Here is a 281775-nt window from a genome sequence, read left to right as displayed (position 1 = left end):
ATTCTTGATACTCATTTGCTATCACACGCTAGGAAAAACCTTCCTCGGTCTTGGATGTTTATGCAAGACAACGATTCTAAGCATACTTCCGGGACTGTCCAAACTTGGCTTGCTGACAACAATGTCAAAACAATGAAGTGGCCAGCCCTTAGCCCGGATCTCAATCCCATTGAGAACCTCTGGGCAATTTTCAAGAAGAGGCTGGGTAAAAACATACCGGAAGATCTGGATCATCTCTTCGATCACATGCAAGAGGTGTGGAGCAAAATTCCACCTGAAACGATCCAGAATCTGGTGATGTCGATGCGTCAACACATGATTAATGTCATCGTGGGCGACGGCAATAAGATCAAAAACTGAGCTTATTGCATTTTTGAATAGGGATCACTGCTCGCGAGGGCGGTGGTCCTGCAAATTACAACAAAAACCTAACCCAAAACACAAAAAAACTACTGACAAATCTATCCGAAACGACCTACTTGTGAAACAAACACACACATCAATACACATTCAAACATACATACACACACACACACACACACACACACATGCACACACACACACACATACACACACACACAAACACAAACACATACAAACCACACATAAACTTGACCCAACGGGTGCATGGTGCGTTAAAAAACCAATGCCCTATCTTTCTGTCCGATACTGTACCAGTACTCACATACGCCTCTGAGATATGGACACTGTCCAAATCTGACGAAACCGTCTTAGCCGCGTTCGAGAGGAAGATGCTCAGAAGGATACTTGGCCCCGTATGTGTGGAAGGACAATGGAGGAGCCGCTATAATGACGAGCTATAGATGTACGGCGACCTCACTGTCGTACAGCGTATAAAGCTCGCCAGGCTCCGGTGGGCTGGCCAAGTTATACGCATGGAAACGGACGACCCTTTTAGGCCGTCCATAAGGACAGAGGAGGCGTGGTAGGCCCAAATTGAGGTGGCAAGATGGCGTGGAGGCGTCCGCCATTAAGGCCGAGATAACGGACTGGCAGACGAAGGCGCGAGACCGCGAGCGGTTCCGGACACTCCTGAGGCAGGCCAAGAGCGCAAAGCGGTTGTAGCGCCGGATAAGTAAGTAAGTAAGCTTCATCAGCTTCAAAAGTTGTCTCCTTATTTGGAATGAAAATACGTTATACACAAGCGCTATCTCTATAATGATTCGCTTACTACTTTGACACTAGCGAAAAGCTTCTAGACCTCCTTTTTTGTTTTCCTCCTTAAATTCCAACGCGCAATGTTTCATCCCCTTCTCACCTCTTTTGATGTTATTTGAAAACCTATAAAATGGTTTTCCTGGGTGTTTCGGACAATTATTCGTACATAATCATGCCTCACATTTCCTACGCAATTTGCATTTGGAAAAGTTGTTTACATCTAAGCAGCCTCGAGCAGAGCTCATTTTGACAGAAGTGATCGCCTCAATAGCAAATTACAGTGCTTGCGTGTGGGACACTTTTCACATATTTCGCTTAGTGAAAAATTTACTTCGAATCGAGCACACTCATCCACATCCACTCACATGGGTAGACTACAGCCGTTATCCAATATTGTAGTTAACATTTTCATCACTCAATTTTATTAATTTTTTTACGATAAAATTATGAAAGAAATCAATATTACGGCAGTAGTTCTAGCTCTCTCTTTCTCTTCTTTTCATTGGCACAACAACCGTTGTCGGTCAAGGCCTGCCTGTACCCACTAGTGAAGTGAGCTCGGCTTTCAGTGACTTATTATTACCATAGCAGGATAGTTAGTCCTACGTATGGGGGCACGGTCTATTCGGGACTTGAACTCATGACGGGCATGTTTTGTTAAGTCGTCCAAGTTGACGACTGTACCACCAGACCGGCCCGGACCGGAGTAGTTCTAGCTTCTTCTTCTTCTTCTTTGGCTCAACAACCGATGTCGGTTAAGGCCTGCCTGTACCCACTTGTGGGCTTGGCTTTCAGTGACTAATTGATTCCCCCCCATAGCAGGATAGTCAGTCCTACGTATGGCGGCGCGGTCTATTTGGGGATTGAACCCATGACGGGCATGTTGTTAAGTCGTACGAGTTTACGACTGTACTACGAGACCGGCACAACCACCGGCAGTTCTAGCTATTCATATGCAAATAGCTTCAAAAGTAAGTTTAATTTATATTATAGTTTTTTATATTATTTTATATTAGTTTTATATTAGTTTTATATATTATATTTATATTATATTTTTCTTCAAATCGCAAAAAAACGAGTGTTCAAATAGTTTTGGTAACCGCTGCTCTTATTTTTGGAGGTCGCCTCTCTTCATCTCGTCTCCCTTGACTGTTTGCAAACGTGAGTCTCATGTGCTATTTGTTTTCATTGTATTTCGTTTTCACTTTCCTTATTTTGTTTGTTTATGTCCTTTTGTACGGTTTTGATCTGGGTTATATGCAGTCTGTTTATTAACTGGACGTTTAAATGTAGAGTATGGATAACTTTAAAGATAGTCTTTAAAAATATTTGCTTTACGTTAGCTATTGTTAAGCCATTTAAACAAACCATTGAATATCAATAAACATTCTACTTAAATACATTTACAATTACAAGAAGCCCGCAAACAAGAGCATACTAGCAAATATAGTAATTTATGTTGATTTTTAAGTGAGGGTAGCGTTTTTTTAAACTTAAACAGAAAAACACCAATGATAGGAAACAAATGTTATAAAATCGCTTTAAGTCACAAGATTCATTATCAAAACGTAATTAGTTTTTCGTTGTTGTATTTCTAACCTACACTTTCTTCTCTAAACAATATTTTCCAGCCAGTGAAACAAAGTTTATGTTAACGTCACTAAGTTTTAGCCAACAGTATGCACCCATAGATTCTGACAATTGCATTCATACAAATTATAGGAAAGTTTCACCACATACTGTTAAATCGCATATCCTTTCCTGGTATGCAGAGTCCAAGCCCAATAATCAAATGACTGTAAACTTTGCCAACAAATCCTAATTGCTTGAGAAAGGTTCCTAAAACAGGAAGAATGGGTAAGATCTCTTGCATTCTACACTTCAGGAGCATAAATAGAGCTTAAGCTTGTTTTGCGGTGTATGAATGATGCTTCAATCAGTTTTACTTTTCTCTGTTTTAATGACTATGAAGACAAAGCACTCTAATAAAGCCGTTTATCTACAAACATTCTGGTCATGATGTTGTTTATACTTTAAGCAAAAAACACAAATAATATTCTTAATACTAAACATCCGTTACGGTGTGCTTCTATTAATATAATGTTCAATAAAACATATTTTCTTACTCAAAATGTTTTTCGCACAATCAAATTGAGCGTCAACATGCTCTATAAGTTTTGGATTTCTGCATACAAAAAGTCTTGCTTGCTGAACTAGCTTTACCTCAATCCAAAATGTCTATCCCAGCGATTGAAACTTTCAACGTTTCTTTAGAATTCACCAAACTCGTAACCGCTATCAGAATGATGTTTGTGGCCTCCGTGCAACTGTTCTTAGAGGTATGAGCATAAACAAACTTCGAATTTGAACTATACACCAAATCTACCAGCATAACCAAACAATCTCAAGAAATTGGTTTACGATCAATTTACTCTTAACATTTATAAAAAGAAATTTAAATTTTTAAACAAAACGTGGATACAATATTATTACAGATGAATAGAATAAATAAACGAGGTCTATTTGCAAACACTACTTATATGTACGTACGTATGTTCATCAAAAATTATTTTTAAACCACATTTTAAATTGAATATTCATTGTTGAATTGATTGAATATTATATAAGAGAAAATAGTTGTTGCTCATAATCAAGAGGTAATTTTCTACCAACGGTTTTAATAGCATCAACTTACATAAACAGTACTTGTCACAAAAGTAACGAAATTGGTTGCGGTTGTAATAGGACACTTGCTCTCACTCACTCACGACACTTGCTTGCTTGCAACAATAAATCAATTCTATCGGTAGTTTGTTTAACTAAGGAGCACTTAGTTCAATTGTCAAAAGTAAACGATAAGCAACGAATAGGTACGCCCTTTTGTTGCTGTAGCAAACGTGCGATCTCAAATCCATGGTTGGCATATCTACAAGAGAATCCATTTCAGTATACCCTTCAGCAGTGCAGTATCAGATTGAAACAGTGCTGTAATTGGTGGACAAAATTATTTTTCTTTTAAATCAATTACACAAACCGTATGGGGCAACCAAATTTCCCTAAATAAAATTAAATACTGTTTAAGCAATAGATATGTTAACAGTAAAGCAATTGAAAAACATATCAATCAAATTGGCACTTAACTGTCCAGTCTATACACTATTTGCGACGATTGTCACGAGCAGCTTCTCTGAAAGACTACTGGCTAATGATTAGTTATTCCGTGTTAACTTCAAAGTGAATTTCGTCTAAATAAATTTTACTGCGTTAGTAGATCATATAAATCTTCATTAAACCCCGATAAGAGATAACCCAATTATTTTTCTAATTGTTTAATGGTTAATTTATTTAATTTCATTATATTATTATAACAATAAATTTAATACACTATAACATCAGTATAAACATATTTGGACATGGATTTTCATAAATCGCAAGCTGGATGCAAGTGAATAGTTGCAAAATAGGTTTACTATGTTTACTCACATAACGAGTTTAATCCGTTCCAATGACTCAGCTGTCATGCAAAAATGTCATTATGAGAAAAACTATTTGCCTTGTAATTTTTATGCGAAGCAACATAATTCAGAATGCTAAAACAACACATTCTGTAACCGCAATGAATGAATCGAGTCCAAACATTAAAACTTTGCCTTTTTGAACGAATAGCAAGTATCTTTCTTCTATCCCTTTCTCTTCTATCCCGTAAGTCTTTCTTCTATCCCTTTCTACGCCCCTAACCGTGTTCTTCGAAACCGCCCTCCCCTAGTGATCCCTTCCCGCCGAACTGCAGTGGGCCGTAATGACCCCCTTCTTCGTGCAATTCGTCGATTTAACTGTGTATATTCTATGTTTGATTTCAACCTTCCCTTATCCTCTTTCCGATCCCGCATTAGAACCCTCCATAATCCCGTGCTGCCTTAATTTTAAATTTTTAAATTTTAAATTCTAATTTTCTAAAAAAAAAAATTTTCTCAAATTTTAGATAATTTGTGTTTATTTTTGTTAGGTTAGGAAATCAGGTAATAAGTATTATTTAAGTATTTGTGTAACCAAAAGGTAGACAAATAAATTTGAATATGAATATACAAAAAAGTATATTAAAAAAATGCACTGCTAAAACAATGTGGAAAGTAATTTATGGATAGAGCATTATGTTTTCCGGTTAAGACATACAGTGAACCCTCTCTTGTTTGACACCTCTACAATTTGAAAACCCTCTCTTATTTGAACATTTTGCACAGTCCCTTGATTTCCAGTACATTTTTGTTCCTCTAATTTGGAAAACCTCTGAAATCTGTGTCCCTCTTATTTGTGTATGGTGTTGCCATAGTTATTGAATGATGTATGCTCAAATTGGCAATCCTGTTCGCAGTTTCCTATAACAACAGTTAAGGCTGCATACTAAATGTTCTGTCTCTTTCTTGTTTGCATGGACCTTTCATGCACTTTCCACCTCTGTAATTTGAAAACCCCTCTTATTCGACAGTCCCATCGCCTCTCAAATAAGAGAGGGTTCATTGTAATATGTTTTTATATAAGGTTATATAACAAGTTAAATATAGCAAATATCACTGAATGACTTGATACAATCAAATAATATTGTTATACTCTTCGGAAAAAAACAGCACAATAAATGGTTCTGTAAACAAATAATAATATGGACATGAATTAATGCACATATCTCATTTTATTATAAATTTGCTTACGATAGCTACAGCCTACGTGGAGATTGTATTGCTAAATTTAATATATAAAATAAATCGATCGGGGAAGACACCTTCTTCTCATTGTTTGATGCAATTGTTTGATAAATTATACGTATGAGCGGCTAGGTCCATACGGGGAATGAACTCTGTATCGCTATGTTGTTAGTGTCAGTCAGTGGTTTTCAACCTTTGCAAACCTAGGAAGAACGAAGGATGTGATTCCCTATCTCAAGTCTATGAGCTCGAGGCGGAATTGCATATTTTTCTTTTTCAATGGATTGTTAGATATGTATACCATACGGATATTTATGTATATGTTTACTTTATGAACTTATACATATGCGTTTGAAAGCTTTTGCTTTATGGATATATTTGTATCTATGTATATATATAGCGTAGCCGTTGTATTTATCAGCACAAATGTCAATTATGACTGCAAAAAATACGTCAACCGATTTCATGTCCAATTAAAATGTGTACTTTTCATTCCATTTTTCCTTACTTAAGACATTACGAATTATGCGATACAAAGATATATCATGACTTGATTTTTTACCCGTTAATGAATTTCTCCTTCTAGACAACTTCAGTCGTTTATCGTATAAAGAACGACATAATTTATCATAGTATTAACTGTTGTTGCTGCATTGTGTGAGCAATGCTCTTAATGAGAACAACAATTCACCTTACCGATAACCTCGAAGAAGCTTCTAGCAACTACTGTACAGTGATAACTGCATACCTTCTCAGATCCGCTGCAGTCATACAACACACCATTTCGACACTGTAGGGCTCCTGTCTCTGTGCCTCCAATTTGCTTATGCCTTTCTCTTTTCGTTATCTATTTTCATCCATGCTCAGTATGCATTTGTGCACTAATTGCCGGTACACGTAGAGCGATGTAATTAGAAAATTCCTTTCGAAATGATTGATGTTGCCATTAAGAAGGACATGAAAATTTCTTTATACAGTTTATTGATCATCCGTTCCGACGAAATAGTACTTGGAATACCACATCCTACTTTGTTGGCGCACTAGTAGTATAAAGTCATAGGATGTAGTTGAGCGAGACGAAGGGAGCTAAAATTTATGTACTCATTTGTCTTTGGTTTGATTAACGGCTGCCGGATGTGATACGTTGTCCTTGAATGACTGAAAAGTTCCGGAAATGCTCGCGATAGTGTGCGTTTTTTGTTTTACCCAGATGGTACATCAGAAGCTTACTCAGGTATCCATTCTGTGGATCTTCTAAAATCTGCCTTAACTGCTGAGAATCGTAAGCGACTGTTTTACCTTGCATCAAGGCTTCTGCAGCAAAATAATCCCGAAACAAACGGTGCTCGAACCTCAGCAAATTGTTCTCAAGCACTACCAATCCTATATCAAGAAGGAAACCAAATTTCGACATGTCGATCGTTTGCTCAGGGTGAAAGGTGAGTAATGCAGCAACTTCACAATGCCCATCGTGAGCTGCTTGTTTCAACGTTTCGGCAGCCATCCGTTGTTGCCCGATGCCCATTACCTGTATGGCACGTTGGTTTGATTCATAAAACTGTTTCTCCAAATAACGTTCTAGTAGAGCACCAAAATTGGCTATTATTGTTTTGTCTTCTTCGTATATTTCAGCTAAAAGCTTTATCTGAAATGGATTTCCCACGATCCAATCAGTGTATCTAGAACGCAAGTACTGAAGTAAGTTCACGGCCGCTGAATGACTATCAAAGTTCCACCATCTGGTTAAAAAAGCAACGCACTGCGGTTCATCGAAAGGTAGTAACGACACGATTCGTGCTTGAGGTAGCGCTGCTCGTAAATGATCTGTTTCGTGAGGTCGTGTTGCGATCAATAAATTTCGCATACGAAAAGGATGTTGGAGAAACAGCTGAGATGCCTTTTCGACAGAAATTCTGTAGCGATTAATGACACTGTCATATCCGTCGACCAATACGATCAATTTCCCAGTATTTAGGATGGCATTACGAAACAGTACTTGTCCAAAACGAGTACCCGCGGCGAAAAAACACTTAGTAACGTGTTTTACCGCATCTTCTACACTGAGTGTACTGGCGTTCAATTTTGTAATTTCTTCTAGAGTTTCGGTGTAAAACTTTAAATGCATAAGACATATGACATGATCTGGCAGGGTGGTAAATAACCGATCGATGAACTTTTGCAGGAACGTAGTTTTTCCCATGCCTGGAACATTCGATAATATCACTGCCCTATTGTTAGTTAAAAGCTGATCAAATTCTGTTTCATCTACTACACTGTTATTACTAGCCAGTTTTCGAGCAAAATATTGCCCCTTAAGTTGACATTGATACTTAAAACTGTACGCTATAGGATCTACCTGATTCATTAGCAACTGAGAAATGAACTCCATGTCCAAAAGACGTAGTGCAATCTCCTCGGACAACAAATCACTTAAACGAACTTCACGATGTTGTAGTACGATTTTCTTTTCAAGCAACTTTTGACGCGATTTTTGACTCATGTCGCGAAGCTCAAACCGATCGCAATGTACATACTTGATGTTCTCAGAAAAAAACTCCTTCTGTACATCACAAGCAATGTAGATAGCTTTCAAATTGGTCAGTACATCAAACTTGTGCCATACATTTCTAATAGCTGAACGACAACACTTGTCATTAGACACGATCACTATTACCTTACGAGACATGTTTTTCAAAAACAGTGTACAGCATTCAAGTTCTTCAAAATCGTGAAAATGTGCATCAAATACTACAAACTGTTCTTGCAACGTCATCAATGCTTGTAACACTCTGGAAGCGCTCACTTCAGCATTATATGCAGCTAATACTAGCATATTATGATTTTTCGATGTAGCCAAAAACTGTTCTATAGGAGCGAGGAGGGTATTTCGTTCAAACACGTACCCTGTTGCAGGATTCGATTTTTGATACTCTTCCGATTTGAGCAACCACTTTTTACCCACAATACGAGCACGTGAATTACTGCAAATTCGTTCCCAGTCGTCGCCATTAAGAAACTGTCCCTCCGTATCTCGTATCCACCGATCCACTTGATCGAACACTGCGCGCATATACTCATCCACTTGTTCTTTTAACCCAAACACTTCCACTTTTGTTATTGCTTCCAGCTCAATAAAGTTTGGCTGGTCTGTGGCTAGTAAGAGATGGTCGAAAAAATGTATCACTTCTTCTCGTTGCACTCTGTAGTCTCTCCAATCCTTTACTGCTATGTCTTGGTTAATGGGTTTGCATAAGAACCCTGGTTCAAAGAGTAGCTTCAGCTTTCCATTGACTATTGTTCTATTAAGATCACTAATGCAAAAATCATCGCATTTCAAAATAGATCGTAGCGTTCGCTCAAGCAAAAATCTAAACTTTTTCACATACGGACAAATGTTTTCATCATCCGCAAGAAACGTTTCTCGAAACAATTGCCGTTCTATGTCAAATACGTCGCGTACAAGTAATGTATGAAATTCGTGAAATATACCATTTGGATTTATCGATATTTTTTTACGCTGAATTAACTGTTCGGCTAATTTTCGCGCAACCTCACAGATTGGCGAAATGCGATCAATTAACTGCTCAATAAAGTCAGTGCACTCAGTATTGAAGCGATAGAGCGACGATTCTTTGCCTCTGCAGCGTACGTTTAGCGTGCGAAGAAACTCGTCCGTTGCTGGTTCAACGGGATTGATTACTTTCATGACGTTTTCGTCCACCTTGAGGTTGGTGTAGATAACAATGTACTTAAGGCGTTCACCCTGGAACATTTCTTCTTGCTTCAGCCCGAGAAACGAATCAAAATATTTCGGCAAGCTATATTCGGTAGTCGTTTTCAGTAGATCATCCATAATGATGCGCTTCGATTCGTCTTGCTTATGTTTAGCCTGCACCAAGCAATACTGATCCACGTCTAGCAGATGCATTACTATATCGTCGAATTTTCCAGCCAATGCTACTTCGACACCAATCTCAAATCGATTGCCACTTGCAGCTAGGCGAGAGAAATACAACGTCGAAAGTCGAAGCTGGTTTAAGTATCCTTCAGTACCAGATCCAGGATTTTTCTTGTAACGCCGCTACGAGAAAAAAAAATGTTATTAGTGTATTAACATCACACATTACATTTTTTACTAAACAAGAAGACATTTTACCCTTTGTGTATCCATCTCAAATTTTCGTATGTCGTATTTACATTTTAAACATATTAGTAAATAATCATCAATCCGTTTACAGAAACATTGTTTGAAGTATTCTCTCTAACACAAACCTACAATGATTGTTTTAAATATTAATACAGAAGGGTATTAATCATTGTTTCAATGATAAAAACTAAATTCTCCAGTAAAGCACTGTACAAATCTTGGTCTATTCTTCACTTACAATCAAGATCGCATTATCTTCTCAAAGCGAACAACTGATGGGTTAGGAGAAAACAATGTTTACAAGGTATACACACCAAGTGTGATCAATTGCAAATCGTCAAGTTAACTGCCCTGCGGTACTGGGATGAATGACATGAGCCAATTTGGTTACTCAAAAATCAATGCCCATCGTTATCGCCAATTCTAATCGTTTTTTCTTATCTGTTTCACGTCTACTGCCAAAGTCATTGTATACTGATAAGCTCACAGACACCAAGCTACCGATAAAAATGAATTGTGTTGACCGTTTACAGGAAGTAAATTTTATTGATGTATTTGTATGCGATGTTTTTGTTTGTCAGATATTGGTTTTATTCATAAATTTCACTAAGCAATACGGCCGAAGCCGTTCTTTCTGAATAAAAAAATGTACTAAAGCATAAATATTTGAAGAACGATAACACACCTTTCCGTCATATAATACACAACTTTATGTAAAAAAATAGCATAAGTATTTATTCCTTAACATAATCAAGTCGATGATTTTGAAAGAAATGACACTTGTTCTGAATGTGTTGTGACAACAACATGTGAATTGCAAAGCAATCTTTTCAAATTCTCATTTTTTTCAAATATTATGTGTATATTCTTTTTCATATCTCTTTTTGACCTAACGATCTACGGCTTTCGAAACTTATTCAGTACTACGCAGTTGGAAAGTCAGTCCTTGCTACGGGCCGACGGCTCATATGAGATTTGAACCCGCGAAGGGAAAGTTGTAAAGTCGTTTGAGTTAACGATTGTACTACGGACCGCTTCATCATTTTAAGTGAATTACAGTCGATTGATGCATGACACAAACAGTCCTTTTGGTTACGTTCACGTAAATGACATTTACGACATATTCGTAAACGAGATAAATTAAAAACAATAGTTGTAAAATACTTATTCGAACATGTTGATTAAAAGACATATTACAGCATTTCTGATCTAAAAGAACTTAACCCAATAAAACTAGTAATAAGGTGATATACAACGTCCTAATTGAGCTACTCTTCATTAAACTTATATTGATAATGCCATATCTCATTATCACTCCTAATCCATAAATCACCAAGTTATACTAATAGCATAACATTGATCACATAAAAAACAAGTAAAAATCTTCCTTTGCAGTTTCTATCAATAACATTTTAAAATTTATGACTTCTGCAGTTTAATTTTCTCGCAAAACTGCTAGATAAATTTATTACCTTGCTTCTCTCTAAGAAACCATGCGGTGAGCCACAATCGATGACGCTAACAGTTTTGACCAAAACGATATCCATATACTTTGATGTAGGCAATAAAGACACTGTTTCTATATGACTTTTTTTCGCACAACATTCCCAAAATGCAAGCTTAAATCCAAACCGTAAAACAAACGATAAAGAAAAAAAGGTGAGATATAATTTGTATAATGTTAATAATTGAAATAATAAACATATAAGTTCTTCAAATATTTTCACACTGATTATTTCACTCAGTGAAATTGCAACATGTTTTTTTAATGTCATTAAATTTGTATCTAACATGTCATCAATATGATGTAATATTTATTAACGCGGATTTGACTGTTTCAATGTATTTTCAATACAAATTATCAAGGAACAGTGCTTCATTTGAATATATTCAGTCAGTATTAATGAATTACTCTATGCAAATAAGAAACCATCTTAATAGGATTAATTTAGAATATCCTTTAGAATAAACTAAATCAATCCAAAAGTAGTTTATTTACACATGGTAAAGTAGTAAAGCTGCGAAAACCTATTAAGCAATCGGTGATCATAAAACATTTTGCAAGATGTTGGGCAGATGTAACGAACGGTTTAACAATAACCTAAGCAAAGACTTTTATGGGAATAATTAATATCTATTCCGAAGGGTTCAAAAAGGAGCAATGTAGAAGTGTTTGGTCAGCAGAAAGCATATGTTCTTAAGAAAGTGAAAATCCAAGAGGGCTTAACTAGGTTTGTGCTTGGTTAAATATTTACAAAGCATTTTCTTCATAATTAATGCAGAAACTGAAGGCATGAGCAAACGTACTGCTATGTTTGAAATAACCGCCTTGGAATCCTTTACTTCCGTCTGTACGACTGCAAAACAGCCGTGGGCATTTAATGATAGACAGCATACGCTGCCTGGTGGAAACAACCAAAGCGTTAATTCTAAATTTGATAATGCCACAAATCTTATTTGTTTCGGCTTTTATACACACTGCATCATGAAATAGTATACAACACTCCAGTCCATTTGCAATAAACAAACAAAAATAAGATATATTTTAATTTACTAAGCAAAAATGTATTTAATATTGGTATGCTTTCGAGTGTTACGCTATTCACTTTACAGTTAATTGTATGAAGCCAACTTAAGAGACTTCAAAAATGCATTTCCTTAAGGTGTATGTTTTATTACACATTTACTTGTGGTCATTGCATGCCAATTTAAATTAGGTATGAAGCGCTAATCATGATGCTACATAGACTGTTACAGAATAAAACATATTAAACTAAATTATTGTTTTTCACTCCTCACTCTCTTTCAGAAAATAAACATTGCTGTACACACACATGACAAAAAACCTTGCACATCCATGACATTAATAATATACCATTTCAAATTTGCACAAGGCGAAACTTCTTCTTCTTTTAGATTCATTTGTACAAAATAATGCTTACCAAAAATTTAAATTGGATAGCCAAATGAGTGCATGCTCAAGGGGCATACGTGTTGGAAAGTTTCTACTTCGAAAGCATTTGGTTTCAGTTTCAAGAGCTCGCCTTGTGTCTAAATGTTTTAAAAATCCTAAATCCAACACCGTACATTTTCCCTATAAAGCCGGACCCGAAGTACTGTTTACTCTTCCCAAAGGCACAATAATTTATATCTACTTATTCCAACCCGTTTTGGCCTAATTTGCCACCACACGAGCTTGGTACCAAAAGGCTTATAAGCGCCTCGTACGGTCTGCTATGTATATTCAAACTATAAAGTTTTTAAAACACTTTCAAACCAAGTTTCACGTAATTGAAGTTATGCACTTCGTTGAGTCACTGAACAAACAAGGTGAATATAGAAAAGTGAACAAAACACCGCAAATATTTTGTCATAAGCAAAATGTTCTTCCTAAAATAACGTTACACTAATAATTCCAATTTCAATAGCAGAAAATTAATTTCCTCTCAAATTAAATTTTAATGAATGAAATCTTCGATATTTCTAACCGATTATACATTCACTTCTTTTCCTGCTCAAAGTCACTTCCGATGGCTTATTGTTTTCTAATATCCGGTATAACATATAGCATCGAAGAAAAGGTTTCTTCCCACTGTTCCCTTGTTTCACCCCTTGTTTCTTAACTGACATGTTCCTTAATATGGAATATCATGCTCATACGAACGAGCAGAACCCATCAGAAGGTTTCTCATTAGAAATATCGAAATCTTGTAGTGTTAATACAATTTTCGCTATAAGCAATGCGGCCAAAGCCGTTCTTTCTGAACAAAACAAAAATAAAAAATTCACTTGAATTTTAAACAATGCACCAACTTATTAAACATTCGTAAAATTCCTTTTCGGACATTATTTACGGTTGCAAATAGCATCCATTGTATTTTGTTTATCGACATAGTAAATTTAATTTGTCAACAAATGTTGTCGTATCGTTCTTTAAACGAATTGCATTTCAATTAGCTGCAGGCACCGCAGCCAATTGGAAATACCCCAATGCCATGATGAGCGAAACATTAGAATCAATTGAACAAATTTACAATTATGCTCGATTTTTTTTTCCTTTTGCCATTATGTTCGACCATTCTTTTCGACTGTTCTTAGATGTTCGGTACATCTAGTACATTGTTAAAACAAACACAGCTGAGAAACCTTCTTATTACAGTAATTGCGATGAGAGCTCATATGTACTAGTGGTTGTACTAATCATTATGAAACCACTGTGCTCTATTTCGCTGCTCATATGTAGTTAGTCGTTAGTCGACACTGACTTGGAATTTCCTTTTCCAGTTGCTGTTTTCTTCTAGTGCGTGTGAGTGATAGGTATCTGTTATTGATATTGTTTAATTATATCAATGATAAAGCCCAGCACAGAAACAAAGGAGTTAATTAGATTAAATTATCCCGCAGGCAGTGCTTTGATTTATAAATACCGGTGACTGGGGGATTTTCTTGCTGTATGTATTGGTGTTCTTGCTCAGTCTCTACGCTGTATTTACGTCACTATCTGCCCAGTTTACTTCCGCCAGCTCATTCCACTAAATACCCTGACGAATGTTGCATTCAGGTAATGCCCGATGCCTCAATGCCTTCATTGAAGTGAACCGCAATGCGGTCTTCAATTATTAATATTATTGATAATTATGTGCACCGATAAGACGGCCGGAATCGGTCTAATGCTTCTAATACCCTCCAGGGGAAAGTTTGAGCGCAGTATGATAGAGAGAGCACAGCCCGTATGATCTGTTTTGTTGTGATGTCCATCGAACGTCTCTGTTACTCAACCGTTGTTAACCTAACCAGCAATTCACCAGCACAGTCGCATCGTGGAATAATGCAAGTAGAATACACCGGAAATGCAGCTTACGGTTTCTTGACAAGCAGGAGGTTCCTTTTGCATCGTAATTTTGCATCTGGAAAGACGTTATATTCGTACGGTGACATCGTTTTTGACAAGCTTACTAATTAGTTTGCATTCCGTATTTGCTATCTCTTTCGTTTCACCGCCATTCTTTTCTAATCAGCTTCCTTAGAAAAGCAAACCAATCACTAATTGTCATAAATGTCCTCACTACTTCTAATAAAAAATAAAACAAACATTGTGTTTGTTAGCTTTGTTTTCTATGCGGTAAACGGACATTTATGTTTTTTATTCTCTGGCAAGGTTTTATCAATTTTTCAAAAAGCGCATTGTTTTAAAATGGGCAAAAGCATTTCATATATAAAGTTAATTAATCAAAAATTGATACAATATAATCCGTATTTTCAAGGCAACATATAAAATATGCCATCGCGCAATACTCGCGCAACACACAAATTTACCACACCTGTACGTACAGCTGTATCTCTGTTTGCAACGTGATTCTAGAATGAACGAAACAGGTTCTACGTCAAGAGTGATTCACTTTAGCTTATAAATCATTATAACGATCTAATAAAACAATTGCTCATGACACGATTTGCTCTTATAGTGCGTATTTACAATATATTTCAAGGTAAACTCATAAAATGTTTATGGTTTAAGCATTCAAATCAAATGGTCATCATTGATGTAATAAATTTGAACTTTTTAAAAAATCTATACCAAAGTGTCTAACGAAAGTAAAATCAACCATTTTGTTATTGGTATAACAACCTTCGTGGTCATGCAGATGTTACAACATTTTGCGATTCATCACAATACCGCGGGACACTTTCCCGAGCATATAGACATATAGCGAAATTCGTGGCGGAATTTCACGCTGGTTTTCGATGAAATATGATGAGTTTTCGATGAATTGCAATGACGAATTTCACATCGCGTATATTGTAGTGGCTGAATTCTCCCGGCTGAATTCAGAGAGGCAGGTTCTCTTTTGTTTATACACATAAACAAAAAAAATAGTGTAAGTTTAACTTTTAGAGTTCGGCTTTATTAACATACTTACAAAGGACACTCTGGCTTTTTAACAAACTGGATAATTCGACTGTTCTTAATGAAGTAGAAATTTCGCGCAAGAAATTTACCTCTGTTTACAAAATAGAGCTACTTTTGATTATTTTACGGAGCGAAATATCGGTTTACGTCTATTTACATAGTAGGACTAGCCAATGGTTCCGTGATACAATCGTCACCTCGCACGACTTAACAACATGCGCTTCGTGGGGTCAAGTCTAGAATGTACCGTCCCCCAATGTAAGTGCGCCATGAGTCATGACAAGCCGAACGCGATGTGCGAGTGCTTAAGTAAAATCTGACTGACATGCTGGGCATAAAGGGTTTTCCATTCCAATTAACAACTGTCCACTGTCTACTAGCAATCTTTGATTTGAAAAACACGATTGTCTACCACTTACAAACAAGTCAAGCCGTTTTTGGTACACTGTCCATTTCAATTTAACAATTGTCGTCTTCGAAAACACACGTCAGATGTGGCACGGTTTGTTTTGGGTTTGGCTGGAACGTGTATCACTTGTAGTTGGGACAGCTGGGCAACATGGACATGTTAGGCATTTTATGTATACTTTAATCTTTCAACACAATGCAGAAATTTTGACATTTATCGGTGCTTTTACTTGTAGCCAGTGAAAAAAAAAAATTACAACATCCCAAAATAACCTAAAAACTGTAACGATCCAAGAATAACTAAAACCAAATGATAAAACTGCTTAACATGTCCAAATTGCTCAGCTTTCCCATATTCTGATATTCAATCAAGACCTGTTTACAACATGGTTCAATTCTTACAGACAAGTGATACACGTTCCAGCCAAACCCGTGCCGCATCTGACGTGTGTTTTTGAAGACGACAATTGTGAAATTGAAATGGACAGTGTACCAAAAACGGCTTGACTTGTTTGTAAGTGGTAGACAATCGTGTTTTTCAAATCGAGGATTGCTAGTTGACTGTGGACAGTTGTTAATTGAAATGGAAAACCCTGTAATGCCGGTGCAAGCATAATCATGATTTTTCTGGCTGTTCTGGGAACTTCTTCTTCTTCTTTGGCACAACAACCGCTGTCGGTTAAGGCCTGCCTGTACCCCCACTAGTGAAGTGAGCTTGGCTTTCAGTGACTTATTATTACCATAGCAGGATAGTCAGTCCTACGTATGGGGACGCGGTCTATTCGGGACTTGAACCCATGACGGGCATGTTGTTACGTCGTACGAGTTGACCACTGTACTACCAGGCTGGCCCATGGCTGTGAACAGTGCTGCTAAAATTCATATCCCGTTTTTATTAGAAAATACTAACCGATATTTTCTTGTAAGTGAAAACCAATGAAATTGTTGCTATGAAGTATACAAGAAACCATGTAAAAAACCGGGCATCATTGGACCAATATTTTTGTAAACTGTCATTCAAAAAATCATCTTAGAGCAGCGGTCGGCAAAGTCCGACCCGCGGGCCAAATGCGGCCCGCCCCAACATTCAATCCGGCCCGCGAAAGGATTTGACTGATTTTGAAAGATGGGAAGAAACGATTCGTACACAAATTACTGAAGATCTTTTAGTATACCATATTAAACCATATCACCGTAACTTTTGCATGAAAAAATATGCCTTTTTTGACTGGCTGTAGAAAAAATGCTAGGAAAGATAATTTCTTTACATTTACATCTGTTGAAAGGGAATTATTTCAGATTACTTGAACAAATAAGTTAAAGACTTTGCGAATTGCCTTTCGTCAGTTATTAGGAATTTGTGCCATGGTGGACGAAGACATGCATGATTTAAGTTCTATGTTCGATTTTCATCAATTCCTCCTAAGTTTTCGCAACAAAATTGTTAGAGTATAGTTTTTGCATCACGTTGGTGTAGAAAAAAATCGATGGAACACAGGTGACAGATGTTGGACCAGTTTGCGGACTAGGGTGTTGTATCGAAATTCTGTTGAAATTCACCTGAAATGATTGCATTGAGTTTTCGCGTAATTGTTTGCCACTGCGAAGCCAGTGGATGCGATTTCTAATTCCTGATCTGTTTTTTCATGTTTCTCAGGTATTATTTTACTGTTTGGTGGGTTGCATCAATATCCCGGTCCAGCTAACGCAGTAATGTAGCCACTTATCCCTCTGTCTTCATTTCAGAGGGAATTTTGAAACCTCAAAAATGAACCTGGACTTTCTTTCGATGCTTTGATTGTTGCCTAATAGTGCCAAGATGTTGCCGACACAAACTTCCGCACGGAGTCCATTTTGGACGCAACGGGGTGCCATTCTCTGATCGCGCACGCTTTTGATTCACTTTTTTGGCCATCATTGTTAGAATTCGACTGATAGAGGTGTCAAATTTTGTCTGCTAAATAATGGGATACTACTACTCAAAGTGCAATTAACGTTTTGTTAGTGCGGGTTAAGATAAACCCATGAAAAATCGACAATTTTTGTCCTTTTTTTTAATGCAACCGTTATGTAATATTAACATTATTTTAACACCACAATAAGACTATCGAAATGAAGGTCGCATACGAAATATTATGATTTATATGTTTGCATATTAAAAAAAATTAAGTAGGTATTATCAATTTTGAACCATACTTGGATGACACAATTATAGGAAAACAGCAATAATACCAATCGCATTACTTGATATCTTTAACCAATTATTTTGTTTCTAAAATTATATAATGTAATAATTAAATCACAATAATAAAAAAAAACCGCATTCTCCTGGCCCGTGCCTCAAAAGTTTGCCGACCGCTGTCTTAGAGAATTGAAACTGTCAAGGTTCAGTGCCTCAGGAAGGTATGCAACTCAGGAAGACATGCATATGCAACTCATGAAGTTAGGAAGACATTTATCTTGAAAATACATAACATGTATGGTATATGACGGAACCGTCCAAATGTTCATCTTAAAGAAACAATTCATCTGGAAGAAACTACATCTTAGAAAGATAAAAAAAAATTATCAAGGGCGTTAAAAGAAGTATTTGTGGAGCAGTGGATGTTTTTAGGCCGTCCACAAGGACAGAGGAGGCGTGCTAGGCCCAAACTGAGGTGGCAAGAAGGCGTAGAGGCGTCCACCATTTATGCCGGGATAACTGACTGGCAGACGGAGGCGCGAGACCGTGAGCGGTTTCGGACACCCCTAAGGCAGGCCAAGACCGCGAAGCGGTTGTCGCGCCGAATAAGTAAGTAAGCCAACAGATAAGTGGCATATAGTGACTTAGGATAATTGTTGACTATTTATTATAGCTGATTGATTTTTGAAAGATTGCTTCAAGTGAAAGATATTTTGACTGTTTTATTTAACCATAAAAAATGAAATTTCAAAAAACATCCCACTGGTCTCTGCTTGCTATTCTCCATTGTTCCATACATAAACAATATTGAAATATCTTCACAATAAATAAAGCAACAACACCCCACAGAAGGATCAGTAGGATTTTCGATGAACCTTTACAGTTAAGAATGAATGAAGACCAAACCAGTTGGAAAATGTTAAAAGGAATGCAACAATCGAATAAATTGACTAAAATTATCCGGTCAATTACACAAATCAAATCGACCTCTCCTTATTTTCTGCGATTTGTCTGTGTGCTTTGTACAACAGACTTCTAAAGGCCGGTAGTTCGTCTGAAGGAGTTTTTTTATCAACAATTTGAAGAGTCAACTAACGAGCTTGAGATGGATTCTGAAGTTTTTGAAAATAAAAAAATTTACCAATCTGCATGTTGGCAGTGCAAGCAAAGATTTTGTATTTTACCATAGCCAGGATAGATAAAAGGTTCGAGAAAAATCAATGCATTCTATGTAAGCATCAGCTCTAAACATTAGTATTTTTATTTAAACCAACTACAATACGTATTCTACAAACATTCCAAATCATAAAATGGTAGACTACACTGTTTTGATATGAATGATTATTTGTTTACGTGCGAGCGCTGTTAAATAATGGTGGAGCGTATAATTCAATTAGTAACAAACAATACTAATTTGTATAACAAATTTGGACGGAAACAGATGTAAAGCTGCAGTTTTATTATCAAATGTATGTATATTCTGATACCGATGTATTTTCAAAATAGTGAAGATAATTCAATAATTCAAAAATGCAGTTTTTCTTTTACACCAAACACATTTGTTAGTGACACCGCTCTGATTTTTATGAATTCACAGGACAATCAAAAATACGACGATAGACACAATAACAGCTATAGCCAGCTCAAGAAAAAAAATTTATCCCCAAAATTCTTTAGCATGTGGTTCTCTAGTCAAGCCAAAGTTTCTAGACAAATATTCTTGCTCTGAGCTTAAAAGAAAATTGTCTGCCAATGAAAAGATGTTCATGTTCTGCACAACGCTTTCACTACATGCTGGGAATCCGGTTGTACCGATATAATTATGATAAACTTGACAATCATTCAATGTACTTAATTTTCTAAACCGATTCCAAGACAGGCAAAATCCTTTGCAGAATCATACACTATCCACCTAACGGCCACAAGCTGAAGAAGCTTTTAGCTATAATTAAGATTAATTAAAACGACCATCCAAAGAAAGATGCAGATGTAGTGAAAGATGTTATCTTCAAAAGGAATACATTGCAGAAAGTTAAACTGAGGAAGATAGTTCGGGATATATAACCTAATATCTGAATGATATCTAAACGGTATTTCACTGCACTTTCAATGCATACTGAATCTTTTTTATTTCAATAAATGGCTAAACGGGATTATATACGGGTCACGGTAACAGAATGAATAAAATGCATTGTAAAGGCGATTATATTCGATATTAAATATATATTCACATAAAGGAATTTGTATTCGATAATAACGTATCCACTCACGTGGAAGGTAGTTATCGAAGCCTTCGTTATATACTGTTTCAAAGTTGTATAAATAGCTGTTAACTTTATTTTAATTCAGATATATCTAGTAGAACTACTTATCTTAAGACATACTTACTTGATCAATAAAATATAATCAGAAAACAAATACATATTAATAAATATATTAAAAACATAACTGATATAAATCGAATTTAACCCATATTGGGAAATATTTGTTAGATACATGCTCTTTTTTTAATGAATCGATATTTAGCACTTTCACCCCATTAATTTCACGCCGTAGTAGACATTTATTCAGACTTTTTTAGATTTTTTTTTAATCATAGCTTAAAAATATCTTCATAAATGCTTTTGAATACTTAGCGTAATATTCCGCTTCTTTCTTAAATGTTACTCTTCATCAAATTAGACAATTTCATCGATGTAGATGGGCAAACTTTCTAACAAAATTGCTTAAAGAATGAATTTAGACACTTGTTGGGATTTATCATCTTATAACAACTATTAGACAATTATGAGACAGGTTTATGACAGTAAGTCTAATAAGGCTTATTAGATACTTTTTAGACGACTATTAGACAAGAAGTCTAATAAATCTTATTAGACACCAAAAAGACAACAATTCGACGAGTCGTCTAGTTACACATGAGCTGTCAATTAAGAGACAGTTATTGGGATCCGTTGCCTTTTTATTTCGATTTTGGCTGGTAGGGGTGCGCAATCCATTCTCATCATTGAGGCCGTTTCTCCATTGCAACGTTAGTTTAGGATATTTAGTTAGTTTCAATTTTCTAAATATGTAAGTAAAAAACTCTTGTTCTTTCGTCTAGCGACTTATTAATATCACTATTAATATGTGATATTAATAAGTCGTTAGACTAGAGAACAAGATTTTTTTACTTACATTCTTAGAAAATTGAAACTAAGTAAATATACTAAACTGTATTTTCTATACAAAGTAAAAATGTAATTTTGGTATAGAACTGTCTGAGAGAGAAACCTTTTAACTTAAAAAATAGATAACCGCTATTATGAAATTTGAATAAACACAAATACAACAATTACAAACAAGTATAAAATATCCAGTGAAACAAATGACTTAACAAGTCCTAGGTAAAACATGCTGTAAATCAAGATATGAAATGACAAATGATTATGAGTCATCGTGCAAAATGACTTAGAATAAGAAGTACAAATTGATTTTACTGCTTACCAGCTAATATCGCAAGTATCATGCAGTTTGAACTAACGTCATTTATCAATGTGGTTCAAATAATATTTGAGATGCAATCTCTGTTTAGACAGACATGTTGCTGTTATAAAATGATAGCGCTTGCGTGCATCGGTGACAGTCGTCGATATGCGATTACGTAGGTCAGTTTTCCGACATCAGACACGCATTATTCAAGCGAGAAAGTCTGTCTTAGCGAGGGAAGAATATAGATTTCTGGAAATAATAAGAACATCGTAGGAACGACGAGACCTTATGTTGAGTAATGCAGTGCTCTCCAACCTTTTTAGGATCACGGACTGCATAGCATTGCATATACAATTTCCTCGGCCATATTGAAGACATATATTTCGTACACTTTTTTCAAAGCTGCTTGATTGGTTTTGGAAGCAGTCTCTGTCCATTAGCTAGTCATATAGCTCTGCAAAATAACAACTAGTATCCTTACCTTATGTCATAAACATATAATCCGTGGTTCTATAAATTTCTTGGGAGCTGTCTGACATATGTTGCATTTTTGGTTACTCTGTAAGGGCCACAAGTCTGCTAGCAGCGATGGGTATAGTATAAAGGATGAACTCTTCCACATGGAGTCGGAAATGCACATGTAGTCATACTTGTTCGAACCTCGCAGAGTTCGGACGCAAGGACACAATACACTCTCCTTCTACTCTTCGATATCGCCTTGAAAAGTGTTATATGAAACGTGAGGACATATAACGACACAAGTGGTAGGCTTCTCTACCAGTCTCTCAAATTTCTTGGCTACACGAGTAACATTGATGTCGTAAAAACGACAGCGAAAGTATAAGGTGTACACTTCAAGACGAAACAGCAATAATTGGACTGACGGTCAATGCAATCAAGAAGAAATACCTGCTTCCATGTGGTTCAGTCAGCAATAAGGCACAACTGGGATGCAGTATATTAGTTGACGGCAACAACCTCGAGGTAGCAGAGGAGTTCTGTTATATTGGAAAAGACGTTACACCCACGACTCCGATCCGACTCCAACTATTGTTAGTTCGATTCCGACTCCGGCAAAATGGAACCACTAGATCCGCCCGGAGTCGGAGGCCTCCGGAGTCGTTTGGAGTCGTCCGGAGTCGCCCGGAATCGGAATCGTCCGGAGTCGTTCGGAGTCGTCCAGAATCGCCCGGAGTCGAAGTCGTTCGGAGTCGTTCGGAGTGGCCCGGAGTCGAAGTCGTTCGAAGTCGTTCGGAATCAGAGTTGATCGGAGTCAACAGGAGCCGTGTGGTTTAATGTGCTTGTGATCAGACATTTCCTTTCGTTGTGTTTTTTTGTCTTTCACTTTGCGCGTGCACTTCATATACAAGCCGACCTCGGCCGACTCCAGATAATTGCAGATGACTCCGTCTGCAGCAGATTCTAGATGAATCCAGATGACTCCGGACGACTCCGACTCGGAACGACTCCGAACGACTCCGAACGACTCCGGACGACTCCAACTTCCAAATACTGTATAACTGCAGATGACTCCGTCTGCAGCAGATTCTAGATGAATCCAGATGACTCCGAACGACTCCGAACGACTACGGACGACTCCAACCTCGGACGACTTCGGAAGACTCCGGACGACTCCGAACGACTCCGGACGATTCCGGACGACTCCGGGCGACTCCAGGCGACTCCGGACGACTCCGAACGGCTCCGGTCGACGACCCATCTTGCTTCACCAGCACCCATCGTGAGCAGGCCAACTAGAGGGAGAGAGAGAGAAGAGAAAACTTACAGGGTTTCACACTTTACCTCAAGACCGTGGGACACTTTGCTAAATTGTCTTTAAACAATGCCAAGACTACGGAATAGGATGCCAAGAATTCATAGGATGCAATGCTGAATATGTGGCACATTTCTTACACCCAGTTACACACCGTTTGACCAGTACATTCTGGTAAATCTTCTTCCATTGAACAATGTAGCTCAAGGATTCATGGTACATCTTAGAGAGACTTCATCAATCTTGTATATCTGTTCAACAAGTGCATCTATGACTCACCATTTAGTTTCATTGGTGTAAAATGTCATTTAGAAAGATTATGCAATCAGCCTGATTCCTTGCCGATAAGAGTTCATATAAATCTCTGTTACAATGGCAATCCTTTCCAGATCTTGGGTAGACGATTGTACATCATTCATGTAACAAATGATTCAAAGGTGGTACAAAAATGAAGATCACCCTTTAAATTATTTAAGCTTGTCGATTTACCGGATCATTTCCTAAAAAGCAATACTCCAAACCGCCACCAGCTACGGTACGAATAACAAAAAGCTTAAAACACAAACATTCAGACAATCAGAAGCAATACCACCCATGCTGGTACAAGCTAAGACATTTCTTACCGCCAAATAGTATTGGACGGCAGTGGATGGTTATAAAAATTCACCGTTAAATAATGCATGACCAATTCCATTTGGTATTTTGCTTTCTGGATACTACGAGCTTTTACAAGCTGGTGTTCATACGTAGAAAACACCTTCGACCATCGGACACAACAGACTGTGCTCACTTGGGGCTCACCATTTCTTTTGTCTATTATGATTATACACGTTTACTCATCCAAACAATCGAAAAAATGCTTCAATGCTTCGGATCCTGTACAGTATAAGCTAATACCAGCAAAGTCTTACCACAAAAGCATCCTCACCAATGCTCGTGCATCATTCGCAAGCCTCATGATTTTATTTCATTTTAGATTTTTATTACCTATGTTACTGCTTGTTCTGCTAACATCACGCTATGTTTTTCTTTTTCCAAATATACCAAAGACGTGGTTAGGATAGTTGAGCGCAGACATCAAACTATCATCCTAACCACCGTACAGATGCAACCAAAACATAAAAAAACTATGGTGGTCAATTAGATTTATTGAAATCTTTTACATTATTTATAGAAGCAGCAGGTCTGTAAATCAGAACGCCTTTCTTTCGATTCGGCCACGTTCAAGATGTAGGTAATATATTCCGCTGACCCCTCGTTCCATCGTGAATTCGATTATGATTACAACATTGCTCGGTGACCGGCCGTGCTAGGAAGGTGGATCCTTCCAGGTTGTATTCTTATTTTACGACTGTAGTGTTTTGCTTTGGTGACCCAACCAGGTGCTATAACCTATAGAGATGCCATAAATAACGCGCTAGCACATTCACATTTCTCGTACATCTATCAGCAAACTTAGAATAACTTTCATTACAAGCTTATTATTAACGCTGTTTCTATCAATGCTGAACCTAAAAAATGATAAAAACATAAAATGTATAGTTTATAAACCTGTTTTCTATACTTTTCGTTCCAAAGTATGAACGCCATGCAACATGTAGCGTGTGTAAAAGCCATCACTCGACTAAGCGAATTATATATAAACTGATGTATCATATGGAATTCCATCATTGACACTTTTATTCCACACAGCTAACTGTATGATTCTGTCCCTCGATTTAATGTAAAAATGCCATAAATTGGCTTACGAAAATGATGTTATCCCTTCCTTTTTTACTGTTATATGCTGTATGTTTGTCTTATTGTTTTAGGGTAGTAATAGCCTTATGTATTTTTTAAAATAAGTGTTGATACAATCGATTTTTTTCAGAAAGCTATGGGTTCCTTTTTCTAACTCCGCTCAATAGTAAAACATACCATTGCTTCTGCAGTTTGTTTAAAAATTTCACTGATCAAAACGTACAGTATAACCTGTGATAGTCCGCGTGCTATCGAAAATTACCAATCGTCTTTTTACATTTATGGTCTTTAGGCGTCTATTTGCAGTAATTCTAAAAGACTAAGGTAATTTGAGAACATGTTTAGAAATAGTTTGATATAAACATACTTTTACTTAATAATGAAACATATGCTTTCTTTTTCCAGTTAATTGAAATAAATGTATGGTTATGGTATTTTTCTTTCTTTTTTTGCATACCAAAAAATATAGCAAGCACATTTTAACCAGTACACTCAAGCATTTTATATAACAAAAAATCAACCAATATTTTAGGTTAAGTGCAAAAAATAATCAAATGGATTCAAAACAATGAAAGCAAAATGTGGATCAGTGATTTGCAGCCTGTGGTATGTAGTGTCAGCAGATCTGCGGAAATTGATGTTTTAAAGAAGAATTGATGTTTTAAAGAAAAGGTTGCAGCAATACATATCATGTTTATTACCCCACAATCAAGATTTAATTTTCATCAGGCATGTCTAAAATACGATTTAATATAAATGTTTATGTTTACATTTACATTTGACATTTTATATGTAATATCAATCTATTTTCATTATCTTGCTTAACTTACAGGAAAACTTCTTCACATTTTGTGGTTGCCAACTGTTGCATTCAGAGAAGTGTCCAAAATTAATTCTATGTAATCAGCCATACATATTCAAATTTCATCCTTGCTTTCCAGTGAAATGTAACATCGTTAACATCGTACTACTTCATCATCGTAATTCAAATTTTAAACTTTTATCAATAACCCGGAAATACATTGTGTGATGTGCTCGTTTAGTGTTTTCCTGTGCTATGTGCAGATGTACAGTAGAAAAGCTACGCAAAGAAACCAGACGAGCCGAAGCACCTGTTACAGATGTTACATTATTGCGTAAAAATGCTGTTAGTAGCGCAACATTCTCATTCTTCAATCTGGATAAATTATTTAAACCAGCATTTTTCCAAAGGCATTCGAATATTTGTTTATGAACAAATATCAACAAGGTTGATATAAGTTGCAGCTTATTACTTTAAAAGTTTGCTAGTAAAAGTTTGCTTCAATTGATTGATTGTATCTTAAATCTATCAGCAAAAGTGTAGGCGTATTTGAAGAAACAAGTTAAATAATCATTATACAGCAATAACTACATAAGGAAGAATAAACTAATACAATTTATGGCTATTTTTCATTGCGCTATACTTTTACCATTATACAATAACTTTGTAAAATACAGAATGTTGCATGCATGTAAATGCTATACACCAAGAACAACATATGCATAGAATATAACATGATCGAGTAAAAATCGTGAAGTAACCGTGTCACATTTATTATGCATGAAAAGGAGCTATATGCATCAATGGACAAATGTATCATCCACAAGCCGTGAATCAAAAGAAATTATTCATAGCTTAGTCTTTTCAGATGTCAGACTCAGCAACTCGCCCAGCATCCTTCCAAACATACATTTGCTTTCGTTACCCGCATACTTCACGGCTATTCAGCGTTTTACTGATGTCCTACTGTTTTGCGTAATGATATATGGCAATGAAACTACAATAAAATAATGTTCCTGTCGTTAGTTAGTTGCTGCGCTAAGCACGCTTACTGTAATACACCAAAAGAACAATGCTTTTCTTGCAGCTTTTCTTTCCCCAAGCAGGCGAATCACAATGAACAACCATGATTACACACTCTGCCGGGGCTTTTCAGTGACAGATGTAATCGAAATAAGTACATGTTGATGATGTCTACAGATATGTGTACAGATGCAATATGTGCGAATCTCACTTGAGAGTCGGTAGAAACCAATTCATAGTTCCATGAATATGGAAAGACAAAATGAACTTGATAGCTAGTTTTTGAAATAATCAAATTCAGACTGTTGTTACTGTGTTAATTGATTATTGTTAATCTCTTAAAGGGCACGTTTGCTTGTTTTTGTAGGTCAACGTAAAGTCGTAACGATCTAATTACATACCCGTCACGGGCTCAAAGCCCTATGGACCAAGCAGAACTGACTACCCTGCATTGACTTATACAATCAAGTCAATGATAGCCTCCAAGCCCAATAGTGGCTAAATCGCTTGCAGACAGAGAATTTCTAAGAACTAAAAACATGTATTAATAAACGGGCCGGTCCGGTGGTACAGTCGTCAATTCGCACAACTTAACAACATGCTACACCCATCATGGGTTCAAGTCCAGGATGGACCTTACCCCCATACGTAGGACTGCTTATTCCGCTATGGGTTATCAAAGAGCGACTGAAAGCTAAGCCCACTAATTGTAAGGGCAGGTCTTGACAGACAATGATTTTTGTGCCTTAGAACAAGCCATAGAAAACAAAGTTGCTTTTCACCTAATTTATAACATAAATGTGTAAATCGATGCATTACAATGGCCAAATTAAGTTATTGGTGATTAGCTTATTTCTATTTCTACTAAGGTTCATCTAGTTAGGTTCCTCCTTGAAAATATTAACATTCAATAGAAATAAATTTCCACAATCGCTCGTTTCACTTCGTAAATTCAACAAATACATACCATTTGATTAGCTTGGATAGAACGTCAATGCAATTGCTGCTAACATAAAAACAAAATATAACACTAGTGCATACCATACCATACATATCCAACAAGCTGCTTCTTCAGTTATCGATGGCGGTAAAGAATCTGGTTTTCAAGTGTTCACTGGAACCTCCAAGTACTTGGCGGGTTGAGACCTTTTAAGAAAACGGCAAGGAGAGTGCTAATGTTTTATTCACCAATTTTAAGAACACAGCAAAACAGCTCATAAATATCGTATCAAACGTTTGCCCGGTCAAGCGAAAATCTACAAAGCGTGAATACTTAATAAGGCTTCTGCAGCATGCATATGTTTCCTCGCTCGAGCACGATGAAAACGCCGATAGCAAGGCACTGGCGACAATGCTTCGAAAAGCATCGAATGCGGAATTGAATTGCGATTGCGGTATGCAGCATCTCCCAGCACGAAATTTAGCAACTGGTGACCACTGCATTGCCGAATGACTTCCAACTTGAAACATTCTCTGCCAAAAGTCATTCGAAACCTGCATAAGAAATTACTCACTAATGTTAAACATCATAATGTATGAACAAGATAGATACACCCAAATACTCTGCAAATGATTCAAAGCTACTTCTCCAGCAAATCATAGTTTTATAGATTAACTATGTTTTATAGATAAACTTCAATGAAAATTGCTTAATAATATACAACAACTTAATAAACACCAAAATCTCTTACCTTCCAACTTGAAATATTCTTAGCACTTTATTGTTGTGATAGAATTATGGCCGTAATGGGTTCCAACCAACGCATTAAACGTGTTTCCAATACGTAGGATATTATGCTATGAGTAACTCAATAAATCCCTGATAGTTAAACCCACTAGTGGTGATGTTGCTAGGAAACCTGAATCCACTTGAACAGCATCACAACTCAGGAACACAAATTATGCGCGCGAGTCTCAACTCTGTGATATCGTGTATATTTACTATTATTTTTATTATGATATCATTTTTTTTTATTGGAGTCCCTTACTCTTGGCTTTTTTGAAACGTACAAAACTACTTATTAAATTTTTTAATCGAAGTTAATATAAAATCCATGAGTATGTTATTGATTATATCATTTAACACGTATGTTTAGACAGCAATCGATGCTACTAAACTTGAAACATAAAAATCGCATACCTATGAATTCTATTCTAGAATTGAAAATTGAAAATCATTAACAAATGACATTAAAGAATTTTGCATGGGGAAAATGGAAAAAAACTGATGCTTAAATGATCATACAACAGAACATGGAGTGTGAATGCAAAGAGGCAAAATCCGTATTTACATCAGTAAAAAGATTAAGGTCCCAACTACAGCATCTGAATAGAGTACAAATAAACTAGCTCTAAAGGCTTGGTGCATTGATCTTACTCGCTAGTGTAATATTAATTTTCACTAGCGCATCTGGTGGTGGTTTTCAAAGCATGTTGCCTTAAAATGCTGGACCGCTTCGGAAAATATGGTAATTTTCTGTGTTTTTTACTTAATACGGACTGGAAAAGTTTTGTAATAGTCAGATGTCCTGCAGAAATACTTGCAGATTCCGCGTCAAAAAACAATAATCTTATCGTATCGTATTAATTTTCTTCCTACTTTGCTTCTGAATGTTTAGCCTCCTTGTAATTGTTGTGCGTAAGTGTGAGACTATGTAAACAAAATATTGTGATATTTAAATCTGTGAAACCTGCATATACCGAGAGGGCTTATGAGGTCCGTCGATTTAATGATAACTATACAAATATTCAGAAAACAAAACTACTTATATTTAGGATACGGCACGACCATTCCCTTCACGACTCGGAATAGTTTGCTCTAACCGCCACCAGATGCGCTAGTGAAAATTTAAATTACAATATGCTTAGGATTTCAATTGATCCAATTGATTCACAAAAAATCTCCGAAACATCTATGTAACATTTATGGTGTTTTAATACACACCACACATTGTATTTGATATTTTTTTTATCATTAGAATCAAGGCCGAATTAACCACTACGCAAACTAAGCAGCCGCGTGGTACCCCGAGGTATCGAAGGGGCTCAGAGAAAAGGATTTACTGTATCATCAGCTAAAATATTTAAATTTCAATAACTCGACATATTTTTTCATGTCCTTGATTTACATAATAAATAGCATTAAACCAAGCACTCTCTCTTGAGGAACTTAATTATAATTAGAACTTAAAGATTGATACTGTTAACATATTTCCCTGCACAATTTTCCAACCCCCCTCACACGTTTAGATAACACGTTTAAAGAACATGAATTATGTGTGCATGGTTGTTAACTAATTCGTACCATTTGTTGTTGAGCTTTATTATTTAAAATACTTAAAAAGGTGATTGATACTGCCACAAAAGTTTATATATACAGTTTTGCAGTATTTTTTTTTTATTTTAAACAGTTCAAATGTCAAATCAGTACAATTTTCTTTCTCAATTGTCAAAAGAAAAATAATTTGCCTTTTGTTTTTCAAAAGTTTTAAAACAAAAAAAAAGTTTAAAAAAAGCATAAATAACCAATTTTTCTTCACCAATGACATATTATACGTAATAAATTGCATAAATAAACTAAATTTAATCAAAATTAGTTATTAATCAAGTATATTTTAGCTGTAAAACGTGATATTCGACTTACGCGAGAATACGAGTTACGCGAATGTCTAACGCATTATTCGCGTAACTCGAAGAAAGACTGTATGTATTTCATTAAAAAAAGCCTATTCACTGAAAACGTTTCATATTTTACTTCCGCCTCGCCACTTCGCGTAAATAACTCTCAAATGTTTATCGCTGACAGCTGGAACTCGATATAAACCTAATTAGTGGTCAAAAACAAAATCCACATACAAGCACACTTTCCACCTAAAATGAGCAACTCGTGAAAAAAAACAATACTCACACACGTAGCTTACTGAATCACCCTACGCTATAGTTCCTAATGCAACCGGAAGTACCCCCATAACACAGTCACGAACTCGACATCAACCCAATAAGCCATGTGTAGCGCACTCATTCACCAGCGCAACAAGCTTTCTTTTGTTCTGAACAGATCCCCAATTTGAGCTCTCTTTTGCATGCTTGAACTAAGGCCCCAGATGAGTGCGCGCACTACTCGTCATGAAAGTGAACGCTATTTATTTGTTCATGTCGACCCTCACCACATGAGTAAAAATGCCATGTAACTATATTTGTTGAGCTTGAAGGGTCAGTTTTATTCTGCAAGTCCATCAGTTCAGTTTACTGTCTGATGACGTCCGGAAAATATTTTTAAATATAATGGATACATTTTTACCATATTTTGATATAGCGCCGGTTCGTTCTTATCAAGTATTGCTTGCTACCAAAAGAATCAATTTAAAACTAATCTGTTTTTGTTATGTTCCCTAAATTTATATCAGTGCAAAATTGTATCCCGGTCGAACAAATCTAATAAGTGCTGCAAAGATATACGCGATAGTCATTAGAGCAGAACGATTTTCAATATTACATTGCAACCAGTGGGAACTGTTGACTATTGTAAATTATTGTGAATTTCTTCTACACAAAGTGTGTGCTAAACTTTATTTTAAAATAACAATGAAGAAGGCAAGTGATAAAAGTGTAATTAGTGTAATACTGATAATTGTATAATAATTATGTTATGTTGTTGTTATGTAGTTATGTTATGTTGTTTAATAATTATTATTTAAAGAATCATTTTAATTTTAATTTGAGGTATTTTGTTTGCAAGGTTTTTGAAAAATATAAATTTTATTATAATAGTCATACAACGCTACAGCTTCAACGTCATTGTCACCCCTTTGACAATAACAATGGTTAAAAAAAAAGTCAGAACCACTCAACCGAACGAACCATTGCGGCAGGGACATTCATTGTCACGCTGTAGCTATAAATTGGACCAAAACTGAAAACAGAGCTAAGCTTAGCATGGCTCAAAACATGTTTTCTGGTTTCTTCCTACCCAATCAAGGCATAGCCGATTATTTTCATGCTAATGATTAATCCGGAATTGCCTTGCTTCAATGTATTTGTGTGAACATGTAACACTTTTCACACATGTAGAGCTAATGCGTAGAAGTGTCATTATATTAAATACAGTCCTCTGATGTCACCATACGCTGACCAGTGGAACGTTAAACCGCTAGTTCGAACATATATGATTCATTTTCCTTTTTCTTTTTCTCTTGAAATCTTATTTTTTGTTTTCTTGTTTGCTTTTAAAATCATTGGATTTAGGCTTTGTTGTTTTGTGATCAAGTAGTAAGATAATAAAATGGCAACAATTAAAAAGCTTCTTAACAACGTACTATTGTTTTGGATTTTATCAATTGGACTATCTGGAAGCCAAATGCAAGATGCAACTATCGTACTAAGTCAAGGAACTCTTATTGGGGTGAGATTGTATATTTAAAATATGTCAAGCACATTCTCAATTTTTTTTATTTAACAACAGCTTAAAGTCTTTCCCGAGACATCACGCATACCCATATATGCGTACCTTGGGATTCCATATGCAAAGCCTCCCGTCAATGAGCTACGATTTGCTCCCCCTGTACCGAGTCCAGGATGGAATAGAACTTTGTATGCTCGTGACTTTAAACCGATTTGTCCACAAATCGAAAACAGCAGCTACGAAGATTTGGGAATTGAAAATCAGTTTCGATCGCGTGAAACTAGCGAAGATTGTCTGTACTTGAACATATGGATTCCCGAGACATCAATACGTTACGGAGGCTTCCCGGTATTGGTAATGATAACAGGTGAGGAAATGGCATTCGACTGGAACACTAATCGGGCAAGCGGTCTCGATCTTGCGGCAGATGGTATTATCGTAGTAACTGTACAGTACCGAAGCAATGTGTTCGGGTGGTTATCGCTCGGTCAAAAATATGCTCCAGGAAACCTTGGTCTACTCGATCAACAATTGGCACTTGTCTGGATAAAGGATAATATACAAAAATTTGGCGGTGATACCAATCGATTAACACTACTTGGACATGGTACAACCGGTGGACCAAATGTAATGATTCACATGGTTAGCCCGCAAGCAAGAGGCCTATTTGCGCGGGCTATCATAATGTCTGGCACAATCTATTCTCCGTATTCCGAAGTGAACGCCGACACAAAACTTTCTCAAGAAATCATTAAAATACTGGCCTGCAACTATGACGTTGGAAAAAATGTATTGAAATGCCTACAGCAGAAGAGCATTCACGATCTTCTACGTGCTTATGAGTACATCTATCGTAACGGAAACTACACTATCAATCTCGGACCAATTATAGATCACTACCTACCTGTTGAAAAACGGTACATTGTTGATGATCCTCAAAAATTGTTCACAGCGAAAGCTCTCATCATGGAAGACATGCCCATTCTTTTTGGTATAACTAGCAACGAAGGCGGATTTTTGTACAGCAAATGGATTGAGTTAGCACGTCAAAGTATTGATTCGCTAAAGAAGTACATTAATGAAACGCTTCTACCTAATATCATCGAACGGTACAAGTTTCAAGGAGCGGGCCAAGATCAAGTATGTTACAATCTTGGCAACATATCATATAACATACTCTTTTAACTGGTTATTATACTTTCTTTTAGATACGTGAAACCATACATTGGCGTTACTTTGAACAAATACCCCAAACAACAGCGCATCATATACACGCTATCATTAAAATTATGTCGGAAACACGATACGAAATACCTTTCTATAAAACTCTCAAAGCCCTCGGAACCAAAAAACAATCTAATAGACAACTGCCCGTCGGAACGGTAGAGGACGATATAGCAAATATACAACGCGAGAGCAAAGCTGCAACGCAACATAACGCCAGTTACGTTTATGCATATCTTTTCCATCACCCCAATTCGATGGACATGAGGGGAAGAATTAACTTTTTTGGAGGAGCATCTCATTCATCGGATTTACCTTTCCTCATGGGACCAAGCCTTTACAGAGAAATTGGGCGCAGGCGCTTATCGATGGTTGAAGACAAATTGTGCAAGAAAATGCGATCTTTATTTACGGAATTCATTAAAGGCGGGTAAGTTTATTGCTTTGATGAATGTTAACTGCAAATGGTGCATTTCAAAATATGTTGTTTTTAGCAATCCAACACCCGGTCGGCAATTTGATTCCTGGACACCATATAGCGTTGAACTCAAATACATCAAGTTGATCTCCGCAAAACCGGAGTCTTTTCATCGAAATGATCACTCATCATTAGAAAACACATTTGAAGATAATTTACAAGAAATTGAAGAAAACGTTATTGGTATAACAGGATTGGAAGAACCATCTTCTAGCATAAATAACTCCAAAAACCCCTACAATCTTAATCCTAACGTTCAGGCAGAACAAGAAAACGCGAGAACGTCTAAAAATGCTATCTATCTAGCTGGTGCAAGAGATTCTGAGTATTTTTACTACCTGCAGAGAATGGACAGTTTTTGGGACCAATTTCTTCCAAAACTCAGCCAAATTATGAATGAAACAAACCAAGAGAAACTGCGTAATCGCCGAATTGATCTAACACTTGAGGAAGAGCAAGATATATCCCGAGAAACAGCAGCGGCTTCCAAATATAAGCATGCCTTTTTTTCTATGCTTACATTAGTATGTATGCTATTGGCAGTTCTTTGTATTTGCGTCTACATTTTAAAGAAAAACACCAACACCAGTTTATCGAGTATATTATGACACCAACTTTTCTTCCGAACAAATCTCTTTGATCGGAAGAATCGACGTAAAAAACCTGACGTAAGCAGCATGGGTGATGAGGAAGAAATTAACGTAACAGCTATCAGCCATCATCGAATCAAAACAGCGGAGCGTGTAGTGAGGACTAACCCACTCTATGGAGACAATTTTCGCAAACTTAGCGAAACCCTTAGCTCAAGCACAGGAGATAGCACAGGTGTCAGTGCAAGCAATCGAAATGTATTAGGGAAACATCGATCTCCTTACACGATGACAACTGAGCGGCCTATTGCTATTTTGACCGATTTAGATGAAGATCTTGAAGTCAGCAATTGGCGTTATCAATTGTCTGCAAGTCATTTTACACCAAATATTAACACTCGGCGACAAAGGCAACAACAGCAACTTTGAGCAAATCAAGAGCGTACAGATGTAGAATAGTGAAAATGTTGTAAAAGTATTAAAATGTACTTAAATGGTCTAAAGGGAAGTCGATAGTTCCTATTACGATCACAGTTCGAATGATTAGATATTTAAATATATTTGATTAAGTTGGGACGGTTTTAAACACAGCACTTAACAAATGCAAAGCATGCATTAAATATAAGATGTAATAAAATTCAAGGTTTTCAATATTTGGGAAAAAACATACTGATCATATCTATCCTCTAATTAAGTGGATTTATTACGAATTTTGGTTTGCAATATTGTTTGTAAAAGCTAAAAGCATGGCAATTTTGATAGCAAAAAGTGTATTTTTTGAGTGTGTCATGACAATATGGAGGAATCGTATACCAGAAGCGTTTTGTAATCAAAGTTTATGGTTATCTGGGTCTAGCTGAAGCGACTATTCAAAAGTGGTTTGTAAGGTTTAAAATCGTTAATTTTTATTCATGGCGAAGATCATTCCCGAACGCCACGAAAATTTGAAGGATGCTCGATGAAGATCATGCATTAATACAGTACATGACAGTTGTATTTATTTATAAAATCGTATTTGCTCTTGTATGGATTTGTTATACGCAAAGTGAATAAAATAGTTGATGGTTTATTTGAATCACATAAAGCAGCAGAATATTGATCTAAAATTGACTTTCCCTAAACAGAACGTTCAATATACCTACATTAGCCCAAGGGAAGTAGCAATTCGATTTGAATATGCTATTCTTTTTGCAGCATTAACATAAATAGGAGCTCTCAGCTAAAGTGAATGATCTTCAGTTGAGACCCCTTATTCCAGTTCCAGTAAACACAATGAGAACCAATTTTTTCTTCGTATGGGAAAAGTTGTTCTGTATACGGAAAGTGTATCTGTTCCCAATATATTGCATTAGTTTATATGGTCAGTCATAGGTCTGACCGTGAATCACTTGTTAATTATTTTTAGTATTATCCTAAAAATTATTATTAAATTATAAAAGCCTAAAATTATTCATTTTATCAATCAAAATCCCATTTGAAGTAATACTAGACGTGTACTAATCAAATGTATACGAAACAAGTGATTTGAAACCCCCATTCGGAATGTGAACAGTAAAACGTAAACGTAAAGTAAAAGAATATGAGAAAACTGAACGGACAGTGATTTTAGCACATAATGATTTCTCTTACAAAAGGTTACAAAATAAATAATTTTTCATCTAATCTGTTGAATTTTACAGATCAAATGTGATGATACAGGGTTTCCCACGATTTTTTGTTTGGTTCCCCTAATTGTTTGGTTGTTTCCCATATTTTTTTGGTGTGTTCCCACGAATTTTTCCCAAAAATCTATGAGATACGATGAATAAATCTTGAAACGAGCCCAAAACATTATGAGAAACGACCAATAAATCGTGGGAAAATCTGTCATGAATAGATGTCTAAAATCGTGTGTGAAATGGTTTATTAGTAATATGGAGATTTTTCCGAATAATGTTTTCATTTCACCATTAATCAATAAGCACAATATGCTTTAATGCTTTCTGAGCTAAAGTGGAAAGTCTAATAATTTCAGTTCAGTTCAACATTCATATTTCTTTGGATTTTGGCAATGAATAAAGACCCCAAAAAGACCAAAATCTGATTAAGTAAGTCGTTATACACGGGTAGTCACTTATGAATTGTAATGCAATGCAATTTATATAGGAAAGAATGACAAGGATGATATAATTGATGATTCGTCCGAAACCAGCAAATTTTAATGAATAAAAATCGCAATGTTCGTGGGAAAATTTTCAAATTTAAAACTGCTCGATTTGCTCTTCGGGATGCTAGCCCTGCATTCATAAAATAGCGCCATCTATGTATGAGATGCTGCAGTATTATAAATTTGAAAACTTGACGAAAACTGCAGGTATTTTCTGATAAACGCTATTAATGCGGACCGGAAGCAAGCGTATCCCGGATATTAGCGTAAGTCGAAGGTTTTCAGAGGTTTCAAGTCAAATTAATGCTAAATTTCGTGTAATTTTTCTTGAAGTGGTAATTTTAATGGCTGTGGCTAAGTAGCCACTAAATTAGTTAATTGATCTGATTTTAACTGAATATTGCAGTTTTGTTAGTTTCAAAATGGTATTTATAATTCGACCAAAAGAGAATTTATTTAGTAGCAGTTGGCAATTGACATGCCAAATCAGTACAATTTGCTAAAATAACTGTCAAATTTAGAAAATCGTGTATAGCAAAATTGCGTAGATCACGTATAGCGTATATTGGGGAATACCTCTATAAGACATTTTAAAATAGGGCAAGTTTTTAAAAATAATCTGATACAGTAGAACGTCGATTATCCGGACTGCTTGGGACCGAACGGTTGCCGTTTAATCGATTTCCACGGATAATATTCCCAGAAATGTATAAAAATATTCCCAAATTTGTATAAAAATTATAAAATTCACCGGTTTTACAGACAATTCACTTTGAATCAAACGATTTATCATTAGTAGAATAGTATTTAAATCCATATCGTATTTCCATATCGTATCTCCAAGCCATATGCATACACCAAGGCATGCGATATTTTTCTTTCGTGTAGATCAGGGGTCTAAAATTTTTTTCAGTTAACGTTATTAATTAATTATTAATTATTTCATAATTAACGTCGTTGGGAGTCCTTGTTTATACGCTTCCTTTAGAATGAGTGAAATTTCACATCTCATTTTAATTAGAAAATACTAACTAAATATATCAAATTGCTACAAATTTATTCTATTGAATCTTCAACTTTCAATAGAAAAAAGATTTTGTTTAATTAGTCAGAAAAAATATGCTATTTATTTTAACCTTTACAAAGACATCGCGGGCCGCATTAAAGGCTTTTGAGGGGTGTATTCGGCCCGTGGGCCGTAGGTTGGAGACCCCTGGTATAAAGTATTATTCATACTTGTTCTCGTTCCTACCGTACAGTCACAGAGTTGCAAGCACGGTTATGCATCTATTTAAATTTTTTGTATCAATTGTTTGTACAGTTATTATTCACTTCATAGGACAACCTGTTATTCTGAACACAGTTTCTATCGAAAACACTATTCATACTCATTTCCCATTCCTTGTCCATTTTATTGACCAGGTTGTTATCTCTTCTGTGCTTCATAATTGCACTTACACATTTTGGTTTATTCCCAAAATTTGTTATTATGGCCCGATAGCAGAACTGTGCCAGGGAGTATCGTGGTGTAAGGGAGCATGGTTTTATTTACCACATTGACTATCATATTCCCTCAAAGGCAACGAGGCAAATGCTAGAACTCCTCATAAAAAATAAATAACTCTTTCTCTATCCCGTTTCAATAGCATCAAACGCGAGTATGACCCGACATGTTCTAAATATAGAAAATTATATCTAAATTTAAGATCATTTACTTATTACATAACAACCGGAAAAAATTGTTACCGAAGTAACACTACTAATAATGTAAAACTTTATCTCGTTGATTTCGATTTATTTTAAATTAATCAGCTCATATTTACATCACAGTTAAACTTTTTTTTTACTTTAATAGTTTAAAATGATTTCGGTCGGTCGGTCGCGCGGATGACTCAAAATGTTGCTTGCATATAAATAAGGTACATAACGTATCTCCAATGTAACGTAATGAGCTTATCCTTACTTTTGTCAAAAAAGAAGTATGGAAGGAGACATAAAACACCTTTTTTTCGGAACAGACAATAGGCCCGATCGTGCACAAAAGTTACTAATCGATAGGATAGCCTATTCGATGGGATAGTCAAATTCCAAAAAAATTCAATTGCGTTTTCTCAATAATAAACTTGAATAATAAAATGAATGTTCTATCACTTAATGAATGATAAGATATGAATTAATCAATTAATTTAACTAGAAACATTAATGTACATTTAACAAATGTATATTTTCCTTTTTAATAAACAAGTAAATAAAACCGAATTTAAGGTTTATATCTGAAGAGAGTAGCTGTGTATAGGATCATTCGATGTCGGGTGCAAGCTTATCGGAATCGAGGCCGACCCGTAGGTGTAACGAGTTTAGGAAAACCAATAGTGGGGCCCTTTCCGTTTTAAGTTCGCTGAAATTTCAGCCTGTCAGCTGTTTGCATTGTATAGAAGTTTTCGTTTCGAGCAGCTATCTAAGTGGATATAATATACAGGTGGGCTTATCCCAAGGTGTATGATTTTAGAAGGCTGATTTTTATCGCTTCTGTTTCTGAATGAAGATGTTAAGAGTGTTTTGTGTATTCGTCAAACTTGTTTGAGCAAAAGTTTTCACCCGTTCTGTCAAAAGATGATATTTAATTTTGGTTATAAAAAAACATGCTATGAGACCACTTGATCGACATACACTTTGATTGTGGATTCCATCACCAGATCTCTTTAATGCACCTTGGGATAAATGTAAACACCACCTTGTTTTACCATTTTTCGAGCAGGTACTCTAATCTAATTCTAGCTTTGAAGCTAGAATAATCTAGACTGAAAATTGCATACTAGTTTTCTGTGCGGTTCTGAATGGAGTGGTTAGATGATTTCTGCCTCCAACTGTCAAACTCCAGATAAAAAACTTTAATCGTGAAGGTCCCCAGTATCAGTTCGTTCAAGAAGGCATAAGAGATTCTGACCCGTTGGAGCGACATGTTTGGCATGAATATTTTATGCTTTCTTTCACCTACCCCGATCGTTGATCCTACTGAACCTTCTTGTACCTTACGGGCTGACCCAAAAGACTCTGGGTTGCTTACAGAAGACTCCGATCCGAGAATGTTCGGGTGGAATCGCACATCACTATCCCCAAGCTCAACGCATCATCAAAATCACACCTCGTGGATCACACAATAAATATTTTGTTCATAAAGAAAAACATGCCCGTCGTGGGTTTAAGTCTAGAATTTACTCTTACTACTATTTAAGTCTAGACTATCTTCCGGAAGCATGGACTGTTTCACCGGCAAAGTGCATGGTGCTCAATAAGTCCCGAAAGCCTGTATAGGCTAGCAAGTCCCTGTAGGACGTTGGGCCAAGTAGTAAATGTTTACGTCTTGAAAAGGATGTGGGAAATAAGGCTTTCACGAGTAAATGTCCAAGTTATTCAACTCACTGCTAACACGGATTTTAAAACTGATAATTTTCTATATTTAATATATATTTGATAGAATAACAAAAATGGCTGAATAAATGGATACAAGAGTTTCGCTAATTTACTTTCACAAAAAAAAAAATATTTTAGCTTTCAAAAACACAATGATTTTTCCTAAAGGTTGAACTACATTTCTAGATAATTGTTGTACAGACATATTTTAAACTATCTAAAAATATTTTAATCAGACACAATAAATTGAATGGATGATGCATATGCATATATGTATATAGATTTCCATTTATGTCTAAGTGTCGACTTTTGTATATAAAATACTATCATAACTCATACTATCATAAATCAGAAATGCATGGCTGGAAGCGGTAGAATACGATCGAGAAGCTATTGTTTTTGCTGCTAGCTATTTTTGCATAAACCTAACTTCAATAGGAATGGTTTGTTGTTTATTAACAGTTTTGTGGTATAATGTATAATTTTAAACAATAACAATGTATTATATATTATAAACAATGCATAATTTTTATAAAATTTTCAGCAGTTACACACGTTCCGGCAACGCGTTAAATCGTGTATTGTTGAGAAATAGGAGAGCTCTTTAGAGAGTTTGCTTTTAAACAACGATACTCAAGAGCTTGACACATGTGCATTCTCTTCTTTAGGGTGCAATTAATACGTTTGTTTCTCTGGCTTCTTTATTCCTTCCTATGGCTTCTACGCAAGCGCACATTTTCGGGCGACCATTTCTCTGCGAACAACTTGCGGTGCACATGTACGCTCTCTTGCTCCATTATCGGTCTCTGTTTAATTCATTCTTGCCACTGATCCGAGTCTCGGTAAACAAACGCACAGTAATCACCAAACAGCTGAGACAAAAGTATACCTAACCTATCGCGGCCAGTTCGTCATTTGCGATGCAAGTCGGCATGGAATTTCCTTTGTGACTTTGAGACATTGTCCAGTGTGGTGTGTGATCAATGAACGTGTGTTATACAAATAATTATGTAGTAAAGTTAGAGCAAACAAATGCTACAACTCATGTTGTTAAGTTTTGACATAAGTTCAAACGTGCAAGGGCCGGACATCGGGATTATTATTTCATCGCCGGCAATATAACCGTTTATACATTCAAAGGTAAACTAGGAATCGTGAACACATTTTTTCATCTAGATACTACATTCGTATGATTATATAACATACCAGACAAGGTACATCGTATCATATTATGAGTATTGCTCGTTTATTCCTTATCTATCACCTGTTGCCTTATACCATATCACAAAACTGTCATTTTTGTCAGTTCAGGTTGACACTTGTCTTCATTTAATTTGAACGTTGATGTTGATTGCTTCAATATCTTTTGCGTCATTTTTTATTCACTAGTTTCTAGAGATTAGATAACGACTCATTAGATAACGACACATAAAATAATCCACATTGCCACTCGTTCGAATTAATTCTGAAGCACATTAACACATCTTCTGAAGCAGATTTCGCTTATGTATGGCTCTCGGTTTAATTGGTATAGCATCATAGTCTACGATGACCAAACACATCATATTTTCTTGTAGCACTTACCAACATAACCCTTTCAATGTCATACCATAAAGAAATTTATCTTTCCTTACACATGTAATGTTTAAATTTCCTGTATGCATCTGTTGATACATATTGTGATAAACAGTTTCCTGTTTGCTAACCACTTTAAACACAAAACTGCACATATAACAATAAGTCATTCGTTTCTGTTAGGTATTTTTGGACTTTGATTTGAGTTTGATAATTTTTAGATTAAAACAGATCTGTTATACACACGAAATACTTTAGTTTGTAAACCTTACACTCTCACTTTTTTCCTTATTGAAAAGCGTATTAATTGTGGAGCTTCAAGGTTGTCTACATGGCATCATACAATTTAATTCAATTGACTATTGATTAGAACCAATTATAAGCAGTGTGTGTTTTTTTTTAACTTTCGTCGTATCTAAATACAAAAAGATATAGTAATAGAATCATGTTTGGCCTTCATTCATACGGTCTTCGGAGATTGACAATTGATTAAGGTCAATTAATCTGTGGCAGTTTCGTCTAGCTGTTTGTTAGGGTGCAGTAATTGTTTAGAGTTTTGAAAGAAAGTTACCAAAATGTCAAAAAATTTATCCAAACTAATTTACATTCACCAGTTATTTGTTTGTTAATTATTAGTTGGTATAAACTTTGGTGTTAATGGTTTTATTCGGCTTATTTAAGCATTAAGAGCAAATAAAATAGCGGATAAATTAACATTCATATCCTCATCGTATTATCTTTCACGCTTTTGTATTGCATCAGTATTAAAAACTGCCACTTATAAAATTCGCATTTTGCTGTTCGGAAATTATGAAGAAAGCATTAATTTTATCATTTTCCGTCATAAAGACAAATATTTCAACTACGTGATTCATGATAACGCATAACACAACAATATTTTGCACTTGCTGATGGATGAAATTGGCCAGTCTCGTGGTACAGTCGTCAATTCATACGATTTAACAACATGTCCGTCATGGGTTCAAGTCCCGATTGGACCGTACCTCCATACGTACGTTAAAAAAATAATACCTCGTTGATTTCGAAACATACAAATCATGCCATACAAATAACAAATAACAAATAACAAATAACAAATAACAAATAACAAATAACAAATAACAAATAACAAATAACAAATAACAAATAACAAATAACAAATAACAAATAACAAATAACAAATAACAAATAACAAATAACAAATAACAAATAACAAATAACAAATAACAAATAACAAATAACAAATAACAAATAACAAATAACAAATAACAAATAACAAATAACAAATAACAAATAACAAATAACAAATAACAAATAACAAATAACAAATAACAAATAACAAATAAAAAATAACAAATAACAAATAACAAATAACAAATAACAAATAACAAATAACAAATAACAAATAACAAATAACAAATAACAAATAACAAATAACAAATAACAAATAACAAATAACAAATAACAAATAACAAATAACAAATAACAAATAACAAATAACAAATAACAAATAACAAATAACAAATAACAAATAACAAATAACAAATAACAAATAACAAATAACAAATAACAAATAACAAATAACAAATAACAAATAACAAATAACAAAAATAACAAATTTCAGCTACTGCTTATTTTGTTATATAATTGTTCATTAATAATATCATTAATACGTTTAGCATTTTATTACAATTAAACTATTGACCATTATTTTTTGTCTAGTGAAACTATCATATTATCACATATCATATTAGAACTAATTGAAGAAAACTTTCGTTATTGTTTGTTCAAACGAATGGTTCTAGATTTTAATTAAATATTAAAATAATAATTTTATACATATTCGATACATATAGGTTTTTTCCAGCCTTATTATTAATCATGCTATCCAAAATACTTCAAAATACTATTTATTCAAATTTTCATTGTTAAAATTAGACTCAAAACACATGATAGTAAGCGGTACAACAGCATGTTACTAAATGCCATGCACCTTATCGTATTACCTCATAAAAGAATTTATTGTTTCAAATCGAAGATCTTATCACGAAGCATACGTAAATCATTGAATTTGCATGGTTATTTGCAAAGGACAAACCAGACTATTTACCGCTTAACTATCCACTCAGGTGTTTCCCATTAGCAAGCAACAAGAACAAAACTTCAGCATCAATGTCCGCAAACGATGAATGCCTTGAGCGTGAAGGAAGTTCGTTACACTGTTTCGTTGCCTATACGTACCGTGTATACGTCGATTTGAAGGATTATCAATAATTTCATCGACAGTCCAACTAAGTGACCATCAAAATAAAAAACGAATAATACGAGAAGTTATTTCTCTGTGACTTCTATAAGCAGGAACCTATTAAAGTAACACGACAAAGCGTTTCGTATCATCCGTTAAATTTCTTTGATTGTCGGTTCTATCGGAGCTCGAATGTACCGGAGCGTCTAATCATTGACCTGTGTGTGGTGAAGCGGTTCGCACTGAAAAGCGGCTACTGAGAGAAGAGTGGTGCGATCAGTTAATAGATTCAAGCACCAGCACGATCTCTTTCCGTCCTATCTCAGCGATGTCAAACCTTTAAATTTTAAACCATCCTTTTTTTAAACACTTAATGCTGCAAATGACAAATAAATGAGATGTTTAAAGCTTTTGAACACTTATCATCGATTATTTGATTACACAGAGAATATGAAACTGACGAAATATAAACCGTTTTAAAAAATTATGTAAACAAGTGAAGTGAAATCATATTTTTGCTATTATAATATCGCATTGCCTGGAAGATGTAACGAGTATACATGATATGGACTCTATTCGAAAGAGACCAGAAGGTGGACATGTTTTCAAGCCTAGTTGCACGACGTTCAAGAGATCATGGTAGAAGACAGAAGAAACATAAAACATTGCAGCATTGATGTTTTCTAACATAAAATAGCTTTAGCGTTTGAATGAGCATACATGTCTAGCGTCCACATGTGCAGATGGCACGCAATAGCAATAACTGAAACGCTTCCCAAAGAGCAAGGTTTCTTGTATGAAACAATGAGCCAATAAAAAAAAAAATTTGGTAGGCAATCAATGTTTAATTAGTGATATCAGAATTTGCTAATAAATATGGCCCGTCCAAGAAGATTTTTACAGACTTGGCCCGCAGTTTGGAAGCGTTGCTCGTCCTTGCTCTAAATGTAACATTAAATAGGTTCGCCACCACTGTATTCCGTTGTAGCATTATCTTTTAGCACGTTATCGCATACAGAGAGAGAGAGAGCTGGGGAGAGAGATTGGTGACCTCACTGTGCCTCTCGACATGGGCCTCTCAACAAATGATTGTATACAACGCGATTTCATTTCGTTTTTCAGAACGTTTCTAACAGTTGCTGTGTCAGTAGCCAGCTGATCGTCGTCAGAAATCAGAATTTTAACTGGAACATCGCTACCTCGCCGACTGAGCAAGAACTGCTCAGTTTGGCTCCAATTAACCGCCATCGCATTTTAATTGATAAAGTTCAATCACATCTCTTGCCGGACCGAAATGTGTGACACAAAGCGAATATAAACGAAGTCGAAATCAAAGTAGTACTGAAACCAAACTCGATCGAACCTTTATTATCAACATCTAATCGTGTGGATGATGATCGCATTGGCTTGACGAACTACAAGTGTTACTTCCCTTTGAAACGTTATGCAAGTGTGAAAAAGTGAAGCATTTTTCGTTGTTGATTTCGACTGGCTCGCGTGACGCTAGTGAAAAGAAAATCTTTGCCAATCGAGGTCGCGTCATCACTGACGGATATCGTGCAGCGGTGGTGCGGTGATTTCTGTCGTGAAAAAAAAATCGCCAACACCAAACAGCTACAGTACATCGCGACCAGTTGGCAACAGTATGATCAATCAAAAAGCCCCGCTGGAAGATGGCAGGTTTGTAGAACATTTTGTTAACTCTCAGGGACTGCCAGTGCTTATCGAAGTAAAAACTCTCGTACGAAAACAACATGTGTCCGGTGCGCGAATGTGATGTATTAATTGTTTACTTTCTTTTCGTTCTTCTGCATGTATCCGCCAAACAATCGTGGTTTCGAAAGAACATCCAAAGAAAAGCCGCAATACAGTGAGCTGTCGTATCTCGTCACTCGGCAATGTCTTCAGAGAGAAGACTTTAATCAGCTTTCACAGTACGAAAGACTAAAGCCTACTGGTAAGTGTACTTTTAACCGTGTGGCCTAAGATAAGAGCAAATAAACAGATTCTTAATGACATATTCCTGGTGCGCATAAAGATGTTTGGTCGTGGCAGCGAATACATAATTGCTAGCGTAAAAGAAATAGTGAAAACCTTAAGGACATACCAAAACAAGATTTGTTTACAATTATTTTCATACTGAAATGACTTAAATTTGGCCGGTTTAAATTGCACAACATGTTCAATACCATGAAAACGTAAATGAAACTGTGTTACGATCGTGCTGGATGACGATAGCAACACATGATAAAGTACATTTTGACTCGCTTTCTGTTAACACTCAAACTTTAGCGTTACATCTCACATCTCAACGGAGCCTAGTTAAAATTAAATTATATTATGTGGCGTATAACACATTCACAATCAATGCCAAACGCACAGCAGCGGTCGATGCTGCTACACGTTCACGATAGCTTGAAGTGAAGCAGCAGCACAATCTAAATGGATTACCAACAAATTATTGCATTCTCCAGTATTTCACATAGAGTTTTGTTAAGTTGTGTTAATTTATTGTATTGCATGATATTGTTCAACCATTAACAAAGGTGTGTGAGAATTCTCACTTCAATAGCATCGAAGAATGCTTATGATCGCCAGCCATTTTTGCTAGGTTATTTTTCTTCCATTTTCCTTTAAGCTTAATATTTTATTCCACATTTTCTTCATTTTTAGTTTGCTGCTATATCGGTCTTAGTAATTTTCTATCCATTATACGCGTATGTGTAACAGACCACCATGGAATTTTGTTTTTTGGAGAAAACATGGATTTTAAGCAGAAATTTAACATTTCTTATTTTTACAAACGATAATGTAGTTTAACTCGGTTCTAAAATCAATACAATACAATGTTGCAAGTGCATGGTACATAGATGAACTTTTATATTTTTAATTATTAATTTATGTTATTAATTAACTTATTAATTTATGTTGATTAAGGTTGGAAATAAGAAAAGTACTATCGAGGACAGCAAAAAGTATAGAAATATTAAATCATATTATCGAAATATGAGCAGAAAAACACAAACTGATTTGATGTAGCCTGTGGAATGCACCAGTAAAATGGTTGAATTAAGGATAATTTTCTCATAACGTAACGATTCGACCAATAAACGTTTTAAAGACATGTTTTATATTTTTCGAATTCCAAAATAGAATAAACGATCAATTTGTACGACCGTTACATCGGGCCTGAAATTGCCACTGTTTCACTTTTCATAGAAATTGTATGGTAAGAGTCACTAACATTTTCGAATTTTTCGAATAATTAGAATTTCGTACATGATTGAACGTGGTATAGTCTCTCCATCCGATTCCTACTCGGGACATTATATACATTTATATTGTAGAGTTTTATCGCTGATTCAGTCGCTCTTATAACGTTTAGTAAGAGCGACAGAGCGGTGTCATTAACATAATAATGATTTTAAAAAACAACTTTAGTTTGTAATCAGAAAAATCGCATGTTACGTGTTTCTTGAAATTATTATGGCCTTTCTGTAAAATGAAGGGCCAATTTTTTCAATAGCAAATCATGAAACCGCTCAAACGCCCCTTCATGTATCAAAACACATAAGCTATTATTTCAATTTCCAACTGATTAGAATTATAGGCCAAACACAAGTTTTTTTTTATTTATATTCAGTAGGGACGACTTTGCCCTATTGCTTAATCCAAGCAGCAGTAATGATCAATACACTAATGCACTAGCTTCATTTTATTCCACAGCTCTTGATTCAATAGGAGCCTCAGTACGAAACGTAAAATGCCTTGCGTCAGTCAAAGGATTTTTTCCAATCTTACAATGGCTTCCGAAGTATTCGATCAAGAACGATCTACTAAGCGATATGACGGCGGGACTTACGGTCGCTGTACTTCAAATACCTCAGGGAATGGCGTATGGAATCTTGGCGGGCGTTGCCGCTAATGTAGGACTCTACATGGCTTTCTTTCACAGTCTTGTTTATGCTGTGTTCGGCACGTCGCGTCATATATCGATGGGAACGTTCGCAGTCACCAGTTTAATGACTGCCAAAATTGTAGCGACCTACTCAACCGTTATACCAACGCTGGCTGTACGTATATCATTCAATGCGAGCAATGTTTTTGTGTACCAATTAATCAATCAATTTAACTATAATTCTAGTCCAATGGAACTGATGTACCAGTGCCAGATCTAATTCCGACGGAGCTTGGTGCTGTATATACACCGATACAAGTAGCAACAGCCACATCTTTCGTGGCAGGTATATTTTATGTAAGTATTTTTACTGTGAAATGTTTGAAATACCATAACTAACTCGTCATCATTATATCTTCTACTAGTTTATCATGAGTGCAGCTCGGTTAGGAATGCTGTCGTCGCTCTTGAGTGAACCATTGGTGAGTGGTTTTACAACGGCTGCTGCTGTCCATGTGATGGTTAGCCAATTGAAGGATCTGCTAGGTGTTTCTATACCACGATATAAAGGTACCTTCAAAGTTATACTTTCCGTACGCGACATCATCGATCAAACACCGAACGCAAACCTTACGGCCGTTTATACTTCGTTGGTTGTTATTCTGTTCATGATATTTATGAACGAATATTTCAAACCGTGGCTTTCTACCAAGTGTCGATTCCCGGTGCCAGCGGAATTGATGGCCGTTGTCGGAGGCACAGTGGCCTCATACTTTATTGGGCTTGGTCCGAACTTCGATGTTGGTTTAGTTGGTTCCATACCGACCGGGTAATTAAAATTCTCTTTGCATACAACTGCACCACTGCTAGCATTGCATATTTGCTAACTTTTGTTTCATTATTTGCAGCCTTCCAGCACCGGAATTTCCGCCACTCGCGCTTATAAAGGCCGTCGCAGTTGATAGTATAGCAGTAACTATCGTCGGTTACTCGATCGTCATGTCAATGGGGATGATCTTTGCACAGAAGGACAACTATGAGGTGCGCCCCAATCAGGAGCTAGTTGCACTCGGCTTTACCAACATTGTGGGATCCATATTCTCCTGCATACCTACCGCTTGCTCGCTGTCTCGATCGCTGATCCAGCACCAAACAGGAGGCAAGACGCAAATAGCGGCCGTCTTTTCTTCAATGATAATACTAGTAGTCTTACTTTGGGTTGGCCCGTATTTCGAAAGTTTGCCAAGATGTGTACTGGCAGGTATTATTGTTGTTGCCCTGAAAGGCATGCTGATACAGGTGTACCACATCAAGAAATTCCACCGTGAAGGTAGCCTTGAGCTATTCGTTTGGTGTGTGACCTTTCTTTCCGTGGTCATTATTGACATTGACATTGGTTTACTGATAGGGGTAGTGATTTCTCTGATTTCTTTATACGTCAAAGGCTGGAAAACGTACTACAGCCTCCTCGGTACTGTTCCAGACACTGCCATCTACGTTGACATTGGAAGCCACCAAAAAGCGGAAGAGCTTCCACATATCAAAATATTCAAGTACACTGGCTCGATTAACTTTGCGAACAAAACTAATTTCAAGAAAGCTCTATACAAGGAAACCAAAGTTCATCAACGTGCCAATGTTTCTCTGGTCCCTCGATATAATGGCGAAACCACAGGTCTACAGTCCACCAAAACAGTCATTATCGATCTGAGTAGCGTACCACATGTTGATACTGCTGCGTGTAAAATGTTAACAGAAGTTAAAACCAATTTGGAAAATCTGAGCATAATGCTGCTTTTGGCCACTCCAGCCGACTGCGTATATGATGCATTGCTGCATGCGGAATCGATAGGAGAAGGAGGCTTTAACATTTTCCCCACCATACATGACGCTGTTATCTTCGCTCGGGGAGATGATTCATCCGTGTAGCGTGTGTTTGTAAAAATGACTTAATATAATATAATGCAAAATTTCATGTGCCTTCTACGAACAAATCGAAGCACTAAGCGATTGGAATTAGTGACTTAGGTATCAAACAAATCATGTGATAAGTTTGCACCAACACCACCGTTACTCAGATTCCTCCAAACAGAGAATACTTATCTTTGCTCCTAGGTTTACGAAAAAGCAACAAGTACTTCATTCTGGTGTTTCGAAGATTGATTACATAGGCAATATTCTTGATGAATCAGGATAAGCAATCCCCTTACGAACAGGTTAAACCTCACGGGCTTTCTAGAGTCTCGACTATTTTAGCCGGGTATAAGCATCGTTTTTTGACGGTATAAATGAGTTATTAACGTGTATTGATTGTACAAAAGCTAGCCAGAAAGTAAGGACAAACATTACACAAAGACATGAAGCTCACAATAAACAGGTATCCTTTTTTAAATATTTTTAATGTAATCAATTTCATACCAATCCCTAGAACAATTTAACACGTAAGTATATATGTATCCTTGGTCCTTTCACGTTATTCTGTTTGATTTCGATTCGCGTTATTCTATTCCAGGGTCCTCCAAACTTTTCAGCTCGCGGGCCGCATTGTTTCAAAAATAACTATGTCGAGGGCCATTTGACGCTAGCTTTATCTGATGAGTGAACGTTTAAATCTCGTTTTTACTACAAAATACTAGGGTAAACGTACCTATAGTGGTGCTAGTACCAATAGTGGTGGTATTGCACTAAAATGCGTCTCATACGATAAATTAACAGTAGTTAAGTTATTTATGATAGTGTGAAATATTCTCTAGCCTTTTACAAACGATTTAAAAATGAAATGGGGCCATTCCGTTTCTTAGTGACCGAAAAATCCATTATTTTGTGAAAGGTATCAACATTTTTCCAAAATCCTTAGGATTTCATAACGATACTCATATTCTTGTTAACGTTCTAAATGACCACATAACAACGTAATCATTAGTTTTTTAGCATAATTGTTATCAAATGATATTGTTTTATTCAATTTCATTGGCTTTTGACCATATTTACGTATTTTTAAATGTTTTTTACGATAGTGCCATTATAGGTACACCAAACAGGCATGTTCCTATAGTGGTCCTAGTTCTAAAATCAATAAAAACAGCTAATTTTAGATTTTTTTCGACGACATTTTTGACATGTCGTACTGTTTTCATTAAAATAAGCAACAAAAATTAGTTTTCTGTAAGTAATTTGTGAAACAAAGCCCAAAATTCGCTTATCTGGCTGAGTGAAAAATCGACTTCAAATCGAGCAAACTCTTCTGAGTATGGGTTGACGACAGGTGTTATTCAGTACTTCAGTCAATATTTTCATCAAAAAAATTCATACATTTTTTACGATCAAATTACGAAAGATATCATTATTATGGCAGTAATCCATGCTAATCATACGAAAACAGCCTCAAAACTAAGTTATATTGATATTATACACTGTTTTGAGGCATCTTTGTTTACCACCACTATAGGAACACAATACGACGACTATAGGAACCATACCACCATTATAGGTACAACGAAGCAATCACAAAAATATGTATTTTTTCGTAGATTCGATGTGTTTTATGGTTAAAATTGTTTTGATTGCGAAGATAAAACATGTTCCAACTGTTATGTGTTGAAAAATTCAGAAATTGTCGTTTCTGACACTTTAAATCCATTAAAATACATCTGTACCACCACAAATTGCACCACTACTGGTACATTTACCCTAACGATACTTCTACAGTTTCGTGTTACTAAAGCTTGATTTTTGTCTAAGAAAAGTAAAAAATACATTTTTATTTGAAAAAGTCATAATAACGTAATATTTATATTAACTCTGGCAAAGTCATCGTGGGCCGCATTATAAGCTCTTGAGGGCCGCATGCGGCCCGCGGGCCGTAGTTTGGAGACCCCTGTTCTATTCAATTTGTTTATCAAATCAATATACAGGTGTTCCCCGATATACGCTATTAATGCGGACCAGAGGCAATAGCACTGACACACCGACGTGATACTTAGAACAAAATGAGCTTCAAAAGATGTATCCTTATTTCAAATGAAAATATGTTTCACACTTTCGCCATCTCTATAATGATTCGCTTACTACACTGACACAGACGAGAAACTGTTGAACTTCCTTTTTGTTTTTCTTCCCAAATTCCAATGCGCATTGTTTTTTTCACTTCTCACATCTGTTGTTTTGATTTGGAAACTTATAAAATGATTTTTCTAGGTGTTCCAATAATTCTCACACAATCTTGCCTCACACTTCCTTTGCAATTTATACAGTAGAACGTCGATTATCCGGGGACGGATTAACCGGCGGGCGGCTTAACCGTGCGCATATATCTGACAGCTGTTCATGCGTATGGCAAATGTTTGCAGCGATAGTCAAGTGGGTAACCAGTTTCTTGTGCAGCTCTGTAGTGTCTAGTGGTATTTTCGAAATTCATTTTTGTTCATGAACAGTTGGTAAACCTACAGTTATTGATTAAAATAATATTCTACTAACGATTAATCGATTGATTCTAGGTGAATTAATAATAAAACTAGTGAATTTCATATGTTTTATATGCGTTTGACATTTCTTGGACCATTATCCGTGCAAATCGATTAACCGGCAACCGTCCGGTCCCGAGCTGTCCGGATAATCGACGCTCTACTGTATTTCGAAAAGTTGTTTACAACTAAGCTTACTTTGACAGTCGCCTCACTAGCAAACGACAGTACTTTAGTGTGAGACACTTATGTAACGCTAGTGTCACGTCGGTTTGTCGGTGGCAATAGCGTATCTATATTGTTATTAATATTAGCGTAAGTCGAATTTTGAGGTTTTCAGCCATATTATAGCTAATTTTCGTATAATTATTTGAAGTGGTAGGTTTTGGACACTAAATTAGTTATTTGTTCTGATTTCAAATGAAGATTAGAATTGTATACCTTTTGAAATGGTTTTTAAAATTCGACCAAAACGGAATTTATTTTACATTTGACATTCGATGTGTCAAATCAGTACGAATTGCTCAAAACATTGTCAAATTTAGAAAATAGCGTATATTTTCGAAGATGCGTATATCACGTAAAGCGCGTATATCAGGGAATACCAGTATACAAATAAAATATCTGATTCACCACTCACAGCGAAAGAACTCCTATGAATCAAAGCTTCTGTAACATATATCAAAAACCACTCAACACTTAATCACAGGCCGTCAGAGTACAGTATCGAAATTACAACTTTTTGCATAAGTGACCCGAAACAAGTGAAATCTAAACAAATTCTAGGAAAGACGAAGAAAAATTCAAAAGAACATCGAGACGTTCTCTTATTCGCTACTGAATGAAATCCGAAAAATCGTTCGAAATAAAATATTTTATTTTATGCTTAGGCTTCAATTCTTGCATGCCAAGCATTTCTAGATCGTTCCTTAACATCCTTGACAATGTATGACCTTCATGTCTTCGGTAAATGCATTCTTCTATTTGGCGTAACGTCCTACGCGGACATGCCGGCCATACAGGCTTTCGAGACTGAATTCATTACCACGCAGCCGAATAGTCAATCCTTGCTATCGGGGGACGGTCCATTCTAGGCTTGAACCCATGACGGGCATGTTATTTACGACTGTACCACGGGACTACCCCCATCCAAGGACTGTGTAGGAAAGAGCATTCGCCAAAATCGGTGTGGCCATCTTGGATGTCATTTGACAGCAGAAAGCCCTGAAAAACTCATCCAACACTCAACCCATTATTATTAAAAGAGACATCAATACATTTGGTGAAACATTAAATGACTAATTTACAATATTCTTCTGATCAGACCGATTTATCATTTTTATCATAATAAAAATTTGAATCGTAAAGGGCTCTTAGATGTCAAACTGCCTGTAACGAACTTTTGGCTGCTTATCAAGTCGTTCTATATTACTTGACCTCGTTCCTACACAGTCCTTGGCCCACAGCATGTTAAATCAATAAATAATAATGGTAAAGTACAGGCGGTCTCCGAGATACATGGTTAATGCAGACCAAAAACTGCCAGACAATACAGGCGGTCCCTGAGATACACCCCAAGTGCCACAAATCCACTAAACGCCCACTAAACGGGTTCTAAACAACTCAAGCTCTCTATCTAAACGGAATATAGACAGACTTCGTTTAGCAGACGGCAAACGACTCATGCATTCTAAAAATAGCAAAAACCTGGTGGCACCACCTGTTTGTGGGATATCCAACCAGTGGAGCTTCCTCACTTTGAGAGCTTTCTCATTCCCTCTGTACTGTTGTATGGTCTCGCATTGAAGTTATCCATCGCTAGAGCTAAAACGGCGATACGATAGTTTAAATACAAAACTCCAAAGGAATCAAGGTGGATTTAAAAATATCAGGTGGTGGAATCTAGAGCATTTTGACAATTCGTCATTTGACGTAAGGTCCCCAGGATTCAAACGTTGTTTACATTTTTTTTTAAATGGTTCATTTAATTTATCTACTACATTTTTTCGATTAAATATTCTTTAAAAATATATTTTGAGCTTTTCGAGTTCGTATTTAACATTAAAACATAGATTTAAGGGAGTTCTTTCGTGTTATTCCGTAAATTTATTCTAAAATTCATTGTGTTTTCGACATTTTTGCGAATAAAAACTTAGAAATCATTAAAATTTGCAATTTTCACATAAAATCCTTATTATCTACGAGCCACATGGATAATTTACGTGCGATTCGAAATCTTACTCACATGATTTTACATTTCGTGCATAAACAAATCATCAAATCTTTTGTTCATATGTCTCATTTTTCGATAAAATCAATAGAAATAAAAAAATGCACGAAGTAGCAAAGAAATCTTTTCTATTTGCTATGCTTTGTATGCGGAAACCATTGGTTAACGGTTTTAAAATGACGTACAGTCCCTCAACTATGGCGACCCCCCAAAGGCCCATATCCACCACCTGATATTTTTAATCCACCTTGGTCAAGGTGTTATAAATGACAAGGTGAAGTTGTTCAGAGCAAAATGACATTTCTCGACTTGACATTTCTCTTCCGGGGGCTCCGGTATAAAAATCGGGGTGGGCTGGTGCGGGGTATTGAAATTTGTAAGCAGAGAGTGACAGATGTCCCCCACAATGTCGCCCAGCAAAAGCGATAAAAATCAACCTTCTAAATACATTATCCTTGCACCTTGGTAGGAATACAGATAAATCGGTATTTCTGGTCACTCTGCCACCTGTCTTTGAATATGCTAAATAACAGGTATCGCGTATCGCGGGAACTGCCTGTATTGTTATGATTTTCTGTGTGCAATGAAACAGTAAATCGATTGATTGTGAGAGCACAGCCTAAGTAATTTGAGGCAACGTCAAACAATGTTTTTTTTAATGTCATACACACTGTCAAAACGTTCTACGCGAAGTGATTTAGTTTTCTCAACGGGTTCGTCATCATTGCCTGAAAATTATCACGTTTATGGATTAATGCTTAAACTAGCCTTCAACAACATTGGAACATTTCGATTCATGTTAGAGAGTTGTAAAGAAAAAAGTGTACTCTATAGCTCTGTTGATCTTACATCAACATCGTATCACTGTCGCTGGTGCTGTGCTCGCACCGCCATTCGTGATGTGCTATTGAGCAAAAACCAAACAAATTGTGCGTTACTCCCGAAAACAATTATAGTTCACATCACACGGTGCCACGCATCTGGTCCAATGGCATTCGACAAAAACGGTACCGGCCAAGCTGCAGCAAGTGCAATTCTTCAGTGTAAACAACATGTTTTTGTTTAACGTGGAGCCTCCCCATGGTACATAGCGCTCCGTTGGCAATAGTAAGTGAGAAAATCAATACCTACGCCTTGCAAACACGAGTGAATACAAATGTGAAAAAAGGAATGCGAGTGAATGGTGGAAATCGTCCAAACATTTACAAAAGTGCATTCGGTTCCTAGGGCGGAAGTAGGTGTGGAAAAATCGATCTCCCAGAGAATGTTTGCGCTAGCAGTATGTCTTCGCGGTGGCAGTTGCTAAATAGGCGAAATCTCTATGAGCGGCTGTGCATTTAGTTTGTTTTATGCAATCTTCAAAATTCGTTTGCTGATTTCTTCAAGACGCGAGTTGCGAGGCCTTAGGTTACACACAGACGACAATTGGTAAAACAGCTAATTTAGGTGTATTGCTGACCAAATATTCCCCTGCAAATGTTGTTTTTGGTGGCTCATTAACACATTTCAGAAGTTAATGAATAGTTCATATTTGTTGTTCAAACTTTTGCTAAAGGTCATGTGTTTTCTTGGTCCGTCGGGCAGATTGGAAATAAATACTGAGATTTTGAGTGTTGTTTTAGCCATGAATCTAAAGCAAGCAGCACATTTTCCCAAATTATTATACTTTTCTTTTGGCAAATAATCTTAAGTATAATACTTCTTTCTTACTAAATTCCGTGATCTAAGAAATAGTACTATTGTTAGTTTGTTATTGCAAATATCGTCCCAAAGCAAAACAAGATGAAGGGAGGGAAAACAATGGTTTGTTTTTATAGAGACTTTGAGGTCTAGCTCATTCGTCTCTTAGGGAAAACAATGCCAATCTATGTTTCAACCTAATATATTTGCACTCATGTATGTATTTTCGATATTTCCAATCAATGTTTGACAGTTTACTGATTTAATTGATTAGCGCTTAAACTCTTGATGTTGCAGTGATTAATGCAACGATATGGAGAAGATATGCTAACAAATCTATGTAAAATGTCATCATATATATAAGAATTGAACATATGCGAACCGAGGCGCGAATCAAACATGGCAATTTGAAATAGCAGAACCAGCGAGTACACTTTTTAGTATCCAGAGAAAAATACAATGAAATCAAATTACGAACCGTTCTCATTTTAGAGATATTCTCAAAAATATGTCGCCTGCCTTCGATGGGTTTTTTGGGATTACTGAACTAATATGCTCTTTGTCATTTTATATCTTTTTTAGGCTGATCTTGTGCGCATCAAACGTCTTGGTAGAATCTCGTTAACAATCTACCAGCATCTGTAGTAGAAATTTTCTTCCATTCCAAACATGTTGTCAGTCGGATACGAACAGCGAAAGAAGAACGACCGTACGAATGATAGGATATCCGTTGATGTTAGTCGAAGTAGCAAACACCACAATCGTTAGCCGCATTGGGCATTCGGCCTGCCGAAATAGCCTTCGACTGTTGGCATCAAGCGTCATCAGTGGCTGCGAACGCGCAAAATGCAGGCAAAAAAACGCTACATTCTAGTGATAATCTGTTGCGCTTTCCTAGCGTACTGTTACCTGGGAGGCTATCGGTTGAAAGGATTGCAAGCGCTGTTTCGGATACGTGTGCGTAAAAATCCGGACAATCTACCATGCTATCACCAGCTGCACTACCAATACGCCGAAAGTACGGATTCATCAAATCAGGCGCAAGCATTACCGGACGATGATCTATTTACCGCTCCCACATACGAATCCCGATTCCGCGATGTAGCCCCTCAGCCGTCTTTCCAACGAGGTGGTCCTATACGGCGTGTGACTGATGAAGGAGGTGCGATGTTCAAATCCTGTCGCATGGAAACTTGCTTCGATTTTAGCAAATGTAGCGATAAGAACTTTTACGTTTACGTGTACCCACCGGAGCCATTGAATTCGCTTGGTGCACCACCGCCAATTAGTCAAAACTATCAAAAAATCATATCGGCCATTCAAGAAAGCCGCTACTATACGACTGATCCCGAGCAGGCCTGTCTGTTCGTGCTCGGCATTGATACACTTGATCGCGACTCGCTCAGTGAGGATTTTGTGCGTAACGTGCCGTCTCGCCTGCAACGGCTACCACACTGGAATAATGGGCGTAATCATATCATCTTTAACCTTTATTCGGGCACATGGCCAGACTACAACGAGAATGGGCTCGGATTCGATCCGGGACAGGCAATCCTAGCTAAAGCCAGCATGAGCATCCAATCACTGCGACCCGGCTTTGACGTTAGTATTCCTCTTTTTCACAAGCAGTTCCCGTTGCGTGGCGGCAATACAGGTTTCGTAATCAGTAACAACTTCCCAGCCAACAAGAAGTATCTACTTGCCTTCAAAGGTAAAAGGTAGGTATTCGGTAGTGATAGCTTACAATAATCATGCCACATACTCATCGTTAGTGTGTTTATCGTAACCTTGAAATTATAGCCGTATTTGCTTCCAAGTGATTTGAAAACAATTCGTGTCTAGCTGCCTGGAATACTAATCAGATAATAAATTTCCTAATTATGGCTGTTCACACTACTCCGGTATTATGTTGATGCATCGACTGCTGATCACAATTTTAGCAACGAGCCAATTAAGCATCAAGCTAGATCCCATCGATTTCGCATTTGAATCAGAACTAGCGTTATTTCGCTGCTTTTGCATCGAACAATAATTGAGACGAACTAAGAGAATTTTTACATCGATCAGTCATTAGTTTAAAATTTTTTTCAGTCAAATTGTTTATAGAGATGGTTTGGAGTTTAAACTTAATTTAGAATATCATTCCAACAGCAGTCGTACGGGTTCGACCACCAACATTTATAATGCTTTTTTTCAGATTACGGTTTATGAAGGCTTGACCTATTCAGAATCCTCAAACCTTATCTATTATATCGTTAATGATACAAAACGCGATCGTGGGGCCAGAGGATTGTTTATATCTTTCCTGCGACAGGCTATCTTTTAACTTAATTTTTTTCTTTCATCATTTTTTTATATCAGGCAAAACCATACCACAACACTTGTTTGAGTTTATATACATTGTAGAATGCATATGGAGTTTATTTTTAAACAGGGCGTTTATTTATTTATTTTTATTTAACTGTTACTTAAACCAATTTGTCTACGATCAATACTAAGCCATATACGCAATACAGACTTACCGCCACCACTTAATAATAATATTAAAACTACGATACTCTCCAAACTAAGCCAAACAGGATTTTTTCCCTTTTTTATATTAGATACAACTCGTTTGTTCTTGTTTGAACGATTTTCAGAATATCTCAAAACCTAATACTTTCTATATTGTATTGTTATAGGTACGTCCATGGTATTGGTTCTGAAACACGAAACTCGTTGTTTCACTTACATAACGCCCGAGATTTTGTATTAGTGACAACTTGCAAGCATGGGAAAAGTTGGCGAGATTTGCAGGATGCTCGATGTGACGAAGATAATCGAGAATACGATAGGTGTGTAATTTAAATTGTATAGTAGACAGTCTAGCAAACTGCACCAAAACAACGTATAATGTTCGATCCTTATCTCGACAATGCGTTTATGTATGTATACAACACTGCTAAATAATTTGTTCATCTGTTCACAGGTATGACTACGAAACATTGTTACAGAATTCAACGTTCTGCCTTGTGCCCAGAGGTCGTCGTTTAGGATCATTTAGGTAAATAAGCAAATGGCTCGAGTGTTTGGACAGTTTTTTTCACTAACCAATTGTACAACATTTACCTATTATAGGTTTCTGGAAGTGCTTCAAGCGGGTTGCATACCAGTGTTGCTTTCAAATTCATGGGTGTTACCGTTTCAGTCCAAAATTGACTGGAAGCAAGCTGCTATTTGGGCAGATGAAAGACTGTTGCTGCAAGTGAGTAATGGATGGTGGTTTGCTATTTTACATTTATAGTCTAAAATGTAAATCCTGGTTCTTTTTTCTTTGTATAAATCATTCGAAGGTTCCAGACATCGTACGTTCCATCTCTACAAGCCGTATTCTAGCTTTACGTCAGCAGACACAAGTGCTTTGGGAGCGTTATTTTAGTTCTATTGAAAAAATAATTTTTACAACATTTGAGGTTAGTATGAATTGAGATGGTTAATTTGACATTTTATCCATAGCAGGTATTCAAATTCTATTTCAATTATTTATCATTATTTGTGATTTTGGACTGTGAGCCGAATGAGAAGTCGATAATACTCGTTTGGACATTCAAAATCATTCTTCAAACAAAATTGATGAACATCTGATGATAAAAATTGTGTAATAACCGTTTTTAGATTATCCGTGAGAGACTGCCAGACTATCCTCATCGGAATGGACTGACTTGGAATACATCCCCAGGGGCACTATTGACTATTCCGACCTTTTCCGATACTCATCGCCGATTTCCGTTTCTGCTAGACAAACTTGGTCACACACCCGGACTGAACTATACCGCCGTAATATTTGTACAGATCGGTACGCAGCTTACACCAAACTCAGCTTTATACAAGCTAGTCAAAAGTATTACCAAAAGCCAATACATAGATAAGGTTAGTAGGGGAGAAAAGTTTATAGCTACGCGAGAATGAAATAATGTAAGTTCCTCATTTTCATTATAGATTTTAATTCTGTGGGCAACTGATAGATCTGTTCCGCCGAAGAAACGTTGGCCATCTACAGGTCACATTCCACTGCACATCATATCGGGCAGCACGAGCGAAGACCGGCCAAGCATATCCCAAAGATTCTACCCCCACGATCAAATCGAGACTGACGCCGTTTTGTCACTGGATGAAGATGCTATATTAAACACCGACGAGCTGGATTTTGCCTATCAGGTGTGGCGCGATTTTCCAGATCGCATCGTCGGCTATCCGGCGCGGGCACATTTTTGGGATGATTCCAAGGCAAGATGAAATTTATTTATGCAGCTTAGATGAAACCTACTCTATCTAATGATTCATTTTACACCTTAAACAGAACGCATGGGGTTATACATCCAAATGGACAAACTATTATTCGATCGTTTTAACTGGCGCCGCATTTTATCATCGTTACTATAATTATCTTTACACTAACTGGTTGTCGTACCTGTTGTTAAAGACGGTACAACAATCGTCCAACTGTGAAGACATTCTCATGAATCTTCTTGTATCGCATGTCACTCGTAAACCTCCCATTAAGGTGACGCAGCGAAAAGGCTACAAAGATCGAGAAAGTGGAAGGTGAGTGAGGCCAATAACCTATCAACTTAAGTAATTAGTAACATATAATAATGCAACAATGTTATTCCATAATTTGAATTATGTAGATTATAAATCCAGTGCATTTAACTTTATTGTTTGTTGATTTCGTTATCTTAATTATTATTTGTTGTTGTATTTTTGTGTTTGTATGATGAATCAATAGGCTGATTGTTTGATCAATCTGCCATATTGATGATTGATTTGTTGAAGGTGAACATTTGACTAACAAATTGGACATTATTGTTCCAAATAGAAAAAAAAACTAATAAGTCTTAATGTAGCTTCGGTCCTTGTAGCTTAATGGTTTCCTGAATTTAATTTCAAACGACTTTTTTGTGCTTTGAGAGAATTATGTTTTTGTTTTATATAAGGCAAGCAAATGCTATATAGTTGAAAAGATATGTCAAACTGCATGTCCTGGCGTGCAAGTGTGTGTTCGGGAAAAGGAATCATGGATCTTGCCTTGCAGCCTATAAATGAATAGGGGTATCGTCAACGTTTTCAACCATCATGCTGCAGTCTTGGCATTGCTTATTATTGAAACAGGAAGGATTCCTACGATTTTGGGATAAAGTGCGAATCCGTGTAACTCGCAAAAACTCGCAAAAAGCATGTCTTCTCATTTCGCTCCGCCGATCCACCGAGGTGGAAATTTCCATTGCATTTCCAGCTCTAATTCTCTAATGCAAACACTACTAAAGTTACTAAAATACTTATATCAACCATGTACTTCATTGTAGATCTCCTTGGAATGATCCTGATCATTTTATACAGCGTCAGAGTTGTTTAAATACTTTTGCCGCAGTTTTTGGGTAAGTATATTGTTTGCTGCTAGTAAGTGTTTATCCATCAGCTAACGTCACAAATGTTATTCTCTGTTCAGTTATATGCCTTTACTTAGGTCGAACCTGCGACTGGATCCTGTTTTGTATCGAGATTCGGTATCAAATTTGAGGAAAAAATACCGACAGATCGAGCTAGTCGGTAGCTAGCGATTTTTGTATATTTATTAAATTAGGTTACATGTCATATTCAAATAACATCGAACATCATTTATATACAACCTTCATTAAATTAAATCCTCGTACAACAAGGATTTAACTGTCGTGTTGTTCAAATAGTTTGTTTTTAACTAACCCTCTGAAAGGGTTTAATGGTTTAGTTTTCAGTGCTTCGCATCAAAAGTAAAGCAAACTGGCTAAGTAATATTATTTCAATTACAGTAGGAACAATGTGAGCATAAGTGATCATCAATCAAAAAAATAAAAATTAAAACACAGGATAACAATAATTACTTGCGATATTACATCGCAACGTTTGATTTTAATTTGTTGAACTAGTCGAAAGTAGATACTAAAATGCACAACATGTTCTTCATGTCTTACAGATATTTTTAAAGAAAAAATAAAAATATAGAAAAAAATAAAGCGATGTGTCGATTAACGCAGCATGTAAAAACTATGAAAATACACAGCAGCAATTGTTGGCATTACATAGTAGCAAATAATTACTAAGCAAATAAGTTAACTCGTCAAGGATGGTGAGCGTCTGAATATATAAGCGAATAAGTAGAAAAGTGTATAGAAATTTGTTGAATGTAATAATCGAAAATACGCGCATGTTTAGAAAAATGAGCTTTAGGCATGTTTGAGCCAGTTGCTGCTAATGCGCGGAATAGTTTCGGAAAAGCAGAATGTTGCGACATTCACGAATAGATATTCTGTTTTTTTACCATAAGAATAGGCCAATGATAGTCTAAACAAACGATGCAGCCGCACGGCTTTTAAGTTAGACGTATTTTAACTACACACCAACGATGCCATTTGTGTATATACCCCGAAATATAGTAGTTAGTGAAGCTGACAGTTCTTCTTAAAACTTTGATTTTGTATGTACATTTTTTGTTTGCATGTTATTTAATATGCATGTTCATGAACACTCAAAACATAAAAAGGATGCTAATTAAATGTATTTCGCACATGGACAGTGGCCATAATGATGGGAAACAAGGTGTTTTGCGCTTCATCTGAAATAGTTGTACTATATTGTTTTGCTGGTTACAGTTGTATGAACTAACCATGTGTAAAAACCGATTACGTAAACTGTGGCAGCGTAAAAAAGTAATTTCGCTCGTTTTGCTGATATGATTTTTTTTTAATTTGAATTAAAAGCGGCACAATAATTTTTTTTTACATATTTTCAAATGAAATCTTGCATCGAAACAAGCAAAACTCAAAAATTCAAAATGTGTAATCGCTTCTATAAGTGCGGTAGCACATTATCGATTAGCATGTTACATCAATTGTATGATTAAATCATCACACTGACATAGAATGCGTGTACTCAGTAAAATAGGCGAATAATTTGTTATATCATATCCAGCAAATGGTCCAAAACAGACAAGCAAAGGGAAACAAATCAATTAAATCTACGATCATAACACTAAACTTCTAGAAAGTTCAATGAATAATGGGAAACCACGAAGCCATATCTAGGAATGCCATTTACGATGCCAGTAAAGAAAATTCAGCAATACTAGGATTTTAAAGATAAAACAAATACAACAGGAAAGTGTGATGCTGAACAATTATTTGTTCGAACACATTTTTGCTTTCATTATTTGATCGAACACATTTTTTTGGCATTGTATTGCCCCATTGAAATGTATACTATTATTATTTGTTAGTTTGTTAAACAGTGAACGCTACAAATATCAATTATCTCAATTATCTGGCTATAACCTGTCTAACCGTCGTGGAAAAAGTAAAACAAAACAACAACAAAATAAATCGTTTCTTTCACTAAGTTCTCTTTGAATTCAAACTAATGTTGCTAAAATAAACGTTTTAATATAATTTATTTTTCACCATGATGGAATTTAGTATATCCTATGAAAAGGGATATGGCAATTACTCTATTAAAGAAGTTCGACAATTGTTTCCATGTTCTGGTTAATATTTTGATCTTTTTTAAAACATCCAATATCAATTAAACTTAACTAACTTACCGATCTACCTCATGGCTCATCATTATGCTCCCATATAGTGCTGATGCACGTGACCAACGATCGTTTCACTATCATTTTCCTATGTCTAGTTTACTTATCCTTAAATATTGTCTTTCATAAATACATACACTTACACCGATTCACTTTTTTCATTTTGCAACATGGCAGGTTTAATGGAGAAGACTTAACCGATTATACATAAAACAACAAACTATTACAGCTAATGAATTCATTTGCTCTATGTGTATAATTGCCCAAATTTACTTAATCAAAGGTCGATCGGATGTATTCTAACAACAGGAAATCATGCTGAGCAAGTTAATTAACCAGAACTGATAAAACCAACAGGTTTTTTCCGTTCATAATGTTTCACTCCTTATCAGTTCATTGGAGGATCCTATTTTTTCTTGTGTTGTCCATTGCGCGGTTCTTTCATTAAAAGTTCTATTTTAAGGGTGTCGTCATCCTAATCATCGAGCTAATGTAGTAACAAAACAAGACAAAATTGTACAATGCGTCGAACAGTAAAAGCAACAATTGTCAATGAACACGACTGGCCCATTGTAAAACAAACGAACACAAATTCTTTTAAATAATATCGATTTCGCTGTGTGTCTCATATGTTAGATATTTTAACAAAAATAGTATTGTTGCAGATCCATTAGTTAGTCACCAAACAGTTGGTATTGTTTGATAACGCATACGGGCTCTATCTATATTTGACAGGAAACGGTTAAACATCTACACAACTAATTTGTACTGAACACGCCGAACCACAAATAGGGTACAGCGTCAATAATCAATATTAATCAACGACATAATCTACAAGAGTTTTCTTCATCTTCCGACTACAGACGGGACGCCGATAAAAAAATGTCACTGGTTTGTGCTATCAGCGGTCGTTTTTTCCTTTACAAATACAAATGTGGAACGTTTTAAATGGAAGCTCTCTTGCCATCGTCATAATGAGCATCATACCATCACAACCAAAACCCAAAAGTCAATGTGGTGATAGCAATTTTTTATAGCTAGATCGATGATGATCTTGCCAGCCATCAGTAGTCAACAGTATATAAAGATTTGAATGAGTGAAATCTTCTATTTCCTTGTAGCGACAATGACGACGCGTGTGCCTTTTTGTTTGTAAATTCTGGTTCTAGCCACCGAAAGTAGTACGAAGACACAAAAAGAAAGTGGTAGGTTGCATTTTTTTATGTTCAACGATGCTGAACCTCGTCGTATGGGAGGGTTCTTATAGTGACACGCGTCAGTCTAGCTAGCCGAGCGCTTCAACTTAGTTTGTCGGCGTTCTAATCAGTTGGTTTAAGACACCAACAAGAAAAAAGTATCATATCATGCGAGACAAGCAACAGTACGTAGCAAAAAATAAAATAAATGGCATCGTAAGGTACATAATACTCTCTGCTATTGAACCACACAACGCTTTTAAGCAACAGAAAATCAAAAACAATCGTCACTCGTGTAAATTTACATCCCATGCAAGCAAAGTCTCCATCCCAACAAATTCAAATGTAAACACACAAGAAGCGGTGGGTGACAAGTGTTTCGTTTGATTGCGACATAGTTTGAACAAGCGCGAACAAGAAAAGTGATAGGATATGCAAAATAGATAAAAGGAATTGAAGATAAAATAACAATTCCAATTATTTGTACATTGTTGACGTACGAAAAAAAAAAACAAAATGAAAACAAAAATAAATACATTATTGATTTCTAACTATGTTTTAGCTTCATCCTCACCTCAAATGTAAAAAATCCGAAAAAATAGGCCATTAAGCAATCCATCTACAAAAAAATCCCTATTTCATATTTCACATTTCTACCTTTACACTTGATACACTTGAACGTTTGTTTTTTTTTCCAAAGAAATCTTGTGCAAGCTTTAGTATGGATAGATTGCGAAGCTGCACCGAAAACTTTACTCAATCAATTGACTACAGCACTAGCCACAAGATCTATGTTCATTTGTGATCTGGCAGTTCACTCTTTGAGGTGGCCTTAACTGGGCCTATAGAGTTTTTTTTTGCTTGCTTAATTTTGTGTTAGTGAGTGATCACAATGACAACTATCGTTACTATGCTTGGTGTAGCGTGAAATCTAATCAAACCAAATCAACCACCAAAGTTTGGTAAAACCGACAGCCGGCAGGCGTAAGCACGGTTTGATGATGAAAGTAGCTTTGCATTGTTTTTTTTTATTAGATTACTGAAATCAACATCTATAACATCACGCCAATGGCTATTATATGGATTCAAAAATGTCCGAAAAACCGAGAACATCAGAAAATGGTACTAATCTTTCCTACTATTGTATTTTACGGCTTAAAACATTTATTTATTTTTCCCAAAGTTTGATAGAACTCAACTAATAGAAATATAACTAAACCGAAAATGCTTTTTTTAATTTACTATAGATCTACATACACTGTGTTCCAAAATTAAAGCCTTTTGGTAAAATATTCAAAGTAGGGAAGGGTGACGGTAGTCACCAAATTAGAATGTAAAATTAAGTTTTAAAAAGTAACAGGGAAATAGTTAATACTATAACTTCATTACTAATTATGTTCAACTAATTCTCATATATTCTCAGTTATCCTTATGTGTGATTTTCGCAAATTTAAATCAATAGTTCAATGTTTGGAAATCAGCACATCGGCATTTTTTGTACTTTGTTTAAAGCATGTTCATCGAATTTTTCGTAATGTATACTTTATTTTTTAAACATAGTTTGTATAGCAAAATAATATGCTTTTCTTTTAAAAAAAGATTCAATTATTTCGTGGACTACAGTTTAATTAAAGTTGAGCTGTTACCTACGTGTTGATTAATATATTTAATTCGTTATTAATTTGTACTACATGCATTTAAATCAACTTATAACATAAAACATCATCCATTAAAGCTTTGTTAAAACATACTGCTCCCATGGCAAGCTTTACTGTAAAATTGGGAAACACATACAAAATGTGAAGTTTTCACCGTGAACAAAGCGGGAAATGCAAGGAAATGCATTTAATGTATTATTTCAATATGTTGAAAGTCCATTTTTTTGTTGTTGTATAGTCCCAATAGTTGTGGAATGGAATATTCTTTCTTTTGGTGTACGATAAGCCATATTCTGGTAAATATTTAATGAAATATAGCAAAACAAAACCCAAATTTCACGTTCAATTTCACTGGAGCTGTAACGTAGGCTTTAGAGTGGACTAATCGGGCAGTTGAAGCCCTGAGCTCAACGGATAGATTAGCTGAGTTTAGTTTAAGAGTAGTTTTTGAGAAAAGGATACATCATAAAACTAATTAATTGAAGTCAACAGTGCAATTTGCACAAAGTATTATGATTGAATGCTAATAAATTCAGTTAGCATACAAAAGATTGTTTATTAACCGCAGAATTAGGGTATAGAACAAAATAATTTACTTTGGTTTTATGATTCTAAAGAAAATGTTTTATTTATGCAGTTTACTATAGGCAAGAATCCCTCCCAACCACATTATTTGAAATGAAATAGTACATACAATAAATAGTATCATCAATGAATCTTAGTTAGCTAGTTAGTTAGTTCTTTTATTTCCATTTTTAAATTTCATTAGTATGTACAATAGTTTGAAATCTTACGCGTTACTGGGTACGAAACTATGTTCTCTCCTCATTGAATTCTATGCTTAACGGCAATCTTGGCCGGAAGAACTTAGTAGATTTTTCATAATTGCAAAATTAAGGAACAATTTAATTAAGGGGAAAAATGAATGAATCTTAAAATCTTGTAGGTAACTCTAAAATTATGTTAAAATATGAAATAACATGTAATAACATTATTAAAATCTGCAATTCAAATACTTTTTAAGTGTTCCGTCAAATATCATCGCTTGGGGCCTCCTTTGCCTACTATCCGCCATTAATAATACTAGATATGACTTCTGAAGTAGCTCAATTGTTTTGCAAATTCAACCGAAAACGTGTAAATTTGTTTAAATTTTTAAGCAGTTCATGGTTGCCATAATTCGATTATATAGTGTACTACGTGTCTTCTATTTTATTTTTTAAATAATGGTAAATAAATATGTTTAACATCTATTGATAGAGTTTTCAATTGGCAGCCTAACATATTTTTTTAAGTTATTTGGGCGTTTGCATCAAAGTTAAAATAAACGTTTAAGAAAACAATGATTTTTTTTATCTTTATTTGCTATTACAGATATTACGGTACAAACCGAATTTTTAAAAATTTAACTATTGATCAAGCTACGCATACGATGGACGTGCTAGGCCGAACACTTTATGTGTGATTTATAAATCATTCGCAACAGGATATTTTACAACGCTTTTGCTATTTTTATCTATATTTACAAAGTAGCAATAACAAAATATAAGAATCGATAGGTATCAACTACGTTAGTAGTTTATCACGTTTGTACGATGTCAAAGCTTCGTATTTCTACTGTCCCACTACATTTCTTTCTTTAAAACTCGCCAACATCAAGACAGTACATGCAGCAAATCGAAGTTCGTATCAAATGAAGCGAATAATCAAGTGTAAAACGCGCTTGGAGTAGGAGTATAGGGCGAAACTATGTTACCTTTCGCTTGGCGTTCGATATAAATATGCGTACATTTGTGCAAAGTGTCATACAAACCGTAGCTTTGAACCGGTGCTGTATGTACGCTTTTATAGCGTATGCCAAACGCATAGTAAAACGGTGTTAGTGCTCACGCATATATCCTGTGCGTGTGTGTGTTGGAAATTGTAATAGGGCGCTAGCCATAACAGCCATTGATCGTGTGGCTCGTAAAGCCACATCCACGAGATCGCGTACGTGCAGACGTTCCTTGTTCTATGTGCCAGTGGAAATAATTGTAGAAAATGAGGAAAGTGTTCTTATTAAGCCTGCTTGCTCTGGCACTGCTTGTAACGGTGGTTAACGGCGATGGAAAGAAGAAGGAAAGCTCTTTTGAGGAAAGCGGTGGCAGCGAGCACGGTGCCGATCATCACTCGAAAAAAGGCGACAAAGGTGATAAGGGGTACGAAAAGAAGCACGGATTAGAAAAGTCGGAAAAGGGCAGCAAGGGCAAGGAAGATCACGAATCGCACTACGGCGAAGAAGGTGGCCATAAGAAGGAGAGCCACGACGAGGGTGATCACTACAAGAAGCACCATGAGGAAAAGAAGGGCTCTAAGCACGGTAAAAAGGGGCACAAGAAGGGCCATAAGAAGGGCTCCAAGACGACTGGATATCATCACAAATCACACAAAGATGACTATCATAAGGAGCACAAGTTCTACGATGATCATCACAAGGAGGGCCATCATAAGAAGTTTGGCGATTTCAACGAGTTCCACAAGAAGAACGGAGGCGAACACAAAAAGGGGGGCCATCACGAGTCGGCCCACAAGGAGGACAAATATGCCAAAAAGGGCCACACGGATAAGGGACACTTCGATGATGAGCACAAAGGCTGGAAACACAAGCACGGGCACGAGTCGCACTTTTCGCACAAGGATGATTTTGGCAAAAAGGGCGGAAAATCTGGCGGCAGCGAGCATGGGTACAAGAAGGGCGATAAAGGCCACTAGGGCTTTCACGTTTTCGGTCAGTCGATAGCGTAATTAAATCAGATGTGATTAATGCATGGTATTATGAAGCTTTAGACAAAAATGTGAATAAATTTCTACTGAATAAGGTTTTCAAATCTGTTTTTTTTTATATATATTCTCTATTGTGTTATCGTGTTTCTCGTAATTATGTTATTCAATGCTTTCTATTGTTTTTTCTTGACGTTGCTCGAATCCATTGTCCTTTATCTGATAAAGCTTTGATACATCCGACACGTATCGCTTGCAAGATCATTCGGGAATCTCTGATAGTGTTGTCAAGATGCAGGTGGAAATTGTACTGTCAATAAATCCCCCCCCGAGAAGCGCCAAACCTAAAAATTATTTGAACGAAAATTTCGCAATACAATCAACGAGTTCATCAAACTCACAGCAACAGTCGCGCACACCGATTTACGCACGGAGATTGAGCCAAACTAAGCGTTCATATCACTGCTACTCGACTGCTTCACTACCAGTATCATAAGTGCGGAGCGATCTTTACTCGATAGTGATACACTTCATCGCAAACAGCACGTTTTTGCTATTTTTGATAATCAATAATATGCCACTGCGTTCAACACGACACGATATCGTTGATGTGTGTCGTCGAGTGCCTCAGCCGTGGGAACGTGAAAATACGATGAGACAGAAACAAGCAACAACAAAAATATCACCAAAATAGGGGGGAAAAATGACATCCTGCTAATCTCCTGTCGCGATCGGCCGGTCGCATCAACCTAAGAACGCAATAAATAGGATAGCAGGGGTTTGACTCGGCCACTTGTTATTTAAAACCACTGCAACTGATAATCAAGTCACAGTATTTGCTAGATGCTTACCCTGTTACGGTAGCGGTACCTGTTTGCCGAAGTGTTGTCAGCTTGGTGTTCTAGAGTGAGGGTATAACTAACGCTGCCCTAAAGTTGGAAAAAGGGGAATAACGTAAACGACACACCTCAGTGACATTGTGCGAATTGTCCCGTATTGTATTAACTTACTGAAAGTGGTTAGTGTTATTGCTGTTTTAATAACAGCAAATTTTCAATAATTTTAGATAGTAAAAGGTTAATATTTATTTTCTTTCTTGTTACGTGGTTGGTGTTTGAAATGCAAGGAAAGGTTTCCATAGGTCATATTCATGCGTTCCTAAACAGTGCTAGACAAAAGAGCTTAGCTCCAACGTAAAGCGTAGACAGCACGCTGCAAAAAAATCTACAATCGCATACCAATACACAAACATGTTGGGGTTTAGAAAATGAAACATTAAAAAACCAGGAAAGCAGATACTACTTTCATTAAGACAGCTTTTTTTGTCTGAACCGTATGCTGATAATAGATGACAATTTCATTTTTGACCTGCACCCGCGTGGCTGTCCGCTACAGGCTCTAGCTAGGTGGGCAACGACATAAGCTGGTGATATATGTATAAAAAAAGGATTCTTTCCCATCATGATTATTAGGCTCATCCCAGGGACGGGAGACCGCTCGGTACGATCGATCCATCATTTTCATTCCAATCGTCGAACGAGTCAGTTCAGTTCAGTGTCTTTCGCTAGATTTTATTCCGCTAGCAATTCCAAAATCCAGAATAACTGAGGAGAAGCAGTGTTTAGTCGCAAACGGCAAATTAATTAGTGGTAATTATTAGTTTACGTATTTACCCATAAATATGTGGAAGCTGATATCATCCTGTTAAATGCATTATGGTGAAAAACAGTGAATTGTTACATTGTTAATTTATGCCGTGCTGGTAGTGTGTTGTGATAGGGCAAGCAACATATTCGAAATATTAATTTTGAATGTTATTTGATTTGTTTGAGTAGAAAATATTTTTGAATAAGTTTCAGAGACACGTAAACGTCGCTACAAATACACAAACCAAAGGCTCAAACATTGTGCACAATCGCTCAGGATAATCTGGGGAGTTTTTTTTTTTTTTGCTGTTGTGTGGTGCATGTGCGACAGTAGGGCCTTACTTTAGGCAAACAGATCTAGTGTTTGCAAAACCCCAGCATTTATTGCAAATATCAGCATGTGCATGTGTGAAGTGTGCCATACGGCAGACAAATATGTGAAGTATTATTATAGCCACTGGAAGGCAAAATTTCCACTCAAAAAACCCCCAACGTACTAGTAGCACTTCTATGGTAATCCGCTTCAAGTAGTGTCACTCGAATGTGTGTTTTGTCTGTAGTTTAAAATTTCCTCCGTGTCCGGATGAACCGTGATTGGATTGCTAGCACACAAATAATTAACAGAGAACCGAGCAAAGCAACATACAATTTGCACTCTGATTTTGCCAGATAATTTGCCTTTTACATTACGTTTTACATTAATGATACAGGTTGTAGTGATTTCGCTGGTGCGATTATAAAAGTGGCCAGTCGGTAAGGTAAAAGTGCGAATTCAGCCCAAGCTGCATACACTTTTCGTTTTGGTAATACATGATTTAGGTAGAGTTTGTTTAAGGATAATTTGTAAAATATGAAGAAAGAAGAAGCAGTGTCTACGTATTATGGAAATTATGCATCAATCGTGCTTACAGTTCCGGTTTTCAGTTCAGTGTTGTATAAAATACGTCATACTCCATTTTTTATTGTTCATGAAATTGATGTTGTTCACATAATAAGCAATACGCTTATTATGGCTCTGGACTGACATACCGAAAAATTCAAAGGAAACATCCGCATTAATTAAACCGAGTTTTGGTACGCAGTGCAGAGATTATTTTAATTAACGAGAAAATATCATGGCTCATCAATTTGAAAGGATTTTAATTGGCGATAGTATTGCTTCGCATATTGTCTTGCTGGGTAAATGGCATGGGCAAACGTAAACATTACCGTTCGGTGTGTATTCGGATCCTTCCGTGACAATGAATTCATCATTATACTTGGACTTGGATCACTGATAGTAAAAGTAATCATAGAATTTTGAACAACCTTTTTTTTAATTAGAAATAGGCTCGATGCAATCTGAAAAAGAGATTGCCCCTAGTGTTTTATGTATTTCAATGAAATTAGGTACAGCATCGGCATCTTTATCAAAAGCTGTCGGTTTCAATAACATTTCTTTTTCTACGTTATCACTTACATAATTCTGCAGCTGATACAATGAAGTTCACGCCGCCCCCTGCATCGCTACGCAATCCTTTAATCATTCCGGAAAAGATAATGATGGGCCCTGGACCGTCCAACTGCTCAAAGCGGGTGCTGACTGCCATGACTAACACCGTGCTGAGCAACTTCCACGCTGAATTGTTCCGAACGATGGACGAGGTCAAGGATGGCTTGCGGTACATTTTTCAGACAGAAAACCGGGCCACTATGTGCGTAAGCGGTTCCGCACACGCGGGAATGGAAGCTATGCTGAGCAATCTGCTTGAAGAGGGCGATCGAGTGCTGATCGCGGTTAACGGAATTTGGGCAGAGCGTGCCGTCGAAATGTCTGAGCGATACGGTGCCGATGTTCGAACGATTGAGGGCCCTCCGGACCGCCCGTTCAGTTTGGAAACATTGGCCAGAGCCATCGAACTACATCAACCCAAGTGTCTGTTCCTGACGCACGGTGACTCATCAAGTGGTCTGCTGCAGCCGCTGGAAGGTGTAGGCCAGATTTGTCACCAGCACGACTGTTTGCTCATCGTTGATGCCGTGGCTTCGCTGTGCGGTGTGCCATTTTATATGGATAAATGGGAGATCGATGCCGTCTATACTGGAGCGCAAAAGGTGCTAGGTGCGCCTCCTGGTATCACTCCCATTTCTATAAGCCCGAAAGCACTGTTAGTATTACAACGTATGTTAGGTACGATCAAGTTCGTCTACATTCAACACAATTGTTTTTACCCTTAGGGATGTTATTCGAAATCGTCGTACAAAATCGAAAGTATTTTACTGGGATTTACTGCTGCTTGGCAATTATTGGGGCTGTTATGATGAACCAAAACGGTGAGAATTAACAATTCCGCTTGAAGCTTCAAAGTTTCCTCATAACGTTTCCCAAATCATGCCACCCTACAGTTATCACCATACTGTCGCATCGAACTTAATATTTGCTCTGCGGGAAGCATTGGCTCAAATTGCGGAAGAAGGACTGGAAAATCAGATCAAACGCCGCATCGAATGTGCCCAAATCTTGTACGAAGGGCTTGGTAAGATGGGACTCGATATTTTCGTGAAAGACCCCAGACATCGCCTGCCCACCGTAACTGGTATTATGATTCCGAAAGGTGTTGACTGGTGGAAAGTTTCACAATACGCCATGAACAAGTAAGTAAAAATGCAATGAGACATTTCAATCAGCGATCATCTTTTTCTTTTTTTTACCGTTTCTTTGTAGTTTTTCGTTAGAAGTACAAGGAGGACTTGGACCTACGTTTGGAAAAGCATGGCGTGTGGGTATTATGGGCGAATGCTCAACGGTACAAAAAATACAATTCTATCTATATGGCTTTAAGGAATCACTCAAAGCCACGCATCCCGACTATATTTTCGAGGAAAGTAATGGATTTCACTAGATGAAACTTAAACAATGCATCAATGTATTATTGCCGCTTTGAGTCCTGCCAGACTTAGCATATGCATGCTAAAAGTAGGGCTTTTAAGAACATACATAGATTCTACTAATTGCGCTAGAATTGCAAAACGGATCATCTCAATTTGCTTGTCGAAGCTATCATGAACGGTAACATGCCCACTAACCAGACAGTTTTGTAAGTAAGATTACTTTTTGAAGAATAAATTATTTTGTTACAGAAATGAATGAATATCATGATATTGTTTTATTTTTTTTATCTCCAAACTGAGGTAGTTAATAACATTTTATGGCACGCCATAGTCGTCTTAGTATCTATTAAGCTTTACTACTAGGGTAAGGTAGGTAAAGACGAACAATGCGGGTAAGATGGACACTTCTCATAAATGCATGAAACAGGTAATTTTCGAAAAAAAAATCAACAATGCAGCATTCTAACTTAAAGTTAAACAACACATTTGAGAACATTTTTGGCATAACATATGCAAAATTGGTTAAATATACGAACAAAATAAATTATCAATCGTGTGCACCCTTTTGGATACTTTGACTACTACGGATCTTAAGCAATACAACTTGTATTGAATATATTTCCGGAAGTTTTATTTCATGAATGAGATGTCGTGATCATTAATGAAAAAACTGGCGAAAGAACTAGAATGAAAGCAATACAAAATATTGTTTTCTAGTATTTTAAACATCCTGACACCAAAGCGGGAAAGACGGACACTTTGTTGTAGGGAAAGATGGACACCGGATTTATTGATTTTTTTTTCTTCTTTTATCAATTGGTGATGAATAGATTTCTTCAAATACCTTAAATAAGGGTATTTCGAAGCTATAAACCAAACAGGAACTAGAGAAAGTATTGAAATAAGCGAGAAATGAAACACCGGTCAAAATAGTAGCCTTTCGTTATGCTTATTCGTTATTACTCGCTCGACGCTGATGAGGCGTTTCACGAAATACAATATCTTGTTACGACTTGGACAACTTTAAGCAATAAAAAGATGAGGCATTGATACGACATTGTTCAGGAATAGATGAGAAATTCTATGGGATTACAAATATCAAATGTTGAATTTTAACATGGTGGAAAATGGATTAAACTATTAACAAGTCCCTCAAACAAGCTGGGGTCGTGGTCTTTTCGCGGAGTAATTTCCATAAAGGAAGTTCTAGACTGTTGTTCTGTAAGCTGGAGCAACGTCAGCTGCTAGTGCGCGATATTTGAATGATGCTTTAGATGCTGCATTCTACGATATATTACAAGCGCCGCTTACATTTTTTAAATTAATGGCTGAATGAACCATCGTTGCAATTGGCCTAGAATTGGTTTATGTACGTAGCATGATGTGGAAAGCAATAGGATATGTTAATATACTATAAACTTCTTCAATTTCTAACGTTTTTTTTTTATAGGTGTCTATCTTACCCTTCATGGTGTCCATCTTTCCCATATCAGGTGTCCATCTTACCCGAACATTTCAAAACTGCACGAAAAAATCATGTTTTTCATTCACGAAAAAATGCAAAAATCGATGGAAACTTAAAAGTTTCAACACATTTTCTGATAAAACATGAGTGTAAGATAATGTATGCATATTTTCATGGTCGTTGCACTTATATATCACTAGATTTTTACCATTTCCCTTAACGTGTCCGTCTTTACCTACCTTCCCCTATACCATAAGATCGGATCTAGTGATGTGCTGTATGGAGCGCACCCACGGCTCCGATCCGACTCCGACTATTGTTAGTTCGATTCCGACTCCGGCAAAATGGAACCACTAGATCCACCCGGAGTCGGAGTCATTCGGAGTCGTCCGGAGTCGACCGGAATCGTCCGGAGTCGACGACTCCGAACGACTCCGAACGACTCCGGACGACTCCGACTCCGGGCGACTCCGGACGACTCCGAACGACTCCGAACGACTCTGGACGACTCCGACTCCGGGCGACTCCGGGCGACTCCGGACGACTCCGAACGACTCCGAACGACTCCGACTCCGAACGACTCCGAACGACTCCGACTCCGGGCGACTCCGGGCGACTCCGGACGACTCCGGACGACTCCGGATATTGCAGCGCGGACCTACCTTCCGGAGTCGATTCCGAATTTATCGGAGTCGGATCGGAGTCGACTCCGGATTTTTGCTAACTTTACCCATCACTAATCGGATCATTCATCAGTTAGTTATGCTTTAATGTTTTTCTAATTTAAAGTGAAACCTACACTACAGCCCAGATCTATAAACATGTTGTAGCAAAATCTGTACAATCGCAAAGCACAAAAAAACTAGAAATTACACCAAGACTTTTTTATATACCTTTTGAATTTGTAAATGCATCCGAAAATATTACTGCAACAAACACCACAGAAAAACTGAAAGCTACAAAGCTTTACTGGTTCGCTCACAAGTTGCAGCCAAGTTTTACTCATATTTATATTGCTACCCTTATCATGCATTATATTTCCGGAGTCTCCTACCTGTCATAGCTTAAGTTTAACTATATAAACCTTCTAACTTTACAAGCAAAATTAATTAAAATGGTTGTATGGTCAATGGCGAATTAAGCGGTAACATAAATATAACCCTTGCTGTTGTATACTAGCGGATCAGATGTTTATATGATCGATTCGAAACAAGAGAAGGATCTCGAGTAGCGCATTCAAATATGTCAGTGGGATGTGCGCTCATTTTCTAGGAGTCCCATTCAGACCGTTTGGTTTGTGTACAATGTTTAGTGCTTAAAATCACCTCTGCGTGTGTTCATATACACGGTTAGGCATGGGCAAAACGATTCTTTTCACCGAACGCGAACGAACTAGTTCGCTCACCAAAAAGAACCGAACGCGAACGACGATTCTTTCGTTCTTTGTTTCATGAGGTTTTTATTCACAAAGAACACTCGTTATCTTTTTCATTTACCCACCATAGACGCATACTGTAGCCAAAGAAGTACTCCCCAAGTGCCACAAATCCACTAAACGACCACTAAACGGCTTCTAAACGACTCAAGTTACCTAAACGGAATATAGAAAGACTTCGTTTAGCAGACGGCAAACGACTCATGCATTCTAAAAATAGCAAAAAAGCTGGTGGCGCCATCTGTTTGTGGGATACCCAACTAGTGGAGCGTTCGTTGGTGTTGATACCCACGTATCTGACCACACGACCATTCATGTAGATTTTTGCTCGGAAAGTTATAAGGCTATTTAGGTGATGATAAGATGAAACTTGTCGAAACACATTGCAAGAAAAGGATAGCAATATAATGATGAGTTGTAATACGCCATCTATTGATCAAACCAATGAAGCTGTGGAGCTTTCATTTTTTTCTATGGATATTCAATGTTCCAGTCGTTTAAGCTTAATCTGTACCGCTTGGGAACACACACGTGTGAATGCTATCTTTGCATAATTAAATCACATATTAACACTGGTGAAACATATTGAGAAAATAAATAGCCCGTGCAAAAAAACAGACTACCACAACATTGAAGTGGCCGCTTATGTGGCCGTATGGCTTAACCCACCAAACTGATTGTGTTTTGGCTTTGTTTGATGTAACTTAATTTTTAGTACAAGAAATTGGTGGCGTTTTCGGTATCTTGGTTATTTGGGCTGTTTGTTTACCCTTTTTCACGAACGTCAAGTTTTGCAACTTGATTTCCTGGCTACTCCAGGTTACGAAATTTTAAGAAAAGCTCAAAAAAGTGACAAAAGCACACGTTTTGAGAAAAAATCAGCATTTTATCACGCCCGTGGCCTCGAGCCTAATGAAGCAGAATTTGCTCATCGGGAATCAGGGCTGCCTTGATATCTCTGGTTTCTGGTATTTGTATGTATTAATCTTGGTCGATACGTGGAATCGTTTCATGACAGTTAAATGACATCTTTTCACCACGTAGAAGTTGTTGATCTTCTATTTCATTCGCACGTGGCTTCTCATATACTGCTATCTCGTTTCGCTTATTTGCTGTAGGGAAACACTTTCCGAATACGTCGGCATCGAAATAACAACACATAACTTTACAAGCCGCTGCATTCGGATGCTGCGTGAGTTGAGTCTTTACCAACGCACAAACTAACCGCTCAATCGATACGTGATAGTAATTTATAGTTAGCATTTCCTTTCACTACACGGTGCGGTGTTTCGCCCGATAGTACAACTCCTAAATATCAATCTGCCTTCTCGCTGGAAAGCTAAAAGTGTCGATTCAAACTCCGGACTCTTGCATATTTCCCAATGGCTATCAAAGCTGGAATGGGAAGAAAATCTTCCAATAAAAATCCTCCGTTTTTCAGCCATGAGTTTGTTATTCAAAACCATGCAGATATTGTGTCGTGCATTGCGATGATTTTCGTCGTAGGAATAATGCTTCAGGTAAGTGGTATTCAAATTTCGGCACTATTATTGAAAACAGCCAGCCCCTAGATGCATGGTGTAATCCGTGATACAAACAACGTACAAGTTTATACAACGAACGCACAATTCGCGATCCCTATGGTTTGAAAACGCCGGCGATATCAGTGAGCCACGGTTTAATCTGCCACGTAGGAGCCACAGTGGCAAGCTTGAAGTGTAGCATGGCATTGGGGATAAGGGTTGGCAATTACAAAACCGTACCGCTAAGCTTACAATATTTTCCAATCATGCTATTTCCAGCCGACACAATCACTAGCTAGCACCTTCGTTGCCTTACGACACAATGTATCCGGAGCCGATCCAAACCAGGAAAACCCTATGGGTGTGCAATATCTGTACACGGCCGGCTGGAAAGATGCGTGTGCGGTGTTTTTCTACACCCTTATCTGCATCATCATGCACGCTATTTTACAGGAATATGTTCTGGATGTAAGTAGAGCTTGCTAGACTAGAGCTTTACATTTATGAAGCTAATAACACATTGTTTAAACTTTCAGAAAATATCCAAAAAGCTGCACTTATCCAAGTTCAAACTGTCGCGCTTCAATGAGTCCGGTCAGCTGGTAGTCTTCTACGCAATGTCCTTTCTGTGGGGATTGGATCTCATCGTGCGCGAACAGTACATTGGAAACCTACAAAGAATGTGGGAAGGATATCCTGATCACCCGATGATTTTCCTACATAAGATGTTTTTCATTATTCAACTGGCCTACTATGCGCATATGTTGCCCGAACTGTACTTCCAAAAGGTGAAGAAAGACGAACAAAAACCCAAGATTCAACATGCAGTGGGCGGCCTGTTCATGATCGGCGTAGCCTACTTCCTTGGGTATGTAAGACGATGCCTATAAACAGCACCAAGAGCAGCACTTAACTGGACTAACCACTTTCAGATTCCAACGTATCGCTCTCGTTCTCCTGACCTTGCACTATTTCTGTGAATTTGTCGCCCATGCCTTCCAGTTGGTCGATATAGTCGATAAGGAGGGCAAGTTCGCTAAATGTAAGTAAGCAAAGCGTAAATTAACGTTTTTCGGATAATCAATGCTCCTTTCCTTCTACAGTGCGCCTCGTACACAGTGGACTGTTTATTCTTACCCGTTTCGCGACAATGGTCCTGTCGGTGCTCACGCTATTTTACAGTATAGACAACATTTCCCAATCTACGCGTGTTTTGATGCTGTCGATGGTGTTCGGTTTACAAGGATATTTGTTTTTCGATTTCATTTCCAATTTTCTTCGCTCTAAGCGGGAAAGCTCCTCAGAAGAGCGCGCTAAAATAGTGGTCAGCGCGGATAAGTCTGAAAAATCGAAGAAACAAAAGAAAAAGGAAAGCGATCTTCCGGAAGCCGATCAAAACTCAGCCCAATCCTCTCCCAAAGCTGCTGGCAATAACGTACGCAAGGCGAAAGTAAAGTAAAACTCTACCGAGCCGTAAAATTAGCCAGTTTTTTTCCATCCATTTTTACTGGTCGCATTGTTTCCTTCAAAGAAAGATACAGTATAGCAACAATTAATAGTGAAACGAGCTCATTTGAAAGCAGCACAGAAAATATGGCATGTTATAGCTTGGCTGTTGTACGAATGTTGTACGAGCTACCCGTGAATGCAGTCGCGAACAAATTTACGTTGTGTCGGATCGACATGTCGACATGTTTTACGTTTGTGCGTCAAAGGTAAAATATTTATGTGAAGACTCTTTTGAACATTGTTTTGTTTTGTTCTGCTTTTTGGCTCGCAACCGGAAATGCATTTATCTAAAAGATAAAGTTTAGTACAGAGAGGTTCGCGCTTGCAGGTTAAAGTCTTGGAGGTATTATTCTGATTCTGCCGCTCCCACTTAAGTGCTACCCAGGTATTTTTCTGAAAATAATTTTTGTCCATTCTTATACAAATAATAACAATTGCTAACAAACTTTCTACGAATGTTTATTTTCTTCATCATTGGACTATTCACCGCCTACAATGTCATCCGAAAAATCACGAGAGTATAGCGTAATGGTTCGTTGTTAGGACTATCTGGTGTATTACAAAAAAAATGAAATATTATCTCAAAAATCAATCCTAGGAACGAAGAAATTCGAAAACAATATTTAAACTAACAGGTATTGAAAAAACATATTCGGGTAAACGTATTTCTCCCTAGGTTATCTCCTTTCACGTCTAGTGCTTGGGCTTATCACCATGTTGCTCTACGCACTTTGCTTTTCCTTTCTCATCATATACACAGCTTCTTGTAGTCCATCCTTGGTTGCCCTTGAATTGTGAAGGATCTGAGGCCACCAAATGGTGTATTAGTTGACGTAAGTGTATTGTGAACATATTCTGAATTCCCATTACCTGGCATAAAATCGGAAAAGTCACTACGAGAGAATAATCCTCCCCCGTGCGCTTGTTGTCCAAAATGAGCAAACTGACCCTGTTTGGTAAAGTCGGGAAACGTGGGAAAGCCATAGTTTACTCCCCCGCTTTGCCTTCGAGAACGCACCAATCTATCGAGCAACGGTCCATTCCGAAATTCATCTGTGTGAAAGCCGATTTATGAGATTCATTTTACACATTGCACTCTTTCGTCGTTCCGTTCGTTACCTTGTCTTGCATCCCCGAAAGCTCCTAGACAACCGACCCCCAACAATAATACCACGAGTGAACACTTCATGACACGAATGCAAAAACACCTATGCTACCCAATTCCTAAAAATGGACTAATGTACCCGTACTATGACGGTCGATGCGTTGTTACAGTCCTCCTTGACCGAATGCTTGTTGATACCGAAATCCCCACATGATGTTGACAGTAAATGACCGAACCAAATTCAATCCGTGCTCTTCATTATCAGTTATTTCATGTCAAAGGTTTCCCCCAGTTTATACCGATCGCTGTGTTTTGGTTTTGCCATGTTTATTTAGCATTAAAACAAATATTTCTGTAGCAAAGTGAAGGAGATAGATGAATCTATCTGTCTCTCAGCGGAAGGCGTTAGTCAGTGTTTATGCTGATAAATTACAAAACAACCTTTTAGAATGTACTGCAATCCGACTTGTGTTATCGCTGCAACGATCAGTTTTCAATCAATTTCAGGTGTTTTTATGTGTAATCTACTCCCATTTATTTATTTCTATTATTTAACGTAATGACCTGATGCCAACTCATACACGTTTTTCGAGACTTCTTAGTACCACACCATAGCCGAATAGAATAGTCAAGTCCATGCGCCATGGGGGGATGGTCCATGTTAGGGTTGAACCAACGACGGGCATGTTTAAGCCCTGCAAGCTGAGACTATACGGCGGGAACGGTAGTTTCACGGAAGTTTTTTATTTGGCATCAAGAAATAAGTTTGTTGGATAAGTTTGCCAGTGCCAACAAACTCTGAAGTGATTGAAATTCAATCAAAAACCTTCTTCAAAGTGTCCATAACAAATCAGCGCCTTAGGGTACAGTGAGTCAAGCTTCCGTTTACGAAACTAGTTTAAGGTCACATATGTTTGTTATGTTGAAAAAGAGTAAAAAAATGTAGTTTTTTTATTTAATTTAGAGAATTACAATTAATTCGATAAACGAAATGTAATCCATTCCTTAAGCATTATTTATCTACTTTGCGATAGCACATCATATGAAATTGTTTTGCTGCAGATTCCAGTGGATTGACGCAAAAAACCTACGAGAACGAACATCGGTCAAAACAGTTATGCTAATGAACGTGAACTGTACCTGCAATGAACGGAATTCCCTCATACCGTAAAGTAAACATAGGAATTGAGAATACTATCACGCATCTGCAAGAATGAGAAGGGATTGTGCCCCTGATGGTTGCCTTAACCCTTAACGTCTGGGATATCGAAGAAGAGACCCAGAATGTTGAAAGACCCACACACAACAACCCGCTGCGAGTTAACAGAGCTAAGCGACTGTTGCAAAAAAAACCTGCAAAGAAGATCTCTCGCACATGAGAAAGAGTGGATACGAAAACGAATTGCAAACAGTCGCAACGCAAACACATCGTCCAACGATCGCTGCTGCCCCACCGTCCACTGTGGAATGAAGGAAACCCATTAAAAGCCTCCACCACATGACACGTCGGTGGTGGAAATGAGTCAAAGAGCAACACATCTTAACGATGGCGATGCGGCCCGAAAGAACCACATGTAACGTTGACCAGACGCTCATGCTCCCGAAGACGGCCCCCGAAGCGATGGCTTTGAACATTGGCTCAGTATCACTGGCAAACACCGCTATCCGGCAGCGTCTTGGCAATGTATCGTTGTGTTAAAATGTATAAAATTTCTTGCAGATTCCCCGAGCACAACATTTATACCAAGCTCGCGGCCGGAAGAAGATCGCACGTTCGACAGACCCGTTGTTGTATGTTATAGCCAGTGTGTCCAAAAGGGAGGGATCTTACCGTGAACCTGACCAATCGTATACGCTGTTTGCCTTCAGTCTTCTTTTGCCCATACGTGTGAGCGCTCTTCGCGACAAGTGAATAAGATTAGTTAACTTTACAAATTTGAAATAACAATTAAAGGTGCTTAAAGATGAATGTGTACTGTTTAACGTTTGCGCTATGTCTGCTGTTTGCTGTGGTTTCTTCAGAGGCAGGTAAGTGATCCTCGCTGTGAAGAGCATTTCCATGATTTATAGCAAAAAGCTCTAATCTTAAAAAAAAAGGAAATAACCGTTAATTTGGTGCTATGTTAGCGTTTTTTCCACCCTTTGCACAAGGTTGGGGAAAAATGGGGATAAAAGTCTTTTCTGTTTTAACGTAAGTGAAACCTTAATAAGTTTCTCAACTCCAAAACGATCAACTCACGCTGTGATATTCGTAGGTCGGTTAGTTTCGTCCGGAAGTGGAATAATAATCATCTTGAGTCAAAAAGCAGAAAAACCGGTTTTGGCGATTCATAATGTATACACAAATATTTACCTCAGGGTTTGACTTTGTGAGCTCTTTTTTGTTGCGTCTATGTCGGTAAGGCGCAATGGACATCATCGGTGGCTACCCGACCGAACTTTACGATATTTTCTAATTAAAATGAGTCTTTATGCTTACGTTAGTAACGTTGGCGGTTAAGAGCTTAGTCTGTTTTATATTATTTAAAAAAGAAAACTAATTTTGTGATGTCGATTCATGTTCGCAACCTAATCGCAAAATCGTGCTATAGGAAATGCCCAAGAATCCGGTTTCCGGTTTAAACGTTAAGCTAATTTTATTTGATGACGCATAGTCGCTCAAGAGGAACAAAACAACTCATATCGCTAGATGAGCTTTAGGTGATGGTTAGTTTTCGATCGAGAGATTTTCGATCTTTATTTTAACGAAACATTTGTACGATTTTGCTTATTTATTATTTCAACATGTGGCATCACAAACATATTGCAATTAGCTGGTTGCTAAAATTATTCAATCATTTGAATGATTTTTCCAGTTGCGTCATGCTTTTTTGAGCACTAGTTGCATAACAAAATGCCGAATTATTCCAATGCCGTGGTGCTTGTCTTTCATATTTACATTAAGTCACATGACTGTTTTTTAGTCCATATCATCATAAGAAAAATCAGACAAAAGAAAGAAATCGACACATCTTTCAATATCCAGTTTATAAACCGGTCATCTTGTCGCTTACCTTGGCTGAAAATGGCTTATATTGAAACTTAAGAACAGCGGACCCCTATCACAGCAAGTGCCTGGCAAGCATCTGCAGCATTGTTTTGTTTCCTTTTTCTCTTCTTGAAAATAACAATCGATAAGGGTTGTTTTCAATATACGTCTAATTTATTTAATTTTATTTGTATGATAAGTTATTTTAAACCTTTTATTTCCAACACAAGTGCAAAAACGACATGCTCAGACAACCTCGGAATGGTCTTTGTTTACGATAAATGCTCTGTTTGTTTACAGAAACTGGTTTTTACGTGCCCAAAGCATACTACACAATTGACGAACATGGCTATAAATCCCCGCTCATCTACATTGACAATATTCCGGTGAGTATTGTGGGACAGTGCGATCGGTCGGGGACAGACAGTAGGAGCTTATCGAATTATATTTGTAAACCGTTTCATTCCTATCGTTTTCAGCAAATTTTCCAACGCACTAGACGATCTGCCCAACTTCCTCCAGGTGAGTGTTAAGACGATCTGCTGCCAGCGAGCGCACACAATTATCTTACTAATATTCTTCTTCAACAGTTCCCAACTTTGGTTTCCCAGTAAATTTTCCGGCATTCCAGTTTCCTAACCCCGCACAGGGTGGCAACTTCCAGTCAGTATCCATCACCAGCGGAGGGTAAGCATATGTTTTTTGTTTAAATATAAACTTTTATAAGCATATGGTGCGTTATATTCTTTAAGATCCCGATCATTACAATCCTTCCATTTGTTTTCGCCTTCCTTCTCTTGCACATAATTTCCTACACATCCTATCATTACATTAGTTATCAGGGATGTCTTACATCCTACCCACCACTTGCAAGTATTACCTATTGTGATGCAGGCTATTTTTAAACACTGATCTGTAACCCAGCTATGCACCTCCCTTCTTGAAGATGAGCGTTTTGAGTGTGAGGTAATGCAAGAATCCGGTTTAAAGTGATTATCTTCGTACTTTATCTCAGTGGATGGGAGAGGGGAGCATGGCATATCGTTCAGCATTGTTGTTCCTAGCTCTCCGAAGCTTACCCCCATCATTTATTGCCTTGGAAGTGTATTTTTTATTCTTGAATTCTTCGTGGTACGTTTATCCAGGTTGACGTTCGTACCTTTACTAGCCGCCAGTTAATTACACGATAAGCTCTACGGAGCTATTTCTATGTGCTCACTTGATGATCCGATGAAGATTTACCTGAATCACCTAGGCGGTTGATGAACGTTGGGAAAGTGCACTCCCAACGTAGTGAACCGTACAATAAAATTGCTTCAATGATGCAAACATGTTCCTCGTGATAATTATTTTTAGTTAGTCTACTTTAGCCAACCATTTATATGCATATTTTGGTAATATATTTTGTTATGTTATTATTTATAGACCAAGTGGCTTGAACAACCGCTTCGATGAACACGGACAATCTGCTCCAGCAACAACGATTAACACATTCTCCTCTCAAAATGGCCACGTTACTCAGATGACCCATCATATCGACAAGGACGGCAAAGTGACAACTCATACCAGCAACAAAAAGAACTAAAAACAGGTTAATTATCGCAAATGTGTTCTACAGCCAACCTTCAGCAAATGTACAGAATTCAACATTCTGTCGATAAAAAAAAACAGTTCGTACCCATGGAAGCAATTCAATTTCGCCACTCACCATCTTTCTATTTGAAAACGGTACAAGTTTGGCTAGCGTATATAATTGTGTTTGTGTGTGTCTTTTGTACTAGTGCCTATTGCCGTAATATTCGGCTGGAGTATGATGTATAGTATTTAAAACTGAAATAAAAATAATAAAAACGAAGTCATTTAATGATTTAGCAATGATAATTATCTTTACCTTTAATAATGTGAAACTTCTTCTTCGTGTACATCAGTATAACGAGCTGGACATGCGGTGATTGTATTTCATTTCATTTCATTTTTCATTTGGTCCCACGCAATGGGACAGTTTTTACCTTGCTATGGTGCTAACGAATCTGTCTGGCCTTACATGAAGATAGCTAGCGCTCTTATTCTGGAACTATGACTGAATCTGTCTCAATCTAGAAACTAATATTTAGTCGATACTACGGCTAAAACGCATCTTTTTCAGACATCTGCTGCAGTGATGCAATAATGCGTTTAACATTATGTAGCTAAATCATAGTTCTTTGGAACTTTAAGCGTAATTATAGGAAGCAAGAAATATATATACTTAGCGTAGGAGCGTAGCATGTAGGAAACTACAATTACAATATTTCATATAATTGAATATACTACTAGGGTAAATGTACCAGTATTGGGCAGGTTAGTGCAGCAGTTTCACAAAAACTGCTTGTACACTTACAATTTTTATTACTTTTCATGAAAGTGACGTTATTTTAAATGATAAACTATCGAATTATTTTGTGCTATTTTTTATTTGTCGTTTCAAATGCATTTTCTAGCGATATTCATGAAAATGCAAACACTGTTTTTGTTCCTATTTTCGGCAGTTTGGTCCTATTTTCGGCAGGCTGTGCTCCTATTTTCGGCAACGCGAATACGGGTCAGAAAATGTTTTAATTTATTTATTTATTTATTTATTTATTTTACATTTTACAATTTTACACCCTCACTTTCCTAAGAATGGTGTTAAAAGTACTTAAATTATTAATTTCATGTTCCCCATTTTAGGCATTTTGCTTTCAATTTTTACAGTCGCTTTGATGTGAGTTGCAAACTAAGTAGGCGTTGAAAAATAGAGACAGTCTGGCGGCTGCAGAGTACGGCTCCGACTGCCTCACAAATTATTATTTTTTTCTCAAGTTATTGGATAATTTATAGTAAAATTGGCGATATTTGATACGAAAAATGTGGTTTTATGTGTCGACATACGCATTACAGTCTTCTGATCAAGTTTTAAATGAATATTCAACGAAATCAAAAGTGTGTTTTTGTTTAAAGTTTCGGCAGTAGCCCAAAACATTGATCCGTTAAAAATCAACATTTACCGTGTACCAATTTTCGGCAGCATTTAAAGTGAATAATTACTTGTTTTTAGTGATTTTAAAATTCCAAGCGGGCTAGTATAAAATCTGCAACCATAGAATCTTTCATAAAAACCATACTTTTATTGTTTTGGTGCTCTGAATCTGTTAATAATGAAACCTGCCGAACTATTGGCTAACAGCAAATCTGCCGAAATATGTTGAACTCTGCACATTTTGCTTGGTATTTTGAAAAATTTGCATGGAAATGATGTGAATCTTCGTGTATGAATAACAAATGAGCATATCTCTATGTAAAAAATAAATGTTGATACAATTTTCAACGCGTTTTTGCGTAATTACACGTTTTTAGTTACCCTTATCTATTATAAGTTATCTATTTTTTACGATGGAAATTTGACAGTTACGGATTGTTAATGTAAAAATTATACATTATTGTATTAAGTGCATTTGTGTTTATCTACCTTTTACCTACCACACTGTTATTCACAGCCGTAACGTGGTATCCTGGGCTAACTGGGACTCAGGTGAAGTCTACTAACCTCTCAGCCTGACTGTACATATCTTTAAAAAACGGGATTTTAGTTTTCCTTATTTATTGTTTCCCTCATAGTTTTATTGGTACATCCAAATGTATTTCAGTTATCACTACAACTTTCAATATATGCTTAATTCTAATGCACTAGCATGTTAGTTTATTTTACACCGTAAATATTTAACGCATCCGTTCCATGCAACAGATGCTAAAGTTTCCGAATAGATTATCTAACTAAAAATCTTCTTACAGGGTTTCACATGTTTTATCATTGCATCATTTGTATCATAAGCTATAAATTAATGCAAATTTTGAACGCTCCAAGCTCGTGGGACGAATTAAAAACAAATCTGCGAATCTGCCATAAGCGACGATGCGGCAAAATCAAAATCTTTTGCGATTTTATTTCAGATGTCAAATGTTTAAAATCATATCAAACAATGATTATATTTATGGAGGAGAAACAACAATATATCATGATATTACTCAAAAAAAGATAGAAACATTGAGAATATTCCTTTCTTGCCGCATATGGCTAAGTCGTATGCAGCGATTTTCTGGCTATTACCTAAGTCTTTTTCGACACGTAGGGATTACCGAGACAATTTCCAATGTCCACAACATTGCTTGCGAGATGTTTTTCAACAGATGGCAAATATTGTATGTACACACCAAAAAATATTTCACAAGCTCAGCTAAAATTTAACGATTGCTGACAATGAGTTTTACTAATAACCGAAACTACAGTTGACTTTAGTTTTAAGCTAAATCTCGGCGAAATGGTTTGCTAAGTTGGTACACTGGTGGACATAAAAATAGGAACTTTTTTCTGTGACCGAAAAACATAGTTCTTGTCGGAAATATTTGGTAGCCCTGAAAAGGACTGTTTAAGTGGTTGTTGGGAGGTGGTGTTGCGGTGTTCCACAGAGCGGAAACATATTCTAACGGCCAATGTGTTAACCGTTATTCGCTATCACTTCCTCACAGCGTAGGGCCATATCGCCGATGAGGTTACGGCATTCGCTTCTGTCTATGCGTTTCCACATAGCCTTGCAGCGTCTCCATAGCGAATCGGCAGAACGTGCATGTTTGTTCTTAAGCTGACGCTTGAGGGTTGACCACAGATTCTCAATCGGGTTGAGGTCTGGACTCAACGTAGGCCACGGTAGAACTTGCACATCCTCGTTTGCCAAAAAACATTTAACTAATCGCGATGTATGCTTGGAGTCGTTATCGTGCTGAAAGATGTAATGCTCTTCGTCTCCGAATTTTTGTCGGGCGTGTGGCAACATCTTACGACGTAGTATGTTTCTATACCCTTCCGAGTTCAGTGTCCCTTTGATACGGAACAAAGGACCCGGGCCGTGCCAGGAGAAGCAACCCCACACCATTACGTGGCCGCCTCCGTGCTTTAGGGTTTTTATAGTATTTTTTGGATGATACGCCTGTTTAGGAAGGCGCCAGACGTATTTAGTGCCGTCCGAACCATCCAGATTGATTCTGGACTCATCCGAAAAAAATATTTCGCTCCACCAAAAGATGGATGCAGCTAAATGCTCTTCGGCAAACCGAATGCGCGCTTCTACGTGGTGCGGCATTAGCTTACGAACCTTTCGTGGTTTCCGGGCACAGAACCCACCGGCGTGTAAACGGCGCGACACCGTTTTCGCCGAAACTTGCAATCTAAGCTCCTGCTTAATACGATTGCAAGTTTTGAAAGGGTCCGCCCTGATTATCTCAACCATCTGCGCGACAACGTCATCCGTTGTTTTTCGCGGACGACCTGTGGATTTACCCATAGCCTCGCTACGAATGGCGTTGTCCACAAACGTCCGCGAACGGCCGAACGCCTTGCAGATGGTTTTGATAGGCACGTTCTCACGATACAAACCCTGAATATGTTTCCGCTCCTCTGGAGTGTAGTGCTTTCCGCGACCCATGATGAACTTGTGGAATTTTCAAATCGCAAACTTTCACCTTTACCACTGAATGAAGAATGAAGCGCAACACGGTTTGGATCTCTTTTTATACTACCGAAAAACGCTGCCGTTACTCAAAACTCAGATAAGTAGCGCACCACAAATGCGAGTATAAAAGGCAAACAAACAGCGATTGCAAATTCAGTACGCCTCGAACGTTAGGCGAAAGAACTCCGCAGGAGCCAAAGCCTCTCTAAACCATACTAACAACAATATACGCCTCGATCTGTTGGCGATAAGAGGCCAACGAACTCCGCAGGAGCCAAAGCCTCTCTAAACCATACTAACAACAACAACAACTGTTGGCGATGACACACCTATTGCACGCAAAAAAACACACAACAAATTTTTTTCCTATCTTTTTGTCCACCGGTGTATGTAACAATGATGTCTTACTTACTGGGCGGTCCCGTGGTACAGTAGTCAACTCGAAAGACTCAAGAACATGCTCGTCGTGGGTTCAAGCCAAGAATGGAACGTCACCTCGGAGCAAGAATTGACTTGACTATCCGGCTGCGTGATAATGTATTAAGTCTCGAAAGTCTGTATAGGCCTGACTAGAATCGTGAAGGGCCCCATTGTTAGAAAAATACCGTTGGTAGAAGGCCAAATACCGAAGGTATAAAAATGAGCAACATTTTAAAGCCAACTGACGGATGCGCAAAAGATTCGGATTCCTTGAGTAGTTGTAAGAGAAAAGGCAAAAATTGTACAATTACGTTTCTTTTGTGATGCCTCTGAACATGGATGTGGAGCATGTTGTTATATGAGGACAGTTAGTAAAAAATGCAATATTCCTTCAAGATTAAAGATATCAAAATTAAAGGTTGCTCCCATTTCTACAAAGCATTCTATAGCACGATTGCAATTATGGGGAGCTGTTTTAACCAGTCAATTGTATTCCAACGTCGTAAAGTCTATTAACATCAAGGCTGAAACAACTTTTTGGACGGATTCAATTATTGCTTTCCATTGGCTCCAATCATCACCACAACGGTGGAAAACATTCGTGGCAAATCGCGTTTCATCAGTTCAGCAATCAACATTAGGATGCCATTGGAGACACGTACCAGGAGTACAAAATCATGCGGACTCGATATCTCGTGAGTGTTCAGTAGAAGAACTCATCGGCAATTCTCTATCGTGGCAGGGTCCTGAAAGGACAATACAGCAAGAAGTAGATTGGCCACAACTGAAATCGAATAATATCGATCAAATTGCAATTTCTGATGAGCCGACATATGAAGAAGCCCTTACACCGGGACATTTTTAACTGAATCACATTTACAAGGAATTCCTAGCTTGGATTGGCGTAATGTACCAGAAAATCGAAAGAATGACTGGCGTGCAGGGCAAGAACGTGTACAACATTTTTGGGATCTTTGGCATACTGAATATTTATAACAATTACAAGGCAGAACGAAATGGATGAAGAACAATCACGAATTTTTGTAATCAAAGAAAAAAAATATACCTCCGATGAAATGACCATTGGGACAAATTATCAACGTTCATCCAGAAAGCGATGGAAGAAAACGAGTAGCAACTATGTATTAAAATAGCGAAGGGAAAAGAAATAATCCGGCCTATAGTGAAAATGTGCTTGCTACCAGAACATCAATGACGTGTGAAAAGTAAATGTAAAAGTCTAGGAATTTTAGGTGGCAGAATGTTAAAGCATCAAAGCACCATTGAAAGGTGGCAGAATGCTAAAGCATCAAAGCAGCATTGGGGCACGTTCCTCTACCGGTCTCTCCAATTTGTTGGCTTCGCGGATAACATCGACATCATCGGTAAGACGACAGCGAAGGTGTGTGAGGCGTACACCCGACTTAAGATTAAGAATAAATGCGACGAAGAACCTGCTTGCCGGAGACATAGACCATCTAGAAAGGAGTGTATTATTTGACGGCAACAATCTCGAGGTAGTTAAGAAGTTCTGCTATCTTGGGACGGTCGTTACTACGGACAACGACATCAGCAGCGAAATCCGGAGACGCATTGTGCAGGGGAATGGTGAATACTATGGGCTTAACGACTGCTGAGATCGAGAAGACTTCGAGCTCGTACGAAATGTGAAATATATCGCAAATTGATTCGCCCGCTGGTTCTCTATGGACATGAGTCTTGGACCATTCGAGCGGAGGATGCAACCGCTCTGGGCGTGTTTGAGCGATACATCCTCCGGACCATCTTTGTCGGTGTGTTCGAACATGGAGCGTGGAGGAGAAGGGTGATCCACGAGCTTGCTGAGCTGTGCGGCGAACCGAGCATCCTGATGGTAGCGAAGGCTGGCAGGATACCATGGCTGGTGCATGTCATGAGGATGCCGGATTCTTGCCCCACTGAGAAGGTGTTCGACAGCGTTACCCAGTTCGGTATAAGGCGCAGGGAAGCACAGCGAACTCGATGGCTGGATCAGGTGAAGCGAGACCTGTCGGAGATTGGGTGGATCTACATGGATGGGAGGCTGCAGCCAGGGACCGAACATCCTGGAGAATAAAGATCTAAACATCAGATCTAAAACTCAGCAAATAGCTATTAAACATAATTAATGAGGAAAGCAAAATGTGAACTCTTTATAAATTAAGCTCATATTTTTTAAATTACATTGGAAATAATTGAACAAAGTTTACAAAAAAACATGTCCACAAGATGGCGAATTGTGAGTAAAACCGATGAAATTTATAATTTTTATATGAATTTCACATTTCATAGACATTATCCGTGAAAATCGATTGCCCGGCAACCAAGTGGCCCACGATCGTAAAAAGCTATGTACTCCTGCCCTAGGACATCTAGAACCTCGAAACATATACTACATGTCAAAAGTTAAGGTTTCCGTAATTTTTAAAATCTAGATCGTTCATTATTTCAAATTAAAGTTTTTAAGAAACAAACTTCTAAAAAATAACGTTTTAATTTGAAATAAATAAGTTTGAATAATACGAAATTTGAATAATAAACAAGAAATTTGAAATAAGCTGGGTGTCCATTAACAAGAAATAGCATCCGATTAACAGTCCCCCAAGCAATGTCCTTGGGATGGAATCGCATCCGATCCGATAAGTCGGTTAATTTATTTTGATACGTAAATGTTTATGTTAAAGTCTCAGAAGGTTATTAGAAATTTAATCAATCCTTACATTATGAAGCCTCGCAGCCTATAAATAAACACAAAAATCCATACCCACCAGATAAACGACCACAGTCTCTACTATATTTGAGATACGATTTGCTAATACTTTTATAAGTTTTTATCTAGTCATATTACCGATGGTTTATAAAACTAGTTTACCTGTACAATGGTCCAACAATTCAATTACTATGGTATTTAATTTTTTGACTATTACTTTTATTCATTTTATAATAATTTCGTGGAGTAATATGATGAAAATTTGCACCATTTAAATGCAGGGTTTAATAATGATATAATCATTCTTTACTCTTAGAGAATATAGTACGTACTATAGTAAAATGATACGACTTTTCTTGTAGAAAACGATCATTGAAGATCTGCTCATGTAATACTTTCAGCAATAAGCAATTATCAAATTTTACCAGCTTACCATTTTGGAAAACTACATTTTCGATCCTCTTGATAATAGATAACCACATTACCCCTTAGTATTATCAAACGGACGCAGTACGCCGGGTGGTCCACCAAAGCTACCGGTAAATGTCTCTGTGATTGGTTTCGATTGTTGGAACTGCTGATTTAAAGGTTGCTGTTGATGCTGATGTTTTTGGCCTGTTTGTGATTGGACGGGTGAAAATACGGTACCGTCCGGATTAACATTAGTTCCAGGACGTTGCTGATTACCCAAAATACCCGGTGCACCACCGAAGCTTCCCGTAAACTTATTTCCACCGTTAAAGCTGTTCGTTACGGGTACTGGTTTCACCGGATGCTGATTCGCGATAAATGTCGAGGGCACCACCGGTCTAACGCCTGAGCCTTGGCTGGCGGGATTTGCATTGAATGGCACATTGAATGTGCTAGGCGTTGGTGGCACAATCGGAGCTTGAGGTCGTCCCGGAACGCTGTTAACAGGGGTAGAAGCAACTGGAGCAGGATGAGTGGATCCAACGTGCTGCACAGGCGGAAACTGCTGAACGGGAGCAACGGTACTGGAAACGGGGAACGTTTGTGGATCTTTTGTGTAAGCTGTGCCTATGTTCGCTTGATTGCCCAAGAATCCAGGAGCTCCCCCAAAGCTGCCCATATATTTTTGAATTGTAGGTTTCGTATCTGGCCTAGCTGTTGTAGGGAAGCTGTTTTGGGTCGTAAATACGGGCTGTGGACGTGATGGCTGTGGTTGTGCAGCGGAGGGGACAGGTTGAGACAAAATCGGTCTCACAGTTGATGTATAAGCTGTACCAATATTCTGCTGGTTACCAAGAAATCCGGCTGGTCCACCGAATCCTCCGTTGTACTTTTGTACCACAGGTTTTCCAGTAGAGACAGTAGGAAAGATGGAAGAAGCAGTAGTGGTAGATCCCGAAAATCGTATTCCTGTCGGCAAGCCTGGTTGCGGAAAGTTTGTCTGCTGATTGACGTCGGTTTTGAATCCTACTGCATTATCGGATGCTATCGGTGTGTTTGGTTTTCGCGTAGGTTGCAGAGATGACGGTGTCAATGAACCATCGAATGGATCGCGTGCAAAAATTGGCGACCGTTCCGTGCCTACCTTCACATCATACACCGGCGGTAATTGATCCGGAAACAAAGGGGGCAATAGTCCATTGACTGGTTTCTGCGCGAAGAGAATCTTTCCTTCCTCGATATTTGGGATCTTTGCATTTGGTAAAAACTGTTGCTGCGTGTTAAGAGGCCCTGCGCCCTTCGTTCCACTCGGTGGCACTGCCTGTACCGTACTAGGAACCGGGTTTGGTGGCAGTAGCCCATAGTTTGGTTGCGCAACAGGCTCTATTATGCCAGACGCGTAACTAGGAACTTTGAAGTTATATTGCCCAACTTTGGCGACTTGACTTGATGATAGCTGAAGGTTTGAGTCTCGATTCACATTTGTTCGAAAACCAACTGAATCCAGTTCCGGCTTTGCTAGGTCAGTAAACGGTGTCACAGGATTTCCGTAGCTATCCCGCAGCACTGTGTTCGGTTGCGGCGTTGATCCTCGCGCATCTACATTTGTAAGCTCATTGTTAATGCCCGCGGGAATTGCGTTAAGAGAAGCATCGTTCGCAAAGCCTAGATTTCTTCCTTTAGCTGCGGAAAATCCTTGGCCACGTGCAAATGGTGTAATTGCGAGATTTATAATATTGCTGTCCGCCGAAGGTACGCCACCATCCACAGAGCGAGCTGAGTGTGCTGGACAGATAGAAATAAAAGACGTGATTAGTATGGGCAAGAGGTAGGAATAAGTATACTGCATTCATACCAGATTGTTTATTCGCTTCAGCAGGGGACAAAACAGCTGTAATGGAAGAAGGATATAATTGTTACACCATTCTTACTTTGTGAATAATAAACGCGCCAACCACAATTTTGTTAGAAAAGCTTTAGGTTTGATGGATTGTTAGGCCTTTTTTAGAAGTGAATCATTTTTTCATTATTGTGTAAAACTTATTTTTTTGTACAAGGAACTTTGTTTTAAAGAATATCAAGACAAGCGTAGAATAAAAAATTAATAATAATTATGATGATGTCAAAGAAAAACTCATTGCATGGACAAATTATTTATTAAGCAAAAATTTTCATAGAAAATTTATTATTTCACCCCAAATCATTAATCAAATCTCTCTCTCTCTCTCTCTCTCTCTCTCTCTCTCTCTCTTTCTCTCTCTCTTTCTATCTCTCTCTCTCTCTCTCTCTCTCTCTCTCTCTTTCTATCTCTCTCTTTCCATCTCTATGCGGCTGTTTCACACGGACCCCTCGATGTTGCTACGCCTTAGCTTGATTTTGACTCGCAACTGTTATGCCTTTCGTTTTGATAAGGTTTATGTCGCACACTATTGCATAGTTTCGGCATCATAGTGATGTATCATCTCTACTCATCTGATTTCTTAAACACAGGATTATCGAGCCCACTCTCTTCCTTCTGGTCGATGGGTAGCGTAGCATTTGGATCATCTTCTTCGTCATAGTTTTTCAGTGGAATTTGTTTATAACGCCATGCCAATATAGAAAACAGACCCATGTCGACAAACATCAACACAGCAAACAGTACAAACTCCCATTTCTGTTCATCGAAGATTTTTGCTTCTGCTACGATAACCACAATCAGATTACCCACAGCGACTGTTAATTGCCAACATCCTTGCAGGACGGATTTCATGCTCTCCGGAGCTTGTGTGAATGAGAATTCCAGTCCCGTTATAGAGTACATAACCTCTCCAAGCGTCATTACCACATACTGGGGGATGAGCCAAAGCATGTTGACCGAGTTCGGTTCGGTGACGATGATAGGGGTAGTGCTCTGAAATTATCATTTTACGTCAGTTTTTGTGTCATATTGAAGACCTACTAAAAAAAAAGGGATTCGTCCTCTAAGTTTACTTACCATGCCATCGATATCGCTTACGATGAATGCATACACACCGCCAAGTCGCATTGTGTAGGTCAATGTAAGCTCTCCATCTACATATATTTCGTAATCAGAAGGATAGGATTCCACCCGATCGTATACATACGACCCGTTCTTGTGTCTATCGAACGCATCGGATGAGTCAATGTCTCGGAACACCACCGTCCGGTTAGTGGCTGTATTCCCGAGCACGCGGAACACGGGGTAACCCTTGGAAGACTTTTCGGTATCATCTTCATATCTCAAAAGACTGATGCCCGAATCTTGTTTGCGTATAAAGTACGACAACTGTTTTTCTTCGTCCACCACAAAGGTGCGCTGTTCCTCTGCCACCGCGCAATTTGGTCCAGGGCCAGTGGATGAAAGTGTGTACGTGTATGTAGCGCTTCCTTTCACATTTAGGTACTTCTCTTCGAACATGCTCATACTCTTCAGCGTAAAGTCGGCGTGTTCGGGAATGTTGGACTGAATGCGATAGTCACAGGGCATGCCGTTGAATATTCGCAACTGAGCTTCGCCCGCTTTCGGCATCACGGCATACGTCGATTCCAGCTGAATCTCCACAATGGTCGATATAACAAAGGCTAAGCCAGCAAATATTCCACCGAGAGTTAGCTTCTGTAGCGGTCGCCGAATTCCGATTAGACTCAGCAGCGGGTAGAAAGCGACCTCATACAGTGGAATAAATACCAAAATCAACAGAGGATTTATCACTTGCATTTGATCCGGCTTGATCGTCCAAAAACCCAGATCGCCATCCATGCGGGTTGCTTGGAAAGTCCAACGTGATCCCTGTTGGTCGAAAAGCGCCCAAAACACTGGCAGCGGAATATACAACTTCAGTACGTTGAGCAAAATGCGTGTTTCATCGACCAGCTGGCGTCCCCAGCGCTTTTCAGAGTAATCCAACCAATGTTCACGAGGGTTGATGGATTTCTCACGTGATCTCGTCCGGATGGCCGTCTGTTGAGCGTGTTGAAAAAGAATTAACATAAAATGAGCAACACTCAACAGCAAGACACAACACAAAAATGGAAAGACAACAACAACCAACGGATGACAAACAAACAACGACAAAAAGGTCATAAAACTCGTTATACTAACCCAAATACATTTAGAAACCTTCACAAACATATTGCCCGCGGGTGCGGATATTTTGTAGAGTGGTTTGCCAATGATGAATATGATAATGGATATCACCATCAGTACTCCGGGCACTCCGAATGCTAACGGGAAACAATCATCGTCGTCGAAGCATTTCACATCTTCCCGTAGAATTGGCGTTACCATGGTCGACACGAACGAGCCAGAATTTACCGCAAAGTAAAACATTGAAAAAAATAGTGCCAGATATTTTGCCTGTTCTGGTAGCTTAAATTGCTCGCCCCCGAACGCGGCAACACATGGTTTAATGCCACCAGAGCCGAAAGCGATCAGCAGCAATCCAGCAATGGTCATCGCACGTGCATCCAGATCCCAGGTAGGGATAGCTCCCAGTGTGATGCATCCACTCCCGATCGTATACACAATGGATAGGTATAGTATTGTACGAAATTTGCCCAACCAACTGTCAGCAATGATCGCACCGATCACACACATAAAATACACCAATGTGGTGAAAGTGTGATACAGCACCGTCGCCGTGTCATCGTCGAAGTCCAACTTCCTGGTGAGATAGAGCACAAGCACAGCTGCCGAAGAAAATTCAACCATCTAGTTAGTGCAACCGTTTTCTAACGCCCTCGATCGTTACTTACTTCGCATGCCATAATAGTTAAACCGTTCGCAGAACTCATTGCTGATGATAAACGGAATGGCTCGGGGATACTTGAGCTTCTGAAATTTGTACACAACATTTTAAATAATGCACTACGAAAACAGATGCAAAAGCTTTGATGCCGGTTTTGTTTGCTTAATCACCTTAGGTTCTCCTTCGATATCCCCAACCTCTTGCGTAGCAGCTGGTGCTTCTTCTGTAAAGGAGATGATAAGTTCACTGCTAAATGGTTTATAAACAAAAAACTAACAATAAATGGCACAGACAAAGCGTCGAGCAGACTGTACAACATACACTGTTATTCAGGCATCCTATTGGTTGCAATTATCGCTTCAACCTAGCCTTTGACAGTGATCGATTGACGTGTTACCCGTGTATCGATTGATCATTAGCTTTACAATACGATCACAATTACCTAATTCACTGTCATCATAAACAATGAACCGACCTTTGAGTAGGGGTTGAACAAAAAATACTGTAAAAATTCCGATGGGTCTTATCGTTTAATAAGGTACTATTGATAAAGACAATGGGCCCTACAAGTGAGATCTGGTGATAACGTTCTTATCGGCGTTCATAGAGCGTCACAGGTGACTAGTTTAACTTACTATTGGTGTTATTATCTGTTGTCTTACTCAGATCCTATTTATACAACGAGACAATCTTCTTCTTCTTCTTCTGTTTGGCGTAACGTCCTGCGCTGCCATACCGGCCCACATAGGCTTTCGAGGCTTATTCAGTACCACGCACCCGGATAGTCAGTTCATGCAACGGAGGAACGGTGCATTCTCGGTTTGAACTCATGACGGTCATGTTATTGAGTCGTTCGAGTTTACGACTGTACCACGAGACCGTTGCGATAGAGGTATCGAAATAAGAAATGTCTCTATAAAACTTTTTCAAGTACTTCTTTTATATCCACACTACACGCTATACACTACACTCCTGGTAGAACACATGTTCGCTATGATTCCATACTACTCAACGATGTGTGGTCGTAGTTTAGCAATGTTAATGATTGTTAAAGCAGTATCATTGAAGTGCTGTATAAACTGTTTCCACCATGCTCTGCGTCAATGAGACAATCGAGTGTGGGCATCGGCAAGAACATCCTATTAATCTCGCTCAATCACGTGAATCGATCAGATACATCCTGTGCTCGCCAACTGTAGCGTAAAGTAAACATTACCATAATTATTGCTTTTTACTGAGATGAACCAGTTCTGCAAGATTTTTCCTGCCGTTGGTACAAGCTTCCCACTAATAAAAACATATCCAGCCTTTAGAAAGATATTCAGATTTCTGAGATCATTGCACAAGCAAGGTTCACTGGCCGGTCAATACTCTCATATGTCTGCAGCACTTATCGGAACATTGTTCATCGATCTCAAGTACAGCACATCTCAACTATTTTGCATTTGGGTGTGTCGCACTTTACAAATTTCAATCCTACCTAGTGTTACGTATCTCGCAATCTGTTCACATGTAGCTACTGTGTCTGTTGACAACGATTCCTTTATTCTACACTTTGCTTTCATTTGTGTCTCCAATACATTCAGCTCTATATTAAATAGGTAAACTCAAGATTCGTACTGCTCAAATGTTTCAACCGTTCCTGTACTCCAACTGCTCGACGAAAGTTATCTTTTGTTGGGCAATTAAATGGTCCATGTTCTCGTGTTTGTTAACAACTGAGATAGTAAATGATGGGTAAATGTTCGTGTCGTTTCATACGAGCAATGTAATAGATTTAAAGACTACTTGGCAGATTTGATTTTCTATAGAAGCTACATGTTTCTACTGTCCTGTTGTTGTGTACAAATTGCCGTCTAATCCCAATTGACTAAAGTGTAACTAACTTTTAAAGATTCACTCCAACACATTTCACACAAACCTTTAGATGTATCGACCATCTTCTTGAAATTTTTGTTTTAACAATCAAAACCAAACACCTATTAAATACTTTTAATAAATCATTCTAACACTTAGTCAGATGATCTATCGATGGCAAGCTCTTGCAAGAGTAATTGTAACACACTTTCCGTACAAGGTGTATTGGCAGACTGAGCAATACTGATGAGTATGCTATCAAGTTAAAAGCAGTAATCCCTCGAAAAGGGTACAGAGCCGTAATCGTCGGAGACTGATAACGGCTTTACGAGCTGATAAAAACATACTTATTAAACTTTCCTCCACTGCATCTGCTGTATCAAGAACCACCCACTTCGAGGATAGATACGTATGATGCCAAGGGCAGATTCCGCACATGCTGAATTTATGAACGACGTTTTAAGTAGAATGATAATCAGCTCTTGAAACAATTGAGCCTCTTGGAACTCCCGAAATGAGTAATGGATTCTACACTCTTGATTTATTAAGTAATACGTATAGTAAATTTAAAAAATGATCTTTTTATATAATTTAACTTAAAGTTTTAATATAAGTCGTTAATTTTATTAAACGACCTACGCGGTTATGTCCGAACTCTACAGATCCCATCACGTCTACCATTTAACGCTCGCACCATCTGAATGTGAAACAATTGCTTCTAAATAATAATATAAATTAAAATATTAGCATAATATTATAACCATCTTTGTAACTAAATATCAATCGCACCATCACTAAACCATCCTATAAATCAAACAAAAGTAATATGCATAGTAAGATTTGTTTTTCAAAGATTCGTACATCAACTATTTCATGTAAAACTACCACTTTTCACTTCACAATTATAACCACTTGACATTTACGACATATGGACTTTTTCACACCGTAACATCACTCATACGTCTAGCTACTTACCGCACATTCCTTTTCAATACAAAAACAAGCCCATCGCTCTTGAAGTTTATCTTATCAAAAGGTACTTGATTTTTGGTCAGCAGCCGTGCTATAGCGCGGAATAGTAACTCCCTTTGCTTTACATTATGTGCGATCTGCATAGTTTCCTATGTGGTGAGGTTTTTTTTTTTTGTTAGTCCATGGCAGTTTAACGGACTGTATTTTCATGTGAAAAGAAAAATAATTCAAGCAAAGAGGAAGATGGTATTGATGTATTGCTTGGAGTAATTATCTTATCACATATCTTCAGCACACAATCATCTATCCATTCATTCATCATCATGTTTATTAGTGTGCGGCGTCAATAGGTTTTCTAAAAACAAAGACATGTTGCAACGCTTTAAACAAAATTTATTACCTTCCGTGGATAGTAGCGTGTAGGCAAAAGGATACAGATAAGAATGTGGGCAATTATCGCGAACCTACAGTAGATATGAAAAAGCTATCATGAAAGAGAGTAAATACGACATGTCTGTCGATTTATAATCTCTTTTGCAACACAACGATACAGGATTTTACTGCCAAAACGGAGGACATTTTATGAGTAAGCCGTATGCAAAATGTACGGTTATTTAGATATCATCTTTGTTGTTAGTTGACCATATTCAGTGATGGCATGGTTAGATATACTACAAAAAATCATCAACCCTACATCAACTCAACATCATTTGAATGTCAAAGTCCACCACGAGTCGCAGGTGTCGTAACCTTCTTTTGCAAGATTCGTATAGTAAACGAGCATCACTTTCACGATAAAAGGCACTGATCGAGTCAACCAAAGTGGTACGTTCACAACACATCCCACTGTGACTGAATGAATCACAGGACTTTCCGCATACCCTTTTTATGTTTTTTTTCTGACCTGCGAAACAAGCTTAATGAGCACTGCCTTTCCAGTGAACTCGGGATATTCTGAGATATGGTATTGTGTCATGCTGGTACTGCCATCTGTAACCGGTTCACAGTTATACTTGTCGTCCTTGCATCGATCATGATAGTTTCAAAATTGTATGATACAATATAGCCATCTGTGTGACGCATCCGGCAAATCATATGCAGACAGAGAGCATCTCTGAACACGGTATGAATTTGTGAACATCGTTCCAAGACAGCTCGATACCTGCACCGGGTGAACACAGAAGCTAAATTACCGGCTAAGCGACGAACCCAACTGGATAGTTAAACTCTTCCAATCGCGACAAAGGGTATTATTTGGAAATATTGCGTAAAAGCAGCATCAAAGCTTTATTTTGAAGGAGGGGAGCCCAACGTGACCTTGATGAAACGCATCGGCGCTGTTCACGATCGAGGTGGTTACAGTGTAATTTTTTTACAACCATTTTTACTTTTTCAGCTTTTTTAACAGACACTTTAAAGACACACAACAAACATTTAAAGATATTTAATAAACTTTACACTTTGCCAAAAGTAAAAATGAATGAAGTAAAAATCTAATTGTTAATAAATCTTAATTTTTATGAGTAAGCGTTTACAAACGACTTAAACAACACTTTACATTTAACTCCAGTATACTGTTGAGCGGAGCATGTGTGTAACAGCAGCACCGCTATGCTCCAAATTTGGAATTTTCGAAAGCACGACCTTGGGTCACACATTTTGAGACTGGATAGATCGTTGCACTGTACCGACGTATAGCTTTTTGGTGGTTTTATTCACAGTTAAATACAACACACTAATTTGATTCGGCGCAATCAAGAACACCTTGTAATAAAACACGGTCGAACAGTTTCCGTTCTCGAGAACACTCGCTCTCGACGCGTCCTGGTGAAACGGGTCTCCAGCTTTAACTAACAAACACGGCCGAACAAGTAATACAATATAAACAAGATTCGCTGCTTCTCAATCTGAGCTTTACGCTCACTGCTGCTCGTGCCTACGCGATCGCAAAGTTGATCTTCGCGACTCGCAGATGGGTTACGCTCACGTTGTTTTTTTTTTTGGATTGGTGGGGGTAGTATGCTGACGTTTTCTTGTTCAAATTCTCCTTTGCTAAGAATTCAGCGCAGCTCAGCTCAGTCATATAGACGACGATGTTAGACGATCACTACCGGAAGAGCTTTTTTGTATTAAGCTGCCACATGATAATTAACAAGGGACGGTTTTCTATTCTAGCACAACAACACGAAGAAAATGAAAGAAAATTAAATAGATGTGCTTGTGAAATTATTTGAGTTCGTATTGAAAAAGGATAATCAAAAATAAATCTAAGTTATGAAATAAATATTTTAAGTCATGAATAAATTCGCTTTTTTAATAAACATGGTATGAAAATGTTTAAAATAGTATGATACTTTTTACCAGACGAACTTTGTTACATGACCCTATTAAGTCATATTTGTTATTTATAAATTTTATAAATGATATTTTGTGGTATACATTAAAGGTTCCTTCAATATAAACGTTGTTTCGCATGGAAAGTCTTGCTCGTCTCTATGGAAGGGAATCTGATCACCGTACATAGTTCATTCGTGTATGGCAGATTCTTATCACACAATATTAAATGCCATCGTGTGTAATTAATTTCAGCAGCTGCATTTAAATCATTTGACTGACGATACTGACTTACTGACGATAAAGATGGAGTGGAAACTGGAAGTGTTGATCCGCTTTCCCTGCAGTGACTGCGATGTATAGACAATTTACGAGCAATGCTCTATACAGGCCCGTCATCAGTAGAACAAGCAAAGAGTCAAACTAAGCATTAGCAGGTGATTCATTCGCGGATCTGTTTTCATGTCGCCTTAGTGCCACACAAAATCCTATAGCTTGTTTACCTCTTCCCCATACATTCATTGTACTTCCGGCATAATGACCTTCAACAGTGTGTGTGCTAGGATGGAAGTAAGGAGCCTTACCAAGCTTTTCATTATTGTAAGAGTTTGATGGATTGATTGATTGCTGAAGTTTTCAGTCAATAATTCAATCACCGTATTGCTTGCGATGCACTACTGAGATAAGCTTATTATTGAACTAACGCTCTATTTTCAGTTCATACAATTAATTTCAAACTAGAATAAATGGACTTGATGTGTTTAGACTTATTTCACTACACACACAATTTGATAATCAATCAATCCAACAAAAGTTCATTACCGAATGTGAAATGAATCACGCACAACTTTGTGTGTCATGAATGCTAGTAGTTTTGCTTTCGAAGTACATTTGTTGAAAATGTGATTATTTTTGTGTCAACAATAATGTTTAATCGGGTTTTTTTGGAAAATATAGTAAGGTAGTTTTTGTGTCTATAAAACTATATCTATATCTTATTTCTGCATTGACTTTTTTTTCTATTTCTGCATTGACTTTTTTGCGTTTAATCAGAATCCATTTTTCGAAATCGGTATTTTGCTATTGTTGATCGTCTTACTTATCACATGTATCATTTACAATATTGCTAAAAAAAATCCATCCAAATGGAAAAGTAGAAAGTAACCTAAAATATCTTGCAACATTTTTCTATGCTCAATGGTTGCAATGATTTATAGAAGAAATTAATATTGATTGGATCTACATCGCGAATTAAAAAAGGACGTGAATTTTGTATCAGGGTGTTCCCCCCTTGTGTAAATACACCGAAATGTTAGTTAGACAATCGGTTGTTAGCATTAGTGTATTATATTTTAAGCCGGATGGAGCATCGTAGACGCAGCTTAGAAGGCAGGGAGGTTGAACTCCCGAACATATTGTTTACGTAGCTAGCGGAACTACCTAAACCATCATCTCAATATCAGCGGTGATGTGCAATAACGCAAAATCTCGGAAACTCTAGGTCGAAGCTGATCTAAAATATAAATTAAAACTTGTTTTTTTTTTTATTCAGAAAACAAAAAAATCTATAGAAACGTAGCGTGTCTCAGCCCGGTCGAGGTGAACGAACTTACGCTCACCTACTCTGTATATCGTGTAGTATCGGTGTAAAGTATTGGAAATAATTACAGTGGACCCTAACATAACGAATTTATTTCGTTCCAGTAACACACTCGTTATACGAAAAACTTGTCATGCGTGAGGCTCTCTACCAAATACATCGGAGCGCCGTTTAAACCGGCCCCATCAGGAACTGAACTCGTTCGGTACCCGATTTCAATCAATTCCGCATCTGATTCCGATGTTGGAATCGATTCCGAATCCTGATTCGATTCCGGTGCCGATTCCGGAGCCAATTCTGGAGTTGATTTCGGAGCCAATTCCAGAGTTGACTCCAGAGCCGATTCTGATTCCGGAGCCGATTCCGATTCCAGAGCACCTTCCAGAGTCGATTCCGGTATCGATTTCGGAAACTGATTCCGGACCTACTATCGGGAATCGATTCCAGAAAACTTTCCAAAACGACTTTCCGAGAACGATTCCGACAAAAACTTCATTTTTCCTATCACTAGTCCGGAATCCCGAATACAGGTAGTCTCCGAGATACCAGATTGACAGTTCTTTGAGCGAATTGTACTGATTTGCCGTGTAAATTGATAAATGCAAAATAATTTTCCTTATGGTTAAATGTTATAATTGCTCCAAGAAGTTATAACATTGTTGTCTTGAGTCAAAATTATATGCAATAATTAATACACCGACTAAAATATATCACTTCACTTGGCTGGAAACCGTGAAATTAGACTTACGCGGACACTCAAGACACGCGGAATTATGCAGCCGTTTTTGGTCCCCATTAATTTTGTATTTTGGGTACCCTATGTATTGTCAGACCTATTGATAACTGGTTCCTTATGAACAAGATCTTTGACAATCGTTGTAAAAAGCAACAGTTTGTAAAATTAGTAGTCATCAACAACAATTTTAATTGTTTGTAAGTATTCATTTTTGTTCTCAAATACTCATCTCGTTGAGTATAAACAATGTTAGTTACTGGATAGGCCGACAAGACGTACTGCCTTTAAAGGGACAGTCCCATTTTTTACCGGAAATTTTATGTCCCGACGAATCCGTAAAAATATCGTTTTGTCCCGTTTTTTATGTTCTGGGCTAGTTCGATTAAAATTAAATTGTCATACACTTGTCGAACATGTCTACAAAAAGCCATTAAAGCACCGACAAACCAACGTGACACTTCGAACAAAATGAGCTTCAGAAGTTGCCTCCTTATTTCAAATGAAAATACGTTAAACACTAGCGCCATCTCTATAACGATTCGCTTACTACACTGACACAGAGACGAAACTGCTAAATCCCCTGTTTGTTTTTCTTCGCAAATTCCAATACTTATTGTTTTATGTACTTCTCACATCTTTTGCATTGATTTGTAAACTTATAAAATGATTTTCCTGGGTGTTGTATCCAATAATTCTCACAAAATCTTGCCTCACACTTCCTTTGCAATTTGTATTTGGAAAAGTTGTTTACATCGAAGCAGCAGTGAACAGAGTTTACTTTGACAGAAGTGATCGCCTCACTGGTAAATGACAGTACTTTCGTGTGGGACACTTTTGTAACGCCAGTGTCACGTCGGTTTGTCGGTGATTAGAGTAGGGGAAAGCGGGGCAAAATGGGCATGTTAAGCAGTTTACTGAATATTCCTTTGAATATGCCACAAAACACAATTTTTCTTTCATTATTGTATGCCTCCACCATTTATCTATGGATTAAAATTGCCACATAGAATGAAAACAACTTAAAAACAATAAAATAATGTAAAATAAAAGTTGATGTTTTACGAGAAGCTATTTTGACACACGGGGTAAAATGGGCATAGCCCTGGGGCAAAATGGGCATATGTAAACAAACTGTGAAACGTCAAAACACTGGGGCAATATGGGCCACAACAACTGCGCTTAGGTAATGGTCTATGCTTTTGCGCACGTTTCGTGAAATGTATTTTTCGTTCTTTCTTTTGATTTGCTGGTCAGAAAAGCCCTTAAAATTCTTCCAAAAATATGTTATCAAAATTATAACAGTTTTTACACGTTTAAATCTACAAAATCGAATGTTTTGAAGCTGTGCCTGTTATCATTATTGAGGCGACAAATACAACACCATAGCCTCACCAAGCGCCGTATGTCAAAAGCATCTGCCCATTTTGCCCCAAGAGTAACTGCCGATTTTGCCCCACGTGTAGCATTTTTGTATTTTTTGTTATATTAGTAAAAATACGAATTCAATCGCCTTGATTGCTTCAGACAAATTGTAAAGAAATATCATATCTTTAAAAATATATCATTAAAAACTTCAACGCATCCCTGTGACACACGTTTAAGCTTATTTTCGAAGTGGCAAAAATTACATCAATATGCTGCTAAACCTTATTTTGCATTTTTCTTAGTTATTTGTTATGTAAGGGTTATGAAACTTACATGGTGTTCATAGAACACTCTAATGAATACATTTTGAGCATTGGAAAGTATCTTTGTAGTCAAATAATGCTTAAATAGAGGGTGCCCATTTTGCCCCACATGCCCATTTTGCCCCGCTTTCCCCTACATTGAGAATCAGAAGAGCATTATCGACACAGGGTTTCACAGTCCAACACACATCTGTACACTAGTGATGGGTAAATTCAACAAAAATCCGGAATCGCTTCCGGATGACTCCGCCAAAATTGGAAGCGATTCCGGAAGGTAGGTGCGAAACTCCGACCTCGGAGCCGTCCGGAGCCGTTCGGAGCCGTCCGGAGCCGCTAGTCGGCAGCCGGAGCCGGTCGGAGCCGTCGGAGCCGTCGGAGCCGTCGGAGCCGTCCGGAGCCGTCGGAGCCGTCCGGAGCCGTCGGAGCCGTCCGGAGCCGTCCGGAGCCGTCCGGAGCCGTCCGGAGCCGCTAGTCGGCAGCCGGAGCCGTCCGGAGCCGTCGGAGCCGTCCGGAGCCGTCGGAGCCGTCCGGAGCCGTCCGGAGCCGTCCGGAGCCGTCCGGAGCCGTCCGGAGCCGTCCGGAGCCGTCCGGAGCCGTCCGGAGCCGTCCGGAGCCGCTAGTCGGCAGCCGGAGCCGTCCGGAGCCGTCGGAGCCGTCCGGAGCCGTCGGAGCCGTCGGAGCCGTCGGAGCCGTTGGAGCCGTTGGAGCCGTTGGAGCCGTCGGAGCCGTCCGGAGCCAGCCGGAGCCGTCCGGAACCGGCGGAGCCGTCGGAGCCGTTGGAGCCGTTGGAGCCGTCCGGAGCCGTCGGAGCCGTCGGAGTAGTTGTAATAGTCGGAAGCATTCTGAAGCGCATTAATTTCCCGATATTAGTGATAATTTTATTGTAAAAAACAGCTTACGAGTAAAAAAAGAGTCTTCTTCATTTATTGATATGAAGTTTTTTTGTGTGTTTTTTTTTTCAAAAATAAAGCCAAAAATAATTGTTTGCTCCGTATATATCTTCTTCTTCTTTGGCTCAACAGCTCATGTCGGTCAAGGCCTGCCTGTACCCACTTGTGGGCTTGGCGTTCAGTGACTAATTGATTCCCCCCCATAGCAGGATAGTCAGTCCCACGTATGGCGGCGCGGTCTATTTGGGGATTGAACCCATGACGGGCATGTTGTTAAGTCGTACGAGTTGACGACTGTACTACGAGACCGGCTACGTATATATACATAGGAAAAAAAATGAATCAAATTAGGAGGTCAAGGAGCAATAGAACTATGACGGGAGGTGGGTTTGATAAAATACGAACGAGGCAGACGAGTGTAATTATGGCAGTTTTGCACGGTTGTTTACATTGATTAACGTGTATGGTTTAGGCCGCACTTGTTTTTTACCGAATAACATGATGGCACATGGACAAGACAAAGAATATAACTATCAATCATCCGTCCATCTTTTATGAAAATAAAGATCAATAATAGTTTGATTCATAGTTTTTCCCTGTATATACGGAGCAAACAATTGTTTTTGACTTTATTGTTTAAAAAAAATACAAAAAAACTTCAGAGCAATAAATGAAGACGACTATTTTTTTACTCGTAAGCTGTTTTTTTAAAATGAAATCATCGCTGATATCGGGGAATTAATGCGCTTCAGAAGACTTTCGACTATTACAACGACTTCGACGGCTCCGGACGGCTCCGACGGCTCCGACGGCTCCGACGGCTCCGGCTGCCGACTAGCGGCTCCGGACGGCTCCGGACGGCTCCGGACGGCTCCGACGGCTCCGGACGGCTCCGGACGGCTCCGACGGCTCCGGACGGTTCCGACGGCTCCGACGGCTCCAGCTGCCGACTAGCGGCTCCGGACGGCTCCGGACGGCTCCGACGGCTCCGGACGGCTCCGACGGCTCCGGACGGCTCCGGACGGCTCCGACTGCTCCGGACGGCTCCGACGGCTCCGGACGGCTCCGACGGCTCCGACGACTCCGGACGGCTCCGACGACTCCGACGGCTCCGACGGCTCCGGCTGCCGACTAGCGGCTCCGGACGGCTCCGCACGGCTCCGACGGCTCCGGACGGCTCCGGACGGACTCCGGACGGCTCCGACGGCTCCGGACGGCTCCGACGGCTCCGGGCGGAATCGACGGTTTGAATTTTTCGGAATCGGAGCCGGAGTAGCATTGCTCGGAAGCGATTCCGAGCCGTGGGTGCGATTCCGGCTACCCATCACTACTGTACACATGCTTAATACAATGCGCCGATTTAGAAAACACTATTGTCTACGACTTGTTGATCCGTCATCCCGTTTTTTACACTCTCCACATGATTTAAATAATTGTCGACTTCAAAAAAACAAACGTCAAACGATTCGATTGAACAAACGTGTGTTTTCCAAATGTTCTCTATTAAGAGAGAAGAACATTTGTTTATTGGACTTTAAAGCCTTGTAAGTTACCTACAATAGTTAAATTTGAGGAATATCAGTTGTTTGATCAATCGACGTTGGTAAAACAAATTATTGTTAAGCGTATTAGAATTGGAACACACGCTTCGCCCGTCATCTCGACTACAGGACTAGGTGTTTGCTGCTTGGGATCCCGCCCCTCGCCGAACGTGTTGAGCACGCTGGCATTTCTCACATCCATCGACTGTCCCGAGCTGCTTTCGATGATTCACCTCTATGTTCCTGCCAGAATACTCCGTCGCCGGGCAATGCTGGCAGTCGCTGAAATCCGAACAACCATTGGCTCTCGCCCATAAACACCTTTCTTTGTATGTGCCGTCTACTAAATTCAGCTGTCGATCTCTATGAGCCTGGAATGACGATAGCAGAACTGACTTCACGTTTAAGTGTCCATCGCGTCCAACAATAACAATATATAAATGTTCTTTTCGTTATCTAATGTATATTGTAAACAAAACTTTACTCGAGAGGGTTTTATACTTTATCGATTAATAAACGCTAAACTAAACTAAACAAGGAATTAATTCCAGTAGTAAAACGTTGGGTGCACGTTTTTAAGGAAATCAAAATTATGTCACTAGAATGCCTTGCTACTAGAATGACATTATTCATTTACAGAGGTATCCTTCATAACGAGCACCCCTTGTAAACAGTTTTTTGCAAACCGAGTAAATCTAAATGCTCAACAATTACCTCCTTCAACGAATAAAATCTCGCATAACGAGCAATACCATTTGTGTTTCTGGTAAGTTCATCGGAGCCGATGTGAAATTAAGATCACGATCGGTTTCGATTGAGCATTTCTTTACTTTTGATTTTTAGTTTGGCAAAAGAGAGATTCGATATTAATCATTTCTTATAAAACTATGAAGAAAACGTGCCATTCTCAAAAGTGTGTCGAGTGCGATAGTGTGATGTTAACGAGTGTTTTTTGCACGCTTATTTTCTTAATATCCTTGTTCATGTAGGCGAGAGTTTCTCCTCCCAATTTCTTCCACTTGGAGGAGTTTCGTTAGATTTGATGCCAATAGATTTATAACAATCCTTAATGATCATAGTTGTGCTGCAAAATATTTACAAATAATTATTTTGTTTAAAGTTGTGAAATTGGCATATTTTAGGAAACAAATCTATTAGGTACAGACAAAAACTAATAAAAAATCATTTTGAAATGAGTTTTTCAAAGAAAAAAAAATACTAAACAAGCGATCAAAAATCAAGCAAATGAATCAATGATAATGCCAATGAAATACTGAACTAAAAATATATCTCAATAACTAGTATTATAAATACATTATTAATATTTGAAGATGCGTGTATGTCATTTATACCAGCGTATTTGTGGTGTTCGAACAATTTTTTACAATTTGTATAGAAAAAAGCCTCCCGCTTTACGAGTTTTTCGTATAACGAGAGAATCACTGGAATGGATTAACCTCATTATATTCCAATGTACATCATTGAATTTGTCTTCCTGGTAGCACTGCTCCAGTGGAAAGAATTTTCTCAACAATTAATAGTGTAGGTCAGCGATCGGCAAAGTACGGCTCGCGAGCCACATGCTGCTCATTGATTTCGAAATAGCGGTGCCTGAACGTTCATATATTTCATAGAAATATCACACAATTATGCTCTTGGTTTATAAATTTGACTCTTCACGTGAAACCCTTCCAATATTTTTGTAGAATTTGGCTCTTTCGGTCGCAAAGTTTGCCAACTGCTGATGTAGGCGAAAGAAAAGTCACGTCTTAAAGGCCGCTTTACAGACGAAGTGAACGTGAAATCGCCTAGTGAAACGTTGACAAGTTATTTTTACATTAAAATCTGGCGAATTTAGTCGCTCTTTCGGCGAGAAATTAAAGCTTAAATAAAAAAACAATACAGAAATTCAAACAAGACCCGTTAGGACCATATCATCCATATGGAGGACTCTGGAGGATCATTTAAATTAATTTCCATTTAATTAATGTTTCATCATTCAAAAATGTATTAATGAACTTATGCAATATAATAGCAGATAAATATTATTTAATTATTAATTTATTAATTAATTGAATGAAAAAAATGTTAAATAATAATGTAAAATTTTATAGTAGTATATCATTAAAAATATATTTAAATTGTATTATTCACATTATATTGATTTGTTTCAAAATAATGTAAGCAACTTATCGTTTAACTATATGGATTTAATCCGTTGACATTTTTCACGGTGAAATAATTTTCCGAAAAGACAGAACATTTTTAAATAAATAAATTTAAATTTCTAAAAAATAAATAAATTTTTCGCCCGATTGAAACGGTAAACTTGAACCGCTTCAATAATATGACATGCATTTCGCTCCACTCAGAATTTCACGCTTTGTTCGCGGTGAAAAATAATGGTGAGCGGGGAATGATAAAAACGCATTTAATTCAAAATAATAACTAATAAAGCTTGTTTTATAGTCTCAATAGCTGGGTAATTCAATTTCCTATGTGTTGGTGTACGATGAGTAATATTCCGATTAATATTCGACGGACAACAGTTGTTAAGTCAATAAAGAAGCAATAAATTAAAATCGCTGCATAAAATTTGACATAAAAAAACCTCTCCAGAGCAAATCGGAAACGAGCATGTCGAATACCGATTTTCAAACCAGTAAATCGTTATGTTAGGCCGAAAATACACGACGCGAGGTTTCCTCGGCCGCGGTAGCCTCGTATAACAGTAGAACAGTTCAGTTTTCATATCTGCCTGCAATCTCGCTCGCCATTCAGCAGAGATACCCACCACGAGCATTTCTGAGTTTCCTCGATAGCGAGATCGAATGACGTTTGATTGATATACTGGATTGACTACCGAGTTATACGAGTTTGATCGCGGTTTCGAGGAAACCTCGCGTCGTGTATTTTTGGCCATAACAATCTAGCCATAAAAATGAAATGTCATTCGAACGTGCTACTGCGGAAACGCAGAGATGCTCATGCTGGGAATCTTTGCGGAACTGTTATACGCGTTTGCACGCGCCTGCAGAAACGCGCTTCATGTATTTTTGGATTTATATTCCTTTTAGGTTAAGAGCTTGAACCGTTTAAAACCCGTTTAATCGTCAACTATTGAATTCTGCCTGTAGCCATAGAAAAAAAGAAAGCTCCATAGCTTGGCTGATTTGCTCAATAGATGGCGTTTTATAACTGTTGTCAGTTGCCCTTTTCTTGCAGTGTGTTTCGAAAAGCTTCATCTAAAGTTGATATATATCCCCTTCTAACTTTTCAAGCAAAAATCTATAAGAGTGATCCTGTGATCAGATGCGTGGGTATCAACATTATCGACCGATACTCAATTCTCACTTACTTGTGTACCGGTGGTTCCCATTGTGGTTTAGCATTTAAACATGCCAACGGTTCAATAGAGACGGCATTGTATGATAGCGTAAAAAAACGCTATCAAAATTCTCTCTGTGTAGAACAAAGTACAGTAGAACGTCGATTATCCGGGGACGGATTAACCGGCGGGCGGCTTAACCGTGCGCATGAATTTGACAGTTGGCCAATCGTGGCGAACATTTTCTGCGATGATCAGCTTTGTAAAAACATGTGTTGTGGAGCTATCTAGAGTCTAGTGATATTTTTTAATTTAATTTTTGATGAAAAACAATTGTTAAATCCCATTTGTCACTTGTCACTCAAAGCGGCTGGTTGTGCTCTCTCACTCTCCTATTTCCAAGTTGATTTTTTTACCGCGATTTTCTTGTTGATTAAGGCTTGAATTGTTTTAGTTCGGTTAATTTACACTCGCGCGTTCACGTAACACAAATTTGTGCGGCACCTGTGAATTGTACGGTTCAACATATAAACATTGCAATCCGCCTGCGGTTGTTGTGATCACTCACTGTTCAGTCGAACTTTGGTCTATTTTGCGATGGCGTCTGTGATCTGTAAGAAATGTGAAGGTGCTATTAGCAACGATCCAATTCCGTGCTTCGGTCTTTGTGAACACTATTACCACGATAAGTGCATTGGACTTTCAACCCCGCTCCTGCGTGATTTTAAGAAGTCACAAAATTTATTCTGGGCTTGCGCGGATTGTGCTCAGCGTTTGCGGGCCGTTGACCCTTTACGCTTCTCGCACGGCCTTTCTCGTGACGCTGCCTACCTGTTGGAATCGTTGCAGTCCGATTTCCGCGATTCCTCACGTTCTGTGCAGGCGGCATCAGCTGGCTTGCGACTTGAACTTTCCTCTTCACTGGATTGTTTTAGAAACGAAATAGCTTTGATGAAACAGGAATCAGCATCGTCAATTCGTTCCGTGAAAGATTTCATCGTCTCACTTACTGCTTCTCACTCAATGGAACGCAACTACTCACAGGCTCCACTACTCACAACGCTTGATGAAGTTAAGCATGGCATCAAGGAGCTTGATCTCATGCACCGTGAGTTTCTCACTTCCTTCAACTCACTAATGAACAAGCTCAACTCTCATCTTGCCACGCATACCACTACATCGAGTGCTCACCATTCTGCGATTCCTGCTACGCACTCAACGACCACGATTCCAGTTGCGGCCTCTAAGCTCACTCATCAAGCTGTTGGTGAGAATCCTTCTAACCGTCGATTGTTGGATCGCTCTCCCGACCCATCGCCTACCAATACCGTTACACGCGCTATGCTTTCATCGGGCACAGGGTTGTCCTGCAATAATATTACGACCGTTCCTGAACGCCCACCCCGTACTTGGGTCTTTATCTCCCGTATTGCTCCTGATACTCCGATTGAAGCGATCCGCGAAATGGCCTGTTCTAACATAGGGACAGACGACATCTTGGTATATAGCCTTGTACGACGCGACCGGGATCTTTCTACGCTCTCCTACGTATCTTTTAAAATTGGTGTACCGGATTCGCACCGGGCTGTTGCTTTGGCTGCTTCAACCTGGCCTCGCGGGATCTCTTTTAAGGAGTTCATCGACCTAAATCCCCGCTCCGTCAATGTTTGGCGACCCACTACTGCAGCATCCCTTGCACCTTCTGCGCCTATTAATCGTGAATCGGATCATCCTTCCTCGCCACCTTCTATCAACCACACGACACAACTGCGAAACGCTGATTTCACTATTTCGCCAGATCATGGCCCTATGAGCTTGCCTTATACGCAGTACATTCAGCAAGCGTAAACCGGCTGATCCGGCTGAAGATTCTCATGAACTACCGACTTTACCCGAATTGATGGAAGCTAACCCTGCATCTAATACACATAATCCGTCCGACTCTCTTTCGCCGTTAATAACTTGCAGCGAGAGCACTCCCGGCGCATCTCGCTCTCTCATCCCTTCGATCGATCAACTAAACATCTACTATCAAAAAGTATGAGGATTGCGCACAAAACTAGACGAGTTACGCCTCTCTGTCTATCTGAGCTTGATATGGATGTGTTTGCATCGTGCGTTAATCACTTCATTCCTACTGGTGTATCTCGTGAAAATGTTTCTCTGCTTGATGGAATGTCGGTAAACGGTTTGCCGCAATTATCTGGCATAAAAAATATACGCGGAAGTCAATTGGACCTTCTATTTGCCAATGCTGCCAATGCTATGCCTTCTTGGAGCGCTGCTCCCCCGTCATAGCTTCACCTGTTCCACTCGTCGCGCTAGACAATCATCATCCTGCTCTTGAGACAAGTGTGCTCCTTACGCACTCTCGCCCTGCATCCTCTCAACGAATACCTACGGCTCGTATGTTCAATTTTAGGAAACTGGACTACCAAAAGCTTCATCATATTTTAGCCGGTACCGATTGGAGCTTTACTGATGATGACATAAATCAAGCTGTAGCAGCGTTTACTAATGTAATCACTTCCGCCTTCCCTTCCTGCTGTCCTCTCCTATCCTGTCTACCGATCCCGGCTTCGCTCCTTTTCCGTACCATAAACTCCTTCCTACTCCTTCGTGAATAATTGTATACTATAGTCAGTAAGCACTATTGCTGTAACCCAACGTGGCCGAGCAATTAAATAAAAAAAAAATCTATTGTTATTGATTTAAAAACTATTCTATCAGTGATCAATTGATTGATTTAAGGTGAATTTTTAGTAAAACCAGTTAATTTTACAATTTTATATGAATTTGTCATTTCTTGAACCATTATCCGTAAAAATCCATTAACCGGCATCCGCTCGGTCCCGAGCTGCCCGGATAATCGACGTTCTGCTGTAGCTCAATTCGAGTCAGTCTACCTACATGCTTAAAAATGTTTAAAAACAAAAAAATAAGTTAAAATGTGTTCATATTTACTTATTTGAGTTTTGAATAAGTCTGGCTCATAAACAAACTGACGTTGTCGCTCTATGTCTATTTCAACGGTTAGACATTAAAATTTTCACCCATGTTGGCTATTTTTTACGCTTTAGGGCCGTGTCTGTGCTTCATCGCATGCGATTATATCGCACGTGCCGTCAAACACTTTTTCGTATAGTATTGCAATTATTTGGATGATTTTAATAATATAACGATTGTGAAAAATTTAGTTGAGATTGTTCCTACTCCACACATTTAGTTTGACATATAAAATCGGATGCGGCGTCCGACAAAATCAAAAAATTTTGATTCCGTCGTACGACGAAATCGCACGTCCGACGTTATCTGTCAAAAATTTATGTCATATAAAATTTTGACAGGCCTTCCGATAAAATCCAAGGTGGAATAAAAATATCAGGTGGTGGATAAGGGCCTTTGGGGGGTCGCCATAGTTGAGGGACTTTACGTCATTTTTGAACCGTTAACCATTGGTTTCCGCACACAAGGCTTAGCAAATAGAACAGATTTCTTTGTTATTATGTGCATTTTTGTGTGTCTATTGATTTGATCGAAAAATTGATATATATTAACAAAAGATTTGATGATTTGTTTATGCACGAAATTTAAAATCATGTGAGTAAGAGTTATAATCTCACGTTAATTGTCCATGCGGCTCGTAGATAATGAGGAATTAATGTGAAAATTAAAAAAAATGATTTCTTAGTTTTTATCATCAAAAATGTCAAAAACACAATGAATTATAGAATAAATTCACGGAATAACACAAAATAACACACTTTAATCTATGTTTTAATGTTAAATAAGAACTCGCAAAGTCCCAAATATAATTTTTAAAGAATACCCAAGCGCCACAGATTAAGCTTAAACGACTGAAAATTGAATATCCATAGAAAAAAAAGAAAGCTCCACAGCTTCATTGGTTTGATCAATAGATGGCTTATTAAAACTGATTATTATATTGCTATCCTTTTCTTGCAATGTGTTTCGACAAGTTTCATCTTATCATGACCTATATAGCCTTCTAACTTTTCGAGCAAAAATCTATATCATACGTCAGATACGTGAGTATCAACACCAACGACCATTACTCAAATCTCACTTGCTTCAGTGCTGGTGGTTTCCATTGGAGTTTAGTATTTAAACAATCGTATCGCCGTTCTAGTTCTAGCGATGCATAACTTCAATGCGAAACCATACAACAGTACAGAGGAAATGAGAAAGCTTTCCTCCAAGCGAGGAAGCTCAACTGGTTGGGTATCCCACAAACAGATGGCGCCACCAGCTTTTTTGCTATTTTTAGAATGCATGAGTCGTTTGCCGTCTGCTAAACGAAGTCTTTCTATATTCCGTTTAGGTAGAGTGCTTGAGTCGTTTAGAAGCCGTTTAGTGGTCGTTTAGTGGATTTGTGGCACTTGGGACGGGCCCAAGGATAATGTATTTAGAAGGTTGATTTTTACCGCTTTTGCTGGGCGACATTGTGGGGGACATCTGTCACTCTCTGCATACAAATTTCATTACCCCGCACCAGCCCTCCCCGATTTTTATACCGGAGCCCCAGGTAGAGATGTGTCAAGTCGAGAAATGTCATTTTGCTCTGAACAACTTCACCTTGTCATTTATAACACCTTGGACGGGACTTAGGCCCGTGTCTGTGCTCCATCGCATGCGATTTTATCGCACGTGCTGTCAAACGCTTTTTCGTATAATATTGCGATTATTTGGATGATTTTAATAATATAACGATTATGAAAAATTAAGTTGAGATTGTTCCTACAAAACACCACACATTTAGTTTGACCGATAAAATCGGATGCAGCGTCCGACGAAATCAAAATTTTTTGATTCCGTCGTACGACGAAATCGCACGTCCGACGTTATCTGTCAAATTCCATATAAAATTTTGACAGGCCTTCCGATAAAATCGCATCCGATGGAGCACAGACACGGGCCTTACCGCATGAAATTGTTTCAGTATGTCTGGTTGCACGGTTAGACAAAAAAATATTAAGTTCTGGTCACTCTGCCTGTAGAGACGGTAGCGCGTACCCTGTTTATCTTGGTCAAAAAGAGTTTTTTTTTGTTATTTGGAAAATACCAGCTTCAATGCCCTGTCATTCCATCTGTCTGTGTATTTTGTGGTATGTGGTGACGCCGGTGAATTTTGACTCACTTTGGGAATATTAATTTTTTATCCAAGCCCGCGTATAACTCGTTTTTTTGTTTTAAAAAATCGACCAACGGTGTGAAGAATTCCTTGTGTAAGTTTTTTCCTTGATTAACATGTTGAACCGTAGAGTCGGAAAAATGGAGAGTTGAAGCCCAACTTAGCGACGCTGTGTTTGACATACACTTTCTATTTGATTCTATATACTGAACAGAATTTATAAATGCTCAGTCTTTGTTGATAATGTTTACGTTTTTTTATCGTATCTGGCAAACACGATTTAGATGAAATTAAAATGCCAATTGTCTATCTTTGTGTGCGAACTATAAATACATGGTGTAATGCATTATTTTTGAGGTTATGTGTTGTGTTCTTGAACCTTCTATACTATCTTTACAGCATTTGCGCCCAATTTCGCTGCAGCGAAAGCCAACTCGGTGTAACAACTACATCATCTCAACAAAATGGGAGACTCAGATGATGAATACGACCGGAAACGTCGTGACAAGTTTCGCGGCGAACGCAGCGCTGGTGGTGGCGGAGATAGCTACGGACGCGGTGCCGACCGACCAGATCGTTCAAGGGGCAGAGACGATTGGCCTGATCGGTATAGTAAACTGTCGCATTGGTTACAGAATCAATTATTACCTAATTGCCTTTTTTTAGTGTTCGGCCCCGACAGGATTACCGGGACTACAGACCTCCACCTAGAGATAGGGGTTATTCGCCAGCTCGAGAAGGGCCCACGGTAAAACGTATGCGTGGCGATACATGGGGTGATGAAGGTCGACATAGATTTGGAGGTAAAATTAAAATTTCGCGAATCGTGAGGCATATTTGCTAATATATAGAAGAAAAAAATCAAAATATTAAAGCTGATAAAAAAATGATTATGCTCATGGCATATGAAGGAACGATTATCATCCACAATCGTTACGGCAGCACGGATCTAACCAACAGTCTAGGAAGATTCGTCTAATAACCTTCCCACTAGTTACTTTACCAAATATTCAAACCATGTATTGATAATCCTATCAATTTAATATCATTAGATCTGTGTAGTATTTTGTGCTATCAAACGATTTGTTTCGACGGACACAACTGACTTGAGCAATTGTTCTTGATGTTATTTTCTATTATCTTTTAGCACATGACGGCTATGGAATGTACGGTTACGCACATGATCACTTTGGAATGCATCCAACTGTCGGTCCTTATGGCCATCAACATGCTACACATCAAAGGTAATAGTGCAAATTCGACCAGTGTTGCAAAATGTGTACAGTAATGTGTATTAAATTGCAGGGAACCGGTAGTATCAGGAGATATGCTAACACAGCCGTGCATGATGACGTTGAAACAGTTCCTCGCCACACAGGATGATTCGATCTCCGACTCTGACGCAATAACAAAGTACAACGAGTATAAACTTGAGTTTAGGCGACAGCAGATGAACGAATTTTTCGTTGCACACAAGGACGAAGAATGGTATGCTATACTTTCAGGTGTCTCATATTTGATCAATTGGTAGTGTAACCTTCGATTGCTTCATACATTTTTACAATCGGCGTGTTATGCTCCATACGATTTACCATGATGAAAAATGTCAATTGCATTAATGTGTTAATTATGTGCTGCTAAATATTAAATGTTTGTAATATTTACTTGTATATATATACATGGATATATATATTTCTAATCATATTTTTTCCTTAACAGCGTTGATTATTGGTCATCGATAGTGAGTGCATCAGGCATGCAATGCATAGTTTTCTGTAAGGAATTGGCCATTACTTGAATGAAGCAATAATTTAACAATCTTCTTTGTGGATTGCATGCAGCAATCTATCCAAAGTAATGCTCAATCTCGGGAAACTATGCAGTGGCTTGTATTGCACATAACTTTCGACCAGCGTAATCGTTGTCTTCATCCTTCAACCTAAATCGCAAGTGCGAATGCTCTAGTTATCAGTTCAGCAAGTAGATTACGTTTGTTCCGCCGCCGCGAATGATTTAAACTCGTCAAAGTATGGCTTTCGATATGATATAGGGTTCCGAAATATGCGATCTAACACAGGCGAGCAATGCCGGTGTTCTTTTTTGACTACATTAGCTTCATACCTCCGCGAATTACAATGCAAATCTCGAAATCAATATATGTATAACGCCGAATAACTACGCGTTCAATAATTCTACTGCTACGTGGATAACTGCAAACAAATGATATAAGCAAAACAAATTCGAACGAAAAGAGGTATTTACTATTTTAACATTATGTGTATGAAACAAACAGCTACTTCATTAATAACTCACACCCAGCAATGAAATGCTGGAAACCCGTACTAAAAAGAAGAAAAATAAGGAAGAGTTGGCTTTATTATGCATCTTCTATTTCTACAAACGATAATTAAATAAACACAATCAGCATCTTGCTTGAATAAATTTCGCGAAAAAAAAAACAAAACATTGATATGTATCCACTGCGGTTCAGGGCGTGTTTTGATTGTTTCGTTCAAAATATCGCGAATCTCATTATGGTGATAGCACTTAAATTTCAATATATTTATTCTTTTTCACTTTTGAATATTGAAATGAGATACATGCGTGAGATACGTCAACTAGGATATTTTTGGTATGACGTTTTTCGCTGAGATTTAGGTATTTTTGTCGTTATACATAATAGCATTTGCATTTACAGTATATCTACAAATGCATTTCTATTCTGGAACTATATTTTATGTATATTGATGATCTTGGAATTGCGCTTATATTTATATGTTTATATCACGACTTTTTACAGGTTTAAGATCAAATATCATCCAGAAGAATCGCAAAAGCGAAAGGAAGAACAGCTGTCATTTTTGAAGGTAATTTTATTCTTGTACCGTATGATGGAATTCATAACACTAACGATTATGTTTACTCATCAGCGTCGGTGTGAAGTATTCTTAGAATTACTCAAGTCTAAAGAAATTGGAAAAGTCTCTGTCGATGCTTCCAATACCGACGCGTTGCTTCGTTTGCTTGATACGGTGGTTATTAAACTGGAGGGAGGCACTGAAGAAGATTTAAAAGTGCTGGATATAAAGCCTTCGGTAGTTGAAGCGGCTGCTCGAACGCCCGCTACACTAAACGAGGAAAAAGTTAAAACCGAATCGAAAGTGGATGCAACGGCTAAAGAATTAGCCGTCAAAATGGAGGAAGATTCTTCTAAACAAGAGACAGAAACAGATGTGCTCAGTGTGCCACAGTCTGAAGAAGATGCAAGAAATGGCAATTCTAAAATCAAAGAGGAACTATCCAAATCCATGGACGATGGAAATGAAAATGGGGACAAGAGCAAATCGAATGATGCACAAAAAAGCGAGAAAGAAATTGCCGAAGTGGAACATGAAGCACACAAACATGAATCTGAAGATCGTAAGAAACGAAGTCGGTCTGATTCTGGTTCAAGTTCATCATCATCGTCTTCATCGTCTTCGAGTGAATCGGAGGAAGAAAAAGATGAGCGTATGAACAAAGAGGATAATGAAGATGAAGAAAATATGCGAATCCCAGAAGAGGAAAAAAAATCAGATTCGGCAGATACGATGGATAACATTAATCGAGATAAGGAAGTAGATGAAGGCAAACCCGTATGCGACGCGGAAGATCTAAACACGGCTGATGATAGAGATGATAATGCCGACCAGAACAAGGAACAGAATGAGTTTGAGGAAACCACGAAAGACAAGAATAGTTCCGACCCCGTAAACGATGTAAACAAAGAGAATAGTGATAAAAAATCACAACAGGAAGGCGATTCTAAAGCAGAAACTATTGATTTGGCGAAAGATCCTGCAGATAGTGGATCGCGAGCACTGCATCGCACGAGTTCAATTTTCCTACGAAATTTGGCTCCGTCCATCACGAAGGCGGAAGTGGAGGCTATGTGTCGTCGCTACAACGGATTTCTTCGCGTAGCAATCGCAGATCCTCTGCTGGAACGTCGCTGGTTCCGACGAGGTTGGGTAACGTTCAAGCGCGAAGTGAACATCAAGGAAATTTGTTGGAACTTGAACAACATTCGTCTAAGAGATTGTGAACTGGGCGCAATAGTCAACAAAGATCTAAGTCGACGAGTGCGCCCGGTAAACGGTATCACCTGTCACAAAACTGTTGTGCGCAGTGATATTAAGCTCGGTGCAAAGATAGCTCACAACCTGGACGACAAATGGGGATTGTGGAAAGAAACTCCGACAGCTGCATCTGGCACGGGAGAAGCTGGAGATAAAAATGGCTCAGAAGTTCAACCTGAAGAATCATTTGGTTTGCAATCAAAAAATCCCGTACTGCAAAACATTACCGATTATTTGATCGAAGAAGCATCGGCAGAAGAAGAGGAGCTGCTAGGTTTGTCGGAAGACAGCAAAAAGGTTTCGGAGGGCGAGTTAATTGAGCGCGATCCTCAGTTGATAGAAGTGCTCGATCGATTGATCTTGTATTTGCGGATTGTGCATTCGGTCGATTTCTACAACCATTGTGAATATCCGTACGAAGACGAAATGCCTAATCGATGCGGAATTATTCACGCTCGTGGACCACCCTCACAGAGCAAAGTGATGAGCAACGAAATTCAGGAATATATTCGCACATTTGAAGGTAAAATGGCTTCCTTCCTTACCAGAATGGTCGATATAGACGAGACCGATATGAAAAAGCTCGGTGCAAAGGATGCCGAAGCGGAAGTGGAAAAGTTTATCACCGCAAACACTCAGGAGTTAGCGAAGGATAAGTGGTTATGTCCTTTGTCAGGGAAAAAATTCAAAGGTCCAGATTTTGTACGTAAACACATTTTCAACAAACACGCGGAAAAGGTAGAAGAAGTGCGCAAGGAAGTAGAATACTTCAACAACTATCTCAAAGATTCAAAGCGACCTCAGCTGCCAGAACATCCAGGTAATGCCAAGAAACCTGGATCTGAGGGTGCAACATCGGCTACTGCTAATGCAAGCGTCGGTGCAGGAGGGTAAGTAGTGTTTTGAAGTGTAAACATATGTTAATTGTTATTTGTCACTGGCTTTCTAAAATACGTCCTCCTTTTATAGATATCGCAACCAACCCTTTGGAATGTCCCATAGCTATGCACCCATGTATGCTTCATACGCTGCCGCATCAATGATGGCCCCAAATCCTCGTGGACGAGCAGGATTTGGCCGTGGAGGAAGGTTAGTTTAAATTGCTTTTTGCATTTGTTTTTTTCAATCTTAGGGAGTATCATCGGCACATCCTAATTTCATTTAAAAACATCTTAAAATTAAGCTTCTCCGCTATCATCACTGATTGTGCATATACGTTTTTTTTCTTTTTTTCTTTTCCTCTTTTTGGATTACGATACGTAAAATGACAATTGTTCCATTGGTCATAAAACCTTCTACCAACGGCCAACTTGCCACCTTTTTTGCGCTGCTCTTGTGGTTGACATTGATTTTGCGGCTTGCTCACAGAGACACGGGAGCGGACCCTCGACGACCGATCGTAGCATATAGTGACTTGGATATGCCGAATTTCAATGACAGCTTTTTCTAGACATGATTTATGTGTAGAATACATCCAACACACTAATTATACATTGCAGCTGAATAAGACTCTTTTTGATGATCCCATGTAATATGGTCCGAATTCGCTAGGTAAGCAAGCGATACTTTCCAACATACAATAAACTGTTGTTGTTTGTGTTTATTCTCATGGCTTCCTGTGAGAAGGTATTCATGCAATAAATATAAAAGCGATAAATTGAACAAAAATCAAACAGGAAGGGCAATTCGCACCACCTTTTCTGCTTTGTTGTACTGTATTGAGAGTACAACTGATTAACATAAAGTTACTCATACAACTAGAATACAGATAGATACAACTAGATTCTCATACAACTAAAGCAATACTTTTCCCCTAATTACCTTCAAGGCATTTCCTCCTCGCTCTCTCTCCCACACACACACAAACACAAATCTAACATATATTCCTCTATTTCTTTCTAATGAGCACAAACAACTATATTTTTTTTCTTTTTGTTTTAGGATGGGAGGTCCTGACTACCGACCAGTAATTCATTATCGGGATCTAGATGCTCCTCGCGAACCTGATGAGTTTTTATAAAAGAATTACTTACCGCCATCGACAATATTTAAAACAAAAGCATAAATGTATTCCGTACATTTTTCATTAATTTTTCACCTAACATGTTACGGATATTATTCCGCTACTGTATGTATGAGAGTGTAGACAGGAAATCAATCAATTCAAGTAATCTTTCTCATTTATAATAGCATAAATGCAAAATAGTGCATTGTTGTGGGCGAAACTGAATGAACCGATATTTGTAACGAAGGAAAATGAATAAAATGGACTAATAATTAAATTAGAACGAATCCAAAATAACGTGTAATAATAGAATTTTAACGCGTTTATTGAAATGGGTCGTATTTAAGATTTTATAAAAAGAAATGAATTTAAAGAAACGCTTATTTAGTGCCAGGTTGCGCCTTTACATTTTCTAAAGCGCTCTCTATTTGTTCCATTAATTTTTTACCTTGCAATGTTCCCATTTCGTTCCGCAAAATATTTTTAGCACGTACCAGACTCTGCAAAGCTTCACTGAGCGCATCCTTCACATTAGACGCAGTGAGAGAATTTTGGCGCTTGTGTAGCTCAATGAGGGCTGCATGTTGTTCTAGTAAAATCACACTGGCGTATAGACTTAATCGGAAAGATTCTGGATCGAGCACTTCGATTATTGTTAACATTTCATGACACATTTTTAATTTTGTGCGTAGTATCTCATCGGAAAGCTCGCTCAAACGATGCCCGGGAAAGCGTCCATACATTTGGATCAATGAATGTTTCAGTGTTTGTAGATGAAAGTGATTTGGATGCAGGAAGTTTTGCAATTTATGGATTAGATTCTCAAACTCTTTTACAGAAGACTTACGACTCATCACGTCATCTACCTCCTCGCCTATCTTGGACATCAGGAAGTTAACTTGATCGTGTGTAATCTGTACCGGACATCTGTTGCACTTCCAGTCGCTGTCCTCAGCAAGTGGATTAATTGGCAGTTGAAAGCCTCCGCATGGCTCATTCTCTATACCCATGCACCGCAAGGCACTCAAGAAAGTGCCAAATTCAGTCGGATCAGAGCACCGGCTGCATTTGCAAGCAAAGTATTTGTTCGTTTTCAGATGCTCTCTGCGAAGCTGCGTTCCCCATAGCGAATGGGTATAGGTAGTGGTTATATGTTCACCTGTAAACAACAACAACAGCCAATTATTGAACACGTAAAACATACGATAGTGTGTTATATTTTACCTTTTTGTATGTCCCTACCAGCTTTGAAGGTTAGTTTCATTCCTTTAGAGCAATCAAACGTGTAAAAGGAGTTTGGCATACAATTGTGCTCGAGCAGGCAACCCATCGGGTATAGGCCACAAATTTCTCTTCCATTTGACAGTGGAATAATCATGGCATTAACTTCTAGTATGCCTCCAATCATGTGGAGCGTTTTGCGATCGCACATTTTGAGAACAACTTTGCCCTCTTTACGCTCCAGCTTTTGCAGGGGATCGAGAAAATTTCGAAACAGATACGAAACGACACGCTCGTCAGTATCCGCGTAATAGCGGGAATTTTTACGCGCATTGTAATGACTCTCAAGGTTGATTAGCTGGTCGAATAAGTCTGCATTACGAATTTGTAGGGCCAAACATTTCAGCACCAATAATGCATCATACCTATAATAATCGAAGAACATTTCCGGATCATCCCCAGGTTTTGGAGGTCGACCAAAACGTAACACACCGCACTCGAGCCCATGCAAGTTGGAGTTTCCTAATCCGGGACAGTCTGGTTTGCAGGCTGGCCAGCGGCAAAATTCACAGTAGAACTGGCCCAGCGGACAGTCCGTAAAACATCCAACGCATGGTACTACCGTCGATCGTTGTTCGTAGTCAGCCAAATTCCATTTCGGGCCTATAACTAGCGGATTCTCGGAAAAGAGTATGGTATCCTTTTCAATTGTCTTGGTCGCCACAAAGTGTCGTCCGATTTCATCACTCTTAGTCAACTGTAAACTCAATGAAAGAGAAGAGCATACATGAAATAGAAACAGTTGATTAGATTCTCTTTTTATTCCGAAGGAACTGCTTCGATATTGAACATTTATTGGATATAGATTTATTACAGTAACCAATCTAGACAAATAATACCGAATAATGGTTTGGATTTTGTAGGCAGTAGCTATTAAAAATAGCATCATACGTAGCAAGAAATAATTTAAATTATTTGTAAATTTCACTTCTATTCATTTCTTGTCGCGTTTAATGCGAAGCCCAACTGCCGGATATCTATGATGCACATTATTAAAGGTTCTCATATACATGGCAATACATTCATACGAACTAGGTTAAAAGAACCGGTCATTCTATTTTTAAACTTAGTTAAGAAAATGCCACATGCTGCATAGATGGATGGAACGGATTTTTACGATTCCCATCAATACCGTTCGTATCTCAAAGTGGCTGGTCGCAATGTGTATATTAGTTATCGAGAAATGAGAAAATATTGTTGTTCTGATATGGACAGCAAACGTAAAATATAAATCACCTCATATGGTTTTACGCATTCATGCTTATGTTTAGCTTTCCAATGTTTCTTTTGATGATCAGGATTACAATAATACACTTGTTGGCAACCAGCACATTTTAACTTCGCTGGAACACCACAATATCCACAATTAGCTTCCATATCTTACGGATGGCCTGTATTACACTTTAATCAATTTACTAATTTCCTATCCACGTGTGGCCAAGTTGATCTTCACACCAGAGCAAACTTTTTGCTAATGATGCAACAATGTTGACATCTAATTGGTAATTGACTTGCGCATGCGTGCTGAGCTAAGTTTTTCGGAAATCGTATATTTTAGTCTATATTTATGTATTTTTTTAACTGGTCCAATTATTTGAGCACAAAGTTAGAAAGGATGGGGGTGATCCCGTGGTACATTCGTTATCTCGTGTGGCTTAACATCATGCCCGTCGTGGGTTAAAGTCTCGCATGGAGCTTCCCTCGCTGGACTGACTATCCGGATGCGTGGTACTTTTGAATTCCAAAAGCCTGTATGTATATAGGCCGGCATATCCGCGTAGGTCGTTACGCAAAAGAAAAGAAGATTTTGATGGAGATGTGAGGTAAGCAATAAACAAATGAGAAATCGAATGCACTTGAAATTGAACATTCATTCGAGAATTATACGGTGGTTTGGGGTATTTGTGTTTCAAGAATAGGTGGACACAAATGCAGCTTCTAATTAAAACTAAAAAAAATCAAATCTGTTCGACATATCATACCATAATTTTCTCAGAAACGGGGTTTGAATATTAGATCGACTTCCGTCTAAATAAGTCGATCTGCTCGAACAGTGAAGACTATGGGCTGTGGTCGCAAAATTGAATATTGAATTCAAGGTTTATACATGTTTAATTTTAAAATTCGAGCTTTCGAGCTGCTTTTCTGCCTGGTATTTCAAGTAGCGATTTTTTGTTTGTTCCGCCTGTCATAGCCAAAATATGTGCACTCGACGGGACTTAATTAATCACAATAGGACTATTGTAAAAAAACATACACACACAAACATCGAAAGTTGAGCGTCTTTAATATGTTAACATTAAAATGTGATTGTACAGATAACAAAAAGAAAATAAATGAGCGTTGCTTCATAAATTTAGCTCTACTGTAGAGCCACATCACAATGGCTGTTTACAAATGCAAAATGCAAACATTTACAAGTAATATCTGTTTATGGTAACGGTGAGGGGTTTGGAAATTTGAACATGTATTAAATTATCCCAACAATTGTATTAAAAACAAGCGAAACAAATAATGCTTTACGAGAAAATGGTGAGGCTATAGCCATATATGGACTACATCACATCTAACAATCTTGACAACGGCAGCTCGATGGCAGCAGCAGCGTCGTGCTCGAACCAGTGATCGAATTCGACGGAGCATTTTGACATCACGACACACAGCATCGGAAGAAAATTATACAGAGTGAATAAAAACGGAGAAAACAAATTTATTTTTAAAAATTATTTCGCCTATTGAATTATAAACACACTTTTGAGCCAGAGGAGTAAACTGTAACTTGGACTAAGCACGGCACATCATCGAACGTGTCAGAATAGTGCGTGAAATAAACCGATTCGTTCGTAAATAAATACGCGTCGTTTTGGGTGAGAAATCGCGAAGAAAAACCGACTAGGCGCAACAGCAGTGCTCTTAATCGAAACATTTCCTTCCGTGTGATGATTATGCACATTATTACAATAAGTTGACGTTGTTGATATTGTGCACATTTAAAAATGGTTGTGTATTAATAGGTTTGGCGTAAGTTTGGACATTGATACTACATAATCGAGTGTAGAGAAAAACATTGCACGGGTACGTGCTATTGATAAAGTTGACGGATACAGGTTTATATATGGTGGATACAGCTTACCGCGTGTATTGAAATCCGTGCTACATTTACAGTTTTTAAGCAATCTCTCATTTGATGGTAAGTACAAATTATCATTTTAATCACCATCGCAAAATCGCACAACGACGCACTCAAAAATGGTACCCGTAAACTTTCAATCATACATTTGGACAGCTCCCTGCTTCGACGACACAGGGCAAAGAAGCTGTTTTTGTTTTGAATTTGAATTCAAAGATTCAAAATGGATCTTGGTGTGGATGTTGGGCGAAATGTTCCTATTTACATCCGTCCGAGAAAAAAAAACAGAACATAAGTGTGGGGCACACTTCTGCAATTTGAAACGTGTGGTTGCCTGCCTTCATGGAAACTGTAACAAAGATTACACCATTATAAATTTGCACATGGACACCATAGCCGACTGACATTATGATGGTCTTTTTTTGTTATTGTTTTGATATAGTTTGTGGTCTAACCATTGCAGAATATGGAGGATTTAAGAGACATCGAGGACGAGTCCTATGCTGACTCGCAGGACATGGTGGAATATACATCAGAGGAACAGGAGGACGAGCAGGAAGAGGTGGAACATGGTACTATGGATGTTGATTTAGAAGATTTAGTAGAAGAAACTAATCACCCCGAAGTGTCCACTGATGAGGTTAGTAATTTCGGAAAAAAAGTTTTATTTTTCATTTTTATAGATCACTTCACCATCTGATACTAACTGATATTTTCATGTTTGTTTTTCTATTTGAAAGGAATACGAAAATTACGAAGATGATGAAAAACCAAGCCGGACTCTATTGCCCGATAACAGCAATACAGTGCAAACATTTCAACATGTGGTATCGCTTTCGGGGCTTCAAAAAGTCGGCAACAACTCTGGGATAGAACGATCTACCTCCAAAGTAATGATGGTACCACAATCATCTACTGCAACGACTGCGCCAATGAAATTACTGAACGCTGCACGGCCCTCCCTACCTTCAACGGCGGCAACTACATCCTATCGGTTGTTGAATTCGGACGGTACGATGATCGTGAACGTGTCTAACAAATCAGGACCGACGAAGAAAGTAATCTCTGTCTCTAGTCCTGTGGCAAATCCGCCAAATCAAACTAACAGAGTGGTGCTGAATACAAATGCACGAGTGATGCATATTCAGCCTCAAAACATGTCCGCATCGACAGGAGCGGGATTGAAAACGATGACTGTTGGAAAAACAATCACAATGAAAACGATTGCTGGTGGTGCCATAAAAATGGCATCGCAAACAACGCCATTAACATCAGGAACAGTGGTACGTGTGGCAAAACCGGCTGTAGCTCAACCAGGTGCACTGGCAGGAACGTCGAGTGTAACGAAGCAAAATGTTACCATTGGAGGAACCGACGTACAGAAAGTTATTCTTAAGCCAGGTGTTGGAAATACGGCGACGAAAAAAATAATCGCTCCGTCAAGTGGATTACACGCGGTCACCTTACCCGGTGGCAAAGGGGTACAATATGTACGATTGTTAAATCAGAGACCAACGACTAGCGGTGGCACAGTACAGAAAATTGTATTGAAATCACCAAGCAAAATACACAACAGCGCTTCCAGCTCTGTCGCTGCTACCACAGGCACTGCAGTTTCCTCAACAGGAATCAGTGGCACCATTCAAACCGGTTCACCTAAAATTATAATGCAAAATAATAGAACGTTCGTTGTGCGGAATGGTGCTGGAAATTTAGCGGCGATGCCAACGACGTCAAGTCTCGGTAAACCATCAGTGCTATCAACAAACAGGAAAATTATCCTAAACTCCGACAGCAATAGTGGAACAGCACGCATTGTGCTATCGAAGGAAGATAGTAAACACATGGACAGCAAGGATAATCTTCAACTTGTCTCTCAGAAGCCACTAGCAGTGTCAAACGGTGGTGCTGCGCCTGAAAAGGTCGTTGTAAAAGCGGATGTGCGCAAACAAGATCAATATGTTATCGAAACTGTCAAAGCAAATTCGAATAATTCTGGGAGCTCGAGCGGTAGTAACATAAAGGGAGCAGATACTTCCAAGGATTCACCGAGGGCACCAACGACTACTGTGTATGGATTTCCCGACGAAGCATATAAAAAGCGTCCATGCAACTGCACAAAGTCGCAGTGCTTAAAACTTTATTGCGATTGTTTTGCCAATGGCGAGTATTGCTACAACTGTAACTGCAAAGATTGCTTCAACACGTTTGATCATGACAACGAGCGACAGAAAGCAATTCGTTCAACTCTGGAGCGCAATCCAAATGCCTTTAAGTATGCACAAGTTCATTCTCTATCCCTTGATACGGTAAATATTTATTTTAAAAAATCCTCTCTTTTTATACTCAAGGCCAAAGATTGGTTCAATCGGCTCGACAGACGATGGTACAAGGCTACACACAAAGGGGTGCAATTGTAAGCGGTCTGGATGCTTAAAAAATTACTGCGAGTGTTACGAGGGTAAAATTGCTTGCTCTAGCAATTGTAAATGTGTTGGTACGCCGTCTTTTCATCTTTTACAAAGTCACCTATTTCATATTTCATGGAAACTCAATGCTGTCAATATTTCCAATTTTTCGTCCTTCTACAGGATGCCGCAACACCGACCAATTTACTTTGGATTATGACTACTACTCCTCAAATGATGCATCGAGAAAATCAATTGATGATGGACACAGACATGTTTCTTTGATCGTACCTGACAAAATTGATTCTGATACAGGAGTAGCACATTCTAGCATGAACTCCGTTGGACTGAAACGGTCATCATCCATTCTGGATGCAGATTTGTCCCAATTACCGCCGGCTAAGCAACCTCACAATTTTATGACGATGGACGTGATAGAAGCTACTGTCCAGTGCATGGTAGCCCAAGCAGACGAATGCTTGAAACGTGGCTGCAGTATGCGTACCTCAGAACTAATGATTTTGGAAGAATATGGTCGCTGTTTATTAGAGATTAAGGAATTTGCTTTCAACACGGAAAACTAATCGTATTCCATCGTAATACAAAAATACTGTTTGAGTTTCCTAGATTTTTTTATCTTATTTCAAATACACATTTTCTTATATTAAATTATGATGATAAAATAAACTCATTTAATACGTCCCATAAACAATATTAATAAAAATAACAAAACTAAAAGCCACCATCAACAGCGTATATGTGTTGCCCGTTCTATTTTTTCTATCTACGATTTTGAATCGTGCCGGAAAAGAAAACATGGAAACAACACGCTAGTGGCTCTCAGTGTAAAATAGTAGTTTACAAATTGAAGTAGTTTAGACAAAAAAAAATATCCTTCAACAGTGAATGTGCGATAGTGCCATTGTCGTGCGAGTTGTAGGAACGTTCATGCAGCGGTACCTAGGTTAAACTAATAAGCAAAGGGAGAAACATTTGATTAGTCTTTAATTGAAACAAAACCATATTAGAGTTTAGCTTAAAGTAAATTTGAGTTGTAAAGATCGCTTTGCATGCTTGCGTATGTGAAATTATAGTAAATAAAATTATGTGTAACACAAAATATATCTACTCATCTGTTTTTTTCTTCTTTTATTTGGCGTAACGTCCTACGCGGACATGCCCTGCTTATACAGGGTTTCGAGACTTAATTCCTTACCACGCAGCCAGATAATAGTCAATCCTTGCTACGGGGGGACGGTCGATTCTAGGCTTGAACCCATTAATGGGCATGTTATTAAGTCGTACGAGTTGACGACTGTACCACGGGACTGTCCCCTTGTTATTTGGCCGCAATGTTGGGCCTAATAAAACTCGGACGTTAATATAAATTACATTTCGTTTTGACTTAAAATTAGCGTGGCGAAACGTACAAATTTTGCATAAAAATGAGGGACGTGTGTACTTTTGTGTTCAAACTCCATATTGGTTGATTGATTTTGAAAGACTTCAGTTTGAATCTTGGAGAAGCATTGCTGTCACCTCAAGTCAAAAGCAACGCTCAAAAGTTTTCTATTATATCGCTGGAACGTAATAAGTACTTTTTTCGGATAAAACATCAAAATATAATAAGAAAAATGGAATTATGCTACACATTTTGATGTTAAGTTAATATCCATATCAACGACAGAAATCCGCAAGAAGACAAGCAGCGAAAAAGGCTAATGAATTAGTTTCTCTTTTGCATAATCTAATGGAATTTCAATAAAACTGTAGTACTTCAAAACTTATTGAAATAAAAATGTGCTAGCTAAAAAATTTCAAACTGAAAGCAAACTGAGAAAGCCAGTCGAATCGAATGTCATTTTCATTTCTGCAGCCTTCAGTGTATTTGGCAGATGGAACTGTCAAACTGTTGAGTTCTTTTTTTTTCTTACGCGATTGAACGGGGAAATAGACAAGAAACAAAATTTTGGATCGGGACAATTTTTCCATACGTGTGGCAACCAATTTGCAGTGGATCTAATCGCCGTGCGTGAAATCCGGAAAATTCATTGCTACAATTGCTGGGCATCCGTACATCGGTTTTCCAATCCAGCTACGGGTTTGCCAAATCATTACCAACTCCTTCCCGGACGGTGCCCCTTTGCAGCAGATATCGCCAAGGTTCGCTTTGCTGTAAGTTTTGCTATCGTTTATTTTCCGTGACGACCACAAAGAGCCATACAATAGTCAAGTTAAGCAATGGTTGTTTGTTTGGTAATAGTTTCACAGATAGAAAAGTTTTTTTGTCTAATGTTAACAGAACGATCTGCGAAATGCGGAAGTGAATTAATAATTGTAGTTATCCCCTTTACATGCATTCTTTACACGCTCATCGTACGTGTACCAAAAGTGTTACCCACACTCGCCAACGATAGGTATCTTGCCCAAGTCCATTCCAATTACTGCTGAATTAACAATGTGTTTTTTGTTGGATTCTTCAGTTGTTGTTTGAGCAACTTATTAAAGAAAATACAGTGCAAATTGAAAGTAAGTGCTACTATCTTCGGTGCATTTAGCAGCAACTGAACGCAACCAATATTAACGCGATGGAACGATAGAACTTTGTTCCGTTTTAAAGTGTTCTTCAAAGTGGTCTTACAATTCAAGAAAACTTTGTGAAATGAACGCTTGTAGCATTACTGGATCATCGTTTTAGGAATAAAAAAATATCCCAGCATTGTATCTCACTTCATTCAGCAAGGCATACTTTGCAAAGGAATGGATAAGATGTCCAGGAGAAATTACACATTAGAGGAGAGAGGGAAACTAGTTGCAGAGAACGATCAATTGCAACACACCAAGCCAGTTAGATTGTGCCTGTTTCTTACAAAACGTACAATTCTTACAATTAGTTATAGCTCGTGCTAGTCTAACTCATCTAAATTTCAACTACAGGAAGAACTGTGTGTGGTGTTTGTTGTCCGCAGGTTTTACTTCATTTTGTCTGTTTCTTTTGTTTACTGTTATTACTGCTATATTTTAAATTAAATATTTTTCACTTGCTCAGTTGAAAAAAGCGTAGCGAAACTGCTTCAGCTCTGTGATTGTTTTTCTTATTTCTCATAACAAACAAATTCAAACGAATTATAATGGCTCTTGATACACCATTACCGTTGTTATTTTCTTCAATCGCTGTAGTAATTGCTGTTCTTGGGGTGTATTTTCAGACACTTATTATGTTTTTTTTAATTTTTTTCATGAATAGTGAATCAATACGTAATAGCGTCTACAGACAATCTTGCTCATAGTGATAGCAGTGCACAACTTTAACGAGTAACATTTAAAAACATGTGCTATTGTTGCTGTATTTTAATAATTTATTTTGTATTTTAAAATACTCACTGACGCGTATTAAAACTAAATACTCTGTGATCCGATTCAATTGCGTATATCGGATAATTGCTGTACCATACATGTGTGTATACAGTGGCTCACGAAATTGATGGTACAGCAGGTTCCTTTGATTTTCGACCCTTTGATTTTCTCTGCTTAATACAGCCACTCATGTCACTCGATAGATAATTTTGCTAAGCATTGAAAGCATTCTTAAAATGGGAAATTACAGTCGGACCGCATTGTTTGGTTGGGTTACTTTCTAATTGACATCTCGCAATAGTTCGGTATGTCAGGCAGCAAGAAAACATGAACAGAAATAAATACATGAATTTAGAAACCCTTGAACGAATATTCTGATAACACGAGTAATAGGTGCTCGTGCTATGGTGTCGAGGGGGGGGGGGGGGAGGGGGCATACAAGGTTTAAACCCAGGACGAGCATGTTATAATAAAATTGTGTGATACTAGGTTTATTTGTTTATTTAAGTAATTATTAGTTTATATTGTTTTAAAAATTTGCATTGTGTTTATGAACAATCAAGCAGGATTTTATGAATTTCAAGTGTTTGAAAATAATTAAATTTAATTCAAATTTAATTCAATTAAGTGTCTTTTCTGGTAAATTGTTGAAATCTAGTGTCGAAAGCCCCATATCACGAGAAAATGCTTCCTTTATTTGTATAATGCAGCGGGTTTCAACCGGTAGGGAATTCCCTTCCCCCAGGAGAACTTTGACTTTTTAAGGGGAAAATTTTAATAAAATTTTCGCTAAATACCATGGGATGCCACGCTCTCCCCCGCTCTTGAACTTGTGAGTGAGGAATGAATTCCTACATACACATTACATGGACGTAAAAGCAGCAAAAGGTTTTAATCAAAACCACTGTTTTAATAGTTTAAGATTGGGTTCATAGCGGTCACACGAATGTAGGACTTTCTCAAGTGTCGATCTGAAAATTGCACTAGGGATTCTAAGCATAGTTCACTACTTTTGACCGAACACTGTTTACCTCATGAATTTGATTGTCAAAAGTGCGGATTATCTCGAGAACAGACTACAAATAGATCTCGGAAAATTATGCTTTAATGTAAAATAAAGCAGGTACTTCTAATATTTTATTTTCTTTAAAAATACCGACCAAGATCAACTAGTTGCCTAAATCATTATTTTCTTTTATTTTTTACATAATGAATTGTCTTATGTAGGGTACTATGAGCACTTAGAAAATAGATAATACCAATTTATTTTAAATTATCTGGTTTATATTTTTAAAATTTGGTGTTGGTTATTTTGAATGTTTTATTATTAAACCCAATACAATTATTCTCAAATATAAAACTATGTTGGTGACGATTGTAGTCATCGATTGAAATATGTGTCTGTGGCTATGTACAGCAAAGCGATACACGGTTTTCACTCGTTAGAAAGACTTTGGCACCCAATATAAAGACTTTCTCAAGAGTATGAAGCAATAACCCCCTTGCTTACTCTCGTTATTGGGCCAAATGTCTATATATTGTGTGCCAAAGTATTTCTAACATGTGAAAATCCCTGTAAAAACGCTGTACACTGGCGCCATCTGGATTTCCAACGCCTAAAATAATGTTTTACAAGTAAATTTACCATTTTAGACAAGAATCGATGTGATATATACAGTCATTATCCAATATACGCTATCGTACGGGACCGAGCGCAATAGCGTATCTCGAGTTTTCGCGTATAGCGGATTTGTATGGAAAAATAGTTAACACTACCAGTTCGAGGGTTGAAAAATATCGCCACAGAGTTTTGCATTAAAGTTTTTTGTTGTAAAACAGGTATCTTTTGCACAAATTCAATGCAAAATGCAAAAAGAACATTAAGGAAATTCAAAAAGAGCATAAAATATTTCAAAGTATTAAAATATTTGCAAAAAACACATGGAGCTGTCAATTTTAGAGCAATCGCGTACTGCGAATTCGCGTATATCGAGTATCGCGTACTGCGGATAATTGCTGTATTGTAAATAGTACAAAAATGACTTATGACCGCGGTTTGTTCGAGGCCACCCCATAGTGCAATGGGCTTACCTATCAGTGACTTATTGATTATTAATAGCAGTATAGTCAGTCCTACGTATAGAGGGTGGGGGGGCATGGTCCATTCGGGGCTTGAACCCATAACGGGCATGTTGTTAAGTTGTATACACATATCAATACAATTTTACTGCCATACAACATTTGAGGGAAAATAAGTGCGTAAAACAATTGAAAATGACACAATTATCCACTCACTCATTAAAAAACACATTCAAGTTTTTCAAGATAATTTTCTGAGGCATTCAAGTTTTGAAGTGGACGACATCTTCACGCTAAGTTATTACGAAATAAACATGCAAAACTTACCCAGGTCAATCTTGGTACACCATGTAGGTGTACACCATATCCACTGATGGGTGTATTTCTTCCAAATTTGTTAGTATATATTTGGTCAGACATCTGTTTGGTTTATTAAATCATTGCAATATTAGTTTGTTATGCTTCTTCTACTTTGGGGCAACAACCGTGTTTACGCATACAGTAAAACGTCGATTATCAGGGAAAGTTGGAACCGGACGGTTGCCAGTTAATCGACTTCCACAGATTTGGACCAAGAAATGACATTTTCATATAAAACTAAAAAAAATCACTAGTTTTACTAACAAATCACTAGTAGTAACTTATTTTAATTAATAGCTATAGGTTTAACAACTGTACATGGACAAAAATGAAGATCGAAAATATCGCTAAACACTAGATAGCTGTTTACAGTTCGATAAAAATAAGGCTCAGCCCTCTACGTTACATTGGAGAAGCGTTACATTTCTTAAAATATTCCCAAACAGCATATTAATTTAATATTTGTCATTTTTGCACTATGGTTTATGAAAAATTGTCTGAAAGTATGACGTTCTTAAACACCCTTAAAGCATTCAATTAGAGTAACATTTCCAATATGTGTAAACATAAAATATTGAAAAAAAATATAAATAAATGAAATATATGAAATATAATTATTACTTATTCAATATATGTTTTCGGCCATTATGAATAGAAATTAGTTTAGGTTCATGGTTCTGTTTTTAAGCGATTAATGAGGTTAATAAATACTTTTATACATTTCATAATCCTGTTTTACCAATAGCTGGGTAAAAAAATAATCTTTTTTTTATTATTAATCCTTTTTTATGTTTAAAATTGTTATAACAGTAATTCTTCAAGTAGTTACAACTCTGATTGCTGTTAAAAATAATAGCGTAATAATAATATTATAACTGTTTTATACTCATGAATTATCAATAAATTTTATGTTTATTTGCGATTGCTGTACTTTTTATATAATTATTCAAAAATTATGTCTTTTATAATTATCATGTAAAGATAATCAATATTAAGGCATGATTATCTATCAATTTGCTCACCCACGGCAGTAAAAACAGGCGTTCAAATAAGCTGCTTGGGTTTGCGATAAACAGACGTTACGCGTAACGCTAGCGTAACGTAGAGGGCTGAGCCTTACTTTTACCATCGGAACAAAAGAATACCAAACGAAACTGATCGGATCGGATCAAATCTGTTAAAGTAACGGGTCCGAAGAATTTAATCCGATCGGAGCGATGGTATAGAAACGGAGAAAATTTGAAAAAAAAAGAATCAAATTGGCTCTGTTATTGAAACTATTTTACCAGGTTCGAACCGGAACGGCAAACAGTAGTACAGTGTCATGTTTATTCAGTCTTTTTAGTCAGAATATATATTCTGTTTTATTTATAAATTTAATAGCAATCCATTTTAACTAATTTTCTTAACTAACATGTTCTTTAATTTCTTTTTAATGACAGACAACACTGTAAAATGGTGTCGACTCGTCAGATGACTGGTGCTACGTCCGAAGAAGCAAATCTAAACGTTTGCCGTGCCGTACCAACTTCGTCATCTACGTCTTCTTACACATCCTCGAACGTTGTATCCATTTCGTCATCTATCAGCACTAAAACAGCGACTGGATTACATTCTGCATCATCGCCCGGTGGATCGCTACCAGCGTTATCTGGAAATGTTTCAAGTAATTTTGTATTAAGAACGGATGACATCTCTTTGGGAATGGTGATGAGTGATCAGCAGGAACATCTGCATCAAGAAATAAACCTTATGGATCTGCCAACTGAGCTATTGGGGCACATATTTTCCTATGTAGGCTATAAAAAAATTGCCCATATGAGGGTGGTAAGTATCGCATCGCAAATGTTATATTGAAAGTATAAACATTAGTCTAGCGGTGTAGAAGCGTTATTGAATTATTATATTCTGATATATATTTTTAAATTTCAGATATCTCGTCAAATGAATAAAGTGTGCTCTTCTATACTAAACTCAACTTTTCAAAAACTACAAAATCAGATGCACTCAAGGTTTCAAACTGTAAAAGCTAAAATGCCCCGCAGGTGAGAAGACCAATCGTGCATTTGTAACGAAGTTTTATAATTATACTTTTGGAGAATTAACGCATGGATATGGAACATTGACCAACTCTGAAAAATGGAAAACGTTATCACTTAACTTACAATTCCCATGACAAAAACAGCCAGCTCATGCGTAACGGAACGTGTTGAAAATTATTCTCATAATCATCTTTTTCTCTGAATGCGCACCATAATATAGCCTCCTCCTCTCCGGATATTCATAACTTGGCATGTAACAGCCTTGGAAAGGCCAGATATATGGAAAGGTCAGAGTATCATATTTTGGTCTATCTGTGGCTAGCTGTCTTTGTTAACCAGTAGGAGCTATTGCCAGATATGCTGAAAAATTGGTTAAAGAGTAGGTTGCATTTTGTGGTACTGAACTTGAGAGCATCCACTGACAATATGAACAAACCGTAAAATACGGAGCAACATGCCTAAAGCCCGGGTCTATGAAAATGTTGCCGGAACATTTGTTGCCAAATCGTATGGACAAACTGTCAAACTCATGTTGCGGGAACATTTTTGTTGCAAGAGAAACAAATCGGTTTGTTGCATGTACATTGCATGAACATTTTTGGACTTGTTTGTACACCAAAACGGATAAAAAATAATTGAAACTTAATTTTAAAATGTTTTTTTGTGAGTGAATATGTGCACTGTTTTTTTAAATACAGTAGGTGACCGCTAACTGAGAGGTAAACAAGCTCCAGTTAACGAACAATGTTCTCTAACTGGAGTGACGTTTCTATGGATTGATTGTTTTGATTGGCGTTGACTGGAATAAACATACCAAATTTTTTTTCATTTATGTTGATATAAAGTATAGTAATTCGTGTAATAACATAAATTAATAGCAAACGTAGGCAGAAGACCCTAAATTTGTTTGAAAAATGCACATTTGCGACAAATTTCTCTTCATGAGATTCCGGATGTTTCATGTTTTTACGTTTAAGTGTTCGTTAACTGAAAATCAATCCAGTTAGCGAACCTCCAGTTAAAAAGCACTCCAGTTAAAACACATGCAGTTAGCGGTCACCTACTGTAAATAGGAAAATCCAGAAATATTCATATTCATATTCATATTCATAATCATATTTATTTGTCTACCTTTTGGTTACACAAATGCTTAAATAATACTTATTACCTATGTTCCTAACCTAACAAAAATTAACACAAATTATCAAAAATTTGAGAATAATTTTTTTTTTAGAAAATTAGAATTTAAAATTTAAAAATTAAAAATTAAGGCAGCACGGGATTATGGAGGGTTCTGATGCGGGATCGGAAAGAGGATAAGGGAAGGTTGAAATCAAACATAGAATATACACAGTTAAATCGACGAATTGCACGAAGAAGGGGGTCATTACGGCCCACTGCAGTTCGGCGGGAAATGTTGCCATTGAACGAATGTTGCCGCAACATGTACATAGACCCAGGCCTAACACTCACAAACGTCCTTCTTATGACTGCCACCGAGTCCCAATTCATCGGGTCGCCATAGTATTTTTGTGGGATGTGTATAATACGCAGGATTCATGGATGCTTATTGAATTATATCAGTGGTCTCAAATCCGTGGTGTGGACAGGCGTAGTTCTCGAAAGATTTTTTTTTTTAAAGTAAAGCTTATTACAACACGTATATTGAAATTTTTTTCACAATCCTGATTAAATTTACAAAAAATATCTAAAATAATATTAAAACATATTTTTGTCAAAAAGCTTTGAATTTAGTCTAAAAATATATATGCGCTGGGCCGTGGGAAATGTATTTTCAAACAAGAGTGGTCCGTGGTCCTGTTGGAGAGCACTGAATTAGATAATACTCCATGTATATTTTAACGATTTTCAAAAAAGAACAAAATGGTGTAAATGTTATTGATTCGTTTTCTTTCACTGCAATACAAATTTTAAATTCTTTTTTACAGAGAATCTGCCCGCCGGAATCATCCTTTAGCTTGTGAATGTGATATCCTAGAGACGTGTTACATGCGCCTATCATTATTACAGATGACATTTGGCAAACATATCGAAAGGAAACACTGCTGTTTTTTTCCAGGAGGGGTAAGTTAATCATGTCTTTCATTTATGTTGTTATGTATAATATCACACTGAACATAATCGTTTTTGCAATATTATAGATCCTGGATGAGGTATATTCAGTGTTAAACTATATCCGCACGTCACCGTCCTTGGATCGACCCTTCAAAGTGACCGACGAGTTATTTGATCTGTCTACAATGGCTATGGAATATTTCAAGGAACATATAGAACCTAATTTACCTGATATTGCGTATTTTAGTAAGTTTTTGTTAATTCAGTATAAATCGGAAATCTAAACATTATATTCGAAATTTCAGCTAACAGTACAAAGTCATTTGCGGCCCTGGAAACATCATCGTCTATCCTTTCCCGCGATACATCACATTCTTCTTCTTCGTCTCCCCCTCAAAGCAATATGGTGCTGCGTAAGGGCATACGTAAAATAAAGCAAGGCATGAAACGGTAAGACTGCAAACGTATTGAAACTAGAATTGTAGTTTAACTGATATTGTAAAATTATTTTGTCATTCTAGGTACAATAATCAACTAACTGTTTTACGTAGTGAATTGCGAACATTTAAACGGAAGGCGACCGAGCAGGCCAAAACAATAACGGAACAACAAAAGCTTTTGGCAGAGCAACAAAAACAGACACTTGAATTTGCTAATCGCCTTGATGAAACGGATAAAAAGAATGATGAACTATCTAGAAAATTTTCTACTGTTCTACAGGTAATGTATTATAGATGAATGTTGTATTTATAGAGTCTCTGTTTCAATTCAATATTGAAGACGTAATAAAGCAATTAATTACTGTTATCTTAACTATTCTTAACACACTGTAATCTACAACTATTATGTGTATAGCAATATTAAAACATAATTTATAGCTAAATCCAAACCCTTTGTTTTTACTTGCTTTGTGAGTCATTCAAAAAGTACTTCACTTCTCATTGAATTTGCATTGGGATTTAGAATGTTAGAGCGTAGAAATCGTTTAATACTTTCCTCTTTGAAATTAATTTGATCGTTTTTTAAACCCACAGGAATTGAATAAATGTAAAACAGAACTACAATATTGGCGTTCTAAAAGTCCAGCAACAACGATCTGCAGTCCATACGGTCAAATTGTGTCTTCGTATGATCTGGGACAGAATCTGGGAAATCAAAGTACGGTACCGTATGACATTGAATTGTTATCCATGGGAATTACTCGTAACGCAAATACAGAGGAAACTAGGAAAAAGGACGATTCCGGACACAGCAAGGAAAAAGTAGAACACAATTTGCAATTGGTTAAATTAGCCGGAGATTCTTCGGTGCTAATAGAATCTGCCGATTCTCCTCCTGCAATCTTGACAAAGCCAGTGCTGAAGAGAAAATTAGAATGCATAACTGTGGGGACAGATAGCAGCAATAGTGATGGTGCTTGCGGTAATGAACCAGTCCAACTAGACGGACTAGCTTGTCTTAATCCTCCGTTTGCATCCGCATCACTTACAGCGTCATATTCATCATCATCGTTGCCATCAGCAATGCATGCATTGGTAACGCCATCTCAATCAACTGATGGAAATTTGCTTATATCGACTACAAACCAACTTAAGGACAAAAGCGGAATTAGTACTACTGAAAAGTCCGGCAATGTTGGATTATTGTATAGTAGTGCAGAGGGAGTGGATCAGATGAGTGAAATGCAAAGTTGTTCTAGCACAAACCATGACGTTGGTTCTAATGGAACAAGCTTACCCATCGCCTCTGAAAATCCGTTTTTTAGTAACACAAAAGCCATTCACCAATCTAATAATAATGAAACTTTGATTCAGAATAGTGATAGCAAAAACAATAGCAGTAGCTTTAGTAGTAACGTTGATAGCAAAAATGATAGCTCTAGTAACGATAGTAACACAAATTATCATATGAAAAAAATACGAAGAGTACAAAACAAAGCTAGATCACAAAGTTATAATAAACATACCAATCATAGCGCTACAATAAACACGCATACGAAAACAACTAGAAGCAAACAGTTGGACAAACAAACCGGAAATTAGTGATGATGTGTGGTTTTGTAATGTGAGATAGGAGAACAATTTTTCAACTAGCCTCCTATCGTAATATATTGTAGAATTGTCACTACACTCAATTAGCCTATTGAAGTGAGTAACTTTTGATGTTTTCGAGAGTTATGTAAAGACAACACAATTATAAACAATAGGGTATGATAATAGATTCACCGCAACAAGTTTTTTTTTCTTTTCTCATCAATTCAATACGAGGCTTACTGAATCAGACGAGATAGTGGGGACCGTTATTATATATTGGAAGTATTTCTTCATTGGCTTCTTTTATGGCATGATAGTTCATACTTTTTTTATTTTAAATGAAAGTGGTATTTCTTCAAGGAGATGTTTTGTTTTGTTTTCTGTAACGCAATCGGTTTAACATCAAATCATACAATCAGCAGCGATAAGTTGTGGTTTTGTACTTTAAATTATAGTATCAACACATCTATTTTTTTTGTTGGCTGTGTAAGTCCCAACTTCAAGTTAGCATAATTTCAAATACGTAAGCATAATTTTGAAATCGCACTGTTCCATTGATTATTTGATTTTTTATTTGATTTGAAAATTGGTGTAATTGTAAATGTTACAATTTACATTTCGAAAGAATTATCAATTATTTTGAGCAACTATAGCATTGATTAACGTTTCTCTAAAATTGATTTAGATCGCAAAAAAATATTTTAACATGCAGAAGCACAAAATTATGTATTGTACAAACAATCCCCAACATTCGTGACTGCTTGACACACATTTTATAATGGTTCTACTATTTGAATTATTTACAGTATCAATAAACATATTCCAAACTGTTTGTTAGCACCAATAAATGTAACAAACAGCGTAACTCAAGTCTTATTATGTTTCATAATCTTAATTACTATTTTCAGATATTTTACATCTCATTTGTGCCTTTTCATTGTTTTTTTTTTAAATATTCATGCAAATCTTGGTTTTAATTCATTAAATTTTCGATTAATTTCATTGATCGCCTAGTAATTATTATTAATAATAATTATTCCTTTTTATGAAATTCTGAAAAAAAACATCGTGACTATCATCTAGATTTCAGTTCAGTTCCATCTTATCTTTGTCGCAAACTCCACTAAGACAATGAATGTTGAAATAGAATTTTCAAAAATTAACTCCCAGTGTGTCGATCGTGCGTTGAAATTAATATATTGATTTCTGCAAATATGAATATTCCCAGTTTATATTTTGGGAAATTGTGGGACATCGTGAGAAAAACCCACCGAAAATATTTAATATTTTGTATTTGTATCAGTTTCTACCGTAACGTTCGAATAAACTTTTTTTTATTACCAAGCACATTATTTTTGATAGTTTGTAACCGGCAAACATAGCGCGATATGATTATTTATGTGTGATAAACATGAACGTGGTCTTTACTCCGCTACAAGTGGCACAATTGGTCAATTTGAAAGTGAAAAACGATTGCGCAAACAAAATTAGTCAATAACGAAATAATATTTGTGAATTGATTTATTTCAACCCAAGAATGGTATAATCCGTTCATTCATAGTCGCATTGTATGCGTTTAGCAACCCACTGATTGTAAAACAGTATGTAAATGTGAGAAATAAAATAAAAATAAAAACATGTTTTCAACAATACGATCCATCCTTTCAAATGTAAACATTCATAAAAGCACTAAAACCTTATACCACACATTTTTGTTAAGAACATCTCATGACAAAATATGTACCAGAGTAAACATAACCGGTGATTAGTTAAAGTTGTTGTATCGGATGCTAGTTTTGTAAGAAAATGACATCATTTGAGGAAACAATGTTTAGCACGTCAAATATTATGTTTACTGAATAATTAAAGTAAAACTGGAAACATTAGCAACTGCAAACAATATGCATAATTGAAAAACCCGAGATAATTTATGTTTTTTTTTAAAGGAAAAATCCAATAGTATGGAAAAAGTCCTAATAAACACAGCTATTGTTATATTTCACTTAAAAGTACGTATGCCATATCTCCAAACAAAAAAACATTGCCGGTTGGTGTACTATTGTGACATGATCAGAAATTTGGAATTGGAAGACATATTATGAAAACTACGAAACGCGACGAATCCATTTGCCGTATGAATCATTATTATTCATTTATTGAACCGAAATTTAACAATCACGAAGATTTGAAGCTATTTGATTGAAATTAGACCACAACCATAGACGCATACCGAAGGTTGCCAAGAGTGTCCTGCCAAATGATGTCTCTTAAATTTTAAAACTAATACGTAGAGAAAACTAATGTGCATGTTTAATGTTAAAAAAATAGGAAAAACCAAACGCTAAATTCTATGACATTAGCGAGTGTAAACAGGGTTGTAATTTTAAAGTTTGTTCTTTTTTTCCTTGCATTGTAGTTACTTTCTTCTTGCTTTGTTATGCAAGTTCCGAAAGGAGAGCACTCTCAATATAACTGTAATCTATGTTTATTCATGTCTAAATAACATACAAAACATAAACCCTGGATTTAAACAATAGGTTTTGGGCATCTGCTCTGGCGGAAGTTAACAAACAAAAATACAGCAACAATAGAAAATAACCATGTAAGCGCATAATGAACATAAACAAACGAAACAAACAAAAAAGTATGAGACCCAAAATTCCACAATTACACAACATTTTATTAAATAATTACGTAAGCCGGATTACTTCAACCGATTAAGAAATTCGTGTTCCTTGAAGATAAACGTTTTAAAAACTAAATTTTACAACAAACGGTTAAACGATTTTAACATACTGCAAGTACCAAGCGCGACAGGATAAAACAAGGCGTATTCTGCTTTAATTTTATTGTTACAAAAAATCGATTGAAGCTTAACTTGCGCAACCATAAAAAGACAAATGAGAAATTCTGAGCAAATTAGCACGCAAACAGAGAGAATGAATAGAATAAAAAAAAATTAATATATTTGAAAACCTATGCTACTTTTGTTGATGATTTGAGTATCTGGGTAGATCTTTGCGGAACTGTCATTGTAATTTCCGTTTATTTCCGTTGATTTGTCTTTAATTTGCTATTGTTACCTGCCGGTAGCCGATTTTTGGCCTTCCACCACTGGTTATTAACACTTAAGTATAATTCTTGTGACTTTCTGGTACAATGGTCAGTTTTGCATTGTAGTTGTTTTCGGCATCTCAATGCATTTTATTGATTTACTTGTAAAATTATTCGATCAGTTTGTTTAATTTAAATACAGGTAATTTTAAGATCGTCACATTGAGACCGTTAAGACAAATGCGGTTGCTATCTTGTCATAGCATGTTTGTGCCTTCTGTCAGCTATAAATACCTGCTGGGTTGTAGAACATACAATATGCGCAGTCGCAGCACGTGTGAATCGCGATCACGGCCTACTGTTGCGTTTTCTTATTACGCCTGAAGCGTAGAGCAATAGTAACAGCAACGAAACATATGAACGAAACATTTTTTACCGCAGCGTGTAGCAAAAAAACCGCATTACATACCTTTGTTTTTTTTGGGTGAAAATACGTATTTCTTGTTTCACGGGCAAGCATGGCGAACAATTTTGAGGACATATGCGAAATACGAAAAAGTGATCAGTTAGGCAGGCAAGTAAATGCTTTTTTTCTCACACATGTAAATGTTTATGTTCTAGGGTAGATTTTCGTTCGTAGGTTTCTGGTCGCCAATCGGGATATCAAACCAGGTGAGCTTATATTGGCCGAAGATCCAATCGTTGTAGGACCCTACTGGGATGCTGATATTAGCTGCCTGGGATGCCTTGGGCCTGCGTCGAGAACATGCAGGTAAGCATACTACACAGTGTGTGTAGAGAGAAAAGCTAATATTAAATCCACACGTCTTATTGTTCTTGTATATGCTAGAGTGTGTTTAAAGGGGCCGCTATGCCGCGACTGTTCGCGACACGATCCAGTGGAGTGCAGTTTTTATGAACAAGCCTCAAAATTGAACAAAAATTTTCTCTTCGATCACTTCAATATCATTACTCCACTTCGCTGTCTCCTGCTGTATCGTAGTGATCGAGACAAGTATAACGAGATGATGGCCATGGAATCGCATTTCGAAAGTCGCAGGGATACAGAAATTTGGCACATCCACAATCAGTACGTGGTTGAGCCGATGTTGAATGAAAAGGATTTCCAACAGATCGACGATCTCACAGTTACGGGAGAGCTACTGCAGCGTATATGTGGCATTTTGGATGTAAATACGTTCGAGATACGCGGAAATATGGACAGCCAGGGAGTGCAGATGAATAATTTAGCTCGAGGGCTGTATCCGAAAACATCACTCATGACACACAATTGCCAAACGAACACATTGATTGCCGTTGACGGAATGTCTAAGCTGCGATTATATTCGTCCATCGGCATCAAAGCAGGAGAATTGTTATATTATAACTACACTCGGGTATTATTTGTAAGTTGGATCGGATAATGGGCATCGGCAACAGAAACTAAAGCATCCCTTTTTCTTTTGTTTTCCATGTTTTGTAGAGCACATTTGAAAGACAAACGCATCTTAGAAAAGGAAAATACTTTATATGTAATTGTGCACGCTGCAGCGATCCAACCGAATTGGGCACCCATTTAAGCTCACTAAAATGTACGGCCTGTGACGATGGGTTATGTGTTTTCCATACAGAAACGTAAGTTAATTGTGAATATCCTGCGTAGTTGCTTACTTTCAATGGTTTTCTATGCTTTTATTGCTATACCATCCTATCGTACGCTATCCAACCAGACCAAAATGGGAATGTCTTACGTGTGGCCATCAACTGCCTAGGGAGTATGTCAATCAGATCATGTGCGAGGCCAGAGACGATATTTCCAGCTGTGGTATGAGCTACAGAAGATATTGACCTATTTGCGAATTACAATATAATAATATATTTTCTATACTTTCAGCTCTTGATAGTCGTAACCTGGAGAAAGTAATAGGAAAACATTCAAAAACGCTCAATCCACACCATTCTCTTGTACTAGAAGCAAAGCAAAGCCTTGCTGGTGAGCTACGGAACATGTGCATGTCTTATGATATACACAACGTACCTCGTCAAGCCTTGAAACGCAAGCTAGAACTATGCGAAGAGATGCTGCAAATATTACGCGTACTGGATCCGGGTGTATCAAGATTAACGGGGATTGCTTTGTATGAATATCATGCAGCATTAGTTGATTTATCACGCCGCAACCACGACATAGGAGAGATCAAAACTCCTGAACTGCTGGTATGATCGGGTGTTCGGGTTTTTATTGTAATGTTTCAATATTCTCTTCTAAATATGTATACATTGCTTATTTTACTGCAGGAACGCCTGAAACTGTCAGAAGCTGCTTTAAAGGAAGCTATAGGTATGTTAGTATTTGAGCATCGTACGACGCCAGAAGGTCAACTAACAAAAAAGGCCATGTGTGAGCTAAAAGAACTTCGCGAATATATACAAAAAGTACAAGCTATGGAAGAAGACGAACGTACAGATCGGCAAGTTAGAGGAAAATGTAACATTAATGTAGGAAAGTGTAAAAAATAACAGCACAGTGTAGCGGCTACGATTGAATTATTGTTTGATCTATGATGTGAAGCATATCTTTCAAAATGTGCGATCTGTTTTGGCAATCCGGTGGTTGACAGTAAACACACTCTGACAGAAGATTTTGTAGCATCTTTGAAGCTTCACCAAGCACTGGGAATGCTTCAGCATCACGATCGTAATGAAGCAATCCTTTAGCATAGTGTCCATTTAAATTTTCTAGCAGTAACTGAAATAAAAAATGATGCATAAAAAATAGATTATTCGTACAACATTTAACAGTAACGTGACAATGCGGAGACACCTGCAGTTTTACCTTAGCAGTCAGTAAACTTAGAAACCTATACTGGGGTTTCCGAGTCATTTTCCAAAGTAAACAGCATTATTCATCGCTTGCGAGATGTTATATTGACTCAAAACGCTACGTTTAATGGTGTTTACATTGGAAAGTGACGAGACAAATCTTAGAAGTCCAGTGGTATACTCTAGTAGAGGTTTGACATACGATTCATTTCACTCGGAGACGGATGCAAGACAATATGAATCAGTGAGTGCAACGGGTGCGCTTAGTCGGACTCATTGTTGCTTACGCAGCATTGGGTATGCGCAATATGTTGGTGCGAGTCAGAGTCTTCCGTAAGCGTACCGGAGTCGTTCGGGTCGACCGGTAAAGTGCTAGTAGGTTCAGTAGGTGTTCAAGAATGCAAACGCGATTCCGACTCGTTGGTGCAGCCGAGCCTTTCGGGTCGAGTCAGTCCAAAGTAGATTCAAGGGCCAACCCCAATGCACTGCACCAACGGGTCAGAATCGCCTATGCTTTCTTGCTTTCATCTGCTGCTCTTTCGGATCGAACCGAAATCACTGCACCACCCACGGGTCGGAATCGAATTCCGGTTGTCTTGTACCGGACACAGGGTCGGATCGTGAAATGAATCGTATGTTTTACCACCAGTACACTCAGTGTCACTCAACCGATAGCCCAGTCTGACAAAACCTTTCAACGTGAGTGTTTTAATTACAGTAATAAAAAAGCTATTTTTCGAATCAAAGCTATTTTGCGAAAAAACAAACTTTCTAGGGATTAAAGCCTCTTTTACCTGCGGTAATCACTTGGGAAAGAATATTCATAAAACAAATATATAATGTAAGTACTGTGTTGGAAAAAAATAACATATTTTAATTATGATTTTTTAATCTTTTTATCGAGCGGAATCTTTTTTTTTCATTGCATAATAGATTCGTCTTCTTTGGTATGGTAAACCCACGGCGGAGAACATCAAAGAGAAAAATGAAGGATGATTAAACAAAATTGAAACAGATGAAAAATGTAATAGAAAATAGAATATAATTACATGAACATAAAAATTAGCAAACATGAGAAGTATCTAAGGCGTCATCCATCAATTATGTAACGCTAATAGGGGGGGGGGGAGAGATGTCGTCAAACGTTACGATTTGTTACACGGAGGAGAGGAGGAGTTTAACTTTTGTTACGCAAAGCAAAATAAAATTTATGATTTTTTTTTTTTCAAAAACAAATGAGTTAAAATGAGAATTCTTCTTGGTGACTTCATAGCGGAAAAACTTAACACAAGATCGTTGCACGATCACGAACGTTGCATTCCGTTACTGCGACGACCACACTTTGTTTTCGCCAATGATCGTCGTAATTTTATAAATACATCGAAAATGCAGCCGAAACTCTTGCTAACATTACCGATTTTGTTCGTAATTTGTAGAACATGCGTAACTTATTAAACATCACTTGTTATGTGAAATAGAATAATCAATTTGATGATGATACAATATTTAATGGTGATGCAAGTACATTGCAAACCGTGATGTTGAGCGTACGATTATCAGAATCTTTTTGAATTTGATTGCTGCATGGGACAACTTTCCGTTACATAAAATATAATGTTATTTTTTGTTTGGTTAATTTAAAAGATTGTGATTATCCCAGAATAAAGTAAAAAAACTCATTAAAAAACAGATTTTGTTGAATAAATTAAGCTATATCAGGGGGGTCTATCTACGCAATTTACGTAGATTACGTTACGTAATTTGGGGGAGAGGGGGCCAAATTACAGTTTGTTACACTAGAGGGAGAGGGGGTCCAAATTTTACAATTTTTGCGTTACGTAATTGATGGATAACGCCTAATTGAACCGGCTGCACGTGCGTTAATTCCAATTAAATAAAGAAGGGATTGTTTTATAAAAATATAAGATACATATTTATCACTCAATTTGTTCTGACTTTTTATTTATCTTTCACTAATATAATAAGCGAAAATGTAGCTGGCAGTAAAAGGGTCTTTTACACTTACCTGACATGTGGCAAACAAATTCAAATCACTATTTTGATAGCGGCAAACATCTTCCTGGACGTAAGCAAAGCATCCGTTGCATTCGATTTTACTGTGCACGTGATGCGTATTTTTTGTAAGAAATACTTCCGCCCAGCTATCCAGTAAAATGACATTATCTAAATCGACGATGGATACGTACACTTGCTTGTTATCGTTTTTAAGATTTACTACCACGTTATCTGGATTTATATCTGTTAAAAAAACACTGGTACCAAACATACATTAATTTCCTGCCGTACATTCCAATTCGTTTGAGTTTGGCTAATGATTGCACTTACCGAAATCCGTGTATTCCTTCCGTGAACTTAAATGCTGCCCTGATGAGCTCAGCAGCAATGCGCATACGAGTCACGAACGGGAAATCGTAATAATGTTCCAACGTTTTTCCTTCATAGGTTTCAATAATGGAGAAGCCAAATGTGTGCAAAAGTTTTGGAACATATAACGGCGGCTCATCGTGATAATTAACAGTTAACAGTTTGATGAGCAGCGGCTCTACATTTGTGCGTACAGCAAGCAAATTCCACAGCTCATTATCAGTCGAGTCGAATAAGCTTAGAAAACGTTGCAAACTTTGCCGATTGTTTGTGGCTGGACAAAAGATGCATCCTTCAACCCTTGCACTATCAAGGATTGATGTCGTAATAAATTCTTTTGCTCGATCTACACTTCCATCGTGCTGTGCCCAACGGCAGTTTTGTTTTGTCAGCGAATAAGCGTCACAGTATTCTTGTAACAATTTTTCGATAGTGTTATCACGGTTTAAATGTTTCATCACTGCTAATTTATTTTCCTGAACAATTGTACCAATTCTAGTAGTGTGTGAATTGAAAATGTTATTGATAATGTTGAATACATTATCATCCTGCAGTGTAAATAAATCATCAAATTTATTACACTCCAAGCCACTTGAGACGCATTCCGGACAAAGTATGTTACGGTCGTAGTCACATACATTTTCCAATGGTCTTTTTGAGGTACTTTTTTCATTTGGTAAATATTGCAAAACGACTGCTATGAAAAGAGTTACGAAATAAGGAAGGCGGGAAGATTGCATATTTTAGTGTGGAAAAACCTACAAAATGAAATAAAAAATGGAATATTAGTATTAAGTTGGTATCTTAAATGTCTTATCTCTAGAGGAAGGTAGGTAAAGACGGACACTGCGGGTAAGATGGACACTTCTTATAAATGCATGAAAAAGGTAATTTTCGAATAATTCAACAATTCAAACTGCAAGCAAAACAACACATTTGAGAACATTTTTTTTCATAATATATAGAAAATTGGTTATATAAATAAATTTTCAATCGTGCTCATCCTTGTGGATCTAATTTGAATACTGCCAATCTTAAGCTATGTAACTTGGATTGTTTATATTTTCGGAAATTTTATTACATGGATGAGATGTCGTGATTATTTAGCAAAAAACCGGCGAAATAAGAGAGAATGAAACAAAAAATAATCTCGCTTGCTGGTGGTTTAAACATCCTGACACTAAAGCGGGAAAGACGGACACTATGTCGTAGGGAATGAAGGACACCAATTTTTTTTATTTTGCAGAACTCATTAAACATCTTAAATACGGGTATTTCGAAGATATAAACCATCCAGCAACTAGAGAAAATATTGAAATAAGCGAGAAATGAAACACTGATCAAAATAGTAGCCATTCGTTATTATATTACTCGCTCGACGCTGGCGAGGATCTTCACGAAACCTGATATCTATAGTCACTAATTGGACAATTTTAATAAACAAAAGGTGAAAGCATTTATATCAAATCGTTCAGGAATAGATGAGAGATTCTATGGTATTACAAGTATCAAAAAGTTCAATCTTAAATGGAAAAAATGGCTTCACCTACTAACATGTCCCTCAAACATGCTTTTGTCATGGACTTTCCGCGGAATAATTTCCTAAAGGAAAGTTTTAGACTGTTGTTCTGTAAGCTGGTGCAACGTCAGCTGTTAGTGCCCGATATTTCAATAATGCTTTAGATTCTGCATTCTTCGAGGTGTTAGAAGCGGCGCTTACAATTCCTAATTTAACGACTGAATGAACCGTCGTTGCAACTGGCCCAGAATTGGTTTATGTACGTACCTGGACGTAGAAATCAATGAAATATATTAAAATACTATACACCTCTTCAATTTCTAACGTTTTCTAAAGGTGTCCATGTTACCCTTCATGGTATCTATCTTTCCCATATCAGGTGTCCGTCTTACCCGAACATTTTAAAATTGCACGAGAATAACCATGTATTTATTTCATGAAAAAACATAAAAATAGATAAAAACTTAAAAGATTTAGTACATTTTCTGATAAAACATAAGTTTAAGATAATGTATGCACATTTTCATGGTCGTTACATTAATATAGTCCTAGATTTAGGACCGGTCTGGTGGTACAGTCGCCAACTCGTACGACTTGACAAAAATGGGTTCAAGCCCCGAATAGACCGTGCTTCCATACGTAGGACTGACTAACCTAATATGGTAACAATAAGTCAACGAAAGCCAAGCTCACTTCACCAGGGGGACAGTCAGGCCTTGACCGACAACGGTAGTTGTGCCAAAGAAGAAGAAACCAACCAGCAGCGATAGGTCGATCCGCGATAGCTGAGAACTTAGCAAGCCCAAAATGCCTCTCCACGCTTCCGTATCCACCAGCTGACAAAAGAACAAGGCAACTGTTAGGCACCCTCAAGCACCTCCAAGATCGGTGCACCTTCTTCCAGTATTCCGGATGTCGACCGGAATTAGTAGCTGAGACAGTCACCTCTCATGAACAGCTTTCCTACTACGTCACAGTACTCCTTCGTCGTACTTAGGTTAACCAGAATATGACGGTAATGGCACGTCCACAAGCTCCTATAGTCCTCCTACAGTATAGTACGAAGTGCTGAATACAGCTAAGATGTAGCACCCAGCGATCTTTGAACATCTTGCCACATTACGCTACTGGGTAGAAGATAGGCGTAAACAAAGTAAAGACACAAGCCATGACATTCTGGCATCGACTGAGGAGTCACAAGCTCCTTTACCAACGACACTAAATGATGACTATGAATGATCACGCTGATGAGCCTATACGCTCTGTTGAAGCAAAATTCAGTACTAAGTAAGAGGAATAAAGTAGCAGCATTTAAGCAGATTATCATACCAGCGCATCCAGGAGATCACCGCAGTAGCGGGAAACAATTCAATCAATCTAGCGGTACTCATCGTTATGGCATACGATTCACAGAAGACGGCATGCAATTCAAAGCGAAGCACGATTAACAACCAGGTTTAATACTAGGATTAATTCTAATCCAATTCCTCTCAAACCCGATCCGTTTCAAAAAATCTGAGCCATTTTATCGACATTGCTGATGTTTGATCGTAGTTTGAGGGATATATAAGAAATGAAACCCAAATTCCTAGTAACAGTGCTAAATTTGTTCGCAATGTGATGTATACATAATAAATGCTTCCATAATTCCTTTCAATGCACAAACAGTAACATTTTTATTAGTCTTCAGTACAAGAAATCTTCCAAAGCCGCAATTTCTGGGTCTTAACGTCTTAACGTCTTAACTCTCTACAACTCTCTCTCTCTATCTCTCTCTATCTCTATCTCTCTCTCTCTCTCTCTTTCTCTCTCTCTCTCTCTCTCCCTCTCTCTCTCTCTCTCTCTCTCTCTCTCTCTCTCGCGAATTGTCAGTTCCACGACAGCATCGAGCATCGGTTACACTGCACTGTTTCTGTACACAACACTATCGATGGTGAAGTTGGTGGTGGGAGGAAAAATATAACAGGCTAGCATTATGTTCCTTAACTATGTATGTAACAACAGCAGTTATTTAGATTCTGCTAAAATATCGTTGTTGAGGTTTTTATGCCGCTTTTGTTTGATCGGATCAGTTTTGAGCCGTTGTTCACAAAATTGATAAGGTTCTCATGGCAATTTCAAAATAATTTTTTGAAAATCTTTATACATACTTCGGTTCGCATTTTCAAAACAATTATTACAGGCGAAAATGTATTTTTGTTAATTTTTTTTATATTGTTTTGTTTTGATAATTACTCTTATAAAACTTATAAAACCTTAAAATAAGCAATAAAAACACTTTTTGAAATCGTTCAAAACTGTATTTCTTTTAAACCTTTCTAGAACATGTTATTTATATTTTTGAAGGATTTTTAAATGCGTTAGTTAGCACATAAAACCTGTTTTTCAAAGTGTCTTTATAGTTATGGTACGACCATAACATTTTTCGTCATAAGTCGTGTAAAAATGTGTTTAAAATTTTTTAAAAATTATACGAAGATGTGAAATAGTATTCTGCACAACTCGTACAACTGTTTTTATCTGTCTCCTATGGATTTTCCGGAAATCGCGAAAAACGACTGTCCATATAGTTGTGATAGGCGCTGTATTGTATCATATTTTCAATTCTCAATGCAGTCAAAGTTATTGAAGTGCTCATATGAAACAATATAACTTACCGTACGAAATGTATGGGATACCCGGGTATGCCGGTCGTAGAGATAAAGATGTAAATTTGGTCATTCAGACAACGGTTATACCGCTGCCAGACACACCAAAAAACCATCGTAACGAAAAAATCAACAGATGAAATGTAAAAGGCCCTTTAGACGGTAGCAACGCAATCAGCAATGCAATCAGCAACGCCGAATTGCAGCCCCTGAATGTATGTAATTTTGATAACGCTTCTCCGATCTGTGTCCAATCGATAGCAATGTAACTGATCAGAACGCATTGATAATTTAACAATTAAAGTAGTTTTTTTTCGTTAATGTACAGGATCCACATTACTTGCCAAATTGACGCGTTTAAACACTCATACGCGTTGAAATGTACACCAATTTCATTGAAAATATTGTAATGTTGCATTGGTCTCCCGTTCTAGATGGGCAACCAATTTGAAGCAATGCAATCAATGTAGAACACAATGCGTTGTGGATTGCATACACACAGGCTAAAAACTGTTCTAAACGGTTACATTGCTGATTGCGTTGCTACTATGTTAGTATCCTTAACGCATTGTAACGCTACGATTTTGGTCCACGCGTCGGCGGGCAAAATCCTAACGAAATTGCTGCAATGCCAAACATCAATTTAACACAAATCAAGCTTAACTATTCATGCTATTCTCTACCAAATTGAGAACAACAAAACTCACTTTTTGTTTGTTTACAATAACAAGCATTACTTTTCGGTTGTCCAACTGTTTCGTTACGGTGGGTTTTCGGTGTGTCTGACAGCACCTTAAGGGAGACTAGGTTGAAAATTTGCAATTTTAGTGTTACGTAATCGATGGATGAAGCCTTAGTAATACAGGGTCTGACAACGGTTGATAAGCAAAAGAAGAACAAATTTATAATGTGTGAAAAATTTGTTAGCAAAATACTATTATCAATATATCTTCTAACCAACCTCTAAAAATCAAAACTGTTGCGGTCCATGTCTATTTGTACCACAGATTACAGGTTGGGCACCTCTGCCTTACAGGTTGGTTAAAAATCGCGTATTCCTTTTGATTGTTACTCTTAATTCCTATAACTCAAACCTGCTCAAAAAATCCTGACGGTATATTTTCCACCTAACCGAAACTCACATTCTCGATACACCGACCACTCCCCTACAATCGATACTCCCACCAGATCAATGGTTCTGGGAGATTAGGCTGGTGGAAGCGCTTATCCAATGCAATTTTATCGGACGCTGCTGTCAAACGTTATTTCAGTTCATATTGCGATTATTTGAATAATTTTAATGCCGCTGCCAGAGACACCGAAAAAACCACCGTAATGAAAAAGTTTGACAACCGAAAAGTAACCTTTATTTTTGTAGACAAACAAAAAGTGAGTTTTATTTTCCTAAATAATTCCTCAATAAGAGTTTTCTTTGATGCGTATAACATGAATACTTGAGTTTGATTTGTTTAATTTCATTTTTTAATTGGATTTTTGCTACTACAAAACCACAATTTCGTGAGGATTTCACTCGCAGATGGGTGGATCGAAATCGGTCGACGGAAAAAAGGAGCGTTACAATGTGTTATATTTCATCTGTCAATTTTTTCGTTACAAAGGTTTTGCGTTGTGTCTGGCAGCGGCCTAAGGGATTAATCACATAATTACATTGACAGATAAAATCGAATGCGACGATCCAACGGAATAAAAAAAGTGATTCCGTCGTACGACGAAATCGCACGCCTGACGTTATCTGTCAAATTTCATATAAATTTCATCTGATAAAATCGCATCGGATAAACGTTGCAACCACCCTTATGCTTTGATGTTTTCATATAAAGTAGAACGTCGATTATCCGGGCAGCTCGGGACCGGACAGTTGCATGGTTAAGCGATTTCCACAGATAATGATCGAAGATATGTCAAACTCATATAAACAATATAAATTGCACTGATTTTACTAACAATTCATTTTGAATTAATCAACAATTCATTAGTAGAATAGTATTCCAATCAATAACTATAGATTTAACAACTGTTCAAGAACAGAAAATGAAACTCTAAAATATCACTAGACACTAGAAAGCTGCACAAATTATATTATAAATAATATAATATTATGAATGTGTTTACTAACTTGACTATCGCTGCTAAAGTTCGCCTCGATTGAACAGCTGTCAGATTTATTCGAACAGTTAAGCCGCCCGCCGGTTAATTCGTCCCGGATAATCGACGTTCTACTGTTGTAAATTATAAGGCCAATAGAAAAACCGCTACAGATTCATAACTTGAATCACACGTGGTATCCCTCTTTATATTCGTTTTGGCTATTTGAATTACATATTCATTTTGTTGTAATAAATGTCCAGTTTCTTGTATTGTTGGCAGAAGCCAACTTTCAAGTCGATATATGCGTTCAATATTGTTTGACGATTATCTAAATAGCTAAAATAGCTATTTTCTATTTTATGAATGTTGCTGTTGAATAATATAAATATAAAAATAAATAACACAAATGTAAGTGTTATAAAGGCTTTGGATCTGGTGAGAACCTCTTTCGTCTCTTTACTGTAGGTAAATGAGTTCGTTTGTGAACCCAGCTCCAAAGTTCTCTTGAAAAAATATTAAATTCTTAATTTAACAAAACAATTATTTTAAACCAACACTTGTACCCAATATGTACTTATTTGTTGCATCCACATGTTGTCTTATTCATCAATTTCGTTAATCGTGCAATAGCTTTCGATAGACGTTGATGTCATGAAAAACGCACATTGTTACTGTTTAATTGTTTACTTTTTTTCTATGCAATGTAACATCCACAAATGCAAACATAGTCGCAGAAACAGCTGATAACAATAGTACTGATTTCACACATACTACGTTACACGTGACGTTTAAACGCGCGCAACCAAAATAAAGATAATTTAAATTGCACCATCAGAAACGATTCGAGCTTAATTTTACATTTGAGTGTTTGTGATGCCTTGATTGTATGGCTTTAGCTGATGCTATTAGTAGCACTGTTAATATTTATACACACATTTACATATTTTCGGTCTGAATCTCTTTGTAGGTCAGCAACGAAAACGTAAACATCAGCCAGATGTAGTAGTGTGGCAAATAGCAACATGATCAAAACAAGAGCTACAGTTCGTATTCAGATTTGATACCATCAACTAGCGAGACAAATAATATTCTCGTAGTTTATTGCTCACCAGCTGGTGATTACGCATTTTGCCACAACTTTGCCACTATTCCAATCCAATATTACAACACCTCTGTTACATATCTTTTACACTGTTATTCTCTTATACGTATGCGTGCGTTCGGTTTTATTAGTGTGCGTAGGCTCGATGCACGGGTATATCGCTTCGTTCTATCAAACCATCGGCAATCCTACCAACACACACAGCGGTTCTAACGCGCGTGCTGTAGAATTATTTCTGTTTAGAGTAGCCCCAACAACCGTGGCAGCAGAGTGCGCCGACGTCGTATTTGCGTCGTCAGCGCGGTACAAGCAGAAAGCAGAAACATAAAATCATTTTCACTGCATCCCCGGCGCTGCAAAGCGTCTGTGCTGGTTTGCTGCCGTGGGTAGGATACAGTTCCGTCGATTATTTGATGTGTGCAAAACAAAAATTGTGTTATTACGTGCTATCCGCTACAGTTTAATCTTTCAACATTGAGTTGAACGAATCCTATGTAACATCTTCGCGAGTCGCATTTTTCTATCGTACACAAAACAAGAATCGAAACGAATCAGACAACCACAATTACCCATCCCAGTTTATCAGCGGTCATTCATTCTTAAACAAAGCTGTGTTTGTGTTTTCCAAGCTATGGCTTGGCTATAATATATAAATCGTAACATAAGTGTGCTACGGTGTGTTAACGAGGCAAGGTTCTTATTGGCGGTGTAACAATCTTACATAATCCAAGTTTGTGAACAACAATTGATTTTTCTCGTTCTGTCTGCGTAGCTGCTGCTTGCATGGCGGTGGAGATTGAAGCGTCGGCCGTAACGAAAAGTTTGTGTTAAGTTGTAAGCAAAGGGTTCTACTGTCTCCATTCATTTAGCATCTTGAACATCGTGACAACATGTGTTCCCAGGTAAGCCTTGCCACACAACGACAACAACAAAACCTATAGAATAAGTTAAGAAAAAACGAAGAACAATCATTTCAAAGCCAAGTATAAACCTAGACGTTTTCCGTTCAGTAAAAAAATTAAAACAACCAGCACAGGCTCCTTGAAGCTGTAAAGCTCCCCCCGTCGAAAAGCGACGCCGGATCAATGAACAAACTAGCGATGATCGCAACGTGCAGAGCATCAGCGTTGGATGGAATGGAGTTCAAGTTCAAGTTGTACAGGTTTTGGTTCCTCTCGCTTCGTCCATGATTGCGTGAATACGTTACACAGCGTGTCTGTGTTTGCTTTTTGCTGTGTATCAAGGCAAGGTTATGGCTACCGCTCGTGGATACAGATATTGAATACATAACTTCCATAACGAGAACGGCTGCATATGGCTGGGTACATGTGCCTTCAACAACAAATGATGATGGGTTTGCGTACAGAAAAAAAAGAACTGTATCACCTTCTGGAAATGGTCGCGTGCACATGGGAGGCACGGCAGTTCGAATACCTGCACACCGACTAAACCTGATCTGCTCTGCAGCAAGAAAAAGAAGTAGATTACGCTTAGGTATCATTGGACATTGACCTGCCAAAGCTATTCTTCGTTGTTTCGCTTATACACGTTCATATGTTCTACGCTTATCCATTATTTGGACGTAGCCAATGGGCGAACCCGTTCCCAGTTTGACAATCATTTTTTTTTGTTTGTTAAAGTTTTTATTCACCTAACGGCAAGCAATAATAAATATATATAAATTATTTTTCCCTGTTAATTTGTATTTATAATGCAAAATACAAAAAATGTCCATAAATTAATAGATTATTCCAGCTAGCTAGTACGTTACTATTGCGAATAGTTATAACAATCTTAACCCATTCAGTAATTAGACCCAGGCCGACCCAACGGGCCTCAATTATCTTCCCTTGCTTACTTTTATGTCGATTAATTCATTAAGGGTATTTGACTCTTCTAAAAATCTTGGGACTGCAAAAGGTTTAATTTGGAATAGAGTTGAAGGCGAGCTCATAATAAAGCAAATATTTACTTGTGCTCAGAGGTTCTTCTACTTGCAACACTGCTCAAGGGTTGACAACAATCAGAAATGGTGTTTAATCTTCGCTGATCCTTTTGTCTACATGAACGCGGGGCACGGATTTTCAACCACTTCAGTTTTACGGTGGGAATGATTAGTTAAAGCCTTGCGATTACTTTATATCAATGCATACTGAATTTATCGTTTCAATTGATGGTTGCCCATGCGGGATGTTATGAGGAGTTGAACATGAACCACAAATGAGTGTTTGTTAGGTAATGATTTTGTTTTTGATATCTCGTTCCTACAGGCTGCATCCGTACAGGGAGTGTTGGAAAATCAACACACTGATTTTGGGCAACGGTTCAACGAGATGCGGAAAAAGAAACACCTAGTCGATTGTTCATTCAGCGTAGATGAAGATGTTTATCATTGCCACAAGCTTATCCTGTCAGCCGCGAGCCCAGTTTTCGAAGCCATGTTCTACGGGGCACTCGCCGAAATGCAGACGGTACAAATAGCGGATATCAATTCCAGAGTTTTTGAGCGCATGCTGGATTACATCTACGTTGGAGCAGTCGATTTTGATGGCATACAAAACATTGAGGAGCTGTTGGAACTGTATTATTGCGCAGAAAAGTACATGATTGATAGCTTGCACGAAAAATGCGTCAATTACTTCGGAAAAAACATCAAACCAAACAACGTGCTGAAAATATTAGACATAGCGTACAGGATGAACTTGGACGATATTATATACTCATGTATGTGTGTGTTGAAACACTTTTTTTCATCGGGAATGAGCTTGAGTAACATCATCCTGGAAAGAAGCCATCATCTATCGAAAAATTGTGTCGATCTGATACTGGAAGATAACTTTGAAGTTAAGGATAATATAATATGTATGATACGTGCCTGGTGTATTACGGAGTGCGAACAAAATCGGTTAGAAATCAACAGTGATAGTATGAAAACAGTTCTGCAAGATATTGAATTACCCGATACATTGAAAGACACGATTGTTGGATGCAGTTTTACCAACTTTACACCTATTGCAGGCGACAATACAGGTTGGATACCTGTACATCGCATCCATTATAAAGCAGTTAGTCCACTGATTATCGGGGATGAGATGGACTTCGAAGCCAATATTAGTACGAACCGATTTATCGTGATAAAATCGTTAAGCCTGAACAGTCGGCTTCTTCCGCAGCTAAAAGTATCGGAAGTGCGACAGGAGACGTACACAGAAAAACTAACTGTTGAAATTTCTTCTAAACATAGCAATGATCGGAAGAAGATCTATCATAAGGAACACCTTATCTGTGATGTTGCATTCAATGATAGCCTGCAACTGAGCTTGACCGAACAAATTGTCTTCTTTCCGGATGTGATATACATTATCCGTATTAAATGGGACCCAGATAGTCTAGGCTACGAATATCCTCGCTCTATCCTTTCTGCGTACGGCAAGTGCAAGCAGCTAATGGTGAATTTTAGTGAAAATATGTATCTGCAAAATTCCGGCAGCATACTCAATGGCATAGTTTGCAACCTTTACAAGTGAATTCTCCGCAAAGTAGCTAATCTCCACTAGATGGTCGCATTTGATACGCTAGTACTGATAATTCAAATCACAAAAATGATTCAAATAAAACTGTAAACCAACGCATTTGGTTTTTGAAGCATATTTACCGATTCCTTTACTTTTATCATTCCGTTGGACCGAAAAAAGCTTTATGTATGCTATGAGATTATATTATATTATGCTTACCATATAATTTGAAGTGAAAGAATTACAACGTTAAGATTGTGTTCAAAACATGCACCGCAGATTTTAGAATTTGTTTGCCTACGACGCTTCCGACCTACGGAACAAAATAAAATGTAAACAAATGAACGTCATTACGATTGGACCAAGGTTTGTATATTCCTGTACAGTGCGTGCAATGTAAATAAGTACAACAGTATGTAAACAAAATATGACAAAAATAGAAAATACCCAAATAAGGCGGCGCTCTGGGACCAATCGAACGAGACAAACAAACACGACTCTGTTCGATAGGTGCTCTGTCAGCTGTTCGATGTCTTATAGACCTGTCATAATGCACTGCAATACGCCTTTCTTTTCGTCTCGAAAATGAAGCATTTTCATAGTTTAAATGAATATCCACCTACAGGGGGAACATTCAACTCATAATTTACTAGTTATTCACATGTATAATAACATAGAAATCATTCAAATTTAATATTGAAAAATGTAAACAAACGTCCATGCCAAAACACATACAGTGCATACACATGGATTATGTACACACTACAGTTTAATACGTTTCAATCCTTTATATTTGATGTTATAATTGATTGTAAAGCTTTAACATAATTATTGATAGCTATTTTAAATATTTTGCACGCAATTTTAAGAAGAAAAAGAGACAAACTACGTAAACAAACTTAAAAATGTCCCGAATTGAATTCTATCTACTGTAGCTGTGAAGCGTTTGACAGCCAAGGTACTCACAGCACAGGTGGGTATCGAACATCACAGACAGAATCAACTGACATGTTCGACTCGACGTTTGTCTTGTTTGTTTGTTTGTGTCTGACAGTGCACCTCCATATGATTATTTGGGTTTGTTCGTGTCGGATGTCGTGTTCGATTGCTGCTAGAGCGCCGCCTAACCAAGATACCGAAAACGCCACCATTTTCCTGTACTAAAAATCCAGTTGCATCAGACAAAGCAAAAGCACTGTCAGTTTGGTGGGTTAAGGCCCGTGTCTGTGCTCCATCGGATGCGATTTTATCGGACGGCCTATCAAATTTTTGTATGGGATATGACCGATAACGCCGGACGACGAAATCGCACGTCCGACGTTATCTGTCATATCCCATCTAAATCTCGTTCTATAAAATCGCATCGGATGAGCGTTGCCACCGCCCTAAACCACACGGCCACAGAAGCGGCCACTTCAATGTTGTTAAAGTAAGTTTTTTGCTCAACATGTATCACCCCAAAATGTGATGAATTATGCAAAGGAAGCGATTAAACGTGCGGGCCTAATTTCGTTTGTTGTAAAACATATTTGTATGTGTTTGTTTACTTGCAAATGGACTCATCCATTTCGCGGGTCAGTGCACAGTTTATAGATCAATAATATTGCCGAAGTTATGCAGTGATGTAAGTGAATGAGTTAAAGTAATCGACGTGTTAAAATCCTGTTAATCATATTGACCCTAGCCTGCCCTTGATCCATCTTTTCCTCGTCAACATGTTTGGAAAAGGTGGGCCAAGTGCGGGCAAGGTCAATACATATGATCGGAACTGACAGCTCCGATTGTTCTAAAATTTGGTGGGTTAACGACTGAATCGACCTTCACTAACCCACTTGGGTTTGAAGTGGCGCCAAATAACCAAGATACCGAAAACGCCACCAATTTCCTGTACTAAAAATCCAGTTGCATCGAACAAAGCCAAAAAACTGTCGGTTTGGTGGGTTAAACCACACATCTACAGAAGTGGTCACTTCAAAGTTTGTTTACGTTAGTTTTTTATGCCGGATAATTCATTTACTCAACATGTATCACCCAAAAATGTGTTTAATTGTGCAAAGGAAGCAATAAAACTTGAATGTTTAAGTTCATTTGTTGTGAAACATATTTGTGTAAGATGTGGATGCGTGTGTTTGTTTACTTGCAAATGGACTCATCCATTTCGCTGGTCAGTGCACAGTTTATAGACTAATAATATTGCGGAAGTTTAAGTGCAGTGATGTAAGTGAATGAATATAATCAATCGAAGAGTTAAAATCCTGTTCTGCATATTTACCTTAGCCAACCCTTGACCAAACTTTTCCTCAAAGCATTTTTGGAAAAGGTGGGTTCAGGGTGGGCAAGATAAATACATCGGATCGGAACTGGCAGCTCCGATTGTTCTAAAATTTGGTGGGTTAACGACTGAATCGACCACCACAAACCCACGTGGGTTTGAAGTGGCTTTACAGTGGGTTAAGGCCGATTTGGTTATTTGGGGCTTTACAGTGGGTTAAGGCCGATTTGGTTATTTGGGTAGAATATAGAAAAAAAGCTCAACAGCTTCACTGGTTTGCTCAATAGATGACGTATTATCACTGACAAACCGACGTGACACTGGCGTTACAAAAGTGTCCCACACGAAAGTACTGTCATTTACCAGTGAGGCGAACACTCCTGTCAAAGTAAGCTCTGTTCACTGCTGCTTCGATGTAAACAACTTTTCTAAATACAAATGGCGAAGGAAGTGTGAGGCAAGATTTTGTGAGAATAATTGGACAAAACACACAGGAAAATCATTTTATAAGTTTTCAAATCAATGCAGAAGATGTGAGAAGTACAAAAAACAATACGCATTGGAATTTGCAAAGAAAAACAAAAAGGGGGTTTAGCAGTTTCTTCTCTGTGCCAGTGTAGTAAGCGAATCATTATAGAGATGGCGCTAGTGTTTAACGTATTTTCATTTGAAATAAGGAGACAACTTTTGAAGCTCATTTTGTTCGAAGTGTCACGTCGGTTTGTCGGTGGTATTATTGTAGAGAATAATAGTAATAATAATAATAATAATAACAATAATAATAAGAATAATAAGAACAATAGTAACAACAACAATAATAATAATAAGAATTTAGAACTTAAATTTAAAATAAAAGAATTATTAGCACTAAAGCGTAGCATAGAAATGGTCGCGAGAGGGAAAGATAAAGAGAGAAATAGCGATAGAACGAGAAGCCTATCGACAATTGAGAGACTCGCAGCTTGCCGAAAAGCGAACGTTAGAGATTGCACGGTGAGATACCACACGGTGAGAAGAGATCAACAGAGAAGCGCGATTTCAAGAGAGGAGCGACTCGGTGAGATCGCATGTGAGAGCGGCAGGATGGAAACGAAACGCGAAAAGACGATCAGTTTTTGGACAGACGTAGTGAAGGAAAGTCACAATAAATAATATTCCAGAAAATTGCAAATAAAGTATTGAAAATGTTTAGAAGCAACGATGACAAGGGCTGTGGTTACGACAATTATAACTCATGATTATATTGCTTTCCTTTTCTTGCAACGTGTTTCGACAAGCTTCATCTTATCATGACCTATAAAGCCTTCTAACTTTCTGAGCAAAAATCTATATGAATGGTCGTGTGATCAGATACGTGGGTACCGACACCAACGACCATTACTCAAATCTCACTTGCTTCAGTGCTGGTGGTTTCTATTGTAGTTTCGTATTTATAAACAATCGTATCACCGTTCTGAAGCGGGGAAAGCGCTCCACTGGTTGGGTACCCCACTAACAGATGGCGCTACCTTTTTTTTGCTATTTTTAGAAGTCGTTCACCGTCTGCTAAACGAAGTTTTTCTATAATCCGTTTAGGTAGAGAGCTTGGGTCGTTTAGAACACGTTTAGTGGTCGTTTAGTGGAATTGTGGCAGTTGGGAATACGCCATCTGTTGAGCAAACCAGTGAACCTATGGAGCTTTCATTTTCCAGTCGTTTAAGCTTAATCTGTGGCGTTTGCTCTCTTTGCTTTTGTTAACTGAACCGAACGCACGTGTATTTACTTTGCTCCGCATATCACATATTCCTTCGCTATGCTTTTACAATTAAATTGCCCGAGCATAATAACTGACTTCAACAACATTGTACTGGCTGCTTCTGTGGCCGTGTGGCTTAACCCACCAAACTGATAGTTTTTTAGCTTTGTTTGATGGAACTGGATTTTTAGTACAAGAAATTGGCGTTTCGGTATCTTGGTTATATGGGATAGCTTTCACGAATTTATGTATCGCTGGAACTGCGATACAATTATTTAAATACTAAAATTCAATGCAACTCTATCAGCAAAGAAGCATGTGAAAATCGAATGACGGTCGATGGTGCTAATCTAAACACTCAACCATAATTACTTACTTTTCCTCAAAAATTTAGACCCTAAATCCTCGAAGCAATCCTGGCATGGAAATAAAAAAAAGTCATTCAAACACGCTACCGCAGAAACGCGCGTCGTGGGTTTTCGGCCTTACAGAGCGTGTCCACGGGTGTGCTAAAAAATCGTTTTATGTGCCGTTGGACCATCACTACCACTAGGCTACCTTTCTTCTATATATGTTGTAAAAATCAATAACAAATGTCACAACTTTTCATTGCAGAACAACAAAGGAAAATCGAACTATTCTTTCGTACCATTCGCTGTATCTGTTGTGAAAACAAGTTGTTATATTCATATTTTATGTTTATATCGGCGTTAGTTCGGACAGAATACCTAAAGGAATATTTCTATACACACTTGTGGTACTCTAGTTAAAATCCCGTACACAGTAACGTGTGAATACCGATCTTAATATGAATATCAAAATGCCGGACTTTGATGTGAAGAAGTTTGTAAAAGGGGCTGGCTCTACACTATCGCGTGTGGTGCAGGTGAGAAAATCAATAATCACTGACCTTAACAAAAACGAATACAAATTCTGACCGTTCCTTTTCATCCGCTATAGCTTACAGAAGAGAAGCTAGGGACATCGGAAAAAACAGAGATGGATGCCCGTTTCGAGCATTTGAGTGAACGTTCCGACTCGGCTAAATTGTGGACGGAAAAAATCATGCGTGACACGGAGGCAGCACTTATACCGAATCCGGCAAATCGAGTGGAGGACTTTATATTTGAGAAAATCGAAAAACAGAAGCCTAAACGTTTGAGTAATCTGGAATACCTTGGATTGGACATGATAGAAGGGGGTGGAGAATTCGGACAGGACGGACCGTACGGCAGTGCTTTGATCAAAGTGGGGCAGGCTGAGCAAAAGCTCGGTTCTTGTGAACGTGATTTCATCGGTTCTGCTGGCATGTGTTTTATTCAGCCACTGAAAAAATTCTTGGAAGGAGAAATGAAAACTATCACTAAAGAGAAAGGTGTGCTCGAGAGTAAACGGTAAGAAAGATGTACGGTCATCACATACAAAGAATAGATTTTAAACACTGGATCGGTGTGGAATTTGTCTGTTTACAGTTTGGATTTGGATGCATGCAAGAATCGGGTCCGTAAAGCGCGCAGTATGATTGGCCAGCAAGCGGTAAGAAATTTGTTAAATCAATCAGTATTTTCAAATGATATGATATGCGGGAATCTGAAGGTATATTCCAATATGATGAAAAATTGCTTTATAATACCAATTTTCTGATATCGTACCATGCGATGGACAGTCAAAAGAAGAATAATTCGTACAGGCTAATTATTTTAAGTCGTTAACTACCTTCCCACTTTTTTTGATTGCTAACACATTCAGAAGGATGGAATATCGCCAGAGGTGACATTAGAACAGGTAACAGGACTTGTAGAGTGTCCAGTGTCAAGAATAAGTAGATAGAATGAAATGATGTAGCGCTTCCATTGATTATTTTCCCGTTCAACTATAATTTATTTAATGATTGAGTACATTATAAATATTGAATATGAATATGACATTTATTTTTTCTGTTTTTAGGCCGAAAGAGATTTACGAGTGGCACAATCTGAATTTGACCGACAGGCTGAAATAACGAAATTGCTGCTAGAAGGAATTAGCACGACGCAAGCCACCCATTTGCGCTACCTGCACTCCTTAGTGGAAGCTCAAGTCCGTTACTACGGCCAATGCAATAAAATTATGTCGGACTTACAACGAGAGCTAGTTAGGTAAGTGAATGGGGTACCGATAAAATATGCTTTAGCGACAACCATGATAACATGTATGATGTTGTTTTTTGTGTTTTTGCCTACATTGCGATCTTTCGTGCGGCAAGCTTTATAAACGCATTGATGTTTACCCAAAGAGCTTGCTTCAAATATCATATTTCCTGCGTTTATGACACTCCCCTCTTGATCGATAGATTGTGCAATATGGTTAGAAAAATGTTTGAAAAGTTATATTGAGTAACTATTCGTGTAAACACCAAGAATTGATTCGATTTATTTTTTATGTAAAAAGAGGCGTATGCATTCGAAAAAATTACACATATGCGTACATTATTGCCACCTACTACCATTTATTGTTTTTTTTTCCGATTATCCTTCTATTATCTATCTCTTTCTCTTCTTATCTTGTTCCCTCTGTCTACTTTGCACGATTATCGGATCACACGTAACACCTGAAATACTCAAAACTTTTACTACCTGTCCGACTGGCCTAGCATGCGTCCTCCAACGCCACGATTAAGAGTAAACAGTGAAGATGTAGATCTTACCTGTGGCCCGCCCTATTTAAGCAAATTTCAATCACAAGACAGCTCACAACACTACCAACAGACCATAACATTACATCCCGCAATCCCGATGACATCCGGGCAGCCTCCTCTTAGTATATCTCCTGCAGCATTTCCTATCGTGGAAGACAGTATTATAGCGGCTCTTGTAGCCAACAGTGATCCAAGTGACATTTCCGTGCTATAGATTTCCGAATGTTATTTAAATTAATTCGTAATACTCTCCAAGAATTATACAAATCAGTACTTTAGTAATTGCTCTAAACTACACGGCGATCTATGCTTTGCTCTCTCTGCCATTTTCTCTCTGGTAGGTTGTACAAAATTTATGTGGCAAAATTATGTTATCATTGGAATGATTCCGAATTACTATTTTTGGGTCAATTCCTGTATCATCATTTCTTTCTTCAGTTAAATCCTCTTTTATGATAAACTTTTCTTTTATAGTAAGTGATTAAATTAGAGGATTGTATAAAATCGATTATAATAATCCGTATGCATCGGCGATTCAAGTGTTAAACTTTCTCATTAGCTAGGCATGAAGTTATGTTTTAAATTTATGTATGTGAAATGAACGAATAAACAAATGAGGGATTTACATGGAAATAGCTAAAAACATCACTATGCCATACACGTAGAATATAAGATTTAACATCACGAAAAACAATTATATCCGTGCTATGTGTTTTTTCGGTTGCTCTCGTTTACTGTTTGGTATTATAATTCTTCTTTTCATATATGGTTTAGAAGTTCTTTTGTGAATAGGCCATTTAATATTTAAAAGGGGTTACGTTAGTTTTATACACGGTTTGGTGATCCTTGCAAAGTCTCCATAACAAAATTAATTTTAAAAAATCGATCACATTACATTATATTTGGATTATCTGTTTGTGGATGTTTGTGTAGCTGTCTTTTGTCCTTATCCTCTACCTCTCTGTTTTTCTCTTATGGTGAATACATGCTTTGGTGGGACGATTTTTGTTTACGGATTAACTGATGTACATAACCATATAAACGACTAATTCGCATAAAATTAGTCTCGGTGGCCCGCAACCGTATGTACCGGTGTCTGGATACGAAGATGAGGATGCTCTTTCGGAACGAGTTAATAACATCGAATTGGGCGCTAATTCGGGGTACCGGCGGGCTCGCGTTCTATGCTCATATGACGCCAAGGATGGTACCGAACTGAACCTATCTTCGAACGAGGCAAGGCAGTGCAGTAGCGTTGGTCAGAATAGCAGTACATTGTTAATATTTCTTAATTTTTCATTTTAGGTTATATTTATTTGCGAATGCAATCCACCACACAGCGATTACATGAATGGAAAGCAAGGGTTACTCAAAGGGCTTGTACCAAAGGCATTCCTCGAGATGCTGGATGACGATTGAGCAGGTTGCTGCCATGTTCCTTTGGGAAGCCGAAAGATTGTTGTTGAAATTGCCACTTTATTAAGCGTTTAGATTTATTTAGCAAGAACGAATAGAGAGAAAGTTAGAGAGAGAGAGAGAGAGAGAGAGAGAGAGAGAGAGAGAGAGAGAGAGAGAGAGAGAGAGAGAGATAGAAAGAGAAGAGAGATGGAGATAAAAGCTTCACAATGTAATTTGTGAAAATAGAGCTCATTTACGATTACTTTGCAACGAGAATCGACATGATAGGCTACGCCTCGGTGGAGATATATGAATAAGAGTGAATATGAATTCTATAATTGCAAGTTTCTAACAGGGTTTCCAAAACACTTTCCAATGTGGATAGCATATTTCATTAAATACGAGATGTTTGCAAACATCCGTCTCACATTGTAACTCCGTCAAAATATGTTATTGTTTCACATTCCCATTGTAGTGCACTGCTATGGATATGTGCTGGAAAGACAAAATCATGCATGTGGAATACAATTTTTTTGGCGGATTTGCAATGTGTGATAATTTGTTAAAAACTTCTTTTAAGCAATAATTTATGCTGCGCATAGATTGGACAAGAAACCCTGAATTGTAGCTTGGTTTAAGGTTGTTCCCCACTTGTTTGAGGTTTGTTCCGTTGAATAGGAAGTGTTCATGTTATGTGATTTGCTTTTAAATCTATTTCTGCATGTAGTAAAAAATACTTCTAATTTCTTCAAACACTATTGCACGTACTGATTCAAAAATTAAAAAGAAAACTGTACATTATGTGTGGTTTTCCAAATCGTGTTCAGCTTTTGAAGTTCAAACGTCTCGTGTCGTTTACGCCTTATTATCTTATCTTACATACATTTACTAATCAATTGATAGCGTGTGTTTGAACTCGTGCATATGGTCAATTATTAGACAGAGTTTTACTACACAAAAGAAGCAAAATATTACTATTAAAATACTAAAGTCCGACTAAGATTATCAGCCTGTAATGTAACCTATGTTTTAGTCGAGTATCTTGCAAGACGAGAGTTAGCCTAATCCAAACATTCCTTTAAATCCCTCCAATGCTTCCAGTGGATCTCAGCCATTTCAACAATTTTGACCGCGTGTTTAGGCCGATCTCGGTCCAATTAATCTCAATTGTGGCTGATAGTGGTTTAGGGGAGGTGTGTAATGCAAACAAATCTTAAACGAACCAAAAAGATGTGCAGTGCTTAAAACCTATAATACTCCATTAAACATCCTAACTGTTTCTTCCCTCTATAAACGTAATCCATCGTACGTGTGGACGCTTCATAAAACCAATTTACTATATAATCTAATGCAAATAAAAATGTTGCTACTTGAGATGGAATATAGTGCTAAGAGGTAAACAAAGAGCGTTAAATTTATCGCAACTATTCAAACGAAACTAAAGCTGTTGCTGAAATGAAACACGTTTTGCGAAGTTCAAAAAGCGCTTTACATAAATACAACGTGAATATATTAATGAAGTCAATTTCATCAGAATGAGATTGACGATATTATTGTTGAAGTATTAGGTAAATACTCGTTTTTGTGGCAAGACTGCCCATAAATTACACCAAGTTACTAAATGAACAATAAAACAGTCCACAACTACACACACAAACGAACTTTCGTTTAATATTCTATTTCGTTGATGATTGTATCCTTTCACTCGAGAGACTTTTCATCCCAAATCAGGCGATATGCGAATGTCGAGATGGCTAGAATCATTTGCTCGTCCCGATTGGAGCGCCAATTTTTCGGATATTTTGAAATCCTTTCGCATATACGCTTCTTGAACGAACAATGAGCACCACTAACAATAATGAAAACACTGCGACACGCTCCAGAATACCTTTTCGATAAGAACCATTTATTGGAAAGCAAAATGCATCTCACATCACTGTAATACGCGACGAATCGACACACCGACACTCAAATGATTCTTAATTCTTATCGCACACATCACAACGTCGCCTTCAACACATTCCGACACTCTCCACAGTTGTTTAATTTACCGGCCTTATACAACGAACACGGCGAATGAGCGGAAGATTACCGATCGTTCTCTTAGTTGCTGCTTACTTCTTCTTGGATACACCGACGGTACGACCGCGGCGACCGGTAGTTTTCGTGTGCTGACCACGGACACGCAGACCCCAGTAGTGGCGCATACCGCGATGAGCGTGAATTCGCTTCAGTCGCTCCAGATCTTCACGAAGCTTGGAGTCGATGTTCGACGAGGTCAGTTGCATGTACTTTCCATCGACGATGTCCTTCTGTCTGTTGAGGAACCAGTCCGGGATTTTGTAGTGACGCGGGTTCGAGATGATCGTGATAATCTTCTCTACCTCCTCATCCGAACACTCGCCGGCACGTTTGAAAGGGTCGACATCGGCCTTCTTCAGGACGACGTGGGCATAGCGGCGACCGACACCCTTGATCGCAGTCAGCGCAATCGGTACGGTACGCTTTCCGTCGATGTTGGTGCTCAGCACACGGAGAATGTGCTGGAACTTCTCTGGAATCACGAGCGACTGAAAAGATACAACAAAATTACCATGAGTTTCTACATAGACAGCAACAATTCACAAAAGATTATCTTTCCTCACACATCGTTGCATTCATGTCAACAAGCGTTGCCACATCGGTAACAACCGTTCGGAAAGACAAATTTAGTTGACGTAGAACTCAAACCAACAAAATATGTATGTTTTAAAATAGTTCACAATCTTTTGAAACACTTCAATTCATTTAAAATCGGAGACAATTACCATTTTCAATCGAATTTGTCCAGCGATGCAGAATGTGCCTGCTTACAAATGGCTGATACACCGGAAAAGAGAGGGAACGAGCGAACAAGAGTATGAAGGACCATCGCTACTTCCGGCGAAAAGACGTTACTTTGACAGGTCTGCGTTTGCTTAATTTGATGTGTGCGTTTTATTAATCATTTGCAATCAGACCGATGTTAATCGCATGGATGACAATTGTTTATTTATCGGTACAGGTGTTCCCCAAGATATGAGAAGAGTCGGAATCTGTGAAATCGTGTTTATTATTTAATTCTCTTCTATTCCATTTATTCATCAAGTTTTTTTTTATGATTTTATGAGTATTATATGATAAAACTAACGATATATTTGAAATTTTAAATCGTTTGAATTTGACTCAAAAATAGCACAATACAAAGAGAAGAAGAAGAGAAACGTCATTCTCCATACAAAATGTATGGAATACCCGGGTATGCTGGTTGCCAACTTACGTGGTCAAAAAGGTCAAAATAAAATACTTACAGCTGGTTGAAAATTAAAATTTATGCACAAAAAAATCGGAAATAAAAATTTGGGAAGTTACTGAAAATTTCAGGCCAATAAAAGCAATGATTCAAAAGTTATTGCAGTTGAAAGTTGAAAAAATACCCTGGTATCCGGTTGCCCTCTTAAATTGGTTAAATAATAAATGTGAAAGGTGACAGAACCTTCTTTGAGAAAATTATACTGATTTGACACACCCATTGTAAAATGCCATCTAATTTCCGTTTTGACATAATTTTTAACATTCGATATTACTGTTAAATTCAGTCAGAATTATATAAATTAACTAATTCAGTGGCTATTTTGACTGAAAATCATGAGATCCGACTTACGCAGAAATACGAGGTACGCGGTGGTTTGCAACGGTCTCCATTAGCCGTGTATCTCAGGGACCGCCTGTTCTAAGTTGAGCCTTAAAATCTAATGAATGGAAAAATGAATGTAGTTTTGATAATTATGAAATAAAATTCCTTGGTCCTTGGGATTTTTTTCCGTAATTTATCGCTACCGTGGCCTTGCACCTATACACATTGTCATGTGCGAGGTATTGAATGTGTTCAGCGGGCTGTCAAAAAGTGCTATATGATCCATTCCTTTCTATTCAACATCTTTCTTCCCTTTCTGCAGCGATCTTTCTGCTGTAAAAATAAATTCACGTTGTTGTTGTTAATCCTGATATTCGATGCGTACATTTGGAGACTAAAGAACAATGTATTAACTTAGACTTGCAATCGGTAGTGACAAACTCTTTATCGCTGTAGTGAAATCCTGTTTGTTTGCGAGTTGGCAGCATACCTAGTTACGAAGCGGCGTCATTGAAATGAGATTTTCTGAAGCTTTTACAAGCTATTCATAGTTGCAAGTTGCAAGAAAATAGAAATCCTTGCGTGTATGGCAGTAAATTCATCATTACCAAAAGATAGCAAATTATAGCGAATGGCTATAGGTTTGGTCAAATGAAAAGGAAGCAATGCGTTCCTGTTACATGGAAATCAGACAGCTGTGCTCACTGAGCCAGCAGTAAATTTTTGTCATCTTCGCCTTCGTTTTTGTGTTGTTGGAAAAGAACAGATGTTTTCTTTATACACAAAGAATATATGAACTAGAAGGAATAGGAGGAAAATAGCAACAAAAATGTCGTATTCCGTAGTAGAATACTATGGCGAAAATTCAAAGTATCAGTGTGGATATTGTAAGCAGTCGAGTTCGTGCTCATCTTACGGTAAAACAGTCATGTTCTCTTACATGGAACAGCACACGAAGTTCACTGGCATTTACTATGTATCTATTCCGTAGGGATGTGGGCTCATAAGCTTAGTTGTCAAGACTACCAGGAACTTATTGACCGGGGTTGGCGCCGGTCTGGATGTTACTGTTACAAACCCATGATGGACGTAACATGCTGTCCCTCGTACACAATAAAATGTGATGCGATTAATTTTCGGTTGAACAAGTCTCATAAAAAAATCATAAAACGAATGAACAAGTTTTTGCGAGACGGATTAAAGGAAACGTCCGAGCAGGATGCCCAATCGAACATCGACGAAATAGCTACCCATGATGGGAGTGCATGTGATCAAGAGCATACAGAAGTTCCTAGCATGCAACCGCGCGTACTGGATCCGGATCTGTTGAATACGCTTACACACGTTAACAGCGAAAAGCGATCTCCTTCTGCTGATGACAAAACGAGCGCATTACCTATCCCTCCCTTAAGTGGGGTGGTAAATACATCAACGCATACGAGCGATTCAAGCATAAGCAATCAGCCAAAGAAAGCAAAACTAAGGCGCATTGAACGCAAGCGTGAAAAATTGCAGAAAAAAGGACTATCTGGCCCAGACATTGAACAGCTGATGCAATCCAATAACCGAAAAAGTGCCGAAAAATCCTTAGAGGAGTTTCTTTCTGAATCCCCGCAGGATAATGACAGTCCAGCGCATCGTTTAAAGGTAGGCACAAATTAGTAGATAAAGTGCAACGTCATCGTTGAGCTACTCTTATTTCATTTGCTGATGATCTTAATAGTGCTCATTGATTTGTTGTATGAAATAGCTGTTGGTAGTTCTAACTTCTTAACTTTTATTTGTTTTTAATATTTTTTTTATTATTTCCAGGTAAAACAAGTAAATGCAAATGATGGTGCTACCGCCGCAACATTTAAACTTTATAGTTTATACCAACAAAGCATCCACAATGATCCAGCATCCAAATTGAGCATGGATCGCTTTAAGCGGTTTCTTGTAAAGTCTCCCCTGAAGGTAATTTGTGGTAGTATGATGTGTTTTAATTTAGAATATTTGTTTTGTTTTCTTCTTTTCTTTGAAAAACAATCGCCTAATGTTGCATAGATCGTGACGCTTCTTACTTCGGGAGCAAAATTCCAAGAGAGCTTGCATGTTTCTTTTAATCTGTATAAAAAGTATCAGACGGCCATTCACAATGACCCACCCGGTGCGATTGAAGACTATCTGGACTTTTTGGTGAAATCGCCATTAAAGGTACTATTTGGTTTATTTGCACTCTTTTGTTTGTAATTCAATGCTCTATGTTTGATGCTTTCCATCATTACATCATTGTTTCTAAATTTTCGAATGCGATTTTAAATTATTCTAGATTGTATGTGAATCTGGTTTTATAATGCTGTTTTATAATGTTGGTTTTCAATAATGAACACCATGTGGATCGTAATCGAACAATATATTGAGAGTTATTCTGCCAAATAGGATCACAACCACAAGTCAGATTTTAGGTGCCGCAAACAATCCATATGGCTTAAATATGACTAGACTAGGAGCATATTGCGTTCATTAGTGACAGTTTATGCCTTTGACCACTATTACGTCACTTTGAAATAACAAAAAAAAAAAGAAAATAACATGCTAAACTTTTAGTCGAGCAGTAATACTGCACATCCATGTCTGTTTCCGACGTGTGTCAGTTTGTAGAAAAATAGTTTTCCTAATATGCTCTATTTCTAACTTTTTCATGGTTGACATATATGGCTTTAAGGACTTTTTAACTTTTAACTTTAACTTTTTCTAACTTTTTAAGAACAAAGCTTTAAGGATCAAGCTTCAATAAAAGACAGCTGTAGAAATTAGACATATACAGTTAGTAATTTCTTATCGAAACGAGATTTTAACCATCGAATAACATTAGATACCATGTGGAATGGGGTTATCCCTGATCTCGTTGTCGTAATAATTCGTCATAGTTCATAGTTTCAAATATTCATAAAGTTTCAGTGCGTTGTTATATTTATAAAAGAACGTAAAGGATTTCCTTGATTTACGCGGATATTTGAGCTACACGAATACCTCGGAAACGTATAAATTGCGTAGCTAAGGGACAGACGGAAGTTTTCGGAACTGCTTTTAAATTCTATTTTTAATGGGGTATTCTTTTGCAAACATTCAATGGGTATATATTGTTTTTCTTTCTAATGTCTCTAATGTCTCTGTATATTCATCGAGTCTTGTAACTCTTCTCATTGATCGTTGTTGTAAAATGTAAATATGGGTTATACTTTGTGTCGAGATGCCCAAACGTAGTCAATCACGTTCATGCTAAATGCATTTGTTTTTTTTTGTTAATGGATTCCATGTTAAATATAAAACATTAACAATACCAGTTATTTAACATTCCTTCTGTCTATGTTGTCATAAATATTAAGTGAAAGTATTCTTTAACGGCTAATATTTGTTAGAGTCGTGCAATTTGATCTTCGATTTGTGATATTATTTTCTTTTTTGCGTATTCAATTAGTATGCATATTCAAATGCGTAGTCAATTAGTTTCACCTGGTAACAGTTTCGTGAATGGTTATACTTACTTAGCTATCAGATGCAAAAACCGCGTTATTGGTCTTTTGCAAGAGTGTCAAAAATCGCTTACGATTTTGCTCATTGGATAGTCTAGCCAAGCCTATATTTCGGTTATAGTCCTAATCTCACAGGAACAGGGTAACATTCCATTTCATTGACTATTTTACTACATGTACGTTGCATTATATATGATCATAGTATTATATATGAGACCAGTGGTCAGCAAACTTTGTTCGAAAAAGACCCAAAATCTGTAAATTAAACGCGTTGGGTGCCACGCAAGAGCCAAAAAGCCACGTGATAGTAAAAAGATTAACGACCCGTACTTTGCAGATCAATGTCATAGACCCTTCCTACTGACGTTTGGTTTAATCTAGAAAGGTGCCTTTGATAAGATTGTGTGAGTTAAATTCAAAACAAAATGGTTCCATTTGAACTGAACAGATGCTTTCAGGGTAAGACTACGTAAAAAAAACATCTCTTAAAAATAAAATTTTAAACACTGATTGTTAAAAAAAACCACTGTGGCAGCAATTTACTTTAATATAAGCTGTTTTAGTAGTATTTATCTTGTTAAATCAGCACCAGTAAAAGCAGTACCTTTGTATACTGAAAACAGCAACATTATTTAAAACACGATGTAAAATTATATACCTCTCCCCCCCTTCTCTAATTCGTAGCCTTTCCAAGGATTCGGGACTTTTCATCAACAGTATTGGCTGGACGATCGTTTGATAGCTGTTGGAGTAATTGATGTGCTACCCAATTGCGTAAGCTCGGTGTATTTCTTCTACGATCCTGAATATAAATTTCTATCGCTTGGTACTTATGGATCATTGCGGTAAGTTTTGGTAACATACTATCAAAGTGTCATATGCAAACTAACTTGTAACACTACCTTCCCCGGGTTTCCAGTGAACTAGCGTATACACGCTCGCTCTATAAAGAATATCCTAGCATTTCAAACTATTACATGGGGTTCTATATTCACTCTTGTCCTAAGATGCGTTACAAAAGCAATCTGCAGCCTTCGTATTTACTTTGTCCGGAAGCATACACATGGCATTTGCTTGATAGAACAGTTGTAGCGAAGCTAGATGCCAGCAAGTATAGCCGGCTTAACGATGATCCTACAGCGCAAGATACAAACAAAGCTACCGAGCAGGACGTAAACGATGTGCTCCTAATTTTTGGTAGATCCTGCATGACTTATACTCAGTATCTGGTAATTTACGTGCTTTAATTATGTGTTTCAGTTGAGTATTTCATTTAATGTTTATCATTACAGACGGTCGTGGGCAAGGAATTGCCTATATTGTTTGAATATGCTCGCCTGGTGGGAAAAAGTTGCGCAAAGAAAATGATGCTTTATAGGGTATAGAAATGTGCATGACACCGAAGAATGATGAAAACTGCATTGCTTGCATTAGCTGTTCCTTAAAGTGTGTTGAATTTCAAATAAAACCTAAATGGAATGTTTACTGAATTGAGCATTTTTTATTGCTAAATGTTGTTGCAATTGTGATGACATGAAACGAATTATGAACACAATTCTTATGATTTTTGGTAGGCAACGTAGTTGAATATCATATATTATTACATAATATTACACAAAAAAGGGGTAATTAACAAAGTTTTGTCTATAACTTTACACTTAGGACTTCAGGCTCTGCAGATACTGCAGCTGGTTGCTGTTTAATTTCGTTCCATTTCTGAACTTTTCCAGAGCCAAATGCAATAAAAAAGATACCGGAAACGATGTAAAACCCAGCGGTAAGCAGAAACACATACTTCCATTCATCCATTGTATTCTAAAAATACAGATATAGATTATAAATATGATCTACTAAACGAACAACAAGGTATGTAAATGCAGGTATTACCTTTTCCGATGTGAAGAAAGCTACTGTCATGGGTGCTAGGAAACCTGCCGTCGTTGCAAGAAAGTTCATCATGCCATACAAAGTGGCAGCAAAGTTCGGTGCCAAATCCTGTGCATTCACTAAATTAGTAATCGTTGAAGCACCGTTAAAACCGAGACAAGCTATAATGCATGACACGGTGACGATTGGATTCTGTGCGATAAAAGGAAGTGCGATCAGGAATGCTCCTGGCAGGAAATGTGCTGTAAAAGACAAGCCATGATTAAGTGTAATGATCAATGTCATGATCAATGTAAACAGTTTAAGATGACTTACAAAACACGATGAATGATTTTCGTAGAGCAGTGACAGTCATTGTTTCATTCCGTCGCAAACCATCGCCTATGATTCCGAAGAAAAATCCCGAAAACATGCGTGCCAAATAGGGTAAGCTTGAGAGGAATCCAGCGTTGGTTAGGTTAAAGCCAAGTACTTCGTTAATAAACTTGGGTGCCTGTGTAACGAAAAAGTTAAGCCCCCAAAAACTACTGTAATGCGATAGAACAAGTGCTGCGAATGGTATAGATTTGACAACTTTTCCCAGCGGTGGCTTTGCCTTAGCTTTCGATACTGTACTACCAAACGATGCTTCTATTAGATCTCGTTCCTCCTTTGTGATTGTTTTATGATCGCTTGGCGAGTCAGCAATCAGCCAAAACCAAATAACTCCAACCAAGGCAGACAACAGAGCAGGAACGTAAAATGCGTAAACCCAACCGAAGTGTTCTGTTAGCAGGCCAGCAAACGGCCATGTAATGACAGTACCAAAGGTGCTTCCTCCTGCAATACAAGCCACAGCTTTGCTTTTCTCATTCGGTGGAATCCAGCGCGAGATAACGTTGTGCAGCGTGGGATACACAAATCCGCTGAGGAAACCAATCATAAAACGTCCAGCTATGACACACCACACATCGATGGCGGCAAGTAGAGGAAACAATGCGGTAACAATCGCACAGAGAAGGAACGAATATCCAATCAAGCGCTGAGGACCATATCGCTCTGCAAGTGGTCCAGCAGGAAGAGAAGTCAACAGGTAGCCATAGAAGTAGGCTCCAAGGATGTGGCTTTGTATGTTTTGTTTCCAATCGTAACGAGGACCGTAGTCGGGCACGGCTAGAGTAGGTACGATATGATTATCATCTTTGGTGAATGTTTCATTGGAGTGTTCCTGATTTGAGGAGATCGCGACTGTACTGTTCGTTATTATGAAACTGTTGTTTGATACGGTTGGTTGTATCATTGCCAGAAGATTTATCGACATATGCACACGTAGCATGAACGATGCCGTACATGCAACAAATATCATTACTGTTACTATCATTCGTTTCGGGAACGATCCTTCATCAAACGGGATTAAAGAGTAAAAGAGAATTTATTAGTCAAATGTAATATAATGCTGTATTTATGGTACATACCCTTGAAAACATTGGTAGTAAGTATCATGTTCGCCTCGATTGAATGTGATTAAAGGTGTAAAATAAAAACTTTACAATACATTCCTGCAAAGGGGAAGTGCAATGTTAATATAGCATTCGTGATGATGTTTATACAGGTGATCAACAGATGTAAAGATGTGTTCCTCATTGTAATCAGTTTTCTTCTTCTGCTTCGTCTTCGTCTTAATCATTATTATTATAATTATTATTATTATCGGAATTTTGTCACTTCTCAGCTGGGGAATTCAACGTATATCGTGCTATTCAAATGCCAAACAGGGATTAGGCACTTTGGATCTCATTCACCAGTTTTCTTTATTCTTTATGAGTTTGCATAGTATGTTAGTTAAGGTGATTCGGAATCTACTTACAGTGTTATTATTATTATTATTATTATTATTATTATTATTATTATTATTATTATTATTATTATTATTATTATTATTATTATTATTATTATTATTATTATTATTATTATTATTATTATTATTATTATTTTTATAATTATTATTATTATTATTATTATTATTATTATTATTATTATTATTATTATTATTATTATTATTATTATTATTATTATTATTATACGAATAATAGTAATCATTATTATTATTACATTGAATGTTATTATTATTGATATTTATATTACTATTAATTTTATTATATTCATTATTTTTTATTTTTATTTATATCACTATTACTTTCATTATATTCATTATTTATTTTATGTTCATTTATTTATTATTATTATTATTATTATTACTATTATTATCTTGTTAGTAAATTTGCTTATTTTGGGACAAAAGAACTCTTGACAAGCCAATGTCCAATTCACATTTAAATTTATACAATTCGCTATAAACAAATGCTCGCGATGCATTCACGGTGATGTTATTTGAAATATATTATTATTGCATTATTGGGGCGGTCCCGTGGTACAGTCTTCAACTCGACCGACTAAATAAAATGATCCGCCATGAGTTCAAGCCCAGAATGGACCGTCCCCCCGTAGCAAGGATTGACTATCCGGCTACGTGGTAATGAATTAAGTCTCGAAAGCCTGTATAGGCCGGCATGTCCGCGTAGGACGTAACGCCAAATAAAAGAAGAAGTATTATTGCATGTGTTGTAAAAAGTTGGATAATTGAATATCCTTTCATTTGGCATCTTTTATTTGTTTAAATTAACATTTTTACGGGTTTGGCCGTATTTTTGGTCCCTGATACATAATATATTTAAAAAAAGAGATACATAATCACAACAGAAAACACAAAATTGCATAACTAAATGCAGTGATTACAGAGCGTTAAAATGCCGAGAGAAAAAAATACGTTTCAGTATCTTCTTATTTTATGCATCAAATGACAGGTACTTGATGCTTTTCAATGATTGTTTGTACAGTTCTTATCAGTATTTTATAAGCTCGTATAATGTATAATTGTAGTTAACAAAAAATTTAATAATCGTAAGAACGATTCTGAAACTTTTAAAAACTGTTAATTTAGCGTAGTGTGGAATGCAGCGCGTTTTAAAAAAAGGTTGATCAATTTTCCAATACATATTGAACATTGGCAGTATTAATATATCAATGTACTGCCATTTTTAATGTCATTGTCGTATTTAATAACTAAGTGCAAAATATTGAATAGATCAATCAAGTGATTGCTCAAATTTGATTGTTAGTTGCGGTGAAATTTGTCATAGCCACTAACGGATGAAGCATGACCAAACAACGTTCGACATAAACGATGGTATAGTGTAGAAACCTCTAGCGTACAGTATGCTCCCGAGATATACGGTGAACGTATACGATGTTTCATTGGATGTTCCCCGATGTTCCCGCTTATCATGAATATCTGCGTAAGTCAAATATCACGTTTTTAAGCTAAAATACATTTAAAGAATGGCTATCTTTGTTTATGCTACTATTTTTATACATTTTATAAATTATTTAACACGATTCGTGCAGGAAAAAAGGATATTTCTGGCTTTTACAATTTTACAATTGTTGGAGCAAATTTTTATTGATTTGACAATTGATCTGCGAAAGCGTGTATCATCGAATCCGCTTATGTCGTGAACCACGTAACTCGGGCCCGGACTGTAAAAATCTGTACAGGCTGTATTAAATCTCTCCTCTAAAAATGGATTTATATGATACCTAATGACATGATTTCGATGCATAGCACGATTTATTGCACGATTTGGTGCTTGCTGGTGTATTAATTGTTGTAGCATTTTATGCTGAGTTATAACATTCTAATGACGTGTACTATTACTGTTCAGCAATACAATATGGCCGAAACCATTCTAATATTATTTTTAAAAAAATATACAATAGGCTGCTGTTTTCTGGGATAATTTTATGAAAACGTAAGGGGATTGCTGTGAGTTCTTTTTTATGATTACCCATGGATGCAGCGCCTGGTTTGTATCAACAACGGTACAGTAACTTTTATTGTAGTATATATTCAAATGTCTCACTGTAGTCAAGGCGAAAGGATTGTAGGAGATAGAAATTTTTGTGATTCACAGTCTGCCGGTGCTGAAATTAATGTACCTGGTATGATAACAATGTACGATACATATATAATTAGTAATTAGCACCTTCCAAGATTCACGAACCAACAATTTGATGGCAAAATTTATGAACGTTTTGTTTAATCATTATACATCACACCTTAAACCAACAAGTAGTTTCATATGTTGAAATGCCCATCAGTAACTCATTCCAAATATGACAGAATTGGGAAATATGCGTACTTAAATATGGTACTTAAGTAAAAGGAGAAACGGTCATTGAAACAGGGCAGGGCGCTTTTATATCATGTTATCGGTAGGACTGTATCGTGCATTTGTTTTATTTTACAATGTTTTTCTCTCTGATATTCTTCTAAAATATCACATTTATTTATTATCTCTGATATTTTTTTTAGATTATCACATTTTATTCAATCATCTTTATCAGCACTATCCAATGCAACAATGTAGGTTCAATGGACGTATGTAACCGGTTAAACTAACATAACATGCATATATGGTCACTAAAAAAACTGGATCCTGCAAAGACTTACGCAACCTCATCCTTGAAGTTCGTTGGACGATGGAGGTCAATCTTGTTTAATGATTTGTTTTTACTTTTTCTAGAAGAACAAATGTAGTAGCAGATTTTATTTAAAAAATACACTGTACTAAAATGTTGTTTCCAGTCTGAGATTGTATTCAATGGCATGCTGTTAATGACCAGTGAATACGTCGACATTTAATTCCAGTTCCGGTGCAGAATTTTTAAAGGGTAAGGCCTTTCGCTTCACTAGCCCGTGGCAGTTAGCTTGACCTCCATTCATTTTGGTTACGTTGTCAACAACCGCTGATATCTCTAAGTGAATGTCTATAATATAACTTAACCGTTTGCAAATTTCAGTTGAAGGTTTCGTATATTGTTCATGTTTAGGCGAAGATAGCAGAGAAGAACACAAATAACTGTTGGGGAACATCTCACAAGACGAAACACAATACATTAAAAACGTTAAAAACAAACAATACAACATGGTTTTATGAGCTTACACGAAGTGATTCCTAATTCACTTATCCAACAGTCCGGGTGTATTCACACACTACATTAAGCGACACTACCATAGAAGCATTGTATTCACTATTTCCCACCGTTTTGCAGTGATCGAAGATCCACAATATGTACTTGAAATCAACTGTGAATGGCGTGTAAAAGCGATTCACCCTGGTTATTACTGAAACGTACGACGCACGGAACCGTTTGTTGGCGCGTTCGGTAGAGCAATTGATCAGGCACGCATCGCAATCCGCAACATGATCATTTTCCAATGATTTGCTACTCTCTCGTTCGACTGTTGATACGCGCTTCTCTCTTCTCTCTGGTGTGATGTACATGGTACACTGAGCAGCGTTATTAAAAGTTAACTTAAAAGTTAAAATTATTTGAAAATTTTAACTCGTTGCTACGGAATGCTAGAAGCGATTATATTATTGTGTATGTCAAATATTTTAGACAGATTAGTTTAGTTTTAGTTTTTACCTTCGCTCGGAAGCAAAATTTGGTTTTTACAATATCTCTCCGGTTGAAAATCTGTTTATCAAAGCTTTAGTCTGCAGTTGGGCCTATTCACTGAGTGTGACCGCTTAGGGATTTTACTATTATTAATATGCCACTTTTAGTTAATACCTTTTTTGCAATTATACATTTTTACATAAAACTATAGGCACAAATCGGATCCAGATAAATTTTGATGCTGTTTTTGTAAGTAAACTTTGTGATATTTTATAACGTAATGTTCAACGTAATGCTAAATATAAAAAATGGCATCTTTCTTGATTGAACATTTTCCCACTGTTCGCACTGAATATATACGGCAAAAAGAGAGAAGAGAGTATTACTAGTCGATTGAGAGAATATCAATTGGAATTGGATTGGAAAAAAGCTCATGTTGTGAATTCAGCGTTCTGCCGAATGCGCTAACAAACGGTTTCGTGCGTCGTAAGTTTCAATAATAACCAGGGTGAATCGCTTTTACAGGCTATTCAGTTGAAGTTCTAGTGAATATTGTAGATCTTCCATCACTGCATTATCGTGGGTATTAGTGAATACAAGATTTTACGCCAGTATCTCTAGATATAGTGTGCGAATGTATCCGAACTGTTGGTTTGCGAATCATTTTGTGTATTGCTCAAGTTGCCTTGGCTCAAGTATATAAATTATATTTTTATATACCGAAAATTGTTTTGTTTTTCAACATTACTCGATGTTTGGTTTTTCTCTTGTACATGTGATGTTGAAGCTACAATGTATGAAATTTATCAAAAATTTAACAGAACAAGAAGGCAAATACCCCACCATTATCTAATGTGGTTGAGATCTAGACTCAGTAGAGACCATTTCACCATTACGATCGGCAACTATAAAGTAAAAAAAAAAAATTCAAAGCTCGTGGCATTATGCTTTGGGATACATAAATATGCATAGGAATAGTTTTTTCCTTCTATTGAATTATGAATCCGAGAGTTTTTGAGAGTGGAGGGCAATGTAAAGTGTAACTTATAGTATTCTGAATTTAAAATATACAATAATCAAGCCATCAATTAAGTGGGTATTAATTGTCACTTTAACAATTAATTGGGTGTTTAACCGTAGGTGGACTGAGTCGATTTGGCCCCGTAGACGATAGCTTGCTTGGACCGGTCTGGTACGACTCGTACGACTTAACGACATTGCCGTCTTGGGTTCAAGCCCCGAATGGACCATGCACCCATATGTGTAGGAATTTTGAATTTTGAATTTTTTTTTTTTGACTGAAAGCCAAGTCTACTAGTGATGTTCAGAGACAGGTCTTGGCCGGATGTATTGGATCAATTAACTCAACGATAACATTTCTTTGATTCATAATATAAATAAATTAAAATTTTAATATTTCTTTGTATTGATCTATGAACTAATAGAGCTATTTTTCATTTCCTTTCGTAAAATATTTGAGCCTATAAACCTCATTATATTCATATTCATATTTATATTCATTTTTATTTGTCTACCTTCTAGTTACACAAATACTTAAATAATACTGATTAGTTATGTTTAGTTTTAAAATTATATTCGAGGACCTCAGGTTATCAGGAGGCAGATACGCACCGGTAGTTATTGCGGATGAAATATGTTTTGACTGATTACGAAGTGAAATGCTACGCTCCTGAAAGTTATGCAATTTCTGAAATTTCACTATTTAGAAGAGGTACTTGAATTTTGTCTTAAAAAATCTCACTTCTACGTTGTTCTTAGGAACTCCACTTGAAAAGTATCGTTTTTTAATTAATTTTTAATTTAGCTGATTTATCCATTATAATTTACATACCACGTATTGTTGCGAAAGCGGTAACGGTGTGTAAAATGGCCAATAGATGGCGCGGTTTCTTGAAGCTTCGACGCCGGCTTACGTTCGAAAAAGCTTGGTAAAGGTAATCTTTCTCCCGGTCTTGGCATTCTTATTTGTGTTACAAAATGTAAAAGGATGGGAAAAGGCGGGCCCTTCCGACTCTGGAACATTAACATACTATCTAGAATTGAAACAAACTAAAATTCTATTTATTATTACATAATTACATGCCGTGAGTGGTATTGCATTGAATGCTAAAAATCAGAACCTCATCAACGTTTACAATATTCATGAAAAAAAGTTGTCTTTGTAGCGGTCGAAGAGAACATCGATAGTAGAGTGGGTGGTGGGAGGAAAAAAATCAGGGTTTGATTACATTACTGGTGTGCAACAATAGGAAACATTTGATTTGAGTTAAAAAATCGTTGTTGAGGTTTTTGTGTTGCTTTTGTTTCATCGGATCAGTTTTTGACTGTTAGTCACTAAACTGAAAAGCCTCTCATGGCAATTTTTAATTATGTTTTGAAAATCGTTTTACATACTTTAGTTTGAATTTCAAAAACAATCATTAAATCATTAAACAGACTTATTTTTATTTTTTTTATTTAAAAAATATCATCAAAAATATCATATATTATCCTAATAAAACTCATAAAATCTAAAAAAAGTTATAAAAACACTTTTAAAAATCGTAAAAAAAAATATTTCTGTAAAACCTTCCCAAAATATATTTTTTTAAATATATTTTTAAATGGACAATTTTGCATTAGTGCATTAGTTAGTACAAAATACCTATTTTTCGACGTGTGTTTATTTTTTATGGTACCACCCTAAATTTTTTGTTTTAATAAGTCATGTAATAACAGTCCTAAAATTTTGAAAAAATTTACGAAAATGAAAAAAAACATTTCGCACAATTTATACATTTACTGTTCTTAACTATCTCTCCGCATGTTTGCCGCAAATCGCCTAAAACGAAATAATAGTGACATATTTTAAATATCCTTATACAGTGGAGCGCCGTTTATGCGGTTACCTTTCATCCGGATGTCCGTATATCCGTGCTGGTCAGATATGATAGTCAAAATTAAAGGACTTATTGTGTTGACAATAGGTGATAAGTAAGTAAGTTAGTATTGTGTTGACACTTGTACCTATTGTCCTTGTAATCTGAGTATCCCGGTGAGGTCAAGTCCCAATGAGCCCGGATAAATGGCGTTTTAAATTGTAATCTCCTCTGTTACGCTGGATAAGTTTAACTTGTGATGTTCGTGACAGACGTGTGGAAGATGAGGTGTGTACTTCGATGATAGATTGTAACAGGCACTTAATGATCTGAAGAACAGTTTGTAAACTAGGATATGGCACCAAAACTTTCTAAACATATTGTGGAAAAAGATTAGATCAGAACATTTTCAAATATCAAACGGAAACAGATCGTTAATTCTTGATGCCAATGAACATTTATAATAAAATATGAATTTGCTGCAATCAGAAGGTTGGGGAGTGCTTGATAATTGAATTATTAGACTAAATCTCAAAAACTATCTCCAAAGCACCGTCATTTTGAATGTGAAGCATGTATTAGATATGAACGTGCTGATTGGATTGTGCTATCCATTATTTTAGTTTGGTAACAACAGTTACACAGGATTGGTTTGATCGTCAAATCGCACGTCTTAACAACCAACATATGCGTCATAGATTTAAGCACCGTAGGGAGCGAGCTGCACTGACTATCCTTCTATGAGTATGGCCATCTAACCTCGTTGATGGCTTAGGCAGGCCAAGAACGGCTAAGATAGCTTAATTTGAAAAAAAGGAATCATTTTTTCATCATTTAAAGAAAAATGTTACAAACTGTTACAATAAACAACATAGAAACATAATAAATTAACATTTAATTGATTCATCGCTCCTGTTTATCGTCCCTTCAACGCAGCACGCTCTTCTTGCTGGTAAACGGCAAGATCAGCCATGGAGAGCTGCTGCATCGAATGAACCGCGTCCCATCTCCGTCATGTTCGTTTTGTCCTGCAATAGACAAACTGGAACATAAATTCGCTGGCAGCAGAAGATTTGCTGATGCTGGGCAGATTCTGCACCAGCGAATTAGCGTTGTAATTTCAGAGTGTCCGTCTTCGTCAACGTCATTGTTCGGTTTGTTGCGTTTGCCTGTACTAAATGGCATTAGATAAACGCAGCCATATCCTAAGTTTGTTTGCGAACTATGTCATCCACATCATTGGAAACAATGATGCTGTGATTGACATAGAAGTTCTGCGTTGTTCATTGTAAATATTAATGTTAAATAGAACCTAAGCACGTTTGCAATAAAACTTTAAAATAAAATTGCAACAGTTGTTAAACGAAAATTTGGCTTACCATGTACGTGGTGTATAACAAGGAATAACATGTTTCCCTGAATAGAAGTCTAATTAACAAATTAACAAGATGGGTTAAACTTGGGTAGCACTAATTGCAACCCAGAACAAATAGTGTACATACGCATTGAAGAAAAATGAAGAACCATATAAAGTTTAAAAAATATGTAAAAAAGTGCTTACTGCAGTAGAATAGAAAAAGTTATCAAATATACATTTGAACACAAAGCTGCTACAGTATATTGCGGAGTTGTTATAGCTTGCCCAAAATTATCTCCCAAAAACTCGACCAACGGAATTCCAACGAGTGTTATCGACATTAAACATACGCTCAAATATGCCACATTAAGACGTGCGTAAACTGCAGTTTTTTTTAGTTGGTAGAGCAACATGATAATTGTTAACCACGTTGGAAAGTGGTTGATCTGTTCAGCGGTACAAAACCTCTTATAACGATTATTGTTAACTAGATATGACGTTTCATTTGTTTTCGCTGTACACCATTTACCGGAGTGTTATCGGTGTATAGTTCATACAGAAGAAACAAATGTTTAGGTGCATCACATTCTATGCGTAATTGAAGTAGAGTAGCAAAAAAAGGTCGGTAGTTTTCGGAAGAGCTTTGCACCTTTCCTTCTAGTAAACGGGATCTCCTGGGGGTTTCAAGGAAACGGGTGCGAATCGTCCGAAAAATCCGAATTGCACGTTCCGCACGCAGTTCAAGGCACGTTGTTTGTTTTCTTTATACGGGTGAGAACAGTGTGTATCGTTTTGCACGTCGCATTGCATGCATACAACACACGACAGACAGTTTGAAAACAAAACAAAAAAGTCGAGAAAAGTGTCATACGGGCTTTCATCGCTGCAAAAGCTTGCAGTTAAAACACTCAGGTTTGACCCTTCGCACAGCGAGATAGCTTGTGGTTTATAAAAGCCCTTGCAATCCAGCGTGTACATTTTAGTTTGAAGTCGCATGGTTTGGCCTACACGGTGCAACTGGCCGGCACGGTGCGTAACTGCAGACAGTGCGATAGAAATTATTCGGTGTGCTGCAACAAGACAACGATGATGGGTGCGAAACAATATTCTACGTGCTCAGCTCTATTGGCAGGCGTAATAGCTGCCTGCTTGGTTCTTGGTGACATTGGGGTGAATAGTGCTCAAACGGCGCCGGTTTTGTTTCTTACTGTGAAAAGTTGCAACTTTGGTATGACGAAAGTCGATCATTTGAAGTGTGGTTATTTGATTGTGACAGACATTTTAATAAGCCCTGATGGAGTGCCGCTACCATTTTTCCACGATAACAGTGAGTTTTTTTTTTCATTTATTATAATAACAGTGTTCTGTAAAAGTACGACATTCAAAATCATTCTCTCTCCGTTTCAAAAGGAATCAATATCAAGAAGTCCGGTCTGAAGATAATTGCGTCCTTTGGGGGGTCAGTAGTGCCTTCTGAGCTGTTTGCTTTTCTAACGTGTGATGATCAACGGCGAGCTGCATTTGTGATTAATTTGGTCGAGTTTACACTAGCTCATGGATTCCATGGAATCGATTTGGGCTGGCTCTATCCAGCACCACAGGAAAGGGTATGGCAGTACACTACAAAATCGGTTCCGTCAGTATGCTTACGAACTTTTCTTTACAGGATCAGTACGTCCGATTGTTAAGGGATTTGAGACTTGCTTGCGATCTGAATGGATTGGTGTTAACGGTGACTGTTCCTAGCCGACCGTCCGTGATTGAGGTGAACTATCCGGTGGAAAAACTGGATAAGTATGCAGATTACGTTATCTTGAGTACGACGGAATTTAGAAAACTACGCAAAACATCATTCATAGCACCGTTGTACTCATGCAGTCCAGGGTCTTCCAATAGCATTGTGAGCATTAACTTATTATTGACCATTGAAATCAATTGCAACGTATAAGCACATTCTTATTATTACAGGATTACCACGTGGATCGATGGAAGATGGCTGGTCTGAGCTGCGGGAAAATTGTCATTGTAATTCAAACAATGACATTAACGTACAAGCTGTACATTCAGAATGAGTATCGGGTGGGTACACCAGCTCTGCAGCTAAAGATTCGTCCGTACTATAAAATCTGTCGGAAACTGTACAGTGGGTCGCTAGAGATTTGGGACAGCAATGTTCGAAGCCCTTATGCATTCCGTGATTTATCCTGGTACTCATACGAAAATGAAAAGTCCGTTAAAGAAAAGGTGTGTTTCGTAGTGCAGCAGGGTCTTGGCGGGTTGGCTGTGTTCTATTACGATGAAGATGATCCGATCAATATATGTGGAGATGGGCAGTATCCTCTTACAGCGATAGTGGTAGCGGCAATGAATTCACAGTACCATCCGCCTTCAGTGATTACTGATTCACAGATCTACCATTACGATTCACCATCGTTAACGCCACTATCACAGCTAGACTACCACCAATACAGTGAGGTTAACAGCAAAGACCCACTGGTTGTTTATGTAGAAGAAGAGAACCCATATGGAAAGACAGTATTGCCCTCCAAACCAAGCACTGGAACGTATTTTCCATCTAGCAATGTTCAACACAAATCGGGTCCGCTGAATTACAGCATGAATAAGACGTCGTTAACCAGAGAAATGAATGATCAATTTTCTACAGATGGGTTTGAAGCGTTTTATGGTGCCACAGACTCAGGATCTGATGAGTATCATGAAGATTTTATGGATACGATTTACGGTTTAATGGAAGTTGGTCAGAGTGTAGATATGGCTCCTCCCCAATTATCTACAAGCAATACGCCTTCTATGGTGTTTAGCGAACCAAACCCCGTATCGCCCACTGTACAACTGTTCTCGGAAAATGTTCCCGTAGACAACTCACGGGCATGCAAATTGTTTTCAGAACATACCAATAATCATCCTACGGGACACACTGCCTGCACTGGGTGCAAAGGGTTTGGTACTTCCAAGCCATGTACGCATTGCTCCTCTACGCCAGTCGAGCATCACCGAGCATGCTGTCCGTGCAAGTTGTCAGGAATTAAAATAGTCGCTACAGGAAATGCACCGACAACTACAACTACTACAACTACAACGACGACAACTACAATGGCGCCACCTGTCATTCACTTTTTCCCGATGATGCCACCAACAATGAAGCCACCTACATGTTGCCAGGGGTGTGAAAAGTGTGTCAAAATTATGGCGACCGGTAATGCCGAGGCTCCGAAAGAGGTAGTACATCCTGTACATTGCCCTTGTACAACGCCTGGGCAACATCTGAATGCTCAGTTATACTCAGAGCATTCATGCGTGCCGGGAGCCAAAACTGCTGGAGTAAAAATTCAAGCACAAGCTGTTGGAGCGCAACCAATTGTTCCATCTGCACCTTTCGGAGTGAAGATTTGTCCTCGCGATGGAATCCTTCACGATCCGCATGATCGACGCTCATATTATCTTTGCAAACGTGGCTTGTGAGTATACATGGTTAAGATATGCTATGATGTACAACCAACTTTACAAACAAACAAAATACAAATAATCTTTTCTGTTAACGTTTATATTGCAGGCCCATGTGTGATGAAAATAAGTTCAGCTGCGCACACGGTTACATATTTAACGAAATGAGTAAAAAATGTGTACCGGAAGGATTGTCGAAATAGCTGCATCGCTGATTTTCTTACGTTTATAATTGCTTACCAGAGTCTGTTTATGTCACCTTCCTACGTTTGCGGAAAAAAGCTTGCGTGCTGCTTAAACAATCCAGTGATTGTGTCGGTCTGTTTAGGTGAGCGTTTGCAAGTAATGTGTAAAGATAGCTGTAGATAATAAATAGTTTTCCAAATATTAAACATCCTGCATCGTCTTTGAAATAAGCTGCACTTCCTAACATGCATTGTTTCACAATCACTAAACAAACCATAAAGTGATATGATTTTCTTCCGTGTTATCAATGCTCTGGTCACGTAGCAATACTTTTTACCAAAAAAGTTTCAAACGTGCTTTTCGTGTGAAACATGTGGCTTTCACAGTATAACAAACAGTACTCCAACAATGGTGCCTGGAAATATAATAGACCGGATGTATTGCTTGATTAGAGCGAAAGTGATATGACTGGTAAACGTTAACGGCGTACTGTACATATATGTATAATTTACCTTCATTTGATAAGTTGACACGCTCACAGAGCAATACAACAAAACTCTAGGATTAGACTTGTGCCTGATGGGAATATCCACATCCATCGATACTATATTCGATGTACGGATACCAATGGATATGGATTGGAGAACCATAAATTTAATTGATTTTTTTTTATTTGTTGGGAATACTAGACGGCGAATTTGATTAAAATAGATTTTTTTCTTTTTTATTCATTACATTCGCCGTTTGTTAAACACGCAGCCTACTGAATTCGAATGCACTTATCGAACTAGTATGATAACACCAAACCTACTAAACCTACTGAAGTCTTATGAACCAACCGGCCTCGTATGAACCTATTGAACTCGTTGCATCCACTGACCGGGATATCATATGCTCATATGCAGTAGGAGCTGTTGAACCTACTGGAACCAAAGTTACTACCTGTAGCGTTCCGGGTTGCATTTGTATTGTCGGTAGGTTCGGGTCGACCCGCGCATCACAAGCGTACACACATGTACTAATAGCTAGTGTGTATCAAGCACTCAAGAGGAAACAATATTGTCCCATGACCCATGACCCATGAAAAATTAGTTTAAACAAAATTTAAAACCAAGTAAAACAACTTTGGTAATATTACGAATTTGATTAGACAAGACAGATACAAAGATAATGCTATGGAATGTAATGTCTCATGTGTAAGGCGCCCATTCATTCATTGCGTAACGCAAAATTTTCAAATTTTCGACCCCCTCTGCCGTTAGTGCAACAAACTGTAACGTGGAAGAAACCCCACTAGTGATGGGCAAAACGGCTCCGAAGGCAGATCCGGCTCAGACCGGCTTCAAACAATTTCGAAGCCGGATCCACTCCAACGACTCCGCTCCTCGAGCCGGCTACAGAGCAGTTGGTGCGCTCCGAAACGCCCATCACTAAACCCCACCTCAAAAATTACGCAATAGATTAAGACCTCTCTCTTTTTTCTTTTTTTGATATGAATGTTTCATAATTTTTGAAATAAAACAAGATAACATTATATTATATTTTACATAAAGAAAAGATATCCCATACATCAATCGAATCGGCTCCGTTCCGTTCCTTTTTCAAATTTAACTGCTTCGGTTCCATTCCTAAATTTTAAAAACTTTGCTAAAATTTGTTCTGACTGTTCTGTGTATTTCCAATAACTACAATTTGGCTTAACTTAGCATAATATTTGCAGTGGTTATATTTTAAAAAAGTCGAGGCTTAATTGAATGTTCACGCTGTGCTGTATATGGTCAGCTAGGGTTCGACTGCCATTCACACCGTTCCACCGAAGCAAGAATAAGAATAGCAGTGAAAACCCGTCTGCATGGTGCCACAAATAAGTGTAGAAACTCTTTTGACTATGTAGGTTTCTACGCTGAGTAGACAGATACTTTGAACAAATTGCCGATATTGTTGGAGGAGTCAGCGTATTTGGACATATTTAGACTTATTTTAAGGAGTTTTGGTACTTTTTGTAAAAGTTAGTTATCTTTTAAAAATTTTCTCAATTATATATTTGGTGGCCTAATTTATGATGCCCTTTTTATTTCTCGGAACCATTCTTACAGGTATTTCATTTTTATTTTGCCTACACATTTTCTATGGGATGTTCTACTGTTGTTATTTCCAAATCGTTTTTATTAATTTAGAGCAATTTTGCATTTTTAAAGATTTTTTTTTCTCAAATGAGCCACTTTGAATATTTTTTATTGTACTTTGTTTAAACACAAGTTACGCAATCAGCAGACGATCGTAAATTATTTTCATAAAATAAATAAATAATTATCCCAGTATTTTTTTGTAAAATACTTTATTGGACAATTTATTTGCATAAAAAAATATTGTTATCATGAGATACTTGTAAATTCTAAATTTTGTTTTGTACGAAAGTGAATTTCTCCATATATTAGATTGACCTAATTCTATTATTCCATGTTAAACCAGTTTAGTTCGGTTGGAACAAAGAAGATGGGATTCACCAAAAGTATCACGGGATTCTCAAACGACGGCAAAAATGCGAAGTTTTTGAACTATTTTTTGTATTGTTATGTTATTATGTCTCGACGCATAAGATAACTGACATACGTTTGATACAAATATACAAATAACCAAGACTCGGGGGACTGGTTTGAATGCATATATAAATGAATCTAATATAAGTCATATAGCTAAATTTAATTCATGAGCACCGCTTGCCTTTCGTAGCTAATAATACTTTTTTCGTTTGTTAGTATGGTTGGGAGTGTTACCGTATGACGGTAGGGTTCGATTTATCGACAGTAAATTGTCCTGAGATTCGATAGAAGAAGGAAAGGGAAGAGTGTGGCAAGTGAAAGAGTTGTGTGGGAATGTAGCTTCGGGAGGTTTTGTCGTAAACTTAGGTGTGTTGGAACTCTCCATTCGCTTGCGTTTGTTTCGGTTCGTTCCACTTCTGTACCTGTCCTGAACCAAAGACGATAAATATGAGCGCAGGAACGATGTAAGCTGCCGCACCAATCATGAAAACATATTGCCATTCTTCCATAGTACTCTGCTGAACGGTAAAGTGAGCTACGAGGATGGGCGAGATGAAGCCGCTAGACGTTCCGACAAAGTTAATGATACCGTACAGCGTTCCGGCAAAGTTGGGCGCCAGGTCCTGGGAGTTTTGGAGATTGGTCATCGTAGATGCACCGTTAAACCCGAGCGAGAGTGTAATGATGGCGACACAAACGTATGGATCGAAGCCAATGTAGATTAGCCCAACGAGAAACAGGCCGGGTATTATGTGAGCTGCAATTAAAATGGAATCAGTAGTTGCTCAGTCAGTCAGAAACGCACGATGGAGTGTACGAATGAGGTGTATGCGAAAGGCGCACTATGACCGATCGATCGCCTATATCGCTGCACTAAACATGGGGCTATTTATAGGTCGTCAAAGCAACTAAAAGCTGTACACTGGAATACACTGTTGGCAATTTCCTTGCGAAAATTGGCACCAATTATGAGTGCAAGGGGAAAGATGAGTGGTGAATGAATTTACTATTCCATAACGATATCCGCAGCTCACTGCATATGAATTTGTTTGAAAGTATTGCTTAAGATACCGATCGAAATGCATCGGCACGAACTATATGAGTATTAAAACGATGGGTTTTTTCCCGGAAAACAAGACATCAACTATGTCAAGAAACATTGTACATTTGTGCAAATGTTAGCTTATATTATGGCATGGAAATTCTACAGCCTCGTTCCGTTGTTATTGTATACAAAACAACCGAAATGTTTGTAAAATAACTTGAACTTGTTGTCGAGCGTCAGTTTGAGGGAGTTTTCTGGAAAAAGCACTTGAACCTGAACTGGTTCAAGGTGCTTCACCTCATACAACATTTTCATTGACAGGTCGAAACCACGATCGTAACACGGCATGGCAACAGTATGGTATTTTTTTGCCGTATGGTTCGTTTACAAGTTGGCTAGGATGGCGTGGATTTTAAAATGTAAATGAGCTATGAATGACCTAATGATGTTGATAAAGTATATCTTTCAGACAAAAGCGAGACAACAAGCTATGTGATGTATTTGGTGATATGAAATGATATGCGTAATCAACCAAATTTGCTAATTAATAATCATGGATATATGAAACATTAATTTGTTTTTTGTTGATATTTCAATTTATGTATATAGTGTTGTAGCGGCGTGAGACAGTCGTCAACTCGCACGATTTAACAACTGGTCCGAAAATAAAGTGTAACTGTTCTGTTATTATGAAATGATCAATAAACGTTAAAGTTATAAGATACTTACAGAATAAGCAGAAGGACTTGCGTATTGCAGTGACGCTCATAATCGATTTTTTACGAAGCAAATCACCCACTGTTCCGAATAAAAATGCGGCCAATGATCTTGCTAGATATGGTAGTGCCGCTAGGAATCCTGCTTTGGCAAGCTTAAATCCAAGTACCTGTTGAATGTAGAAATCATTAGGACAGTGAACAAATTACTAAACCCGTAGATGTTTAGAGGGCTTACCTCACTCATAAATTTAGGTGCTGCAGTTATCAAGAAGTACAAGCCCCACAGGTTGCCAAAATGCAACACTAGCAAGGCCAAAAATGGTGGCGATGTAGCAAGTGATGCAATTGGTGGTAAGAGCTTCGATTTCGAGATTGTGTCGCCGAGTGACTTTTCTATATAGTCTTTCTCTTCCGCTTTTATGCGAGGATGGGTTGATGGACTGTCGGCTACAATAATGTACCACAGGACTGCTACGATGGCAGAGATTACTGCTGGAATGTAGAAGGCAAAGGACCATCCGAGCGTCTCAATTAGAACGCCGACCAGGGGCCACGTGATAACCGTGCCAAATGTTCCACCCATGAGAGCCGATACGAACTTTCCCTTCTCGTCTGGGGGTGCCCATTTAGAGATGAGGTTGTGTAATGCCGGATACAAAAAGCCCTGATATAATATAATTTACAATGAAAACAAAACAAATTAAAATCAGATCATAAGTAAAAGTTATGTGAATGCAAAAATAGCAACAATGCAAGCACAGCTGTTCTACTCGTATTTGATATAGCTGCGATTAGAACTAAACACTGTAAACTCTTGAGGCCAAGAAAAAAATAGGAGCTAATTTCGCTTTGGGCCAATCTCACTTTCACAAACATTCACAATTCACTTTACTCTGGAATAGCTGTCTAATAACGCATACAAAGAAACATGCATGTGAATGCGAGCATATTGAACTGTTGCCATGCATGACCACGCTCTCCCCCGCTCATGAACTCGTAACGGGGGAATGCAATTCTACATGCACCCTACATGGGGGGTAAAGCTGCAAAAAGGTTGAAAACTACTGATATATGGAGATAAAATTAAACAATCAAATTTGAAACAAAAATGTAAAACATTGATGCTATAATATTGAGTTAGTTAGGTAATTTTTACTTTCACTTATATTGTCGCTGTGCATTGCTGATCAAACCCGCTGCGATTTGAATTGGTTAAATATATTTGCTATCGATGCCACCAAAGAGAGTTATGATCCATATTTGTTTGGAAATAATATCGAGCATTCAGATAGATGGAAACCATGTTTACTTACACCCAAAATTCCTAGCGCCACGCGATTGGCAATAGTGGCCCACATGCCATTGTCAGCGGCTAGGGGAGTTAATGCGGTTAGGAGTGCGCTAAATGCCAACGACAGTCCAACCATATTACGTCCGCCAAAGCGTTCCGCAAAAATACCGGCCGGCAACGACGATATCAGATAACCGTAGAAATAGGCGCCCAAGATGATGCTTTGATCGTGAGAGCTCCAATTATATCGTGGACCATACTAAAATAATAGAGAAAGAAAAAGTTATTGAATAAAATCACACACATACACACACAAACAACCACTCGCTTTGTAGAGAATAATGAAATTTCGTAGCAATCATATACAAGATGAAGAAATCACCTACATCTGGGACTTTTGAATTTTCGATCATTGTTTGATTAGTTGTTCCATCAGATATGTTGTTATGGTCCAAGGGTGCAGATTGTTTGATATTGCTTTGAATTGGCTGCACCATTGCCAATATATTGACAGACATGTTTACTCGTAACATATAGCTGATGAGACATGCCATAAACAACATAATAGACACGTTGAACCGGGTCGGTATGCGATCTGCGAATTTATAAAAGAAAATACACGGAATGGATTAATTTAAAAGATAAGCATGATTTTTTTTAACGATTTCTGCATGATGCAAAATCATGATCGGGGTAGAATATACGTAATTGTGTGCTTTAAAGCGAGCTTTTGGAGATTATGAATGTGGATGGTGGAGAAGGAGATTTGTGCATTTAATGGCTTTATTTCGTTGTATTGTATGGTTATGGCAACCTTAGCTACTGTTCTCCCTCATCTAAAGCGATATAAATTTGTGTCAATACACGTGCCAACTATAAAAAACCCTAGCAATCAGTAACAGTCACGATTTAAAACAGCAAACACGATATAGTAACAAATAACAAGTATTGACTGTATACAATACTTGTACAAATAGTGAAAATATGTCTGCATAGCTTTTTATAACGTAATTAAATGTACTATGAGTTTTATATTATACTTTTTTTATATTTTTGAGGACTTTTATAAAAATTAATTACTAGTTTTGATGTTTGGTAATACGGACACATTATTGGGGAATGGAAGTGTAAACTTAAAATGCCAAATGCGACTATTTCTGCATCATATAACGTAACACGTTCTTTGTATGAGCTGTGTTGTTGCCATAATTTGATTTCAAAGAACGATACAACTGCAACTTGAATTACCAATACGACCTGTATTTACTAAATAAACACAAATACATCCTGAATTTTGTTGCTGCACAAGTTTATCACGCACTTAAAAAAATGTCGATATTTTTCAAGCCGCGCAAAGCCTAAATAAAACCGGGCTCGTGCGCGTCTCACGGGATGTTGCAAGTATGTGTCTACATTCATACCGGTATACATAAGTGATTCTTCGTTGCGTAAGCTTGTTTAGCCGATCATTGCCTCCGGATGACAAGTTTACGGTCACTGGTGTGCTATCAATTTGATTGCTCAAATCGAAATAACACGAACTTTGAATAGCATGTGTATGTTTGAATAGCCAGTTAAAGTGAAGGCTAGTTTGAGCTTCGGCGAGCTAGTTTTGCTAAAGAAAACAGGAAGCTGAAGCCAAAGTTGGCGATGTCTGGAATGTCGTAAGAACGATATGTAATGTGACTTAAGTCAAGCAAGCACTGGTTGCAGAAATGTACTGCAGCACTCAATAAGATTTACAATAGTCAAAATGAGAGGAATGCGAGTATAAGATGATTACTAAATTAAACTTAGTAGAAAAATGTAACCGTAGTTTACACAGTCTTGTCGTTGTTGATGTAAGAGCTCTCCCATGATGAGAGTAATAATAAGCTTTATCGATTCAGCGCATTCTTTGTTTGTACTTCTATTTGTGTTGGCACGGTTGATTGACCCTATTCTAATCACTTACAACGATCATAAGCTGTTGCCTTTGGGATAATGTTCGGTTAATGCTTAAGCTATGTTTCGTTATTGGGACAAATGAATGCAATTGGCCATAATTTCTTCCAAACTAAGCATTAAGCAAAAGTATAAATGTTGAGTGTTGAGCAACTCATAGCATCAGTCAATAAGTTGAATCAGTACATCATGCACTTGATTTTAGGTACTCTTCTACCGTTTGCGGTGCTAGTCCACGCTGCACCCGGTCCGTGTGAATTGCCAAGCTTATCGGAAGTTGGCAGCCAGTATTTGGTATTTGGGCAGGATTGCAGACAGTACGCGTATGGCTACAATGCTGGATCATCGGCTAAGGTGGAATTGAAGAACGCAGATGGCACGGTATACGGTGCCTATCATTATATCGATGCCAACAACATAACCCAGAAAGTAAACTACACGGTAAATGACGTGGATGGGTTTGTGGTGGAAGCATCTAACCTGCCTGTGCCATTAAAAGATGTTGTTGTCGATGCTTTAACAACAACAGAAGTGCCAACCACACTGCCGTCTGTTGTTCCGGAGCAAGAAACAACTCCGTTCAAACTAGTGCGCGAGTCTAGTGTCAGCCAATCCAAGGATCGTGATATATATTTGAAACCAATCCTTTCCGTATGGTTTCCCGCCAGTTCGTACAACCCAGACCATGTCGTAGTGCAGCACGCTGAACTTTCAGCATCGAAGCAAGAACATGATAAAAGAGTTTGAAGAATTGTCCTGGATATAGTACACCACGGAGTTACAAACAAAACAATTATATAATTCAATAAATTGTATGGTCAATGTTCTGAATGTAGTACGAATATGGAAATTGTATCGTGAATAGTTTAATAACGCATTCGAAAATGCAAAATATGTTGTTTCAGTTTCAATATATGTTTAAAATATAAAATTTAAATAATAATAAATTAAAACATAAAAAAAATAATTTTAGCTTACCTATCGCTTTAATGAAATGGATTAGCGGCCCGTACATGCTTAAGGTGTTGTTGCTTTACAGATGATTGAAGTTTGAAAAAATAAGATTAACGCTAAATTTTTTACTAAAAAGAGTATTTACACCTTTTTTTGTATGTATGCGTTCACTTGTTTGACACAATTTTTTCACACTTTTAACGAACTACGATTGATCAGTCACGCACGGAACGTGTCACACTTGAACGCTGTTTATATACCTCTCTCAACCATGAACTGACGGAAGATTCACCATCACGTGCGTTATATTATTTTATTTTGCGAACCATTCAATTCAAACGCGTTTAGAATTGATATTAAACGAACGCGCGTTCGGTTCCGAACCAGCTGCCCATGGCTCCTCACGCTTTACCGGCAATTCGCACAGTTGAGGTCAGTTGCCTCGATCATAGCATGAACTAGTAGATGTTGGCAGATTGTCGCAAAGTACTTGGCTGGTGCACTCTACTGTGACAAGGCGTAGGTAGTGGAAGTTTCTGTAAAAAAAAGAAAACATAGGACAAGGAAATATTAGCAACACTTAGCACCTTGCGGTTTCATGTTGTCTGCGTTTGATGAATGTTGTTTTCCTTAGGCTATGCTAATAAACTGTTTCTCAATCAAACGATCATCATTGCATCTGAAGGAAGCTAAAAGCACGCTACCTACTAACAGGTCCAACCGTTGGCTTGGATTTCTGGCAAAGGTAACAAAAATTTGACGTTACTGTAGGGCACAAGCTTTGTTACTACATTTACGAGGCTGAATGCAATGGTATATAGCGATGCCATCGTAGCCAGGGTAGATAAGCGAACAGGTAATACAGGAAGCTAGCAAAGAAGCGTAAAAATGTCATTAGAAACGAAGGTTTTTGCTGTTACCCGTAGGCACAACGCATCTTTGCAATGTTAACCTTGCAGGTTAGGTAAAACCTTATTACAGCCTTGTTATTGTGTGTGGCATTGCAGAGCAGATTATTTAGATGCGTACGGTCCCGATGCGACAATCGTATGATAACGAGTGGTAATTCGAGCATGTGTGTAGCAATTACTTTGGAGCAATGGGCTTCATGGTTTCACGCACCAGATGAATGGTTCCGTAGACACTCAAAAGTATGAAGTGGTGAATGTATCGTTCATTAAGAACACTGGTATAATGTTATAACTAATTTTCAACATTTCACGCCAAGCGATTACCACAAACTTATTGTATCATGTACAACCATTTTACTTTTAATTAGGGTATTTAACGACGATAACACATATTTCGTCACCTACATTAATACGTGCAAGTATACAAAGATTACACTGTGCACTATGTGGCTTGCGTTACTAGACATTTCCATAAAGCTGAATAAACAAACAGCATTATGGTCATAAAAGATAGACACTAACGAGATTACCACAGAGTACCAAACCATCCGTGATCAACCAAAGATTCATGTTAAGGACAACGAGACAGTAAACGTTCAACAATACGAAGGCCAGTTTAATATAATAGTCAACTTATCAAGCAAATTTGTCATACACTGTAAACTATTACGAAAAATTTGTAACGGACAAGGCAAAAACATTGTAAATACGTGTGTTTGGTTTGTAATGAATGATTTAGTAAACTATGTAGGACTGGGAGTTTATTTATACTGAGTGATGAGGTTGCAAATAACAGCTTTTCTGTTTAATGAATGGGTCAAATGCGACTGAATGTTAGTAGTATGCCGGAAGACCACCCTAGTTGCTAATTAAATTATCGGTATCACAAGCTTGAATGACTCCCGAACAGGAAGATGAGTGAATCAGTAGCAGTAGATAATCGCAGCTATGGTCGATGATAATCTTTTGACCGTTGCAAACAACTTTTAGAGTGCTTTCCCAGCTTTGTGTTTTCCGCGATCGTGATCGTTCGGTAAATTTAACTACAATGGTGAACGTGATATACACTGAAATGTTTTGCTTCAAAAACTATTCACGCAGAAATCACAAACAAATTGTACGGTATGAAAATAATGTTTCCATTTTTTTTGTTTGCAGAAGGAAATATCTTATCGTTCAGTAATCATGTTTGGTAAACAAGCTCACTAATTTTGGTTTATAAATAACATAATGATTCACAAAGGTTTATTTAGATAACATTACCTCAAAGCTGCTGAATGATTAGTTATGGAAAAAACTTATTGCCCTACAAAATCTGAAACACTTCAAACGCACACTTAATGTTAACACAATTGTCACTCTAACAACCTCACTAACGGATCGCAACGATCGTACAATGTAGCGTGCTGATCACAAACAGACTGATAGCGAAAATTTGCCACCAGACAGTTATATTGGCGAAAAAGCTTTCACGTGTGCGATCTTCGCTGGTTGCTGTCGTTGTGGCACTGAATGTGCTAACCGATATCGCCGTGAGCGAATGTTTATTTTTTTCTTCGCAAAACTGGCTACGGACCTAGTCTGTGGAGTTGTCATACACACATAGGACGATCGAATGATCGCACAGCGTGGAGTGAGATTTTTAAAAAATAACACTAGCTTCCTACCCTTCCATGCTTTATTTTCGAAAGAAAGTTTTTACGAAAAAATCAGGGTTTAAAGTTTCATTTAAAAATAAGTTTATCAAATTCTATTTCATTACGTGCCATAATTGTAACTTGTATTGATTTACTAATTTGTTTGAATAAGAGAATATTGTATGATAGAATATCACATATTTAGCATTCGAGTAAAGATAGTTATTTTTAAGATATTATGCAATACAAGCAGATAATAATTAATTAACAAGCAATTAATTATTGAAGAAACTTAAATGTGATTTGGAAGATAAATAATGTTTTAATAAAAACAAAATTTGGATAGAACTAACTCGTCGGTGATAGCAGCTGTAGCAATTTATAATTACCCACTGACAAATCATGCGCGATTGGAAGCGAACCTAGTGTATTCGTTACGTTCCTTAAACAAATTTTTGAACGTTAAGCAGGTTCGGTAGGAACGGTAGGTCCAGTCAAAATGGTTGGAGCGATAAGATCGGTTGGAACCAGTATTGCACACGGAAACGTTAGTTTTGTGCCACTCTTTGCATTCGATACTCGTGATATAGACCGTGAACCTAACGTACGAAACCTACCCGTTCCGTTCCGTTTTTAAAAACAACTAGTTTCGTCCCTACTTTGTGGTTAAAAATGTCCCATCACTACCGCTGACACAGTGTTAACAAGCATCGATCTTTTCATTGCAAAGTTTGCCTGCGCATGGCTATCAGTGACATGATTGGTTTACCCATAGGTTTACCACAACAAGTAGTACGCGAACCAATTACAAGCGGATTTGGAGATGGAAGTGTTTCTAAATTTGACTGACTGCATGCTTTGACAGCGAATGACAGCATTTTCGGTGAGAGAAATCTCCTCGGCATGCAAAGAACGATGAAGCTGAGAAACATGTGCAGTTTATGGTGGACGATCAATTAAGGCCTTATTAGACGGAGAAATTTTTCCGGTCTGGTGGTACAGTCGTCAACTCGTACGACTTAACAACATGTCCGTCATGGGTTCAAGCCCCGAATAAACCGTGTCCCCATACGTAGGAGTGACTATCCTGCTATGGTACCAATAAGTCACTGAAAGCCGAGCCCACTAGTGTTATAGGCAGGCCTGGACTGACAGCGGTTGTTGTGCCAAAGAAGAAGAAGAAGATGAAGGAAAATATAGGCGGTCCTGATCACAGGACCGACCAATCTTATGGATTTTTGCTTGGAAAGTTAAAAGGCTATATAGGTCATGATTAGATGAAGCTTGTCGAAACACATTGCAAGAAAAGGACAGCAATGTAATGATGAGTTATAATACGCCTTCTATTGAGCAAACCTATGGAGCTTCCATTTTTTTCTATGGATATTTGATTTTCCAGTCTTTTAAGCCTAATCTGTGGCGATTGGGTAATGTAGACCATCGTTAATAAATTGAAATAGCTCAGAGTTAAAAGCAACACGTAAATCGTGCTATCGAATCTCACACTCATCTGTGGGAATCACTACAGCAGTGCATTGTTGAAGGCGCTTGTAAGTTTTTATTTTAGCAGTTGCAAATTCAAATTTCAAATTTAAAACGAAATTTTTCACGGAAATATTTAAAAGGTATTTAATTACTGCTAAATGCTCTGCTAATCGCCTTCAATTCGCCGGCGATTACAAGGCGATTAGATGGCATTTAACGGAAATTCACGGGAGAGGAACGAAATCCAGAAATACGAAAATTCGAGATACGCGGTATTTTGCGACCGTTTTCGGTTTCCATTAACATCTTGACGACCGCCTGTATTTTCTCGTGGTATGGAACTTTGGTTTGGTAGATTAGCACCCCTCCTCCCCCGGATCTGTAAACTTACCGAAATCATCTGAAACTCCTACCGAAAACTACCGATACAATTTTAGTGTTCCTACCGAAAACCGCCAAAATGATCTGGCCACATTGATCTAGCTCTTTATGAAGTTAGCAACGATTTGACAGCTGCTGGTTGGGGTGGAATCAAAACAAGAAATTTGTCTTTAGTTATTTACGCCTTTAGGTAATCTACAAAAACACAGGGCTACAGCGAATTGCTGTTCGTTTGTGTGAGGTGCTGGGTTTGTGATAATTTGTGTACTGCTTCGAATAAAGCTGTAGTTGGTTGAATATTCGCCTTGTCATATCTCCGCCCGTATGAGGCTAGGTCAATCTCAGGAAAACAGATAAGGGATCTTATTTTACTTCATTACTGTCCGGTTTAATCTTTCAGTTGTATGGTAAAGCTCTTTGCACGCAGACCATTTAAGAATTGAAAGATTGAATAATTCTACAAAAAATTGTGTAGAATATATTTGAAGTATTTTAAAGTTTGCTTTGAATTTTCCGAGGAAATGGAATTAGACGGAAACGCAGTGTTGGCTAAGTCACTACGGGAACAGGTAAGTTACGATATCCAGAGAATGAACGAATGATTTAAAATTGTAAGTCTATCGTACAATAATACCGCACGAAACGTAAACCCGTTATCGGACAGTAACGGCTCCCTTACGGTATGCATGCTAATCTTTCTGATAACGTAAAATGTGCTACGTTTGTGTGTAGACAACAAAATTGTTAAAGGCACTGTCATAAATTGTACTTTTTTGGTTTTGGTTTTGTTTTTATTTTTTCGTAAGAACGGATTTGTTGGCCGTATCACTAATTGTTAACTTTTATTTACTTTACTTGCATTAATTTGCATTAAATGTTCTGATTGATTTACAATTGTTTGACAATTTAGGGCATTGAATATGTGTTCGGGATTGTCGGAATTCCAGTTGTGGAGCTGTCAATGGCGATGCAGGCGGAAGGGTTGAAATATATCGGAATGCGGAACGAACAGGCAGCATGTTATGCGGCACAAGTATGTGATGGACCCGAATAAAAAAAAGGATTCAATAACTGTTAAATTTACTTTGCAGGCTATTGGTTATTTGACCGGTAAACCGGGAGTGTGCCTTGTTGTATCCGGACCTGGTTTGTTGCATGTAACTGGTGGGATGGCGAACGCGCAGGTAAACTGTTGGCCTCTATTGGTAATCGGGGGATCGACCTCGCAAGACCACGAAGGTATAGGTGGATTCCAAGAGTGTCCTCAAGTGGAATTGAGTCGACCATACTGTAAATATGCGGCAAGACCACCAAGTGTGGCCTTAATACCGATGCACGTCGAAAAGGCCGTACGATTGGCCTGTTATGGAAGACCCGGCGCCTCTTACCTAGATTTTCCCGGCAATCTGTTAACGGCAAAGATAATGGATGAAGTGTTACCGGTGCAGTACACCCACCCACCTCCACCAGTACCATTTCCAGACCCAAAGCTTGTTGCAGAAGCAGCACATCTTCTATGTACCGCAAAGCGTCCATTAGTGATCGTAGGGAAAGGGGCTGCATATGCGCGCTCAGAGCTACAAGTTCGTCAATTAATACACCAAACTAATCTTCCCTTCCTTCCCACACCCATGGGAAAAGGAGTCGTGCCAGATCTTGATCCACAGTGCATTGCACCTGCTCGTACCTTAGCATTGCAGAAAGCCGACGTCGTGCTATTGCTAGGCGCGCGTTTGAACTGGATATTGCATTTCGGTAGACCACCGCGTTATAGTTCGGATGTAAAAATTATTCAAGTAGATGTAAATGCAGAAGAAATGCATAATAGCGTACCGAGCAAAGTAGCGATTCAATCACACATCACACCTTTTACTGAGCAATTAATTGACGCACTTGCCAAAAATCATTTCCGTTTTGGTTACGAAAATGCATGGTGGAAGGATCTGAAGGCAAAGTGTGAGACTAACCGGAAAGTAGTCGATGCAATGGCACTAAATGTGGAAACTCCTCTGAATTACTACGCAGTATTTCATCATTTGCAGCAGTACATTCCCAAGGATGCCATCATAGTTAGCGAGGGTGCCAACACGATGGATATTGGCCGAACCCTTTTGCACAACAAGTTCGCCCGGCATCGTCTGGACGCTGGTACCTTTGGCACAATGGGCGTAGGACCTGGTTTTGCAATTGCTGCAGCTCTTTACTGCAGGGATCATTGCCCAGAGAAGAAAGTGATTTGTGTGGAAGGAGATTCTGCTTTCGGATTTTCAGGAATGGAAATTGAAACGATGGTACGCTATCAGCTTCCAATAGTGATAGTAATAGTGAACAACGGAGGAATATACACGGGATTTGATAAGCAAACATATGATGATATGCGTTCCGGAGGAGATTTGACGCAAGTGTGAGTATCTACAGTAAACAGTATATATCTTATATTAGATGTAGGAAGTAAAGAGATATTAAACCAATTCTTTTTCAAATTTAGAACTCCAGCATCAGCATTGACGCATGAAACACGTTACGAAAACATGATGAGTATGTTTGGCATGAAAGGTAATTTCGTACGCACCATTGTAGAGCTGCAGGCTGTTGTCAAGGATGCACTAACGGCAACAGACCGTCCACATATTATCAATATTGCAATCAGTCCGCAAGCGGACCGCAAACCGCAAGATTTTAAGTGGCTTACAGAATCGAAGCTTTAATCAGGGAAAGAGTGAACATGTGGCATATGTTAATCGTTGGTGTTGGGGACTATTATTAACTGGTGGGTACTGATGGGAAAAATTGTGAATGATGAAAGTGGTTAGATAGCGAGTGGGAGAGGGTTACTAGGTGGTTGATTTTTTTATTGGGACTGAACCAATCTCGATGTATTTAATCTACTATTTTATGTGACCTAAATTAGCCGAACAGATTCGTTTTGCTAGGCGCGGCAGATTTTTTTTATCACTTCAGTTGGTTTAGTTGAACAGAACAGGTTTAATTGGGTTTAAAAGGAGTCAGAGAATAATAGAAATGTATACAAAGGAGATAATAGAATGTATACAAAAATCAAGAGGGAAATAAAGGATTTTAAACTTGAAATTTGGCACCATACTTTGCCCAGTTTCTAAGACGTTCTACGTTCATTTGACCCATACGCCATCGTTGAGATTCTTGTTTACGGTTGCAGCGATAAAGAATAAGCTTGCCATTCATCCCATCGGCATCAAAACAAAAGCTTTTGTCTTTTCCAGCATAGATTTGTCGTGTGTCCTGTTTTGTGAGAAACGTAAAAATATTAGAATAGTGCAGCGTTGCACAGTGGGAATGATTTATAACAATGTTAATGCGAATATGGTTATCATAATGAAAATTGTTTTTTTTTGTTAGGTATAAGTATCAGCGAAGCAAATTGTTTTTGTTTAAGTGCAAGCAGTGTGCACAATGTTCTTACCACGTCATACTGAAATAATTGATTGCCTTGGAGATTATGGCATTGAAATAACTGCAATTCGGCGCCAACTGAATGATTAGAAGCATCAACACAGTTCGACGATCCCATGGCTTTGATGTCACGGCGCCACGTGAATCGAAAGTGCTGTTCAGTTCGCTCTGGCATTGTCTTATTTGTGACACATAATGCTAAATTGACACTGTTTAAACTATTACTTTCCTCAACGCAAAGGTTCATAAAAGCTACATTTTGTATAGCACCGGAGGCGAAATCGTCCGGTTCTACTGGAGGGTAGTGATCAACCAAATCAGGAACGACTTCCTGCATGAACCACCGAAAAGGCTTACAATGCAGCTTTCTGCGCAATTGTTTCATCTTTGAGAGATCTCCTGCATCTATGGCGTACCGGATAGGATTTTTAGCATACACATATTGTTTATATTCATCCATCCATACTTCGGCGACTCGTTTATGATTTTTAGCCACAAAATCGTACGTTTTCGCGCTAGGAAACGGCGAATAGCTGCGATAAATATGCCCGACTCTGGAGCAAGGGGCATCCACCATGCGACCACCGCACATCCAAATCTTAAAGCTTAGCTCATACTGTTCGGCACCCCATATTTCGAGCATGTCATCATACCCTCCTAACTCCCAGAAAAATCGTGCACTGATTGCAAAGAGCCCCCCGGCCATAACAGGGCTTGGGAATGGTTGGGTTGGATCTTTCTTATCTTCCGGCCGTAACGGCAATCGTTTGTACAACATGTTCCAGTCGAACGCACCGCGGGCTCCTTCGTCCTGTGCTATGAACTCAAATGTATCGTCTTTAATAACATCTATGAAGGGACATACGCAGGTTCGATAGCTTTCAGCGATAGGTTCAAGTAACGGTGGTAGCCAGTTGATACCGACTTCGACATGTGAATCCAGGAACAGCAACACTTCTCCTTTGGCCACTTTTGCTCCCGATAGTCGCGCTGTGATGAGTCCGTTGCGTTGCGGCAGATGAATGACGCGAACCAAGGAATGAAGGTGTTTTGCAATGTAATCGTCCAGAGGCTGTTTGAGAAAAGGTTTCGTACTACCATCGTCAACAAGAATAATTTCTTTAAGCAAAACTGGTGGTGTCTGGCGTAAGACACTGTACACGGTACGCAGTAGTGTGGACCAATGTTCGTCGAAAAATGGTACTATAATACTTGTCTGTGGCAATTGTTTTGAGTAGTTAATGCGATGACACCTGTAACATAAAAGAAATGATTCATTAATGAAATGATTGTAGTTCTAGAACGATGTATTATAATAATTATGGCATAAAAAGCTGTGAAATGTTGTCGCATTGTGTGCCCAATCATCGGCAGGAAATTATTTAAGCCTACATATATCAAACGAGACATACAGAATAATTTACAAATTTTATTGGTAATACTGTTTTATATTTATCACATAAATTTCGCCCCGTAAGTTTTCCATTGCTTTAACAGTTTCAAATTAATTGAGCCAAACCTCCATCGCTGTGTGATACTGCTCGTGTCACAAGGATTCACATACACTTCTTTAGCGTGGGGATCACTATCGATGCACACACCGTTTCGCTTGATTTGCTGAGTTTTCTGCAATGAAATATTTTATGGATTAATTACAAGGTAAATTATTTCCAACCAACAAACTTACATGATCGTATTGGAAAAATTGGTTTCCTTGGTGCATGTGGCACGTAAAAATGGTTACCGGCGAACCTGGTTTACTTTGTGGTACATCGAAGCAGCCTTCACCATATTTATGCTGGATATCACGATGCCAGCTATGTACAAAATACTGATTATGATTGGTAGGTTCAATCAAGCTATTGGAACAAGGATACAATCCAATAGGCTCACCACGACCTCTTTGCATCGTGTCGATGCACAGGCTAGAGTCCGCCACACTTTGGATGGACCCAGAAGCATATGGTTCCGGTTCAACAGGAGGATACAGCTCAATGATTTCTGGGGCCACTTCCTGCAGAAACCATTTGAAGGGTTTGCACATAAGCTTTTCCCGAATCGTTTTCATCTTGCTCATGTCTCCGGCATCTGTTTTAGCATAGCGTTCTGGATCACGATCGTAAATGTATTGCTTGTATTCATCCATCCATATTTCAGCGACCCGCTTGTGATTTCTTGTGATAAAATCGTATTTTCTAGAGTTTGGAAATGGGCTATACGTTCTGTAGATATGACCGAAACGAGAACAGGGCGCATCAAGCATACGGCCACCACACTGCCATATTTTAAAACTAATCTCATACTGCTCCGCACCCCAGATGTCAAGTTCCTCATCGTAACCACCAAGTTCCCAGAAGAAATCAGCTCCAATTGCGAACAGCCCACCAGCCATGACGGGGCTTGGGAATGGTTCCGTCGGTGAGATTCTGTCTTCGTTCTTGATCACAACGCGCTTATAATGAAACGTCCAGTCAAATAGTCCCCGGCCTCCTTCATCCTGAGGATGTACGTCGAACGTTTGGTCATCGATGACGTCGATCAACGGGCAGACGCATGTTTTGGGGTTTTCAGCAATTGGTTCTAACAGCGGGGGCAACCAATTGTATCCAGCTTCGGTGTGAGAGTCGAGAAAGATAAGCACATCGCCAGAAGCAATCTTCGCCCCGGCAAGCCGTGCCTTGATCAAACCGGTACGTTCGGGCTGCCGAACAAGCTTCACCTTTGGTAGGTTTTGCTTAACGTAATCTTCGAGTTTGTTGTGCAGGAACTCCTTCGTGCTACCATCGTCCACGATAATAATTTCCTTCAGTAGATGGGGCGGCGATCTGTTAAGCACGCTGTATATAGTTCTAAGTAAGGTACTCCAGTGTTCTTCATAGAAAGGCACCACAACACTGGCGATTGGAAGGTGACTCCGGTAAGATTTCAATTTACAGCTAAAATAAAATATTCGATAATAAAATTTGTTACCTACAATGAAACCATCTGTAATCAACACTTACGTATTTACTTATTTATTTATATATATACATGTTTGTATGTAGTCCACGGTCGTCGTTACGAGGTGTTTTGTTGTGGTTTTGTGAATAATACAATATTACAGCAGTTATGCATGTTTGAATAGGTTAAACCTAGACACTCAATCAATAAACGATCAATCTGATACTACGTTTATAAACATTTAAAAGAATTTTAGGCTGTCTCTTTATCCGCTAGGAATCGTTAACAATAATAATAATAATAAAGTCGTGTAAAATCAAAGAATGAAGTTTTTTTTTTAATTCAATTGAATTCAATCTAACAGTTCAAGTGATTTCTTTATATGTTTTGTATGCAACTAGATTGATCCTATGAACAAAAGCTTCTATTAGAGCACAATTAAAATATTAAATTGAATGGGGTTACTTCTACATTTATATTAATAACACACTCATTTCTTAATTTTTTTACACATTACACAGGTTGTTTGTTCGGAAAACTGGGATGTCTTCTAATACTGCATGGACTTGAATAAACACGATTGAAAGTAGTACTGCACTTGAATGAAATCAATTGTTCGCCTTCGTGCGATCGTTAGCTCTATCGAAGTAAATAGAATGGTGTTTTATGTTACAAAAAAAAAACCGTTGAAAAATGTATTTTTGCAGCAAAATGACACGTTTAAAGTACCAATGATCGATTGTCCACGTAAACAGTTTTTGTCGGTATGGGTCTTGAGTGCTGAACTTGTTGCATTGATAAGCGTGGAATGTTGAAATCAAAGATACTACCTACCTCGGATGTCTTAAATCGGCTATCGAACGATTAATGCTGATCTTATCGCTGAGTAGAGCGTTAAAGCCATTCTTGTAGTATAGCTCTTTCCGAAGTTCGCTAGTGGCTTCTTCTGGGCTGAGAGTAGCCGGCTTGCCTTGCTCACCTGGGCCAACACGATTCAAATCGTTCTGAATTTGCTCGTAGTTGTGGTAATCAATTTTCTTAAACTCGCGACTTTTGTGTGTCACATCAGCAAAATGCTCCTCAAAATGCCCAAACAAAATTTGCTGCTTTCTATGACGAAGCAATAAAACTAATAACACAGTGGCAGCGATCAATAGCAAATATCTGAGCGGATAGAGAAATTTGAATGCCGAACGAATGATAGATCTTATTCGCGCTTTACGAGCTTTGAGGAGTTTGTCATCCATCACGAAACGGGAAAAATGGTGAATTGAATACTTTGTGTAGATCGTGTATTGTTTATGCGGTGAACACTAAACCACAAATGACTTCGGCTGCAAATCGCGCAAACCATTCGACTCGACACGATGCATGCTAGGAACAGTTATGTCGTTCTGTTACGTCGACGATAGCACACTGATAATGTTTTTGTGTGATAGCTACGCATACCAGATATTCGGACAGCTGTTTCAAAGTGCTTGTTACCACATCTACTCGCGCGACAAGCTGATGTTGGATATCGGGCACGAGTTAGTGATAGTGTTTACGTAGCCCTTCACATACTTACATTTAACATCCAGAACCGACGAAGCAAAGTGAAAGAACACGTTGGCTTGTTGTACATGTGGTTGTTGTTGTGCTTTATTTTTAAATTAAGAACCGCGTTAGTTATTTACTACACTCACTTTTTGTATGATTGCAAATGTGTACGTGATACCCAGTGGATAATAAAAGTTCAAATGGAGCATCTGCCAAAAATATGAATGGAAAATATAAGTTGTAGCATTATGCATAAATTTTGTGTTGCATGTGTCGCTACAAGTTCATTTTAATTGTGGTTATAGGATGCATAAAAATGTATATGAAATATTTAATCGATTAATTATAATCTGAATAAGAGAAACTCCTTAATGCTGAAAAAATTGAATGTGAGGGAATAAAAACTGGTGGAAATATGTTCTGATCTTTGTTATTAGAAACATGTTTAATGTCTAGTATAAATTATATATATCTAATAGATTAGATGTAGAAGATACAAACACACTGAAAGAATCAACGGCTTATAATCTGTTTGAAATATAACTGGATAGGAACAAATTCGCAATATACAATTTTTCATGTGGGGCTAAAAAGAAGAAGAAGAAGAAGAAGAAGAAGAAAAAGAAGAAGAACAAGTATATTGTTAATAAATAAGTATCACTGTAAAATGCTTGCGTCATTAGTAGCGACTGTCGCATGGGTAGACGCTAGTTAGGTGCATTTCATCATTACAGTTTTCGTAAGAAACGTGGTATGGATATATTGAATCTCGTATCATGTAATTCCCAATGTGCATAATTATGTTTTGCCTGATTGTTGTTTTTGAATCCCTAGAGATGCATGAATGTATCGTGTCTGATCTAACAATATAAAAATGGTTTCGATTACGGTTCATTTAAAGCTTGTTATTATTCCTACAGTGTACGAAAGACCAACGTATCGAATCAAATCATTGAAACTCTATAATAATCGCAAGAGCTATTTTAGATTCTTACGACATATATGATCTTTAAAAAATCCACACTCATGTATTTGTTGTGTATTAATATTTTCTCTTTATGAAAGTCATCAAACGACCAGTGCATCTGAAACATAGTATAATGAGTTCTGTAGAACACAGTATAATAATATAAATAATAGAATAATAATAATAATATTAATAATAATAATAATAATAACATAAATAAAGTAATTGCGAGCCAAGTCCATTAGTGGCACAGGCAGGCCTAGACCGACAACGTTTGAGTATTTTTGAAAAGGAAATATTTATTGCCAGATCGTTCTCTCTAAATAAAAAAAACAACTTCTAAAAATTCAACTTCCAAAAACAAAAACTATTAGATATTAATAAAAATTAAACATATTTTTTTTTTATTCAGAAAGGAACGGCTTTGCCGTATCGCTTAAAAAAGACATATAGAATCATGTAGAAAATATAAATTATTAGAAGATTTGTATATCTTTAATTGTTACGATAATGCTTTTAGAATCCACGCATAAAAGAAGGAAACCAATATTGCAAAATCGGACAGCTCAATTGCAAAATCTTCTATTAAACCACGTTGTCTAATTTTGGAACACCGATAGCACCAGGACACCCTTTACACAGTCTAACTTTTGTTCTTCATGTCTTACAATTATGTACCATCGTTCTGGTAAAGTCCAATTGAAAAGAACAACTCAACAAAATGCCCGTTGAGGGCTCAAGTCTAGAAAGGACCGTTCCTCCGTAGCAAGGACTGACTATGCATCAGCGTACAGGTACTGAATAAATCTCGAAATCCTGTACAGGCCAGCATGCCCGCTGTAGAACGTTACGCCAAATAGAAGAAGGCAGGCTCTTCTTAGGCTGTCAACATTTTCATATCTTTTTATCTCTAATGTCACCAATTTCTTTTAAATATATCGTGCAACCAGAGACATTCTATCAAAATTGATTTAAATGTTGTCAATCGACTCACACTTTTTCTGCAGCGGTCATGTAAAATTCAAGGATTGCTTAACTTCCTTGTGACATTCCTAAATAAATTCAAAGATATTGCTCATGAGTTGTTTTATAGCATAAAGTTTTATTTGTTCGCAAAATTTCAAGTAATTTTTAACCACTCATTTTTATTTAGTTGTGAACCTTGTATGGCGTTGGTTTGGGTACTGTAAACCCTACTTTTTGGCCGTTTATAACTTTGTTAACCTCTCCCAGTGCAAGTTGTACAGCAATAAATATGGTTTCAATCCAGTTCAGCTCATTTTGTGCGATTGGGCAGGATGAAACTCTATTTGGGCTGGGGTCGGTAGCAAGAGTTTGATGTAGTACCAGCTTTTGGTAATGGGCCGAATTGTAGTTTGTGACCGTGGCATTGGTTTGAATTGAGCGCTTTCCCCTTTGGGTTCCCATTGCGCCTAGAACTTTTCCTAGCAATTTTCGAGCCACTGCAACACGATAGATAGTTAGCAAAATATTTTGTTAAATGGAAATACAATAAATGATACAATGTACTGATCAATTGTTTACGAGGTGCCAGTTTTACATTCGGTAGCATAAAAATGTAAGTGAAATATCAATAAAAAAGTGATTAACTGACCTTCACTATTTTTCAGTTTTTCAACGACAGAACCAGCAAAAACCATGCCCTTTTCCGCAATTTTCTCCACGATTGCACTTGCCTGGTTATTGGCTGCTCGCTTTTCCTTGTGCTGGACATTATTCTCCGCTGCCGCCTGTTGTGGATGGATGTGTGGCAAGGAACAATAAAATAAATACAAAAAAACATCAATGAAAGGCAGTCCGGCCAGTAAGATTTTCAGGATCAACCATTAATCAAACTAACATGTAACTAGATTGGAAAGTCCAACTTACCAGCAGGACCAACGCTCCAAGGATTAATAGTGCAATCGTTGCCTTCATAGTGGCAAAAACTCTTTCGGAATGTTTGGTGTAACTGTTTGGAAGGTGTTGTCTCACTTTATATAGAGAGAATAATCAAAGAGTCATGAGGTACCATCGTGATATTGACACCGCGAGTAATTGAATTATTCCGTTCGATACGGTTTCTACTTAAAATGATCGAAGCATGAAGCCAGCAATTAAATAAAACTCACATGTTTTACGTAAACCTGGAAAGAGATGTAATCTTATGTATGCGAAAACTACTAGCCTGTTGTTTTATTCGCCTGACATCACAATGTAGGTTAGATGGTAGTTTCTAAACCTACAAAAATGTAGTTTTAAATATATAAAACAGTACAAATAAAACAGTTCATGGCAATAATATGAGCCAAACAGTAATTTATAAATCAGTCCAGTACACCTATAAAGTTGACAGAAAAATTGAATTATATATTTGAAGTAATTAAAAGCTGATTTAAATCTTATGATTTAAACATTATTTTCCGAGTTTCAAAAACACCAAAACAAAGGATAGCTAGTATTATAATATAATTTAATAATATACTTCACCAATAATGAATTAACGTTGTTTAACTTTGTTGCTATCAGTGAAATGCTGAACCAAGCAACTTTAAACCATTCGGCGTGCTCATATTTGCGGACAGGCACAACTTTAAAAATATTCGGCGTCAAAACGTCTCCCATTCTTGAGACCAAAATGTCCGAAAAAGTATTTTTTGTTGGATAAAACCAGTTCATGGCATGACCACTGTACAGGAGCCTGCTGTGTTCGTACATGTGTCCACTATGTGCGCTCTTTTCTATTTGATAGCATTTTTAAGCAATGTTTTATGACCGTGCCTGAAAAATGAGCCCCTTTTAAGGACAATGCACTAAAATGACCGGCAACTGGCACTGTTTTTCATATAAGCTCAAAAGTTGAACAAACTCTTTGTCTAGACTCTTGAGTAAGCAGTTAAGTCGACATGTATGTGATTGCATCGATTTAATTATCACGAGGCCTAATTTGGATTTTAAGTAACTGAGCTGCACAGCGTAAATGTTTGGAATGTTATAACCGATAATATGAGACAATTGAAGTTAATGTAAAATCATCGCTAAGTTAACGTTAAATTGATATATTTTGATGAATATAGTAATCAACCTGATACCCAAAAGTTTCTCATTCGTGAGTTAAATACTGGTGTACATAGATTACCTTACCTTTCTCGTACGAGTTGACAACTGTACAACGAGACCGACAAGCATAAGCATAAAATGATAAAAATACATAGAATAGAAATTGTTTCAATCATACAACAAAAAATAACAATAATCCTAAAATGTGTATTTTGTTGAAAAGGAGCATTAATTTCCGGACACGTTGTTTCTGTTTAGTAATATTATTAACAATCACTACGATCGTTCCCGCTTCGTCGAGTTTGGGAAAGTGACTGTATATATTAGTTAATTAAATTTTGTCAATTGTGCAAAAATCTCCCTTCTACAAACTTCCTGCTTCATTGATATTTTAGCTGATTTTTTTTTCCAATACAGAGGATCCACTCAAGTTACGATCACTTTTCGCTACGTTTTGGTTTAAATATATTTATTTTTACTGAAACTGTGCGCCGATTGGCCTCATTCGCTTATTTAAATTATTATATTAATTCTAAAAATCTTAAAATTTACCATTTTTCTTTGCATGTCATTTGTGGCTTTCAATTACTATATACCGGCTAATATCGGTAAACTTAATGCAGTTGATTTTATTATGTATACATTTGGTTTTGGTTTTAGTTCTTTATAAAGGTTAGTCATATGGATGAGATTTTAAAAGTTATCGCTGGTAATCGCTGTCTGATGAAATCATAGTGTTGATGCTGGAATCCAGTTTGCAGGTGTTGCGTGGTGCAGTATGTCCATGGCATTCGGTTAAGCTGTGACTGACGGTGATATCAACGCCACAGAAAGTACATAGTAGTGGGTTGGACTTTTGCAATAAAAAGGTATGAGTGAGCCGGGTGTATCCGATCCGAAATCGTGATAGCACTCTCTGCGTCTTGGTTTGATCGATGATCTCTCTATGGTGATGTTGTGGTCTTAATGGTGCTCAGGATAGAGCCAATAACCGTTCCAACTATTGGCGATAATGGTTTTTGACTGAAGTCATGGCGCGGAAGGGTATTGTAGTAGCAAGCCAGATTATTACTTCCTGCGTTGGCCAGGAATCCAGTCAAAATGACATGGGGTCAATTCGGCATATGGCTGAGCTGTTGGATGTTCGTGTGAGGATGTTGAGGTGGTTCGAAATTCAAGTGCCTGACGAATACATGCACTGTCAGTGAAGATCACGTTTGATTTATCTCTGCGTAGACCATCATCAGCTCCAAAAATCAAAGTTATTGCTTCTGCTGTGAAGATTGAGATATGGTGTGGTAGCTGGATGGTACTATTGTCGATGGTGAAGAAAATTCCACAGCCAGTGGAACAGTTTTGTACTGATCCGTCGGTGTAGATCAGCTGGTGATTGTTGTATTTTTCCTTCAATAAAATGGTGTTGAGGATGATACTATTGCAAGCCGAAGCTGATTTTTGATGTTTCAATTGATTTGTACCAGACGGGACTACCAATTTAGATGATTTTGGAGGCTGAAGGGATAGTTTGTTGTGTCAGCGTGGTAAAATCGGCGGTTGTCTTATGAATAAGGGCATTGGTCTTGATGTTTTACTCCATCATTCGTCCTGCAACTGCTACTATATTGTCGGATCACACAGATGTGATGCTATAGGGCTTGTAAAGAAAGCACCAGTAGTACAACGGAAGTCGGTACGGTAGAGTGGTGCTGTTTGTTTATCGAAAGTTTTCCCGTTGCCGGGAAACTATTTTGATGCAGAAGAGTACTTTTGGTAGAAGTGGAAGATGCAGAAGAGCTATTTGGTGAAAATATTTTTTTTAATTTTTAGATTTCAATGCCGGGAGCATTTTTGCTTGAAAGTAGTTACTACCACACTAAGAAAGGTAAAAAATTAGACTTCTAAACCCCGTCGATTGTACGAAAAAAAAAAACTATATATTTTGGCAAATGAAAGGAGCATCTTTCAACTGCAATATTTCAAAAAATACTGCTTTGATTTTGAAAGTTGATAGAGTTTAGGAAGATTAATAACCTTACTGATGATTAAATGCCTTATTTACTTAAATTATTAATTATTAATTAATTTCATGGAAGTAGTGGGGATAACTACAACAAAAAGCTTAAAATATAAAAAAATTGTCTTCAACGTGGCAAAAATAAAAGAGTTTATTATATTCATGTGTTCCCTAGTATTATACATTAAAGAATGTCTTATTATAAAGCTTGTGTCCAAAAATCAAGATGCTTTTTTCGCAACTTTAGAAGTTACATCATATTTTGTAATTAACAGTATCATGTTTTGTAATTAATTTGACCATATTACTTCTTCTAATATTATTATGTTGAAAGGCATAATAAAGAACAAAGTTAGTTAAAATAGTAGGCTTTTGAATTATAAGAGTTATAAGAATTGTAATCATATTTATAAGACGGTAAACAATTAACTTGAGCAAATTTTCAAGAATAGGTTTATAAGTATTAAGTATAAATCACAGCTGGAATGTTAACATTATTTTGAAGCTTTTTCATAGATGTAAATATTTATACATTAATATATTCGTAGATAATACTTAAGACTACGATTAAACGTAAGTAAAGCACGACCTATCACAACCTAGTCACAATACTAGTGCTACCACTTTGATTTTAGTAACTTCGTTCGTTTTTACAGTAATATGACTTTGTTTTTTTTTGTTGTTTGATTTGGCTTATGAATTTTTTGCAACTAATTTTAAAGAAATATTAGTCTTTACATGGTCTTACAACATGTAAATAACAATATAAATTCACTCTATTATGATTTTTTGTTAAATTGATGTTGTAATGTACTATATAATTTACATTGTAATGTACATATAGTACAGCTAATTTACTGTATCAAGCACAAGGAAAATGTTAGAAACGCGTTGATCTTTTAAAATATAGCTAATCATGTGAAATTTTAAAAATGTTTACGGCCAAATAGAATATGCCTTGTTCAATAGAAAATATTCAAATTTACTAACAACATAATTAAATCCAGGTGTTTGTATGGGCTGTTTTCACTGTTCGGTGGTACATGTGTTATTACTGAGTTAAAGTATGTTTGAATATGAATTTTGATATTGCAGATGCGAAGAATTTTGTATTTGGAGTGTAAAATTGAGTAACCTGCCCAACCTGTGACCATTTTTGCACTATATTAAATCTCTCTCATAGAATTAGTAGTAATGTTAGATGTAGAGACAAGAACAATATCATCAGCCATCATAAAACATTTAATGTCACTAGGTAAGGGGTGAAAGAGAGAATCTACACTAATCAGAAAAAGAGTGGGGTGAAAATGGCTCCCTGGAACAGACAGAATGGAGAACACCATTCACTTGGACATGCAGGCAAGAAGATAGACTTCCAATTAGAACTTTAAATGTGCCATCTGAAGCAAGCTTTGAAGATATTCTGTAATGTGTCCTCCAAAATCCCACATAATTATTTATTTAAGAATTGAATGTCGCCAGGTTCTATCAAAGGCTTTTGATAAATCTAATATTGCACTGTCAATGTGGTGATCTTGGGGATAATGATTTTCTATAAGTTCCGCTAAAAGTTACGCTTCGGTACCTAGTACCTAGCCAAAGCTTAAGGAATTTCTGTCAGTGGAATGTTGGTATCTCGTGGTACAATCGTCAATTCGTACGACTTAACATAAAATACATAAATCATATTTCAACTAATGTAAATATAAATGCACCTGTATTCCGTTGTGTATAGCCAGCCTTAGGATGAACGTAGTTCACGAATGATGCAAATGAACAGTTGCGCATTCATTTATTTATTGTTTCTGTCGTCGGCATGGGAATACAATTATCACAGATGGATAAAAGTAAATTGTTTCCTTTCATTAGGAATAAAATTCGTATTGGACACATTTAATTATATGGCTTAACAAGTGGAAAATGCTCTACAGCATATGTTTGCTATAGGTTTTTTTTTTGTAATAATTGCGATTGAAATGATATTGCACTCATAATACAAATTAATAATTATGTATTATCTTTTGGTGTATTATTATGAAATTGTATGAGTTTGATACTAAACAGTACTAAACAGTACTAAGTACTAAACAGGCAAAAAGTAATAAGAATCTGGATACTCTCTACAAGTGTCCGGGTAAGTCTCTTTTGCAATGCGTTAATGGTGTGGGTGGTCTACAGAGTTCTAAAAAAAAGAGAAAAAAGTCAATGCGAAAAATGCTGTTGCTTCTTCTGAATCATTCAGTTTACGAAAGCGTCGGTATCGATGTGTTGCTCAATGTTCGTGAATCGGAGCTGGAGCATCCTTGAGTTTGACGTATGTTAGCAAATGAGAAGGCAAGCGATAATGTTGGGTATAGAGATTGTCATGCTGTCAAGAAAGGTCGCTCTCAGCAAATTTGCTCCAGATATACAAATGCGCATGCGCTTACGCTCGGGTTTCCGTTCATTCATATAAAAGGATTGCTGAATCTGGCTGTAAAGGACATCAGGATATAAGGAGGTTTGTGCTGCTGGTCAGGTTATTCCAGTCACGACGCTGAGTGGTTTGCACAGTGGATTCTAGCTGCTTAGCGGTAGTGTTTCGTTTAACGTGCAAGTGCATGTCCTTTTATTATATTTGAAATGCTCTGTATCTATTCTATAAAATAACAATGATATATTATTTACGAGGAAAAAGTGAGAATACGGGAATATGAAAAAGTGCGCAGAGATTTTGTGAAAATACGAAAGGTACAGGGGCTCATGGATAAGCTTTTGTGAACGCACTATTGTAATTGTCATGCCGGTGAAATATAAAGGAAAAGAAGGAAAATGTTTTTTTATCAAGTAGCAACAGTGCTCGGAGATGGTCATTATCCAGGCGTTCAAAGTATTTCGATTGAAGAATATGTATGTGTATGATGCACTCGTATCAATTATCTACAAAAGCTTATCGTCGGGAGGTGTCATGTTGCTACTAGATACGTAGTCTACGTCAGGCACATATACCAGCAGATTTTTATCATCCCGATTGTATTTCCGTGCTCGAAGTGGTAAATCAATGATGTGCTTGTATTAGCGATAAAATGTTGGGCTACGGTTTCTGTGGTAAGTTTAGATGACCTTTACGCGGATTCGCTCGTTGGTGTGACACATGCAAGTGAATGAATTTGCATTTCTTTAAAAGCGATTTTAACTCGTGAATCGTGTATATATAAAACAAATACGACGTGCGGTGCTATCTAAACAATTTTCTATGAACAAACCAAATCGATTCTGCAAATGTGTAACAAAAAATGTAATACAAACCAGATCCAGTGAAATAGATGTGATTTTTTTTTTCATTTTTACCTTACAGTTTAGTGCTTCAGTCGGTTGTGATATAGTTGTATTATTTGAAGTGTAGAAAAAAGTTTGGTGCATATCTACTGCGGAAAACAATCAAGAAATATAATGGTGCGGTGCGAAATGATTTTGCCGCCAAAGCTGTTTTTTGTTCGAGCGTCGCTGCTGCTTTTCTTAGTTCTTCATAATGTAAGTGCATACACTGTGAAAATCACTATACATGCAATGAAAGCGAGATAAGTCGCTTCACCAGTCTATGTTTTATCGAGGTAGAAAATAGTCCTATATAAAAATACACTGTATTTTGTTTGAGGACTTGAATCAATTATAGAGTAGTATTTGGATCATGAGATCTACTTGACTGAACTAAATTATCATAATCATGACAGGGAGTTTACCACATGTTCTAATTAACGCCACATTTATGACAATTATAAAAAAGTACTGTTGAGATAATCAGTGTCATAGAAGAAGAAGAAGAACTATTGAGATTGGGTTTTTGATGTTTTCGATAAAAAAGATTATTTATAATATTAATGTTTTTTGGTTCGAATAATTGCGAATATTCAACAACACTATCGAGGTTCCTGAATTCATTATAAATTCCCTGTTTTTATGCATTGCTAAATTCAAACTCAGACAGTCTTTGAACAAACAAACGAATGACTGAATGATTGACTATTTGTCTATCAAATTTTTATCAATACAGGATTTTACATGTGTGTTTTTTTGGTTGAATTCCGAGGATTTTTAGACTCTTATAGAATTTTGGATTTTTTGTTGGTTTTCAATTTGTTGGAAATGGTCCGATGATTGATTGAGTGTTGGTATTGATATTGATATTTTTTCATCTTTTGTTTCAAAAATGCTAATATTCCGATCTCAATAAATCGAGGAAGTGATTGAAAAGTGGATTGAAAATGGTCAATAAATTGTGAGACAAAAAAGAAATTAAAATAAATAATCAGGAAGCTAATCAAAATCTATAAAAAAGATCTGTTTTCGTAAACACTTGAGAGTACAAAACAAATAAAATAATATAAAAAGAAATAAAAATAGATTAAATGTTTTTCATAATTTAAACATGTTTCACTATAGGTAACCTCGCAAAATTATGAAGGAAGACGTTTGAAGCCTTGTGAGCTTGAATCACTGCTAAGAGATTTGACTTATCCCGAAGAAGGGTATGAAATGCACGCTGTAGCACTTCGTAACCAGTTGAGACATATTTTGGAGCATGATCCTTCTGATCGCGAAAATTATCAAAATCTCGAGGACAGTTCCGAAGCCACCCGTGGGCCATACGAAGACAAACGATCTTATCGTGCCCTTTTGCGTGATGGTGCCGTATTCGGAAAGCGAAACGTGGGCGCGCTTGCTCGTGCGGGATTATTGCGAAACCAACCGGAATACCTCAAACGTAGCTTGGCAACACTCGCCAAGAATGGACAGCTACCATCACGTGACACAGAGTCTGAGGATACTACACCTGATGGTGAATGGAATGAGGATAAGCGAAATGTAGCTTCTGCGTTGCAATCAGGTTACATGCTAAATGGCAAACGCAACATTGCTTCCCTGGCCAGAAAGTATGAACTGCCTGGTAAACGAAACATTCAATCACTACTACGCACAGGAATGCTTCCTTCTATAGCTCCGAAACGAAACATACAGTCACTTGCAAGGGAAAATGTGCTCACCGGTTATGGAAGTATCTATAAGCGGAATATTCAGACCTTGGTACGCGATTGGAGTTTACCGAAGCAGCATAATAAACTATCGGAAAGTAGTGGCTCAACAAGTGACAATGGTGAGTACTGGTGTAAAATAGGTACTGTAATATTTGGCAATGGGGCCATTTTTATTAATAGCACAATCGCAATGGTAATCGAGTTTGCTAAGTTTTGATAATAATAATCATGACCATAATTGGTAGCGGGGACATGATGTAAAATAATTTCTTTATTCATTCACAGAGAAACGAAACATTCAATCATTGAAGAATGCGCAGGGACGTAAAAAAAGGTCTTTGTACTACGATGAAATGGAGGAGAGCAGTCCTGAAGTTTTGGAACCTGTTTTCCAAACGGCTCCGCTTGACTACGAGGAGCTTATGGACGCAATGGTGCAAACATATCCTTTACATAATACCGACAATCATCTCGAAGAAAAACGTTTCCTTGGTAAGTGTTTCCTAGTGTTGTTTTTATTTTGTAATTTTTTTAGCCGAAAAGTGTAAAAACAACTCGAGAATGGGCTAGGGTCTGACATTATGTAGGAAAAGTAGCAACGGCAATGTGCTAGTGATGGCACATAAAGTGAAAAGCTCCGGACTGTATATGAACGAGTATACTAGTATACTAGTATTCTATACTACTCAGTATATAGATTTGAAAGAATCTATAAAAACAAATATACATTTTTATTGAATAGTTACTATCCAACAGTGCACTAAAACAAAGATTGGTTAGTGAAGGTTGTTATGTATGTTTGGGAAATGTTTATAATGCGTCGGAATAAAACTGGTGGTTTAATCAATTTTCTGGTCAATACAGGCCTCGTAAGAAGCGAAGACACCACCAATTATGAAGATGATAGAACGGACACGGATCTGCCATTGCGAAGCAAGCCGTTCGTAAAGCGTCACATTGCCTCGATTGTGCGCTCGGGCTGGACTCCATCGTTCCGGCCGTCGCGTGGAAATCGCTTCAGTCGGGCCGGCAGGGCGAGGTCTCACATAGTAGGAAGTTGAAACGATTCATTGTTCGTAGATGTTTAATCAAAGGAATGAACTGGATGATGGTCATGATGATGTTTGATTCTGTATGCGTAAAATTACCCTCCTTGTCCTGAAAATCCTTGCTGGAAAGAATGTTACTCATGCTTCCCAATGTGCCCTATATCTAGAGGAGTCAAATTGAAACCCTTGTTATGAGTGTTTTCTTAGACACCTTTTGGTCATCTTCGCAAGTTAAGCATATAGTTCTATCTATTATCTGATGTATAGTCAGTCCTTCAGACGCTCCTTCATTGTTGAATGTGAAATTGGATTAGCTAGTAAACTTTCAAAAGCCTCGTGAATGCAAACCATACTTGGCTATTTCCTGTATATTGCTGAATGTTTATATTTTTCAATACCTCAATACTGCCGTCACTACTAATTATTACTCTCCTGAAATTTAATGAAACACGATGTGTTTGGGTTGTATAGTTGCTCTTAATTATCTGAGATTGCGGTCAATTTTTAGTGCCATCAGTTGTTGGTTAAAAATCATGGCGAGTTTAAGGTTCTTTACTGAAAATCTACTTGTCTTTCTAAAGAAGCCCTCTCAAACACCCTATTGATTAATAAACAGCTGCATCGATTATAACTTTGTCAGACTGAACTGTTCAATATGCAACCTATGCTGGATACTACATTTTGATTATGTTTATGTTTGGATCTACAAATGAATAATAATGTACATTCGTACAATGTCTTAATAAGGTGTAAATTTACCCTTTCCCAGTTTTAGTAATGATGCACACACACTGCCACCAAAACCAATGAAGTAAACATTCGTTACATTAGCCTCATTACTTAAAAATTATGTTATTGAAGACACGTTTGGAAACATAGTTTAAATCCATCTTAACTCCTAGCCTTTCCAGGTATGGAAAGGCTAAATGATAGTGATAATTAAAAAAGTTTTTGTTTTTGTTGATGGTTAATTTCAGCATTATTTTTCATCAAGCTGGTTTAGGATTTTTATTTTTAGTGATTCATAGCAATATGATATTCTTCAATATCACGTGCGTTTATGATGCCACGACATGTTTGTGTTAACACTACTTTTGAAAATATTCCAACTTTCAAAAGAGGAATACTTTAATCCCAGTAATTATTTCTTGATAGGTTTGGTTTTACAGTCAATTGCAAGCAAATGTACACAGAAATATTTGACCTTAAAGACAAATTATAACTTTTTCTAAAAACATTTCAACATTTTTGATCATGATATACAATTGATTAATGTTTAAATGGTTTTTCATTCTTCTTTTTTGTGATTTGATGAATCATAAAATCACAAAATCAACGAAAATAAACCTCAGCACGACCTCGGAGCAGGTGATCAGCGTTTTCACTTAAATTACGATTTCATAGCTTATTACGTTATTCCTTAACATGGATGTCAGAGAATAGTATATGATTAACAATACGTTCGGTGTTTATGAGTGTATATTTAATTCATGAACATTTCTTTTAAATTTTAGATATATGCATGACGCTTGTAGTTATTAGTTTATATTTCTAAACAAATACATTTTCAAGTTACGGTGCTGTGTAACCCAGTAATAGTGTAATTATAATAAAATGTTAATATAAAAAAAAACATCGCATAAACTATAGCTTCTAAAATAAGTATGTATCTGCTATATCAGGATATTATTTTTATTATGCGGAATATGTTCAATTGCATGCGGTATATTTTATTTTTAGAAGTATGGGTAAAACTTAAACCTTTGTGTACATCCCTGTGATATGAAATAGACACTAGTTTCAAAATGTTGTAATGTTCCCACTATACAGTTGAAAGTATTTGTATCCCTAAATTTGTTTAACACAGAGTAACTGGAAACTCTACTGACAAACCAATATGGTGCTCCGTTTGTGTTTATTTATTTTTATCTTGTAAAACTGAAATAGGGCGAATATTACTCCCGACCCGAGCCACTACGACAACCAACCAGCGGCGTATGTAGACAATGCATACATGGATTCAGAGGTACCACTAGTTGGGGAGCTCCAGGGCTACAGTCCACGTGGGGTGCCGCGCCGCCTAGAGTTGCCGCGATACACTGGCGAGGCCTTCGCCAGCCACCCGTACGTGCACGACGAGTTCAGTGAACGCGTAAATCCGTTCTACACGGATGATGAATATCGCTGTGCCAATCGTCTCCGTAAACTGCTATATTATCTGAAAAAGCAGTATTATCTTGACAATAAGTATATTCAAGCAACGTATGGAAGAAATTTAGGTTACTATCAATAAAAGTTTTATAACTAATTTCAACACTAAAAAACACGCACACAATTTCGTGTTGCCAAAAGTATTCGAAAGCTTCGGTAGCCTTCCTTTTCTTTTTAAGACAACATAATTCAACTGTTATTAAATTTAAAATAATGTACAATTTGCATTAAAGTCTAGCTCCCTGTAATTTTCAGTTTTGAAATTATCCAATGTAATGGAAAATCTTGCCTTTATGTAAATGGTTGATTTAGAGATTAGTGTAATCCATCTTTTGTTTCAACGGCTTTTAACTGAGTCTCACATGAGGTGTAACAAGAATTTAGATAAAAATTTACTGAGGCAACAAAATATCCTACTCTTTCATATCCCTTTGCTCATATCAACCCAATACAATGGTTAATAATGTAATACAAATGGTAGTGAAGGACTTTAAACTATATTAAACTGTATAAGAAATTGGAATGGAACATTTTATTGTATAATCTACATTTTGTGGTACTTAAAATGTTTACTATAAGAACTTGAATAATAGATAAGACAAACAAACCATACTGGCTCTTTGAACAAGATGAAATAGTGCATAGACCTATAGCGTATTACAAGAACTTTTGCAGCAACATCTGAGAAACAAACTGAGAACAATAGAACTGAAAAGCTATCATATGGAAAATGTTATCTCTTCGCGATGTGAGATTCATGTGCAGTTAAATGCAATTCTAATGAAATGACAGACTCTTGAGCGGAGGTCAAAGAAAGGGTATAAAAAGTTCAATTACTTGTGAATCAAACAACATACCAATACCGTACATGGTTTCAATGTTGTATTTGATGAACCTCTACTCAATGGAATGTAAGTTTGTAGCGTGTGTCGAACAAAACTAAATAGCAAAATCCTATAAACATACCACAACGGGAAACGGTAATTGTGTTTTACAAAGTGAAAGGATTTGGTAATTTTGTTATTTAGAAGTTTTGACAACTGCTAACAGTGGCTGCTGAACATTTCGCTCAGGTCTATGAGCTAGAAGAATCTTATGCCTAAACAGATGAAATAGAAGACAATTTGTGGATGTTCTGCTCGTATTGAAATGATAATTATTCATTTGTGGTAATTCTTTTTTACAAATTTCTCTATATGTTTGGAATTGTATAAAAGTTGTATTATTAAAATAATAATTTGTGAAAATTACATGTTTTGCCATTATTGCTTTGCATACAATGTTGTTTAATAGTTTGACGTTTATTAAAATTTACATCTTTATAACATATTATGGAAGTAAATACGAGTGCTGCATATAATGTTGTGAAACTAAAATATTTGGAAAACAAATAGCTAAGAAAAGTGCTCCAAAGTGAAATCAAAGCGACAATAATCACAGTAAGCATGTGTTCGAAAGCTTTAAAAAGCTTTATTTAAACTGATGCAAATAATAACTGAATCAAGAATTTTAGATAGCTTAGCCAGAAAATCTACTGACTATATAAGTTTTAACACACCATCAAAGGATGTTACAGACTACTGGAAAACATAAGGATTTATAGAGCAGAAGAAAATATCGTACATGCGAATGTATCTCTTAAAGTTAGCTGAAACATATACTTTTATATTTGTATTATATTTATTTTCTTTATCAATCGATAGCAGCAGTCGCCAAAGTATTGAAGAAATAATTTGTATCAATATCATTATTTCTATAATAATTGATTCTTCTTTTCAACAAAAATATCAACGATTGTAGATCGGAAAACATAAAGCCAACACATTAATAAGGATTTAAGACAATACTGAAGGCTGAAAGTAAATCAATGTTGGTTGGTGTGTAATATGAGTAAACTGATGTGTACTATACCAATGAAAGACAATAAATAAACAACAATATATTAATGACAAATAATAACAAAAAAGGTGAACTAAGAAAATTTCCAAACAGCTAGTATTAACATTGTATGCAGTGCAAACAAGACAATAATATTTAAAAAAAAAACACTAAGGAAAGCATGCACAAATCCATGCAAACATGTTAGTGTTTCATACATTGTTTATACTTGTATCTCAAGCCCCAAAAACCTCTGTATGCTGCTTATTCGTAAAGCTCTCAATTAAAACAAATGGGTTGAAGGTAAACAATTTCATATATCAGCATAAGCGGTGAGTTTAAAGTATTCGATACAAATAAAAGTAAACAACGGACCTTTCTCTAAGCTAACCCAGCAATGTTTAACATTGGTTTGTCAACAAGATATTCAAAAGAAGGTGTTGATTGTGTTAGAAACAAGTGAAGAACATAACGCGCTTTGAAGGCTAACAAATGATTAACAAGGGCTGAACAGTTATCTGAAGACATGAACAATATATTATCACCACAAATATTCTTATACATATATACACATTATATACATAAAGTCAAATCAAAATCGAATATATTTATTAAACTCTTTCTTCCTAATTATATGTGCTAAGTAAATTCCAGATAAGGAACATGATCAAAACCTATGTAAGAAAAAATAAAATCAAGGAATAAAAGTGCATGAAAGCAGAGACAATTACGTGTGCACATCTATTTACGAATGCATTCAGTTTCTTAATAATGTTTGAAAGCAGGTCTGTATAATAGTATCAAACAGGTGCTGCAATAACTTTATGCGTGTATGGCACGGATATGGTTGTAACGTTCGGCAATGTTGTCGGGGAGGCAGTCGATACAAAAGGAAAAATTCCATCAGTTACCTCGAATTCGTTTAATCCGTGTTTTCCCCATACTGGTTTGCGATTTGAAGGTAAGGTATCATCATCTTCAGCACTGTAATCTTTTGGCAAGCTGGGTGGCATTGCAGGCTCATTCGATTTTCCCAGCAATATTGTAGGTGCTTTGTTGGCGCCGTTGCCTCCTATCCAATCGAACATAGATGGATTATTGTTACCAGAGCTACTGACAATGCTGAATACTCGATTGTTGTTGTTTTCTCCGGGAAAATTAATCGTGATATCACTGCCGTTGGCAACCAATACCAGCACAGGAGAGCAATTGGTATCCTGAAACTGAACCGAAATAAAAAAATGAAATAATTGACTCGTTAGTGTTTTAATCATTACCAACCCTTAGAAAATAATTAATGTCTTTTAGTAATTTTAGTTATTAAGAAAACTAAATTAGTCTTTTCGAGTATTACCAAACCAGCACAGTAACATAATGTAAAATATGATAAAAAATGAAGCCGCCAACGTAACATCTTTTGTTTTAATAAACTGTTTAACTTTTATTTTGAAAAAAAATCTGACGGTTCTGACAAATTCACTCTTTATTCTGCTTTTATTTATTATTTTACACCCTATAAACTCAAACTCAACGATGCTATGCCTTAGAAGACGGGCCTAGTACTGGATAAACGATGTACAATTTCACGTGATAAAGAATAGCAGAGTGTGTATCTGTGCAACGGTGAAGATTTCTCTACCTTGATCTAGGAACAGAGCTCCGACAAAGGGTGAGTAAACTAGTAATGCAAACACAAGTAATAGGCAAATGCATAGAAACGCTTCTGGTACACATACGTAATCCGCGGCCTTGAAGATAACATGGTTTGAATTGCAAGTAGCAGTCTGAAAGTTTTACGTTTTAACTTTCTCCGAATAGACACACTAAAATTTGTTTTAGCTACTTTTTTGTTGCGATTTCTAAATGCTAAATAGCAATTGCACAAAATTTGGTCTTATGTAGTTTAGTCATTTAAGATGCTCTACCATGTAAATGTAGGCATTATGAATAGTTATTATGAAAACAAATAAAAATTATGAACATCATCGATCAAGAGAGTATGAAGGTTTAATAAGTGAAATAAAAATATGAGTTGGAGAACAGTGTGCTTTTGTGATGTTAACAACGTTATGCATTAGCTAGTTTATTTTACTATTAGATATGGGGTTTCCTGTTTTTTTTTTAAATTTTTTTTAATGAGTAATTATATTTTTTTAATATTTCACATAATCATATTTTTTAATATCATATAACATTGCATTTCAAAATACGCTTCCTCGAAAGGGGTTAATACGGCCAGGCCGTAGTAAAAAAACATACAAACATACACATAACATTGTATTTTATTATAATATACATACTGTTATGAATATTGTCATACATGTCATAAATATTTATTCTGTACGGTAGGATCCTTATGCGTAATCTATTGTTAAACTTACTCATACTCTCGCAAGAAACATGATTACAAGTTATGAGTTCTCCACAAAAAACTTTATTTTATTTCTACGTTTCACTTTTTTCTTGGTAATAGTTTTAATGCGACATTTTCACACTTCACGTTATGTCTAAAAGCATGAAAAGATTGTAGCCATAGGATTTGAGAAATTATTTTTTTTTGATTTTTTTATGTGCAATATTGCAATCGACTGTTGAAAGTTAAACCGACAGGGCAATGCACTAAATTGTATCGCAGACGTCGATTTGCCCAAAAACATTGAAAGTATGTTGCGGGATCGTTACTGTTGGGATAGTTTCCTTGTGCTGGGCACAAGTAAGAACATTCGCCAAATGTGGAACCCGCTATGAAGGCAAAGTTTGCTCGGTTCGGACACTTATACATGATTGGAGCCTGACCAGTGCCATCGCATAGGCCGTAGAATCGCTGAGATTGGCCATATCGTACATGTCCAACGAAATTCCCCGAGCATTGTAGTGTAACACACCGAGAAAACACATTCTCCAAGGCGCACAGCTCCAAAACGGCATTAAAAACGTATCCAGTGGGGCATGTATAGATCGACGAGGTCTGCCCCACACTGGAACATCCGTGGTAGATGCGACAGTTTGTAGGATCTGTTTTTGAATAAAAAAATGGAAACAGAGTGTAGATCAAGAATTGTGACATTTTAAATTGATTCCTTACCTGGAAAAGTTCCAATGGCAGGGCATGTAAATATTGCGTTTTGTGATGCGTCGGTACAAATGTTTGGAATTGGAGTAGCGGAGCAATAGTCCGTTGTTGCTCCGTAGTTACAATAAGGCTGATCAGTGGGACATGCAATCGTCAGATCTTGCCCATTTACGGTTCCCAAGCAAACGCGAAATGTGCTACATGAATCACATACTAGTTGTTTCACACCATCACACACACCGGTAATTGATGGCTGACGTTGAAGATAGGCGAATTCAGTGGGTTCCTGTCCAGTGCCAAATATACCTGGACTCAATTCATCCGTAGAATTTAAAGACTCGTCTGTAAGCTTCAGGTATTCGACAGCTTGTGATAAACGCACCAGGATGGTGATAAATACCGCACTTAACAGCATTTTGCAACGGACTGAACGTAGTTGATAATGATACCTAGTTTATAAAATGCAACCAACACTACTTTTCATTGACATTTCTTAATCCTGTTTTCGCGGAGATGCTCACAACGCTTATCTACAAGAATTGCCAGTTGAAGCGCTGTTTGTTAATTCTGTAAAGAATGTACAACCGTTGTGTGTAGTTGCTAAGATTGAATTGGCTATTTGCAAAACATGTATGAATTCATTGTACTTTAAAATGAAAAGTACAGCTGTTCATTTGTGCTTGAATAACTATTGTTACTATAAAAACAAAGAAATCATCAAAGCTTCATGGTTAGATACTTTAGTTAGATGCGGAAAATCTATATATATATATATATATATATATATATATATATATATATATATATATATATATATATATATATATATATATATATATATACAGTATACATACATACATCTTACACTTGTGAAACACACGGCCGAAACCGTAGAGAGCCTCCAATATTGTCAAATAAGAAGGAAGGGAATGGAGTAATTAAACTGAAGACACTACCTCACTTACTCCAACTGTCGATAAGCGCAGCAAAACTTTCAGCTCCGCTATTTGATCTGAAAAGAGCTAACCTGACGTGGATTGGACGCACCCACGGCCTGCCCCGGCTTTTTTCGATTTTTGTATGATTTCATGAGTTTTGGACTAGCAGTGGACGTTAATGTGTTACTTCCCTGACACTTTTCCTTACACTCTTATACACTACTCCTTTTGGAAATAGCATGATATTTAATGGTTCTTAGTATTGAAACACTTGGAATGATAACGATTTCTTATGTTGTAGAGCATTTAGATTTGTTTGTTAAGTGAAAACTCGCTATACAGAGTTTTTCAGGGGTTCTCATAGTTGTGGGATATTTTTTGACTCTTTCTTTTTAAAAATGAATTTTATATGATGGGAATTGTGGGAATCAAATTCCTTTAACATAAAGTTCATTTCGTGTAAGAAAGAAACTTTGCACACACATTATGGTGGCATGAGAATAGGTTTTAAGAATTACAACATTTTCAGATATTACACTTTACTTAATTTAATTGCATTTTTTAATCCCACACAAACAGCAAGATTGTTGTTGTTGTTGTTTTATGCAAGTGCTGTATGCACTTTGACACTTGATGTAAGGTGTGAAGTGGTTTACACTCGATGCAAAATATCTCAAATATCTCAACAAAGCATATATAGTATATTATAGTTACTTGGGAATATCTAGGTTTACCGGGCTAGCTAGTAATGCATATGGTAATATGGTAAAATAATTTACAAATTTATGACGTTATGACGCGTTCAAGTAACACAACAACTTGTTTTTACACTTTGTTGCAACTTATACAAAGTATAAGATAATATATAAACGAAAAGTATTAGGAGATCCCTCGTCATGCTAGTATAATATTATTCTTAAATAAATCTGAAATGTTGCGCGCCTTGCTTTTTAATTGTATTTAAGCCGAGCAGCCTTCCAGGTTTTGACTAATAGCCTCCATGTCTAAAGTGATGTACTTTGTATATGTACTGTTATCGCTCATAAAAGGGATTAAATGTTGTTCCATTAAATTGATAAAATATGTCAAACATATAAAAACTTTTCCTAGATTAAAAATAGATACGTTTTCCTGATTTTTTTTCTTTTGGCTCAACAACCGTTGTCGGTCAAGGCCTGCCACTGTACCACTTTCTTGTGGAGTTGGGCTTTCAGTGACTTATTGATTCCCCCCATAGCAGGATAGTCAGTCCTACGTATGGCGGCACGGTCTATTTGGGGCTTGAACCCATGACGTTTCCTGATTACATGTTGCTAAATGCTTTTCTCCATGAAATATTATTTTGTAGCAACCTAAATAACTATGTCAGAGATCAGTTAAAAAATACTATCATGGCTAAAATATTATTTTCCATTAATCATTATCGTTAATTATCATTAATTTCTACAAGTATTACGTTCCTTGTCAGCACTACTCTTTGTAGTAATATTCTTTGAGAATAGGGTAAATGTACCAATAGTGGTGCAATTTGTAGTGATACCGATGTGTTTCAATGGATTTAAAGTGTTAGGAAGGTAAATTCTTGAATATTTTAACACATAGCAATTGAAATATGTTTTATCTTCTATAATGGTGGTATGGTTATTATAGTCGTTGTATTGTGTTCCTATAGTGGTGGTAAACAAAGATGCATCAAAAACGGTGTATAATATCAATAAACCTAATTTCGAAGCTGTTTTCGTATGAATATCAAGGATTACTGCCATAATATTGGTTTCTTGCGTAATTTGATGGTAAAAAAATGTATAAATTTGATCGATGAAACTATTGACTAAAGTACTGCATCACACCTGTCGTCAACCTACACCCGAAAGAGTGTGCTTGATTTGAAGTCAATTTTTCATTCAGCCATATAAGCAAATTTTGGAATGTTTTTGGTAAATTACCAACATAAAACTCATTTCTTTTGCTTATTTTAGTGAAAACAGTATGACATGTCAAAAATATCCTCGAAACAATCTAAAACGACCTGTTTTTATGGATTTTATAAGTATCACAACATGCCTGGTTTATAAGGAACATGCCTGTTGTGTGTACCTATAATGGCACTATGGTAAAAAACTCTTAAAAATGCATAAATATGGTCAAAAAGCAAATAATTTTAGTAAAACAATAACATTTCATAACAGTTATGTTGAAAAACTAGTAATTGCGTGATTATGTGGTCATTTAGAACGTTAACAGAAAAATGAGTTTCGTTATGAAATCCTAAGGATTTTGGAAAAATGTTGACACATATCACAAAATAATAGATTTTTCGGTCACTAAGTAACGGAATGGCCCCATTTAACTTTTAAACCCTTTGTAAAAGGCTTAAGAACATTTCACACTAACGTAAATAACTTAATTACATTTAATTAGCCGTATGAACCGCATTTCAGTGCAATACCTCCACTATTGGTACTACCACCACTATAGGTACATTTACCCTAATGGTTTTATATCCCAGTTTTTTCGGATAAGTTAAATTATTTGTTTACGTTACGCTTGATGAATGGGGAAAAATGTATTCTCACAAATACCAATGAGAAGCCATTAGAGCTAGTTGTCTAAATTTGCTAGTTGATTTAATCAATTAATTAATTATATTTTCATTGTTTTTTAGTTGCAAAATTCGAAGATTTGCAATGCATTATTGGTAAAAATTGTTTAAAAAAATATTAAGTTGCTCGTGAAATGAAATACGCTTACTGCCTCGTACAATAACGCAGGGTTTGATTAAATATAGTACCTGATGGACAATCGAGCTCGTTATACACCAAACGACCATTAGATATATAGCATTGGTAATAGGAGCTAGGATTGTTGCTATTAGGATAATTACCCTGCCCTGAACAAGTGTATACACATTCACCGAAACGCGTACTGGAAGAGAAAAACGTAAAAAGAGCGCCGTTTGGACACCGTAATACTTCGGTGGGTAGATTAACGCCATCACATACGACGTAATACACTCTACTCGTGCCGTAAAGAACGTAGCTAGGAACTGCTACTGGACAGGACACCGTAACACAATTAGCTGCTGATATTTGACGAATGCATGATGTAGTGACGATATTAAAGACGTAACCCGGCGGACAGGTATACACCGTTGAGGACTCACTAGCGGCTAAACATACATGATAGTTCTGACAGTTGTTGGGATCTACGGAAAAAGATACAAAATAAAATGATATGAAACTACTCATCTTACGTACACGCACCTGGAAAAAGTCCACTAGCGGAGCAAGTGAACGGCCTGCTTTCTGTTGATGTTACACAAACATCCGAAGGTGTTGGTCCGCATCGATCAGATGCGGTACCCTCGATACAGAATAAACCAGTACCACAAGTAAATGTCGTTTCAATTTCCTGCGTGCCAAAGCAAGGCCTCCGCGAAGTGCAAGAATCACAAATATATGTTTTTACTCCATCACATTCCTTTTTTACAAAAGCTCTTGTGTTGAGAGCAGTACTAGTGCCATTGTCCAGCTGGCAAAAAGATTCTTTGCGAATAAGAGTAATTAAAATGAAAGTTAGTAGAATGTGGAACTGCATTTTGAGACCACTCAAATACGTTTGGATACTCTTTACCAGCTGCCTTTTAAATAAACCATATCGTTAAAATTAAAATGACAACGTCATGTAAGATTTGTACTCTTATCTGTGCACAAGATCAATGGAGATTAACTTCTGAGAAAATGAACAGTTCAGTAAACAAAATAAATAAACCGCGGTTTGCGTTGCAAAACATCGTACTGCAGCGTGATGATCTGGCCTTCCAGATGCTTTATTTAATCTATTTAAGTTTGTTTGCATCACGAGCATCATGTGGATCACGTGCTACTTATTAGAGAAATGGCGTTTCTCTATGTGAGATAGAAAAATAATTATGTACAATTGTGTCGGTAAGACAAAAATTAAGATAAATTAGCAATCACCACGTTATCAAAAAGATGGCTTCAGTTGCTATCAGCCACGCATTACCAAAATATACTGCAAAACGGTTTAATTAATACTTTTTGTACTAAACATATCTCTTTTTTTTATTTTGTTTATCAATGTACTATTTATCTTGAATTACATTAACGGATTAATACGAGTGGATGCACTAAGCGGTCACACGAGTACTACATTCGTACATTTCTGAATTGTCAAGCGAGAAATTATAAAATTAAATATAAACTAGAACAGGATTAACAAGTAAAATTACTTGTGATCGGAGAGTATGTCTCTTTTTTCGTGGCCCCACGGGGCTGCGTAGTTTGCGTAGTACAGTATCGGACATAAAGATGGTCCTGGTGTTTTCAACGCAGCATGCACCTGTTGGGACAGGTTTATGTGTGGTTTGTGTGTTTGTGTGTGTATGTGTGTGTATGTGTGTGAACATGTGTGTGTGTGTGTACATGTGTGTGTGTGTGTATGTATGTTTGAATGTGTATTGGTGTGTGTGTTTGTTTCACAAGTATGTCGTTTTGTATAGATTTGTTAGTAGTTTTTCTGTGTTTTGGGTAAGGTTTTTGATGTAATAAGCAGGACCACCGCCCTCGCGATCAGTGTTTTTTCGATCTATTAACAACTTTAAGGTCTTCTTTCGCCGTGGTCTTCTGAGGACGTCCGGTTGACTTGCGCGTTTCGGTTGTCCAAGCGCGTTTCAGTTGTCCAAGCGCGTTTTGGTTGTCCAAACACATTTCGGATGTCCGAAGCGCGTTTGCGACAAAAGTGCGCGATCGTTCCATTACAAACTCGATCGTTTTGCGCTTAATGCCAGCAGCCGCCATTCGCTTTATTATATGGCGCTGATCATCGGTACAATGTTTACCTCGACCCATTGTTACTAACATTGCTTGCTTGGACCGTCAAGAACGCGCTGGTTAAAAAGTTGGACACGGCTGATCCCGTGCTCAGCCTGCGTTTTGCTTCTACACGTGATGAATTACATCGTTGTAGAGCAGCAAAAAAAGCGTATGGATAAAAACTATCAATGAGTAAGCGAGTGAGTGTCTACCCATTTAAATCGAGAACCGAATACTGCCGCGCTCATGAAACAAAACGACCATTGAAAAGAACAACTGCGCGCCAGCTCAATGCACGCACAAAGTTTAACATGCGCACACAACGTTCAACGCAGAGATGCACGCAGGCATTTCTATGGCGTGCACTGGAGAAACACCTGTAAGGGAATGCCGAGTTCATTGCTGTTGTGCGCGTGTCCATTTCACATCGCTGCGCATGCACATTCATCAACCAGCACACCTGCGGTTTCTTCCGAGGAACAAGCGCTGCTGTCGATGCAAACTTTAGCTTTTATCCAAGTGCAAACGCACGCTGTCTCACATGATAACACACATTATCAGAATACTTTCCATGCAATATGAAACCATAGCAAGCTACGTTTTTCAGACACAAACCCGCGCACTTGCAAATACACATTAAAAAGCACACTCTCTTTCTACTACACACACACACACACACACACACACACACACACACACACACACACACACACACACACACACACACACACACACACACACACACACACACACACACACACACACACACACACACACACACACACACACACACACACACACACACACACACACACACACGCACACACACACACACACTCACTCACACACACACACACATACACACACACACACATACACACACACAAACACAAGTAACGTGGTAAAACAAGTGCAAGGTGCGTTGAAAACACCAGGGTTCTATCTTTATGTTCGATACTGTACTTAATGCGCCCCTGATTCTTTTTCTTCTTCTATGGCACAACAACCGCTGTCGGTCAAGGCCTGCCTGTACCCACTAGTGAAGTGAGCTTGGCTTTCATTGACTTATTGTTAGCATAGCAGGATAGTCAGTCCTACGTATGGCGGTACGGTCTATTTGGGGCTTGAACCCATGACGGGCATGTTGTTAAGTCGTACGAGTTGACGACTGTACCACTAGACCGGCCCCCGCCCCTGATTACATTGCAATAAAAAGATGAAACAAGATTGAACAATTATGTCCAATGTTAGGGTGCGATGGAATATCATCTTTTATTTGGATGGTATATCATCCTACGCGGTGATGCCGACCTATACAGGCTTTCGAGACTTATCGAGTACCTCGCTCTTGGATAGTCAGTCCTTGTTACAGAGTGACGGTCGATGTGTGGCTTAAACCCTTGTCATCTTAAACATGTTGTTAAGTCGCGTGAGCTAACGACTGTACTATGAGATGATAGTATATGTAGATATGCAGAAATGCTAATGGAAGAGCCTTGAAGGTAGGTAATTTTTTTAAATTATTACGTGTTTTAGTCATCAGAAATATTCTGCTTCTATTTGGCTATACGGTCATGGCCACCAGAAGTGTAAGCAGTATTATTCTTCATTTTTACATGCACTGCAACTGAAAATCTGATTACATTAATCTGACAAATAATGCTAGTTAAACGTATAAAACACATTGCGTGCGAGCATGTTTATTGTTTCTCCCAAATATAATTAAAAACTCACCACCATGAATTTACAACAGCCACACTGTAGACGTATTGTTTAAGTCTCAAGGTTACGACTGTATCTTTTTCGGCAAATAAATAAAAGATCTGGGATGAGATAAGAGAATTACATACTTTGATCATCTTATCTAAAAGATTCTTGTCCCTCACGACAAAACTTATAAAGCCGGTTTGCCAAATATTCTTTGTAGCTTCGCTTCAATTACCAAGGAGAGTACGACGTGATAGCAACACTAGTTTAGCACCATGGGGGCAGTGGTTTGGATTCTAGGGTTGTGCTGTGTAATTGCAACGGGGCTTCAGGTAAGACAATCTTTTAAATATTATTATGTCTTTTTACAAAATAATAACTTTATTGCTTCAGACGATAAGAGCGGATGATAGCTTACCAATAGTCGTTCGATTGCATAGAACTGTGGTTGATAATACTAATACAAATCTAAACGATTCCAACGAGTCTAAAAAAGAATGCAAAGCCCGTGGCATCACTTGTGGTAGCTGTACAAGTGTAATGGTAAGCATTAAAGCAGTACCATACAGTGTACTGTATATTTGTAGATTCATTTAAATAAAAATCTGTTTTTCTTATACTGTTTCAGCTTTGTAACCATGAGAATAAAATGGTTGCCTCATATGAGTGCAGTTCTGTCGATGCTCAACGACCTTACTGTGTGGGCAATGGAATGTGTACAAATATCATGGATGCACAATGTAACACGCCTAGCGAATTATGCCCACCAGAACAATCCTATGCATTTTATCCAGGTAGGAGCTGTTTTAAATGAATGTTTTAGCAGCTGATTATTTCCCCCTTTATTGGACTTATTTACAGTTCCCGGCAATTGTAGTGAATCGGTATATTGCAACGATAAAAAGTTCGCAATGAAGCAAAGCGCTCCTAGCTCATCGTACGTGTTCAATTCTTTAGTCCAATCATGGACTTTGCGTAAAACTACTGCCGATTGTTTCCAAATTAACTGTCTGAGTTCAACAATGCAGAACAAATTTTATGTATATAAACCAAATCCTCGGCTATATTTTTATTGCGCCACCTTCGGGCCGATGACGTTCGAATGTAGTGAAAATGAAGAATTCAATGAAACTAAGAGAAGGTGTGAGTTTGCTTGCAAAAAAGAAGGTAAATTTGCAATTCCGGACGGAAATGGAGGATCGCAAACGGATCGCTACTATTTATGTTTGGCGGGACTGAACGGATCGGTAAGCTTCCCGTAGATAGACTCTTTATATTACACTTAATCTATATAAATCATATCTATTACAGTACCAATTGTTTGAAACACCCTGTCCTACTGGACTGACTTTTCAAACGGACGATTGCAAACTACCACCGCCACCAGCTACATCATAAAATAATCTAACATTGTTGCTTAATAAATTGCATGTTTAAAAATGTTCAAGCTAGAATGCTAAGAATGATGACAAAATTACTTATGCATTTACTTGTCTTGCACTACAACTGCTTTGTGGACCGAGCTGTTTCAGAAGTGACCGAAACCGGTCACGGTTTCGCTTCTCCCAAGACATTATCGCAGCCTTAACGGCGGACTCCACCGTGCCATCTTACCACTTACTACGTCCCCTCTGTTTGGACGGCATAATAGGACTTGGCGGACTGGGAATGGGTTCCATGCAGATATTATTATTATTGTTATTATTATTGTTTACTAATTCATTAGATAATGCAGGTCCCCGTGTATGATCTTAATACATACAGTGGCGGCCACCTAAAGTCGGACACCTCATATTTTCACCTTTTATCCTTTTATTTTTACCACGAAAATGTTCAACCAATTTTAAGCAGTAATAATTCTATCTAAATAATAATCAACGGCATTGAGGCAATTAGGTCTTAAATGACAGGCTAGACAGTAAATTTTCACTATTCCTTCATTCCGCATACTTCTAAAATATTAAATAGCTCTAAAATTACTATGATACTTCTTTTGGAATCTTTTAGCAACGGTATTTGGCAGATTAAGGCAGATTAGAGCGCTTGGCCAAGGTTACGCAGATGACCACCCAAAATAGTCGATGGGCCAATAATCAAATGATTTTGGCATCATATAAGTTAATATTGGCAAGTTACGTGGTCATTTTGCTATGAAATGAGGACTGTCCGACATTCAGTGGACCGCAATTAGCGGACTGCAAAGAGATTCGAGGTTTTCTTCAAAGACGTGTGTAACAAGTTTTCCGATAAGTGGTCTAGGGAACTCTCCATGGTGCTGCAAAGTCAGATAAAAATTTAAAATATGAGGTGTTCGACATCGATTCCCTGCCAACTACTGAATATGTGCTTTTTAGCTGGCACGTTTTTCCATACACAAATATTAAAGTCTATATAATACAGAGGTCGATGCATAGCTTGATTTTGGTCCACCATTTTGAAGGCTTGTTTTTGACAGTTAGGCAGCGGTCTAATCTTGCTGCGCGCAACATTGTTGCTGGCAAAATGTATGGATTTTGACAGCTAGCGCAACTTTGTTATCGGCCAAATTCAAACCAATTTGATTTTTGTTTGACAACATTTTCTATTTACCTTGGTCATGGTGATCGGGTGTATGAAATGACACAGCAGCAGTGTGCGTTTTGTTGACATCCGCTAAAATTAGTTTTTTTGCATTTTTAAGCCTTTTTTTTGTGTATATTTTATTTTGTCAACACTTTATTCAACAAGTGAATGATAAAAAATAAACTCTGAGCTGTTAATTGGCATTTTTTTGACGCTAAACAATGTCAAAGCGAAATGTTGCCAGCAACATTCATAGACCACCTCAGCGATATGTTTCCGAGCAACAATGTTGCGCGCAACAAGATTAGACCGCTGCCTTAGATGAAAAAGCGTTCACAAACAATTCACAAACAGCCAAACACTTTTCGGGGCTAATTGTGCATTTTGTGCACAAAACTTAGTGTAACTATACATTTCTTTCTCATCAACGTGGCATGGATTAGTTTTTTTCAGTAATTAATCACTTAAAAGCCGGTCTCATGGTACAGTCGTCAACTCGTACAACTTAACAACATGCCCGTTATGGGTTCAAGCCCCAAATAGACCGTACCGCCATACGTAGGACTGACTATCCTGCTATGGGGGGTTATCCAAAAGTCACTGAAAGCCATCCCCATAAGCGGTTCCGGCAGGCCTTGACTGACAACGGTTGTTGTGCCATAGAAGAAGAAGAATCTCTTAAAAACGACCACCATCAAAAATCTAGCCTCTTAGCTTTGGTCCTCTTGAACTGCACATGATTTCGTCGTAATTTCGGGCACTGATCTTGTTGTAATTGATAATTACACTATAATTCTATCTTTTTTGACATTCGTCAACTTTTTCAAACACTAAAGTCATTTTAGTACATAGCTTTAAAGGGAGTTTTTGCTTCGTTTTGTTTTGTAAATTATTTATATAAATTATATAACATTATTGCGAGTTTTTTAAGTCGTAGGAAATGTTTTATGGGTTGCAGTCAACATATTGTGAATTTGTATGCAAATATTATCCTTCGTAATAATTCAAACTCATTTAAAGCAATTTGCACCACTACAAATAGCGCCTCTATTGGAACATTTACCCTACTCTCTTGAAATGCTACTGTATGATAATAGTCTTTTGGAGATATCTTATCTTATATATGCAATTAAGTTGTAAAACGTGTGTTGCATAATAAAAGCAAAACAGTATAAAACAAAACATTTAGATTCGGTAAAAGCTCATTGTGTTCATAACGTGAATGTAAAAAGTGGTCATGTTACGTTCAGTTATTTTGGTTCTTTTGATTATTGCAGTATACGGCGAGGTTTGTAAAGAAGAATGGCAAAATGTATTGTAGAATGTATCGAAAGAAGTTTCACTAAATTAAACTGATATTAATTTCAGGAGCAAAATGCACTTCGTCAACTGATTTCGAAGCGCGGTCCTGTAGCTTTAAGTCGTGCAATATCATCTTGCAAACAGGGACGTCGACAGGATTGTGAGGACTGTTCTACAGTAAAAATTTGTAGCTACGATCAGACCGCTCTTACATCCTATCGCTGTCAAGATGTAGATCCAGCTAAGCCTTATTGTACAGGTGAAGGAATATGCTCAGAAACGCAAGAAGATGGTGTTGTGTGCAACGAAGCGAATGAATTGTGTCCGATGAATTCTCCTGGGTTCTATCCTGGTATGTTTCGTGGTACATTTAGTAGATTCTATAGATATATGAGTAACTGTTAACGAATTTTATTTACAGACCCTTCAAATTGCACTAGATATTTGTATTGTGATTCTGAAATGTTAGGATATGAGCAAAACTGCTTAGCGGTCAATAATGTGTACAACCAGACTACGGCTGCTTGCTTCCTTAAGCGCCGTTCATCTGATTGCTTCCAGGTGGATTGTAAAAATTCTCGAAACATAAATAAGTGGTTTGTATACACACCTTTCCCACAGCTGTATTTTCTGTGCTCGTCAAATGGGGCAATCATGTTCAAATGCCCGCGTGAAACTGATGTTTTTGATTTGGACCTAAAACGATGCGAGTTTGAATGTCGCGAAGCGGGAAGATTCGCTCATCCTAATGTCAGAATGTACTACGAATGTGCATTTGTTAGCACCAGCAAGGTAAGTAAAAATTTAAGTATAAATGAGCATGCATGTCTTATACATTCTTTTTTCCACAGCTCCAGAAGTTTGAACAAACTTGTCCACCTTTACTGGAGTTTAATGCAAAGGATCAAAAATGTCTTGAAAAAAATGACTTGATGAGTTAATAAAGATTGATGGGATTTGTTGATGTTATTATTGAAAATGGCTACTTGTGCATAAGAGTAACACATGAATAAATGCAAAGCAAACTGTGAAAAATATGTATTTGCAGATATTTTTATTGTATTTGAGTGTATTTATGATTAAAAAAAAGAAACATCTTTAAGGAAATTATACGGTTTCCTAACACTAGCACAGGGGCTTCGGATGAGCTTTAGAAAGGCGTCTTACTCGGTTGAGGTTCAGGATACAAGAGAGCGTTTATTCGCAATTGTCACATCGAGGCGCATAAGGACAAGTATCTTATGTGTCTTGTTTACGCCCGCGAGTTGAGCGATTATATTCTAATGCTGCTATCGAGCAGTTTCCTAATGCTGCTATCGAACAGTTTCCTAATCTTGCTGTCGAGCAGTTTCTTAACATAGTTCCCTACTAGTGATGGCTAAAGTTGGAAAAAATCCGGAGTCGACTCCGTCCACGCTGCAATATCCGGAGTCGTTCGGAATCGTCCCGAGTCGTATGGAGTCGCCCGGAGTCGCCCGGAGTCGGAGTCATCCGGAGTCGTTCGGAGTCATCGGAGTCGTTCGGAGTCGTCCGGAGTCGCCCGGAGTCGGAGTCGTCCGGAGTCGTTCGGAGTCGTTCGGAGTCGTTCGGAGTCGTTCGGAGTCGTTCGGAGTCGTTCGACTCCAGACGACTCCGGACGACTCCGGACGACTCCGAACGACTCCGTCTCCGGGCGGATATAGTGATTCCATTTTGCCGGAGTCAGAATCGAACTAACAATAGTCAGAGTTGGATCGGAGTCGTGGGTGCGCTCCATATAGCACATCACTACTCCCTACACATCTTTATCATAAGTTTATCATTATTACATAGTATATATGTTTCTTTTTACCTTTGGTACAACATCTGCTATCGGTCAAGGCTAATCTGAAACACTAATGTGCTTGACTATCAATAACTATTTAATTTCCTAATGCAGGATGGTCAGTCCTGCTAAGTGGCTTGATTCATTTTTTAATTAAAAGCATGTTGTTCAGTCTTACGAGATCATTGAACTACTGAACCGACGCTAGTCAGGAGTCTATGCTCGGAAAAATCTGAAAGAATGTTGGAAAGGAGGTAGGAAAAGCATTGAAATGCATGAGAAATGTTTAAACTAAGAATTATTGAATTGGAAATTTTAAATTGTTTATTTTTTATAGCGGATGCATAGGAAAAAATCAAAATTGTATGTTCAATTATTAGTATTGCTCCGAGATTAGTAGCAAGATTTATTTTACATAGACGCTGCAGCACTAATGTTTTCTACCTTAAATTCGTGAGCGCTCTTATAAGCCTACATGTATAGCGTACGTATAGTAGTAAATCATACATTCAAAGTTCATTACATCCTGTACAAAAAAATGTCATTTCGTTCATCAAGACGATTTTGTTTCAAATGCAGCCCATCTCAACAAAAGGTAACTCATCCTCTGCACCACAATGAGATGCGACAAAAATTATTATGCTTAAATTTCAGATCTTTTTAAAAAGATTAACCGATTCACCGCTTCTCGGAGGGAAACAGAGGGGACTGATCGAATCCGCTAAGTTATCAAGTGAGCATCATTCTTCAATCCCTAAAAAACATACTTCTTTTCCTATCTAGAACAGACATACTTTTTCGATATTACACATACAGTCAGTCCAAAAAGTATTCGTCTAGCTGAATATTGTGCAGAAAAAGGCGAATTATGGCCGCAATAGGCATGCGGCGGTAAAAGTTATCATGGGGTTTGATAAAGGCACTATCAATACACACGTGTTGCTAAAAATAGGCATTAAAATAGTGCAATAACAACTAAATTATTTAAATAACTAAAAAAAGTCATTTGATTGGTGCGCAAAAATTATTCGTCTATCAGACTTTTGGCGTAATATGCGTATGAAAACAAAGGTTATGGAATCAAAAAAAATCCTGATCTTGTTTCTTATTGCATTTATGACTATTGGTGACTACTTGCACAACGCAAGAACTCATTTGAACCTTTAAAAAGGCGTATTTTTGATCCACTCATCCTACAAGACTTGTTCCAATTATTCTCTGGTAGAAATATTGCATTTCCGGACTACGTGGCCAAGTGCCGGACTACATGGCCAAGGCCAAGTTTTGCGCACGTTTGGTGAAAGGTATTTTCGTTCTATCTTTTGTTTTGCTGGTCAGGAAAGCCCTTAAAATTCTTCCAAAAATATGTTATCAAAATTAAAACAAATTTTACACGTTGTAATCTACAAAATCGAATGTTTTGAAGCTGTGCCTGTTATCATTATTGAGGCGACAAATACAACACAAATGTCAAAAGCATCTGCCCATTTTTATCTCTAGCGTAACTGCCCATTTTGCCTCACGTGAAGCATTTTTGTATTTTTTGTTATATTAGTAAAAATACGCATTCAATTGCTTTGCTTTCTTGAGACAAAATGTATAGAAATGTCATATCTTTAAAAACATATCATGTAAAACTATTGGTGATACTGGTTCAATCTTATTTTCAAGTGGCAAAAATTACACCAATATGCTACTCAACCTTATTTTGCATTTTTCTTGGTTATTTGTAATGTAAGAGTTATGAAACTTACATGGTGTTCATAGAACACTATAATGAATACATTTTGAGCATTGGAAAGTATCTTTGTAGTCTAATAATGCTTAAATAGAGGGTGCCCATTTTGCCCCACATATCCATTTTGCCCCGCTTTCCTCTACGCTAGTCAGTGACGTGTGGAGGTCCGCTAAGGCAGCAGTCTAATCTTGTTGCGCGCAACATTGTTGCTGGCAAAATGTATGGATTTTGACAGCTAGCGCCACTTTGTTGCCGGCCAAATTCAAACCAATTTGATTTTTGTCTGGCAACAATTTCTATTTACCTTGGTCATGGTAATCGGGTGTATCAAATGACACAGCAGCAGTGTGCGTTTTGTTGACATCCGCTAAATTTGGAATTTTTGCATTTATAATACATTTTGGTGTATATTTTAGTTTTTCAACACTTTATTCAACAAGTGAATGATAAAAAATAAACTCTGAGCTGTTTATTGGCTAATTTTTGACACTAAACAATGTCAAAGCGAAATGTTCCCAGCAACATTCATAGACCACCTCAGCGATATGTTTCTGAGCAACAATGTTGCGCACAACAACATTAGACCGCGGCCTAAGCATGCCAAGCTTAGGCCCGGGTCTATGAAAATGTTGCGAGAACAATTGTTGCCAAATCGGATGGATGGTTTGTCAAACTCATGTTGCGGGAATATTTTGTTGCAAGAGAAACAAATCGATTTGTTTCATATTTATATGTTACAGGAATATTTTCGGTTTGTTTGTATACCAAAACGAATAAAAAATAATTTCTAATGTTAAAAAATAATAAAAAATAATGTTTATAGACCCGTGCCTTATTGAGTACCGAGCGTCGCACGATCATATAGTGTGGAACACAGCCGATCAAGCAGGAGCTCTCGGCAGGGGCGCTCGGTGCGGTTGGTGCGCGGGCCGCACGTATCATTTTCATGAAGTGTTTGCTTATTGTACATTATTTTATTATTGTACGTATTATTAGTGTTGTAAACAAAGTGTAAAATCTCAAACCTAACACATTCTATATAACAAACCGTGAAGGCATGACTGGTCACACCTCTCTGATTCGACTCACGTTTTGGATACGACCACCCTTATCTATTAAGCCGTATGTACAATGTACATATAGCATATTTGTTCGCAATATGTCTAATCGAATGGATGTATATGCTTACGACGTGCATATTCCATATTAAACTTAACATGTCGCACTTATCATTCGGATGAAGCTTAGGGATTGTATAGTTCACTCGAAGATGATGATGTAAATATAGCTGGCTCTCTCATTTCGGAACAAAATCGCTATTATACAATCTTGATAGAGACTACTATAGATTCGTTCAAAAATTATATTGTTGACTCGAGACATTGATTACAAATTGATCTGAAATGGCTTGGATTAAAACAAAATATTAAACGCAATATTTAATCTTACTATTTAAAAAAAAGTGAAAATTATTTTTAATATTTCCACGTATGGTGTATTATTGTTCTTTAAACGTTTTTTGCGATGTCATGGAAGCTAGCGCTTGTGTAATGTTTCTCTTCTTCCTGTGCATACTGTTATTCCCAGAAATTTTACATTAATACATGATAAAAAATCCAAACTGAATGTAATTACATGCAATTCGTAAGGATTAAAAATATTTGTAAATTGTGATTAAATATTATAAGTAGTAAAACTCTAAAGCAAATCTATTTCCGTAGCTGTAATCTGGCGCTTTAGAAAGCTGCTCGACAAAAGATGGTCTACTTTTGAGTCAGATAATGCAAATGTTCTTTCGATCAGTCAGATATTTCAAACGAGAGACAAATCAAGATATCCAATACGGATCATAATAGAAAATCAGCTTTTTTACAACACTTTTCCGTAATGGCCGTGGCAGCACTTATGGATATCGATTTTTTCGGAAGGTCTGTCAAAATTTTATATGGAATTTGACAGATAACGTAGGATGTTTTGATTCCGTCGGATAGTCGCAAACTATTTTATCTGTCAATGTAATTATGTAGGTTTTTGAGAACATTCTCAAATTTAAGTTTTATTATCATTAACATATAAAACTGGTAAAAAAATCGCAAAATTATCTAAATTGCACGCTAAAATCGCATCGGATGAGGCACTGTCACCACCCCGACACTGATACGAGATACATAATTGGGTCTTAAGTGGACGTTTTGCACAATAAATAATAATAGTTTATTAGAGGCTATACAGTCATTATGGTAAATATAAAAAATGTATAAAAATGGTAAATATTACAACATGCCCGTCATGGGTCCAAGCCTGACTTACTATCCTGCTATCGATTCAATCATATAAGTCACTGATAGTCCAGCCCATTAGTGGCACAGATAGGCCTTGACCCACAATAGTTGTAGATCCAACGAAATATTACAAAATAATTAAAAAAAATCAAAAATAATACATCAATTAATTAAAATCCGGAATTGCATTGCATTGCAGAAATAAAAAAATATAATATTTTTATTATATTTTTTCCGAACCCTGATAAATTCTCGTTATTTTACTTACTATACACCCGCCCTTTCACATTTGAAAAAAATTTCCTATTATAAATATTATAAGCTATTACAAATAAAAATGTAATAAACTGTAATAACTGTATAAAAATAGGCATTCAAAGTAATTAAATTAACAAATTCTAGAAGTAAAATACAAAGTTTAACTTTTCTTCTAAATGCTGATGTACTGCTGATAATGAACATACCTGTTATCTTATCAAGTCATGTTAGTCCATAATGCTAACATCATCTTGATGCGTCGGCCAAGTTGTTGCTATAAAATAGATTGAGTGCGAGGGTATATTGACAAGTCAAATTTGGTGAAGCACATGAATGATGTGGAGTGAACGAACAATTTGGTGGTGCATTGTTTTTATATGCGTGAAACAGGTGAGTGAAAATTTGCAATGCTTTCAATAAATGATATCTTAGGTTTTGATGGTTTCTTATTACCTATATTTTAAAAGGGAGTTTCCCAGAATGTTTCGAGCTTGAGTAAAGTGAGTGAAAACTGTGAATCCGGAAAACGACAAGACTGTGCTGATTGTCGCACAGTGAAAATTTGTAGCTATGATCAAACCGTTTTAACAAGTTACAAATGTCAAGATGTGGAGCCCGATAAGCCTTATTGTGTCGGAAGTGGTATATGTTCTTCAGATTATGATTCAGAAAGCGCTTGTGGTGTGGCAGATGATCTGTGTCCTTCAACAAAAGCTGGATTTTATCCAGGTTTGTCTAACGCAGTATCAGGAATGATCAAAACGTTGATAATAGTAGCTAATTTTGTTCAAATATTTTCCCCCTAGACCCTTCCAACTGTACGCAGTATATTTATTGTGATGAGAAAAAAATTGCAACGCCTGTGAGTTGTCTTGCTGCCAATAATGCCTATAACCATTCGTCTTCATCGTGTTTCCTTCGAAAAGTGCTAGACGATTGCTTCCAAGTGAATTGTGAATTGCTGCAAAATCGTAATAAATGGTTTATTTATAAGCCATTTCCTCAACTTTACTTCTTTTGCTCAATGAGTGGCTTGCCTGTGATGTTTGAATGTCCTCGCGAATTCGAGGTGTATGATGTGAAACTGCAACGATGCAAGTTTGAATGTCGAGAAAGTGGTCGTTTTCCGTATCCGGGAGATAACAAAAAATACTACGAATGTGTCTACGTTACACCTTTCAAGGTAAGTGAGCATGATTGGACAGACCGTATAATTTTGTTACTGATCAATGTTGTCCTCTTTATTTTCCGGGTATTTTTTTTTTAGTTGGAATTGTTCGAGCAGCGGTGTCCATTGCAGCTTACATATGACGAAGAAAAAAGGATCTGCAATGTAAAGTGAAATGACTATCAAATAAATTGTGTTCACGGCTAATAAACCTAACGTTACGATACCTTCATAAAATGTTGTTGTTAGTTAATATAGCTAATCTACAATATGGTGGTACAATTGTTAAATGGTATCCGTTGATTTAATGTGCGTTGCACGGCACTAAATAAACTAACATTATATGAATCTATGTACAGGTCATGAAGATTTCACAATATATCATTCATCATTTTAACAAAGGAGCACCTTTCATCTTCAATTTACACCATTCAATATTCTGATTTCTAAAACCGCTTCCATGTTTGTCAGAATGATTAGAAACAATTCACACATACTTATTGTGCCAGATTGCGATGTAAAAGTAGGGCTGACGGCATTTTCAACGCAAACACGCGGGCGAATAAATAGTGTTTGTAGCGCTTTTTCTGCTGATTAGGTTTCAATATCAGAAAGCATTCACATCGTCAATAACCATGGTGAAATATAGAACGGTGTGCCTGTGCCTAGTACGTGATTTGAGTTAGATCGTGGTGTGGAATAGCTTAACTTTCATAGAGTAATAGTTTATTTTTTATTCGGCAGATGCTCGTGCTGGGTGCATCAAATGGGCAAGGCATTTATCCGGACTATCTGGATACAAATATTTTTGACCCGCAAAGCTCTTCTGAGGAAATGATATCGCCGGATAATGACGTGCCAAGTTCATTATGGTACAGTACTTCATACAGTTTACCACTCTCGCCACAATTTATAGATAGAAACTTGACTGGAAGCTGTACTAATACTTCCACAATCGTGTGTACCGGATGTCGACGCGTGCGCGTCTGCATTCCAGGGATCAGTGACCAGTCATTGTTGCCGGAAAACAATTGTCCCTCGGGCACGTACTGTAATTCGATCGATGCTGGTACCAGAGGAGCATGCCTGGCTACTGTAGATCCCTTGTTTCCAGAGTGCAGATATACTACAGGAATCGGCGAGGGTAATGGAGCAAATAGTGGCAACAAAGTTGGTTTACTTTGCACGGGATTGGGAGTATTTCCCGATCCCCAGGATTGCATGAAATTCCACTACTGTACATCTGTTGGAAGCTACGCCCGGTTATTCAAATGTCCGTCGGGTTACGTATATAACTCGAAAAAGAAAACCTGCAGCAGAAACACTCGATGTCAAACGGTACGATGTCGTCCAAATGGAAGATCTATATTTATACCGTTTCCGCAGGATCCTACATACTATGCGTATTGCAATTACAACCGTCGCCGAAATCGACCAGTGTTGAGGAACGTGGTGGTGTACAAATGTACCGAAGGCTCGGAATTTAATTCATTGTCTAACAGCTGCGTATTTAAGTGCTCGAGGGAAGGTTTTTTGCCAAAACCCGGCGATCCCACGAAATTTTACTGGTGTCGAAGAGTTAGTGGCAATTTGTTTGGGTATGAGCAAGTGTGTCCAGGTTTGGGATCTTTATTTAGTGCCAAGCTTGGAATTTGTTTACCACCACTTGTCACCACCACTACGGAGATGTCGCAAATGATGAGTGAAAGTAGTTCCACTACTGAATTAATCGATCAGCAAACAGAGAGTTCAAATTTACCAACCGGGTCAGACGAACCAGTGCAGCTTCCTCCTTGGCCTCAATGGTCCTCATTTCCCGTATCGTTGTAATATGTAATGCTACCATTGCGACATTGACAATATAAATGAAATGATGGAGGATTCTGTCGTCTCATCTAATACCAATTATCTAGTCTGGACAGTTCCTCCGTTAGCAAGGATTGACTATCTGGATGCTTAGTAAAATAAGTCTAATGATCAATGTCTAGTATTTGCGCGCTAAAACCATCAAGAATTTAAAAAAATAGATTTAGTAGTGCTGCTCATTTAAATACTGTGAAATATTATCAGTTTTTATATTCATCACCAGATTCATTTGTTATATCTATTATCATGGGTCAAGTGTACAATACAGTAAAAAAAATCTGAATTCAATTATTTTGTGTATGATATACGCTTATGCTTACCACTTCTTTCTGAAAAAAGATAAAATAAATATGTTGTCGGAGATTTACAAAAAACCACAAAAAAGAAAAGAGAAATCTTGTTCCCGTATTATCTATAATTGGAGCGTGTTGTTGTAAAATGATTAAATTGACTTAAACCTATCGATGTTATGGATAGTTTCTCTTAAAAAAGAAATTCAATGCAATTAATGCACGTTATAAAATTTGGGAACTAGATAGACGTGGGTCATACAATTCATTTCTCGATCCGACCTGGAGTCGGTTTCGAGCCTGTTTTAATAAATTTCGACTCGGCGATCCAGCGGGTGCGTTAGGTTGGAGTCGGAAACAAATCCAACCGGCGGATGCAACGTGTTCGGGTTGCGCTAAGGTAGGTTCAGTCTGACCCGTGTTTGCGTCCAACTGGTCAAAAATGTACAGACGGTTTTACCTTACCGAACAGCACCATATTTTGTCGAAATATTACCACATAATTATTATAGTTACACCACCCAATTAAATTAAATAAATACGAAAAAAGAGCAATATTTTGGGAGAAAACATTGAATATCGACGTACGCTGAAATTCGACACAGACGGTTTCTTCGCGGTCAGTAATAATAGCGATTGTCGGAGACACCCTGTGTGATGAGCTGCACACGGTTTATGCAATAATGCTTTGAATGATCGTTTGCATACTTTTAGGCGTTCCATTGTGAACTTTGTCCAATTCAGTCGTGTCAAACATTCTTGTGTGACACTAGCAGTTGCTGAAGGAAAGGATTAAAACAACGATTACAGAATTCATTTTTTTATTTTCCTTAACGTTTGACTTTCGAGTTATAACCTATTTTCAAAACCTGCTTTTTTATAAAACCCACGATTTATAGACTGTTTCGCAAATCTTTTTTCTGCATCTTAAAAATGTTGGCACATTGCCAACACATTTTGGAAACTATTCAATTATATTGTGGACAACATTTGTGATACTAATCAGTATTTAGTAATAACTAAGCAATCTTCTGTTGTAGTTGGAGGTATAAGTTATCGTCATCAATAAATGATGAGACGGATTCAAGCATCAAAATCATTGGAAAACTAAGTGGTAGAAACCATGGAAACCAGGTATTTCTTTGAAAGCGGAAGATTAAACTAAAATTTGTTTCCGAGCTACACAGTTCACGGCTTTGACAGATTCAGAAAACGGTAGTTTTCTGAGTTTAAAAGTTCTCGGAGAAAATTATACCTTTTTGACACATGGATAGACGACAGTAAAAAAAGTTTTTTTACATCTTAAAACCGTGTAATGCTTCAAACTATATTTACTTTAAGCAAAAATTGTATTAATGTATAAGACCAATCAATTTAATCAAAGTTACTTTTTATGCACAAAAAATTTTTATTTTTGTTGAAAAGCATACAAATTATACGAATATTCGAATCTTCGGTGCGCATTAATGACGTAACTCGATAACAGATTACATCAAATGGGTCAAATTTTCCACAGCAAATTATGAAAGATTTTTTTGTAATTCGTTGTAATTTTATTTCCCTTGGTAAAGTTTTTCAACTAAACGAAAATAAGTGTTTTTATTCAACATTTTCTTTTGTCAAGACTGAGGTGCTATGATGAAACATTTAATGACACTGGTCGGGTGCAGATGATTTATTTGTTTCCATTTCGTGTGCTAGGTTTTATTTTGTTATCGCGATAAGGAATATTTGGAACTTACTTTACAAACCTAAGTGTACAGTAGGACAACCGTGCTGGACCTACGTATGAGACAACTTTATTCTAAAGGCAAAATAAATTAAAAATTGCCAAATTTGGCTAATTACATTCTAGAGAGTCCTAATGCAAACGCTATCACTTTAATGTCAAGTAATTGGTATTCGTCCCGAATCGGGTTCTCGGAAAGGATGTGGCAACCTTTGCATATAGTCTACTTGTCAGGATCTCAATTTGACAATAAGGAGGTGGGAATTGACATTATCGTGGCTAAATGATATTTTAGTCAATAATGGTTGATGTATTGCGATGCGAGCGTAAGAGTAGCGAATATCACGATAGCTGATCATGACCAGTATTTGTTTGGATAGGCGGTTGGTGCTTGCTGCATTGGGTGATATTCTGCTGCGGTCGTTGTCGTGACTGGTGGTGGGCAGCCAACCAAATTGGTGGCATACGCTTGCCCTGGATGATGTGGTGGATAGGACTGACTCCATGGAGTTTCCTGTGGCGCAATAGATGCTGTTACCGGGGCTGCAGGAGGTACTTTAACATAGTTTTCAGCCTGATTACCAGAGGGGCTTAATTTGATGGAATTTTCATGCGCCGGCTTAATATACTCTTCACTCATCATTTTGGTGTATTCTGATGGAAGGAATTCTGTAAATAGAACAACATTTTATCTTACTTAGTGCACTCATGCGATCAATAGAGAGTCAAAGCTTTGTATTGAAAATCCTTAGGAAAATCATTACCTTGATTATTTTGGTGGAAGCCCATATGGTTAGTAGAAAAGTTTTGTCCTCCAAAGTGACCGTGCTGGAAGTGACCAGAGGTAAATGTCGATGGATTTTGTGCAACAAACTCATAGTTAGCTGCTGCCGCCATTTGGTATGAATCGTTCGACGCTACTCCTGGGTGGTATTGCGACATTGGCAAAGAGCCCAAGCTACTGAGCGGTGTGGACATTTGTGCTCCAGCATGCTTGCGTAGCCGTGCGCGGCGATTGCTAAACCACACCTGAATACGCGCTTCGGTAAGGTTGGTGGTGGAGGCCAGTTCTTCACGTGTATACACATCCGGATATTGCGTGCGCGTGAAGGCCTTTTCCAGTGCTTCCAGTTGTTCACTCGTGAACGTCGTCCTCGAACGCCGTTGTTTCCGCTTCAGTAGTATTCCCGGTTCCGATTCGGTGTCGCTAGAGTCCGATCCGCGTCCTAGCGGATGACGAAACAACGATTATATGACAACCGGCACCGAGATGAAAAAAGAGAAAAGAGAAAAAAAGTGTATACGAAATTAGTCACTGATATGGACGAATGGTTGTGCTTGTACGGTAGCATAATGTGGCGTGTAATTGAAATCAATTTAAATTTTAGCCCACCAACAACTCAACCTCAACATCGCCAGATGCCAGATGGAGAGTATTTTAGAAAACAAGAAGAAGAACGCCATACTGCTATTGCAGTTAGTGGATTCTATGTCGTTGGTGAGTGGTTATCCAAGGTAATAAAACTGTGGTAATAAAATTGTATTAAGCTGTTACAGAGCTCGTTATAGTGTAACTAGGAAGTTTTTTTAAATAAATAAAAAAAATTGTTTTTTTTTTAATAAAAAAAATACAAACTACTACTAATGCGATTATGTAAGGATATCTTTTACTATTTGTGAAGCCTCTTATGTTATGTTCTTTTTATTTCCTTATTTAACACGTAGGGCGCGTTTTTACCTTTTTTACCTTAAAGTAAAGACAAGCGTTTTTACCTTAAAGGACACATACACTTATATTGTATTAAAATTTTTGAACGAATAAAATAATACGTAAGACGTACATTCCCGTCGTTCCCTATCACCTGCGCTTCCTAATCTTACCGGTGCAATGTAAACACAGAAGATCATTGATGACAACTATTGAGAAATCACAAATGGTAAATTGCATTCGAGAAAAAAAAAATGTATACAACAATCTTCATTTGCGTGAACATTATATGTTTTGTCTGCATACATACAAGATAATTACAGATATATTTTAACATATGTATTGAACAATCAAGGAACTCATCGTTGTTATCAACAATGTGGGAATGTAGTTGTGAGAAAAACCTTAGAATAGATATTCCTTGTTACCAAACGAAAATTCCTACTAACGTACGAAGAATTTGTAATACGTACTAATTCCGGCTACTACTAGAAACCAAAGACTATGGATCAAAAAGGGATTTTCTGCAGTTATTCTACTTTTTCCTTATTTTCAACATCTTTTTTAAGACTTAAAATTTGATTATCAATCTTCTTGTTTGCTACAAACAACGGAGTTACTGGGTTTTTTTTGGGAATCACGTTATCATGTCGCGTAATCACAATGAATATGAATATGAAATCTGGAGGTGGTCCCGTAGTACAGTTGTCAACTGCCATGATTCATAAAAACATAAAACATATTGTATATGCATATTAAAGCTAAAAGAAGCAAAATGTGTTTGTATTTTTTCCTCTTAAACATACTTTGCGATCGATATTGAAAAGAAAAAAACCAGAAAGATTGGCTTCAGTTAATAACTCATATCAGGGAGATGGCTTGTGAGTTACGTTTTTCCATTCAGGTTAAGTATGTTGGATGTTGATACACACTTGTGATCTGTAAAAGCTCCTTTTTGTATAAGAAACAACAGCAGTATCATTAGAGTGTCACAATATTCATGAATCACCTTTAAAGGCTCTCCGATTTTTATGATCCTTTTTTGGGTGTGATGGCTTTGTTGCAGCCTTCATCAGCGGTCAGGATGGCGTGTTCGTTAAAAAGCTATAAAAACGAGCGGACCATTAGTGTTAGCTGGTCGGTTTACGAAACAAAACAAAATTTAAGACTTTCTGCGTTTGTGGTGCAGCAGTTGCAGCTACGCGATCAATAGCAAATGATCAGTGACAGACAGAACGCTTCCCGCCAACAACGGCCGTTACTATCGTCCTGAGAAGAACCTGAGCACGTTAGAGTTAATCTGGAAGCAAAATAGCTTTTTCAGATAAGAACACTCAAAACAAGCGATAGAAAAGAAAAAACAAATTGGTTTGCCCAGACTGCGTGGCTTTAGGCGAGATGTTAAGAAGTTTTGTCAGAGACGTAATCTATACGCAGCCTGCATCCAAGGACAACATGTGATTTTTACTTTTGGGTTGAAAGAGAGTGGAAAGCTTATGGCTGTCATTTTTTGGTATGTGTATCAAGGAGTGAAATATAGTTACTGGTGACAAAATGGTTGTATAAGAATACAGAGAATACTCACTGAATGAACAGTAATAAATACGATATGCGTTACTTGAAATTGTTGGCTATTTTTGAAACATTGATGTGTACATGTGGATGCAATAACATAGTAATATCATTAAATATATTTCAAAGTATTTAGGATTGTTGTGCTACTAATATATTCAATCAAATTAGAAATGATATTAAAACTCAACAGTTATCAAACGAAAAAATAAAATACACAGATTGAAGATATAAAAGAACTTAGTAATACCACAAACTGTATTTTAAAATATGTAGGATTATTGTGCATCTAATTACATATACTGCATCTAATTACACATACATATATTTAAAATATAATTCAACAGTAATCAAACGAATAAATAAAAATGGTCAGCACATTTTAAAGATACTCTTTCGTTGCTATATTGTGTATTGGCTTCATTACATGAAGTTGAACAACGTATGGGCTTTCGAAATACATAAACATTCGAAGAAACAGCGAGCTAGTCATAATCGGATATTGGATGTCATTTTTCAGTAATCAGTGCAGCAAGTACAGGAAGTTGTGACCAGCCCTGCAATCATGTGAGACACCATCCCGCTCAACACCTTCGGTGTCTGGTCGTTTGGCTTTTTTTATTCTTTGGCATTCTCTTCGAAACATCATCCTTGGCACCAAGACATCGGGTACAAGCGTCACTAGGTCTGACGGTTGGAATCCCCTTAATAAATTATTATAAGGCTAAAAGGTTTCGTTTACCAATTTTTCATTCCATTTCGCCGCGACGGTCCGTCTATGGCGATGGCGGATGAGCCCTCTGCACTTGAGCAGTCTTGGACCTAAGCTTTTGAAAACGAAGTACCTTCATTTATTAGGCTGTTCGTCGGCTCTCTGGCTGGTTCGGACATTCCATCGCGTAAAGTACGAACAATCGAATAGCAGGTCCGAAGAAAGAGATCGCTTTTGAAGTTCACCGCCCAAGTAATATTGGCTTCGGTATCATGTGACCCATTGTGTCGGTTGACACTTAGGTACAATTTTGCGGTATTAGCTGCTGTAAACGCACACTCATTTGTTAGTTGGTTCCTTTCATGAAAGGATTTTTCCTCATTTGTTCAGCATTGGGGGGCAGAAATAGGAGTAGTATCGGTCGGTATGATCAACACAGGAGGATAGATATAGCAAGTGTCCAAGGAACACAATAAGAAACAACGCAGTGTTAGTATAGTTGGAAGTAACGATAAAGGTCGGTATCTTTTGACCTAATTTTAGGAAATGGTTCACATTGGATCGATTGCGGAAGTGTAGTGAATTCTAGATAAATCAGACTCTTGAATTTGTTTAATTATGACGAAATATCGTTAATTTTTTGTTAAAAGTTTTAAAATACACAAAATTTCTATGTTACCTCGTCTGGCACCATTGGTATGAGTTTTCTATGCTTAAAATTTGGTACATAAATGTATGTTATATTTATACTAAGGCCTTTAGGGTCCAAAAATCTGAACTAACATATGTTTTAACGCATGAATTTTATATTTTACAAATTAAGATCACTTCAAGTCTGGTGAATTCCAAAAATAAGTAACATATAACAAATATTGCGATAATAGTTGTTAATATTGAATTGAATAGAAGAAGCTTGATTTTTGAATGAAGTTTGATCTTTAAATGACAAAACAAAAATGTTTTTCACGAAATTTATCGTCAAAAGTAATATTAAAAAAGGTGTTACACGTTAGGGTTAAATATTATAAACATAATAGGTCAAGTATTTATCTTTCGATATGACTATAGCTGTACTGCGTAGCTATCTACCATTATTAAGATCAAAGTTTTTTTTCCCGTCATAGAACGTCATGGTTTCAAAATATGTTACCGACACTCTTCAAAGGGCGAGAATTTAATTTACAACTTTGTTGAATATGTGATCCTGCTCCATAACAGAAAAGGTTGGTTGAGCAACTGGATACATATCCTTAATGCTCGAGACATCAGAATCTACGAAAAAAGCGTGATGCAGGTTGCGATAGTTCGGTTGATGCGCGATGTTGTAGCAGGTGCGGCGAGTCACTCTAAGATTAATGGTTCTACGATTACTCATCAAAACGTCTGACCAAATTCTGTTCTGTTCGCGATAGCTGGAAGATGATACATATAAACATTTAAACTATATATTTGAGTATTTATTGGATGAAAAACAAGAAATTATAAAAATAATTTTAGAGATTTTGTTGAAATAGCCTACATTACATGTGGCCTCACAATCCTGTTAGGAGAGACATGAACTAGTTTATTATCATCTGATTTTTTTCGACCACCAACGCGTTTCTTACAGTAGCGCTTGCTCGTTCGGAGTAGAGCAGTCGTTTTATGCTAGCCGCATCGTACCTTTTGCATTTGATTGTTAAAGAATTCTAGACACAAAACCATCCGTTTGCCGTCATACCGTCTCGTATTTCTATTACAGGATCCTCTTGTGTTACGTTACATCACACATTAGGAAGTCAACCACCGAAACGAAAGTGTAGCCATCGTTCAAGAGTATAAGGCTGTGTTACTGCTCTAGTTTTCAAAGTTATATCTGCGGCAATGCCGCATCAAAGAGGTTTGCCGCTGAAGGATACTATCGGTTACAAAAATCGGGAAATGATGTTGTACGACAACCTTTTGATTATTGTCACCCTTCCCGGGTGACTTTTGAGTAAAAGATCCCTAGAAAAAAAAAACGCCCTAACATCGTTGGAGGTAAATGACGAAAAGAGAAAGAATCGGGCCTTTGCCACAAATCGTTGTTTGAACCAGGAATCCGAATCACGAAGAGTGACTGTTTTCACCGCACAGGAATATTTGAAAAAGGAGATGAAAAGAAAATAAATGAAGAGCATGAAAAGAGAAGTAAAACTTGTCATTCGGGTGTGAGCCTCTTCGTGTACCCTAATAGCCGCTTTGTGGTGTGACACTTTTCGTGTTTTATGTATCGTAGGCGCATTTCATAAAGGGACAAGTATAGTACAAAAGCCAAACATATGAATGTTTGGCAGATAATTGCTACTGTAGTCGGTGTAGATCAATGATCGAGATGCATTGATTGATTATTTTCCCAATAAAAAGGCCTTTTGTTAGAGAAATGTTATGAATATATGGATCAAGAATAACACTTCTTCCTTAACTTCATTTTTTACTCGTATGCTGCACATTCAGTATGGCAACAATTATTTAAACACCCAACCGAAGATACTCGTTCCTGGCTTAGACAAGGAGGATGTTGATTAAAATCAAACCTCGTTCAAACTAGTAACAGTCGGAGCGTTTATCGTAAAGCTCACTCGTTCAGTCGCAATCGACTGGTCGGAAAGAAACCAAGAAACAGTTATAAATTTGTGTGGTTGTAAAAATAATAAACTAAAACTGTAAAATTTAAAAATAATAACTAAAAATACGCAAGTGTTGTGATCTAAGAAGACGGTTATATTATACGTACGATTATGTTTCATTTTGTACGAATTTATTAATAAACAGCCAATAAAACCTAGCTTTATTTTTAATTTAAAAAAATATGTAAAAATTTTAATGATGAAATGTTTGTAAATAATACATTGTTGTACTGAATTGTTTTTTCACTGTTTCTTTGATTTTTTGAGCAGATGCAGCCAGTCGCATCCTCGTATTATGTACAAGGAAGCTGCTTGATGTAGAATGCAATAAAACATTTGTTTTACTTCCCAGCTGTGCCGTACAAGGTTTCTCTTCGGTTTTTATGTTTGTGATACCACCATGATAGGCGAATCATAGTAGGAACCTACACTGGTGTTTCAAGCTGCAACTGTTCGACAAATCAACTTCCGGACATCCGGAGTAAAGGTGAAACAATTCAGAAGGGGAACCGATTTGTTTGAATGAAAAGTATGGTCTCCTCAATTGTTCATCGTGCTTATGTGACATACAAATGCTCTGCGGGAGGGTCGGAAAGAAACAAAGATTAAATGGACTATGAACACAAGCCGCATGAATTGTTTGCCTTCATGCGGCAATAAGCATTGTTTTTCAATGCCATCATAACAAACGAATAGTTGAAATTAGTCAATGCCTAGCCTTTGTCGGTTGATATTATTTTTAAAAGAGATGAAGAGCCTGTTTTACTAGCAGAAGATGTCGATAAGAGTAACAACAATTACTCAGCAATAGGTTGTGCTTATATCCATAAAACCAACAATCAGCTGTGGACCACCCAGGAATCATAAGCGCAAAGACAGTTAAACATTCGATTTTCCATCTTGAGAAACGTGGAAGCGTATTAACCATGTTGAATCAGTTTGAAGATAGCAAAATTGAATATAATTCAAGTCTAATCTAAATCCGAATATAATTAAAACGATCTGAAGTATCTACATGGATTTTTAAAAATAATGTATGTTTGTACGAGAAACGTTGCTTTGAATACTTCATACTTCAACATGTGTTCATCACGTAATGCACAAAGGTATTTATGCAATGGCTGCCACCTCACATGACATTATGGGTTCTATTTGCGGCAAAAACTTTGTTTATCTCAAATCTATACTCATTCAACACTCGTTTTCAAAAGATGCATTCAGCGAGGGATGTGCGGGGACGTTAAGCGATGAACGCAGTTCGTGCTCAGAATTTTAGTGCAAAAGCAAGTATACTGCCGACTAAAATACATATGTATAAGACAGCCTTGAAGAAAATGAAGCGCCACCTAAAGTGCATAATGCTATCACTGAGGTCTTGTCACTCAATGACGTCATAGTGAGGCAGAGGAATGTTGTATGAGTAAGTTTTCTGATTTTTTCTTTATTTTTTTAATACACTTTTCATTCCTCAATAACAACAGCTTTGTATTTGAAATGCTCATTTTTGTACATTTAAAGGTGTATGTTTTATTTTGTACGTTATTTAATAAACATTCACACGTATTCCTAATATTTTTGTACTTTAGGTAAAAAAAATAAAGTATTCTATTGTATTCAAGTACGCTGTGATGTCATACGCTTTAATTTAATTTAATTATAATTATGTTATTAACGTGGTATTTCATAACGTAACATATGTAAAATTGTGTGAACGATCGTAGTTATTTAAAAAAATCATTTCGTAGCCATCTTGCAATTGTGTAGGTGTGTACAACTCATTACACATTTTCTTGTGAAATGTATTTTGGTATCAATTTAGCTGAAAGTGGCATCTTTCATAACGGTGGTGCTATGAATGTTACCTCTATATGACAATAAACACCCTCAGGTAATGTATTACTTACCCCCAAGAATACCGTGTATGCTGTAATCCTTTCGACCATCGTCGTCTTTCCGTCCTGGATCAACGCCACCCCCTCTCAGAAGTCGGCTTATTGAAGAAACACTGGGAGGATCCGTTACTCCTTCCTGAAATGAATCCAACCAAAGGGTAAATCATTAAATCGTTTCAAAACAAACAAGCATGCTACCTATAAAGTTTGTTCTATTTGATTCTCATTATTCTGCTTTCAAATTTACGTATTCTTCAAACTGTTCACGTCAAATCAAATGAAAAATATTTACTTTTTCTTGCATGGAGAATTCTTCACCACACCTAAAAAATGTATTGTTTTACGCCACCGTCCGCGACGAAGTAAGACAAAAAAGAACACTTCCGATTGAAACCGTAAATTTGTAGGTGCTAAACCTTTTCACAGCTTATAATTAAATTTTCCCACTTTTCAACAGCACCATCATGAAGCTGCTCAGGATTGTTTTCCCCGCATATGGTTGGCTTGCTTCCCATTCCGGTTTGTTTCATGTTATGTCTTCAATGGCGTAGGTTTTATGCTTATTATTTACTTTACGAATTATAGACTCATTTTACAGCCATTCTATTTAGAGGGTTTATGATTTTTTTTCTCTTTTCTTCTTAATATTACTAAAGCTATGAATGCTTAGGATGTCTGTTATCACCATAAAATGTTACTGAAATGTAACAGAATAATCTACAGTTATATTTCACTACTTGTGTTCATACTACTGATTCCAAGTAAACGTAGATAGTAACTAGTAACAAAATGTGACAAACAGACAAATTACACATTTACATCTCGTACCAAACGATGATCAAGCATCTGTTTGACTCTTTGGCGGTAAATATTTCAATTAAGTACTACAATCGGGGTTAGAACCGTTGTCAGATTTATTTGGGCCAGACGGCTCTAGGAAAGCGAAAGGATGTTAACCCAACATTTCGAATCCAACACGAACCAAAGATTTCAACCGCGGCACTTTAGTGCTTCTCTGTAATGCGCCTCTACAAAAGAAGTTTTCGAAATACCCCCCGTGCCTTTTCTGTTATCCTTCCGTTTCGATCTCACGTTCGTTAATTAAATGATAGTCACGATAACACCTATTCGATATTCATCGGGCAGGTAGGAAAGTCAATCAATGATGAAAAGAGGAACGAAAATAGCCAACATGTTGTGGATAAAGACACAGAGCAATAAAGCGAAAACGAGACTGAAAGTGTGAAACAGAGAGTTTGAGATTTTAATCGTCTTAAACTCAATTTATAGCTAGAAATTTCTAAAACATGCATGTAGATTAAAATAAGAACACGGTGTTAAGCAAGCCTAGAATACAAAACGTTCTTGAATGAACGCTTAAAACCAATGAATTTGGTCTAATTTTTCAACCATTAGGCTATGAAAACATGAACATGAAAATATTGTTATTTTGTTGTATGATCAGATCAGTTATCTTTAGGAAATGTCTAATCCATCAATCATTATGTGTTAATTACAGAAAAGTATGTTTCAGGTTAATAATTGCAATAAGGCGCATTAGTACCTCTATTTTCACGTCAACACATTGCAATGGTTCATGTTCCTAATTATAGGTCCTTTTTTACGTACATCTCAATCCAAAAAGTATCAGCTGTGGTCAATGCTGGTTAATCCATACCAATCAACTCGCCACTTCTCTTCAAGAAAAGGCTGTACAAGCGTAAGGAAAAATAATTGTTTAATAAACTACATAAATTCACATGGATGTCACAATGCTGCGTGCTTGAGACAATATTGAATTATAATGCAGCATACAACAGTAGCATTCAGATAAGTTTTAATGAACTAATCAATCAAACGGGTTATGTAAAATATAAAATGCTTAAATGAATAAATATATTCATAAATTGCTAAACGAAGGTGAAACATTATTATTTATTTTTGTTGTTCTTTTATGTTGTTATGATTCGAAAAATAACTCTACATTTTAATAAACTTTCTTGATGCTGAAATCTGTAACTTTTAGTAAATGTACGATCGCTAACATTGGTTGACTTACTAATTCAATTAAATTAATTTATAATCACTATTGCTTTAGAAAAATAAGTGAAAAACATGGGTAATGTGAATGAATTGACAATTATGTAGGAGCTAGAGTAAAATCCTAAGGTTGTATTACAGTACAAGATACTGATAAAACAATTACACAAGGCAAAGACGAGTCCAATAACCCAAGTCGAAATCTGTTCAAAGCGACCTACCTAATTAAGTTGTTAATAGTGACAATACTGGCTCAACGGATGAAGGGATCAAAAAGATCGAAACAACAAAACGAAAAAAATATCTCCGGTCTATCTGGCATACGGTGGATAATGTGCCTGAACATGCAGAGCGCGATTGTCATCTTAAATATCTTTTCATACTCGATGATGGAACGCGTTATGAAGGTTAAGTTCTCATGTCGGATTTAATTTTTCTTTGTTTTTGCGTTTATCCCTCACTCTTTTATCTTTGAAAACGCAGCAGCAGAGCATGAGCATGTATTTGAGGAAGAAACATGCGGATTTGCGTAAAAGAGTTTGCTCTACATGAAATATACCGTTTTCCTTCATTCTGGCAATCGTAAGCTGTCCGTAAAATTACGATCGGCGATGAGCACAAACGCGGTACGGTGCACATATTACCGAATGACTGCTTTTTGATGGCACCAGCGAAGCTGTCGCTTAATGTAACTAAGTGTTATTTATTTTGCGACGCATTTCAATAATTTCTTTGGAATTAGTGACAGATTGGCACGATATTAGCAGCAAAACCGTTCTTTAATTTGTGACGGCTTTAATTGCAGAACTAAATTACTTTCATTGAGAATATGCTGGGATAAGAAAGTTGATGTATGCAATTACCCATCCTGAGTAATAGTTCACAATGAAAGATGAAACTGCTATTCGTATATCAAGATCCCATTATATGCAAAGAATTATTTAAACTACAGCTAAATTTCATGCCAAAATATGATAATTTCGTATGACACATAAATAAATTGAGAAATGTGACAGTTTGCAATTAAAAGTCCAATATTTGTTAATATACATTAAAATAGTTAATATTGAAATGCAAAATATTGATTTCCAGTAAGAGGATGGTTTAGAATAAAGAGGCATTTACCTGCCGGTAGCCCACATCAGGTCCTAGTTGACCAGAATGTTTATTATCGCTGGGGTCGTCCGAGCCGGCCGTCTAGAATGGTAAAAGAGCAGAAAGGGAAAAGTTCTATTCCATAATCTTATTTTTTCCTTCATTTTATAATTTATTGTTTGTTGTCTTGCACTGCCTTTCTCTACCTATCCACTTTGGAAGGTTTGATGATTCTTTTGGTGTTGCCGACTGTACGGACTCCCGGCAAAAAAATAAACTCGTGAAGTAGAAGCCGCGAGATTGACATGACAGCTCGAAAAAACTTATCTCACCAGCTTAGATCAATGCAAACCAACGAGACTAAAATACCTTTGCTCCGATTCATCGAACCAAGCACACGAGGAGCCACCGCCAAAATGCTAGTTTGGTGTGTGAATGCCAGCATCGTCGAGGTGTCCCGTTGACGTTGTGTGCCTATCATTTCAGGTTAATAGAAAACAAATTTCCTTAATCGGATCATCGTAGTGTAATTTCTTATGTACACTGCGCGACTCGTGAAACTGGTGTGTGCCTGGTAGCGGTATCAGAGACTTTCTTGGAATGATTGTCAGTAGTCGGCAGATTATGTGTTTGATCGGTGATGTGTGATCGCGACCGTTCAATTCCCATCTGGTTACACACTAAAACTAGCGATGGCAGTTTCATTCATTTACAGGAATTGGAACGGCTTGTAAATTCCTTTAAGAAAATATCAAAAATAGCCGTATAACTAAAGGACGGTATAGATTAAAGTTGAATCTGTTCGATCTGTTTACAAAGATAAGCCTCGCAGGGCGGGCTAATCTATATGCGATGGGAGTGGAATAAATTAAACTGTTCACACAGAATCTCATTTAGAATCAATCAAATTCAACGGATCGATTCTAGTAAGCTCTTCAGTTTTCTTCTCCCATTTTGCCAGCTGTTGTACCACTGATCAATCCTACCTAACACGGTATGTAGAGCGAGTAGACGAATATCGGGATCCGGCGAACAATTGGATGTATGTATTTTTAAACAATCCGTGACTAAAGATCAGATACGCTACCGGAATTTCCTTTGGGTGAGAAATGTAACACGTTTCGGTGTTAGACGTAATCCATCCCTCCCAGGAGATCATTTTAATGGGTCGCATTGACTGGAATTGGTGGAGCTTTTACGCCTTCAGCCCTTCAGACCGAAACCGTGCGCAAAGAATTTCATTCACCACTTCATACATCTGGACGAATGTTACGTCATGATGAGTCACGGTAGTAGATTGAAGTTTCATTGTCGAAACACTTTGCTCTGGAAAACAAATTATGTTTACTTCAAACAGCCGCCACAGGTCGTGTGGCGGGGCACGGCATAGCTCCGGTAGATTGATCGGGTGGTTGTGAATGATGTTTGTATCAGTTAAATTGCAAAAGTCTGTGTGGATAGACGGCAGCTTTAGCTGAAATGATGAGCTTTTTTGTCAATTTTCAGCTCGTCTTACGTCTCATTCTCGCTGTTGTAATGTGTCCCACTCTTTGGGAGCATTTTCTCACCTTTTTCTTCCCTTCGGTAGCAATGATGATCTTCCATATCATCATTCATCACAATTCGCCGGGTAAACCTAATATTCCACATGTAGCTCCAACCCGTCCATTCAAGGAAGGAAGGAGCGTAGTACTGATCAGCCGCCAAAAGGGACTTTCGACTACCGAAAGCGACCCCGAGAGCTATTCATCATTGACGAAAGTCATTAGCGGTATCTGGGAAGTAGTAGATTCGGGCACCCCAGCAAATTAACACTCGAAAATGATTCCTAATTTTGGTTCCCTCCCCGTAGCTTCTTACGCAGCTGAAGCGATTGCTGGCATGATGGCTACCAAGACCTCCAACCGCAAGCACGGAAGAGATTGATCAACAGAAAGCATCATTGGACATTTGTGTGGGGCTTTGCCACGTTTTCTTGCTTCATTGTAATTATATGGTGCAACCTATCTGTTAGACAACATCACGAAAAAAAAAATTACTTGATATTTGGATCAAATGCTCGGTATTGTTGGTAGAATTGACTGTGTTTATTTGAATGGAAATTAAAATAAAAAATATGACGATTAATTGAACTTCTACAAATCTGCACTAGCACCTAAACAATGCAGGTCGATCTGTCCAGTGTAATTTGGCATACCTTAATTTGATAGCAGCCAGGAGAACAAACAAAATGTTTTCCCCTTCTGACAATCTGCATACAAAGCTCCATCCTAATAGAGGGATATCAAATTCAAAATCATAAACCCACCTGTAGTCTTTCTAGCCACCTTGTGACCCCGCATTCAGATAAAACAATATTAATACAGCAAACGGCGAGTTTAGTACCGGCCATTATGTCCAAACAGCTTCGTTACTTTTAAATACATGTGTTGAATATTCGATCAAACTATGTGGAATGGTTTGTTGTAGTAACAAAAGTATCAGAAAAAGATCCAAGGTAACGTTTGCATACTGTGGATATTACTAGCATATTAATTGATGATGAACAAAATGTACTGTTGTGCTTTTGTACCATTTCTGTTACATTTGTGCAACCTGTGTGTTAAATATGTTTTTAACATTATCATATGTGTCCATTGTATGAAGACAGAATCGATTAAAATAGAATAATGACAGCAGCATGACTGGGCTATTCGTATTATTCTAAAAGGCAACTGCTCAAGAATAACCTTCTATGATGATGCAAAGAGTATTACTTTATTTCGGTGCTTTTGTTTTGGTTTGTATTTTTATAACTAACTATCAATAACTATCAATAACTATCAATAGCTATGCCGGTGTTACATTACTGCACGTTATCTTTCTTTATTTTATATTTATGATTAGGAATACGGTTCAAAATAGCCCAAGCTTCTGTTTTTCAAATGGTTGATTTTATTATTCATCATTTTGGTTTTGATAAAAAAATGAAAATTAATGAAATTTAGCGCAAGAAAAACATAAGAAAATCTGAATGTGGTTGTTTTAAGAATGTTTGTAGTTATATATTTTTTATTAAATCAGGAGGCACGGCTTTGCTGTATTGCTTAGTTTGTTGCTATGTTATGTTGTTGTCAAATACTATTTTAAAGACAAATGAATTATAAATGAGTGTCACCAAACACTGAAACGATTTTAGGCGCTCACGCAATAACGAAAATAGGATCCTGGCTGTTAGTATTTTAATGATAACAAAGTTAAAAATATTAGGGGTGTATTTCAAACAACTATAGTGTCCGTGATGCTTACCTTTATCAACTTTTCACGTATTTCCCAGCTGAAAATTCCTGGATTCATTTTTTTCATATCTTCGATTCTAGCTTCCACTTCCGGTGTCGCTACTTTTGGTTTAGATCCCCCTATTACTCCGGGACGAATTGAACCGGTTTCTTGGTAGCGGTTTAGGATTTTAGATACACATCCATGAGAAACGCGCAGTTGGCGTGAAATCACACAGGGTCTCACCCCAGAAGCGGCCATCTCGACGATTTTCAGCCTAATGTGATTTGGCAACGGACGTCCGTTGATAAATACTCCTCCCAACTGGTTCACACGGCCTTGACCTGAGAACGAAAACGAGGAAAGAAAACACACTGTGACTAGAGAAATGTTCAGTGAAAAATGTAAATCGCTTGCAATTTGTGGAGGATAGTTAGGTATGCTAGTTATTTGTGATCCCAAGGTACCCTGTACAATAATTTTAACGAAATATCATATTTTATTCCAGGAGCTCATTAACTAAAACGGGAACGATGGAGCCCTTCAAATAATTATATCAAATTTAATATTTTCATGTATGTTTTTCCCTTTTTTACAATGAGGAGGTATATTCGATCGCACAGGTGTTGACATAGGATTCTTACCCAGTAAACCCCCTCCTTGGACCATTTACTTTAGCATTACATCTCGCTATTGCAACATGGACCACAGTCGCGAGACAGAATAACAGTCCTGGTTGTAAGTATAATAAATTTATCAATTGTTACAAATATTGTCTAGAAGTTATATTATTATTTTGCTTTATGACCTACGTGGCCCGATTCCACAAAGTTTCTACAAACACGCTTAAAGTTCGGTGACCATATTTATAAAAAAAATGATTACACAATCATTCCATCACAATCATTACAATATTACTTTCAAATTGAGATTTCTTTAATGCGGTAAGAAAATGGCAGTTCCTTTGCTTATTTTTTCCCATGGCTTATATCGTTTGATACAGTTTTTATACTGCATACTGTAAAAACAAGTTTGTTGATTATTTAAGCGCTCATGAACATTTCGAAGCTCATGAACATATCAGCAAGCACATTACCTGATTAATTGTAAGTAATATTTTAAGCACCGAAACGGCTTCTAATTATTTTAAAGCATTCTTCGAATGCCTACAAATGCCACCTGAAATATTCTATTGGTGTCTATAAGGTGAAATCTTTTTTTTGTGTACACCAAGAACAATTGGACATCGTGTTATGTTTTCGGTTGTTGTCCTGATACACAGATCGATTAGAAAAAATGGATTAATGCATTTTCAGTATCTCAAATTATTATCAAGTTTTGCTGGTTTTCAGTAAATTTTTTAATACCGAGAGGCATACAGTAAATCGTTTTACTGAAAATCAGTAAAAAAAGTCATTAATAATCAGTACGATTATCTATTAATGAACTGTTCTCTTCACCTTACAGTAACAGGATGAGAAAAGTTGCTATATAGACTTATAAACGGCGGTACTCTGATGCAGTCGCTACGTTGAGAACATGACTTAAAAATATACCCGTCATGGGTTCTTTTCTCATATGGACCGTCCTTCCGTAAGGAGTGAGTATCCAGTTGCGTGTTACTTAATAAGTCTTGAAAGCTGGTGAAAGCACATATGGGATAGTAAACACTGAACCATTCGTTGATCACTGCGGAGAATTGCGTTTTTCTATACACATAAATAAAAAAATCATCCTACTGTATATTACTTTTTACGCAAGGAACGGCTACCACCGTATTTCTCTCCTATTTTAGTGATATTCAAATACTGTTGAGGCAAGTAATGACATATAATTTGGTATCATACATACATACATACTTTTTTAAACTTTTCTTTTTTGCTCAAATCGCAATTGTGAACGCTTAAGATTGAGCTCTAACGTTAGCACGTTTTTAAGATACTAAGCTAATAATAATTCCTACAATCATTTGTGGTAAAATAATACATCAACATTAGGACCAATCTTTTCTCGCTACAAAATTGCGTGCTGATGATCATCGATTAGCAGTTGTTTCAGCAGACAATTTTCAGCTGCCGCACGCCCGGTGTGTAGAAAATTGGAAAATGTATATGCATTCTTCCATGTATTCTTTACATCACATTGTGTCTGTAAAAGCTGACACGAGCGACATGAAAGATGCAAAAGCACTTAATTGACAACTGTTCTATGACGTCACGTATGGACGAGAGAAACTTGGGTCCACATTCCATCTCTTTCTGCTCTCCTATGCACAGTGTGTGAAAAACGATTGTGTATGCGTGTGTAGAAAAAGATGATCTTATTCCAGGAGCCATCATCGATCGAACCGGATCGATCGATGCAGGAAAACATCTGGTCCAAGCGTGAAAAATTTCGATTTTCCGGTTTTCCATTTCTTCTCGCCCCCGGTTGACCGGGTTTGTGTCGGACCGATTCGTCGGAATTCAGGTATGGCTAATTTGTACACCATATGCCTCACTCCGGAACACCACAGCGGCAGTAAGCGTCCGCCGTCCTTTTCTGCGCCTTTGATGCGCCTTTGGAACTCGCGAGAATACTTGCCGCTGCGTGTGGCGTTGAATACAGAGGATACATGTAGCCAGTTGGAATATTAGAATGGTTACAGTAAAAAAAAGAAACCTTTTTCATTTTTCACATTCTTCATCCATAGGAAGCATTCTTATCGTTCATCGTCTGTTGTTCGGGTGGTGTATATCTCCACGGTGGATTTACGCTTCGACACCTTTACTGATATAAAAGGAAGCACAAGTCGAATAAAGCTTCTCCAACTGGTAATTGGTAGTGATAGTGCACGAATTTATTTAAGTGTTTTGTTTTAACATAATATTTGATATTTTAATTTATATTTCTTCTGGACAATAAGATGTAGTATTATTTAAGATGTAGTATTATCCAAAACTGATAAAGATACGTCATAAATAGAAATGGTGAATAAATGTAATAAATTCAACAATTATAATGATTTTAGTATTATGTTAGCCTGTATGGTGGAATATCACATAATTTTCATTACATAAAATTTTAAAAAAATAATAAATTTGTTTATAAATTTTATGGTTATCAAATTCAATCAATGTTATGAATGAAATAATTAAATGAAATACCAAAATGATGAATGTTACGTTCGTGAATAGATATTTAAACATGCCAATTAGTTATTAGATAGTGCTTTGTGTGATTCCATTATATTTAAAAGTTAAAAATTTAACAATAACGCTTTATTGACAATTTTTTATATTATAATATTGCCTGGTTGGGGTGAACCATGAAGTTGAACTACACCATTCCATTCGTTGTTATTAAGCAGCATATAAAGGAGTGTCTACAGTAACAATACTCTTTGCGAGTATCATGCTGTTTAAGTATAATGCTTTTTCTTAATGCTTTTCTTTAAGCGTTTAGTCGATTCCAAGTATCTTAATTGTCACAAAGCGAATGTTTGTAGATCCTGCCCTTTTGCTCACTAACGTTTTATCCAAAAATCATGTATTCGGAACGCAAATGTTGTTGCTTGCAATGCGTAATTTTGATTATTACGAGCTGTGTAGCGCGTTTAGAAATGCTATAAAAGCAAAAAATAATCTACCAGAGGTCCATCCTTAGTATTTAATTGTCAATAATACTGGAAATTCGGCGGCATTAGGATTTTTTCATTTTAGCACAACAACTGTTGTCGGTCAAGGTCTGCCTGTACGCACTACTGAAGTGGGCTTGGCTTTCAGTGACTTATTGTTACCATAGCACGATAGTCAGTCCTACGTATGGGGGCACGGTCTATTCGGAGCTTGAACCCGTTATGGGCATGTTATTAAGTCGTACTTTTGAAGACCAATACCACCAGACCGGCTAGGAAATTACTGGATACAAAACTAACACAACGTTTGCAAAAATGTATGAAATGAAACATCCTATTTGAAAATATTATCACCACTCCTTAACTTTGGCCATGTATGAGATTCTATAAGTTTGTTCAACAACAGTGGAGTATATTGTTATTTATTAAAATAATAAAATAAAGCGACTTATGATCAAAACACAAATGTTGTCTTACCTTGAAAAGGATAACCACTAAACAGTGGTCTCATGTTGAGCGAATTTGCGCCAGACATATCCATTATGTTTAAAATCGCTGTCGGTTTAGACTATCAAGATTGAAACAGTTTTGTGTTTTATTGTACACAGATTAAGTCTTTGTTTACTTTTATCACAAATAATTCACCTCAACTTCTAATCATCTTAATGCTGATATACTTTCAGTAATACATATTTGGTTTGAGTATCTAGTTGCATTTATTGCATAACGAGTCACTCTACTTCATGTGTGCAACTGCCGTGAAGTCCATTGTTGGACATTATTTTCATTAGCGTAGTTGTATCAGGATGCAAGGATGCCATTATCAGCTTCACTGATCACTATTATTTGCGATTGCATGCATTAATGCACTAAAAACTGCACATAAACAACCGGCATTTCAACAATCTGACAACACTCAGCATTCATTTCACAGTGCCATCCGAAAACGTAAAAACACTTTCATGTGATGCCGGTTCTGAACACTTCTTTGCATTGGTTGCACTCTCATCTACTCTTCTCAACATATCATTCCTGATTACTCGCCACTCCACCAGATCGGTCTTTGATGAAATTAAATTAATTAACATAAACAACAAAATTGCCACCAACAAACACTATCATTAATGTAGCAATCAACTTGCTCGTACTGCTGTTAGGAGTTGCATGCTGCGCAGTGGCCTGAGAAGGAGGCTGAGATCAATACTTATTGCTCTGCGTGAAAGTGCAAACACCTTTACCGTAACTCTCGAAACACACTTTTACGATTGATTTTCTAACGCAAGCGCCTGAATAATCTGTATGGATAGGAAACTAAGGCAACAAATGCTAATGAAAGGCTAACGACTATTTGCGAACGCCGCAGAAGATATCTTTGTTGTTCTTCTGTAACACTTAACAGGAACTTTAAATTTGAACTAAACAAACTTTGGTAAAACACGAAAAGATCCTTGAATGAAGCTAGTTATCACAATTAAAAACACTTCGCACTTAAAAACTGAATCCACGAAACACAACGGAACTTATGATCACGTAAACAGTACCGTCGGTCCACGGTCGTCAGCAAGAAGAATTGAAAAACTCGCGCATACAAATCTTTCGTCACAGAAAACTCGAAGAGCGCAAAAGCGCGTTTACTCAAAGCGATTCCCGGGTTGCGACGGGAATAATGCTTGATCGTGAGTTATTTCCGATCGCGCTTCAAGGCGGCTCGAACGTAAGGCGTTCGCACGAACGCGACCGTTTGCCGAAAGTATTCCCAAGGAACTGGTTGGCCACGGACGAGGAAACAAAAATACTACTCGCTTGTTTCTCGGCGGCAAGCTGCGATTCCGCGCCACACTCATACAACCACGTGTTGTTTGATCGATGGGAGGGAGTTGCTCATGTCGAATGCTCCCACCTTTTGTGAGGCTGTGATGGAGATGAAGCGAGTTCCCTTTCTAACACACGGGAGCTACCGAAAGTAAGGGCGAGTCACAAGTATGCGTTCACCCTTCTTCCAAACGATCTACAGGCTTGGGTCCTACGCGACATGAGACCGAATGCTTCTTGTGCGGTACGGTATTAGCGATACTTTAACTACCAACAGCGAATGAAATATTAAATCGGAACTGGGGTCCTTCCCTTTTGCACGAGTTTAGGAAGGGGACAGTTGAACCCTCGAGCGTGAATCCTATAGCACTGCCACTATGTAGCGCTCCTAAAAGGACCCTTTGCCCACTGTTCCTAAGCATTTGAATGAAGGAAATTGAAAACAGAAATAGTTTTGGCTTACACAGTTTCTACTCTTGCGCGGTGGTTCAGGGTGCGCGAAAGGGAGCCAGAACTGTGGTAGGCGATGATAGGCGACAGCCGGAACACGGCTATCAACGGGATAATATGTTAGTGTAGGGGTAGTTTGGCTGACATCGAAAACTAAAACAAAACATAATGCCCAACATCAGCTAACGCTGGCTAGACCGGCACACACAAGGTAATCACAAGGGGTTGCTATATTGATGGTGCGGCAAAGAGAAGAGTTTCGATCGACAATGACGGTGGTCGATTTTTTGTGGAGGAATAAAAATAAAATAGGAAAAAACTCCGCCTACTTTTCGTAATCCACGGGCTAATGAAAATCGACGAAGCTAGCTGGATATCTTTATAGACGTAAGTTGCTTTACTCGAGTTGATGTTCGTCGGCGTAGGTACGATTTGGAAAGGTTATTTATAGATTTGGATGAATACCAGAGCGATAAGCGAGGGTAGGACCGATTACTATAGATCTTCATGGTGACAACTCTTCTTTCTTATAGCAACAGATCACAAGATTGCATCGAGATCCATTTAGCACAATGATTAGAGAATTTAACAGAGTGATCATTGTATACGACTTTAACAAGTCAACAAACATATTCATAAAAATAGTAGTACTGAAAAAACTAGGACTTGCATACTATATACTACTGTATTTTTTATTGTTCGATTAGTGTGGAGAAACAAATCTCGAGAGAAAGGTGAGATATATATTACAAACAAACAGCCATGCTAAAGGTTTATTGCTAATAATATGTGGAAGACGAATACCAACTGTTGCACGGTGAATGCACACTCACACATGCTTCTACTACCAACATTTTAAAGCAAATGATAATTTAATTTATGATGGCGCACAATTTATGTTTACAGGGTGTGGGACATTCATTCCCTGATTCGACTGTTGCCTATGAGATCTTGTTGCTGATTGTGCTGCCAGATTGAAAGATATTTATGTGACACTTGGCAGGCTGTGGAACCCGTGGTCTTCAACTGCCCATCTTTGTCCTGCTTTTCAAACCAATGTTGCCAACGAGTAGAAATTATGCTGGCCCAAATTTAATGCAATTAGGCTCAAAACATCGAAAAGTTGAAAGATGCATTTGATAGTTGATATCAATTTAATTTTATAACCTCTGACCAAATCTAATGGAATTAAAAAAAAAATAGCATTCATAGGGGTTAAACACATTTATGGATTTATAGAAATTGAGACGAAAATAATATATTTTTGTATCTTTGCTACAAACTCAACAACTATGGCGATAAAATCAGTTAATGTTAGCATTCAGTACGTACTTTCCTTGAGATTGTATGACTGCTGTATAAAATAACCAGACTAAAGCAGTTAAGGATGGTGATCTATTAAATTCGTATAAGAAAGTAATAGATCAGATCTCATATGGGGACTTTTGCCACGTAGCATGGAGTGTCTATCTGGATACTAAATTAAACAGTCCATAGCCACGCATAGGTATTTACTCAAACAAGATAGGTTATATTCATCAAGCTCATTGAGCAGGTTTTTTTTGTTTTTTTTTCAGTTCTAATAAAATTAAATTTGTTAATGTTAATAAGGTATAAAGTTAAATTTATTACAATTATTCATGAAAATAATGTTGGAAATATTATTTACGCAGGATTTGGTTAATTATTAAGTATTATTTATAAATCCTATAGTAGATTTTGAAGAGATTCTCCAATACTAATATTATCACTTATTGCGAAAGTAAACTATCATTGGGGCCCTTTCCGTTTTAAGTTCGTATGCTGAAATTTCAGCCTGTCAGCTGTTTGCATTGTATAGCAGTCTTCGAGCAGATGTCAAAGTGGGTATAATATACAGGTGGGCTTAGCCCTACCTAAAACAGCCCTAAATTGTATGTATTTAGCAGGCCGAATTTTTATTGCTTCTGCTTCAGAATGTAGATTTCAGGAGTGTTTTGTGTACTCGTCATGCTACCAGAAAGCCTGTTTGAGCAAAAGTGTTCACGCGTCCTGTTAATAAGTTACGTTCAAATTTGGTTATAAAAAACATGCTATGAGATCACCTGGACTACATAAACTTTGATTGTAGATTTCACCGCCTGATCTCTTTAATGCACCTTGGGATGAATGAAAACACCACCTTGTTTTGCCATTTTTTCGAGCGAGTACTCGAATCTCATTCTAGCTTTGAGGCGAAAATAATCTAGACTAAAAATTGCAGGCTAATTTTGTGTGTGGTTTTGTATGGAGTGTTTACATGATTTCAACCTTCAACTGTCAAAGTCCATATAAAAAGCTGACTAGAATAGCAATATTTTTGCTTTCATTTCGTTTCGAGCAATTGGACAAGTATTTTTTACAGAATACTGTTTACAATAAGTATAACAAGTTTAAGTATAAGTAAAACTTACATAAGTATAACTGGACAGCTAGGACTGAGGATTGAATTTGAACCACAATATATAACAATAATATTGAAATGAATAACGTGATCTCTGGACAAACTTTTTGATATTACATCATCTGATGTATTTTTTTTATTGAACTGTTACATCTTAATTAGGCCATACGGCCCGTTGAAGAGTAAATAAATAATAATAATAATAATAATAATCTGATCGGAGATCACTGATAAAACCTCGCAGTGAGTTTTTGTGGTTCAAGAACTTTAAGGAGGAAAAATAGACTATTTATCCATACAGGGTTTCTCTAGCCAGCTCAACATCGGAAACGAACAATTCAATCCCGTAATATATATTTTAACAATAAAAATGGAAAATCGAATGATCTGTCATTAGTTGCTCGGTATACGCCCGACATTCATTTGAAAATGTTGAGTAGGAATTTTACGGATTGGAAATTAAGCATACAGTGGTGACCTGTTGCAATTTGCCATCAATGGAAGTAATATGACTACCTGTATTTCGCACAATGGAAGCTGATATTGAGGTAACTTTATTGATTCGTGAGTATACCTTCCCTCGCTTTGATATGCGCTTTGCATTATTCATTGATCAGTTACCACATTCCAACCACTGTTCGAACTGATTAGTTTTTTTCTAGATGCCCTATTCTGACTCTGTTGTCTCCTTGAATTGAGAGGTATGAGATCATCATTCAATTCATTAAAGATCAGATTCTGAGACGAAGGAAACCTTAAACAAAAGCTATTTACCGCTCCCAATGTATCTTGGCTGGGAAGAAAGGCAATGAATATATGACGAGAAGATCTCCTTTAGCCACTGAACAGACAACAGCAGCCATTAGTGTTTTGCGTAATGATCGAAGTAATTCAAGTAGCAACAGCAACTAATGATCCTCCGTTCAAAATTTCCACAACAATAGCGTGTACCGCCAGGGCCTGTGTGGAAGCAGTACGTTGACAGAGCTGATCTTTGATTTCAGAGTGTGTTTGAAATATCCGAACTACCAAAGAAGTAAAAATAATTGAACCAGCAGTATGTTAGTTGCTGTAAACAATTTATATTTTTCAATCTAGACACCTGAAGTAAAATATACAAAAATTACAGACAAAAGCAAATTTGGAAAGTTATAATTCAATATATGTACTTCCCATAAACATATCCGAGACCGTGAGCAGTTTCTATCACTCTTGAAGCAGGCCCAGCCGGCAGAGCGGTAGGAGTACCGGATAAGTAAGACAGAAAGTAACTAAACATGTTCGAGAAAGTTATGAATTAGGTTTTTTTAAATGTACTTATAGCTCAAATATTAGGTAGAGTAACCGATATACTTGAATGAGTTTAAATTATTGTGATTATTTACTTTTTAAGAATCTCATATTTCTTGAGAAAAAACTATACAAAATACCAAAAATAATGCCACCAAAACTCCATTTTCATTTTCCATTCTATTTCGGGCATTTTTCCAATCAATAGATCTGGCCAATCATTGATTGGCAACCATTACGTTGATAGATTTGATGATAAAGAGAAAAGCTCAGATAAGTAGAGAAAGAAACACCACTTCAAACAGGCAGCACAGTAGCTGCAGAACGTTGGGTGTTTCTGAGTAAGGGTAGCTTTTGTGTTGTTTCTTTTGTATTCAGGAAGCGGCTAGAGTGATGGAGTAAAATGTATGCAATGTTCAAAAGAATTTCCTTCCCGTTGGTCGCTTTTGGAATAAATGAAATATACAATAAGAGTGGCAAACGGTCCTATGAAAAAAGTGCTACCAAGTTACTCCTGATACACGTTGCTGTATCATTCACAAAATGGCGTGAAAATGAGATCATTTTCCGCGACTATTTACGAGTTTATTTCAAGAAAAGACTGTTTTGGAAAGAAAAAAAAAACATATTGAAAGAGTTATATGTAGAAATATGCGGGTCTCGTGGCAGTCGTATGACTTAACAACTTGCCCGTCATGGGTTCAAGCCCCGTATGGGCCACCGTCCTCCACACGCAGGACTATTCTGCTATAGGCATTCAATAAGTTACTGATATCTAAGATCATCAAGGGCAAATGGCAAGCTTTGACCGACAAAGTTAGGTGCAGCAAAAATAAAGGAAAGACGGATGTTGAATTATGCAAATATTTTTAATTTATAATTCCTTGTTTGTGGACTTAGTGGAAATTGTCTTGTGAATTGTGAAAATCTCTTGGTGGTCTTACTGAATATTTAGCGAATGATGGCCATAATTTTATTTTTTTTTTTGCTAACTAATTTACCATTTAAATATTTCTATAACAACAAAAACATTTTCTTTATTAAATACAAAACTATGGAACGTTGTAAAAGTATTATTTTTGATTTATGTTTATTTATTTAGGAGCATTTGATGTCTAGTAAAACATTTCGTAAACATAGATCAAATGATCAATCTGTCTATAGACTTTATATTTTTACTGTTATTACTTTTGTTTGAATTACATTTCGAGGCATTAAAGACGAGTAAGTCGAAGAAATAAAAAAAAACTATAATTGACTACTAGGGAATCATCCCTTTTAGTTTATAGTAATAAGATTTATTTTACAATAAATCAACATGAGCCCAGTAGCTAGTAATAGCTAATAGGTTATGAAAAGAGGTTAATCAAGTTATTGTTTATTGTGGCAATGATCTATGGTCTAACAAATATATAACTTTCTTAATGGCACACAACACTACAAAAATCGAAAAAAAACTATCCTCTCAATCAAAAAGCTATCCTCTTCTATTTTACAGCTTTTGGTGTAAATTTGTTTCCAAAAAGCCCTTAACAAACAAATTTTGTTGATAATAAGTAGTTTTTAAACCCTTTTCATTGCTTGGCGATTCACCCTTGGGAAATTGCTAGCGAAGCATTCTCTACATAAGATGCGATAGTGTTGTGCCAGGCAAAAGAAACAAATCAATCATTTGTAATTTGCACTCTATCGATCAGTTCACTGA

The 281775-nt window shown here is 37.4% G+C and overlaps 36 protein-coding genes across 56 annotated transcripts; 21 read left to right on the top strand and 15 right to left on the bottom strand.

Annotated features, from left to right (window-relative positions):
* Positions 1-5835: 5835 nt before the first annotated feature.
* On the bottom strand, positions 5836-10404 carry LOC120958552 (uncharacterized). Its single transcript, XM_040381434.2, has 3 exons — positions 10265-10404; positions 10036-10151; positions 5836-9960 (listed from the first exon to the last, which is right to left on the bottom strand). The coding sequence occupies exons 2-3, from the start codon at positions 10048-10050 to the stop codon at positions 7000-7002; spliced, it is 2976 nt and encodes a 991-aa protein (XP_040237368.2). The 5' UTR covers positions 10051-10151; positions 10265-10404; the 3' UTR covers positions 5836-6999.
* A 20768-nt stretch (positions 10405-31172) lies between these two features.
* LOC120958848 (carboxylesterase 1F) lies at positions 31173-35161 on the top strand. Its single transcript, XM_040381902.2, has 6 exons — positions 31173-31657; positions 31744-31930; positions 32582-32738; positions 32799-33878; positions 33947-34392; positions 34457-35161. Exons 3-6 carry the CDS (start codon positions 32619-32621, stop codon positions 35046-35048), a joined length of 2238 nt encoding a protein of 745 aa, XP_040237836.2. The 5' UTR covers positions 31173-31657; positions 31744-31930; positions 32582-32618; the 3' UTR covers positions 35049-35161.
* Positions 35162-41327: 6166 nt separating this feature from the next.
* On the top strand, positions 41328-50702 carry LOC120957081 (sulfate transporter). Its single transcript, XM_040379051.2, has 7 exons — positions 41328-41730; positions 45533-46090; positions 46255-46367; positions 48137-48483; positions 48555-48665; positions 48734-49137; positions 49217-50702. Exons 2-7 carry the CDS (start codon positions 46056-46058, stop codon positions 50235-50237), a joined length of 2031 nt encoding a protein of 676 aa, XP_040234985.2. The 5' UTR covers positions 41328-41730; positions 45533-46055; the 3' UTR covers positions 50238-50702.
* A 4956-nt stretch (positions 50703-55658) lies between these two features.
* On the top strand, positions 55659-66031 carry LOC120956752 (exostosin-1). The gene is made up of 11 exons (XM_040378469.2): positions 55659-56108; positions 57264-58399; positions 59363-59515; positions 59650-59724; positions 59799-59925; positions 60014-60133; positions 60336-60590; positions 60660-60947; positions 61021-61265; positions 62027-62098; positions 62170-66031. The coding sequence occupies exons 2-11, from the start codon at positions 57528-57530 to the stop codon at positions 62276-62278; spliced, it is 2316 nt and encodes a 771-aa protein (XP_040234403.2). The 5' UTR covers positions 55659-56108; positions 57264-57527; the 3' UTR covers positions 62279-66031.
* A 2816-nt stretch (positions 66032-68847) lies between these two features.
* Positions 68848-69999, top strand: LOC120957531 (putative eggshell protein). Its single transcript, XM_049609039.1, has one exon. The coding sequence runs from the start codon at positions 69179-69181 to the stop codon at positions 69887-69889; it is 711 nt and encodes a 236-aa protein (XP_049464996.1). The 5' UTR covers positions 68848-69178; the 3' UTR covers positions 69890-69999.
* Positions 70000-70707: 708 nt separating this feature from the next.
* On the top strand, positions 70708-74671 carry LOC120957530 (3-hydroxykynurenine transaminase). Of its 3 annotated transcripts, none has more exons than XM_040379781.2 (5): positions 70708-70974; positions 73016-73691; positions 73762-73857; positions 73930-74178; positions 74249-74671. In XM_040379781.2, exons 2-5 carry the CDS (start codon positions 73024-73026, stop codon positions 74424-74426), a joined length of 1191 nt encoding a protein of 396 aa, XP_040235715.1. In that variant the 5' UTR covers positions 70708-70974; positions 73016-73023; the 3' UTR covers positions 74427-74671. The 3 variants fall into 3 exon arrangements, with proteins under 3 accessions (XP_040235715.1, XP_040235713.1, XP_040235716.1); XM_040379779.2 differs by having other exon boundaries at positions 70709-70916; XM_040379782.2 differs by lacking the exon at positions 70708-70974 and adding an exon at positions 71396-71547.
* Positions 74672-78406: 3735 nt separating this feature from the next.
* LOC120956841 (translocating chain-associated membrane protein 1) lies at positions 78407-80799 on the top strand. The gene is made up of 5 exons (XM_040378612.2): positions 78407-78835; positions 79118-79306; positions 79375-79706; positions 79771-79880; positions 79942-80799. The coding sequence occupies exons 1-5, from the start codon at positions 78698-78700 to the stop codon at positions 80295-80297; spliced, it is 1125 nt and encodes a 374-aa protein (XP_040234546.2). The 5' UTR covers positions 78407-78697; the 3' UTR covers positions 80298-80799.
* On the bottom strand, positions 80786-81669 carry LOC120956843 (uncharacterized). The gene is made up of 3 exons (XM_040378615.2): positions 81467-81669; positions 81218-81400; positions 80786-81150 (listed from the first exon to the last, which is right to left on the bottom strand). Exons 1-3 carry the CDS (start codon positions 81534-81536, stop codon positions 81041-81043), a joined length of 363 nt encoding a protein of 120 aa, XP_040234549.1. The 5' UTR covers positions 81537-81669; the 3' UTR covers positions 80786-81040.
* Positions 81670-83077: 1408 nt separating this feature from the next.
* LOC120956842 (uncharacterized) lies at positions 83078-86361 on the top strand. Its single transcript, XM_040378614.2, has 5 exons — positions 83078-83480; positions 84781-84866; positions 84960-85002; positions 85071-85167; positions 85906-86361. Exons 1-5 carry the CDS (start codon positions 83417-83419, stop codon positions 86063-86065), a joined length of 450 nt encoding a protein of 149 aa, XP_040234548.1. The 5' UTR covers positions 83078-83416; the 3' UTR covers positions 86066-86361.
* A 6989-nt stretch (positions 86362-93350) lies between these two features.
* On the bottom strand, positions 93351-103018 carry LOC120955534 (mucin-2-like). The gene is made up of 3 exons (XM_040376494.2): positions 102703-103018; positions 95420-95455; positions 93351-95349 (listed from the first exon to the last, which is right to left on the bottom strand). Exons 1-3 carry the CDS (start codon positions 102800-102802, stop codon positions 93635-93637), a joined length of 1851 nt encoding a protein of 616 aa, XP_040232428.2. The 5' UTR covers positions 102803-103018; the 3' UTR covers positions 93351-93634.
* LOC120955533 (peptide transporter family 1-like) lies at positions 95702-100414 on the bottom strand. The gene is made up of 6 exons (XM_040376493.2): positions 100237-100414; positions 98486-98538; positions 98323-98401; positions 97670-98256; positions 96542-97528; positions 95702-96457 (listed from the first exon to the last, which is right to left on the bottom strand). The coding sequence occupies exons 1-6, from the start codon at positions 100253-100255 to the stop codon at positions 96029-96031; spliced, it is 2154 nt and encodes a 717-aa protein (XP_040232427.2). The 5' UTR covers positions 100256-100414; the 3' UTR covers positions 95702-96028.
* Positions 103019-118347: 15329 nt separating the features above from the next.
* On the top strand, positions 118348-124833 carry LOC120955382 (serrate RNA effector molecule homolog). 2 transcript variants are annotated; one of them, XR_005751780.2, is made up of 10 exons: positions 118348-118507; positions 118813-119020; positions 119080-119216; positions 119561-119657; positions 119719-119901; positions 121214-121280; positions 121344-123421; positions 123501-123620; positions 123900-124082; positions 124473-124833. XR_005751780.2 is itself a non-coding variant. In XM_040376212.2 (9 exons), exons 2-9 carry the CDS (start codon positions 118878-118880, stop codon positions 124549-124551), a joined length of 2904 nt encoding a protein of 967 aa, XP_040232146.2. In that variant the 5' UTR covers positions 118348-118507; positions 118813-118877; the 3' UTR covers positions 124552-124833. The 2 variants fall into 2 exon arrangements, 1 of the variants encoding a protein (XP_040232146.2); XM_040376212.2 differs by lacking the exon at positions 123900-124082.
* On the bottom strand, positions 124831-127325 carry LOC120955383 (SET domain-containing protein SmydA-8). Its single transcript, XM_040376213.2, has 3 exons — positions 127054-127325; positions 125761-126514; positions 124831-125695 (listed from the first exon to the last, which is right to left on the bottom strand). Exons 1-3 carry the CDS (start codon positions 127192-127194, stop codon positions 124917-124919), a joined length of 1674 nt encoding a protein of 557 aa, XP_040232147.2. The 5' UTR covers positions 127195-127325; the 3' UTR covers positions 124831-124916.
* A 1055-nt stretch (positions 127326-128380) lies between these two features.
* Positions 128381-132477, top strand: LOC120955384 (protein lin-54 homolog). Of its 2 annotated transcripts, none has more exons than XM_049610791.1 (5): positions 128381-129007; positions 129390-129587; positions 129688-131222; positions 131299-131444; positions 131539-132477. In XM_049610791.1, the coding sequence occupies exons 2-5, from the start codon at positions 129414-129416 to the stop codon at positions 131937-131939; spliced, it is 2256 nt and encodes a 751-aa protein (XP_049466748.1). In that variant the 5' UTR covers positions 128381-129007; positions 129390-129413; the 3' UTR covers positions 131940-132477. The 2 variants fall into 2 exon arrangements, with proteins under 2 accessions (XP_049466748.1, XP_040232148.2); XM_040376214.2 differs by having other exon boundaries at positions 128382-129007; positions 129411-129587.
* A 787-nt stretch (positions 132478-133264) lies between these two features.
* On the top strand, positions 133265-144954 carry LOC120955152 (uncharacterized). The gene is made up of 8 exons (XM_040375706.2): positions 133265-133530; positions 138594-138978; positions 139084-139196; positions 141143-141278; positions 141356-141515; positions 141575-141719; positions 141791-141989; positions 142304-144954. The coding sequence occupies exons 2-8, from the start codon at positions 138607-138609 to the stop codon at positions 143309-143311; spliced, it is 2133 nt and encodes a 710-aa protein (XP_040231640.2). The 5' UTR covers positions 133265-133530; positions 138594-138606; the 3' UTR covers positions 143312-144954.
* Positions 144955-145061: 107 nt separating this feature from the next.
* Positions 145062-148985, top strand: LOC120955153 (SET domain-containing protein SmydA-8-like). Its single transcript, XM_040375707.2, has 7 exons — positions 145062-146930; positions 146997-147128; positions 147207-147762; positions 147840-147991; positions 148087-148181; positions 148251-148573; positions 148655-148985. The coding sequence occupies exons 1-7, from the start codon at positions 146875-146877 to the stop codon at positions 148874-148876; spliced, it is 1536 nt and encodes a 511-aa protein (XP_040231641.2). The 5' UTR covers positions 145062-146874; the 3' UTR covers positions 148877-148985.
* LOC120955155 (uncharacterized) lies at positions 148893-165461 on the bottom strand. The gene is made up of 4 exons (XM_040375710.2): positions 162677-165461; positions 151526-152322; positions 151206-151452; positions 148893-149105 (listed from the first exon to the last, which is right to left on the bottom strand). The coding sequence occupies exons 2-4, from the start codon at positions 152302-152304 to the stop codon at positions 148893-148895; spliced, it is 1239 nt and encodes a 412-aa protein (XP_040231644.2). The 5' UTR covers positions 152305-152322; positions 162677-165461.
* Positions 158751-162592, top strand: LOC120955154 (BTB/POZ domain-containing protein 9). 2 transcript variants are annotated; one of them, XM_040375709.2, is made up of 3 exons: positions 158751-159328; positions 159715-159844; positions 161213-162592. In XM_040375709.2, the coding sequence occupies exons 2-3, from the start codon at positions 159833-159835 to the stop codon at positions 162467-162469; spliced, it is 1269 nt and encodes a 422-aa protein (XP_040231643.1). In that variant the 5' UTR covers positions 158751-159328; positions 159715-159832; the 3' UTR covers positions 162470-162592. The 2 variants fall into 2 exon arrangements, with proteins under 2 accessions (XP_040231643.1, XP_040231642.1); XM_040375708.2 differs by having other exon boundaries at positions 158751-159635.
* Positions 165462-167061: 1600 nt separating the features above from the next.
* Positions 167062-172531, top strand: LOC120956417 (endophilin-B1). Of its 4 annotated transcripts, XM_040377872.2 has the most exons (7): positions 167063-167350; positions 167425-167858; positions 167937-168000; positions 168214-168249; positions 168412-168602; positions 170206-170377; positions 170447-172531. In XM_040377872.2, the coding sequence occupies exons 1-7, from the start codon at positions 167273-167275 to the stop codon at positions 170558-170560; spliced, it is 1089 nt and encodes a 362-aa protein (XP_040233806.2). In that variant the 5' UTR covers positions 167063-167272; the 3' UTR covers positions 170561-172531. The 4 variants fall into 4 exon arrangements, with proteins under 4 accessions (XP_040233807.1, XP_040233809.1, XP_040233806.2 ...); XM_040377873.2 differs by lacking the exons at positions 170206-170377; positions 170447-172531 and adding an exon at positions 169097-169774 and having other exon boundaries at positions 167062-167350; XM_040377874.2 differs by lacking the exon at positions 168214-168249.
* Positions 172425-173474, bottom strand: LOC120956419 (40S ribosomal protein S18). Its single transcript, XM_040377876.2, has 2 exons — positions 173347-173474; positions 172425-173109 (listed from the first exon to the last, which is right to left on the bottom strand). The coding sequence occupies exons 1-2, from the start codon at positions 173347-173349 to the stop codon at positions 172654-172656; spliced, it is 459 nt and encodes a 152-aa protein (XP_040233810.1). The 5' UTR covers positions 173350-173474; the 3' UTR covers positions 172425-172653.
* Positions 173475-174472: 998 nt separating this feature from the next.
* Positions 174473-179202, top strand: LOC120956397 (arginyl-tRNA--protein transferase 1). 4 transcript variants are annotated; one of them, XM_040377828.2, is made up of 7 exons: positions 174473-175111; positions 175186-175841; positions 176007-176132; positions 176241-176390; positions 178397-178557; positions 178632-178941; positions 179005-179202. In XM_040377828.2, exons 1-7 carry the CDS (start codon positions 175024-175026, stop codon positions 179095-179097), a joined length of 1584 nt encoding a protein of 527 aa, XP_040233762.2. In that variant the 5' UTR covers positions 174473-175023; the 3' UTR covers positions 179098-179202. The 4 variants fall into 4 exon arrangements, with proteins under 4 accessions (XP_040233762.2, XP_040233763.2, XP_040233764.2 ...); XM_040377829.2 differs by lacking the exon at positions 176007-176132 and having other exon boundaries at positions 174474-175111; XM_040377830.2 differs by lacking the exon at positions 176241-176390 and having other exon boundaries at positions 174474-175111; positions 176007-176150.
* A 54-nt stretch (positions 179203-179256) lies between these two features.
* Positions 179257-184897, bottom strand: LOC120956399 (putative inorganic phosphate cotransporter). Of its 2 annotated transcripts, XM_040377832.2 has the most exons (5): positions 184642-184897; positions 181054-181137; positions 179915-180976; positions 179600-179841; positions 179257-179527 (listed from the first exon to the last, which is right to left on the bottom strand). In XM_040377832.2, the coding sequence occupies exons 2-5, from the start codon at positions 181079-181081 to the stop codon at positions 179357-179359; spliced, it is 1503 nt and encodes a 500-aa protein (XP_040233766.2). In that variant the 5' UTR covers positions 181082-181137; positions 184642-184897; the 3' UTR covers positions 179257-179356. The 2 variants fall into 2 exon arrangements, with proteins under 2 accessions (XP_040233766.2, XP_040233768.1); XM_040377834.2 differs by lacking the exon at positions 184642-184897 and having other exon boundaries at positions 179915-180092.
* Positions 184898-188533: 3636 nt separating this feature from the next.
* Positions 188534-194386, top strand: LOC120957657 (uncharacterized). The gene is made up of 5 exons (XM_040379966.2): positions 188534-190664; positions 190748-190944; positions 191004-191237; positions 191306-192816; positions 192912-194386. Exons 1-5 carry the CDS (start codon positions 190424-190426, stop codon positions 193003-193005), a joined length of 2277 nt encoding a protein of 758 aa, XP_040235900.2. The 5' UTR covers positions 188534-190423; the 3' UTR covers positions 193006-194386.
* Positions 194387-195056: 670 nt separating this feature from the next.
* On the bottom strand, positions 195057-203921 carry LOC120957658 (sialin). Of its 2 annotated transcripts, XM_040379968.2 has the most exons (8): positions 203659-203921; positions 202189-202353; positions 201509-202020; positions 198973-199181; positions 198609-198845; positions 197531-197959; positions 197306-197462; positions 195057-196288 (listed from the first exon to the last, which is right to left on the bottom strand). In XM_040379968.2, the coding sequence occupies exons 3-8, from the start codon at positions 201543-201545 to the stop codon at positions 195894-195896; spliced, it is 1464 nt and encodes a 487-aa protein (XP_040235902.1). In that variant the 5' UTR covers positions 201546-202020; positions 202189-202353; positions 203659-203921; the 3' UTR covers positions 195057-195893. The 2 variants fall into 2 exon arrangements, with proteins under 2 accessions (XP_040235902.1, XP_040235901.1); XM_040379967.2 differs by lacking the exon at positions 202189-202353.
* Positions 199612-201293, top strand: LOC120957659 (uncharacterized). Its single transcript, XM_040379969.2, has one exon. It carries the CDS (start codon positions 200666-200668, stop codon positions 201275-201277), a length of 612 nt encoding a protein of 203 aa, XP_040235903.2. The 5' UTR covers positions 199612-200665; the 3' UTR covers positions 201278-201293.
* A 2105-nt stretch (positions 203922-206026) lies between the features above and the next one.
* Positions 206027-209000, top strand: LOC120956444 (2-hydroxyacyl-CoA lyase 1). Its single transcript, XM_040377917.2, has 4 exons — positions 206027-206467; positions 206809-206931; positions 206990-208302; positions 208387-209000. Exons 1-4 carry the CDS (start codon positions 206420-206422, stop codon positions 208604-208606), a joined length of 1704 nt encoding a protein of 567 aa, XP_040233851.2. The 5' UTR covers positions 206027-206419; the 3' UTR covers positions 208607-209000.
* Positions 208730-213998, bottom strand: LOC120956447 (putative polypeptide N-acetylgalactosaminyltransferase 10). The gene is made up of 4 exons (XM_040377919.2): positions 213105-213998; positions 211061-212266; positions 209341-210583; positions 208730-209159 (listed from the first exon to the last, which is right to left on the bottom strand). The coding sequence occupies exons 1-4, from the start codon at positions 213515-213517 to the stop codon at positions 208977-208979; spliced, it is 3045 nt and encodes a 1014-aa protein (XP_040233853.2). The 5' UTR covers positions 213518-213998; the 3' UTR covers positions 208730-208976.
* A 1087-nt stretch (positions 213999-215085) lies between these two features.
* On the bottom strand, positions 215086-217109 carry LOC120956446 (uncharacterized). The gene is made up of 3 exons (XM_040377918.2): positions 216667-217109; positions 216392-216527; positions 215086-216239 (listed from the first exon to the last, which is right to left on the bottom strand). Exons 1-3 carry the CDS (start codon positions 216712-216714, stop codon positions 215926-215928), a joined length of 498 nt encoding a protein of 165 aa, XP_040233852.2. The 5' UTR covers positions 216715-217109; the 3' UTR covers positions 215086-215925.
* A 5189-nt stretch (positions 217110-222298) lies between these two features.
* Positions 222299-230323, top strand: LOC120956898 (neuropeptide-like 1). Of its 6 annotated transcripts, none has more exons than XM_040378707.2 (6): positions 222299-222423; positions 223188-223363; positions 224273-224984; positions 225151-225357; positions 227267-227282; positions 227862-230323. In XM_040378707.2, exons 2-6 carry the CDS (start codon positions 223283-223285, stop codon positions 228205-228207), a joined length of 1362 nt encoding a protein of 453 aa, XP_040234641.1. In that variant the 5' UTR covers positions 222299-222423; positions 223188-223282; the 3' UTR covers positions 228208-230323. The 6 variants fall into 6 exon arrangements, with proteins under 6 accessions (XP_040234641.1, XP_040234640.1, XP_049464448.1 ...); XM_040378706.2 differs by lacking the exon at positions 227267-227282 and adding an exon at positions 225730-225904; XM_049608491.1 differs by lacking the exon at positions 227267-227282 and adding an exon at positions 225730-225904 and having other exon boundaries at positions 222336-222550.
* Positions 228048-231624, bottom strand: LOC120956900 (uncharacterized). Of its 2 annotated transcripts, XM_040378709.2 has the most exons (3): positions 231358-231624; positions 230915-231226; positions 228048-228132 (listed from the first exon to the last, which is right to left on the bottom strand). In XM_040378709.2, exons 1-3 carry the CDS (start codon positions 231415-231417, stop codon positions 228124-228126), a joined length of 381 nt encoding a protein of 126 aa, XP_040234643.2. In that variant the 5' UTR covers positions 231418-231624; the 3' UTR covers positions 228048-228123. The 2 variants fall into 2 exon arrangements, 1 of the variants encoding a protein (XP_040234643.2); XR_005751881.2 differs by lacking the exon at positions 228048-228132 and having other exon boundaries at positions 230518-231226; positions 231285-231368.
* Positions 231625-232414: 790 nt separating this feature from the next.
* On the bottom strand, positions 232415-233530 carry LOC120956899 (uncharacterized). Its single transcript, XM_040378708.2, has 2 exons — positions 233089-233530; positions 232415-233018 (listed from the first exon to the last, which is right to left on the bottom strand). Exons 1-2 carry the CDS (start codon positions 233489-233491, stop codon positions 232570-232572), a joined length of 852 nt encoding a protein of 283 aa, XP_040234642.2. The 5' UTR covers positions 233492-233530; the 3' UTR covers positions 232415-232569.
* A 3031-nt stretch (positions 233531-236561) lies between these two features.
* Positions 236562-237643, bottom strand: LOC120959250 (uncharacterized). Its single transcript, XM_040382514.2, has 2 exons — positions 237278-237643; positions 236562-237219 (listed from the first exon to the last, which is right to left on the bottom strand). The coding sequence occupies exons 1-2, from the start codon at positions 237609-237611 to the stop codon at positions 236762-236764; spliced, it is 792 nt and encodes a 263-aa protein (XP_040238448.2). The 5' UTR covers positions 237612-237643; the 3' UTR covers positions 236562-236761.
* A 3110-nt stretch (positions 237644-240753) lies between these two features.
* On the top strand, positions 240754-241998 carry LOC120959492 (uncharacterized). The gene is made up of 5 exons (XM_040382932.2): positions 240754-240888; positions 240950-241099; positions 241185-241350; positions 241418-241803; positions 241868-241998. The coding sequence occupies exons 1-5, from the start codon at positions 240832-240834 to the stop codon at positions 241952-241954; spliced, it is 846 nt and encodes a 281-aa protein (XP_040238866.1). The 5' UTR covers positions 240754-240831; the 3' UTR covers positions 241955-241998.
* A 2297-nt stretch (positions 241999-244295) lies between these two features.
* Positions 244296-245457, top strand: LOC120959286 (uncharacterized). The gene is made up of 4 exons (XM_049609186.1): positions 244296-244406; positions 244487-244772; positions 244842-245212; positions 245272-245457. The coding sequence occupies exons 1-4, from the start codon at positions 244356-244358 to the stop codon at positions 245359-245361; spliced, it is 798 nt and encodes a 265-aa protein (XP_049465143.1). The 5' UTR covers positions 244296-244355; the 3' UTR covers positions 245362-245457.
* Positions 245458-250401: 4944 nt separating this feature from the next.
* Positions 250402-254401, top strand: LOC120958753 (uncharacterized). The gene is made up of 5 exons (XM_049609737.1): positions 250402-250892; positions 250970-251231; positions 251309-251685; positions 251770-252338; positions 252415-254401. Exons 4-5 carry the CDS (start codon positions 252306-252308, stop codon positions 253498-253500), a joined length of 1119 nt encoding a protein of 372 aa, XP_049465694.1. The 5' UTR covers positions 250402-250892; positions 250970-251231; positions 251309-251685; positions 251770-252305; the 3' UTR covers positions 253501-254401.
* Positions 254402-255214: 813 nt separating this feature from the next.
* On the bottom strand, positions 255215-276064 carry LOC120958754 (protein gooseberry-neuro). 2 transcript variants are annotated; one of them, XM_049609735.1, is made up of 6 exons: positions 274574-276064; positions 270511-270824; positions 267253-267324; positions 264100-264223; positions 256320-256781; positions 255215-256224 (listed from the first exon to the last, which is right to left on the bottom strand). In XM_049609735.1, the coding sequence occupies exons 1-6, from the start codon at positions 274635-274637 to the stop codon at positions 255911-255913; spliced, it is 1350 nt and encodes a 449-aa protein (XP_049465692.1). In that variant the 5' UTR covers positions 274638-276064; the 3' UTR covers positions 255215-255910. The 2 variants fall into 2 exon arrangements, with proteins under 2 accessions (XP_049465692.1, XP_049465693.1); XM_049609736.1 differs by lacking the exon at positions 267253-267324 and having other exon boundaries at positions 274574-276063.
* Between the last annotated feature and the right edge of the window lie 5711 nt (positions 276065-281775).

This window comes from Anopheles coluzzii, chromosome 3 (genome assembly GCF_943734685.1).
Source record: "Anopheles coluzzii chromosome 3, AcolN3, whole genome shotgun sequence".
NCBI classification, from domain to species: Eukaryota; Metazoa; Arthropoda; class Insecta; order Diptera; family Culicidae; genus Anopheles; species Anopheles coluzzii.
This window is presented reverse-complemented; position numbering and strand designations above follow the sequence as displayed.

Coding starts and splice junctions, on each gene's coding strand:
- LOC120958848 (XM_040381902.2), top strand. CDS start 32,619: ATGGCAACAATTAAAAAGCTTCTTAACAACGTACTATTGTTTTGGATT. Junction 33,879..33,946: donor AAGGAGCGGGCCAAGATCAA/GTATGTTACAAT, acceptor ACTTTCTTTTAG/ATACGTGAAACCATACATTG. Junction 34,393..34,456: donor ACGGAATTCATTAAAGGCGG/GTAAGTTTATTG, acceptor TGTTGTTTTTAG/CAATCCAACACCCGGTCGGC.
- LOC120957081 (XM_040379051.2), top strand. CDS start 46,056: ATGATCAATCAAAAAGCCCCGCTGGAAGATGGCAG. Junction 48,666..48,733: donor TCGTGGCAGGTATATTTTAT/GTAAGTATTTTT, acceptor ATCTTCTACTAG/TTTATCATGAGTGCAGCTCG. Junction 49,138..49,216: donor GTTGGTTCCATACCGACCGG/GTAATTAAAATT, acceptor CATTATTTGCAG/CCTTCCAGCACCGGAATTTC.
- LOC120956752 (XM_040378469.2), top strand. CDS start 57,528: ATGCAGGCAAAAAAACGCTACATTCTAGTGATAATCTGTTGCGCTTTC. Junction 58,400..59,362: donor CTTGCCTTCAAAGGTAAAAG/GTAGGTATTCGG, acceptor GTATTGTTATAG/GTACGTCCATGGTATTGGTT. Junction 59,516..59,649: donor GATAATCGAGAATACGATAG/GTGTGTAATTTA, acceptor ATCTGTTCACAG/GTATGACTACGAAACATTGT.
- LOC120957531 (XM_049609039.1), top strand. CDS start 69,179: ATGAGGAAAGTGTTCTTATTAAGCCTGCTTGCTCTGGCACTGCTTGTA.
- LOC120957530 (XM_040379781.2), top strand. CDS start 73,024: ATGAAGTTCACGCCGCCCCCTGCATCGCTACGCAATCCTTTAATCATT. Junction 73,692..73,761: donor TCTATAAGCCCGAAAGCACT/GTTAGTATTACA, acceptor TTTTACCCTTAG/GGATGTTATTCGAAATCGTC. Junction 74,179..74,248: donor TCACAATACGCCATGAACAA/GTAAGTAAAAAT, acceptor GTTTCTTTGTAG/TTTTTCGTTAGAAGTACAAG.
- LOC120956841 (XM_040378612.2), top strand. CDS start 78,698: ATGGCTATCAAAGCTGGAATGGGAAGAAAATCTTCCAATAAAAATCCT. Junction 79,707..79,770: donor GGCGTAGCCTACTTCCTTGG/GTATGTAAGACG, acceptor AACCACTTTCAG/ATTCCAACGTATCGCTCTCG. Junction 79,881..79,941: donor GGAGGGCAAGTTCGCTAAAT/GTAAGTAAGCAA, acceptor TTCCTTCTACAG/TGCGCCTCGTACACAGTGGA.
- LOC120956843 (XM_040378615.2), bottom strand. CDS start 81,536: ATGAAGTGTTCACTCGTGGTATTATTGTTGGGGGTCGGTTGTCTAGGA. Junction 81,401..81,466: donor TTTCGGGGATGCAAGACAAG/GTAACGAACGGA, acceptor GCTTTCACACAG/ATGAATTTCGGAATGGACCG. Junction 81,151..81,217: donor CTTTTCCGATTTTATGCCAG/GTAATGGGAATT, acceptor TGGTGGCCTCAG/ATCCTTCACAATTCAAGGGC.
- LOC120956842 (XM_040378614.2), top strand. CDS start 83,417: ATGAATGTGTACTGTTTAACGTTTGCGCTATGTCTGCTGTTTGCTGTG. Junction 84,867..84,959: donor TCTACATTGACAATATTCCG/GTGAGTATTGTG, acceptor TATCGTTTTCAG/CAAATTTTCCAACGCACTAG. Junction 85,003..85,070: donor ATCTGCCCAACTTCCTCCAG/GTGAGTGTTAAG, acceptor CTTCTTCAACAG/TTCCCAACTTTGGTTTCCCA.
- LOC120955533 (XM_040376493.2), bottom strand. Junction 98,257..98,322: donor TAACTATTATGGCATGCGAA/GTAAGTAACGAT, acceptor TTTCTTCGGCAG/CTGTGCTTGTGCTCTATCTC. Junction 96,458..96,541: donor TAAGCGATATCGATGGCATG/GTAAGTAAACTT, acceptor TGATAATTTCAG/AGCACTACCCCTATCATCGT.
- LOC120955534 (XM_040376494.2), bottom strand. CDS start 102,802: ATGTGTGACCCAAGGTCGTGCTTTCGAAAATTCCAAATTTGGAGCATA. Junction 95,456..102,702: donor ACAGTATACTGGAGTTAAAT/GTAAAGTGTTGT, acceptor CTTCCATTACAG/CTGTTTTGTCCCCTGCTGAA. Junction 95,350..95,419: donor TGAAGCGAATAAACAATCTG/GTATGAATGCAG, acceptor CTATCTGTCCAG/CACACTCAGCTCGCTCTGTG.
- LOC120955382 (XM_040376212.2), top strand. CDS start 118,878: ATGGGAGACTCAGATGATGAATACGACCGGAAACGTCGTGACAAGTTT. Junction 121,281..121,343: donor AACAGCTGTCATTTTTGAAG/GTAATTTTATTC, acceptor TTTACTCATCAG/CGTCGGTGTGAAGTATTCTT. Junction 123,621..124,472: donor GGATTTGGCCGTGGAGGAAG/GTTAGTTTAAAT, acceptor TTTTTGTTTTAG/GATGGGAGGTCCTGACTACC.
- LOC120955383 (XM_040376213.2), bottom strand. CDS start 127,194: ATGGAAGCTAATTGTGGATATTGTGGTGTTCCAGCGAAGTTAAAATGT. Junction 126,515..127,053: donor AATGCGTAAAACCATATGAG/GTGATTTATATT, acceptor TTGAGTTTACAG/TTGACTAAGAGTGATGAAAT. Junction 125,696..125,760: donor TGGTAGGGACATACAAAAAG/GTAAAATATAAC, acceptor TGTTGTTTACAG/GTGAACATATAACCACTACC.
- LOC120955384 (XM_040376214.2), top strand. Junction 131,223..131,298: donor CGCAATCCAAATGCCTTTAA/GTATGCACAAGT, acceptor TTTATACTCAAG/GCCAAAGATTGGTTCAATCG. Junction 131,445..131,538: donor TAGCAATTGTAAATGTGTTG/GTACGCCGTCTT, acceptor GTCCTTCTACAG/GATGCCGCAACACCGACCAA.
- LOC120955152 (XM_040375706.2), top strand. CDS start 138,607: ATGGTGTCGACTCGTCAGATGACTGGTGCTACGTCCGAAGAAGCAAAT. Junction 141,516..141,574: donor ACCTGATATTGCGTATTTTA/GTAAGTTTTTGT, acceptor TCGAAATTTCAG/CTAACAGTACAAAGTCATTT. Junction 141,990..142,303: donor AATTTTCTACTGTTCTACAG/GTAATGTATTAT, acceptor TTAAACCCACAG/GAATTGAATAAATGTAAAAC.
- LOC120955153 (XM_040375707.2), top strand. CDS start 146,875: ATGGCGAACAATTTTGAGGACATATGCGAAATACGAAAAAGTGATCAG. Junction 146,931..146,996: donor AAAAGTGATCAGTTAGGCAG/GCAAGTAAATGC, acceptor TTTCGTTCGTAG/GTTTCTGGTCGCCAATCGGG. Junction 147,763..147,839: donor ACTACACTCGGGTATTATTT/GTAAGTTGGATC, acceptor CATGTTTTGTAG/AGCACATTTGAAAGACAAAC.
- LOC120955155 (XM_040375710.2), bottom strand. CDS start 152,304: ATGCAATCTTCCCGCCTTCCTTATTTCGTAACTCTTTTCATAGCAGTC. Junction 151,453..151,525: donor GAAGGAATACACGGATTTCG/GTAAGTGCAATC, acceptor GTTTGGTACCAG/TGTTTTTTTAACAGATATAA. Junction 149,106..151,205: donor ATTTGTTTGCCACATGTCAG/GTAAGTGTAAAA, acceptor TTTTTATTTCAG/TTACTGCTAGAAAATTTAAA.
- LOC120956417 (XM_040377872.2), top strand. CDS start 167,273: ATGAATATCAAAATGCCGGACTTTGATGTGAAGAAGTTTGTAAAAGGG. Junction 167,351..167,424: donor CACTATCGCGTGTGGTGCAG/GTGAGAAAATCA, acceptor CATCCGCTATAG/CTTACAGAAGAGAAGCTAGG. Junction 168,603..170,205: donor TTACAACGAGAGCTAGTTAG/GTAAGTGAATGG, acceptor GCATAAAATTAG/TCTCGGTGGCCCGCAACCGT.
- LOC120956397 (XM_040377828.2), top strand. CDS start 175,024: ATGTCGTATTCCGTAGTAGAATACTATGGCGAAAATTCAAAGTATCAG. Junction 175,112..175,185: donor GAGTTCGTGCTCATCTTACG/GTAAAACAGTCA, acceptor TCTATTCCGTAG/GGATGTGGGCTCATAAGCTT. Junction 175,842..176,006: donor GTCCAGCGCATCGTTTAAAG/GTAGGCACAAAT, acceptor TATTATTTCCAG/GTAAAACAAGTAAATGCAAA.
- LOC120956399 (XM_040377832.2), bottom strand. CDS start 181,081: ATGATACTTACTACCAATGTTTTCAAGG. Junction 179,842..179,914: donor AAAATCATTCATCGTGTTTT/GTAAGTCATCTT, acceptor TGTCTTTTACAG/CACATTTCCTGCCAGGAGCA. Junction 179,528..179,599: donor CTTTCTTCACATCGGAAAAG/GTAATACCTGCA, acceptor CTGTATTTTTAG/AATACAATGGATGAATGGAA.
- LOC120957657 (XM_040379966.2), top strand. CDS start 190,424: ATGATGGGTGCGAAACAATATTCTACGTGCTCAGCTCTATTGGCAGGC. Junction 190,665..190,747: donor ACCATTTTTCCACGATAACA/GTGAGTTTTTTT, acceptor CCGTTTCAAAAG/GAATCAATATCAAGAAGTCC. Junction 192,817..192,911: donor TATCTTTGCAAACGTGGCTT/GTGAGTATACAT, acceptor TTTATATTGCAG/GCCCATGTGTGATGAAAATA.
- LOC120957659 (XM_040379969.2), top strand. CDS start 200,666: ATGTTGAGTGTTGAGCAACTCATAGCATCAGTCAATAAGTTGAATCAG.
- LOC120957658 (XM_040379968.2), bottom strand. CDS start 201,545: ATGTACGGGCCGCTAATCCATTTCATTAAAGCGATAG. Junction 199,182..201,508: donor CCATTTCATTAAAGCGATAG/GTAAGCTAAAAT, acceptor ATAAATTCGCAG/ATCGCATACCGACCCGGTTC. Junction 196,289..197,305: donor CAAGTCCTTCTGCTTATTCT/GTAAGTATCTTA, acceptor TTTTAATTGCAG/CTCACATAATACCCGGCCTG.
- LOC120956444 (XM_040377917.2), top strand. CDS start 206,420: ATGGAATTAGACGGAAACGCAGTGTTGGCTAAGTCACTACGGGAACAG. Junction 206,468..206,808: donor CTAAGTCACTACGGGAACAG/GTAAGTTACGAT, acceptor TTGACAATTTAG/GGCATTGAATATGTGTTCGG. Junction 206,932..206,989: donor CAGCATGTTATGCGGCACAA/GTATGTGATGGA, acceptor TTTACTTTGCAG/GCTATTGGTTATTTGACCGG.
- LOC120956447 (XM_040377919.2), bottom strand. CDS start 213,517: ATGGATGACAAACTCCTCAAAGCTCGTAAAGCGCGAATAAGATCTATC. Junction 212,267..213,104: donor GCCGATTTAAGACATCCGAG/GTAGGTAGTATC, acceptor ATTTTATTTTAG/CTGTAAATTGAAATCTTACC. Junction 209,160..209,340: donor AATTATTTCAGTATGACGTG/GTAAGAACATTG, acceptor CTCACAAAACAG/GACACACGACAAATCTATGC.
- LOC120956446 (XM_040377918.2), bottom strand. CDS start 216,714: ATGAAGGCAACGATTGCACTATTAATCCTTGGAGCGTTGGTCCTGCTG. Junction 216,528..216,666: donor TTGGAGCGTTGGTCCTGCTG/GTAAGTTGGACT, acceptor CATCCACAACAG/GCGGCAGCGGAGAATAATGT. Junction 216,240..216,391: donor AAAACTGAAAAATAGTGAAG/GTCAGTTAATCA, acceptor ATCGTGTTGCAG/TGGCTCGAAAATTGCTAGGA.
- LOC120956898 (XM_040378706.2), top strand. CDS start 223,283: ATGGTGCGGTGCGAAATGATTTTGCCGCCAAAGCTGTTTTTTGTTCGA. Junction 223,364..224,272: donor TTTTCTTAGTTCTTCATAAT/GTAAGTGCATAC, acceptor GTTTCACTATAG/GTAACCTCGCAAAATTATGA. Junction 225,905..227,861: donor AGTCGGGCCGGCAGGGCGAG/GTCTCACATAGT, acceptor AAACTGAAATAG/GGCGAATATTACTCCCGACC.
- LOC120956900 (XM_040378709.2), bottom strand. CDS start 231,417: ATGTTACGTTGGCGGCTTCATTTTTTATCATATTTTACATTATGTTAC. Junction 231,227..231,357: donor TATGTTACTGTGCTGGTTTG/GTAATACTCGAA, acceptor ATTTCGGTTCAG/TTTCAGGATACCAATTGCTC.
- LOC120956899 (XM_040378708.2), bottom strand. CDS start 233,491: ATGCTGTTAAGTGCGGTATTTATCACCATCCTGGTGCGTTTATCACAA. Junction 233,019..233,088: donor TGCCATTGGAACTTTTCCAG/GTAAGGAATCAA, acceptor ATTCAAAAACAG/ATCCTACAAACTGTCGCATC.
- LOC120959250 (XM_040382514.2), bottom strand. CDS start 237,611: ATGCAGTTCCACATTCTACTAACTTTCATTTTAATTACTCTTATTCGC. Junction 237,220..237,277: donor CGCTAGTGGACTTTTTCCAG/GTGCGTGTACGT, acceptor CTTTTTCCGTAG/ATCCCAACAACTGTCAGAAC.
- LOC120959492 (XM_040382932.2), top strand. CDS start 240,832: ATGGGGGCAGTGGTTTGGATTCTAGGGTTGTGCTGTGTAATTGCAACG. Junction 241,351..241,417: donor ATCCTATGCATTTTATCCAG/GTAGGAGCTGTT, acceptor ACTTATTTACAG/TTCCCGGCAATTGTAGTGAA. Junction 241,804..241,867: donor TGGCGGGACTGAACGGATCG/GTAAGCTTCCCG, acceptor TATCTATTACAG/TACCAATTGTTTGAAACACC.
- LOC120959286 (XM_049609186.1), top strand. CDS start 244,356: ATGTTACGTTCAGTTATTTTGGTTCTTTTGATTATTGCAGTATACGGC. Junction 244,773..244,841: donor TTCTCCTGGGTTCTATCCTG/GTATGTTTCGTG, acceptor TTTTATTTACAG/ACCCTTCAAATTGCACTAGA. Junction 245,213..245,271: donor CATTTGTTAGCACCAGCAAG/GTAAGTAAAAAT, acceptor TTTTTTCCACAG/CTCCAGAAGTTTGAACAAAC.
- LOC120958753 (XM_049609737.1), top strand. CDS start 252,306: ATGGTGAAATATAGAACGGTGTGCCTGTGCCTA. Junction 252,339..252,414: donor GAACGGTGTGCCTGTGCCTA/GTACGTGATTTG, acceptor TTTATTCGGCAG/ATGCTCGTGCTGGGTGCATC.
- LOC120958754 (XM_049609735.1), bottom strand. CDS start 274,637: ATGGATATGTCTGGCGCAAATTCGCTCAACATGAGACCACTGTTTAGT. Junction 256,782..264,099: donor CATACACGGTATTCTTGGGG/GTAAGTAATACA, acceptor GTCATCCGCTAG/GACGCGGATCGGACTCTAGC. Junction 256,225..256,319: donor CTTCCACCAAAATAATCAAG/GTAATGATTTTC, acceptor TTCTATTTACAG/AATTCCTTCCATCAGAATAC.